The 284,188-nt window shown below is 53.4% G+C and overlaps 2 protein-coding genes and 1 long non-coding RNA gene across 7 annotated transcripts; 2 read left to right on the top strand and 1 right to left on the bottom strand.

Annotated features, from left to right (window-relative positions):
- The first annotated feature begins 79,377 nt into the window (after positions 1-79,377).
- Positions 79,378-96,239, top strand: TP53I11 (tumor protein p53 inducible protein 11). Its single transcript, XM_047691821.1, has 8 exons — positions 79,378-79,520; positions 89,890-89,963; positions 90,713-90,872; positions 91,478-91,536; positions 91,774-91,822; positions 92,215-92,311; positions 93,295-93,396; positions 93,912-96,239. The coding sequence occupies exons 3-8, from the start codon at positions 90,744-90,746 to the stop codon at positions 94,043-94,045; spliced, it is 570 nt and encodes a 189-aa protein (XP_047547777.1). The 5' UTR covers positions 79,378-79,520; positions 89,890-89,963; positions 90,713-90,743; the 3' UTR covers positions 94,046-96,239.
- On the top strand, positions 89,040-96,239 carry LOC125078742 (uncharacterized). 2 transcript variants are annotated; one of them, XR_007120973.1, is made up of 3 exons: positions 89,040-89,050; positions 90,554-90,556; positions 95,415-96,239. It is a non-coding gene; the product is annotated as an uncharacterized LOC125078742 (long non-coding RNA). The 2 variants fall into 2 exon arrangements; XR_007120972.1 differs by lacking the exon at positions 90,554-90,556.
- A 28-nt stretch (positions 96,240-96,267) lies between these two features.
- TSPAN18 (tetraspanin 18) lies at positions 96,268-273,463 on the bottom strand. Of its 4 annotated transcripts, none has more exons than XM_047691818.1 (11): positions 273,165-273,463; positions 241,886-241,964; positions 152,159-152,296; positions 123,259-123,341; positions 115,603-115,675; positions 112,880-113,074; positions 106,566-106,640; positions 105,301-105,399; positions 104,703-104,885; positions 101,507-101,590; positions 96,268-99,449 (listed from the first exon to the last, which is right to left on the bottom strand). In XM_047691818.1, the coding sequence occupies exons 5-11, from the start codon at positions 115,663-115,665 to the stop codon at positions 99,402-99,404; spliced, it is 747 nt and encodes a 248-aa protein (XP_047547774.1). In that variant the 5' UTR covers positions 115,666-115,675; positions 123,259-123,341; positions 152,159-152,296; positions 241,886-241,964; positions 273,165-273,463; the 3' UTR covers positions 96,268-99,401. The 4 variants fall into 4 exon arrangements, with proteins under 4 accessions (XP_047547774.1, XP_047547775.1, XP_047547773.1 ...); XM_047691819.1 differs by lacking the exon at positions 273,165-273,463 and adding an exon at positions 272,198-272,291; XM_047691817.1 differs by lacking the exon at positions 152,159-152,296.
- Between the last annotated feature and the right edge of the window lie 10,725 nt (positions 273,464-284,188).

Here is a 284,188-nt window from a genome sequence, read left to right as displayed (position 1 = left end):
CCGCCCTGATTCCAGCCACGGCTCAGCCGCCCAGGTCCACACAATCTTGCCTGCCCTTCCCATAGGCTTTGACCTGCTTCACCGCTTTGCCTTGAGCCTGCCCATACCACCAACCCCATCGTCCCCTCACTCCTTCCTGGCCTGGCTGGGCCTTCTCCGATACAAACCCCAGCACAGGCTGGAGGGGCAGGAGGAACGGTGCCCCTTAGGGTGAGCTCGGCCAGTGCAGGAGAGCAGCCGGAGCACACAGGCTTCCACGTCCTTCCTGGGCTGCGCGCTCCCAGTGGTCCCAGGGAGCAGAGCAACTGGGCTTGTCCTCCACGCCCTACCTCTCCCGCCTCATCCCCCCTCCCCCCGCCCCATCCCAGCACACACCCCTGCTCTCTGGGTCACACCCGCCCACTAAGTGCTCACACCTAAGTGTTTGTCACAGGCTCTGCTTTCTGGAGACCCCAGGCTCAGACACGCCCTGTCACCGACTCACGTCCAGCTGTGGAGTGTCACTTCCTGCAAGAACAGAGGTGACTTTTGGAGCAAGACAGACTGGGCCCCTGGGGGGCCCTAATAACCAATGCACACTGGTACCGGGGAAGGTGGGATGCCCTCCAGGAGGCCTCCCCTCCTTGCCTTATGGGTGGGGTAACTGATAGGAAATCAGACCCACAGGGGATGGCGTGCCACGCTTTCTGGGAACGGGGAGATCCCCTCCTGTGTCCTTTCCTTGCACTTGCTCTCTCTCATCCTGTATTAGATGGGCTCCTCTCAACTCCCACCGCCCGCAAACTCTAGATTCCCCCGAATCCCTTAGTAATGACCTAAATTCCTGTTGCTACTTGCCTGGTGTTTGCTGGTGTGACAGTGTGACCGCCGGAGCCAGACGCCCTGGGTTTGAATCCAGGCCCTGCCACCCGTCACGTGGGCAACTTCAGGCAAGTCACAACTGACCCGTGCCTCATTTATGACATGGGGACAATACCTCCCTCGTAGACTTGTTAGGAAAGTAACGTTAACGTTCAAAGTGTGACTGGCCACGTGGGGCACACGGTCAGTATAATATAAGTGTGGCTATTACAGTTATCACATTTTACTATCACCATAACCTGTGGTCTAAACACTGGCATCCAATTCTTCAGATGGAAACTGAGGCTCAAGAGGTTGACTTGCCCAGGGTGGGAGGGGGAGCTGGTCTTTGAATGCTCTCTGTTCCAGTCCAGAGCCTTGGGTACTGACGGACCAGTTTTCTGGTACTCAGAAACTGAGTTGCAGCTTTAAACTTTCTTCCATCTTGGGGCACCTGGGGGGCTCAGTCAATTAAGTGTCTGCCTTCGGCTCAGGTCATGATCCTGGGGTCCTGGGATCGAGCCACGTGTTGGGCTCCTTGCTCAGTGGGGAGTCTGCTTCTCCCTCTCCCTCTGCCCCTCCCCTTGCTTGTGCTCTCTCGCTCTCTCTCTCCCCCTCCCTCCAATAAATAAATAAAATTTAAAAAAAAAAAAACTCTCTTCCATCTTGAGGGGAGGGCTGGGCCCTAGTGGAGCCCCCTGCGTGTGGATGGGCTTTGATTATTTGACAGAGAAGACGATCCAGGGGGAATGAAGGGCTTCCAGGGTCCCTTGGGCCGCAACCCATGGGCCCTTCCCCCAGACCGCACCCCCTTCCCCCTGAATCCACTTACTCATTCTCCCCAGCATCAGTTGTGGCTGTGGCCGGGCGGTGACCGTCCAGGCTGCTGGGATCAAGGAAGGGATTTGTACCTAACCATGTTTCCAAAGCCATAGCCCAAGGAAAACTCATGTCCTCGGGGACCTACTGGGGCCGAACAAAGAATAGAGTCCCGTGGCTAAAAAGGCATAGAAAATGCACATGGTGCCCCCAACACGGGCCCTTTCTCCCCTGGGGACTTCTGAGTACCTTTACTTCAGCGATAAGGGCTGTGACCCTGCAGGGCTCAGGGGAGCACTCACGAGTCCCAAACAGACTACTGCAGGGAACCCTCTCTCCTGGGGACAATCTTCCAAATCTGCAGAACTCACTTCGGGCACAGCTGCTGTAGTGTTTGGCACTCTCCACCCTCTTCCAGACAGACAGATTGCCTCAGCCAGATGGGGGTTCCCTGAGCGGGCTGCTCCTGCCTGGGAAGTCTGTTGTCAGCTCTGGGGAGAAGGAGTGAGTCACCCATCTCTGGGCTTTGGGTGCCAGCTCTGGGGTACAGAGAAGGGAGTGCTCAGGGGGAGGGACCGAGCAGCCCCTCTGGACATGCCCCTGTGGCCTAGAAAGGGAACCCCACCTCTAACGACTATCCCAATAGTGGCTCAGGTTCTGCCCCGATGCACCTGTGACTACAGCTGGGGCGGTGGGGGGGGCGGTAGGGACCGGGATTAAAATCAAAATTCTTCCGGTTCACAGCCCTGGCACTGTGAAATTTACCAGTTGGTAAATAATTTGAATATCCTCCTTGGTAATCGGTACCCATCCAGTGCTCTAGCATCAGAGGACGTGAGTAGAGGAAGAACATTGGATTGATGCTAGGGGAGACAGAGAACAGACATGGGTCTCTAACTTCTCAACATCTTTCTCTGCCGCTTCCTAGCCACATACCTCAAGGGAGGTTCTTCTCACTTCGAGTCCCAGGATTCTCATCCACCACCTGGGTGTTCCGAGTATAAGGGAGACCTGTGGCCTGCACAGGGCCTGGGCCCCAAAGAATTTTGCTTTCTTCTTGCTTCTTCGTGGTGCCCAGGGAAGCAGGTGTTGGGACAGACACTCCTCCTCAGTGTCCCTTGCCCAGAACAACCTCCTCATTAAGGGAGCTGTTCCACATCCCCATCTAATTACCCTCTAACTGCCTGCTCCCTGCTGGGCCCCGCCTACTTGCTGCCTCCAGCCTGACCAGGAGACCCAGTCTAATTGGAAGGCTCTCAGCGAGACAGGCCCCGACTCCTGCTGCGGCCTGCAGTCCCGTGGGGAGGCTGGTCCTCCCTGGCTCCTGCAGACTGCCTCCAGCTGAGGGTGGGGAGAGCTGGCTTGTCCTAGGTTACGCACCCAGTGAGAGCAGGAAGGGCAAGGATGTCAGCTGGCCTCGTGCTGTTGGTGGCTCTGGATAGGTTTATTTTTCCGGAAAAGCAATCTTGAGGAGTGGTTGAGGGTGCACACTTGGAGCCCAACAGACTTGGTTTGGGTCTTTGCTCTCTGCTTACCAGGCTATGACTTTAAAAGCTTCCTCTCAGGGGACATGGGTGGCTCAGTGGGTTGAGTGTCTGCCTTGGGTTCAGGTCATGATCCCAGAGTCCTGGGATCCAGCCCTGAAACCAGCGCCCTACTCAGCGGGGAGTCTGCTTCTCCCTCTTCCTCTTTCTGCAGCTACCCTTGCTTGTGCGCTCTCTCTGTGTCAAATGAATAAAATATTTAATAAACAAACAAACAAATAAATAAAAGCGTCCTCTTGTCCTCTGTTTTCCCATCTGAAGAATGGGAATTCTATTGTGGGGAGGAAAGGAGAAAGGGCCATAAAGGGTTTAGCATAGAGCTCCGTGCACAGCAAGCCCTCGGTTGGTGGGGGCTATTGTGAGAGCTGCACACTCTTGATTCCAGCCCACCGTTCAGGGGCCCCTGCATCTATGCTACCCTACTCAATGCTCACAACAACTCAATGAGGCTATTTGATTTTTCATAGGAAGAGAAACTGAGATTCACAGGTAAAGGGACGTGTTCAAGATCATCCAACCAGTAAGCAGAAGAGATCCAATCCCACTGCTCTTCCTGCATACACTCCTGGCACTCATGCACACATAACTGGGTGCCTAGTGTGTCCCCCACTTGATTCTGGCAAGGACTGGCTTCCAAGCTTTTTGGTTACCTTCACTTCCGTGACAAACACTGGAGCTCTATTTCCCACCCCCTCTTCCCTGCATGCCTCTGCCATAGGAGTGAGAAAGCTACACCCTCCATGGCCCAGACTCTTTTCTAGGTAGGGATGTATCTGAAAATCTGGATGGGGGAGTTGGGGGAAGCAGTAGTGGGAAGAGGATTGGCCTTTCAAGGAAAGCTTTGAGTTCCTGGTAAAGAGCTCAAACTCCACTAGTTCATGGATCAACTTCTACTCTCTTCCTTCTTTAAATGTAGATGTGAGTTCTGGAGCTGCAGCAGCCATCTTGTGACCAGGAGACCTCAAACATAAGGATGAAAACCAATAAGCTAAGCGTGTCCAAGAAGGCAAGTTGGAATTCCAGGTTCCTGGTGGCATTATTGAGGTCGGAACTACCACTTAATCTCCCTACCCACCCACCCCAACCCCTATTTGTTTAGGGGCTAAGTTCAAGCCAGTGATTCTCAAAGTGTGGTACCTGCTTGAACAGCATCATCAGGATCACAAAGGAATTTGTCAGGAAAGCACATTCTTGCCCTTCCCCCCTAACGCCCGGATCTGCTCAGTCAAAATTCTGAATGATCTGGGTTTCTAACAAACCATCTGAGTGACTTTGATATTTAGGAACCACAGGCCAAGAGCCTTGTTCATTCAGAACCCGTTTACTCGAATCTGAGTGCAAGTCTTTTGATACCACACCTCTGAGCCTCGGCTCAAAGCTTTTTCTCTGCCTAGAATGCCCAGTTTCCTTCCTCTCTGCCAGTCTTTTTTATTAAGTGAATTAATTTTAATCATAGAAACCCAGAATGGCAGAAAATTCTGCTGTTGCAGTTTGGCAAGGTGCATGACTAGTTTTTGGATTAGGTCTCGACCGTCTCGGAGGGCTGGAGAAAAGCAGAAAGCTATAAAATTGTTCCATTAAAAAAAACATGTCCCGTTCCAGCTGGAAAACCCAGAATTGGTGTTTTATTGTTTTATTTCTTTCTCTCTCTCTCTTTCTATATTAGGCCAGAAGGAGCGATCGGCAAGCCGCAGTATCCTGACTTTCAGTGATCATGGACCCTGAGGTCCCCCTCCTGACAGGGCCACAGTTGGAGCCTGGAGCTTGTCCACTGTGGCCGCCAGCATGTGGGTGCAGATGTTTTCGTTAGACTCTGCTGCATGACAGACCACATCAGATCTTGGTAGCTTAGACTGACTATTTTTTTCCCCCAGATTCTGTAACTGACTGGGTAACACCACTGCTGGCTGTGTCTGTGGTCAGCGGAAAGCCACCTGGGGCCTGGGCCCTGCCAGGATGGTGGTGACACCACTTCCTCCTCCCTCTACGTGGTCTTTCAGCCCAGATATCTTCAAGGCCTGGTGGGCATAGGGCACAGTCCCAAGAGGGCCAAGACAGAAACCCAAAGGCCTGAGATCCTATGCCTGTGCCTCTGGCAGATTCTATTGGTGGTAGCAAGTCCCAAGGTCAGATACGTGCAGGAGGGTGGATTACCAGTCTCTACTGGGAGTCTCTACCACATCCCTACTGGGAGACAGGGCCATCATGCAGAGGGGTGGGTACCCTGGCCTGGGAGGAATTTGCATCCTCTATAAAGAATGTCCACATCTGTCTTCCAGCCACAAATGATTCACTTTCCTTCCTCAGCAGGTCCTGTGTGGCCTATTCCCAAGACCCTCAAGGCTTCCTCCAAGGGCAGCATCAGGTTCAGCATCTGGAGTCTTGTGGTCTAGGTCAGGTCCAGATGTGGCTGGTGTGCCTCTTCACGCCGGGCAACTGATCTACCCTCACACACCGGGTATGCAATGGTGAGACAAGATAGACTATTTCGTTTTGAAAAGGCAGGAACAGTAGGTGCATGGCGATGGCTGGTCCGTGACAGTTCTGGGATGCAGCCAGGCGCTTGTGACCAAGATGCTTTGCTCTGGGGACAGAAGACGACACTACTTGATTAGGGCCTGGTTCTGCCCCTGGGGGTGGCCCTGGGTCCATCATTCCCTTTTGCTGTTGGCTCCAACCCTGGGCTCTGCTGTCTCAGAGGGTCTCCTTTTCCAGAAGAACTCTTTGCACTGACTGGCTTTCTTGGCCTGCTTCCTGTGTGTAAAACTCACAGGGCTCTTTTCATTTAGAACTGTTTCAGTTCCTTTTAGTCCAGACTAGGGGTACTCTGCTTAAGACGGTTGTCTCAAATGTTGTGGGTTTCTCATGAATCACACCTGGGGATCCTCAATGCCCCAGAAGCCACTTCGTTCTTTTTGAGACAGATCTCTACCTTGGGTGTGCCATAGTTCAGCATCTGTAAGATTTTTAGAAACTCTTTCCTACAGCGGAGAAGGCTACACAGCACTGCCTTAGACAATTTTGAGGTCTTAATAAAGGGTTTTACAAGGGTGCCTGGGTGGCTCAGTCGGTTAAGCATCTGACTCTTGATTTCGGCTCAGGTCATGATGTCAGGGTATGGGATGGAGCCCCACATGAGGCTCTGTGCTCAGTGGGGAGTCTGTTTGGGACTGTCTCTTTCCCTCTCCCCTACCCCTGCTCACACTCTTTATCTCTCTCTCTCTCTCTCAAATAAATAAATTTTTAAAAAAAGAAATGGTTTTATTTTTCAACTCACTACCTTCTGATAGTTTCCTATTGCCTCTAAATTCTGCTTGCAAACAGAACAGAGCTCTCTTAAGCTATTCTCTCTCTTCTTATATCTTATCAGGAAGGAAGTCCATTGACGGTCTCCTCCACATTTGGCTTGGCAAACTCTCTAGCCGGAGCCGTGAGTTCATTTGGTACATTTTCCATATTCCAAGTATCTGCAGGTAACAGGCTTGTCAATAGCTCTGCCACAGTGCAGCACGTCCCCCTTCCCCAGGCTCCAAGAGCACTTTCCTCCCCGTGCTTCCAGCTCCCACCGAGCACTCCGTGACTGTCCTTCCAGCCTCCGCCCATCTCCGGGGTCCCTGGACCAGTGCACATGAATTAGCTCTGGGTTATGGAAACAGCCCAGGCACTGGTACTGATTTCTATAACTGGTATCAGTCTATCAGCATAAAAAAAATGTGGCCCCCAACTTAGCGATTAAAAAAACAAAGATCTAGGCTAGTTCCTGACCGTCTGAGGGGACTCTCTGCGGTGTCTTCTGGGCTCGGGCACACAGCTGCGGTCCACTACAGCTCAGCGGGGTCGAAAGGGCCTGGGCGCTCACTCCCGCCGCTGGCCCTGGTGCTGGCTGTGGGCTGAGCGCCACGGTCCTCAGTGTGGTCTCTAATCCTTCAGGAGGCCAGCCCAGGCTTCTGGACAAGGTGGGCTCAGGACAGAGTCTCAGGAGGGCAAAGGCAGAAGCCAAAAGTCCTCTCGATGCCTGGGCTCCGAAACTCACATGACCTCACTCCAGCCAGACTCCGTTGCCTCAAGGCCAGCCTCGATTCAAGGGGACAGAGAAACGGGCTCTCCCTCTGGCTGGGACTCAGCGAGGTCATACTGCAGAGGGGCAGACACGCTAAGATGGGAAGAATTCGTGGCCCTTAAACAAGCTACCACAGGCCTTCCTTTCTGTGGGCGCTCATGTTGCTTCGACGCCACGGATGGCTTCGTGTCTCTTCGGAGACCTCATTACTGCAAGCCCGTGCTTGGTTCCTATTTTTCTGTCAGGAATTGTTTAGTTGCGAGGAGTAGAAATCACTCAAAATAGCTCAAGGGAGGCCGGGGCGATACAGATATCATGGAAATGACACAGTGTTGGGCCATAAAACCTAGAACAGGCAGGGAGAGAAAGGGATCGTTCTCTCATTTACTTTATTTCTCTCTCTTTTCCCCAGAGTCTTCCTTCTTCATCTTCTCCGTCTCCTCTTTCTTCTCCTCATCCTTCTCCTTCTGCTTCAGATCTACTTACTTACTCTGCATCCCTGTGGCTTCTTTCCTCCCCTATAATTTTGGTCCCAGACATGGAAGCAAGAGTCCGCCCATCTGCGGGGAGAGGAGGCACGAAAGAGAACCTTCCTGACTTTGCTTCATGTGGGGTACAAACTGGCTCCGATTCCACAGGCCCCTACAGACCCAGAGCCCAGCACTCGTTAACCGGAGACTTCATGTCTCTTAGCTCCTATTTTTATGAAAGAAAAGAATGGGTCTCTGGCCCCAAAGCGAGCTGGCTGCCCTGGATTGGTTCTCCAGTCCTTGTTCCATCCATTACAGGTCAGTAAAGACATAATACAAACATGGTTCCCCAGACGCACCCACACTGTCGAGCAGGGGCTGCTGGAAATCAGTCTTGACTTATTTCCCTGGACCCAGGAGAACCCTCCAAGCTGTCTCCTGGAGACCAAAGTAAGGGGCCCTCAAGGAGACACAGCTTGCCCTGTCAGCCCACTCCTCCTCCCCATGAGGACCTTTTCCTCCAGGTCACCTCAGAAATGGCTGTTTTGCTCCTGGAAGGACAAGCCATGGCCTCCTCCCGTCGGAGGCGCTCTCCAGCCAACGTGGAAGAGGTCCTCCCTTTCATGAACCGCATGACCATCAGCCTCCATGTCTCCGTCGGTGGGGTGGGTGTGGGGTCCCCACCTTACGCAGTGGGGGAGGGTCAAGGGCAGCAAATGCCTAATACAGGTCATGGTACTGGAAAAACTAAGAAAGAAATAGCAATATGATAAGGCTAATAGTGAGTAACATATATGAATAGTAACTAAACTCCCTTGGCCTGAGTTTTGAGAGCTTGGGTAGAAGAGTAGGATCCCCTCAGCCCTGGGGACACGATGAGGGGTATCAGGTATGTGGTGATTCAGTCACGTGACTCCTTGATGCCATGCACGTGTGTGTGTGTGTGTGTGTGTGTGTGTGGTGTGGACAGCAGACTCCTGAGCACCTACAGCTCCCACCATCCCAGCTCTTTAATCTGCCATGGCCTGGGGTGTGGGGTTCCCAGAGCATGTTGTAGCAATGTCCCCGAAGCAGGGGTTTCCCCGGGACCGTGCCCCTTCCTCTCGAGGTCAGCTGGGTCCCCGTGAGGCCCAGGGCCCAGCAGCCTAGTCCGGGGATGGTCCCGCTGAATCTGGGGACAGAGAACCCCCTGATGGATTGTGCAGGCCTGTTTTCCCTTTGCTTGGCTTTCTGCTTTGTGGCTGTCGCCTGCTTGGAACACCTCTGTTGCAACGCAGGGTCAGGACTGGGAATGGTGAAATCCGAGTCTGCGAACCCAGTTCCCAGGCAGGGCGGCTGTGTGCGGCCCTGGCAGGAAGCTGAACCCCTCACTTGCTGCTTTCGAGTCTGGGGAGCTGCGCGGGCAGCCGTTCACCATCCTGCCTCCGAGGCCTGAATGAGATTGGCTTTCTGCCCTTTGTCTCGAGGCCTGGTGAAGTCCCAGAGCTTCTCCTATACGTTTGCTAATTCCTGGTGGGGGGCTGGGGCGCTCCTCTTTCCGGCCCCTACTTCCTGGAAGGGCCCCTCTGGAACGTCCCTCACTCACCCTGCCATGGAATTGGCTCGATTTGGAGAAAGGCAGCAACGACACACTCATTTACAAAATACTCATGAATCCAGGATCTTCTGCTGAAAATTGTTTGGAAAACCTGGGGTAGGGGAAGGGGTGGACGGAGCCTCATCCTGGAACGCACAGTCCCACACCTTTCCCCGCTGCCTCTCTCTGCCCTGACAATGTCGCACAGCGTGGATCTGGAGTGGACTGACTGCCTGGGTTCAAACCCCAGCTTTGCTTCTGCTTCCTAGCCTCCCAGTCGGGGGACACCTTCCCCGCCTCCTGGTGTCTCTATCAGATGGGGGGACTAAGGTGCCTGTCCTGGATGTTTGTTTTGGGGCCAAGACAAGTTAAAAGAGTCTGTAGTAAAGGACTTGGAGGAATGCCTCACTCAGAGAAAGTTTGGTAGCAGTGGACGGCAAAGTTTACCCCTGATTCCTAAAGATTGGGGCAGTCACGGTGCTGATCTCAAACAGTGGCCCTGAGAACAAAGAATTGTCCTTAAGTGGGTGGTGGACATTTTTTTTTTTTTGGCTTTTTTGGGGGAGGCTTGCTTCCAGGCATCTAACTGGCATCTTCTATGGGGAGGAATTCTCTGTCTTGTGGTGTGGGTAGACCAGGTGACCCTTTCCTTCCACAGAAGCCCTTGGCCATTGACGCCCAGGCTCCTGACTGTGCCTCTGCCAAAGGAACCCCTCCTCTCTGGATTCTGATGCCACAATGCAAGAACAGATGGACAGTCCTTCCCGGCGGCAGCAGTGGGGACAGGCTCCAGCCAGCCTGTTCCTTGGCTGGGATGGGGGCTCTGTCCACTGTGACGCATGGCCACTGTGGGCTTCTAGCAGTTTTCCCAGCCTTCCCACCCATCCTATTTGCCCCCTAACTTCCGTGTGCGGCAGAGATCTGCGGCTCCCACCAGGAGCAGGGCCTCTGATCCCATAATGCCAGAACATTTGGCTGGGGCCATGGCTGCTTGGAATTTAGCTGTATCGCCCAGCCCCCGTTGAGACTGGGGTGATGGTGGAGCAGGCTCTGGGCGATGGGCTGTGAGCAGAGGTGAGGTGTGCACCTTCTAGGCGGTGTCCCCTCAGTGAAAGGACAGTCCTCCCCTCCCCTCATTCCCCTTCCCACCGGCTGCAAGTCCTAGACACCAGTAAACCTTCACGCATCACGTGGTGAGGGCATAAGAGACTCGCTCAGAAGAACCACCATGATGTTCAGGTGGGTCATGAAATTCCTGTCTTGTCCGAGCCACTGTTGCTTCTGGTCTCCCCTTTCCAGAAGCCCCACATGCCTTCTCTATAGCTAATATACCTTCCAGTGGTTTGTCTGCTTGGTCTCAGGCAGCCCCAGATGCTTTCCTGGTCTCTTCTCGTGTCTTCTCACCCACCTTCTCTTTACCTTAATCCTTTTGAGTTCTTTCTCCCTCTTTCTGTTCTTTCTGTTCTGCATGGTAAGCAAGCACCTTGCTCGTTGAAGAAGGTGGAATAGAGTGTGCCCATTCCTCACGTTTTCCAGGCAGATCGGGGCATCAACTAGGATTCATTATGATTCTCCTCTTCTCCGTGGCTTCTCCCCGCTGCGGTCCTGGATGGCCTGGGAGCTGGGAAGTCTCACTCCTCCCGGGGCTGTGTCCTTTGGTGCTCTGAGGCTTTGGCCCCTGGTCAAGTTTTTACCTTCCTCCCCAGCACTTGTCAAAATATTTTTTTCCAAACAGTGTTCCATTTCCTCCTACGGGGAGCTCTGGGGCCAGCTGGGAGGTTAGTAAGAGTTCCTCGACTCTGGTAGGTTTGTTCTGTTTTGTTTTGCCTGCAAGTTTAGCATCTAGCACTTCCATTCGTTTGATCTCAAGCTGGAAAACAGAACCCAAGGAATCTGAATGCACAGCTCATGGAGAGAGGCCTGCGGGGTCAAGGTCAGCCTCCCCTGAGTGGAGCTGCAGCTTTGAGTGGCAAAGCAAGAGGATGTCAGCTCTGGAAGGGCCCTGAAAGGCCCAGTGGGGTAAAGTGAGGCTGTTGCCAGACACCACGGGTAAGCCAGAGGCCACATCAGGCATCCTGTGTCTCTTAGGTCATCCCTGCGCGTGTGTGCTCGAGATCCAGAAGAATCACTTACGGGTCCTCCTGGGTTCCTAGTGACTCACAGCTTCATAGAGGAGGCTCCCCAAAGTCAGTGCCCTGTGGCAGAGAGTGACCATGACTAAGAGGTCTGGAGGCATTCAGGAGGAGGCCTACTTTTCTCAGAAGGAACCCAGGGAAGCTTCCTTGAAGAGGGAGGATTTTAGTTGCTTCTGGATGAACAATGACACGAGGACATGTGATTAGAGAGGAAAGCTTTCCAGGGATAAGTATGGTTTATGCCACGAAGGTTGATTGTGTGTTGATGTTTCGGGGTTGAAGGGGAGAGGTGATCCTGCCCCTAGCAGCTTACCATCCAGCAAGGGAGACAGGAAGTGAGCCTAATCCCCCAAGTTAGTGTCTAATTACAGCTGCAAAGGACAGGATCCGGAGGCTGCGGGACGGTCTAGCGGGCTCTGACCTGGTTGGGGTCTTCGCCGTCACCTCATCTGAGAACTGGGGGGGGGGGGGGGGGAGTCAGAGGGAGGAATAGGAATTGTTACATCAAAGATGGGTAGGATCTCAGGGAGACATCACCAGCACAAGCACAGTGTGCAGGAGGGCCCCGAAAAAGGAGTGTGGGATGCCCAGAGTGCAAGGAGAGGAGAGAAGGTCCTGGGGAGGCAGGAGGTGGCTGCCGTGTGTTCTCTGCAAGGGTATGAGGGCTAGAATGTCAGCTCAAATGTTTAGGCAAGACAAAGGATGGCCAAGCCTGCCGGTTGCTCCTACTCTCAGTTTTCCTTCTCTTAGTTGAACTCAGAACTTCAGTTTTTCTGCTGGGCCTGTAACCACTCAGAATAAACACACTTCCCAGTCTCCCTCCTAACTATGCGTAGCCATGTGACTAAGCTGTAAACATCAGAGTGTAAACAAAGATAGAATGTGCAGGTTTAAGGAAATGTCTTCAGATGGAGTGAAAGAGGCCTTATTTTTAATGGCTGGAAGGGAGACATGATGGCTGCAGCTCAAGCAGCCATCTTCAACCATGAGTTGGGAGCTGTGTTAAGGGTAGTGAAGTAACAAGGTAGAAAGAGCTTGGATCTTTGATGATCATGGATCCTCTATGACTGTCCTGGATTTGCCTCTAGAGAAAAACCAAAAACAAGCAAAGAAAAGTTTTTCTTATTTAAACCACTTAAAGCAAAATAGGATCTATGTTGATAATATGAATTTATTGGAGATGCTGGGGTAGCTCATGCAGTCATAAGAAGACCTTAGAAACTGGGGAATCTTCAGGAAGAACATGCTAGGGAACAATGGAATTCAAGATAATTCTAGAGCATTCTGTAAGGGAGCAAATTAACTAAAGGGGCACCACAGGAGCCAAGAAACGAGGACCACAACAATTATCAGCTCTAGGGAAAACCAGAAAGTCCAAGAATGGAAATATAACCGCAGTACTCTACTTGGTTCAGCAGTGAGTAATATTTATTTGATCACAATTACGAAACTCTGACATTTAGTTGAAAATGGAGATGGATTATACTGGTGGTAATATCAGAATGAGAAAAGGGACCAGAGCTGCCCCTAGTTCTTATAGTACCTCCGGACAATTAGAGAAACAGGCCTCTTCCTTGAGAAGCTTTGCTGCCTACCGGAAGGAAAATTGTCAAAAGAAGTATGCAAATCCATAATGCTTACAATATAAGGGAGGTCTCCAAGAGATGTGTGTGTGTGTGGGGGGGGATCCTGCGATGGGGGTGTCTGGGAGCAAAAGTCCTTATCCAGCGTAAGTCAAGGGGTCAGGTCTAATACAGATGAATCAAGAGATAAAACATGGTGCAAGTATTTTGAAGTATGGAAATAAATACCCCAAAAAGTAACCAAAATGTTCCAAGTAGTTGCTTCTGAAGGCCCGGATGAGAGATGGGGAGGAGGAAGCCAGAATTTGCTTTTTTTTTTTTTTTAAAAGAAGCACTATTTAATTTTTTAAAATTATACTTTGAAAATATAAATTTAGGAAAACCCTGACTTCTACATGGTTGCTCCCTCTTTTAAAGCCTCAAATCAAATCCTTGGGCAGCTCAGTTGGTTAAGTGTCTGTCTTTGGCTCAGGTCATGATCCAGGGGGTCCTGGGATCGAGCCCCACGTTGGGCTCCCTGCTCAGCGGGGAACCAGCTTCTCCCTCTCTGTTTGCCTGCCACTCCTCTTGCTTGTGCTCTCTCTCTCTCTCTCTCTCAAATAAATAAATAAAATGCTCAAATCACCAGGAGATTATTCTCTGTAGGTGTTGTCAGAGTGGCCGGCCATGGTTGGCATGACATTGGATCCTGCGGGAGTGACTATCTGAGCCCCCGTGTCCGCATCTGTAGAATGGGTATATGATGTATTCCCACATGCTGCTGGTAGAAGTGCTGCAGGAGGAGGGCTGGCTTGTGTCTGATACACAGTCCTCTGGGGGCTGTTTGCCGCACTTGCTACTTAATTTGTTCTTCATCAGACACTCACGAACTTGCCTTAGCTCCCTCCCGCAGTGGTTTGCAAACCGACGTGTACATGAGTCATCTGGGGGCTGGGGAAACACTGCCGGGCCCCCCTCCAAAGTTTCTGATTCAGTAGGTCTGGAGTGAGGCCGAGAATCTGCATTTCCAGCAAGGTCCCAGGGGATGCTAAGGCTGATACTGCCAGCCCAGGGGACCACACTTTGAGAACTGCTTCTCTAGAGCACACGCTGCTTTATGACGGACCCAGAGTTGATCTTGGCAAGCAGACGTGAGAGAAGGGAATTGAAAGAACAAGAACTCCAGCAAGGCTTCTCATGGGAGAATCCAGAACTGGGGGGGCAGGGCCTTTGCGGGGCTTAGGATGGAAAAGGGATGGGGGAAGGTTTCATAAAAGACGTAATATTCCAGCTGAGCCTTGAAGGAGCAGGAGAAACGTGCCAGGCTGTTGGGACAAAGAGCATCCCCAGCGAGGTAGGAAGGCAGGAGCATGAGAGAGAATAAGGCACATTTGAGAGTTGGAGCCCATTTGTGCCAAGTCCCATGACATCTGAGCAACAGAGCTAATGGGGCACCTGGCACGCTGTCATTGGTGCCCTTAGAGATCCAAAGGGCTGAAATGATGAACGGCACACGCCGTAAGGTGCAAGAGGGTCCCAGGCAGGAGACGCTGCTAGAATCTTCTAACGGCTGCCTTCACACCCTCCAGACAAGACATCTTGGATGATGCTCACAGATTTCAGTGATCTCACACACACAGGGAGAACATCACAGAGACCCGTAATGAAGACTTTCGTCCCAGGACTGCCCGTTCCAGGGATGTATTTTCACACCCTTGTGGGAGACATAGTTGGCCTTTCCAGGTTGTGCTTGTGGGGAGCAACAGGGCTGATGATCTAAAATGAGGCCTGGACCGGAAAACCCCAGTTGCAAGCTCACCGGGGACACAGCTTTCCTCTTTGGAAACCTCCTTCCCCCCGTCCCCCTAGCCCCTTCTCCTTCTGTCTCCATCATGCCTATCACCGCTGGCTGTTTCCTGCTCTGTTCTAAATCTCACCCCAGAGAACCCTGCCACTCGCCAGTAGCAATTGCCCGAAGGCCGGTCAACAGATGACGCTTGGAGGGCATTTCCAGGTGTCTGAAGGTGGCCGCACTGAGCTCAGGGTCCCCAGGGGCTGCTGAGGCCTCACACCTCCCGGGGGGAACAGTAGGTTGGAGGTCCCGAACCATCTGCATCCATGGCCCAGGTGAGTTCAGCCCCGACTGTGGACGAGACTCCGGGCTCATTGCCGCAGGGGTGGCTCTGTGTACCCCACACTGTGACCTCTCCTGTCACATGCCCATGCAGGGTCCCGGGGCCAGGGCATCGCCACACCTTCGTGCTCTCATCTGGTCCTCTGATTTCCGTTTGGGCACTGCTAGTGCCCATTTCATAGAGGAGAAAAGTGAGTTGCTATCAGCTTACACAGGCGAGAAAGCCAAGGGGAGGGTGGCATAGGGGTTGAGAGCCCAGATGCTGGAAGCAGCCTGCCTGGTTCAGGTCTTGGCTCCAAACCTGCCAGCCATCGGACCTTGGGCAAGTTGCTTAACTCTCCGTGCATCTGTTTCCTCTGCTGCAAAATGAGAGTCTCTTCGAGGGTCACGTAAGTCAGCATATGTCAAACACTTAGAACAGCAGCGGCCAAGTACATGTCCGGTCTTACTGTTGTTAAGTGAATTCCCAGGCAGTAAGTGGGCTGAGCCAGGCAGGTTCTAACCTCCTGTGCGCCTGGCTGCCCCGAGGCTGGTTTCTGGGAGGTGGGGGAACGAGGCTGTGGGGGCTCGCCCTGGGGCCTGCACCCCATACTCCAGACTCACACTGACAAGGGTTTGCGTGACCTTGGTCAATGTCCTGCCTCTCTGAGCCATCGTTTCCGTATCTTTCAACTGTCAGGTCACCGAGTGGTTCAAGGAGTGAACAGGACAATGGCAGCTAAATATAACAGTGTCAGGGTGAAGAGCCCAGCTCTGGAAACTTGCCACCGGCCAGACATTCTCTCTTCTACCACATTCCAGCTGCGTGACTTTGGGTAAGTTATTTTCTCCCTCTGTGCCTCGGTTTCTTTACCCGTAAAATGTGGATGATTAAATAGTTCCTACATCATAGAGCTGTTGGAGGGAGGAATGTGCTGTCCCTTGAGCATACCCTATCCAAGTGTGTGCCGAGATCATGCTGCACACATCCGCCCTGGGCCTGGTATACCGTAGGTGCCCGGTGAACAGCAACAATGAGGAGGGGAGGAGAGGCTGCAAACTCAGCCTTTCACCTTACTAAACTGTAAAGTAGCCAGGCCAAGAATTCTCCATCCTGAATGCACATTAGAACATAGGGAATTTTTTAAGACCCCAGCACCCAGAGATTTTTACTTAATAGCCTATACAGGGCCTGACAGCAAATGATTATTTTTTTAATTCCCCCCAGCGACTCTAACAAGCAGTCAGGATTGAGAACCACTGAGTTAGAAAACGGAAAAGGAGATATTTTAACTAAGTAGATCTGTCTGGGCCTCTTTGAGGAGGTGATATGTGAGCTGAGGTCTGAATGGGGAGAAGGAAGTTGCCGGACAGTGACCTGGGTGGGGTGGGGATGTTTCAGACTGAGCACAGAGTAGGTGCAAAGGCCCTGAGGCAGGCATGAGTTTGCTATGTTGGAAGAAGAGCAAGAAGCCCAGAGTAGCAGAGAGGTCCACGTGTGCAGGGAATAGCTGAGGACCCAAGCCCAGGGCGGCAAGGAGGGGAAACTGAGTTTCCCTCTGGACAGAGGGGCTGAGGTTAGCCTTTGGCCTAGGCAGAAAGCAGTAGGAGGTATTCACCACTCATGTCCACGGCCAATGTAAGTCTAGTGTCCTCAAATCAGAGAGCTGGGAATTCCTTGGAAATCTCTGTTGATCCCAGCCTCACATTCCTGAACGGGTTCCATTCCTGGCACCCACACAAGCTGGCCATCAGCCTAAGAAGGATCCTTTAGGACAGTGAGGTGGGGAGTTGGTGTAGGGTCTTGAAGGAGGAGGGAGAGAGCGGCTGGGCCAAGTGTCCCCCTGGGGCCCATTATAAAGGCCACCAGGGCTGGCTGCCACCTGGCTGCCAGGAAAATGCCAGCCTCCTGTGAAGGCTTAATTAGTCTGCTGCCCTCATGGCCGAGGAACAGTTCCTTCTCTTCTCAAGTCCCGTGATGTGGACAGTGGGGGCAGGGCCGTCGGTGGCGGTGGTGTCTGAGCTCCGGGTGTTTGCTATAGGGAGCATCTGTTGTCTGCAGGATGTGCCTGTGTGTCCCCCTGATCGCATCCAGCTGCAGGATCATGTGTCACCTCCTCACAGGGGAGAGCGTCCTGCTACCTTTACATGTCTGTGTGTCCGCGTTTCCTTCTGTCTTAGTCATAGCAGAGCATGCGATGTCTGAAGCTGTCTTTGCCAGGTGTGGTCGTGCGTGTGTGTGTGTGTGTGTGTGTGTGTGCACGCACGCGTGAACACGTGTGGACACATACGCGTCCACATGGAGGACGGAATCTGGCTCTCAAGCCCCCAGTCCCCCCTCTGCGGCCCATGACCTCCGCTGTCACCCGCGGCCACAGATCTCGTTCCTCAGGAGCCACACAGCACTTGCTGCTGTGGGGAGCTCAAGAGGAGCACTTCTGGCCCTGCTCCTTTGTGGGCGAGGGGACTGGCCACTCCCCACCGTCACAGTGGCTGAGACGCTTCCTCCCGGGGCCGGGGCTCTGACGTGGGCTAGGACCCCAAGGCCTGGCTCTTGGCCGCCGGGGCCGCTGTGGGCTGTCTGTGCGTGCGTGTGTGCACCACCCACATACTCCTGTGGCTTCCCCAGCAGCTGGGGTTCAGGGAAGGGGCAGGGGAAGAGGAAGGAAGTGTCTCTCCCCACACAAGCATTCTCAGCCGCTCCCCTCTCTCCAAGCCAGGACCAGAGGATCTGAGACCTCAGGAGCCTCTCTGCTTATCCATAGGGAGCACGATGGGAAGAGCTTATGCCTGAGCCCCTCCCTCATCAGCCGTTCTTCCAGCAGAAATGGAACATCAGCTCTGCTCAGGCCTCGACCCGAGCTGATGTCAGCAGCACCACCTCTCATGATGGAGCGGGAGGCCGCAGACCCCTCTCCCAGTTCGCAGAGCCTCTGGGATCCGCAGCCTCACCCGCCTCAAGCCTTTGCAGGAGCTGCGCCCTCTTGCTAGAACACCCCTTCTCCTGACTGCCAGGGACTGGCACCTTCTCTGCGTCCAGGTCTCCACTTGGAGGTCACCTCCCCCCACCGAGAGAGGCCTGCCCCGCGTCCCTCCGTGTCACACTTCAGGAGCTTCCTGTCAACTCACAATCCGGAACTTGTATGACCATCTGCCTCTGTGTCATTGCTGATGTCTCTTCTGTCGTCCCCTGTGTGCACAGAAGCTCTGGGAGGGCAGAGCCCCTGTTGGGCTTATATAGCCCCAGAACTCCAGGATCAGGGCCATATCCAGGAAGTGTTCACTAACCATTTATGGGGAGTTTAATAAACACATTGGACACTCGCTGTGTGCCGGGCACCGAGTATTACTACTGTCTCATTTCAACCCCTCAATAACCCACAAGAACCCCTGGTGCGAATTAGTAGCCCAGCCCTGTCTTACTGATAAAAAATTGAAGTTCAGAGAGGTTAAGAAAACTGCTACAGTCACACAGCCAGTACATGGGAGAAGTAGGATTTTTAGTTCTATCTGATGTTACCGCCCACTTTTAATACTTTGTCCTGCTGTGATCAGGGGACAGGAAGAGTAAGGAAAGTCTGGTCAGGGAGACAGACAGAAAAGTGTATTAATTATCTCTTGCTGTGAAAAAAAAACACCCCCAAAGTCAGGGGCTTAAAACAGCAGCCATCGATTACTCCTGACTTAGGGTTTGGTAACTGGGGCAAGTTCAGCTGGGAGGGCTCTTCCTCTCTGCTCCCTGTGGGACAGATTTTAGACGAGAAGAAAGGTCAGCCAACAAGCGGGTTGGAAGCTGGCTGGTACCAGATGGGCTCCCCACCTGTCTGGCCAATGGCTGAGGCTTTCAGGTGGATGCCTCAGTTGCCCTCCATCTGGCCCCTCCAGTAGGCTAGCTCCAGCTTACCCTCGGTGGGACCCCAAAAGTGGAGGCTGCATGGACTCTTGCGAGAGTCAGATGTCATTTCTGCCACATTTGCTCTATTCCAGAGGCAGCGAATTCGACTCTGTCTCTTGATGGGACATGCCACAAAATTTCAACTTTAATCTGCCACAGTACCCCACTTTGACCATAAGGGTTATTCTATAGGCAAAATGCACTTACCTTCTCCCAGGACTTCTCTAGTGTCTCACCATGTGTGTCATCAGAGCCCAGGATACTGCCGGGCCTCCCACTCCAAAACCCTCCCTTCCACCGAGGACGCCCAATGGGACCAACAGCAGACATTCCCTTGGCTTCTGATTTTCAGGCATGAGGCCTCTCGGCCCCGGTGTGGGACCCCATGCTGGAGTCCACAGCTAGTCACCCCCTCCAGACGCCTCAGTGCTAGGCGGATGTGAGTTGTTGCTCCTCCTCTCAGCCTCCTTGGAAAAGAGGAGGGGGTCTTCCTTCCTTATTCTACAGCTGGGGGTCCCACAAAACACAGGGGTTGAATGACGTCCCTGAATTCACAGGAACATTCTCACAGGGATCAGAGTAGAGGTCAGGAGTGTCAACATCTCTGCAGAGATTGCTTGTGTAAAACCAAAGTGTTCCTGAGGGCCACGCAAAGCCCTTGTCCCAGAGAAAACATGAAGTGGGATGAAAAATAGATATTCATTCACTCATAAAATTCTTCAATTACAAACTGTTTATTAAGTGCCATTGATTGTGATGTACCAGGCCTGCTACATGTCTTATGAACAAAGAAGAGAGTCCCTGTTCTTTTACAACTTCTAGTCTTATGAAGTAGACATGCATTAAACACAGAATGAAAGAATCAAGATGGGATTTGAAGGAGACGAATGGGATGCTACAAGAATGGCTAATAGGGGTTGACACAGCCTGAGAGCTAGTTCTGTGATGAAGTGTTGTTTTAGCTGAAGCTTGAAAAATGAGTAGGAGTTTCCCATATATAAAAGGGTTGGGGGTGGGGCGTAGTGTCATAGGCAGGAAGAACAGCAAGTGCAAAGGCCCTGGGGTTGGGCTGTGTTTGGTATATTGGAGAAGTAGTATAGTAGCCAGGCTGACCACATAGGCTGTGGCAGGAAGGCTGGGCTTCATCCGGTGGCAGCAGCAAAGACCCTGCTGTTTTGCTGCTACTGAACAAATGCCGTGTGCCAGGTGATTCTGGTATATTACCTCACTTAATTTTTCCCACCAGCCTGTGCAGTGCATTCCATCAGCCTTGCTTTACAAACTTGGTAAGCAGGGCTCAAAGAGACTGAGGCACCGGATCACTCAGCCGTGCTCAGTTCTGAAACAGGGATGAGAAGTCGTTGTCCCCCTTCCTTCGAACCTCACTGGACAGGAGGAGAGCTGAAGGGGTCATCTCCTCCAGTGCCTGCTCCTGGTTTTGCAGGCCTGGGAGGCAAGCACTGCCCTGTGTGCAGACCCGTATGGGTATATACTAACCCGTCTCCTAGGCCTTCCTCCTTGCGCGGACTTGACCTCCATCTGTAGACCACAGTGAGCCTGCCTCATCAGCTGTACCCACAGGGAAGTGCCCCTTCCTTCCTCCTACACAGACACATCTGAATGGCCCTTCGGTCATTATCAGCTTCATCTCTGTGTCCCTCTGTAAGTTCCCTGAGGTTAGGAGCCATATCTGCGTGGTTCTTCATTATAATTCAAACCAGGCTTATAGCCAGCCTCTCATGATTGCTCAGTAAGTGGATGTTTCTGCAAAGCCTGGAGGACAGGAAGATGCCCAAACATTAAAACTAGAGCTACCCTTTAGACCTCACTAAGTCCAGCCTCCAAATGGGTCAGAGGAGGAGACTGGGGTTCAGAGAGGGCAAGGTCTCACCTTGGGTCACACAGCAAACGAGCAGCAGGAGGGAGGCCACACTCCCAGTCCAGTGTCCATCGCTAGGCCAGGAATCAGAGAGTGGAAGGAGGGACCCCATGAGCCAGATATCCATTGACATCTCAGGAGTGTCCCCCAGGATCCTGCAATTGCCTAGGGGCTCTGGGAAGAAGGAAGACTCAGTCTCATGACCTCTCTAGTGGTCCGGTCTGTCTGGCTACTGTAACATGCTATCACACGCAGGTGGCTTACACACAAATACATTTCTTCCCCATGGTACTGGAGGCTGGGAGTCCAAGATCAGGAGTAGTCACGGTCAGGTTCTGGTGGGGGCTGCCTTCAGGGTGACCGACTGCCCAAGTCTCGCTGTGCCCTCACCTGGTGCATGGGCCAAGGACAGTCTTTCTGGGGCCTCTTTATAAGGGCACAAATTGATGGCCTCTCTGCCCTCATGGCCTCATCACCTCCCAAAGGCCCACCTGCCAATGCCAGCAACCAGCTGCCAATATACACATTTTAGAGGGACACAAGCATTTGGTCAAGAGCAGTAGCCTCCAGCTCGCTCAGCCGAAGACCACACCAGCCCTGGGCTCATCCCCACGCCTGCCCTCATCCCTCCCAATGATTGCAGAAGTAAGTCTGGACACCACCGGAATCCAGACCCCAGGGGACCCGCCCACCCTTCCCCCACCCCTAATCCCCTCCTACTCAGGATTCGCTTGGGTCCCCCTGCTAGACGGTGAGGGCGCTTCTCAAAAGTGCTCCATGTGCCTGTCAGGCGACTTCCTCACATCTGACCTCTCTCGTCGTGTTCATGCTGATGGCTGTCTCCCCTGCTGGAGCAGCGACTTCACCCATCTCTGTGCCATCGGCTTCCACCTCCACAAGCGGGCTCAGCATGTGGTCGGTGCTCAGGGAGGATTCAGGAATGTCTGATCACACCCCACGGTACTACGGCAAAAGCTGGAAGGACTTGGGGTTTTTTTGTTTGTTTGTTCATTTAATTTAATTTAAATTCAATAAATTGACACAGTTCATTATTTGAGGTAAAGTTCAGTGATTCATCAGTCTTATATAACACCCAGTGCTCATTCCATCAAGTGCCCTCCTCAATGCCCATCACCCCTCTACCCCATCCCCCCACCTCCCCCTCCTCCAGCAACCCTGTTTGTTTCTTATGATCAAGAGTCTCTTATGGTCTATCTCCTTCTCTGATTTTGTCTTGTTTTATTTTTCCCTGCTTTCCCCATGTTCCTCTGTTTTGTTTCTTAAATTCCACATGAGTGAGATCATATGATAATTGTCTTTCTCTGATTGGCTTATATCACTCAGCATAATACCCTCTAGTTCCATCCATTTCATTGCAAGTGGCAAGATTTCATTTTTGATGGCTGCATAATATTCCTGTGTGTGTGTGTGTGTGTGTGTGTGTGTGTGTGTGTGTGTGTGTACCACATCTTCTTTATCCATTGATCTGTTGATGGACGTCTAGGTTCTTTCCATAGTTTGGCTATTGTGGATATTGCTGCAGTAAATATTGGGGTGCAGGTGCCCCTTCAGATCACTACATTTGTATCTTTGAGGTAAATCCTTAGTAGTACAATCACTGGGTCGTAGGATAGCTCTATGTTTAACTTTTGAGTTAAACACTCTGTTTCCCAGAGTGGCTGCACCAGCTTGCATTCCTAGCAGCAGTGTAAAAGGACTCCCCTTTCTCCGCATGCCTGTGGAAGGGCTTGTTTTTTGGCGGAGTCCCACTCCAAACCCACATTGGCAGTGTTCCCAGCCCGGCCTGACCCCTTCCCCGCTGTGTGATCTTGGGCAAGCTGCCTCACCACTCTGGGCCCCCGTCCTTCACATGTCAATGTCAAAGCGCCGGGGGCTGACAGTACATTGATTTCCAATCTTCACACTAACCTCCATCTTCTGGAAGAAAATGAGTCTCAGGAAGGGAGAGCCTCTTGCCCAGCCACAGTCTGAAGTAGATTTGGGGTTAGGCTGACCTACTTTTGAAACTCAGAAGGGTCTGATTCCAAATCCAATTCTTTTTGCCTCCTTCCCATATTTCTGCCTCTGTGTGGGGAGGACTGGACGAGAAGATGAGGTAGAGGGCACCACTCAGCTTCTGGGCCTGGAGGTGCCCCCACCCCGGCTTTCCCACCACCCCAGCTTACAGAGCCCCAGCTTCCCAGGAGAATGTCAACAGAACAGGCTGGGGGGGTGCCCTTGCCAGATGCGGCTGCCGGCTACATGATTATGGCTCATTGTCCCCAGCAGGGACTGGCAGGCATTCATCTCCTTTTAAAAGGACAGTGTCAGCGGCATATTTATCGTTTAATTTTTGTTTTCTCCTCCACGGCTCCCCCGAAAACAGCTGGAGGAGAGAGAACACATCAGTCCTTGCCTGCCGCCTCCTTTCCAAGAGACCAGGTGGGCATCTCCTAGGGGCTCCGGCTCAGGCTCCCATGGTCTCCCATCTTGCAAGTGTCCTGCTTCCTCTCAGAGACGGGCTGTGGGCCTGGGACCCCCAGGTCTGCCACCGGATCAAGTAAAAGTGGCCCTGAGGGTCCCTCCTCTGCCTGGGGTGGCTTCAGGGACAGCATCTTTGCCTACCGTAAGGGTTGTTTGTTTCCAGCACTTTTTCACCCGAAATTGTTTAAGACACATGAAAATAGTGCTGAGTTCCCAGACCCCCTTTGCCCAGCTTCCACTGATGATAATATGTAAAGTAACCAATGGATGTGATCAAAATCAGGAAATGGCTTTGGCACGATCTCAGTAACCTGGGGGCACACTTCCCTCAGCTGTTACCAGCATGTATGTGTCCTCCAACGGTACTGGTTTTCAGTTCCAGTTTGTGTCAGTCAACCCAGCTCCAGGTTGAGAGGGTGTGCTGGTTTAGGGAGTGAGTTAAGACAAACTGTGTTGACGCCTTCTTCTCCAGAATCGGCCCCTTTCAACTCCTTCGGGGGACCACTGTGACTGCAGCTCCCCGTGGCTGCTTGGTGACCGCGAGTGGCTGTGCGTCTTTTTCAGTGTTAGACGTTATCCTTTGCTTTCCTGCTATAGGGGACACAGTTTTTTTTTTTTTTTAAGATTTTATTTATTGGGGCGCCTGGGTGGCTCAGTGGGTTAAAGCCTTTGCCTTCGGCTCAGGTCATGATCCCAGGGTTCTGGGATCGAGCCCCGCATCGGGCTCTCTGCTCAGCAGGGAGCCTGCTTCCTCCTCTCTCTCTGCCTGCCTCTCTGCCTACTTGTGATCTCTGTCTGTCAAATAAATAAATAAAATATTAAAAAAAAAAAAGATTTTATTTATTTATTTGACAGACAGAGATCACAAGTAGGTAGAGAAGCAGGCAGAGAGAGGAGGAAGCAGACTCCCCGCTGAGCAGAAAGCCCGATGCGGGGCTCGATCCCAGGAACTTGGGATCATGACCCGAGCCAAAAACAGAGGCTTTAACCCACTGAGCCACCCAGGCGCCCCGGGAACACAGTTTTTAAGTCTCTGTTCCCCTGCCCTGGCCCCACACCCTTCCACCCCTCCCATCCTCTTCAAATAGCCAGGTCATCATTTGGTGAGATTGGTATTCAGTGCTACAACTCTTGTGATTTCTTCGTTTGCTTAGTTTTCTGTGCACTGATTGATATATCTATATCTATATCTATATCTATATCTATATCTATATCTATATCTATATCTATATCTATATCTATATATTTTAGGGAGAGGAAGAGAGAGAATCTTAAGCAGGCTCCATGCCCAGCACTGAGCCATACGTGGGGCTTGATCTCGTGACCCCGAGATCATGACCTGATCTGAAGTCAAGAGTCAAATGTTTAACTGACTGAGCTACTCAGGCACCCTGATAATTTTTTTTTTTTTTTTTTTACTTCAAACACTTTGGGATGCCCGGGTGGCTCAGTCGGTTAAGCATCTGCCTTCAGCTTAGGTCATGATTCCAGCATCCTGGGATGGAGTCCCACATCAGGCTCCCTGCTCAGCAGGAAGCCTGCTTCTCCCTTTCCCTCTGCCTGCCACTCGCCCTGGTTGTGCTGTCTCTCTATGTGTCAAATAAATAATTTTAAAAATCTTTAAACCTCAAACACTTTACTAAGTGTCCAAAGCTTCCCATGTACTGTTGTTCACACCTGACTTTCTATCAATTCCATCATCTTGAAAGCAATCTCTCCAGAACCTTCTAGCATTTCCAAAAGGAACTCAGTGCCCTCTGTGGTGGGTATTCTGGGCTCTCCCTTTCCCACCAGTCTGAGGATCCGTTCACCTGTCTCTTGAGCCAGATTTCCTGCTTCCCAGATTCCATATCTTCCTCCTCGTCGATCACTCCTCATTGCCATGGGCATGTGGGTCCTTTTGGTCTTGAGATTCGTGTCTTTCAACATTCAGGAAATTTCCCTCAACTATTTTACTGATCTGGCCCCCTCCCCACCATCATTTTCTTTCTTGTTCTAGAATGCCCATGATGTGAGTATTAGAGCTCCAGTTCTTTAATCTTCTTATCCCTCATCTCCTGTTCTCAGTGATTTATTTTGTTCTACATCCTTGAACAATTTCCTCAATGTTCTCTCCCAAATCTCCCACTGAGTTTCCTATTTCTATGTTGAATTTTTTTCTCCCAAGACCTCTTCTTGTTCTCTGTGTTCCCTTTTTATGGCTTCATGTTCTTTTCTCATAGATACATTATCTTCTGTTCTCTCTCTTTGGATTTAGAGGATTTTGTTTTAATTATTTTTTTTTTATGATTTTTCTCCATGCAGGCTATCTTTTCTACTCCAGTTCCTCTGGTCTCTGCATTCACATTAGAGGCTTTCACCAATGTCTCATGATCCTTTGTTGTCTGCTATTGATGAAGAGCCAACACCACAGTGGCTGGGAGTGTTGAGCATCTGGGGTTGGGGGGGTAGGGTGGGGGGGTTGGATATTGGATGTTGGTACCCAGGGATCTTTCCACTTGATCTGTCAACTCCCCGGAGAAAACTCTTGTCTAGAGAATAGCGGTCTGGCTGCTAATGCTCTTGATAAATTCACTTAACCCCCTATTTTGAGGATGGTGTCCCAGCCTCCCTTGTGCTTGGAGCTCTCCAGGGCAGGCACTCCTGCCTCATAGTCACCAGGGAATAAACATAGAGTCCTGTGTTGAGTGGGGAGGGATGGTCACCTCATAGCAAGGAACCTGGGAGAAGATCTGGGAGTGTTTAACTCCTTCTTCAACACTTTCCCTGAATGCCTTTTCCTCTCCCAGGATATCCCTCTGCCCCTTGTCTCCACCTCCAGGAGCCTAGAAGGATGTGTCCATTTCTTCCTTCCCTCTGTTCCCCGGACTCGCCTAGATTAGGTCCAAGGAACAGAAGAGGCTTCTTGGAGTGCACCAGGCCAGAGAGGGAGCTCCAACACCAAATGAAGACAGGCTTCCCTGAGCCTCACCCACATGTCCTCAGGCGCAGGGAGATCTCAGGTGCAAGTATGAGACCTCATGGGGCTTTCCTGAATCTGTAAGTCCCCCATTTGGCCAATAGGGGTGACGGTGCCTCCTCTCTCCACTTAATGGGAAAATCTTAAAGGACAGACAGAAATCAGAGCTCTGAGATTAGAATCTGCAGATAAGGAGCACGGGAGCTCTCCCGACCCTCTCCCCAGCGCTGTGCCAGACATGATCGCCATCTGGGCACGAGGATTCTCGGTTGTGGGGAGCTGCCCACTGAATTGTAGGGCACTTGGTAGCCACGCCAGTCTCTATCCACTAGGGCTATTACCCTACCCCATCCCAGTTACTACAACCCACAATTCTATGCCTAACATAGTGCTAGAGAGAAGGAAAACAGTTGTTTGTGTGACATGAAGATTTTTACAGGAATGTTCGTAGCAGCATTGTTCAAAATGCACCAAAAGTAGGAACAATCCAGGTGCCCGTCAATGGATGAACAGATAGACAAAAATCATGCTATCCCCGTACACGGGACTATTGCTTGGCGATAAAAAGGAACAAACTTTGGACACAAGCTACTACCGTGTGGATGAACCTCAGAAACATGATATTAAGTGAAAGAAGTCAGATGCGGCTTACCACACAATGAGTGATTCCATTTATGTGAAGTGTCCAGAAAAGACAGAGCTATAGACACATAGAGTGGTTGCCTAGGCTGGGAGGGAGGGTGCTGGTGAGTGACTGAAATGGACACATGGGATCTTTCTGGAGTGACAGAAATTTTCTAAAATTCTCTTGTGGCAGTGGTTGAACAACTCTGTAGATTTCCTGAAAGCCATTGAAACAGACACATAAGCTGGCTGAATTGTATGCTGTGTCCACAAACCTCAGTAGAGCTGTTAAAGTGGACTGTGAGAAGCAAAAATAATGACTACATGTTGTAGGGTAAGGATATATGGAAATGAAATGTTTGACAAGGCTACGATGCAGTGAAAGAGGGTAAAATTGAAGTATAATACTTAAAAACCTTACTTTATAACTGAAAATGCATAATATCTTCTGAAGGTAGCCCATGGTGATTAAGGATGCTCGTTTTAGGGGCGCCTGGGTGGCTCAGTGGGTTAAAGCCTCTGCCTTTGGCTCAGGTCATGATCTCAGGGTTCTGGGATCGAGCCCCTCATCAGGCTCTCTGCTCAGCGGGGAGCCTGCTTCCTCCTCTCTCTCTGCCTCTCTGCCCACTTGTGATCTCTGTCTGTCAAATAAATAAATAAAATCTTTAAAAAAAAAAAAAAGGATGCACATTTTAATCCCTGGAGACACCCCTAAACAGAAATAAAACAAAAACCTATAGCTTGAAGGCCAATAGAAGAGATAAAATGGAACCCCCAGAACAACATGATTATAAAGAGGAGACAAATAGTAATGAGAGAATTAAATTCAACTTACTGAGCATTGTAATTACATTAAATGGGCTCAGTGCTTCCTTAGAAGCAGAGGTTGTCAGAACATGTACAAAATGCAAGACCCGCTGAATTCTGTCCGCAAGAAACCTATTTGAAATACGAAGACAAATAAGGTGTAAGTGAGAAGAAGAGGAGTGCTACCCCACACAAACATGGAGCAGAGGCAAGCTGACCGTATTCAGATCTGAAAAAGTACGACATAAGACATGTCTGTGGGATACGGGAAATGTTAGCAGGGGCATTTCTTAATGATGAAATGGCCCATTATCAAAAAGACAGACTAACCCTAAATGAATATCACCTAGAGACAGAGCTTCAGAAATGGACAGAGCCAGAGAGAGAAATAGGGAAAACCGTAATTATTGCCGGGAAATTAACACTCTTCTCTTAGTGACGGCAGAGTATACATTCTATCTCAAGGACACATGGAACAGTTACGGAGGCAGAGCCTGTGCTGGGCCAAAAAGTCGTCAAGAAATAGGAATGGATTATAATTAGTTCTTATAAAAAATTTTCACAATAACTCAAATTACACAGACACTTTCTTTATGATGCAGCAATTGTTTTACTAGGTCCCAAGAGAAATGAAACATTTGAGTGATCTATACATTTATTTCACTGTCCATGAAATATACCTTGATTTTTAAAGAGTAAGCATAAAAATAAAATTATCAAGCATTATTAGGGCCGGGCATAGACCCAACTGGTTTATATGCATTAACTCACAAAAGCTTCACAAATCTTACAAATGAGGAAACCGAGACACCAAGAAGTTCTGTCACTTGCTTAAGGCTCTACAACTCCCCACCGGTACCCAAATACCAATAAAGGGTAGCTTTGTTATCAACAACTTCATGAAGCAGGAATCATCAGCCCCATTACACAAAATAAATTGAGGTTCAGAGAGTGACCAGCTGACTTCTAGAAGGTGATAGAGTCGGGATTTGAACCCAGGTCTGTGTGACTTCCAAGCTTGGCCTCTCAAGCTTCCTGTGTGCAGTCACTCCCCTGCCCACTCTTGGGGGGCAGGTGGGATCCATGCGCAGCCCCTCACACACAACCAGGTGAGTTTTAACTTTACACCTGCTCCTTGGGGTGATGTTCCAACGCTCTCTCCAGGACCTGGCCTCCTATCATCCCATACACACTTGCGGTGTAGGGATGGGTGATTTCAGTGAATACGGTGAATTTCAGGGTAGGGGAATTTAGGATTTCTCAATTTTCAACAGTTCATTCATTCAACAGATCTTTGGAAGTACCAATGATGTGACGGGGCTGGGGAGGCAGCAATGAACAAAATAACAGAGCTTACATCCTGCTGGGATGAGAGAGACTATAAAGGCGGTGATAGATACATCATATAATTTCCAGCAGTGGGATGAAAAATAAGAACAAGGGAAGAGAGAGAGGGTCAGAAATGGTCTCTCTCAGGAGGTGACGATTGATGGGGTGACCAGGGAAGGAGCTGCAAGCAGGATAAGTGGGCAAGACCACATCGGGGGGAGGGGAGATGCTCACAATATGCCCGGCTGGGAGAATATATCATCCTGACCAAGTTCACTTGAGGTCTCTAAGACAATAAGGGGAAAAGGAAGACATCAACTCCAGCCAGACCAAAATTAGGTCATGACTGAGAAAGGACCAGGCTTTCTGTAACGATGACAGAGAGACTTCCTTCCCTGCTGGCCCTGAGCACTTCTGAGTGCTGAGCCCAGGGCTCCCTGCTCTCTCCCAAGCACAGAGCAATCAGAGAACTCTCAGGCATCAAGCAGGTCATCGAGGCCCTGCTCTGTTCTAGGCACTCCACCAGGGGTTGTACACACTGCTTCACTAAATCCCCACAGGATCTGTAGGTAGAAAATGCTGATTGCATCTCACATTTGCGGAAAATGAAATCAAGCTCATCACTGGAAGGGGTCAGAAAAAGAGCTTAAGCCTGAATCTATGCAGAAGCCAGGTTCTCTGTATTCCATAGTGATAGGAAGACCAAGAATTTCAAAAGGAATTACACAGGCTGCAAGGCAAGAAGGCCAGAGCCTCCTGAGCCTTTGTACCTATTGACGGATGGATGGATGGATGGACAGATGGATGGATGGATGGATGGGAGAGAGATGGATGCATAGATGGTTGAGTGGTTGGATGGGTGGATCGACGGATGAGTGGATGAATGTGTGGTTGCATGGAGAGATGGTTGGATAGCTGGGTAGATGGATGGATGGAGGGATAGTTGAATGGGTGATCACACAGACACAAGTAGGCAAGCAGACCTTTTGCTGTAACTTATGTGCATGCGTTTTCAAAAATTGTATTGCCCCTTTCTGACCCTCAGGGTCTTCATCTTGACAATGAGAGGACTAGACTTGAGCGGTTGTTTTCAAACTTGTTTTGATAGTAAAATTCTATCTTCAAATGTTACCTAATGCAGAGAGTTAAGCATGATAAGAGAGGAAAAGAGGATAGGGAAACAGGTGGGCAGGGTGCCAGAAAGTCTTGCCCTGCTTCTCACCCCCATTCTCTGTAGGAGCGCCAGAGACAACTTTGTTTAAAACCAAGGAAGGCCTTGGACCAAGGTGATCCGGAACATTCCAGTTTCCCAAACAAGGACAGACCTATTAGGGAGGGGCGGAGAGCTTGGCTAGCCAAGAGCCAAACCCCATGCCTTTCCTGCCAACATCAAATTGCACTACCTAGTGAGCTTATGAGGGCCTGCCCGCTAAGGGGGCCCAGGGGACCACAGGGCTGCTTGCTTCTAGGTCTCCTGAGCATGTACAGATCGGGGAGCTGGGTGTTATCTGAAACCTTGCCAAGTCACTCACTCAGCCCACGGGGGTGCAGAGAAGAGCAAGGAAGTCTGAGCAGCCTCTGCCCCCCTCCTGTGTCCTGTTTGTGGATCAGACCAAGGGTGGGAGCTGGTCGACATGACCCATGTCACTCATGGGTGATGGGTTTCTTTGGGCTCCCCAGACCATGGGCCTGGCCAGACCAGGGAGGACACTCATTTGGCCCTTGACAGAGCCCCAGTCAAGGTGGGATGACATTTCTGCCTGTTGGCCGGGACCTGGTGCCAGGAGACAGGACTCTCGGTTGGACTTGGTCCCAGAAAACTAGAGAAAAAGAGTCCAATCTATGGCAACTCCCATAGAGTTCCTGGGAGATGACTGAGTGTCTCTGTTGCAACATTGCGTTGGAAGAGTAAGGCTGAATGCTTAGGGCAAGGGAGGCAGCAAGACCAGGGCTCTAGTTCAGCTCTGTGTTCACCAATCGGATGACCTCCAGCAAGCTACCCATCTTCTCTGAGCCTTAGGGCACAGACGGGGACCCCTGGGGCTGTCTGGGCCAGCTAAGCCCAAGTTCCTTGGGAGTCAGTCGCAATTGCTTGGCAAGGACAGAGCCTCAGTCTACCCCCGCCTTCCCCCCCCCACCCCCACTCTCCACTCGCTGGAGGCTTCCTCTGAAATGCTCTTCTCCCTTTCCCCTCTCTTCATGGGGTGGATTCTTTTTTTTTTTTTTTTTTTTTTAAGATTTTATTTATTTATTTGACAGAGAGAGATCACAAGCAGACGGAGAGGCAGGCAGAGAGAGAGAGAGAGGGAAGCAGGCTTCTTGCTGAGCAGAGAGCCCGATGTGGGACTCGATCCCAGGACCCTGAGATCATGACCCGAGCCGAAGGCAGCGGCTTAACCCACTGAGCCACCCAGGCGCCCCCATGGGGTGGATTCTTGATTCCCCTTTAATGAGCACCCGCGGCTGGAACAGATGAACTCCCCACACCCGTGGCTTCAGGTGACAGAACTTTATTTATTGTTCTCGGGGGCAGTTCAGAGCAGGTGCTCCTGCCGCTCCGACGGCTCTCCTCCCCGCAGACTCGGCGATCCGGCCTCCTTCTGTCCGCGGCTCAGCCACCCCATCAGCATCTGTGTCCTGATGGGGGAGGAGAAGCTGGAGAAAATGGAGAAGACACACCTGCTTCTTAAAAGCCTTATTTCGGCGACAGCACATGTACCTTCCACCGATGTTCCACCAGTGAGCTCTTGTGGCCGACGCGCCAGTGAGGGCAGAGTGGGCTGGAGGATGTAGCCCCTTTCCAGTGACAGCTCTACAGCATCCAAGGGTGTGTGTGTGTGTGTGTGTGCGTGTACATTTTGAGAGACAACTAGCTATCTCTACCATATCTGGCTCACCTCCCTTCATCCTTCAGGTGTTCGGTGAAATCTTGCCTCCTCCAGGAAGCCTGCCCTGAGTCTCCAAGTGTGGAGATTAGATGTCCCTCCTTTGTGTATTCAGCATCTCTGGCCTTCCCTGTATCATACTGGACTATTTTCTTGTGCCTGAAAATAGAATAGAAGCACCTCGAGGTCAAGTTACATACTGACCTGTGCATCCCTGGGGTTCCTGGCACACACGGGTACAATAAATTGTTGGGTGGGTGGATGAATGAATGGGCAGACAGACATATTGAAGGAAGGGCAGACAGGTCGTTCTTGCCCAAGCCTTCAAGCTCCCCATGCCTTAGCCGCTCCTTGGTGCTCTGAAAGCTGCCAGCGGGTTGGCGAATTCCAGGCTGCTCATTCTGTGGCAGCCTGCAAAAGCCTTCTTGCCAAAGACTGCACCTGCCGAGTCCCTTCTGCTCTGAGAGCCCCAGGGTATGCCGTTGCCCCTGCATCTCAGCCTTGAACCTGCTGCACCGCACAGGCTGGCTCCAGTCCAGAAAGATTCTCGAACACCTGCTTCCTTTGCTCTCTGTCTAGGGAAATCTACGTGAACACAACCAAATCACGCCCTTTTTGCCCCCAGCTGCTTGCTCCTCTTCCTGCTTCAGCCAGATCTCCCCAGTGCTGTCCCAGGCTCATTCTCAGAAAGAAACAGTGTTGCCTCAGCGTTGCAGTGCCCGGTATGGGGGACCAAACCCCCACAGTAAAGAAGAGGCAGGACTGCACCTGACGGCTGGGGTCATTCCTGGGGACAGGGACCAGGGCCAAGTCTTGGCTCCTTGGACCCAGAACCAGGAAGAAGGGATGTGGACGGAGGGCAAGGGCTGGGAGTGCTCTCATCTTGTCCAAGCCACAGAAATGCCCCGGAGGTGGTGAGCATTGAGACGGCATCATCTGAACAGAGATCACGCCGGGGCTAGGAAGCTGAGAGTCCAGGAGTGGGCATGCGGGGGTTCCGAAGGATGGATGGAGCCCTGCGCAGAGCCTGCTCTGGGAGGTTCAGACCACCTTGGGGGAGACACCTGGTGTTTATTTCCCTGTCCTCTTCCTGTAGGGTTTGGTGCTTTTAAATATCCTGAGTTTCAGAGCCGCTGGTAGAAGTGTTTGTGTGCATCCTGGTACTACAGTGTTAAAGGGGCTGGACAGCAGTCGTGAGTCGTGGAACTTGGGGAGAAGAAAAAGAACCACAACCACCACAGCAACTAAGATTTACTGAGCACAGGGGCACCTGACTGGCTCGTTTCATTGGGCATCCGATTCTTGATTACGGCTCGGGTTGTGATCTCAGGGTCCTGGGATTGAGCCCCACGTTCAGCTCCACACTCAGCGGAGAGCCTGCTTGAGATTCTCTCTCTCCTTCTCACTCTGCCCCTCCCCTGCTCACACCTGCTCTCTCTCTCTAAATGAATAAAATCTCTTTGAAAAAAATTTATTGAGCACCTACTGTGTACCAGGCAATACTATTCTAAGCTCTTCACTGGACTAACTCATGTAGTTCTCACAAGTACCCCATGAGGCAGGCACGGGTGACATCCCCATTTGACAGCTGAGAAAACTGAGGCAGAAAGATTTGACAACTTTTCCAAGGGCACCAGCTAGTTAGTGGCAGGGCTAGGACGTTACCCTAGATAGCCCCATTACCCCGTTACCCCGGATAACCCCATTACCCAGAGGTGGGTGAAGTTCAGGCCTTTCTCAGTGTCTGGCCCTACCCCCCTCAGCCCCAGGAGGAATCCTTCCAGGAGTGTTGGAAGTTCCGGGTTTTGTTGTGCTATGCAAATGGTTTTCCTTTCAAAGCCTTGCCGCTTCCCCCCTCCTTTTTTTTAAATTGTTGAAGTATAATTTAGATGTAATAAAAGGCACAGATCTTGAAGTGCAGGTCAATAACTTTTTAACAAACCTGCTTTAATAACACTGCAATCAAGATATGGAGCATTCCTGGGGCACCTGGGTGGGTTCAGTGGGTTAAGCCTCTGCCTTCGGCTCAGGTGATGATCTCAGGGTCCCGGGATTGAGTCCTGCATCGGGCTCTCTGCTCAACATGGAGACTGCTTCCCCCTCTCTCTCTGTCTGCCTCTCTGCCTACTTGTGATCTCCGTCTCTGTCAAATGGATAAATAAAATCTTAAAAAAAAAAAAAAAGATATGGAGCATTCCTCACCACCCCCATGATGCCTTCCAGTCGAGCCAACATTGCTAGAAGGGACCACAGTCTCATGTTGCCTGTTCTGAAAGTTGATCTTAATGGGATCAGTCAGGGCACCCTCTTTGGCTCTTCTCCCTTCATCCCTCCCTCCCCTTCTCCCTCCCTCAGGTCAGTGTCTTCTCAGGGCTTTGTTTCACACCTAGCTGTTGGGAACTGAGCACACAGCCGGTGAGAACCCGCTCCACAGCAGACATCACTAATCCATTAACACCCTCATTCTCCCTGGGCCCACCTAAGGCTTCCGAATCCTTCACGCTGTGGATTGTGATCTGGAAACCCCCCACCAATGGACTGCAGTTGGCACGGGGGCTGAAATTCACAAACTGGCCCAAGATGAAAGTCAATCCCTATCTCCTGGCAGGAACCGCATTTTTTTTTTTCTTTTTTCACTTTTTAGTTTGAACTAAAGGGAGACTCACAAGAGGTTGCAAAATTCACACAGGGTCCCCATATACCCTTCATCCAGCCCCCAATGGTAATATCTCACGGAGCCATAGTCAATTTTCAAAATTAGGAAATTGACACTGGTATAATCCTGTTACCTAAACAACAGATCTTACTTGGATTTTACCAGCTTTACATGCCCATTTGGACGGGAAGTGTATAGTTCTATGACATGTTACCACATGGACAAAGAAACTCCCCTGTACTCCCTCTCCCCAGCCACACCCGTCTCTCCGCACCCCTACATGGTTCTTCCCTATATCTCTGTGTCTTTCCCTCCCCCAGTCTTAGTCTGTCTTGATGACTGTAGCTATGAAATAAAAGAAGGATATTTTAGTTAGAATTCAAAGCTTGAGCTAAAAGGAAGAAGCTCTAATAGTGAAACTCTGTGAAATCTGGATTCTAGGCTTGACTCTGCGTGACCTTGGGCAAGTCACTTCACGATTTGGAGCCTTATTTTTTGGCGAGTAAACTAGGGATAATAATAATGATGACCTTTATGTTGTACAGCTGAAATGAGGAATCCAGGAAGTTATAAATAGGAATATTATTTGACCTGTAAGGTGTTGGGGTTGTTTTTGAGGGGGCCAAGAAATGTCTCCTTTATTCTCTGAGTTCTGAACTGATTGAGAAATAAGACAAAAATGTTATCCTTATTACAGATAAGACTGACAATGGGAAATGGAGCTTCTCTCCCTGGGAAAAGGAGCTTGCTAACGCTGAGCCCCAGAGTCAACGGTGCGCCCCACCTGGGAGCTCTGTGTTCTAGGCCCCCTTTGGACGGCTTGGGCTACGGTGTCAGGGCTGACATGCAGACAAGCGGGTGATGCTGGGATGACTGGAGGAGGAGCTGACAAGTTTGCTGATGGATTGGATGTGGGTGGTGAGGAAAGGGAAGGAACCTCCTAGGTTTGCAGCCTGGGGAATCAGGGAAGTAGGGGAGGTGGTGTCATTTAGGGCGATGGGAAAAATGGTAGTTGGAACCGGTTACCGGGAAGGGAACACACCAACTTAGCCACAAACTGAGTGATAGTAACAGCTCACCCCCTTCTGGATAGGCCACAGAGGGGTATCGGCCCTAATTAATTGGCCCCTAACCCAGTCACTCTGAGTCCTGTCTCCACTGATGTCCGTGAACTTGCTTTGGTGTCTGAGGGTCCATGGATGAACCAGCTGGAGGGGGCGAGACCCCAGGAGCACCATTCATGCCCCTCGGAGAGGTCAGCTGTCACGGGGGCTACACTTCGTCATAGCCCTGAGCGCCTCCCTACCCCCCACACTCCATCTTTCCAAGGCAAGGACACTGCCAGGGCTTCCAGTTCGCCAGGCCCTCTAGCAGGCCCCAGGGGCCACGGACAAACAGAACACTGGTCTTGCCCTTCAGGAGGGGACAGCCTGCAGGACATGCCCACTCATGCTGCAGTCACCTTGTCTCAGAGGAGGCTGAATGACCCAAACACAGGTGTCCTGACTCCCCATCCAGTGCTCTTCCCATTCCATCCACCTCCCATTTGGCCTGGTCCCCTTTCTGTCCAAGACAACCCATCTCCCAGGCAGTGCCCTCTCTCCTACCAGAGGGGGCAGTTGTGACGACAGCCCTCTGGGGATCTGGGTGATGCTGACTGTGATTTCACCGTGCTCTCGGTGTCATCCCAGGCAAACTGTCCCAAGGTCAAGCCCCGGTCACATACAGAGTATGTTTAGGAAAACATAGCTCTCTCCCAGTGGGGAGCCTGGTGTGCGCTGAAGGCTAGGGTGAGTGGGGAGGGGTGTGGAGGGGCTTTCCGCTCTGTTCTGAACTCAGCCCTAGGGGGCAGAGGGAACTTCTTGGGCACTGAACCACCAAGGACAGAGGCCCTGCCCCCGAAGGAGGAAGAACAGGTGGCCCTTGGCCACCTGGTCCCCACTTTAGCAAGCCCAACCCGCCCAGCTGGCAGGGAGGAAGGTTTTGTGAACCACAGTCAGGAAAAGCAACCGCAACAAAACCAGAGAACCACCTGGAAGGTGCCCTGAACGTGGAGGGAAAAGAGTCCAAGTTCAATACCCAGATGGTTCCACGTCTCTCACCTGCTCCAACCTTGCCCAGCCCAGGCTCCAAATGGGAAATTGCACCAAGGTCCCCGCAGTCAGTAACTGGGAAATGCAACAGAATCTCTGGGTGCACGAGCCAATTAACGATTTATTTGCTTATTATTGCTTTTAGTGAATAAAATAATGTCACCTGTGGAAAGCTTACTCTACTCCAGGCACCATGCTAAGTGCCACTTACGCTTCAGCTCATTGAATTCCCTCCTCCACTCTGGGGCCGTTATTAGCCCTGGTTGACTGAAATGAACTCAGTGAAGATAAATAGATAAGCCAAGGTCCCACGGCTACGAGGGGGCGCGATGAGACTGAACCATGTTTCCCCACGCGAAACCCACTCTCATTACTGTTGCTTCTTGGCACGTTTTGGTATCAACTGAGGTAAATCTCATCACTGTTCCATCATTATGCTGGTCCAAAATTTTCTCAGCTATTCTCAAACCATTAGCCTTCTAAACGAACTTCACATCCCCACGGCCGTGGTCCCGGGAATGGCACTACGCTTATTAATTGTGTCAGCGAGAGTTGACGTCTTTACATTTTGACCTCCTTTCTAGAAACACGAATGTGTCTCTATTTCTTCCGACACTCTTTTGCTTCGCCCCTGCAGGAGAGCATTCATAGTTTTCTCTCAATAGCCCTAGTGGCCCTTTATATAGAGCAAATTCCGGAGAAGAGGTGTTTCAGCTTTTTGTTACGTTTCTGCATGAGATTCGTCTTTGAACCACACTTAGAAACGAAGCCTGGAGACCCGATGTGTGAGTTACTCACTTTCCCCCAGTTCTTGTACAGAGTTCTGTTACCAAACCTTGCCAGTGCTGCTCGGTCCCACCCCAGCAGAGCTGTTTGGATTTTTCGAGGTAGAAAATCACATCATCAGCAAATTGTTATCGTTTTTGCCTTCCTTTCCAATGTTTATCATTCTGATCTGTGTTTTCTTGTCCGTGGGACCACCTGGAACATTCTCTCCTGTGCTGAGACAGGGGCCGGGCCACAGTGAGGTCAGGGCCAAGACCGCCGTGTGTGTTGCTGGCTGGATCTTCGCAGCGGTCCCTCAGACGATCAGTAACCTAGTGCTTAATGACTCCCACGGACCAGGGGACGCGAGACATGCGTTTCTCATCTCCGTGCCCTGCACAGTGTGGTGGGAACCCAGGAAGCCAATATACACAGACTCATAAGTAAATGAAACACGGGCTAGAGAAACTATAAAGCACCACCCCTTCCATCTCACAGACCAGGAGTCAAAGACCAGGATGGGAAAGTGACTTGCACAAGATCTCACAACAAACAGGCAGCTGGGCTGAGAGTCAAAAGGCAAATCCTATTTTTTTTTTGCACCTAGAGGCTGGAAACCACCTCCAAACTTTCTCCAGCCTGTAAATATGGGTCTTGGGCCCAGAGGGCCAGCTGTCCTCCAAGAAGGGTCAGTTCCCTGGCAGAGCCCATTCCAGCTGGCTGAGGGCTGGGGACAGAGCTCTCTGCTTCCTTTGACAGCTGGCCAGGGAGCAGAACGTTGCGTTTGGCTGGGCTTCTTTTGAGCCCGGCGGCCCGCCTGAAAAGCCTTGAACCCAACAGCTGTTGCCACTTGCCTGGCACTCCTCACTCTCAGGGTCTGCCCCGAGGCTGAGCTCTGCTTCCCTTCCTGGAAGTCTCTGCCCAGGAAACAGAGGCCAGGCTACAGGTTGTGACCTGGTCCCAGCCCCTGTAGCTTCAGGCCCAGCTGAGAACGGAGGGAGGCCAATGTCAGACCTTCCAAAGTGGGAATGAGCATGGCCATTGCCAACGAAGTCTCATTTGTCTGCAGACTCTCTGTGACTCCACGGTGGCTCAGAATATGATGGCTGGGATAGAAGCTTCTATGACTCCACTTACGAAACCTGTTCTAAATTTCCTGCCCTTTGGGTCTCCTCGAGCTGGTCCAGGCTCATCTCACCCTTCGACGTCTTCACGTTGAAGGCCACGTGGTGCTTTTCTTCCCCAATCCACTCCCTCTGTGTGTTTTCCCACTCTGTCCCCTCCTCCAGGAACTCTGCTCCCCTCTCACGTGAACCCCCACCCCCATCCTAATGTTTCCATGGCCAAATCCTTCCCCTGCCATTGTGCCCAGGCTTGGGTGGCCCCCTCTTCGGCAAGCCTTCTCAGCCCAGCCCTGCTGGATGTGACTCTGCATCCTCAGAACTCCGTGTCAGACAGACAGTTTCCAGTCGTCCCAATGGGGCAAGTTGCCAAAACTCTCTGGGCCTCAGCTTCCCTAACTGCAAAATGGGGATCCTGGTCCAATGACCTCAGGAAATCAGAGGCCTCGAAGATAAAGCAAAGACAGCCGTGGACACTCACACTGCCTATACTCGTGCCAATACTGTGGGAAGTGCTTTAAGAAGGTGGTGTTCTTGGTGTCCCCAGTCCCAAGAGAGAGAACAAAGGCATAGGGAAATGAGGGGACACGCTCCAAGCCTAATTGGCAGCCAAGCAGGGGACGTGCATGGGCAGCTCCTCGTGCTGGACTACTGGGATAAGCATGCGTCCCTGGGGGTGTGCGTGTACCTGAGGGTGCCGGTGCCCTCGTGCCTGTGCGTGCGTGAGAAAGCTCACAGCACAGTGTCTGGCTCAGGTGGGGAATCGCTCAGGGAGCATTTCCCTTCTGTAGCCCTTTATCTCTGCCCCCTTGGACTTGGCCCCTCTGCTTGGTTTTATAATTCCACGGCTCACTGCCTACCAACTGTGAGCTCCTGGAGGCTGGGGCCTGACCCTCAGCCGAGTCCCAGTTTCCTGAGCCTGACCCATGGGACCCAGCACCTGCGGCCCCTAGCAACTCCCTCTCACTTTCCTAAATAGGCACACCTTGCTAGCCTGCAGGAGGGGTCCTTGCTCGGCATGCAGCCCCCCTCCCCAGCACGGGAGGGCCCCTGCTGCAAGTGCCTGTCTCCCATCACCCAAGGGCTGCCTCCTCTTCCTTCCGTCTCAACCCCAATGTCACCTGCTGGGCGCTCTTCCTAAAATGGCCCGATTCCCATTGCTCTGTTTTAGTTCCTCCGTAGAACACAGTCATTGGAGAGTCTCTCGTTCTGGTGATTTATTTGCTTGTTTCTGTCTCCCTCCCACTGGCATCTGAGCTCCGTGAGTCATGGCTCCTTGACCCTGGGGTGGTTTACAGCAGAGCTTTTTACGCTGTGCTCACAAGTCACCTGGGAATCTTGCTGTCGTGGTTGATCCCTGCACTCTGAGCGGCCGAGCGCCAGTGCTGGGGTTCTCAGCTCCATGGTACTGGAGGTCGCTGGGGGTGACCGGGGCGTGGGCTCACGTGTGCACACCTCTCTTCGAGAGCAGGGTTAAGGTCCCCAGCCCTGGAGCCTGCGCTGCCTCCGTCAACTGTTGCTACACTCCCTTGCACCTCTGTTTTTCCAGCTGTGAATTGGGACAGATGGCAGTCCTTGTTTGAAGACTGACTTCACAGAGGTAGCTGTCTGTCTCTGCCCAGGCCAGTGGCCTGGTGAGTGCTTGGGCGTCAGCCAGAAGCTATCAGCAGGAGACAACGGGAGGGCAACCCGGAGACAGCGCCAGGCCAGGTGTGTTCTCCCCCGCCAGCTGTCTTCTGGGCTCACGAGGACCCCTGTCTTCACCGACTCCAGAGCTACAATAAGACTGGTGCACAGCTGACCTGAGCACTGAGCTGCACCTGCTTCCCAGCATTTGGGAAGGGCCGGCCATGCAGGAACCGAAAGGCCCTGGGTGGCCTGTGATGACCCCTCCTGGAGACTTCCTACAGGGATGCTGGCTGGGGGTTGCCCTGGTCATGGGGCAGCATGAGAGGCAGCTCTGTCACCTGCCGGATGCCCCACACTTCACTGTTCCGTGCTCTTCCCCCGCCGGCCTCCCTTGGACATGTTTTAGCCTATGTGCTGCATCTTATTATTCCCATTTTACAGACAAGAAAACCAAGACTCTAGAGGGCTCCTGGGAGGCTCTGTGAACAGAGCTACCTGACCCTGAATAATGGGGAGGTTAGGAGGTCTTGACCCAGAAGGAAGGTAGGTCCAGAGGCCCTACCCTAGGGTTCACCACGCTTTGCCCATCGACCGCTGCAGGCTCAGGGATCAAACCCAGGGCTGCCTTACCACCATGTAGCTTACACAGGGCCACAGGCCCGGCCCTGGAAACCAGCTGAGGACCATGAACAGTCAGACAGAGACTTACTGGCTTGGGAAGGAGGTGACCCAGGCTGTCACAAGTAGTCGATGACATGGACCTCTTCCTCACCCCATCTGTCTGGTGAAGCCTGCACACCCTTTCTCAGACATTTGTTTCTAATTCATAAATTACAAGAGTTATAAAAAAGCTCCCAAATGATGCTGTGAGAATATACAGCTATGTTATTGACTCACTGAATAGCAAGATCTAGCGGCAGATGTAATACCAATGTGATTTCAAAGTAGTGATGAGCCCGAATGCTCCTTCAAGATGCCTACCTCGCTAGAATGTAATCTGAAAATACCTGTGATTTCTCTCGGCAACAGAGTCACAGGTGCCACTAATCACTGTGTTTGTTGCCTACACACGCCGGAAGGAAATGCTCAATTTCAAAGAATAAAGATGCAATTCTTTTCCCCCATTCAAATCCAGGAACCTCAGTCACGTGCTCTGTTAAGAGGGAGGCTGGAGCCCACAGTAGAGCCCAGGGAGTGATGGCCGGGTGGAGCTGCGCTTTGAGTGGAGGGAGACAGAGCTTTGGCAAGGCCCTCTGCCCTGAACTGTCCCCTGTGTGCCCATCCCAGGCTGAGCACCGATCCTCAAATCCCGTATTTCCTACTGCTTAATCGACTGTCTTCCCACTGTAGTCTTAGAGGCCTTTGAAATATCCATCTGGGGAGAAAGGGCTCCCAGGGAGAGTCTACTCCTAGGTGCATTCCCAGAGTTTTTCTCTCCTGGATTTGCACAGGCTGCCTGGCCCCCACTGCCAAGGCCACTGGCACCTAGAAGGACCAGTGGGTGAGGCAGAGAGCCAATCACTGTACTGCTGACTGAGCCCATCCTTGTTGTTTATGGGGCTTTCCTGCTCATGATCCCATTACATCTTCACCATCCTCCTGTCCGGGAGAACTGCCGTCTCCGCTTTGCAGGTCAAGCTCAGAGAAGCGGAACATTTGCCCAAGGTCATACAGCCAGGACTTTCCTCTGTGGCTGCTGTCCTTTGTTTGGAATCCCTGTTGCTCCGAGAAATAGAATGTGTTGTCTCCAGTATGGTTGTAGCTGGCTGGCTGGGAAGCTGGAGTTTGTATTTTATATCTGGCTTTGTTCATTCTTCCATTCATCCTTCTATCTGTCTGTCCTTCTGTCTGACAAATAGGTACCAGACCCTGTGCTAAGTAAGCCCAAGAAATGCCGCAAGAGCTGGTACCACCTGGCCCCCGGAAGGGGAGCAGAAGGAGGAGTTTCCTCAAATAATGACACAAAAGAGTGGAAATGTGAACCACGCCCAGGCTCTGAGGCAGATGTGTGACTGGGGCAGTGGCGGGCTGGGGGAGGGGGAATGTCTGCTGGGCTTTAGCAAAGGTCAGGGAGGGCCTTCCAGAGCTGAGATCCGAAGCATGAGCAGGAGACCACAGGGGAAGAGAAGGGGGGCAGCTGGACCCGCTGGGGGAGGCTGGGTAGAGAAGGCGCTAAGGTCAGCCTGGGCTTGTGATCCTGGGTGAATCACTGACCAGCTGTGCAAACATGATAAGCCCTTCATACTCGGAGCCTCAATTTCTTGAAAAATCAGGATTATAGTAAGAATCCCCACTTCGCAGGAGTGCCGGGAAGATTTATTGAGATGAAGTGAGTAAAGCTCTCAGACGGTGCCCCGCCCCCGGCCCAGGCTCTGCCTCCATGCTTCAGCTCCTCGGAAGGGCGGGCAATGAATAAACCAACGCAGGAGTGCACTTAGGAGGAGAGCTGGCCACAGTGCAGACTGAGGGGGTGCATGGTTCACCTGGCTATGGCCTCATCTCAATGGCTTGTTAGGATCCTGCGGGGGCCCTGGGCACACCTCACATTGATTAAATGACTAGCTCTCTGAGGGTCCGTCTGGCATCAGCAGCCTTTAAGCCTCCACAGGGGAATCCGACGTCCAATCGGGACCAAGAGCCACAGTCTGCGGGGGTGGTTTCGCTAGCGGGGTGCAGAGGGGAAGGGTTCCTGGGGCACTTGGTGGTTGGGGCGCCCCTCAAGAATGAAGATTTAGATGCACGGAAAAGATCAGGAAGGGAATTCCAGGCTGGGGAACAGGCGGAATGAAATCTTGGAGATTGAGGTGGAGCCTGGAGTTGGGGAAATGGGGGACAATGAAGGAGGCCGGAGACTGGGAGCGGCTGATGGAACAGGGTGATCGCACAGAGCGGTGGTCAGCTGCTGAAGAGCCTTAAGGGTTAAGAGGGGCCTTTGGTCTGGTGGGACTGGGACGTTACTTGCAGGTGGATGGGTTTGGAAAACTCTCATCTGCGGGGCTGGATGGCAAAGGGGTGTCATCTTGATTAGAATAGCTGTTTAGAGATTTTGTGTTGAGAAGGATTCAGAGCCCCAATCTGAGTGTGGCAAGTGACCGACAATGGCAGCCAAGGCCAAAGGTGCGAGGGCTGACATGGCAGCACCCGTGCCAGACAATTCCTGTCTTGGCTGGGACCAGGCGGAGGCTGCTGCAGATGGGCAGTGAGGGTAGAAATTAGGGATTGGTCTTTCCTTTCCTTCTGTGGTGGTTTCCCTGAAATTACTTCAAGAAAGAGGACCGTCCCTACACCTCGATGATTAAGAAGCCAGCCAGAAAAAGGGAGCTCAGTCTGTACCAGATAAAGTACAAGGCAGGAAAAAGGTCAAGAAAAATGGGTGGGTGGGCTTAGAGATTCTTAAGATCCCTTCAAGTTGCAATACTCAGTGGAGAAGAATTCCCCCAAAGACCTTTGATAGGTAGTGAGAGTCTTGCCACTGGAGGCATTCAAGGGAAAACAAAAAGCTAGAAGACCAGTGAACTGGACAGCAGAGAGACTCACATCTCAAGGGATGGTTGAAAGTACCTCTTTGGGGTTCTTAGCGTGGTGAGTCTGTGATACGGCACAGCTGATGGGGATGCTTGGGGGTGGCTGTAAACATGACTCCTTCCTGAAGGCATGAGTGAGGACTGCATAGAGCTGGGTCTGTGCTTCAGAGGCCAGAGACCAGAAATTAGGACCCAGAGGGAGAGCAGTGAGAGAGGAGGAGAGCTCCTGGAGCCCACAGCCTAAGGAAAGTTGACGGCACATTGGATTCACCCCCTGTCCCAGGCAGACTACCCAGTGGTCCCCAAGTGCCTTCCTCTACACCAGCTCTTGCCTTGGAGCTATTTGGGGCCCGGGCTGCTCTCCCAGGAGTCTGTGTCTTGGAGGAGAGGCTTGTAGACATATGCTCTCATCTGCTGTTCCAACAAACACGTCCTAGGACAGCCAGCTCCACTCTGCCTGGGTGCGTTTGCAGGGCCGATGGGGGAACAGGAGAACAGGAAAGGCAGTGCTGCCTTTGGGCACTGTTGGGGTCATGATGACCTTCCAAGTCCTTTCTGCTATGGATTTGGGGAGGCCGAGGCTACAAGACAAACGTTGCCCACTCAGTGCCGTGTGCACACTTTGAAGCATGAGCTTAGCCCTCCAGCCCCGGGATGTCCCTTCCGCTCTGTACTTACTCCCCGGGACAGCGGAGAGTGGAGGTGAAGAGGCAGCATGGATAGAGCCACCTTCTAGACAAAACCAGGCTGCACGCGAGGGCGCTAGCTTCCCACTTGGGTAAAGCAGACATTTTAAAGACATGTACGCTCATGTATAGACTATCTCTGGAAGGGTATTTGAGAAGCAAATATGTGTGCTGAGTACTTCCTGGCAGGGATCTGGGCGGGGAGGGAGATGGGATTTTCTTTACTTAACTTTTCGACTCTTTTTGAGTTTGGGACCATCATGAGCTGACTCTTCAAAATGAGATACGTTAGGCACCGTCCTGCAGTCAGACTGTCTGGGTTCAAGTGTTAGTCTTGAGCATGTTACTTAGCCCCTCTGTGCCTCAGTTTCCTCTTCTGTAAAAGCAAGGAGGTTGTCAGCACCTGGCTCCGGTTGTGAGAAGAGCCAGGCCAGTGTGGCATGGTGACTGTCACGGTGCCTAGAGTGCAGGAAGCTCTCGATGACCCTGAGCTGCCTGGATGACAGTTTCTGATGACAGTTTCTGATGGGGAAACTGAGTCTCAGAAAGGTTAAGCAGCCTCGCTGTCAGGAGCCTGTTCTGCACTTGGGGACAAATGGCATGCTGTCCCCTCGTGTGTTGGAAGGGGTGTGTGTGGTGGGAGGCGGGAGGGGACACACACACACACACACACATAGCTGCACCCCTGCCAAGTAAGGGCTGTGACAGAGAGGAGAGCCAAGGGCTATGCAGATGCAGAGAAGGCGGCCACTCATTCTTCCCAAGGCAGGGGAGGCCACCAAGCGAAACACAAGAGGGGCACAACTGACCTGCAGGTAGGCACGTGTTTGTCAAGGGCAAGCAGGCGCTCTCCGTAGAAGACACAGCAGGAACAAAGGCTCAGAGTCCCTCCAGTCTGGAGGGTGAAGGGTAAGCCCCGGAGATGAGGGTGGAGGGAGGTGGAGAAAGAGAACTGAGGACCTGAGGGTGGAGAGGGATTAGCCTGGGTGGGGGGAGGAAGCCAGCAAGAGGGGAAGCCCAGCCGAGCTGCACAGGGTCCAGGATGCTGGAGAGGAGCTGAGCCAGGGCAGAAGGACGAGAACATCTTCCTCTCCTCTGTGTCCATGTCCCTCCCTCCCCCACCTCGAGGGAGGAGCAGGTGCTCCCCTTTGCATATGCACAAGGCTTGTGTGCACAGACACACATTCAGACTTCATAGGTATCTCGCCTGGGGTTTGAGAGCCAGTCACGATCTGGCACTGATTTTATTGAAGCAAATTCAAGGACATCATCAACACACGGGGAGATGAAGCAGGGAGGGGACGCTCAGAGACCAAAGTCACCACCTCTGCAGGGCTGTCCCCGACTGAAATCTCAGCACCCTCTTCCACAATCCCATCCGGATCTATGGCCTATCATTGCGTCTATCATCATCTGAACTTCCGAGAATTTACTTATTGTGTATTATCTGTCTGTCTCCTCCAAAATGAACCTCTGTGAAGGTATGGGGTTCGTCTTGTTCTCTGGTTGCTCCCCGGTACCTGGACCTGGGCCTTGCACACAGCAGGTGCTCAAATAAGGACACTCACCATTTTGGGGGGGAGCAATTACCACATGCTAAACGTTTCCCTTGCATACTTTGTTTTATTAATTTTCACAATCCCAGACTGCCAGGTGGGCATTATTATTGTTTATTTGTTTTTAAAGATTTTATTTATTTATCTGACACAGAGAGAGAATGAATGAGGTGTGGGGAGCAGCAGAGGGAGAGGAAGAAGCAGCAGAGGGAGCAGGGAGTCTGATGCAGGGCTCGATCCCAGGACCTGGAGATCATAACCTGACCTGAAGGCAAACACTTAACTGACTGAGCCCTCCAGGAGCCCCCAGGTGGACATTTTTATTCCCATTTTACAGAAGAGAAAACTGAGGGTTGAGAGCGATTCAGTAAGCCACCAAGATTTGATTCCAGTTCCCTGGGAGCATTTTCATGCCGCTCAGAAGCTGGGGCAGAAGTGTTCATGCCCCTGAACGGGCCAGCTTCCCTCATCCCACCGAACCTGGGCTCAAAAGCCTGTGACTAGCCACCTTCAGGCCTGCTGGGGTGAATCGCCTCCACCAGGGGACCCCTTTATCCTGGCAGCAGTCCCCTCCCTTAGAGGCTGGAGGCAGCAGCCCCCTGGGTCGCCACACTTTCTGCTTTAGTGGGAAAGTGGGTCTTAGAGGGAGAGGTAGGTAAAATAATCCGTCACCGTTTCTGACACATGGGTCATGTGAGTCAGAATCCCACAGGAAACACAGGGCACGTGCAAGGGTTTGACGGAGGAAAATTTAAGGGAAAGTGTATTTACAGGGGTGTGAGACCCTATGGCTGTCTCACAAATGTTCGTGGCTTCAAACAACACATTTACTCTCTGGCTTTGGAGGAGGGAAGTCCAGAATGCTCATTCCCTCCGGAGGCCCTACGGTGCAGGGATCTGTCCCTTCACTCGTCCTGCATCTAGAGGCCAAGGGCTTTCCTTGGCTGCTGGCCAACCTTTCCAGCCTGTTTCCATCATTGCATAGCACCTCGGCCCTCCCGATTTCCCCTTACAGGGACTCTAATGATTGCGTTATTGGGCCCACCCAGAGAGTCCAGAACAATCTCCCCATCCCAAGATCCCTAACTTAGTCACCTCAGCCAAGTCCCTTGTGCCATGTCAGGTAACATATTCATAGGGCCCAGGGATTGGGGTATGGACATCTTGGGGGCCATTATCCAGGCTACCACTCGCGGAAGGTGACAGAGGGTGGCCAGAAGTTAGCATCAGGGGGAGCTAATCACCGCCCCAGGCCTGAAGCATGGAGGAAAAACAAAAACTGACCTCTCTCCTCCTGCCCATGCCTCCCTCCTGCTGGAGCCTGACCAGAGGCCAGAGGCGTGGAGCAGAGCACGGTAGGGACAGGGAGAGACAGAAAATCAGCAGCACAGAACTGAGGTCATTGTGTTAGCTGGGACTGCCACTGTATTTGAGGCCTGGCCTTCTGGAGAGGGTCCAGGACCCAGGGCTGCCTGCCTCTGTCCCTGGAAAAGCAGAGCCCTCCCATGCCATCCCAGTGCACTGGGATCAGAGTCTGTTCCCCCCAAACCACCCTGTCAGGATTTGAGACAAAAAAGCTCCCAGGGGAATTTCAAAGCCAAAGAGCCAGCTGGCTCTTCAAAGCCCTCTCTGCAACAAAGGATGGGAGAGGAGGTGGGAAGACAAAGGCGCTGGCCAGCAGGAGGTGAGCTGCAGGAGGAAGCAACTGGAGCTGCACAGAGGGTCTGATCTTCCAGAGAAACTGCCCCCCTCACTCTGACCACTGCTGGTCCTTAAACAGACCCCCTCCAGCAAGCTGGAACCTAAGCAGTGAGGCGTGGGGAGCCCAGGACTGGCAATGTAGGGACTAGGATCTGATCTGTCACTGATTCGTTATGTGACCTTGAGCATGATAGTCACCCCTCTGCACCATAGCTTCCTCATCTATAAAATGGGAATAATGGGACCCAGCGCCCTAAGGTCAGGTTCTCTAGAAGCAGAGCCTGAGACAAGGATTCTGGCGTGCATGTGATTTATTCCAGGGAATGTGGAGTGGAGGAAAGGACACAGAATAGGTGGGGCAGAAGCCAGGCAAGGCTGTGAGTGTGGTTGGAGCCCACAGAAAGAGCCTCAGGGTTGTTCCCCTTGAGAACAAGCCAACAAAATGGGGGAGGCACGTGTCCCATTCTTTCCCTGCTCCAGTAGACTGAATAATGATCCCCCCCCAAAGATGTCCACATCCTCATCCCCAGAACCTTCAAATATGTTACCTTCTAGGTAAAAGAGGACTTTACAGGTAAGGCTGTTGAGAAAGGAGATCATTCTGGGTTATCTAAGTGGGTCCCCTGTTATCACAGGGTTCTTACAAGGGGAGACAAGAAGGTCAGAGTCAGTAGCTGGGGTGGGGGGTGATAAGGGGAGCAAGAGGATGGAGTGATGTGAGGGAGAGGCCAGCAGCCAGGGAAGGCAGGTGCCTCTAGAACATTGAAGAAGCAGGAAATGGATTCTCCAAAGGTCACCAGAAAGAACTCAACACAACAACCCCTTGATTTCCAACATCTGACCTCCAAAACCATAAGAGAATGCACTTGTATGGTTTAGAGCCACTGAGTGAGTGGTACATTGTTAAGAGCAGCAGTAGGAACCCAATACTTGGGGCTCCGGGACAGCTCAGTCGCTTAAGTGTCTGCCTTTGGCTCAGGTTATGATCCCAGAGGCCTGGGTTTGAGTCCTGCCTGGGGCTCCCTGCTCAGCGAGGTGTCTGCTTCTCCCTCTCTTTCTTCCTGTTGCTCTCCTGCTTGTGCTCGCACACTCGCTCCCCCCCGCAACCAGGCCGAGTAAATACATAGAATCTTTTTTAAAAAAAAGAAGCCAAGGGGCGCCTGGGTGGCTCAGTGGGTTAAAGCCTCTGCCTTCGGCTCAGGTCATGATCTCAGGGTCCTGGGATCGAGCCCTGCATCGGGCTGTCTGCTCAGCAGGGAGCCTGCTTCCTCCTCTCTCTCTCTGCCTGCCTCTCCGCCTTCTTGTGATATCTCTGTCGAATAAATAAAATCTTTAAAAAAAAAAAAAAAAGAAGCCAATACACCTGCTGAGACAGGGTGGTCACACAACTGGCCTGGGCTCAGGGGCACAAGCAGTCACTGCTCCTGTTCAGTGAGCACCTTCTGTGTGTCATGAAGGTGACCCCAATCCCTTGGATCCTCTCCCTGATTCTGAGTGCCCCGCCCCACCCCCAGCTTCTCTGTGCTGGGGCCTCTAGCAGCCCTCAAGCTTGGAGCTGCTTTGACCTCAGGTACAGAGAGCCAGAAGCTAGAGTGACCTTCAGCTAGTGACTGATGGCCTTGCCTTGAGTCTGACCAACTCGAAGCAGCAATCCACACAGGAGAGCCCCCAGGCATTGGGTTCTGGCTGGCCTCCTCCCCGGCCCTCTCCTGCCCTCCCCTGCCCTGCCCCCACTCCCTCTGGTTCCCCTGGGAGAGTGTCCTTAATGGTACAGGAACCCTAGTCTCAGGCTCTGCTTCTGGAGGCCCAGCCTGAGGAATCTTCTCTATCTGGTCCCCACAATTAAGCCCCAAGGCGGGGAGTATGCGGATTCTTTTTGCAAAGAAACACAGAATCTGAGTGGCTTGTGGTAAAATGTTAAGCTGGAATCTGGATCCAGACACAGGGGATGGTACTTTTAATTCCCGGACTTTCATGACAGCCCCCCCCCCACCCTGCCACCGGGCCCCTTCTCCATCCCTCGGGGATAATCATCTGCATTTCGTGGGGGCAGGAAGTGGTTGGAGCAGAGCTGGGCTGTGTCAGCTATCATCCTCCTGGATCCCCACCCATCTCACACCTCAGGTCCCAGCCGAAGTCCCCACAATGGCATAGTGGGTGGGGGGAGGCCTGGGAAACCTACTGGACCCCGAAATGTGGATGTCAAAGCCATGGCTCCCTGAGGCCATCCATCATTGAAAATCACACAGGTTTTGTATTGATTCTTGAGTCAAATCCTGGCAAATGACTTATCCCCTCTCCCCTCATTTTCCTCCTCTAGGAGACCAGGATAATAAACCTGTGACCAGGACGGAAGAAATAACAGATGGGAACTTGGCTAGGACAGAGCTAGGCCAGAGGGAGGGAGCTCCTTCCTGCTTCGTTAATCTCTCAGCCTCAGTTTCTTCATCTGTGAAACGGGAAGAATCACACCCCCATGCAGCCGTAACGAGCACTGTCCCTAGAGCTTCCGGGGAAGGGGTGTGGTTCTGGTGTACAGACTCTGGGGTCCCAATCCTAAGCGACCTGGGACTAGTCACTGAACTGCTCTGTGAACCCCTGTTCCTCCTCTGGTTAGTAAGAACTGGGTGAGGGAGTAGAGAGGAAGAGCATGAACAGAGCCCCCCACACAGTAAGTGCCATGGTAGCTCCCATGAGAAGGGCTTGGCCAGCACCTAGTGCATTGTAAGCACTCCATAAACAATAGCTGTTTTGTTCTAGTGAGGAAGGTCACCTCCACACGCCTCCCTAGCCCTCTGGCTTCAGCCTCCAGGACACACCCCCACCAGGCTGGTTGCGGAGCTCAGGTGAGTTGGATGGAGTTGACCTTGTAAGGAACGTGGGCCCGGTATGACCCCTGCCCCACCTTTGGGGGCCTGTTCAGGCCTCCAGCTCTCCCTCCAGACACACCCCTTCCATCCTCTTCCTTCCCCTCCTAAGGGCCCATCCTTCACCCACCTTGCTCCCCACCCACATCAGCTAATTGGCGATGACTCACGGTGGAGCTGGGGCCGAGGCTGCGTGGGTGATCTACCCTTCTCGGAGCCATTTACCTTCCCACAGCCCCCGAGAGCATGGAGCCTGCTGTCTCAGAACGCTTGCCAATCCCTGGGACCCTTCTCTCTAGAGAACATTCTGACATGGCAACCCACCCCAGGTGGCCAGACATTCCCCCAAGATGTCCCAAAAGTCCTCCCCTGCTCCCATAACTCCGTGTGTTGGTGTCGGTGCATTCCTGCCTAAATAGGAAAAAAGCAGCTTCCAGTATTCTGTCTGATGCCTCCTATAATGAGAACAGCAGCTGTGGGGGCTTTACCTTGCTTTTTCTGGACTGCAGGCTTCCTTTGCCTCCCTCCCTGATGCTCAAATGCCCAGGACAGACAGAGCAGCCTGGAGTAGGACCGACTGCCATGAGCAGGGGGCTCCTTCCGCCCTCTGGCCTCTGAGCAGCCAGCCTGGGCTTATCCTCCCTCCCATCAGATAATCCAGAGGCCAGGCCAGAAACCCCTTGTGGGGCCTCATGGCTTCCTGCACGCCCAGGAACTCAGCCGGGCTCTGGGCTATCCAGTACGGGGATTAAAGGCCAACCCAGGGTCCATTTTCAAAACTACAACTGGGAAGGTGAGGACATGGGTCTGCACCCTAGCCCGCTCCTTTGTTAAATAAAACAAACCTAGAAAACAGAGTGCACACCTCCAAGCCCCTGCACGGAGCTCGGCCAAGCCCAGGTAGAGTCCGAGCAATGCTGATGGCGTGGGCAAGTCCTGGGCTGGGCCTGGCCTCTGGGGCGAAGCCATAACCCCCCACCCCTGTGACTGTCACAGCCCGGTGGGGAAGAGAGACTGAAGGGACTCCAGTTCTGGGCAGGGGTAGGGGTGGCTCAAGGCACTGTGCCAGGGAGGACCCTGCACCCAGGGTACAGACACACGGTGACGTTTGGCTGAACCCCTTCCCCTTCGGAACCCCCTCTGACCCGTCACTTTTGCCAGCTTCTCCGTGAACACTTAGGGTCCTATCTTTCCTCTCCCCGTCCTGGAAGCAGCCCCCAAACTCACTGGCTGCAGACTTCTCGCCCTAGATCCTGCCCCCCAACAATTCTGCACCCCACACCCTCCTTGCATGACCTTCTGTTACTTTTCCTACCCCCGCCCCCCTACCCCCAACCTAGGGCCCCAGCTTGGTGCTGTTCCTGAAGGGGTCGTCACTCCCCTGCAGACAGATTACCCAGGCTCGTTTCAAATTAAAAGCCGCTCAGCTTTATCAAGGGCTAAACTGATACTGCAGGTTTTAAGCTCAAACGCAAGGCTTCAAAGGCATTTCCTGCTAATGAGATTAAATGAGATAATGCGTGTGGAGCCTGGTGGACTTTCAGGAACAGCGCTCAGACCACCACGGGGAATCTCGGCTCTTCTTTGATGTTAGGCACTTGAGAGGGAAAGTTCCCAGAGCTTTGCCGCCTGTGTGATGCTCCGGCATGGAAGGGGCACCAGGGGTGGGGTGAGCAGCAATCTCAGGCACCAGTGTGTATAGGGGGGTGTGTATGAGAGCATGAGGGCATGTGACTGAGGGGCGAGCTCGGAGAGGCATGTTGTGGGGTCCCGCCACGTGCCACCGGATCTCCTCTCTCCCGTGGGGTCTCACTCAGCAGCTCTGTCTTGCTGCCTCCGCCATGTTGTCCTCACCGTGGTCAACACAATCCCTTCTGGCCTGGCCTGAGCCCCTTACCCTGAGTTCCCTCCAACTGAGCAGAGACTGATTGCCATTTCCAAAATGATTTTGCAGGAAGAACTACATAGGGCCTATAATGATTTCTTAAGGCCAGATTTCCCGTTCCAAGAAACTCCAAGGGAATGGCAAAGACTTTTTTGAAACTCTGATTCGCCACTTAGGTTAGCCACACGACACGACCAGTGCCCATCTGGACACACAGGGGTTGTTCTGGACTCTCTCTGCTGCCTATGGGTCAACTGTGGTCTCACCGAGCCAGGCAAAGGGGACTTCGCACCTCCTCTCTCCTACTCTGTTTAGGACTGTGCTAGGGGACTTTGCAATGTTAACTTACCCATTCTGAGTAATGACTTTGGAAACACAGGGCCCAGAAAGCTCAAGTGCTTTGTCTAAGGTCACAGAAAGAGCTAGAAAAAACAGCTTCAGTTATGGAACATCCTCTGTGCTAGGTGAAAAGCCAGTCCACATTGCATAAGGGCCATCCCTGGACCCTCCCAAAGGACTAGCACAAGCTCAGGTGCTAATAGCTAACCATATTGTCCCCCTTTTACAGATGAAGAAATAGATGCTAGAGAAGGGAAGTGATTACTCCACTGGGACCCTCCTAACTTTCTGAGGGCTTTGCCCGGGTGACTACAGTAAATTTAAGGATTTTCAAGCAGTCACACTCCATCCAGGCAAGAGGCAGGGCTTTGGGGCCCAACTCTGCCTGTGTCCCTGTGGGGCTGAGGGGCCACGTGAGTCCCTTTCTTGGACTCAGCTGGAGAAGGAATTTTGCATGCCGGGGTTTGCTAAGCCTGTGCCAAGCCCCCTTCCCCCTCCTCCTCCACCAGCCCCTGAGTACTCCCTTTCCCTAGCAGAGGACTAGCTCCAGCACAGTTCCTGGGTCACTTCCTGGGACTCGGGGCAGCCCTCCCTCCTGGTGCTGAGTCCCTTTTTTCTCTGTTTCCTTCCTAAGATGCAAGTGACGGGAGTACTCCATTCAAAGAGATGACTGAAAGCTTTCTTTACCCTTCACCTCCTTTTCTTGTTCTCGGTTTTCCCGTTCAATGATCACTATTTATATAGCACTTACTCTGTGCCAGGCACAGTTGTAAGCACTTTGATTCTTAATTGAGTCCTTGTAACAATCTTGTGAGGGAGACACCATTATTCTCTTATTTGAGGACTCCGAGGCACAGAAAGGTAGCAGAACTTGCCCAAGGTCACACAGCTTTAAAGAAAAACAACAACACTGAAATGTAACTGACATATAGCATTATCTGACGCACCCTTTGTAAGAGGCAGAGGCAGGAATCAGACCCAGGCAGGCGGGCCCCAGAATTCACGTTTCTAACTTCCTCCTCTCCACCGAGATAACGTGTATAAAGCATTTGAGCGTAAAACGTAACCGAAAGGAAATGCTTCACAAGCAGCCACTGGAGTTCCTGTGTGAGTTCAAAGCTGGTCATCGTACTTCTGTGAGTCTCTGTGTTTTTCGTCCCTACTGTGGGACCTGTGACAACGTCCCTGACAGATTTCCATAGGATGATGGGTGTGAAGTGCCCGCCACAGATCCTAACACAGATCAAGCTTCCTCCTCTCCGCAGGGGACAGGTGGAGAGGGCTCACGAGGGACTTTAGTTAGACACATTCACTGAACCAGCGAGCGCAGGTGTGGAAAAACCTTGTTGGGGGGGCGGGCAAGTGAAGTAAGAGATGATGCAGCAGATGTGCAAGAGTATAGAACACCTGGGGGTGCAGGACAGAGAGGGGGAGGGCAGGGGGTGGGGACCACGAAGAAGGCTTGTGAACTAATGGGGCCAGCTAATTCTTGCACTGAACCCTGAGCAAGCAAAAGTCTCAGGGAGGAGACACAAAAAGGCCAGAGTTCAAGAAAGAGGCGACAATGGGATTTGCATCCAGGACAGGTAGGTGGTTCCTCTCTCTGCCAGACTGGCCTTCCGCAGGATGATGGGGCCTCAGCTACAAGGTCAAGGTCCAGGTAAGGAGTTAATGTTTCCTACAAAGCTCCAGCAGAAGGAAGGTGAGAGTCCCTCCTGAACGAGGGTCCTAAGTAAGCAGGGGCTCCCTTGGGACATGGGGCTGAGGAAGGTGGAGGGGCCTGGCTTAGGACAGGACAGGCAGGACAGTGAATCAGGAGCAGGGATGACTCGGTCCTGCAAGCCGGCAAGGATCCAGCTGGGGATTGGGGGGAGGATCCCCGCTGGAATCCAGAGAACGGCTGAGAGTACACCCCTGCCCCTTCCCATTCCCCCGAGAAGGCTTTCCCCAGGCACAGGTCTCAGAGCCACCTGCCCGGGGACCCATGGCTAGAGGGTGACAGGAGCCCTTTCCAGGGAGGCTGTCCTTTGTCCTCAGAGGCAGGAAAGCCACTTCCCGTGGGCCCAGCCATCCCTTGAAGAACCAGGCCAGGCCCAGTGGCCTCTGTCCTCACTTGAAACTGGAGGAGAGCTACGACGGACTCACCCAGAGCCATGACCCCAAGGGGGCAGATTCCTTTTTTTCTGGAGAGCTCCTTCACAGCGCCTCCATTTCCTGTCATGACAATGACGGCCCAGCCCGAGTCCAGTGGCCCCACAGTGAGGTCACTCCCGTGAGGTCTGACCTCAGTGTTGCCATGGGGACGCTCCCAATGCCACCACCACCTGCCAAGCTGCACCTTTCTTCCAGAAGGAGTGGGAGGGTGCCCCCCCCAGCCACCGCCGGACACAAATGCTTCCCGCGCCACCCCCCCGTGTCCCTCCCCCACCGCCAGACATAAATGGTCACAGTGGAGGGGGTGCAGGGAACGCATGTGGGGCCTCCTGGCTTCATTGTGTGTGTGTCTGTGTGTGTGTGTGTGTGTGTCTGTGTGTTTGGGGCACGGGGAAAGGGATTTATGAGCCCTCCCGGGGTGCCTCGTTTTCTTCTCTCCCTGCCCTGGGCTGGGATGCAGCTCACTGAGCTCCTCATGGGCCCAGACTGCCATTCACAGCAACCTGGTCTCCGTAGCAACCGGCTGTGACATCACGAGGAACCTACAGACCCTGCAGTTGGGGCAGAGGAAGTGCGAATGCATCCTTTGGGCGAAAAGCTCCAGCTTCCCCACCGGAAGCCCCTCCTGTGATCAGGGAAGCGGGCGCAGAGAACACCAAGTGGGAGAGGGTTTGTCCTCGGAAATACGAGATTTTTCTGTGAGAGGCAAACCGAGGCTTCTCTGGAGGCTTGTGTGGAGTCTAAATGAAGTCTCCTCCCCCACTTCCTCCCCTCTCTGTCTCATCCCTGCAAAATTACGTCTCCATTTCCTCAACCGTAAAGTGGGGATAATAGAAGTCACTCTTCATTGAGCGATTATTATGCGCCAGGCGCTGTGGACTTTCTCATTCGCCTCGTGACAACCCAATAAAGTAGTTTTCCTTTTAGAACTCTTCCTTTTATAAGTGGAGGAGAATGAAGCACTGCAAAAGGATTTGAACTCAGACAGTCTGGATCGAGAACGTATTCACAGCCTCCCCGGCGCTCAGCGGCACCTCTATTTCCAGCCACGCTGTGCCAAACGGTTCCACGCGGGCTTTAACTCACTTTGCACTGCCAGCATCTCGCCTCATGTGAGCACAAAGACTTTTTCTTTTTTTTGCCCTGGGGTTTGTGCAGTGCCCAACATGGACTGCTGACAGGAGCGTGCTCAGCGTGAGGACATGCTGAGGGGGTTGGTTAGCTTCCACTGGGCCAACCTCCAGCGGTGCGGCATGGGAGCTGATAGATGGGTGCTTCTGTCAGTCTGTCATCTGGCTGACAAGCCCGAGGGTCCTTCTATCGACTGTTGGGAAGGTCCTGGCAGCACTGAGCCTCAGTCACCCTCAGCTGTGACCTGGAGACACCCTGTGACGTTGGCTTTTCTGCTTTCCTTTTCTCGCTTGTCGGTCCCCCGTTTCTGCTCCCTGGGATCACCTCCAAAATAAACTCCCTACACACATGTCCTTGCATCAGGTTCTGATGGGGAGGGGACCCCAGGACAAGACAGTTGGTGCTGTCACAGCACCGTGAGCAACACCTCAGGGCGGCATTCCCGACCTGGACTCCTTGCTGAGATGCCGTGAGACCCCTGTTGCAGGGGGATGGGAGGTGGGGACAAGCTCGGGCAGACAAGCATCACATTTATCGAGACTGTCTCTCCTGTAGCGAGCTGGCACGAGGTGCAGGTGGACGGTGAAGGATGGGGTTCTGGGAAAGCTCCAACATCTGAACAACGTGGGGGCAGAGGTAATAAGGACAGTGGGGTTGGCCAGCTGCTGTGAACTGCTTGGGCAGCCTTAAAGAAAGAATATATCATGCTCGGGTGCCTGGCTGGCTCAGTTCATTAAGTGTCTGCCTTCGGCTCAGGTCATGATCCCGGGGTCCCAGGATCAAGTCTCGAATCGGGCTTCCTGCTCAGTGGGAAGCCTGCTTCTCCCTCTGCTCTTTACACTTCTTGTGCTCTCTCTCGTTTTCTCGTTCTTGAATAAATAAATAAAATCTTTTAAAAAAGAAACTAGCATGCTCAGTCAGTCCAATGTCAGCTCACGGCAGGCCACGAAGACCCAAATCCAACGTTGCACTGTTTCAAGACACTCCCTTCTCCTGCAGCCAAAGGGAACCCTGTGCTGAAAGTCAGGCTCCAGATGGAGCTGTGGGGATGACAGGGCTGCAAAGGGGAGAAAGGCACAGCCCGCACAGACCTAAGCAAGGTCAGGGCCCCGCTGCGCCAAGTGTGGGACCCTGACTCCCGAGCTGGGGACAATTGCATGGATGGTTCTGAAGACCCTGGAGGCCCAGGGCCCTCTGAAACTTGGAGCACGGGACTCCCAAACTCAGCAAAGCACTTGTTGGCCTGTTGGGGCAAGGTGCCGAGTCCGGGCTGCCTCCAGGAAGGGTCACTGTGTTCCTCCCCTGGCCTGTCCCCTGGTCAGGGCCTTCCTGAAGACCTCCAGCCAAGGAGACCCCAGGTCCACGGCTTGCCTCACATCCAAGGAGCAGGGGACTCATTGAATTCTTGGACAGAAAGACAAGCTGGGCAAGTGGGGACTGCCCTCAGCCTCAGCTTGGCTGGCTCTGGATTCTAATCGCACTCGGAGCCCAAGCAGAATGCCGCCCGGACCATGCCTTCCATAGTTGGGACCCTTTGGGGAAGTTCATGGATCCAGAACACACCATCAGTAACTGAGTGGGCATTTCCACTGGGCACTGCTGCTCTTGTCACGCTCTGTCTTCAAAGAACAGACCAGCGAGGAGGACAGACATGTACAAACCAGCCAACTACCAGTCCTGAGTGCTTTTGGAGACTTCCCTAAATGCTAGGCTTTGTGCTGAGTTCTTCTGATACCAAGTGTGATAAGATCCATCAAACATCCCAATGAGGAGCTGTGGCACTCCCATGGTACCAAGGGAAATGGGGGCAGGGTTATTTGTACCTGGCTTACCTTACTCTGAAGCAGGTGCTCTGCCCTCCTACTCGGTCTATGTGGAGCGGGACAGCCTGAGCAGAAGACCTGCACGGCCTGATGGGGTAATCCAGAAAAGCTTCCCAGACTGGTGCCAAGGCCATCAGCACAGCCAAAAAGCAGAATCAATGTCAACTGCAGTTAGGTCATTAGTAAGCATCGACTGTGAGGGCTCACATTTTTGGAAATGACTCAAGACAACCCAGATCAAAGCCAGCATGAGCTCGAGCCACTGCCCTACCCTCAAACAGGGAGGGAGCCCTGGCAGCTCCCCGGGTTCCAGAGCCCCAGCTCTGCTCCCAGGATCCTGGGAGTCCCAACACTTCTGGCTCAGCTGTTCCTCTCTCAAAGCCTTTCTGACAAAGGAGGCCTAGAGGATGGGGGTCCCTATCGAGGTGTTTTCTGGCCTGGAGGGAGGTGGTACCATATGGTTGGGTTCCAGAGATTTGCTTCAGAGAAACCCACTCAGGTTGGGTTCAGCAACAAACAGGGACTCATTTATGAGCACCGAGCAGTGTCTTCCAGATTACTCACCCCAGGCTGGCAGGAAGGGGCGGATCTGGGGAGACTAGGGCTGAGGCTGGGAGCCACTGGCGCTGGCTCTCTTTCCTCATCTGGACTCCTCTCTGCCAGCTGGCTTCATTCTGCTATCTCTTTGCCAAGCAGGGCCTTCCATTCTTCAGAGGCTGTGGCTTCCCAGAGCAAGTGGATCCACTCTCCTGGCTTGGGCCCAGCCATGTAAGAGACCAAATGGCTGTGTCCTGCCTTTCCTCCCCTTCCCAGAGCCAAACGTTTGGGAGAGAGAATTGACTGGTCCATATTGGGTCACGTGTCCAACCGGAGTCTAATCCCCCATAGCTGGAGTGTGGTGAAGTTCTTGGGGGTGAGGAGGGAGGAATCACCATAGATAAAGGCCTTTGGTTTGTAGGCTGCACAGACTTCTCCCAAAGTAGCCATGGCCAGGGACCTACCTCTGCATCTACCTCCCACCTTCTCTCCTCCCCACCCTTGCCTGATGCCTGCAAGGAACTTTATCTCTCTCTCTCCCTTCCTTTCCTTTCCCTCCCTCCCTTCTTAGATTTTATTTATTTATTTGTCAGAGATAGAGAGAGCACAAGCAAGGGGGAGTGACAGGCAGTGGGAGAAGCAAGCTAAGCTCCCATTGAACAAGGAGCACAATGTGGGACTCAATCCCAGGCCCCTGAGATCATGACCTGAACCAAAGGCAGACACTCAAGTGACTGAGCCACTCAGGCATCTCACAAAGAACTTTCTTAATGTTCCATTGACCCTTACTGTCAAGCACTCTGTAGGTCATCAGCTAAAGCTCTATCCCTACAATAGAGTTAATAATATTTCCATCCTTATAATTGTCATTATCATCTATTGCTTATCGAGGCTTTCCTATTCCAGGCATTGGGCATTGCCCTTTACTCTTACTACTTCATTTAATTTCTACAAAGACTCTATGAAGCAGATACCATTATTATCCTCACCTTACAGAATAAGAAACCAAGGCCCAGAAAGGTAAGGCAACCTGCCATTGTCACCCTGAAGTGGCAGAGCTGGAATGGAAGCAGTCTGCACTGATGAGCTCAACTCCAGGCTGGAGGCTGTGGGGACATGTTGCTGTGTGGCTTCTGGTTAGTTCTGGAGGCCTCCCCTCCTTCCCCGCCCCCCACACAAGAATCTCAGGGCCAGGACTGATGATGAGAGGCTGTGGCATGGCTGGAAGGGATCACAAGAGAGGGAGCGCACGTTTCCTGCAAGGTTGGACTTGGGTCTCAGAGGACAAGTCAGATCTGGGCAGCAGAGATGCAATCAGGAGACAAGGTCAGGAAGGATGAGGAGATGTCTGGATGGTGGCCCAGGCTGGCTGTGGAGCAACATCATGGGCTGAGGTTTGGGTGGGTGGGCTGGCGCCAGATGCCAGTGGGCCTTCCTTCCTGCTGCACCCCTGGAACTAGCGCTGTTGAGCACACGTGGCTGCTCCTATCACCAGTTGAATTGAATTGACCTGAAACAGCAGGTAAAGTTGACACAGAGTCAACAGGAAGGGGATTTAAGCTGCACCTGAACGAGACCAAGTCCTCCTATGTCTGTGTGTGTAGTTGCTGTCTGGGTGGGTCCCCACAAAGTCAATAATGTTGACAAGAATTATTCTTTGTCACTTCCAGATGAAGAAACCAAAGCACAGAGAGGTGGAGCAAGTAATGCCATGTCATGCAGCACGTGGAGGCTCATACTCGGTCCTTATTGCAGATCCCAGATTCCCAGGAGGAAGGGGTTTAGAGTGAACCTGGGGACAGTTTCCCCACATCTAAAAGAAATCATGAAACCCTAAAACACTGGCCTTTAGAAGCAGAGGGAAGGGTTTGGGATCCACACAGACCTGAGTTTGGATCTTGGCTCTCTCAGTTCCTGGGTGACCTTGGGCAAGTCAGTCATCTTCTCCACAAGGACAACAGCTGTGCCTCCAAGAAGACTTTGGAGGACTGGAGGACTCCGTGGATGTATGTGACCCTCACGGCGACTAAGCACTCAGTAACTATGAACTGTTGCTTATTATCATGAATGTTACCGAAGTTGCTTAACCTCTGGGTCTCAGTTTTTTCAACTGGGAAATGGGGTGACCTTCAGGAGGGATCTGAACAGGGTGGTTGGGAAGACAAAATGAGACAACACACCCAGGTCCCATCCCGATGCCTGGCTTAACACGCTTTTCTTCCTTCCTCCCTTGTGTCAAGTCTATGCTCGTAGCATAAACGATGTGCCGGTCTAAGAAAAGCACCACTTGTGAACTTGAACGCACAGGCGTGAGCTGAGGAAGCAGAAAGCACTTTCCCTCTCCCCCGGTGCGAGAGCCTCCATGGGCTTCAAGGTAAAACAGTCGTGTGCTGAGTGGGTGTACTTGGTGCTAGAGGGATCATACTGGATTCTGCTTCTAAGATTCCCCTGCTTCTAAGATTCCCCTCAGGGCCTGGAGATGCCGTTAAATGGGGCAGAAGCAGCCAGGGCCGGCCTTACATCTGGGCAGTTGGGGCACGTCTGCAAGGAGCTCCTTTAGGCTGGGTTAACCAGAAGTAGAGCAGAATGTTCTGAATTACAGGACAGGAACCCATTCCCCTCCCGAAGACTGAGCAACAGACTTGAACCCCCATTTTTTTTTCCTTTTTAAATAAACCACCAATTAACAAGTACTAATTGTGTTCCAGGCACTGTGCTAAACAGTTTATATCCACCCCAGCCACGGCACTCTGTGCAGCCTTGGGCAAATTACTTAACACCTCTGAGCTTCTTTCTCCTCATCTGTGAAATGGCTTTAATAATGCGCCCACCTCAGGATTGTGACGAGGATTAAGTGAGTTCATACGGTAGCAGTCTTGGCAAAGGCCAGAGACGAGTTCTGCTGTTGATTACATATGCTCCTCAGTGTAATCTTCCCAAAGACCCCGAAAAGTAGGAACAATTGTCCTTTTCCTCTTCCTCATCTCATGCCTGTTTGTGGGAGGGCAGGGGGGCAGTGGTTGGAAAATGAAAGCTGAGAGGTTAAATTAGTGGCTCCTCAGGGCTAACCTGAGCACGTGCAAATGCCCGTGGAAAACGTGGTAAGTCAAGTTCTGGAGCCCGAGTATGCAGAGGATGGCTCCATGAGTCCAGAATGGACCCAGGTGATTCAGAAAAGAGGAATTGGTTTGGGTGACGTGGCAAAGCCACCCAGCAGGTGAGGGGCAGAGGCAGGGTTTGAATGTAGAGGGAGGACCCTAAACTAGTATTATTTACACAAAAGAACGCTCTCCACTCTCTTCTGCCCCCTAAGGCTGAGGTGGGGTGGTGTCCTCATCTGACCCTCTCTCTGAGGAGGAGGGCTGGGGGGACTCTCTTGAGCAAGGTCCTTCAAGCGACCATTTCAGGCCATGCCCACCCATCATGGCTTCCTTTCCCAAAAGCCGCTAAGCAAGCCAAGACCACATTTGGCGGATTCTGGAAGGTCTCAGCAACAGCCAGGGATGCAGGCCCCGTTGGCTCCCAGTCCCCGATTTCCTCTCCAGGGCTAGTCTCCACCCTTGGGTGCCACTGGGCATTCAGAGAGCCTCTGGCAAGCCTTGGGAGCTGCCGAAGCATTTAGTCCCTTTGAACATTTTATTAATAAATGTGTGCCGATGCCAACAACATGGAAACTACCGCCTGGGAACAGGAGTGCAAACACACTCTGGGGAGTTTTCTGGCTGGATGATGGTGACATGAGAAACAGCCAGGGATCTATGGGGAGAAGGGAGCTAGGCAGCCAGCTGGCCCAATTTAGGGCATCTCAGGGCATTCAAGGACCTCTGGGGTTTGTGAAGACCTTTTCGGGAGAAGGAGAGTTGAGAGGAACTGGTTGGGAAGGAGCCTGGTGCCCTGACCCTCCAGCCAGAGGACTTCGGAGCCCCTTGGGGCTGGGAGACTTGCCTGACCCAGCCAGGGGCAGCCAGACCCACCTTTTCCCCCAGGGCCAGCTAGACCCGGGGTGTGGGAGGGAGGGACAGGGGTAGGTGGCAGTCAGATCCCACAGAGGATCTGAAACCACAAAGCTACGGGAAGGGCAGGGAGATACGTGCCCCTGAGGGGCGGCCACACTGATGTTGGGCTCCGTAGGAAGAAGTCTGAATTGTACGTAGGAAGTGGGGGGCCCGGGGGCCAGGCACACAGCAGACCCTCCGTACACACGGCTAGCATTATCAGCACCTTTCCAGGATGTGGTCAAGAGAAATACTCAGAAATGATGTGCCTAATAATGACAGGCCAGAAAAGTGGGTCTTGGTGTAGAAGTAGTGGCAGGCAACGTAGCAGAGGGCAAGCTCCAGGCCTCCCAGGCTCAGCCCCTGTGTGGGCACCAGAAGAGTCCTCTCCTCCAGCTGGGGTGTGTGTTCCCTTCTATTACTGGCCAGTGAATAAATAATCGGAAAGCCTTGCCAGGATCTGCCATTTACCCTTTAAGGAAAAGAACTTCTGTTTCATTTGGAGAGTTAAAAAAAACAAAAAAACCAGAAACCTCCCCAGACAAGAATCTGGGTTGGGGAGAGTGTTTCTCCCAGTTTCTGACCCCGAGTGATCCATACAGATGGTGTGGATGGTGATGGGAACCTGAGGATTCCCGGGACAGGCTCCCCTCACCCCCGTGGCTACCCCGCCCCCCGCAGCAGGCACCACCTTGACATGACCTTCCACAGAAAGCCAGCACTGCGCATGCGGGACTGAGCGCACCCAGGCCCTTAAAACAGCAAAACATGGAAATACACTTACTCAGTATACACCTGACTCAATGTGTGTAGATCACTCAATACGATCATTCCTTCACGATCATTCCTCACACGCTCATGAGTTATCGAGTAATAGACTATGTTATCAAACACAACAGTATAAATTAAAGGTAAATTAAATTAGAGTAAAGTAGCATTCAGAGTCGTTTTAATAAGGCTGGCTTCCTGCCTTCATTAGCTAAGATCTCCAAGCAGAAAGCCATAGTTAAGGTTAGGCTCATTAGTTACAATGGTAGATATAAATTCTTCCAATTGACTCCTCACACCGATGTGAGACTTGGGGACCACGTTCTTGTCAGACCCAACTGGACAGTCACTGTCTTCTTTGCTTCGCCTGCAGCGGTCTGAGCACCGCTGCGGGAATCGGAGCGGCCAGGCCACACCCTGTTCTGTGCCTATGCTCTGTTCAGGGTTTTCTTACTTTCCTTTTTTCCTCTTCATTTTCTGCTCTTTTTAAGTCCCTTGTCCATTTGGCAAAACATCAGGTGAAGGATATTATCTTCTATAACGCTGCTGAACTCGACTCATGTGAAGAGGAAAAATTCTTTAAAATGCTAAAAACCAGGGCAAAGGCCTGGCGGCAAGCCTCTGTGTGTGGTTCCACTCCCACTGGTCCCTGGAGTAACATTTGACATAAAGACCAAATATGGGCGTCAGCATCTATCTATAAATATGGGTGAGGTTTGGTTCTTTTTTTTTCTTTTTTATAGATTTTTAAAAAAATTTATTTGACGCAAGTAGGCAGAGAGGCAGGCCGGTGGGGGGAAGCAGGCTCCCCGCTGAGCAGAGAGCCCCACTCGGCGCCATCCCAGGACCCTGAGATCATGACCTGAGCCGAAGGCAGAGGCTTTAACCCACTGAGCCACCCAGGTGTCCCTGAGGTCTGATTCTTAATTCTATTTCTTTCTTTCTTTCTTTCTTTCTTTCTTTCTTTCTTTCTTTCTTTCTTTTTTTAAATCCTAAGGGGGTATGTATAGAATTTGCAATTAGGTTATTATATCTTGAGAATTCTTAATTTAACACCTTATTTCTGTCCAACTAGTATATATTTGCATTCTTTTTTTTTTTTTAAGATTTTATTTATTTATTTGACAGAGATCAGAAGTAGGCAGAGAGAGAGGAAGCAGGCTCCCCGCCGAGCAGAGAGCCCGATGCGGGGCTCAATCCCAGGACCCTGGGACCATGACCCGAGCCGAAGGCAGAGGCTTTAACCCACTGAGCCACCCAGGCGCCCCTCTTTTTTTTTTTTTTAAGATTTTATTTATTTATCTGTCAGAGAGAGAGAGGGAGAGAGAGCGAGCACAGGCAGACAGAATGGCAGGCAGAGGCAGAGGGAGAAGCAGGCTCCCCGATGAGCAAGGAGCCCGATGTGGGACTCGATCCCAGGACGCTGGGATCATGACCTGAGCCGAAGGCAGCTGCCCAACCAACTGAGCCACCCAGGCGTCCCCTAAATTCTATTTCTAATATTGGAGATGATAATGTCTAACATCCCTTTCCCCTCGAGGAGCTGCCTCGCATACTTCTTGACATCACTTTGGAGACTTCTGTGTCAAGCTTCTTACTGTCTCCCTCTCTTCTTCTTCTTTTTGTTTTTAAAGGATTTTATTTATCTGAGAGAAAGCATGAGTGGGGGCGGGGAAGAGGGGAGGAGGAAGAGAGAGAAGCAGAGGAAGAGGGAGAAGCAGACTCCCCACTGAGGGAGCCCGACACGGAGTTCGATCCCAGGACCCTGGGACCATGACTTGAACCAAAGGCAGATGCTTAACCAACCGAGCCACCCAGGTACCCCCATCTCTCTCTCTTCTTAACCAGTCTCTACTGCAAACAGTTGCCAGCAAGAGTTTATGAAAATGTGGAAAATGTAGATGTGATTAAGCCACTGTCCCTCCTTGCTTCCCGTGGGACTTGGGGGAAAAAGTGAAGCTTCTTACCAGGTCTGGCTGGTTCTGCTGCTCGCAGCTCACCTGTCCGCCACCCTCCTGTCCTCCCCTCCTCCGCCGAGTTCCTCAGGAGGACCTCGTGAGCTCCTCAGGCCCCTCCTGCACCTCCACCCTGTATCACCCATGACTGGCTTCCTCTTATCCTTCAGGTCTCAATTCTCACGTTACCCCTCAGAGAGGCCAGGGTTGGCCCTTCATCTAAAGAACATCCCCTCCCCCAACTGTCCCCTGTCTCAGTACCCCAGCAAGCATCAGTCACATTTTGTCACGATGTAAATCCATTTGTGGTCTCTGCTGTCTCCTACCCTCGATGACAAGCTTGGGGACCCCTAGGTAGGACCCATGTCTGCCTCGAGCCAGGTATTCAGAAGGTGCTCAATAAATGCATGAATAATGAAAAGAATGGGTCAGATCGGAAAGGATCTACAGATGTTTTCTTAGACCGGACGCACCTCTTGGCCGCAGCTAGAGGCTCTTGGATATGGGGAAGCAGCCTCCCACCAACCAGGGCTCTGACCTCTCCAGCCTCCCTCACATCAGGGAGGCCACAGGTACCCATCCAAAGTGCTCAGAGAAAGCCCGGAGAGGTTTTCCAGGTGTGGAAGAGGCTGTGGAGAGGGAGATGTCCATACCCCTCCTTGAGGGCTGTGAACCTAGAGCGTCAGAGAGGGGTAGCATTGTACCTAAAGATACCCAGGAAGGTCAGGACAGAGAGCTCGGCCAGGAACGCAGGTAAAGAGACAAATTGGGGTTTTCTTGGTCAAATGGACTGAGCTGCCTAGGGGGCTGTGTTGTCGTGGGGGGCAGGAGGGCTGTCATAGGGCTGGGTCTCTGAGGGGGCAGGGCTGAGGCCTGACTTCACCCTCTCTGGGTACTGGAGTCTGGGCTCCCATGATCCTCTCAGGGCCCTCTTGGGGTGTTCCCACAGCCGGGTCCAGGAGGCACAGATCCTGCTGAGAGACTGGTCGGAGCTCACACAGTGGTAGTGTGAACGGTGGAGGTGGGATCACACCTGGGTCTCTCCTGCACAAGGGGGCTCTCATCCCCCTCCCCCTCCCTCCCTCCTTCCCAGCCTCCTCTCCTCTTCCCACTCCCCGACGCCTCCCCTGGTTCAGGTCCAGCACAGTTGTGAGGCAATTTGCAGAACTTGTTCACCCTGTGATTACTGGGATTCGGGGAGCAGACAACCACTGGTCTCACCTTGGGCCGGGGTGACAGGGGGTGGAGGAGTGGTTGGCAGGTGTGGAGGCTCCTGGGCACCAGCCCAGCTTCTCCTGCTCAGTGTCTGCCTCTGAAAGCAAATGAAATCTGACCGTGTGAGAAAGACTGGAGAGAAAGCAGGAGAAAATATCTCCTTTCAAGGAAGGGGCCCAAAAGGACTCTTGTTTTACTAGATTCCTTGAGCACCTCTGTGAAGTGAGGCCTGTATATATATATATATATATATATATATATATATATATATTTAAGATTTTTATTTATTTATTTGACAGAGACAGATCATAAGTAGGCAGAGCAGCAGGCAGAGAAAGAGTAGGGGGAAGCAGGTTCCCCGCTGAGCAGAGAGCCTGACTCGGGGCTCCATCCCAGGACCCTGAGATCATGACGGGAGCCAAAGGCAGAGGCTCAACCCACTGAGCCACCCAGGTGCCCCTAAAATATATTTTTAAGGAAAACTGAAGCCAGAAGGCAGGAACTTGGTTTGGGTCTTGAAGGACTTGCAGGAGGAAGGGCGAGAGTGTGCACAGGGTGCTTAGTCACAGGTGGTTGGCCAGGGGCCAGGTCTGAGCAGGCAGCCTGAGGCCTGACTGCAGGGGAGGGCGGGGAGGGAGGCTGTCCGAGGGAGGCAGGGGCTGTGGTGGGGAGAGCCTTAAACCAGGAACCAGGACCTGACAGCTCTGCCACTGACTTGCTGGCTGATGTGCAGCGAGGTCTCTGCCCCTTCCTAGGCCTCAATTTCCCCACCGGCAAAACTGCAGGGAGGGGTTTTCGCTGGGGGGACTCAGCTCCCCTACCCTGCTGTGGCTCTTCCAGCCCCTTCCTCTGCCCTGGGCAATGCCATCCCAGCTCCAGCTAAGGCTGTAGGCCTCACTCCCCTCCCGGGGCCCTCCCACTGCTTGTTGTTGGGCCGCTAATCCCCCTTAAACCCATTTCCTCCCGGCTATTGCCATCAAGAGGGACTTGTGGGGTTCTCCCCTCCCAGGAAGAGAGGACTCTGGGACTTGGCAGGGGGGAAGGGGGCAGGTCTTGTCTCCATCCGCCCCCTCACCTGCCAGTGGCCCCCAGACCATCTGTTCCAGGCTGAGTGGCAACAGAGAGGCCATTCAGCGCTCCCTGCCTGTGCCTCCCCCCACCCCCACGCAGGTCTGAGCAGATGGCCGCATTGCCATCCCTCCACACAAACCAGGGAGCCCTGAGGCCCAGCTGGAGGCGGGGGTTGGTGGGGTCTGCCCTTCTCTCACAGGATTGGTCAGCACTCAGCTTCAGGCCCTGGGCCCCCTTCCTCATGGGGCCTTTGTCGCCACACCAGGCACCTTCCCCACCTGGCGATACCCAGCCAACCCCCTTCTCCCATTCAGAGAGGCATCGGGGAGGGCCATGCCCTCAGATACCACCAAGCTGGTCTCCGGGGTCCAGCTGGTCCCCTGGGTCCACACACAAGGCATCACTGCCCGCCTAAGGCCGCACAGTTCCTCAGAGGACAAGGCCAACTGGAACCCGAGTCTCTGGCCCCTGGTGAGGGCCCGCTGCCTCACGGCTGTGGTCTTTAAACCACAAGGGCACAGGGATCTCTTGAGGGGCCGGGAGGGGGTTGGTTAGATTCTGGCCCCAGGAGGACTGGGGAAAGGCCTATGAATCTGCGTTTCTGGCCAACTTTCCAGAAAATTCCCAGGTCTCACAGCCCCTGCCAATCTGTCTCCTGTGTTTCAAGCCTGAATGGCAGTTCAGGGTCTGAGAGGCAGGCAGGACAGGAGTGATTGTCCCCATTCCACAGATGAACGCACTGAGGCCCCAGAGGCGTGCAGTTTCACATGGAGCCCAGCGGGGTCCTGAAGACCTCTGGCTCAGTTGAGGGCTTCCAGACGGTAGGCCCCTGCCATCTCCCCAGGGGAGCACAGGAATGACCCTTAGATCATTCCTGCCCCTCCTCCAGCTTCTCCCAGTTATACCACTTAAAGGCCCCCAGTCCTGGAAAGACAGTGGTGTCTCCCCTGATCCCCGGGGGAATCTTAAATAAGACAAGCATTTAACTTCAAAATAACTGTAAGGTGTCCCATGATGGCAATAGCACTTTGGTGCGTTTAAAAAATATATTGAATTCTTTAAATTCATTTTATTGGTGGTTCTGCTTCTGCGGTGCCCAGAGCAATATCCCTGATTCCTGAGAGAGCTCAGTGTTCCTGGGTCCCATCCAACGTGGGGTCTGGGCGAGGAGCCCGCTGGCTGCCAAGAGCCCCCTCTTTCCTGGACCTGGTCCCTTCCTGTCTCCCCCTCCCCAGCCAGTCCCTCCAGACTTCCTCCCTCAAAGCTAGAATGCACCGAGCAGGGGAGCCTGCATCTCCGGAGGGACCCTGGGGCTGCAGACTTGTGGACGGGCCCTTGAAATGTGTGCCTCTTGTCTCCTTGACCATCTGGCTTCCCTGCCTGGGGGGGCGTTGAGGGAAAGCCCAGGCTCCCTCCTCACCCCTCTGGGGAAAGGGCCCCCCCACACCTAGCCATCTTTAGAGATGAGAGAGAAGGGCAGGCATCCCAGGGATGCAGCCCGGGAGTCACTCACTCCTCTGGGGATGCCAGTGTTAGATGCTGCTGAAAATGCAGCAGCTGGGAAGGACAGCGATGGCAGAAAGAGCCAACTGTGTTGGGTGCGTCGTAAGGCATTGAAGTTTCCTGGACCTCACTAAGGTAAAACAGGGTCTATACCCCAATACCCCTTCGTAGGATTATTCAAAGATGAAAAGAAACAGCATACACTCGCATAAGGCATTTAGCCAAGAGCCTGGCTCTCAGGGAGCGTGCAACCCACTGTCCTTATTGTCATTATGAACTACTTGGATATCCTAAGAAAGAGCACTGGAAAGGGAATCAAGCTACTCACATTCCTTTTTTTTTTTTTTTTTTTTGAGAGAGAGAGAGCGCACAAGCAGGGGGAGCAGCAGAGGCAGAGGGAGAAGCAGGTGCCTAGCTGAGCAGGGAGCCTGACACAGGGCTCGATCCCAGGACCCCAGGATCATGACCTGAGCCAAAGGCAGAGGCTTAATAGACTGAGCCAACCAGGTGCCCCCAAGCTACTCACATTCTAATTTGTGGTCTGCCACTAATGTCGGGGCAGCTTTGGACAGATCCCATAGCCCTTCTTGGGGCCTCAGTTCCCTCTGATGATGATGGCTCTGATTTTTCATCACTCCATCCCTTTCCAGAGCTCCCATGTGTCCTTCCTGACTCAGTTAAGTGCCAGCATCTCTAGGAAGCCTGTCTTGAGACCCCGTAGACTGTGAACCTACTGGTCACCCCTCCAGGCACCTCAGGCACTGGATTCCTCCCACCAGCCCCAAGCAGGAAGAGCGGGTACCTGGAGGGTCCCCACACTGATTGTGTGCCACCTCAACCTGTGATCTGTAGCTCCAGGGAGAATCAGGAGATTAAGGCGACACTTAGTACCCTGAGGCTGATATTCCTCCCTCCATTTCACAGACAGGAGACACTGAGGTCCCAGCTAACATACAGCCCATGCCACACAACTCAGGGAGCCTTCTGTGTGGTCCCCAGAGCTTCTGCGTGGTCCCCCGCAGTGAAGGAGGGCTACCACAATCATCACAGCAGTGAGTGCTCCTGAAAGTGGTGATTTGACACTGCCATGGGGGTCTTTCTTTTTCCTTTTTGGTTTGCATTCATCAGCTGGACTGAGCGCAAAGCAAAGCAGAAGGACAAGATAGAAAAGGAGAGTGGGCAGGAGCGCTGGACAAAGGAGAGGCCAGGGTGGCCGTGGTATTTCTCACCATCTTCCAGGCTGCCCTGGACCCCTGGTGGGCTGGGGAGAGCTGGCAGAGGGCAGGAGGCAGGAGGGTGGGGGCAGGGTTCTAATCCAGGACCAGGACATCCACGCCCACCTCTGCTCTCAGATTCCCCCGATCCCCCCACTTCTCAGACACCCCCAACAGGCCAGCACTGTGCAGGGCACCAAGATAGAGCAGCAACGAAACACAGTCTTGTCTGGAAGGAGCTCTGGGCCAGCCCAAGACACTTGGAACTTAGCTGTCAAATCCACTACAATGTTTTGAGGGCGCTGCTGGGGTCAGCTGGTAGGAGGTGGGGGGTGGTGTCTGTGTGGCCCAACCTTGAGTTAGAGGATGGGAGCATGCAGCTAGGGGGGTCGGGAAGGGTCTCTAGAGGAAGAAGCATGAGCAAGAGCCAGCTCATGAAGACCGGGGCACGACGGGGGAACAAAGTCCCAGCAGAGGAAACAGCACATAGGACAAGTCCAGATAGGGAACAGAGTGGTGCCCAAGAGGACAACCTGGAGTAGCATCTGCTCAGAGTCTGTCTTCAGCAGATTGCAAGTTTCTCTGATGCAAAGGTGGAGTTCTCCTTAACACTCATTATATATATAGATATATATTTGCATGGCTTCATTTTTTTTTTAGCCAGAACAATACAAAGTTTATTACAAATCATGCAGAGTGAAGTGGCATAAAGATCTAGGATGGCCTTTACCCTTGGGACTGCCATGTACTGTTACATAGGCTGTGCATTGCAATGCTCCCTCCGAGATAGGAGTAATGCCCTGTGGCCCTGCTCTCCACCATTGTTAATTAGTAGTAATTATTCTTCCTCTGCCTCAGCTTATGTAATATGTATAGAGTAAGGTGCTGGGAATACAGTGGTGAGTGAGACAGATAAAGTCCCTACCCTCAAAGGCAGTATATTCTAGAGGAGCCAGGTAAAAGAAACAGGTAAATTTTAAAATGTAAAGGCAATCTTAGATATGACACATGCTCTATGGGCACAAAACAGGGTGAAACAATTGGGTGACGTGATCTACTATGACTTGGTGATGTGGGAGGGCCTCTCTGCCCTTTCAGCAGGCACCAGGGGTGAGAGAGGGACAGGCAGCCTGGTGAAGGCCTGAGGGGAACAGCATTGTAGGCAGAAGGAACAGCATGTGCAAGAGCCGGAACTGGTAATGCTTAGTGGATGCAAGGCCTGGGAAGGTGGACTCCGTGTGGCCTAAGTGCAGGTGAGGGGGATGAGGAAAAGCCAGCAGAGGCAGGGTCACACTGTCTACCTATGGTGACAGGTCTGGAATTTACCTGAAGCAGGAGGGAAAGCCATGTTTCCTAATCCTCCATCAACTTTTTGGAAGCTTTCTTTGAAAGAGTGACTCGGAGGAGGCACAGCTGGGAGCTGGGGGACCAGCAAGGAGGAAAGATGGCCGTCCCAGTGGGAGCTGACAGTGGCTTGGGGTTGGTGGGCTGGATGGCCTGCTGGGGGAGATGGTAGCAGCCAGGTGGAGGCCCAGTATCCACAACAATAACACTTAACCCGAACATGTTAGCATTCCTGAGCACAAAGCACCTTTCAGAGCACTTTTTCTCACCTGGGGAAGCAGACAGGACCCCAGTAACAGGCCCCATCCCAGCTGTGTAAACGGAGGCTCCAGGAAGTGAAGAGTACCACTAAGTTCCCATGGCCTGGAGGAGGCCCACAAGTACTCTCTCAATGCCTCAGTCTCCCCACTGACACCCACACTCAACGGGCCTGGAGGGGGTCCCCCACAGCAGGGTGGCAAGAGAGCCAGGCCCCGTGGGCTCCTGTTTACTGCCTTGGGCTGAAAACACATGTGAGCAATTGGCAAAACACAGGGAAGCTGCAGTTCAACATGCTTAGATTGGCAAATGCAATGTGCCCTTTCCTTATATAAGGACAAGAAACAATAATTTATTTATACTCAGAAGCCGGAACATGGTCTTCTGCCAAAGCTTCCCACAACCCCCTCCTCCAGCCCCACCCCCACTGAGGGGCTCCCAGAATGCCCTGGGGCCCGTGGGGATGATAGGGTGGGAACCAAAGGGCTGCCCTGGGACCTTTCCAGTGAAGGAGCAGAAGTATCATTGAGCACCTACTGTATGCAGGTCCTTAATTATTTATTATCTGATTGTCAGAATCAGAGGCCTGTGAGCGGGAGATTAGAAACCAAGGAGACAGGGACCAGGGTTTGAATCCGGACTCTGCCCCTTATGGGCTAGTCATTTGGGAGAGATGCTGATCTCTAACGTGGAGCTAGAAACAGCTCCAACCTCCTCGTGGCTGCAGTGTTGAGTCCGCAGAATCTCCTGCCTGTGTAAGTGCTCAATAAACACTAAGCTCGTGAGCCTGGGGCTACTGTTATCCCGGTTTATGGTTGGGCAAAAAGAGGCCCAGGGAGGCTACCGACATTACCCAGCTAGGAGGGAAGGTTCCTAATCTTTGGGGGTGGTCGGGGTGCTGGGAGATCTCCCAGAGAGGACCGGCTGCATGGTGGATGGGAGGAAGGCATTCCTGGAAGAGGGCCCCACCTGGCCAAAGTGCAGTAGGACTGCAGCATAGGAGCACTTGGGGGGATGGCAGGGGCTGGTTCTCAGGGTCTGGGCATGCCGGCAAGGTGAGGGCCAGGCCTAGTGGTTCGTCCCCACTAACCCAAATGGCCATGGCGTGTCCTGGGCCCCATTGGTTCAGTGGACATGGGCTCCAGGGCTGCCTGCACCAAGCCTTCTCCAGGCCCCCGAGACAGAGATGCACACAGTACTTTCCACCCTGCTCACTGTCTCCTGCCACTGGGACCCCAAACGGAGCACTGAGACACCAGTGGATCCGTGGTGGTTAGCAAGACCCGTTGTGGGGTGCAAGGGAAAAAACGTGGGCTCTGGACCCATTTGGGGGGTAGGAATTCTTGGTGCACGAAGCCAACCCTTTCTGGACCTCAAATCTCCATCTGTAAAATGGATCACCCCACAGAGGTGAGCTGGATTTGCACGCCACGCCTCTTGCACCCACAACTTGCTCTCTGCATTGGTCTTTTCTCTCTCTCCCAGCTCGGAGGTGCAGTGGTGAGTGGGGGAGGGGAAGCCCTGGTTCAGCCTCCAGTCCCCACCCCTCTTCCCCGGCCAACGGCAGGGGATCCGCCTCTGAGAGCCCCTCTGCCCCAGTGGAAGGCTACAGCCAGCCACGCAGGGGTTAACCCGCTTCCGGCATGGGAGGAGGATCGCGGGGTGAGGACTCCTTGAAAGGTGCCCCGGAGCCCCCCAGCCTGCCCTTAGCCTTGGGCCCCGCGCTGCTCCTCTGAGCCTTTACGTAATGATGCCCCCGGAGTGCGGAGGCCGGCCGCCTTTGTTGCTGCGATCCACCTCGGCAGCGGCCCCGTGAGTATTAATAAACCGATCACTCAAAATGGCAGGTTGGGCTTTATTTATGTAGATTTGGGCTGGGGCACCTCGCAGGGAACAATCAACACAGACCGCCCTTCTGTCCCCCCTGCCCCCCAGTCCCTCCGCTCAGAGCCCCGCCCCCCACCTTGGCCAGCACTCTGGTCTAGAGAATGCAAACACAATTACTCCAGAACCACACTCGGTGGGTTCCACTTCCCTGATGGGAAATCTGGCAAAGGGAGACTCAGTTAGCTTTACCTGTAAAATGGGCCGAAGACTACCAAGGCATCAGTTTGGATGACAGAATCTTAAGAATCTGCTTTGCAAACTCTGAAACCATGATTCTCAGACTTTTTAGCTCCTAGGACAATCAGCTGGAGGGCCTGTGGGAATTCAGAATGCTGCCCCAGGGACTCCTGCCCTCCAGAGTTTGTGATATGAGGTGGCACTGAGAATTTGCATTCCTAACATGCTCCCTATAACCCTGCTTTGAGAACCACTTCTCCAAGGCAGATTTTTTTTATGAATTGGAATCTATTTGGCATGGGTGATGCCCTTGTCCCAAACTTGACCGACTATGCTGGGTAGGGGGTGGGGCTCTGCTTGCAAGAAGCGGGGATATCCTGGCCCCGGGGCAGCAGCACAGCCAGAACCATCTGGGGGCACTGGGCCAGGCGACCTGGGGTTCCACTCCTGACCTCAGGGCTTTCTAGGACATGGCCTTAGCAAATTTTGTAACTCAGTTGGGCCTCAGTTTCCTCTTCTATAAAATGGGGCTAATAATGGTACCAACATGCTGAGATTTAGGACGATTAGGTGCATATAATGTGCCTAGACCAGTGTCTGGCACAAGGTAGGTGCTCAGAAAACTATCCATTGAGATGATAAAGCCCTCTGGGGTATGGTCCCCAGGTGGCCCAGCATCCCCTTGGGATGAAGGTCGGTGAGGTGCTGGCTACCGCCCTAGCTGGCCACCCCAGGTCCAAGGCCCTGATGTCATAGCCCACAGTGGCTGCTGTAGGCTCTCACTGCGATGCAGTCCCGCAGCTCACACCCACACAGCAATTCTTCTCTCAATCAGAGCTCAGCACCTGGGGAGTCTGACCCAGCCTGAGGCTTTGCAGAAGCAACAGCTGTACCCACAAGGGAGAGTCTACACCCCATCCTGAGTTTTGGGGTATTCTGCGCCTTGGATACAAGGCCCCCAGACATCCCCCTCACTCTCCCAGCTGGAGGGAGGTGGAGGTGGAGGATGGCTTTCTTGCAGATGGCCATGTGTACCCCCTCCACCCTCACTCACTGCCATGGCCACCCGTTTCTTCATTCCTTAAGTCCATGAACATTTACTGAGCACTCACTGTGAGCCAGCCCCGAGCTCAGGACTTCCATGCAGAGAGTCTAACTTAATCTTCCAAGTACTCTGAGGGTCATCATGATTTCCCTCTTTCCATTGGGCAGCTGAAGAAACCAAGGCTCAGAGAGGCTGAGAAAGTCATCTAAGCCCACAGAACTCATTAGCAGAGGACTAGGGCCTTGTGCCTAATCCAGGAGGGTCTAACTCCCAAGTCCTGCTTGTACCTATCCTCTGGAGCTCATCCCCCTGGAAGCTGGAAAGGGCCTGCTGTGGTCCTCTGGCCTCCAAGCTGTCCCACCCTTACTGTTCGAAGAGCTGAGCCCCTATCGCTTCCCCCACCCCTCCCCGTCCTGAGGGTTGTCTCTCCCACAGGTGAGGAGCAGGTGGCAGTGAAGATGATTCACAGGAGGGAGGGCAGCCTCCAGGGAGTGGGGTGGAGGCAAGGAGGCCTGGGCAATCTCCCCAGGCTGGAGGCGGGGTCCAGGCAGTGTGGGGGGAGCCCTGCCTCAGAGTGCCTGCTCCTGCACCTGCTCCTTTCAGTCCCTAGAGCTGGGCTCAGTCTGTGACCCCCAGCAGTGGTGAGGAAACCCCCAGAAGGTCTTACCAGGCAGGTTCTCTAACCCCGAAGGAAGCTCTAGTGGAAGTGAGGGGAACCAGGAAGAGGAACCCGTAGGGGTTATGAAAGCTCGACTCCTCCCCCCCATTCCCTGGGACAGTGGCCCTTTCATCCTGGTACAACACAGTGCTCCTCCTGGCAGCTTCAGAGCAACCTCTACAGTTTGCAAAAGCACCTGCTCCTGTGGAGTCCCTCTCCTTCTCTCCTTCTGGCTGCTACTACCAATATCAACAATAGTGCCTCTTCCTTGCTAAGGGCTTAACATCTGTCATCTTTGTTAAACTCCCAGTAACAGTAGGCTCTACCCAGGCCCCCATTTTACAGACCAGGAAACTGAGGCTCAGAGAAATGAAAGCACTGACCCATGATTCATAACTAGGATTTGAACCCAGGTCTGTCTGCTCTAAAACCCCTGGGTTCAGCCACAGGGGTCTCTGACGATATCCTCGTCATCTCTGTGCCCCACCCCCATCCCAAGGGAGGGGGGTCACTGCTGAGCCCAGGCCCCAGGCCCCAGCCCCAAAGAATAGCCCAACTGGGCATTCCCCTAGCCTCTCTGCCCCCCTTCCCTCCACAGGTGCCAAACACTAGTCCCACTGCTGCATCTTCCAATTTCATTCCTCCCCAGGAATTCACAATCCACAAGTGATTTCAGGCCATAGACACTGGCATTTCCTGTGCCCACGCCACCCTCCAGCCACACGCCCACCCACATGCCACCCATCTGCACAGATGCACGTGTGCACACACACAGGTGCAATGGGGGTGCTGCTGCCCCTGCCGAGGGCGTCCGGGGCTGGCTGTTCCTAGACTCCAGTGGGAGGCTGGAGGGGACTTGACCCTCCCCCAGCTGGCTGGCCCTAGTCTCCATGTCCACACCCCAATTTCACAAAGAGAATCCCAGTAGCATGATCGTAATAGGAATCAGCATTTCCAGTTGGCAGATCTTTCTCATCTAATCCCTCACTTGATGATGGCGAGCTCCCAGAGGCAGGTGTTTTTGTATATTCGTTTCCTAGGTGCAGCAGAGGGTCACACAACTAGTTAGGAGTGGAACCAGGGCCCTAGACCCCTCATCTCGTCCTCTCCACCAAGGCTCCTTCTCTCGAGCTGCAAATAATGACACATCATGGTCAGCAGCTCCGAGCACCTGTCCTTGCCTAGCGCTGTCTTGTTCTCGTCTAGCACTTGATGAATGTCAGTTTCTGGCTCATGACAGCCCAGCAAGGTGAACTTTTTTGGTGCCCAGTATAAAGATAAAGATGAGGTAATGGAGAAGTTAAGAGCAGAATGGCAATCCAAGGAATGTTTCTGAACTAGACGCACATCACTTCAGAAAACTCTATAGGAAGGAAGAGAGCATGAGTGTCTAATGGGCGCTTTAGGGAGTGTGGATGTGGGGGTAACGGACAGCTTCTTCCCTGTCCTCCTGCCCACCCAGCCCTTCGCCTGTTATGAGCTGTCTCCACGGCTGTTTGTGCGTGCCTCTGTCTCCCAGGAGCTGGGAGCCCCCCTAGGACACGGACTGGGTCCTGTTCACCGCCAGGGCCCCAGAACCCAGCACCTGGCCTGACACACAGGAAGGCCCCAGACAAGACTGCCTCCTTCATGAGGATGGGGGGACAGCCTGTGCTCCCAGGCTCCCTGCGGATCGGTTTGAGAAACAGAGAGAACACAAAATCAAGACCCACAGGGCTCAAAGCTTATCTACGTTCTTTGCCACCTAAGGTGTGAATCCCCCTCTAGCACTGTCATTGATTCTTCCCTGGCTTCTGTTTGCATGCTGCTAGTGACAGGGTGCTCACTACTACTCCAGCAACGCCTCACATGTTGGAGACCTTGGGATGATTGTTACAGAGCTCCTCCTTTGGATGTAAGGTCAGGGTCTTGAGTCTATACAATGGTCACACTAAAGGCAGCACTGGCAGTGTCTCCATGTCAAGGGAGACAATCAGAGGTGACACTTCACAGTAGTGAGGTCGGTACCTGCCCAGCAGCAACCCAGAGGCCCGCATGCTGGGAAGACAGAAGAGGCAAAAAGGAATTCATCATCCCAGCTTGAGCTGGCTCTGTTGAGGCCGCGGGCTGAACCTCTGAGTTGTTGCAAAGACTATGAAGCCTCGAGTCAGGGGGATCTTGGGTCTGTGATTCACCCAACACACTTAGGAGCAATCCTGATCTGTAGTTCTAGTCATTCATTCATTCGTTCATTCACTTATTCATTATTGGCCATCAGTGCCTGACGGTTTAGTCTGGAAGCAGGGCTGGTGGCACTGGGGCCACAGAGGGGCCTCGGGATCAGAGTTATTCCCTTGGTAATCAGGACAGCTCTGTCGCTGAGAGCTCTTGCCAGCCAGATAATGTTCCCTTTACTTCCGTGTAAAGGGCACAGCCTCTCCCGCCCAGTCCCAGCTCCCGGAAGGGCAGCGGGAGTCTTCTTGGCAGTCAGTGCTCAATAAGTGTGTGCAGCTGCTGCTCCACAACCAGGGGCGCTTCCTACTCTGGGACACCCCCATTTTGTAGGCGGAGGGAACAAGCCATGGAGAGGTTAAGTAACTTGTCCCACAGTCACCAAATGGCTGAGGTAGGATTTGAATCTGGGCCCTTGGTCTAGTCCCAGACACTGCTTGATTAACCCTTCAGGAACTAATGTGGAAAGAGCTCAGACCCACAGTCAAAATGCCCACCTAGCTAGAGACCCAGGGCAACCCCTCACCTCACCCCCACCTGCCCTATTTACTTATCTCATGAAATGGAGCCTGTCATCAACCTTGCCCTTCTGTCCCCACTCCCACAACCATCAGATAAGATGAAGAGAACCAGGCATTTTTCTCAGAAGGAGGGTGCGTGGTGGTGGGATTTGGGGTGAGAGACACATTACTGGTCACAGGGGGCTTAAATGAGCCCAGAGTGAGTGGGGGCGTTGTTTGTAGGAACCTGGTTCTTTTAGGCTGAGGGGCTCCCAGAGAGCCACCAGGACCCCTAGGCCACACCCTTCCCCCTCCTCCCCCCACAGGATGTGTAGAGATAAAAGATCTGAAAACCATGCCCCCCATCACGTGTCCAGGAGTCCCAGATAAGATCTTAGTCCCATGACAGTGCAGTTTAGGGCAACATCGTGGAGACCAGATTTTAGGGTGGAGGATGAAGAAAGTGGGTGTGTATGTGGAAGGGGTGGCTGTCCTATGGAAGGGGAGAGAAAGGTGGGTCAAGGCTGGAAGCCCAAATCAAAAGTCCCCGACCATCATCTGTAAAATGGGATTAATCATGCCGCTTTCGTAGATTGTTGCGAGAATCAAATGAGTTAATGCTCGAAACTCCTTGAGCACACAGTGCCTGGCACGGAGCGGGCGCTCAGCAGATGGTGACCATTGTTGTCACTGTGTTCCCTCCACACTTGGGCATCTACCAGCCAAAGCAGTCCCTTCCATTTTAGACACTGGCCTAGGCCCCAGGGGATACCCCGAGGATATTTAAGACTGTGTGGTTTGCCAACCTATGGGGGTGTTGAGAGTCTCACGAAAGGGGCGCAGTCTTCAGAACTTGCCAAGAAAGTCTTCCTGGGCGGCGCGGCCCTCGGCTTCGATTCTCCAGCGCCTTCTCCCGGGGCCTGAGCACGCCCCCCACAGGCAGTCCCTAGGAAAGCCTCTGCCGGGGAGCCCCGGAGCCCAGTGGCCCCAACCCCTCTCCCCCTCCCCCGGGCGGCCACCCTCGGGGGCGAGGCAGCCGGCGCGTGGGAGGGGACGGCGCGCCATTGGCTTGCGCGCGGGACCGAGAGGAGGGACCAGCGCGGGCCGCCAGACTCGGGTAAACCCCGGCCGCGCAGGACGCCGCGCGCAGTCCCGCCCGGCCCGGCCCTGCCCTGCCCCGCGCGGGCGGCGCGATGTGAGGCTCCCGAGGGCCCGAGCGTCCCCTGGCTCGCCAGCTCCGCGCAGCGCCGGCGCCAGCATGCGCTAGGAACGTAAGTTCTGTTCCCCGCCGCCGCCTCCGAGCCTCGCACGCTCTCCTCCCGCCGCCGGCCGGTGCCTGCGCAGCGCAGCCCAGCCCAGCCCGGCGGGGCTTCTGCCGCCCGCAGGGACCGCGGCAGACCTGGGGACCCCGTGCGTGCCAGCTGGACGCCCCAGGACCTCTTGGCCCCGGCGGATAATGCCGGGATTCCAGTGGTCGCCTCCCCCCACCCAAAAGGCGCAGCCCCGCAGCCCCTTCGGTTACCTCCCTTGGCGCTCTCCACTCGCACCGCCCCTCCCTCTGCCTCGGTTTCTCTTTCTACCCCGGCTTTCTCCCTTCGCTGTCTCCTCCCTGTTGGACTGTTGATTTCCCCCCTGCCTCCCCCTCAGCTTCGGAGCAAGAGAGAAAGAGCCAAGAGCAGTTTCTGTCTCCCTGGGGTCCGACTGTTGTCCCCGCGCTCGGTTCTCTGTCCCCTCCCCCCACCTCGCCATTGTTCCCCGGTCCAAGGAGTGCGCGGCACAAACTTGCGAGTGCCCCTCCTTCTGCCTTCGCCCCCGCAGAGCCGCGGACCGCGGTGGCGGAGTTCCCGCTGGCCGGACCTATTGGTTCGGCGGGCCGTGGGGGCGTCCGGCAGCCGGGTGCTCCCCGCCTGGGGTCCTCCAGCCCTCAGGCCCGGGTCTCAGAAAGTGGGTGAGTGCCTGGAGCTAGGAGATAAAGGACACAGAGGCGGAAGAAGAAGCCAGACTGGGAGAGACCCTGGTCTCCGGGCCTGCGAGGGAAGGAGGGATCGGGGGGAGGGGGAGGAGGCAGAAACCGTAGCCGCGCCTAAGACCCAGTTGTTGGGTGGGAGGGTCCGGGAAGCTCAGGTAGAGACGGACGCTCCCCAGTCTCCCCTAAGTCGCGCGCTCAGCGGGAAGGGGGCAGTGTGGGGCCATCGGCTTGGCTCTCGGTGGGCTGGGGGGTCCCTGCCAGGAGCAAAATAGTCGCATCCACCTCGGGGAGGGGTGGGGGGGGGGCGTCTTTCGAGGAAACGCCGGAACCCTGCGCGCATCCCGGGCGCGCCCCACGGGGTCCGGCGCTTGCGTTGCCTTCCCTTGCCCCGCCCTCCCCGCCCCCACCCAGTGCCCGGCTCCTGCCGCCCCCACGCGGTCTCAGGGCAGCGGGTTTCTTCTCTGGAGCAAGGTGGGCGGGGGCAGGAGTGGCCCGAGGCCGGGAACTCGAGGCCGGGAACTCGGGGCTCCTCTGGAGCCCAGCGCTGACGACCAGTACCCCCTTGGTTTCCCACCATCGCCCCGCGCTTCCTGGTTGATTTCCTTCAAACTTTCCCTGGTGGGGCGGTTCTGCTAGGAGAAGGCATCACGGCCACAGGGATGCCCACCCCAACTGGGCGGCCTCTTGGACCTCTGGTGGCCCGTGCAGAGGGGGCCAGAACCCTCTGCAGACCCTCTCTTCCTGCGAGCTAGAGATCCCAGGGACACAGAGTGGAATGGGGTGGGAGGCGCTGGTGGAGCGCCAGGAAGGGACACTGTCCATTCCTTAGCGGAAGCCTCACACCAGCCCCACACTCAGCCCAGGAAGAGGGAAAGTTTTTCTTGTTGAGTTGTTAGGACATAAGGAACTGTATATTCACCAGGTCTCTGTTTTCCTGTCTACAAAATGGGCCGTCTGGTCCCTGAGGTCCCCTCTGGCCCCATTAGCTGGAAGCAAGCTGCCCTGACTTCTCTTTTTCTGCCCACACGCTGTAGGTTTAATCAGTCCTTTAAAATTTAGGATGGAGGGCTGAGGCCCAACCAAAGGCCTTCACCCATGTCTGGCTGTCAACACCTGTTGGATGCCTGCCCCCAAGCTCCAGCTGAAGCTTCTCCAAATCTGTGCTTTGCTGCCTTCCCTCTCCCCAAATCTGATGATGGGCCCCCACCAGCTCTGGAGAAAGGGCCTGCCCCTCACTGTGTGAGGGTAAGAGAGTGATGAAATTAGCAGTGGCCTCTGGTATACATAGTTCAAGACTCGTCTTTACTTTCGTCTTTACTTTCGCTGTTTGAACAAATTGTGGGCCTATACCAAAGGTGGTTTAGTGAACCGAGTGCTGCTGGACAGTTCTGGGCACTGGGAGACAGTTGATAACAAAACGAAGACTCTTTCCCTCATGGAGCTGACACTTAAAAGGTAGAAGGACAAATAATAAAGTAAATTATATAGTGTATTGGGAGGCGAGGTGGGGGAGTTGACTGTCAGGAGTACTGAGGCCAGGGGTGGGGTTTTCATTTTATTTATTTAGTTTTTTTTTTTTTTTTCAAAGATTTTATTTATTTGACACAGAGAGAGAGAGAGATCACAAGTAAGCAGAGAGGCAGGCAGAGAGAGGGAGGGAAGTAGGCTTCCCGCTGAGCAGAGAGCCTGATGCGGGGCTTGATCCCATGACCCCGAGATCATGACCCAAGCGGAACGCAGAGGCTTAGCCCACTGAGCCACCTAGGCACCCCACGGTTTCCATTTAAAACAAGGTGGTTGAGGAGGTCTTCCTGAGGAGGTGACTCTTGATCCAAGGCGTTGAAAGCGTGAGCTGTGGGGATAGCTTGGGGAAATAAAGATCCTGCAGAGAATGGCCTGTGCAAAGGCCCTGAGGCTGAAATGTGTCTGGCATATTTGAGAAACGGTAAGGAGCCGCTGTGATTCTTGTGGAGTGAGGGGGTGGGGCAGAGCTAGGAGGCAAGGCTGACTGAAAAGGGGTGAAGCATGTTCCTTTCGCAGATGAGGAAAGTGGTGCTCAGCAATGACATGTAAATCACCCCAGGACATGCAGCGGCAGGATGGGGTGCCTTAGGTTCTGCCTCCTGGCCCATACTGTTTGCACTTTCCATGCATCTCAGCTACTCACTGGCAACACGGATTTGCATCCCTGCCAGGGTCAGGCCTGGCCAAGTGCCAGAAACGTGGAAGGGAGCCACCCAGGCTTAGTACCTCAAGGGGATCCGCAGCCCTGCCACCCACCCATTAGCCATCTCCCCAGGTTCTCCCTGCCCATCCATTGTGAGCGCCTTGGGACAATGTCTTTCACCTGACACGGAGTGACCCTTGTTCCCTTCCCATTTCCTACTTAAGTCCACCCCTTGTAAACACCCCATTCTGCATCCACATATAGCCCTTAGAAGGGGACTGAAGCTGGTATGGTCAAGGGGGAAACTGAGGCAAAGAAGCTGAGTCTCTTAGCCTGAGAATAATACCAACAACGTTATTACTGAGCATTCGCTATAAAACGGTTGCCATTCTTGGTGTTTTTGTGCATCTTCTCATCAGTAGGTGGTAGGTGTCCTTATTATACCCATTTCACAGATGAAGAAACTGAGGCCCAGAGAAGTGGTGTCACTGGCCCAAGGCCATGCAGCTAATAAATGGTAGAAGCAGGATTTAAGCACAGGCCTTTTAAGTCCTGATCTACTCCTTTGACCCTGAGCCAGAGCCCCAAACCCTAGAGGAGATGGTTGGTCCTGCACTATAGTTCTAGCCCATAGCATCCTGGGAAAAGTACAGGGACCTTTCTGCCTGCCTCTCCCAACCCACCCAGAAGGCGAATCACCTCTTGCTTCTGGAAGAGTTAGCTTAAAATACTGGAGAATCCCTACAAGGAAGTGCCCCTTCCCCACTCTTGTCTTCCCCTTTCAGAATTTTAGAGAGAGATAGGAGGGGCGATGGTGGGGGTGTATGGTGTGTGTCTGCTACCTCCTCACCATAGCCCTGGCCCCAGGACAGCCAGAAGTCAGGCTATCCCCATGGTCATGGCCCCCATGGGATTTGGAAGCACCAGCTGCCTTTGAGGGCCCTGACATGGTCCCTGGGCTGGTGGGGTCGGGGGGACGGGCCCATTCCGGGTTGAAAAGGATAGAAATTCCCCTTGTGCTCACCCTCTGCATCAGCAGGGACAGGGAACCCCCCCCCCCCCCCGCACAATGACATCTGAGTGGTGACAGCTGCTGGTCAAGGGGCTGGATCCCCCTTTCCCACCACCTTCAGACCCCGGGGCATGAGGCCCAGGGAGGTCCCCTCCTCTGTTCTGTCTTGTCTCAGCCTTTCTGGTGTGCAGGCAGTGTTTACTTTCAGTCCCTGAAGCTCTGGAGATGTTTATTTGTGATGAAAAGTTTGGGCTTCCCTCTGCCATTCTGGCAATCAGGCACCTTCAAAAGAAAGAGAATAGTAGATAAATCCTATGTGTCCCCAGGGGCAGCCGGGCAGCTGGAGCTAGGGCCTCGTGTCCCGTTGGTGTGTGGATTTCGAAGCCACATTGTTGAACATGACGGAGACCACACTCTCAGTTTTTCTTAGATGAGGCGACGGAGTCCCAGAGTAGGGCCCTGGTTTTGCCGTGGTGGCAGACAGACTCTCTGGGGACCCCAGCTGTTCTCTCCCCACTGGGCACCATGCCAGCTCCCGTGTACCGGGACATTCTTGGAAATGGGACATGGAGTGCCTTCTTTTTCTTGAGTCTGGGTTTTGTCTCAGGGACCAGGTCTGTCCCCACAGCGGGATTCAGATCCTGCCCCCTCCTCTCCACTGCCAGGGCTTGCCTGCCGCCCCGCCCTGCCCTTCGCATCCACCCTGAGCCCCGGGGTGGGGGGTGGGGGGTGGGGGGTGAGGCAGGTGATGGATGATGCTGGCAGGGCTCGTGGTCTGCTGGAGAGGCAAGGCTGACTCAGGCGGGCTCAGCCTTTAGAATAAGTCTGCTCTCGAGGGACACACCGCCAGGAAGCTCTGTGGCGTGTAGCCTCGCCTTGGCTTGGTGCTGTCGCCCCGAGACCCATGTGACCAGACCCGCACCTGGGGGCCACTGCGATGACGTCAGTCATGACGCCAGTCACGCATTAGTGAAGCAAGCCCCCTTTGTGTCCTGTGACTTCCTAGCTTGGCTGTAATTCTGCCCCAGCCTGGTAAGTCAGGCATCGTGACCCACATTTATAGCACAGGAATGGAGGGTCTTCAGGCTGACTTGCCCCACGGCCTCAGGCTGGTAATGAACGTGGGTCTATCCATGCCCACACCCCTTCAGCACAGCCTTTGAGATGTGAGAGTCACTCTGCCTGAGGGCTCAGGCTGGGGGGCTCTGGGTTGGGGGGGTCTTTGGAGGGGCCTCTGGGCCAAGGACCTGATGGCCCGCCCCAGGAAGGGACCACGGGGGTGGATGACAGGGGCTCTGGACCCTCTAGCCTCCCTGGCCTCCTTGCTGGCCCTTAATCCTTGCCTCCCCTCCTCTCGCTGCCCCCTCTCCTCAGTTGCCCTGTCCCATACCCCGTTTCCAGCTATTTTACACCAACATGATAAGAGAACAATGGGTCTCCCTGCAGCCCTTCCCTGGTCCTGCTGGGGTCACAGGGCCTTAACCCAAGGGATCCTAGACCCCAGGAAGGAAGGAAGTTCAGATGCTGGCAACCTGCCAGGGGCTTTCAAGAGGCGATGTGATGAGGAAGATGGCTTAGGGCTTAGTTTTTCCTAGAGGTCAGGTTCACCAAAGAGCACCCCAGGCCTGCACACACACACCGGCTTCTCTCAGGATGTTATTTACAGCGTAGTTAACTCGCTCCCAGTGTCAGCTCTGCAGCTCACCCTGAGAAGCTTGAGTAAGTCCCTCGGGCCTTAGTTTCTTCCTCTGTGGAGTGGGGGTGACAACACAGCCATTCTCACAGGGCTGTTGTGGGGGCTGCCAAGAATTCCTGGTCTGGAAGTACTTGTTCCCTGCCTCCAGCCCTCGGACAGATGCTCTCCGGGGCAGTGTCTACCAGATGGGGAGGGACGGGGTGGGAGGCACTGTCCCTCCAGCAAAGGGTCTTATTGGAAAAGGAAGTCGTTCTTGGCTGTGACGCTCAACGGCAGCAGCGACTCCCCCTGCATCACCGGGAGGCTTGTTAGCTGGTGGGTGTGCAGGGCCTCAGCCCCCCCCCCCCCCCGCCTCCAACCTCCCCCCGTCCCCACCCCCCCACTGCTGGTCAGGTTTTTAAGTCAGCCCTCATGGGCACAGTCTCCATGCCTGATGGTTTCTATGGAAACCAAGCTTCCTGGGAAGGCTATAGGGGAGTGGGGAGAGGTCCTTTAGGACCAGCATGGGAACCTCGATCCCGCCCCACCCGACCTCCTGCCAGGGCAGGGCCTAGGCAGCCGTCCCATAAGCAACACTGTCGGTTGCTGTCCTGCAGGGAGTCTGCAGCAGGGGCCGGGCCCCTTGACTGCCTTTGCTCAGCACCTCCTCACAGCCCTGTGAGCTAAAAACGAGTACCGTGGTTTCCACCAAGGCAGAAATGGAAGCTCAGACTGGTTAGGACACTTTTTGAGGTCACAGACGAGAAAAACTTGAGGTTTGAGCCCAAGTTTGCCTAATCATTGAGTATACGCCCCCGTTCTCCCATGACACCCGCAGCCCTGGTAAGCCTCTCTGTCCCTGGCCTCTGTCTAGTCATGACCCCTCTGTCTTGCTGCCATGGGGAGCTCTTTGGGGATGTTCTTCCTGGCCTCAGATGTCCCTGCACTTGATGGGAGAGCAGGTAGGGGAGTGGGGGAGGCAGTGCTGCAGGGAGTTAGACCTTGGCCAGCAGTGGGGAGGAGGCACTTTCCACCCCTTCCCCAACTCACGACTTGGTGAGAGCTATTTGGTGAGCTCCTCACACGCCGGGAAGTGTCCCAGGCTCTGTGAGCAAGACCTATAGGAAGCCTGGCCCTGGGATGCTGGCCTTCTAGTGATGGCCACGGTTTTTTGCAGAGGGGGCATGGCGATGTCTCACCACACTGTCCCCGCCCCCCAGTCCTGACCCCCATCATTTCCTGGGCACCCTATGGGCCAGACCCTTTGCCAAGACCATCTGTACCTACTCTCCTATGCCTTCAGCATTCTAGACCCACAGATCCGAGGCCACGGGCCAGGAGGAGAGGTCAGATTTGAAGCCAGCCCCGCCTGATTGCAAAGCCCCTTTCCTGCCTGTGCCTGCCACTGGCTCCTGTGTGGCCCTCTCCGGGCCTCAGCTTTCTGCCTCGTCCAGGGTGGGTTTGGAGCCAAGCCTCCGCTTGGGCCCTGCCCCGTCTAGCTGAGTGTGATCCCCGGTGTTCTGGGTGGGTCCCACTGCTCCCCATGGCCCAGATGTCACTCACTGGCCCGTGCTGACCGAGCACCCCCCATCCCACCCTGTGTGCAGAGATGCAGAGGGAAGATTCTTGGGCTAGGCAGCAGCCCTGCCTTCAGATCACGGGGTCTCTGGGAGCCAGGTGCCTGTGACAGGACTAGGGATATGGGCTGGCAGTGGGCCGTGGCTGTCCACAGGAAGACCCAGAGAGTCCAGGGGAGGGAGGGAGAGGCTGTGTCCCGGGAAGGCCCCTGAAGAACAAGGATGGTCAAGACGGGGAGCAGAGCGCAAGGAGGACCTTCCTGGCTGGGCAGTGTTTTTTTTTTTTTTTTGTTTTTTTTTTTTTTAAGGTTTTATTTATTCATTTGACAGAGATCACAAGTAGGCAGAGAGGCAGGCAGAGAGAGAGGAGGAAGCAGGCTCCCGGCTGAGCAGAGAGCCCGATGTGGGGCTCGATCCCAGGACCCTGGGATCATGACCTGAGCTGAAGGCAGAGGCTTTAACCCACTGAGCCACCCAGGCACCCCATGGGCAGTGGTTTTAGAACTGGAACAGCCCTGAAGAAGAACAGGGACTTGCTGGCTTTATTGGGAATCAAAGTGGGAGAGGCTGGCCAGGAGCAGAATGTAGAAGGTCGTGAACTTGGGCTCTGGGAGCTGCAGCTACATTGTCCCGGTTCCTTGCTTGGCAGGTTCTCCTCCACCCTCCCCTGCCCTTAGCCTCTGGCAGCCTGGCCTGGGGGAGGGGTGAAGCCCCGAGGGCCCTCCAGAGGGCAGCTGGCCCTGGAAAGGAAGCCACAGCCCTATCAGGCAGGCTTTTTCCATTGTGCACGGCTGAATGGCTGAATGAAGAAAGGGAAGTAGGAGTGGGGGGGAAGCAGGTGGGGCACCCCGGGTGTTCCCTCTCCCTAGCCTCCAGCACTTGTGCAGAGAGAGTGTTCTCATTAACCCCATTTCCCAGGGGCAGACACTGAGGCTGGGAGAGCTTCGAGGGGCAGCCCGAAGCCCTGCGGCTAGTTAGAGGGCAGACCCAGGACCTGAAGGAGCCTCTGGTCCACCCGAAGTGCAGGGAGTGGAGCGAGGGAGGTGCCCTCTGTCTCCACTTAGGTTAGAATGAGGCCGGCCTGAAAACACCTGTGGACCGAGAAGGGGAAGAAAGTTGAAGGGCAGATCGGAGGGGGCCATGTATGTGGGTTGCCTTGGGGGGCCTGGCAGGTGCGTAGGGGTACTGCAGTGGCCGCCCTAGGCTTCCCAGGCGGAGCCCGGTGCTGTGGGTGAAGAAGAGACAGAACTCAGTGCTCAGAGTGGTTAGCTGTGCTGAGACAGGTGCCGGGAATCATATTCCCTGGGGGATTCCACTCTCCTCAGGAGGCCTGCCCTTTGGGGGTGATAAGCTCCTTGTTGGGGGCTAGGCTCTGTAGGAGACCACAGTGGGTCCCACCAGCCCAAGTTCCTGATGGAGGTGCCTGTGGATACTGTCCCCCCTAAGAGTCATGCTGGTGTCTGATGGAACCCAGGACGCTACAGTCCCCTTGCCGTACCCTGTCCCTGGAGGCCAGCACTGCCATCCCCCAGAGCCCTTGCTTTGCAGATTGAGGCTTGCGGTGAAGAGGGGAGTATCCTGTGTGTGTTGGTGGGGAGGGCTCGTTGGGCAGAGGAAGGCAGCTGATGCTTTGAGCGGGGGTCTCTGAGACAGCCTGGGATCTGATGGGCTTGACCCAAGTGCCACCTTATGCCATGGGATGGAGATCTGTGCGTAACTGTCAAACTCTGGAAACAACCCAGATGTCCTTCAGTGAGTGACGGGATAACCAACGGGTCCATCTACTTTGTGGAATATTACTCTGCCTTAAAGAGGGCCGGGCAGGGGAAGGTGCCCAGCAGCCCTGATGAGCCCCTAGCGTTAGGTGGAACCCAAGAAGCTGGTCTCAAATGGTTCTAGTCTGTATGAGTCTATTTATAGAACGTGTTTGAAAAAACAGAACCAAAGCTAGAGGGACGGCCCACAGATCAGTGGCTGCGAGGGGCGAGGGGGGCGGGGAGGGAGGGCCAAGGCAGGTGTCCCGGTGCGCCGTTGGTCGTTCTCTGCATCTCTGCACTGGCTAAAAGTCGTGTAACTGCAAAACAGCAAAAAATGTTGGTTCTGCAGTATGTAAATGAAAAAGATGAAAGGCCAGAGGGGAGGCCGGAAAAGGAAGGAGGGCGAGGGCCGGGCTCCCCGGTGCTTTCTTGGCTGAGGGCAGCAAGGCCCGGCGGCTCCCAGCTGTGGCTGGCCAGCTCTCATGGGCCATCTGGAACTGGTCCACTGGGCGGTGGGAGGGACGCCAGGCTTCTTATTGCTTCTCTGGAGTTACAAGAAGTTGTGGGAAGTGCTGAGGCATGGGGACAACGCCTGTTCCCCTGGGGACCAGTGTGGTTAAACCCTGCATTCTCCTGTGGGGCTGGTCACCCCCCCCCCAATCAAATGGCCTTGGACTGTCTTCATCACCACCACCGGCCACATGGCCCCAGCGGTATGTGGGGAGGGGACCGCATAGATGAGAAACTGAGGCCTGGGGGCTGAACATCACTCAGCGGAGACCCCCGAGACTGACTTGTGTGGTCAGTTTCAAACTGGAGCTGCTTGGCTACTCCCAGGCCTTACCCAAGTCTAAAGCCACATTTCCCAGGCCCCCTGCAGTTTGATTCTGTGCCCTGGGGTTTATTTGTTTGGCTGCTTTGTTGTGTGTTAAGGCACTGGGAGGCTAGAAAACCAGAGGGGACCTGGGGCCATCTCTGCCTCTGGCAGCCCTGATCCGGGGCTTGGAGGCTGAGACTTGGTTGGGGCCACACACCACTAAGGTGGCAGGGTGACTGCGGCCAAGGTCCGGCAGGCCCAGCAGAGGGATGCACGATTTCTGAGCCCCTTCTGTAAGTGAGGGTAGTGTTCCGGCCTTCCTGGAGGGTGGCTGTGGGCTTCTATAGAATGAGGTGCTGGGCATGGGGTGCCGTGGGGGGTACTGGAGTGACTCAGCCCCGTCTCTGTTGGACTTCGTTGAGCTTGGTTTCCTTCTCTGTGGAATGGGTGTAAATAGTTCCCATCGCCTGCCAGGGATGGAGGGTACTGTGAAGAGAGGCGCACCGGGACACCTGCCTTGGCCCTCCCCTCCCCGCCCCCCTCGCCCCTCGCAGCCACTGATCTGTGGGCCGTCCCTCTAGCTTTGGTTCTGTTTTTTCAAAACCTGGGCCAGGTTTTGGAAGCCTTTGGCTCACTGGGGTCAACACTTTTGTCTCCTTCACATAGGTTTTGTGCTGACTGAAGGTGAGGACCAGCAGTCAATTCATCTCTGTGTCTCCCAGCCCAGTGCCAGGCACACAGTAGGTGCTCAAGTCCCAGCCCGAGGTGGAGCTGGGGGGTGGCTGGGGTGTGGGGACTGTGGGGGATCATGAGAAGACCCGGGGTAGGGAATGGGCTGGTGGTGGGTGTCCCTGACAGGAAGGGGCCCAGAACTTTTGCCAGCGCTCCAGGCCATCCTTCCTCTGGCTCTGCTGGGCTCTGGGGTCTTTCAGACCTGGCAGGTTTGAAGGAGGTTGTCTGTGAGACAGGGAGGGAGGGCTTGTTGGACAGAGAGATGATCTGGGAAAAAATTCAGTGTGGCGCCTGGACCCCAGGACTTGGGCAGATCTGCCCTCTTCTGGCAAGACCAGCCCAGACTCCTCTTTGCCCCCATCTCCCAGGAACCTTTGGATGTGGTCTCCCCTGGGGCCTAAATGCCTTTCCTGGGCCCACACGCTCCTCCAGGGCCTTCTGTAAGGCTCCATCCCGCCTGATTACCCGGGGTGTGCCGTGTCCGTGGAGGCCAGATGGGCTCACACAGCTGGAACGGCTTTTGGGACATGCTTGCCCACCCATTTTATAGATGAGGAAGCTGAGGCCAGGGAGGGGAGAGACTTCCCCTAACAGTCAGCTGGTTAGAGAGCTAAATACTAAGCCTGGCCCCCCCAGAGTTCCAGCTGCTGCCCCAGGCTAACAGAGACGTCTCAGCAGGCCCAGGGGTCAGGTGTGGCTGCCCCTGAGGTCTGGAAGCTGGACAGGACCCGTGGCTGAGGCAGGTGTCTCCCTTCAGCCCCTCTGCAGACACCAGCCTCCAGGGCAAGATGGCGACCAAGCAGCCCCCTCCTCTCATGAAGAAGCACAGCCAGACAGACCTCGTGAGCCGCCTGAAGACCCGCAAGATCCTCGGCGTGGGCGGGGAGGATGATGACGGGGAAGTGCACCGCTCCAAGGTGGGCTGAGGGGTCTGAAGCCGGACCCCGGGGTCCGCCTCTGAGCCCCCATCTGGGGAGGCGGCTCCAGCCTGCCATTCTGGAGAAGAGTAGACATGGTCTGTGAAACTGTGGGAGCCCCAGGACTTGGCTCATTATTTTTTTCTAGGAACTTCATGGAGACATCAGGGGAATAATGACAAAAAGAAAGATCATTAGAATGAATTTCATGCTTACTGTGTGCCCGTTGCTGTGTCAGTTGCTTTATAAGTGATTTAATCTGGCTAGTCTTGGGAGATAGTTATGAACCCATTTTATCAACAAGGAAACTGAGGCTCAGAGAGGTCAAGGATGTGTGCGAGGCCACCCCAGGCAGGGGCACAGCCAGGCTTTAAGCCCGTGTCCAGCTGAACCCTGAGCTTTTATTCCTACCACCATATTTTCAGCTTCCTGTAAGCTCTGGTGTCAAGAACAGGCAGAGGGAGGTGGCCTCAGTGTGACCCTCCCAGCCTGGGTGACCCTTTGGCTAAGCAGAAGTACCCAGGTGGGTCCCTGGGCATGCCAGGGGGGCTCAGGGAAGGGAGTGAATGGGCTGGGGGCACCCCTGACCCCGTCTTTGTCCACAGATCAGCCAGGTCTTGGGTAACGAAATCAAGTTTGCTGTTCGGGAGCCTCTGGGGCTGAGGTGAGCGTCGAGGGTGCGTTTGGGTGGGTGCCTGGGTATGGGGAGGGGTGCTGCGTGAGACCCTGCCTCGTCAGCTTCATCCCTGTGTCCCTGTGCCCGTGACTCCATCCCATCTCGTTCCCTCTCTCTAAAGCCAGCCATCCCTGGACACCTTGGCTGGAGAGGGGAGGGTCCCCTGGGCCCTGCAGGTGGCAGTGAGGGGGCCTGGCTGTGACTTTTCTCTCTATACCTCCCCAGGGTTTGGCAGTTTGCTTCCGCTGTGCTGTTCTCTGGCATTGCCATCATGGTGAGCCCCCACCCCCGCCCTCCCCCCCACCCCTGGGACCTGGCCCTGGGTCTGGCTCCGTGTGTCCCGCCTCTGGGTCTCTTCTGGAGACCGTCCTGGGGCCCCTGCTGCCTTCCCCCAAGGCCAGCATGCTAAGGCCCTACCTGTCAGGGCTCTCTAGCCCCCTCCCGAGTCCCAGCTCCGGACAGTCCTTCTCACCTGAACCCTGCCTGTTCTGGAGCATCCTAGATCCCAGGACCCATGTTCTTGACTCCGTGCCTCTGGGAACCTAGAGCCTTCTGTCCTGGCACGGGGGTGTAGGGGAGAGTCAAGGCGCTTCAGCCTGGCTTCCAGGAGGAAAGATGTCCAGGAGACATTCCAACTTTCCCCTGAACTGCCCACCCTGTCCACAGGCCCTCGCCTTCCCTGACCAGCTCTATGATGCCGTCTTCGACGGAGCCCAGGTGACCAGCAAGACCCCCATCCGTCTCTACGGCGGGGCTCTCCTCAGTGAGTGTTGCTGGGGCAGACGTGCTGAGGCAGCTGGGGCCCCACAGAGACTGAGAGGAGCGGGGGAAGCCTATCTTTTTCGGGGGGTGGGGGTTGGAGGGCTCCCCTCCCCTTCCCAGCACACATCAACCCCCTTCAGCCCAGGAGTCTGTCTCTGCTGGGTGTGTGCTGCCATCTTGTGGCCACTGCTGCAATGTACCCAGTGGACGGGGCGGCGTCTTTGACATCATCTGGGCAAAGGCTTTCTGAGGGCTTACTCCCTAGTGCACCTCCCGTCATCAGTCATCAGGGTGCTGAGATGAATGAGGTCCTGGCCCTGCCCTCCAGGACCTTGCCGCCTAGAGGAGGAGACAAAATCAACACAGTGCAAAACCCCTCCCACTCTTGGGCCTCTTGTGTGAACCATCCCGTTTCCTTTCTGATTTGAGTCACACATGGTGCCTGGTAGGAAGCTGAATTACAGCTTTTAAAGCCTCACCCAGGTAGTGTACCTCCTCCTCTCTGAAACATATGGCTCCCTTTTGCCTGCAGAATAAAAGCCCAGTCCTGTCACTTGGCTTTTGGGGTGGTCTGTGGCATGGATCCAGCCTACCTTTCCAGACCTGCCTCCCTCAGATCCCACAGCGGGCCCCGACTCCAGCCCCATCTCATGATGCCTAGCCCCCCCATGTCGGTAGGCCATGCCTCTGTAGATGCAGTGTTCCCGACCTTGTGCTGATGGTACTAATACCCATCCCCCAAGTGTCTGCCCAGGTACCAGGGGTGGGGGTCGGGGCCTGGCGGCAACTGGGATACCTTTAAGCCCTTCACTCAGGCAGTGGGAGACCTAGGGTTATAAGGTTAAGCCGGATGATGGATGAGTTTTAATTTGGGGAGTGTGAGTAGGGGTGGAGGATGAGGAAGTCTGGGATCCTGTCCTGGCTTCGAGGGGTTGGGTGGGTCAAGCTGCCTGCCCCCAGCCTGCTCTTTGCCCTTGACCACAGGCATCTCCCTGATCATGTGGAATGCTCTCTACACGGCCGAGAAGGTTATCATCCGGTGGACTCTGCTCACCGAAGCCTGTTACTTCGGGGTCCAGTTCTTGGGTGAGTCCCAAGGTGGGCAGTGAAATGGGGAGATGGATGGGGTGGGGGATACGGGCAGGGCCACTTGGCCCCTGGCTCTCCAGCTCCCCCCATTTGGCTTCCAGGAAGGGATGGAAATCTGAAGGGGAGTGGCGCACATGGCCGTGTTTACCCGTATGTGTGCACCCCTGTGCTCACACACCTGAGACGTACCTGTACCTTCTTGAACACACACACCCACATACATACACACACACAGACATATGTCCACAGCCTCCCACACACGTGCACCTGCAGCTTCCCATAACCCATCACTCCCTCGTGTACCCAGCACAGGTGTGACAGCGCACACCCAGTGTGGCCCACGTGCTCCCTCTCACCCCAGCATCTGTCCCGCAGGGGACATCGGACCAGATGTGTTCTTGAGGCCCGGCAGCTGGCAGGAGACCCCAGCGCAGCAGGTCATTCTGTGTTGGGGGTTGTGACACACACCCCTCCTCTGACCTCTGTCCCTTCCCGGTCTTTCTCTCTTGCAGTGGTCACCGCCACGCTAGCTGAGACAGGCCTCGTGTCCCTGGGGATCCTGCTGCTCCTGGCCAGTCGTCTCCTTTTTGTCGCCATCAGCGTTTACTACTATTACCAAGTTGGCCGAAAACCCAAGAAAGTCTAGCCCCTTGCTGGGCTAGGGGCCCCCGTGGGGCAGGGAGACCCTGCCTGGGGCCTTGGTTTCCCTCTGGCTCCTGGAAGGCAGGAAGGACCCTGCTCTGCACCAGGCCTGCCCCAGGCAGGTGGGGCCGCTTGCCTTCCTTTCCTCCTGGGCACCCCCACATGCTGTGATCTCCTGGACTTTCAGGCTTAGGGAGGGACAAGGCCTCGGCACCTCTGCCCTTCACCCCACACAGCAGCACCTCCTTTTTTTGGCTCTCTTGGCCTTCTGATCCCGTGGATAGACACTGACTGAAGAGCTTGAGTCATGGGGTGTTGGGCTAAGGAGTGGCTTCTGCCCCTTCTGCCAGGACACCTTTCTTTCGTTTGGGAGGGGTGCCCTGCTTCCCTGTCCTCCCTGCACCCCACCCACTCTAGTGCCCACACAGCTGAACGTGGCTTCTGTGTATGCCTGGAAGATCTGATCACTCGACCCTGCGCCCATCCTCCTCGGCGTGGGCCCTCCCCACCCGTGGGAGCCGCCGGCCGTCCCTCCACACACATCCCTACCCTTCCCACCACCCCACTGCGGGACTGACAGGCAGGGACCCCTGAGAGACAGGCCAACTGCAGCCAGAGCCCTTGTCCAGCCCCAGCCCGGCCACCACGGGCTCTGTCCTAGGGCCTCCCTCTAGGCTGCTGGAGGCGCTCAGGAGTCCCCTCCCTGCAACTGGCCTGGGCCCAGAGGCTCCCAGCAGCCTCCCCGCAGGCCGGCCCCGGCAGTGGGCATAAAGGACCCCGTGGAGGCTCCCGTGAGTGACAGGGTTTGGAGAGGAGGAAGAGAGAGAAGCAGCAGCGGCATCTCCTGGTCCCTTGTTGTGTCCTTCAGGGTCTGAGGTCCGCTTGGCTCAACCCCTCACCTACCGTCAGCCTCTCCCCGGGGTGCTGCCCCCGAGGCCCGGCAAGCTGGGACTGGGTGTCCTTCCAACTCAGCAGGGAAACGAAACAAATATTTCCACAGGCCGCGCTCATGTCCCCCACCCCAAGTGCCCCGGAGGAGGCTGACCGGCGGTTCCCTCAGAGCCGAAGCACCCCCTGTCCTGCCCCTGTCCCCCCGCCCCCATGTGCGTGCCCCTGTTGTCTGTCACTTCCCCTGCGCTCCTTCCCTCTGGGACACAAGTGCGTTCACTGGGCATGGTGGCCCTCGTGTTCTGGTGACAGTGTGGACAAAGGCAGCCCAGGGCCCCACACTTGCTTCTCCTCTCGGAATCCAGCGTGTTGGGTGGGGCAAGGCGGCTGGTGGGCAGGGGACGGCCTGGCTGCCGCCGGCCGCACCTCTGCCCGGGAACCTGGCCCTGCCTGAACTGGGCCCAGCTGTGCCCGCAGCCACGCAGCTGGTCCCTGGCACAGCTGTGGGGCGAGGCCAGGCCGCTCATGACCGGCTGAGCAGAAGGGAGAGGCTGGGCTCTTCCCTGACCTCCGCCTCCTGCCGCTGTCACGTGGTCCGCTACTCAGAATCCAGCTGCTTGCTCACAAGCCCTGGCCAGGGAGGGCACCCACTGCCTCCTGGCCACACTCCTGTCCTCAGCCCGACCCTAGCCTTTTAAGGCCTGTCTCCTCCTCTGATGGGGGATGGGTGGTTTGTCCTCGTCCCCAGTGGGTATGGTGGATCGGTGTCCCTGGGGTCGATGGCAGGGAAGTAGAAAGTTCCAGCTTATCTGTGGGGCTCGGGGGGCTGTGCTGGCCTCACCCCCACAAGCCCCCTCTCCCTGCTGGGGTGCACTGGGGCAGGCTAGAGGGCCGAGCTCGGCCTTGCCCCTTGGGGTTTGGTCAGGAGGGCCTGCTGGGATGGCTTGTGCTGCTGGCTTAGATATCAGAGCTGGGCCCAGGGGGAGGAAGCCTGGCAAACAGTCAGTGGTCTGGGGACATGGGGGATGTGGGGGACACTAGGCAAGGAGCCATTACTGTGATGGAGGCAGTGACAATGGGGAGGGGGACCCACACATCTGAGGAAGACCCAGGGTGGGCCCTCGTTCCATCCTGAAGGTTTGTGGAGACACCCACCCCCACCCCCAGCCCACCACTCTCTATCCTTGTCCCTGGAGCCCAGCACCCTCCCGCCAAGCTCCCGCCTCCGCCTCCCCCACCCCACCCAAGCAAGACCACCTTTCTTCACAGTCACTATTTATTCTTTGTTCCTTCTTTTTGTAAGAAACAGTCACAAAAACCAGTGCAAAACCATCAGTGTGGGTGTCCTGTTTTATATTACAAAAAACTCCTCTTGATATAGAATATAAAAAGGGGGGGATCACAGGAAATAAACATGATAAATTAGCAAGGAACATTTACAGTTTTCAAAATAGACTTTCGACCTAGGACCCATGGGGGGAAGGGAAGAAGGGGCTTCTGGGAGATAGGTGCTGGGGCCTCGGCTGGTTTGGAGTCTCCAGTCTGGGCCCCTTAGGCATGGAGGAGCGAGAGGGACAAGAAAGCCTCCGAATCCCTCAGATGGCTTCTGTTTCCCAAGATGCACACGCTCTGGAGCAGAAACCTGGCTTTCAGGCCAGGCTGTGTGGGTGTGACCAACAGCGGGCCTCTGCAGGCGGGCTGGAGGAGGTCTCCTTAGAGAGGTATCCCTAGCCCCACAGCCCCGTGGCCCTGTAGCCAGACCACCGCCAGCAGCACCTGTCCTCTATGACAGGTGCTGAGTCTGTATGTGAACCGGCCCAGTTAGATCGCAGTGCCTGGGAAGGGGGCAAGCCAGACTGGGGCTGGGCTCTGTCCTTTGCACCTCGGATGGGCCGCAGGCAGCCTCGCAGACGGTCACGCCTGGAGGCTGCCCGCTCGCCCTTTCCAGCCCCTGTGTGGGCAGCGGCAGACTCCGCGCTCCTTGGTACCTTTCTGGAAAGCTCTGGGGGACGAGGCTCACCATCCGCCCTTGAACCTGCCTCAGCCTGATATTCCTCTGGGATCTGTGCTGCCTCGCACCGACCTTCCCGGGGCCGACAAGGGGTGGGAAGAATGGACACTTGATTGGAGATGGGAAGAGTGCATGCCAGAGGCCAGGCCCTTCTTACCTTGAAGGTCCCAGATTCTCCTGACTGGTAGGGGACTAGAGGGGACCAGGAAGCCTGAGATGCCCCTAGACTAGAGCCACACAGCTGCCCCACGAGACCCTGAGTCCAGCTGTTGTTACTTTTGCTAAGCTCAGACCAGCCCTTTGCCTCTGCCAGGAAGCTAGAGCTGAGCATGTGGGCGGGGGGTGGGTCTAGAGAGGAGCAAATCCAAGGTCCTGCTCGCGCTGGGCTGGGCTACCCGCTAGCTGCAGGGGCCTCTGGGTCCCGGGGATGCCCGGTTACTGGGGGAGTTCATGGCCACACGTCTGGACTTCCAGGGACAATATTGAAAGCCCCTGCTTGGAGACCAGGAGCAGGGCCTGGGACTGGGAGAGAAGGGGGCAGCATAAGGATGGGATGGGGAAGGGGAGAAATGGGGAGGAGGTTAAACCCGATCTTTACAGCAGGCACAGAGCTCAGGGCTGCATCTGTAAAGGGGGCTGGTGGCAGAGCCAGGAGGCATGGGGCTCCAGGCACAGCCCTGTCTCTCCCAGGGGCTGGTGGGCTGGGAGGCTGGAAGCGGACACAGGGTCTGGGATCCAGAATGGGCTCTCCCCAGACACCGAAGAGGGACTGTGGGGGAGGACAGCAGGCTCTGTGTTGCCCCTCCCACTACCATGCCGTCACTAATCAAGCCTTGATTGTCTGGCCAACACCATCGATCCCCACACCACTGATTGGGATGACACTATCCTTACCCCCCTCCCCCAACCGTGCCCAAACCTCCGATCCTCTGAACAGGCCTGGCAGGCAGTCCTGATTCACTGGGGTGGAGGAATCTTGCGATACAGTTGCCAATACTGGTCTAGAATGCACGGCCTGTGTTTGAGGGACTGGTCTGTGGGTGCTGTGTGGGTGTGGGTCTAGGGGAAAACACCTCCCTACCTCAGCCTGGAAGAAACACTCAGAAGTGTGCTAGGACCCATGAAGGGACAAGAAGCCATTTGGCAGCAGAAGTGAGGTGTCTTGGAGCTCTTTAGCCTGGAGAAAACAGGGATTGGGGGAGGCACTGTGTGGCCTTAACACTTTGGGGAGTGAGGGCAAGTGGAATGCCACAGGTGGAAGCAGAGAAAAACAGAGAACTCTCATGTGCACTGAGCTGATGCTAAGAAGTCAAAGCAGTCCAAAGACAAGTCTGTCTCAGGAGGTAGAAAGCTCCCCGTCCTTGGAGGTATGCAAGAAGAGGGTGGTGAAGTCTTGGCAGAAATCTTGTGGAAGACATCCAAGCCTCAGTTCTGGGAGGGGAGAGGAGAACCAGATGGTCTTGGGGATTCCTTCCAGCCCTGGGAGCCACAGAGTTGTTGGGGAACAGGGAAAGGGCTGGGCTTGTGGGAAGAGGTGGGCAGTGTAAAAAAGTGACTGTAGTGTGTGTGTGTGTGTCCCTGGGGGCTTAGAAAGAAGTATGGGGAGGTGGGAAGGGAGGACAGTCCAGAATTTTCTTAGCTGTGGAGCTGGTAAGCTCTTGACCAGCTTGCTTTCTCTCTTCTGGGGAAGCCAGGATGCTAGGCCAGGGAGGGGTGTGAGCAGCAGACCTGCTGGGACCTACAGAGCCCTGGAAGGTGCAACAGGCAGCCAAGGGCCCACTGGGTTCTTGTTCAGAATTGTCATGCATATGCTGTGTGACTGAATGCAAAATGGCCCCTCTCTGGGCTTTCCGGATTATTTGATCCAACAGCTGAGGGAAGCAAGGACTCTGCCCGCTAGGCCACACTTGGATCCAGTGTCTGCAGCCCACTCTTGACCCCAGCCTGAGGCAGGGACAACGCCACCAGAGGACCAGAGGTTGAACGTAGGTTCCAAGTTCTTAAGGACGAGGCGACCGAGTCTCCTTGGGGCCCTGGGGGGCTTTGTCGACCTCTGAGAGTTGCTTTTGCCTTTTGTTGGCTAGATCTGCACTTTCTTGGCACCTGGAGCTGAGGAGAAGGCCCAGGCCCGCGACTGCCAGAGGCTGGTGGGACCGAGGAGGGAACCTGGCCCTGGGGTTCCTTTGGTCTCTAGTGCAGACAGCTTCCTGGGGTTTAGGCGCTGGGCCCCTGAAGAGAGCCCATGGCACCCACCCGGAGACCAGGCGGGGTCTAACAATCGTAGTTTCGTCTTCATTTTTTTGTTAAAAAAATAGCTATTTTCCTCTGCCCCTTCTCCTGCCCACTTATCGTGATCTCACCTCCTCCCCTGGGGCCAAGGGGGCAGGGGCGCGGGGGAGGGGAGGGCGTCGGGGGCTGGGCAGTGGTGGTGGGTGAGGCTTCAGGCTCCAGGCCACGCCCTCTACTGGATGCCCCGGAAGAGACACATAGCAAAGATCATGGCGAAAAGCTGCAGAAGTAGAAGTTGGCTTGTCAGGCTGGGCTTCCAGCCTGGCACGGGGCTGTCCCCTCCCAAGGGGAAGTAATCATCAGCCCAGCAAGGGGGCTCACCCATCGCTGGGCACACTCCTGCGGGAGGATTCCTGGGGGCAAGCACCTTTTGCCAGCCACTGGCCCTTGTTGTGCAGCAGAGTCATGGAAAGAAAGGGGCTTTGGACATGGGTTCAAATCTAATTCCTCTATTTGCCAGCAGCAACTTGGGCCAAACGCGTCCCTTCCCTGAAGCTTGAGAGCTTCCCATGTGCCCAGCCCAGTCCTAAGTACTTTCTTAGAAATCTTCAACAGAGCAGAGGCAAGGCACAGAGAGGTCGTGCGACCCACCTAAGGTCACACAGCGGCAAGTGGGGGAGCGGGGGGTTGGGTCTATGCTCTGACCCTGCAGCCTATACTCAGAAGTCCCGTGCATTCCCCTTTCTAGCTCTCAGGAGTGGGGGAAGATGTAGCCCTTGCCAGAGTTGAGAGCACTATGACCTAACATCTCACTAGGGCCCTGGGTGGGAGGGGGTTGGGGGGTAGGGCAGGCAGAGACCCAGATTCAGGGATGCCCCTCTGACTAGAATGGCTGAGGCCCCCACAGGCAGGGGTCTTGCAAGTAGCAGAAGGGACAGTCCCCAGACCACAGGCTCAGGGCCAGATCTCTGGTTGGGGAAGCGGCATGGGCAAGGTGAGGCTGGGACAGCGATCCAGTAAAAGTCCCTTTTTGGGAGCAGATTCCTGCCTCCCTTCGGGGTGCAGCTAGGCTTGTCGGCCGGTGGTGAGGACAGCAGATCAAGAATACAGACATTGTCTAACAAGACTCTAGGTCAGCCTGGCCAGGCATGGAGTCCCCACCCTCTGCCATCCTTAGGACGCCCAGCCGCAACCGTGGCCTGGGAACACAGTAGTAGTACCATTTTGCAGAGGAGTCCTCTATAGCTCAGAGGCCCCCTCTGGGGAGAGGCAGAGCTGGGAGTCATCCCCCAAAGCCCATGTCCTTCCTGAGCGGGACACATGCCTGCGATTCCCGCAGTCCCAGCAGATTTATCTGTCCCTGTTCATTGTGTCCCCCTGCCCTATGAGAGACCCGCTTTACCTGGAACGATGCTGGCATACAGTAGGGGCTCAATCTATGCTTGCTGAATGAACGAATAAATGACCCCCCCCCCCCCCACATCCCCAGTAGTCTCCACAAAACTGCTCTACGCGGGGCTGGAGGACGCCCTGAGAAGCTGAGCAAAGTGACATTTCTGGTGCAGGGCATTCTGGACACCTACTCTCCCCCCTCCCCCCACCTGCCTAAGGAGGGACAGGGAGGCTGTGGCTCGGGCTGCCTGACTTCGTTTCCCCGCCCGCCCAGGCCTGGCTGAGGCCCAGGAGTGGTCTTTCCTGGAGATGGTCAGTGCCAAGTCCGGAGCTGGCGGGAGAAGGGAGGGGCAGCTCCGTCCGTTGGCGGAAGCGCCACCTCGTGGCGGTGGCCGGACTCTGCAGCCGCCTCCCTTTCATGCCCCCCACCCCCCGCCGCGCCCCCGACTGGGGCGAAAGGTGTTCAGGGTTCATTAAGACTGCCCTTGTGATGTCGACACGTCCCCAGAGGCCCTGAGCCTCCCACAGAGAAAGGGGCCTGATCTGGACGCACAAGCCGCAGCCCCTCCCACAAGGCAGTGGTGTTGATTCTCGGTCAAGGGTTCACTCTGGACCTTGGGGGAGGCTTAGTCAGAGAGGAACACGGATGGGGTGGGGGGTGCGGGGGGGCAGTGGGAGAAAGACTGTGGGATGACTCTCAGAGCCTGCCAACTCACTGCTGGAGGCTTGCTCAGATGAGCCCAGAGTCCAACAGTGACTCAGGCAACAGACAGACTCCCCTGGGCTTCCCATACCACAGTCCCTGCAGCGGGGGACCCATTGGGTCCTGGATTTAGGATGTGGAGACTGAGGTTGGCTGGGCAGTGCAGGCCACGGGGGATCTCCCTGAGACCCTGTGTGTGCCTTGCTTTTGGGGAGCCAGAGAAATGGGAGGCTTTTACTTACCTCAATGGCCAGCACCCCTATGGCGAGGGCTCCAGCCAGGTAGACATAGGTTTCAAAAGTGTTGAGGATCACTGTGTAACAGCCCTGGGAAGGAGGACCAGAGGTGAGGCCATAGCTGGAGACAGTCTGGGGTCAGGGGCCAGCACCAGGACTGAAGCATGAAGCCTGGGAACTGGCCTGGGGCCCCAAAACTCGGGCAGCAGCAGGCTTACCCTGTCAAACCCAATGGTTGGCACCATTGGGTGGGCCTCCCCCAAGGTCCAGAGCCCATCCCTCCAGGCCCCTCTAAATGGATGGATTCCTGTGCTATTACTGATCTCTCAAGCAGTGCTGGGGATACACACACTGAGACAGAGGTGGATACAGACACATGAAGAGAGCGGGAGTGGCCCTTTTGATGCCCTCACCTTGAGCCAGTCTTGCCCTGCTCACTGTGCTCCTGCTCTACTGGCCTTCCTCTGTTGGTTCCTGGAGCACACCCCATGTTCTTTCCCACCCCAGGGCCTTTGCACATGCTGCTCTTGCTCTCTGGCTGGAATGCTTTTCCCATGCCAGGAAAATGAGGGTGTAGCACTTTATGTGGACAGTTACAGCAGCCCCCACACTCACAACCTGCCAGGGAGCACATGGGGGAGCACTGCGGATAAAGGAGAGAAATGTGATGCTGTGGGGAAAGAGGGCTTAAGATCACCCACAGAGATGGGGAATATGGATGGTTTCCTATTTGTGGTCACCCCTCTGGCCTGGAGTCAAGCTCTAGCAAGGTCATCATCTACTGGGAGACCCCCTGATTCATTTCCAGCAGGAGAACACATCCCTGACTTGCCCGGGTGACTGTCTTGACCCAGGGAAGGCTGAGAAGAGCCGGAGAAACTGCTCTGGTGGGTTTGACTCTGAGTATTCATCATGGGTCACCTTCTTGAGGGATTTCCTTATTTCTGCTCATTAGAGGTCAATGGCAAACAGTGGTGGACTAACTCAACATCCACAGAGGAGTGCCTTCTGCTTCGGCCCTTGGTGGCCATGTAACTGAGTCCTGGCTATCCAGGTCTATACAGATGTCCACTGTGGCTTTCTGGGAAAGAGAGTGGTGCCACACTTTCCCTTCTCTTTCTTAAACATGGGTGGGATGTCTGGAGCCATGGCAGCCATTTTGCCACCAAGGAAAGGCCACAAAGATCATGGAGGCCAGGCTTTGACAGACAGGACAAAGCTACTGATATAATGGGGAAAGCCATTGCCTTCCAGAATTCTTGCTATGTGTGAAACACAGAGGGCATCTGCATGAGCCCCTTGAGGTGGGTTTTGGGGTCCTTGCATTCAGACTTTTGCTCACTGATTCAAGACTGTGATGGGGATGCCAAGGAGAATAGGATCTCATGAGGAACAGAAGCACCATGAACTCAGGTAGCTGCACAGGGACCTTCCCAAGGAGCTCGGATTCCAAAGTCATGCCCGGGAGACGGAAGGGGGTGTCATCATCGAGGATGAGCCCAGAAATAGGAAGCTTAAAAGGGTGAGACTCTACAGGAACAGGGCCCATGAGGAGCCTTCCTGAACAATCCATAGGTGGCCTCAGGACATCGGTTTGGCTCTGGGCGCTGGGCATTCCAAACAGCAGGGCCTTAGACAAGTTCCTTTGCCTTTTGTAGGAAGCTGAGGTGGTCCATGTGTTTTATGGAGCTGTCCATGGCCCAGACTCCTCTCATAATGCCCTGACATCCTAGGGTACACCCTCCGTGGCCAGGTCCTGGGGCAAAGGAGGAGGGACCAGCCCAGGGCTTTAAGGACAGGACACAAGTGATACCCTTGTACCACTTCTGCTCGCCTCTTCTTGGCCACTGCCTGGTCCCCTGGCCTCACTGCCGGGGAAGTAGGAAGTGCCACTTTTCCCTGGTGGCGATGGCATCACACCACCTTTCCAAGGAGGACAGCCAGCTGGCTTTGCGACAGTATGAGGAAGCTGAGGTCCAGAAAGGGTGTCGTGGTCCAGGCCTGCCGGACCTCAAAGCCTGAGCCCTCCCCTGCTCCCCTCCATGTCCTGCAGCCTCTCTGGGAGGCTGAGACCCAAGCCCCTTGGTGGCCCTCCTTGCCCTGAGCTCACAGTGGCCTGATCTCAGGGCCCCTGAATGTCATCACCTGATACCACGTGTGTGGCGGGGAGGGGTGCTAAGTTCCAAGCTGAAGCTGGAAAGACCTCATCAGAGGGCCAGGGCCAGGCCTCAGCATGCGGCCCCTCTCCACGGGGCTCTCCGAGGCCTGCCCTGTGGCCCCCATCCCAGGCCCTTCCAGCTTGGCATCTGGTTTTCTTTTCTTTTTCGTGATCATAACATGTGAAATTATTACTTCTAGTTTGCTCCTTGGTTAGCATGAGCTTCTTTCAACTAGATCATGATCCCCTTGTCTCCTGCCTCCTGCTGTGTCCCCTGCATCTGGAAGTTTCCCAGGAGAGCCTCACGAGAAGCCTAATCAAGGGAGGGGTGTGGAGTGTGTCCTGGGCTCATCCTTGTTCTCCCCCTGACTCCCCCTGCCTGGTCTCTCACACCCCCATCGAGGGGCCAGGGGCCCAGGGAGGATTGCTGCTCCGTGGGAAGGAGGCACCAAGTACAAGGGCACGATTTGTCTCACAGCGGGGGTGGGGGGGAAGCAGGCGCCGTGTGTCCCCCAGAGACGGTACGTGCCAGAAGGAAAAGGCTTTCTTCCCAGGACCCAGATAAAGTCCTCAGGTGGCAAGAGAAGCAAAGAGTCTGATAGTTTCCCTGACCTTGGAGGAGAACCTTGCCCCCTGGGGTTCAGAAGGGGCTTCTATATGGCACAGAAGGTGAGCTTCCCCCAAAATAAGATCTAAGGAGGGGCCCCCTCTATGTAATTCAGTTTGGGCTCCAACCAGCACTGTCAGAAGCTCAGGGAGAACCCCGCCTGGAACACAGCCGAGTCTCAGCTCCCCTTCAGCCCCAGACCAAAGGCCCACTCCTCCGGCTGGGCCATCGCGGCCCCATCTGCCACCCTCATCCTTCCTCTACTTCAGCTGGATCCCAGGGGCTTGCTTCCTAGCCCCACTGAGGAGTCGCCTACAGTGACCACCCCTCCAGGCGATGGCTGGGGTGCTCCAGAGCCTCCGTGCCAGCATCGCCCCCCACCCCCCACCCAGCTCTGGCCATCCAAGGCCCCCTGCCTGGGGAGCAGGGCCTGGTACCTGCTTGTTCAGGAACAGGTCCCTTCCCAGCAGACACTCCTCCCTGCTCAGCAGGACCCCATCCCGAGTCTGTGGTTCTCTCCGACAGCAGGCCTCAGGCACCTCGTCGCTGTCCAGAGTCAGCAGTCGGAAAACTGATGCAAACTGGAAGTCTTCGGGCCCGTTGACGCCACAGCAGCCAAACTAGGAGGACAGCAAAGGGAAGAGTCTGGCGGGGGAGGTGGTGGGAGCTGGGCCCAGGGGGCAGAGGTGGCCAGACAGCCTCCCCCAAAACCCCCATAAGGCAAAGAGCAGAGTCAAGACTCAGCTAGGGGCTGACTCTGTCTGCTGCTCCTGTGTAACCCTGGGAAAGTCACTCAACCTCTCTGAGCCTCCAGTGCCCTTCTGTGTAAAATGGGGGGTGATGGTGACAATGACAGCCCAGAACGCTGCGTGGATGGCGATTCTGAGGCCCAGGCTGGGCTCAGTGGGCCAGCCCTGATCAGTTGGTGATGTCTGGTACAGGTCCGTGAGCCAAGTGGGCTCTGGAGGCGGGATGTTTGCTGCACCTGGCATCATGGCTTTGAATGCTCATGGCATCCCTCGGGGCGTCACTCACCGTGATCATGACCGAGTTCCAGGTGGCGGAGAAGACATCTGTGTCATTGTTGCCCTGGTAGTGCTTGGTGAGCTCCTTGGTGAAGAACTCGCGGGTGAGCTGGAGGGAGAGGCAGAGGGTAGGCTAAGATCCCCCCTCCCTGCCACCAGCAGCTTGGGGCACCCCGCCCCAGCCTGGTCTCTTCAGTTAGCTGCTTCTGGAGGAGAGGCAAGGCCTCAGGGCCCCAGGGTCAGGGATTCTCCCAAGCCACTACCTTGGGGTGGCTCCTGAGTCCCCACTCCAGGGCGTGTGCCCACCCCCCTGATCACTGGGATCCCCCAGATCACCAGCTGGAATAGGAAGTCGACACACACACCTCTGGGCGGCAATCCCAGAAGCTCTCTCCACCCTGCAGCTCTTCTCAGAAGCAGGGTTTATCCAGGGTGGGGGACTTGCCCCTCACCCCACTCCCTCCCCTCTAAGCTGTTCCTTAGAGGCACAGGTATGCCCCAGGTCCCCGGCCCTGAAGAAGGGAGTCTGAAGATCCGGTTTCCAAAGGTCCTGGGAAAGCGCTCCCGCCCTCCACATATTCTCGTTGGCCTCCCCACCATCCTCCCTTCCATCCTCCCTGCTGCGGTGAAAGGACTGGGCCCCCCGTGGTGCTGGCAGGAAGGCTGCATTCCCGGGGCACAGAGTGGCTGCCTCTTCCTCTCTGTCCACAGCTTGCCTTCCTGCTCCTCCGGACCAGCTCGTGTGTCCAGACCCCTCACCCCTCTCTTTCCCTCCCCCTCCTGTTTCCAGGCACCCCCCGTGGCTGGCCGTGCCTGGCTCCTATAGACTCCGGACGGGGCTGGTGCCCTGGGTGGTTGGAGCTCCTGGAAAAAGGCGGCTGGTGAGGGCAAGTTGCCCAAACTGCATACTGGCCGGGACCTCAACCGAGAGGGTCCTGCTCTGTCCTCCTGCACGTCACATACCCCAGGGCCTGGGGACAGCCTCGCCAACCAGCCTCTGCCAAACGACTATTGCTGGGCATGCTATGGAATGGAAGATTCCAGAATCAGGTGTGGGTTGTATCAGGTGCTTTGGAAGAGCAGAGACTCTAAAGGACCTTCTGATTCTACCTTCTGGAAACACCCTCGCAGGAAGAGGGTCTCTGGGATAGTGGGTCATGATTTGGGCTGGAATTGCTGGCTGAGAGGCTGCTGACTCTGTGAAACCCTGTCTGAGGAGGGAAGGGGCTGGCCCCCAAGGGAGGCCAGGGCAACGGGGGCGCGGCCCGCACTTACATTTTCCCTGAAGATGAAGGCCAGGATGGCCGCTGAGAGCTCCGCCAAGAAGATGATGAGGATGAACAGGAAGAACTGTGAAGAGAAGAGGTCCATGAGCCCTGAGGGTGGTGGGAAGGGGACAGGCGACTGCTCGCTGATGCCCCGGTCCACCTGTCACACGGTTGACCCAATGTACCAATTTCATGAGACGAGGGACCCTCACTGCCCTACCTCAGACATTTTTTCATAAGCAGCCTACCAACAAGTCATCTTCAGAGTCAGCAAGCTTATAATACAAATAGGAAAGAGTAAACAAACAAATACGGCTTCCGGGCAAATGGCACCTCTTCCACGATGCCCCTTGTGCAGTGTTCAGCCTGAACAACGTCACCTGGTAGCCCTGGAAGGTGATTGAAGTTGACCTGTTTGGGCCCTCTCCACATGGAAATCTGGAGTTCCTTGGGGACCCCAGACTGGCTCCCTAGCCCCCGTACCCCCAGCGCCACCTCTCCCTGCCTGACCACCTCTCCTTTCCATGAGCAGTGGGGAATTGATGTTGACCTTCAGGCACAATAAAGGAGCAAGACGGGAGGGGAAGTGATGGGCCCATTAACACCGGGAAACACAGGCGCTGGAGTCTGAAATCTAACAGACCCATCTCTGCCCTACTCACTGCACTTCTCGATGTTCTCCAAATTGTCCACGATGCCTCCTGTCTGGGGGCCACCCTCCCCTGCCAGGAAGGCTCCTCCCTTCCTTGTCCACCAGCTCCTCATTTTCCAGACCAGGCTCAGCCCAGCCCCTCTCCTGGTGGGAAGCCATTCCTGGGGTCCCCCACATCACAGTGCCCCCCAGAGATGCCTGCCCAGCAGATGCTGCAGCCCCCACCCCCCCAATATCACGAACAGAAGCATTCCCCATGCCTGCCAGTGAAGGTGTTGGTACACGGCTGCCAGATGGACAAATGATCCTGGATTGACCCGCTCACCCTAATGACCTTGTTCTCTGCCACATCGCAGACCATGGTCAGTGTGGGCACTGCTTTGGCTGAGAGCCATGGGCAGAAGGAACAGGAGATGACTTTGCCTTCATTACTCCGCGTTGCAGAAGCCCTCAGCATTTCCGGTCTGTGGCCATCCCGGAGCTGTCAGCCCACCTGGAGACCACCAGCAGAGGACCAGATCCCCACTGCCCACGGTTCCTGCACACCCTCGCAGCCCCCACGGCCGGCTGCCCTGAGATGTGCCGGGGCTGGAAGGAGGCAGGAGTCCTGCCCTCAGTGTCAGGACAACTCAGCCTCCTTGCCTCCCTTCATGTGGCTTGGGATAATCATGAAAACTCCTTTGAACCTCAGTTTCCTTGTCAGTAAAATGGGGATGCTCACATCCGCTCCTGGGATCATCATGGGGAATCCTGAAATAAGGGGTGCGCAAGTTTCTGTCTGTCGTCAGAAGCTGAACAAAGCTTGTCGCTGAGGCTCCTCCAAGTGTAGAAGGACCTCGGAAGCCAGCTCCCATGGGAGCCCTGGAGGGCCTGGCTGTCAGGGGTTCGCTCAGCGCCGGCTTCCCCACAGACACCCGTTGCTGCTGGCAAGCCCCTTGTACCCCTCCCCTGGATCGCATCTCTTCCAGGTGGAAGAAGGTTTCTGTCGCTTCATCCTCATCCCAGGAAGACCCCAGTCTTGTTCCCTCCCTGACTTTGCAGCTCTAACAGCAGCCGCCCTGCGCAGGCCCTGGGGTTTCTCTGAACTGCTTGGGCAGCGGACAGAGAGGCTTGGGATGGATTTCTAGATGGTCTATCCAGGGTGGGGACAGAAAACAGCCCTGAGACCTGTCAATGGCTTCATTTGTTTTTAAATGTCCCACCCCAAGGAGGACGGCTTCACTCCTCGTCCCTAATGGTGTCCTTTGGCAGCGGGCTCACTGGTCAAGCTGCCTCCCACGTGGGCTCCGGCTCACAGACGCTTGGTCAGCTCTAGAAGCCGATGTCCATCCCATGGCCTTTCTCTTTAGCCCCCACATTGGAAGAAACAAGCCAGAGAAGGGAATGACTATTCCAAAGGTGGGCAGCCCGAAGATGCCAGAGCCAAACCTTTCCTCTTAATCCGGCAATCTGTTCTGCCTCTTCCCTCCCTGCTGGAAAGCACGTTCAGGACTGGCCTGAGGGATTGACTCTTCTGAGCCCTGGGGGTCTGCTGGGGGCAGAGTCCCCGCCTGCCTGGAGGGGAGAGTCCCAGAGGGCCTCCTGTGCCCCGGGGCAGGCTGCCCCCGACCCCCGGCCCCATTGGACTCCCACTGTCCATTCTGCCAACCCCACCAACCCCACTTCCATGAGAGTCTGCCGGCTGTCATCCCCGTGACAGTGAAAGGCCCCAGGCAGGCCTCCTGGCCCTTCCGTGCGGTCGGTGATGGATGGGCGCCAGCCCTGTCTTACACGGCCTGCATGGGACCTCCTCCCTGCCCTTGCCCTCTTGGTGGAGTCACTGGCAGTTCCCAGGCTCGCAAAGAGCAGCCCGGGAAATGGTTTCCATCCTCAGCGAGGCGACGGAGCTGGCTCTGGCTACGGATCACAGCTGAGATGGTTAGAAAGTGCAGATGAACCAGAGCCTAGGCCGTGTGCACGCCGCGTGCTCAGCGGCCCGGGAGTGTGGGGCCCTCCCGGACGGTGAGGCTGCGGGCTTTGCACAAGGCCGAGGCCGGCGCAGCAGAGAGCCGCTCAGAGGGGGGTCAGAACCAAGAAGCAGGCACAGCTTTCCCAAGGGCGAGGGCTGGTGTAGCCAAGTCCCGAGACAGTAACACCAGCCAGCCCTACTGAGAGCTCACCACTGAGGTGCTGAGGACAGTCCAAGGCTCCTTTCCCGGGGTGCTCTGGGCAGCCTGGTGAAGCCGCCGTGGTTACCACCAACCCCTCCGGTTACCCGGGGGGGGGGGGGGGGGGACCTGGGATCCAGAGTGCGTAGCACATAGACCCATAAGAGCCTCCAGGTCTGAAGACTTTCTGATGGCCTGTAGGGTTTCCCGTGGACCAACCTAATGCTTTCAGTTTCACATTTGTCAGGTGCTTGCCTGTGCTGGGAACAGAGTTAAGCAAGATGCACATTTTCTCCTTGAGCCGTGGTCACAACACTGCGGCTGGGAAAGCGGTAGCATCATCTCCATTTTACACAAGAGGAACCTAGGTTCAGAGAGGTTAAGTAACCGCCCTCAGGTCACACAGCCAGGAAGTAGCGGAGCAGAGATTAGAACCTAGACTTTTCTGACTCCAAAACCCATGCCCTTACCATGCCTCTAAGACCACCTCCTCTCTGTCCCTTTATTCCAGGGCTACTCATTGAGCACCTAGTGTGTACCAGGAGCTATGCTAGGTCCTGGCAAACTCATATACACAAGGCAGATGTGGTCCCCAGCAGCACGCAGCTTACGTTGAGCCGAGGTTCATAATTCCTGAGATGAAATTCAAGAATGAGCCTAGTAACTCACTGAAGGAGAAAGGAGGGCTCTCCAGAGGGTGGGGGCCTGCAAATCTCCATTGCCATTGCCACTGTCCCCTCCTGGAGTAGGGTTTCCCCAAGCCCTAGATGCCACTTCTGCCCTCTGGCCTTCTCCCCAGGAAATGACTTCCTCTTGCTTACCAGGGTTACTGCTGGTTATCTGGAGGGGCTCCCCCTGGATCCGGCCACAGGGCTTGTCCTGACGCCTCCGGCCTTCCCGGACTTCCCCTCCTGAGGCAGGGCCTTTCCCAGGGGTTTTGAGTTAATCTCGCCTCATCCCATTTGCCTAAGGACACATTTGCCAGTAATTCCCGAACCTCAAATGTTCACCATTTTGCTTCAGATGGAAAAATTAACGAAGGGACGGAAACTGCGATTTTGCCTCCCCCCACAAATATTTCCAGACTTTTCTAGCCTATCTGCCCATGGGCACATCTAGTTTCAGTTCTCATTTCTAACAAATGTTTACCAAATTTACATCCTTTTTGTGTCATTCAGCTCATTTATGTCTTCTAAGTACGCACATCTCAGTTAGCTGTTCTCCTTTCCGACCTAGCATCTTGGTCATCAAAATATAAAAAAAAAATTTTGAATCTTTAAATAAAAAGATTAAAAACCTGCTGTGAACGACTCCTAGGCAAGCAACCATGAGAAAGGTATGCCACAAAATGCCCATTACAGGCTGAGATTGTCCTATTGTATGTGAAAAGGATGTAAAATTGATCGACGGGAGGGTTTGGAAACTGTACCTTTAGAAAAATTGATCATTAGGTGATGTGGTCATTAGGCTGAGGGTGATGGGGCCCTGGGGTTTCAGCCTCAGAGTGGGGGTAGGGGAGGGGATGCTCTGTTACCCCAACCCCAGCTCTCCCTATCAGCCCAGGTGGCCAAAGTCACTCCCTCTAGGTCCTGTTCATGACAAGTCCTCCCTTCCTCCCTGAAGGTTGAGGAGCAGGGCTGCCAGGCTTCTCAAAGGCCCCCGGCAGCCACGAGGGGTGGGACTTGGTGCCCCTCTTCAGCTGGGACCACCACACGGCCAGTTCTGGTCAGAATAGAGAAGTGGTTCTTCTTATTTTTTGAAGTCATGAGTCTTTTTGAAAACCTTCCAGAAGTTGTGGCATCTCTCCCCAGAAACATACATGTTCACACAACATACACACACATATAGACACACACACACACACACAAGGCTCTAACGTAATATTTTGCACATAATTCTAGGTGAATTTCAGACATGTGAGTCTGTTTTAGGCCTGAGACACAGGGGACGTGGGTCCAAGAGTCCCCCGTCTGTGACTCGCACTGAGATCTCAGTCTAATAGGCGCTGGCCTTCAGAGAGGTGAGGAGAGGGATGGGAGGAGAGGGACAAAGGGGAGGCGAGAGGACACAGGGGAAGTAGGGAGAGAGGGGCAGAGACTAGGAGAGCTCTGGAGAAGGATAAGGAGAGGCAGCAGGAATAGAAAGCAGGAGATAAGAGGCAAAGAGACAGAGGTAGAGAAAGAGCAAGAAAAGAAAAGGATGAACATAGGTGGGTCTCCTAGATCTCGAGACTAACAGAGAAAAGGGAGGACGGAGAAGGCAGCAGAAGAGAGGGGTGGAAGGGGCTGCCTTAAGGACTGGGCCCTGGCCACAGCCGGGACTCAGCTGTCCCTCGGGGGGCTGGAGGGAACCTCAGCTGGTCCCTGGGTCTCGGTCTTCTCCACAGGGACCGATGTGCCCATCTAGTGGCCGGCTCAGAGGCTGCCTGTTTGTGGAGAGGACTTTTGAGAACCCCAGCCTGTTCCCAGCGCAGTGCCCGGGCCTGCCCTCCTGTCTTGGCTTCAGGGATGAGATCCAGGGGGTGGCAGAGCTGAGGCGAAGCGGGAAGAAGAGGGACTGGCATGACGTGGGACCCACATCCTAGCTCCTTTTAAAGTCCCCACGGGCTCCCAAGCCTCCGTGGGCTCTGGGGGCGGGGGGGCGGGGGGGGCGCTAGAGAGGGCCTTCCGCCAGGGGGCGCCAACAGGTTTCTTTGTTTCTCTACAAATGCAAAGTTTGCTGGGTTCAGGCTGCTGAAGGCCAAAAGGGACTGGGGTTCCAGAGTCACACATCTCACAGCTGATTTCACTTCCTGCTTGGGATGTGGGGAATCTCACTGTGACATGAATGGGGGCCCCCATACAGACTGCTCTAATCTGTAGGGGAGTGGGGAGGGTGCGTGGTGCCAGATCTCCACTTCCCAAAGCCACAGGAACAGACACATTGTCCTCCCACTGACCAGCCCACGTCCCTGATCGCCTAATTCCCGACCCCTCCTCCCACTCACCCACAAGGAGCACCTGCACCCTGTCCCGCCCCCACACACTTCCCCAAGCGCGCTGTCTTCACCTGGCCCTGTAGTGGGACTAGGCTCCAATTAGAAGCTCTCCAAGCCCTGGGCACCCACAGGCCCTCTACTGGGGCGGGAGACCCATCCACCAAGGTCAGGAAAGTAGGGAGAGCCCCAAAGGACACAGCCCATGGGAATACGGAAGGCCAGAGAAACAGACCACCCACCAGTGGCCTCATTTGGTGCCAACCTACAGCTAAGTTGCCCCACGGTTTAGCAAGGGAATTCACTAAAGCTAAGAAACCAGACCCAAGCCCCATCATCAGGTAGGGGACAGAGCAGGACGCACACTGAAACCCAGGCCCGCCGGCCGCCCTCTCATCCCTTTGCCCCCACCCCCCATGCCTGTCCACCGGGGACACTCCCAGAGGACTGCCTACCTAGAGTGTGATGGCTGAGTCTCTGCAGTGTAGATACAGCCCCCCCACTCTGCCCTGGGGCACCCATGGGTGGGGTGAGGGTGGGCTACTCACGAACAGCAGCAGACACTTGTTCTCCCGGACGGCCCCACAGCAGCCCAGGAAGCCCAGCAGGAAAAGCAGGCCGCCCATGGCCAGGAGGATGTAGGCTCCCGTGATAAGCAGGGGGTTGGCGGCCACGATCTCCCGGAAGCCGGTGGGGTCCACCATGACCCAGATGCCAATGCCCAGCAGGCAGGCCCCGCCCAGCTGCTCCCAGGGCGGGTTAGGAGTGGGGAGAAGAGGCAGATAAGGTGGGGGGGGTGGTTAGGCACTCCACATGCACACCGTTCCCCCCACGTGAGGCCCCATGGTAAGCCAGGGAGCCCCTGGGAGCCCCAGAGAACTGGGCAGAAACCTGATTTGCCAGAGACCAGTGTCCAAGCAATGTTTTTCACTGTTTTGCATTTTCAGGGTTACCCAGACCTTAAGGGTGTCCTCTAAACCCAACCTCTGATCCACGCCGTATTGTGGGCTGCTGGGGATCATGTCCCGGGGAGTTTATTTGCCACTTTTAGAGTCTCCTTAAATGTCAGCGCTGCAGGATAATGAGGTCACTAGTGCAAGTCTTTGATTCCACACTGAGCCCCAGAGGGGGCCCGTGACTTGCTCAAGGTCACACAGCAAGTTAATGGCAGAGCCAGTGCTGAATCCCAGGCTTCTCTGACACAAAGTCCATGGCACACCCTCTGAGGCCTCTACCATGTTAGGGGCTGGGAAAACGTGGACACAAGCTGGCCCCTTTGTCCTCAACAGGAGCTCTCATCAGCGTGGGCTCACCATACTCAACACCGCTCCTCGAAAGCCTTCTTGTTTATGTCTTCGTGTCCACGGCCCATCTCTCCGTGCCTTACTCATCTTTGGAGAGAGGCAGCTTAGTCCAGAGTAAAGGTGGTGCCGCTTGTCAGCTGTGTGACCTTGGGTAAGTGGTTTAGCCTCTCTGAGCCTTAGCTTCCTCATGGGTAGAAGAAGATACAAACTTCCCCCCTGCCTAAGGTGACGCCAAGGAAGAAAGGCCAGTGTGGATAGGAATGTTCTTAGCAAGTTTCAGTAAACATCTGGTCCATTTTCCTTGGGGACAGACAAGGACTGGAAGCAGATCTGTTATAAGAGAACAGTTAGGCCTCATTGGGTTTTGAACGGGGTGAAGTATCTGAAATCCCTGTGTGATGGGAGGACCAGAGGCCCCCCAGAGGTCTCCCAGAGGTCCCCCAGAGGCAAGCGCCAGCAATGCCAGGCTGTGGCTAAGAGCAAACTGGTGAGCTCTGAGGGGTTGAGAGGGGTCCGCAGGTTGGTGGGCAGAACTGCACAGCTTGGGGCTTGGAGCAGGAGACAATATTTTTAGTACAGCGGTCACAGCAGGGGAGTGAAGGAGAGGCTGGAAGGACCCATCACTGGGCAGATTGAAAGAGAAGGCCCACAGGGACTGCTGATTACACAGTCCCCACGGTCGCCCTGTGCCGGGCACCACCTTTCTCCTCCGTCCCTTACAAATGCTCTGATAAAAGCTGCCTTCCTCCTCGTTGCTCTTAAGGTTTTGCGGTTCAACAATTGTGTGCTGAGGGCTGCTTCAAGGGCACAGACTGAGCTGCCTGAGGAGATACAGCCCCATTTCTGGTGGGGACCCTCAGTCTTGCCCAGGGTCACCCAGCTTGGAAGCTGGGTCCGGAATTCTCATCTGGAGGGCTCCCTGTGCTTCAGGATTATGGGCAAGGAAGGGACCCCACGAGAGTTGCTGGAATGCATGAAAAAATAGAAGGAAGAGAGAGAAGAGAGTCAGAGAGAGTCATTCGTGACCAGAAAGGACCTCTCTTTCCCAGCAACCCTGGCCTGGAGGGCATCAGAGGACTTTTACTCACCCATGACCTGGCTGCACTAAGGTCAAAGGTTGAGGTGGGGTCAGGAGAGCTGGCGGGGGGGTTGGCTTAAGACTCCAGGAGTGTGGCTTTGCTCCTGGGAGAGGCCAGGGGCCCAAGCAGAGCCTGTGGGGGCTGCTGCCAGCAGGTGGGCTGGGCTGCAGGGTGCTGGGCTGGCCATCTGAGTGCTGAGTCTCTGGGCTTTCCAGTACAGAATCCATATGCTGGATGCCGATGGAGCTAAGCTAGAGAGTACTGGCACATTCCAGGTACTTCCTAAACGGATCTTGCTTAATTTTCAAAAAAACCTGTTGAGGTAGGTAATGAAGGGATGAAGATACTGAGGTTCAGAGAGGTAAATGTGTTTCTGATCACACAGCTGGTAAGATGCAGAGCTGGCTTTGAACCCTGGCTGCTCCCAGCCCCGGAGAGGTTTCAGATTACATGGGGGCTGGGGGGGGGGGATCACAGCAGCTTGGACAGTCAGCTCTGAGGCCCGCAACTGCCCTGGGGCTCAGGGTTGAGGGGTGCTGTCTCAGCTGCCCTCTTCTCCATCCCCTGCTTCTTCCCAACTCTCCACCAGGGGTCTGATCCTGAGGCTGCAGCCAGGACGAAGGCTCCTACCCTTTTGTCAGAGGGCCTGAACCATCCCAGGTCTGTACCAAACATCTCTCCATGACCATGGGCTCTTCGGAGTGGGGCAGGTGCCACTGGGGGCCTCTCGTCCAGGAAATTCTGGCTAGACGGGTCCATTTGCTTCTGGCACTGGCCCCTGTCCTGCCCCCAGGACTCCGCCCAGTGTGACTATTTCTAAGCCACGATCTGTTCTACCTGCCCAGCAGAGGCCTCGGGGGAACCCGGGCACGTTCCAGCAATACTTACAAATATGAAGAAATTGAAGACAAACATCAAATACTTCATGCAGCTCAGACAGTCGCCTTCCATGTTGTTCTACCTGCAAAAGAGCAAGCGCCTCAGTTTCCCTGCTGGGAGACCCCACCCAGAAAGAGCCCTGGCCCGTCCCCCCAGGGGTTCCAAGCGGTCAGCCCTGCCCCTGTGGCCGGTGTTTCCTCTCTGGGAGGTAGCTCTTTACCTCATGTAACCAGAGTTAGGAGTGAGAACTCGGGGAAGCCACCCTGCCAGGGCTCAAGCCTAGTTCCTCTAGTCATTTGCTGTGTGGCTTTGGGCAAATCACTCCACCCGTCTGGAGCTTGCTCTTTCCAACCTGAGGAAGGAGATTAAAAAGAGAAGCTTCTTCCCAGCCGAATCGCGAAGGTTCACAGAGATAAAGCTGTGGCATGCTTAGAACGGCATCTAGCAGGTGCCAAGCATCCAGGAGGGCTGCCTCGAGACCCGGCCTGATGGTAGAGGTGAGACTTGCCTCAGGCTGAGAGCTTTTAGGAACTTGCTGAGGCCATGCAGCCAGATCAGAATCCGGGCCTCATAAACATCCTGCCGCCCCACACAGCCTCCAGCTTGCAGGACGGCCTGGGGCTATTCCATGGGGCCAGTGGAGGGGTGTCACAGGGGAAAAGGGGGGGGTGGGCGCCTACCTAGGGGTTCAAGCCCTCTTCCTGAGGCCAAACCCTCCTCATGCCCTGACTACCTCTGTCCTGAGACCTACGGCATCCTACCTCCCTAAGGAGCCTTCCCCGTCTCTGCCTATAAGTCTGCCCCCGGTAGTGAGTCACTGCATATGATTCCGTTCAGCCAGCACTTACTGTGCATCGACTGTGTGCCAGGCGCCGGGGCCTGAAACCAACAAGATGCAGCCCTTCCGCATCCCCGGGGGAAGCAGGCAGCATCTGCTCTCACGAGTCAGACTTCAAGCCCATGGTCACGTCCATATTCAGTAGTCCGTATTGCCATACTTTCTTCATGACGGCCCCCGGGGGATTAAAAAGAGATGCTTCCTCCCAGCCGAATCTCGAGGATAGGGGAGTGAATTGGGACAGGGGTCCGAGGTCCACAGGAGTTGAAAATACCCGGGCCAACCTCCCCCAACTGGTAAGGGGCACGGCTGCAGCTCAGCTTGGCCTGAGTCCCGCTCCAGGGGACCCCGGAAGGTGGTCTGCCCTTCTAGGACAGGACGTGGTGCAAAGGGTTCTGGGAGTATGTGTTGGGTGGTATCAAATGTGGGGAAGACGGCACTTTGTTTCTTTCCACGGTTTCCCATCCTCCCTCCAGAGAGAGCTGGGCTCAGTGTGCCTCCCCCACAAATAAGCTTGATAAGTCCCGTTTACCCTGGTCATCGCCAGGCTTATTAGGATCAATCTACATCATCGCAATCTCCATTTGGGGAGCACCTGCTGTGTGCTAATACTATGAGGAGTGCTTTCCACCTATGATCTCATTTAAATCTCCTAACGCTCAGTGAGGTGTGGGCATTGGTTATGGCAAATTTTCAGGTCAGCCTGGCAAGGTATATGTGATTATCAGAGAGATTATGGCCACAGAGAGTGCAGGAGGCAATGCTAAGGTCTGACACTGAAGCCCATGCATGGTGCCTAGGACATGGCAGGCTCAGCAAATCTGCCCCCTCCCCACCCCAGACCATAACCCGATGCCCCTCCCAGCAAGGAAAGCCTCATAGACGGAGCTACACTCGTCTCCTGCACTCCTAGCTCACTGCACTTGGTGATGACAGGACCAGCCCCATGTGGCACTTTGGTCAAGGCAAGCGGGTTTTTAAAAAGTGCATTTGAATCCATGCAGAGAAAAGCAGAGACAGAATCTGCCGTTGGGGAAGGGTGTGCAGAAAAGGCTGGTGCCTCTCCTCTCCTCTCCTTGTGGTTTTTGCTGGTGAGCCAAGCATTGACCTGAGCTGGGCAGTGGCCATGGCACCACTTAAGGCACCTGGGAGTCCCTGAGGAAGGTGCTGGGTCAGGCAGGCAAGGGCTCTGGGCCCCAACAGCTTCCCTCCTTAAGTTGCCCGGCTCCTGCCAGCTGCTCTGCTCAGCTGATTGTGGCCGATTGAGGCCAGAGCCGAGCAGGGGACACTGAGGCAGGGCCTAGAACATCCGAGCCAGATGTGCTTTCTTATTTTATTGGGTGGCAGAACCCAATGCATCAGGCGACACCATGATGAACCCAAGGCTGCTCCAAGAGAAAAATCAGGCAGTGACCCTGAGCTGAGGGCTCCAGGCTTGAAGTCTCCAGGCTCGAAGCCTTTGTGCTTCTAAAGGTGCCTGGCCCAAGGGCTTTTCTTAGATCAGGTGAGAGGAGAAGGGGAACACAGGGTTCCTGGGGTCACCCGGCTGGTCACCACCCCTGGGAATAAGGACATAAGCATTTAGTAGGTGTAGGGCCCCATCCTCCGCACTAGACACGTATGAACTCACAACAACCTACGAGATAAGTACAATCATCATCCCCATTTTCTAGAGAAGGAAACTGAGGCAGGGAGAGGCTAGGCGACTTGCCCAAGGCTGCAGCTGGTGAGTGGGGAGGTTGAGATTTTAACCCAGGCAGTCTAATTTGGAAGAACAAAGGATGGAGGGCACATGCGGGTGTGTGTGTGTGTGTGTGTGTGCGTGTGTGCGCGCGCGCGTGCGTGTGCATGCATGCCTCTATGTGTGTGTGTGTGTGTGACTCTTTCCTTCACTGAGCTGTGGCCTGACTTTATGAAGTGTCATCTGACTCCAAAGCTAGAAAGCTAGAATCTGGTGACACCACCCACTCCATTCCAGGGATCTTTCAAGCGCCCCCAGTCTCTCTGCTCCCACCTCCTCTCTCTCACCCAGATGTGGCCTCGGCCAAGGCCTGGTCTCCCTACTCCCAGACACTCCCCTTCCAGCCAGTGATCCCAGAGGGGCCTTTTGGCAAGGCACGTCATGTCACATCATGTCCCCCGCTAACTGCCTAGGCTCTCCAGGAGACCAGCCACCCCCTGCCTGTGGACAGCGAGGGTCTCCAAGACTCCCACGGCCACCTTTTTGTCCTCCTCTGCCCCATCGCCAACATCAAAGGACAGTCCCCTGAGCTCACTTAGTGCCTCCACTCAAGCTAATCCCTTCTGCTGAGACTGCCTTTCCACCTCCTCCCTTCCCACCTAATCCCTGTTCATCCCTCAAGGCATCACCTCCTGCCCTGACAGCCCCCCCCATCCTGTCCCTGTCTTCCCAGGAGCTCCCACGGCCTCTGCTGATCTCCACCGCTGCCCCCTCCACACACACACTGTGTAGCATTACGTCACCAGCCTGGAGGCGTGGGATGGCAGCTGTGTCCTCCTCCTGGGATGCAGCAGGGATTGGTACGTGGTCTGTATTGCACAAAACCCGGCCACACAGTGAACGTTAATTAAACAGCCTGGGCAGGAAGCCTGGTGTGAGGCTAAGGGCTTTGTGGGCAGTGCATCTTTGTGTCCTCCAAAACCCCTCCAGCAGTTAGAAAGAGGGGGGCATGAGGATCCACATAAGCAGGGGGCCTCCCAACTTCCTCCTTTCTTCTCTCTGCTGTGCCCTCCAGAGTGAGCACAGTCCCCACGTGGCTCCTTCTGATGTCCCATTGGCCTGTCTTTCTCTCCAGATCTCCCGATTGGCAGGATCAAGAAGACCTGGCCCTTCCTTTGTCCTGGGACCCATCCTCCCAGTGGATAGTGGGAGGGCTGAGATTCCGTGGGGACCCCCAGGTCTGGCTGGCCAGCTGTAGAGCCAGCCTGTCTTCTGATTGGTCTGCGCCTGGGCCCACCTGTACTTGACCATCTTGACCCTCATCCTTAACTGTGGTCATCTCTGTCTCCTCCATCAGCCCTCAGCCCAGACTCTCTGCCTCCAGAGCAGCTCCCCAGGAGGCTGTCTCCAGGCCCACCTACAGCAGTGCCCCTCCTCCATCTCCAACCTGCTAGAAACAGCATGTCACCTGAATTTAAACATCGTGGTTCTGAGCATAGGCTCTGGAGTTGAACACACCTGGGCTCCAATCTTGGTTCTTCATCTTTCTACCACCATGTCTTTGCTAAATGACCCAAACTCTGGGAGCCTAAGTTTCCTCGCCTGCGAGAATGGACATCAAGGGCCCACATCGGGGCAATGTGGTGAGAAGTCAGTGCCTTGCTGGCCTGGAGTGGGGTGGACAGCTCTTCCCACGGTCACACCAACCCAGCAGGTGTACGGGCCTCCCTGAGCTCAGGACCCCAGGACAGTGCCCTAAACCCTAGGCACTGCATTCCGACCCCCTCTCCCTTTGGTATCAGGCTGACCCAACTCCACACGTCTGCTGAGACTCGGCACTCTCATGTGCCAGCTCCACGGAGCGCGTGCCCGGACTCTTTTAATGACCCCATGAAGTGCGGAGCACTGTCCATTGTACAGATGAGAACACCAAGGCTCAGGGAAGCCAAGCGACCTGCCCAATATCCCAGGGCTTGTAAGCACGCCGCTCAGCCCACTCCAGATCCTGTGCTCCACCTGGTTCTGGGGGCAGCTTTCAGATAGAGAGAAGGGCAGAAGGAGCACTGGACTGGGAGTCCAGAGCCTGAACCTCCTGCCCTGCAAGTCACTTCCTCTCTCTGGCCTCAGCATCTCCCTCTGCAAAACAATGGAGCAGTTTCATGACTTGTCAGTTCCTTCCATCAGGCTTGAACTTGTACTGGATGGGCCTCTGGAGGGCAGAAGGGACGGCCCGACTAAGATGCTGGTTGTCTGCAGGGGTCCAGGCTCTAGCAGGCCCCTCCTTGGCCCACCGAGGCAAATCTGCTCTCCATGGCAGGGTCTGGCTTTGGCTGGCTCTGGCTTTGTAGCAATTAAGGGGCATAATAAATATGGCAGCTCATAAACGGGCTACCTGTATTTATTACGTACCGCGCTCATTACAGATTACATCTCATGGGTAGCTTGAGGCGTGCTGGGCTCCCAGACAAATGCAGTAAAAGGAGTGTGTCTCCTAGGAAGAAGAGCCTCTGACAACCTCAGAGATGAGCAGGTAGAAAAAGAGACGATGGGAGCCAGAGGGTGGAGGGAGATCCAGAGGTCAAGTTTCTACTCCAGGGTGAGGGGTGTGAGTGGAGAGAGGGTGTTGGGGCCTGACCAGGGATTGAATCCCACCCCACCAAGCCTAGCTGGTGGCGGGGGGCAAGTTCCTAAACCGTGTACATCTGCATTTCTTTGTCTTTAGAATTAGTTTAAAAATAATGCTTTCCACGTGATGCATGGGAAGTACAGAGCGCGGGGCTCGGCACATGGCCGCTGACACTAGGACAGCCAGTTATCAGCGGGCGGATATTAAATTCTTACCATGGGCCAAGGGATATGCACAATCTCAATCCTCCTAAAGTTCCAGGATAGAGGTAATGTCATCTCCACTTATCAGGTGAGGGCATTGAGGCTCAGAGAGGTGCCGTCACTCATCCAAGGTCACACAGCACAGAAGTGCCTGAGCCAGGATTTAAACCCATGTCTGTCTTCATCATCATTTTCGAGAAGTGCTAATTCCCTTGCCCCCTTCACCTACCCTCCTCCACAATTCAAGCCTGTCTTCATACCTCCAAGGCCACCTCATTTCTCCCTGTCCAGGGCAATCAGCCTTCTGGGTCATTAGCCACCGCCAGGGTGAAGTCACAAGACCGATGCCTGTCAGTTCCACCTGCCACCAGGCGTTTCTGAGTGTGGGACCCATATCCTGAGCGAACTAGCCGGACAAGAGGGACAGACCCAGGAACCCCTGGTCCCTGCCTGGGTCCAGTGAGAGCTCCACTCACCCACAGTGCCTTTGGAAGTTCAGCGAATCACAGCCCAGTTCCCTAATTTACCTCAAAGGAGGGTGGGGACAGAGACAGTCTCCGGAAGGTTGGGCTGAGAAGAATCGTGAAACTATGAGGTCCAAGGGCTTAGCTGTTTCTCAGAAATGGTGTTCAAAGGCACTTATGAAGGAGCAAGGGAGGTCTCTCTGCTGAAGGGAGAAGATACACCCTCCCTAGGGCCCGGGGAGGAAAGGCCCACTGGGGTTTCCTCAAATCCCTGGAGGTGACAGGGACCTGGTGGGGAGCCTGGCCCTTCCACTTTCCAGCCTCACAGCCTTGGACAAGCACACAGCTTCTCTGGGCCTTTGCTTTCACATCTGTGAAATGGGGCCAGGAATGCTGGCCTCCTCAGGAAATCGTCTGGACTGAAGATTGAACAGGCATGAATGCAGAGCTCCTGGCACCATTCCTGGCACTCGACAGCTCTGTCCCTTCTTCCTTCCCTGCCCCCCAACCCTCCACCGAGGCAGCTCTTCTCCCTCCTACTCTCCCCAGACACCAATACACAGGCCAAGTTCCCCACATAAGGACAGGGGAGGACTCAGATACGGAGGAGGATTTCTGAGTGGGGAGAGCGGTTCTCAAACAGGATTCCCTGAGACTAACAATTTCCTAAAGCTATTTTCAGGACTGCGAATAAACACTCAGAAATCATCTGCTCTGCACCGGCTGCCTCAAGGGGCAAGTAGCTTGGGTTTTGGGGGCAATTAAACCAGCCCAGGGTGGGGACCCTACTTCTCCAGTTGTTCAGAAGTTCTGGCCCCCCACTATGTATGACTTTGCTGTACAAAAATGCAAGAGAAACTTGCAGTGTATACCTAGGAAATGACTTGGTAAAGGCAGCAGTGTTTGATAGAGACAATCCTTTTATGTCTTGGGCTCAGAGGGATGAATTGTGGGAGTCGATGTTTTAGGCAGACTCGGCTTCGTGTGCGTTCAACTCCCCACGTGCAGGGGAGTGGGCAAGGAGCTGCGGTCCCAGCTGCCCTTCCTTGCAGGGGTCCCGCCCCAGGGTGAGCATGGGGGTGGGTGTGGGGGGCTTGCTGTCCTGGATCTCATGGTCTCAAGGCTCCTGTTATGGTGTACCCTCTCTTGGCCTAGTGACGGCTCTGGGCTCACAGATGAGTATTTCATCGTACAATGTGACCCCAGACACAAGTGACCATTTCTCGTACAATGAAACCAGGTGGCTCAGAGCTTTAAGGGGATTTAAGTGAAACTTTTCATTTCCCTAACAGAAGTTCTTGGTCATGAGCTGGTAGGGCAGCTCTGACCAGTCGGATCCCCTCTCTTTGGAAGCAAGAAAACAGGCTGAGAAATGGAAAGGGGGTGCGGACAAGTCAGCAGACCAGTTAGCGATGGATGTGAGCCGAGCACCCTGGTCTACAAAGGCCAGGTCAGGGCCCTGGGAAAGCGTTCCTGGCTCAGTCCTGTGCTTGCTGATCTCAGTAGCATGAGTCTCCCCTTGTTAGAACTCATGCTCCATGAAGGCGGGGACTTGGTTCATCCACTGCCTGATTCCTAACATCCTGAGCAGTGCCTGGCACACAGTGGGTCCACCATTCAGATGTCTGAACGGGTGAATAGTGGGAAAAGAGAAACTGAGACAGAAAACAGCGCAGATCTTGCAAATCAGAGAAACAAAGAGCGGTCAGAGAGGGAAAGACAGAGAAAGGCAGACAGCAGGAGGTGACGTGGGCCAAGACAGACTGAGAAAAAGCTGAGGACGAGGCAGGGCATTGTCAGGGGACAGGGCAGCGGTACACAGGGAGAGCGGGGCGCCAAGGCTGACTTCTCACCTGGGCGGCGCTTTGGGCGTCAGCAGGACAGAATCTCCTGGTCAGAGGGGCTCTCGTATGTTCTTTTATTGGCCCAGCTTGTCCTAGAAGGGGAAGATATTCAATTACTATAGGAAGTCAGTAAGGAGCAGCCACGTTCTAGAAGCTGTTTATGAAAACCTGCCCTAAGGAGGCACACAGGGCAAGTGTCTTGCTAATCTGGGTCCATTAGCGCTAATGAAAAGCTCTCGGCATCTGGGCCCACTCCAGCTGGGAAGGCCTGCGCGGGGTGCCTGCCCTCAGCCCAGAGGGGGAACCACAGCTTTAAGACACTTTCAGCATCTGGCACAGGCTCGGTCTGCACTAACATACCGCATGCGGCCGAGGCACTAGGAGGACACAGCGGGCGTGGTGACCCACACACCTGGACGTCACCTGGGCACCCGTGGGGAGGCCCCAGCAGAGAGTGCCAGCAGGGGTGTGTTCCTCAAACCCCCCTGCCCCAGAAATCCTGGCTCCTGGGGGAGAAAAGCAGATGTCGGAAAGCATTGCTTCGGGCTCACAGAAGGACTTAGCCTTCTGGCAGGAGCCAGACCTCAGCAGTGGAAATGAGGGTTGCTCTCAGTCGTCCAAATGGGCCAGATGGAGGCTCGTGTCCAGCCACACCTCGGGGAATCCCACGGCCTGGAAAAGTGAGGCTGTGGAACTTGGGCAGCAAGGGGCATTCTCATGGTGGGGAGGGGAGACTTGGGGGTCTCGGGGGCCCATTGAGATCCCTTCCCGTTCACATCAGCGGAGGGCTGGTGGATGAAAGACTCCTTTCCATCCATGACTGTACCCGCTCAGGAGACACATTTGAGCACCTACTGTGTGCTGGGTGCCATGTTAGGAACGGGGACATGTATGAGCCCCCACAGTTGGTAGCGTTTGGGACTGGAGACGCCAGTAAGCTCACCCTCTGTGTGGGGCGGTGGAGGAGATTGGAGGAGACAAACAAAGGGAAGACAATATGGCGGGGGACTAACTGTCCACGGGTGTAACTCCACTCCACTAGGGGCAGCGGGGCAGGAGAGCGGTTCTCAGGGAAGGGGCGGCCCAGGGGAGCAAGTCTCCAGGAAGCGTGGAGGCGAGGCCGGGCAGAAAGGCAGGAGCAGGGACCTCCCTCCTGACAGCTCGTGGAGGCCCTAGGAGCCGGTACCTTGATTTGGCCCAAACACACCCACATGGCAGGCTTGTCACCTGCCTGCCTCTGGATCTGCCCCAGAACTTTGGGCTACAGGTCACACGTGAGCTCGCTGGGCGCTCACAACACCTGAAAACAAGGATCCCACAGGCATGGCTGTTTCCCAAGAGGAAGCCCTGCCTCCTTGTCATGGGTTATCCCTGCCCCATTGTATGGTGGCTCCTGGGCTGAAATGGACTTACCCTCTTTGCGGTTCCGACTGCCCTGAAGAGCCTCCCATCTCTCTTTGCCCCTCTTGCTCCCCCAGCCCAAAGCCCGGCTCCTGATTTGTTTCCTGACCCAGCAAATAGCTGCATTAGGGGATGCTGGTGAAGGGTGGCTGAGGGATGCCTGCCACGTGTACGGCATCACAGCTGGAAAGGCACCTGCCTTAGTCGGCTCCCTTGAGACCTTCAGAAAGTCACTGACCCTCCCTGAGATGCCAGGTTCTTCTCTGAAAACTGTGATTCTTTTTTTTTTTTTTTTGACAGAGAGATCACAAGCAGGCAGAGAGGCAGGCAGAGAGACAGGAGGAAGCAGGCTCCCTGCTGAGCAGAGAGCCCGATGCGGGACTCGATCCCAGGACTCCGAGATCATGACCTGAGCCGAAGTCAGCGGCTCAACCCACTGAGCCACCCAGGCGCCCGAAAACTATGATTCTTGATTTCAAAGTCAAAGGGGGTTGTAAGCATTCATGATATGGGGGCACCCAGGGGGCACAGTCCGTTAAGCATCTGACTCTTGGTTTCAGCTCAGGTCATGATCTCAGAGTCCTGGGATCGAGCCCTGAGTCTGGCTCTGTGCTCAGAGTGGAGTCTCTCTCTCTCCCTCTCCCTTTGCCCCTCCCCCCTGCTCACGCTTTCTCTCTCAAATAAATAAATACATCTTCAAAAAAAAATTTGTGATATGAAGCTTGTGAAATTGACTGATATGATACAAAAACCCTTGGAAACCTCCGAGCACTCTTCCCATGGAGAGCTGGTATTACTAGTACCATCATAAATCGGAAGTAAGTGGAGTCATCAGTGGAGGTGGGCTTAGGTGAGAACTGTGGGCAAATGGTCTGGTCGGGATGGCTATAAACATCTTTCCCCCAAGTGACTCCAAACTCCGCTACAATGTGCAATAACTGGCTCTAACGGTAACTCACAGTGGGGTGTGCTAACCACGTAGCAGCGTCTGCTAAGCATTTCTCCTCCGTTCCCCTGCGTGCTCCATGCCTACGAGGTCGGCGCCGCTACTATCCCGTGTTCCATACGAGGCAGCTGAGATTGAGAGAATGGAACGAACTGGCCTGGGTTTGTTCCCATGGTCAGCCAGACATGGCCACGATTCAGGCATTAAGCTGGCTGGACTCCAGATCAGAGCTCCCGACAAGACACCAGCCCCAGGAGAGGGCACCCGAAAGAGGAAGAGCTACGCCTTGGGCTTCAGAATTTCCAATCTGGGGCCGCTCTGTCTTGAATCAGGCAACCAGGCAGACTCCCAGGGAGCCAGCCAGCATCGTTCCCTGTGCCAGCTGGAGGCCCCGGGGGGAATGACCCAATCCCGCCACCTCTTGACAGATGGGAGCCCTGAGGCCCAGAGAAGGGCAGAGACGGGTGAGGTCACGCAGCGCCTCGGGGTTCTCCTGTGCAGGCCCCTGCCTGGGCCAGACAGCTTTATTAACATTGCCCCTCCTACCACCTGGGATGGCGGCTCCATCCCATCTGCACAGTGCAGGCCCGGGAGGGGTCCTCCGATTAAGGAGAACAGCTCAGTTCATAAATCACTCCTTTTACTCTCACTGCCCTTGCCCCCCCCCCCGGGCATACTTTCTGGAGAGAGAGAGAAGGAGGCAGGAGGACATGAGCGATGGAGAAGCCTCATGGGAGGAAGCAAAATGCAGGTATGGGGTGGAGTAGAGAGCCCAGAAGACTCTTGCAAGCGCCCCGGCCAGGTGAGGGCGCTGTGGGCCAGGGCAGAGCCTTGGTGTCCCCCTGGAGCCATCACACCTGCAGCAACCTGGCTTCCCACCAGCAGGGCTCTGCCCTGCCAAGCTGCGAGACCTGGGCCAGTCTGCCTCCTCAGCAATCATCTCCTCACCTGCAAGATGGGGGTTTTCAGAGTCGCTGCAGCCCCGGGGATGGGTGGTTGCGGGGGGCGGGGGGATGATGGAGCTGAAAGCACTTTGGTGGCTGCACACCCAGTTCCTTCCTTCCTGCATGGCAGGACCCCGCTAGTGCCAGCCCTCGGCGTGGTCCCAGGCACAGACACCAGTGGCTTTCCTTCTGCAAGGGCTGACTCAAATCTAGTGCCCGGTCATAACCCCACACTCGAAGAGGAATGTTAACAGCCATCCCAACCAAGCGTTCTGGGCCCCCCTGAGAAGCAACGGTGGGGCTGGAGGGGACGCTCAGAGCTGAGCTGGGGAGGCCAGGGTCCAGGGAGCACCGGGCCCTGATAAGGCACTGGGTCACGGATGTTTACCTAGAGCGATCCTACTCGATCCCACAAAAGGCTCCGCAAAATAGATGATGCCACCGTTATGCCCTTTCGTAGCCCGAGAAACCAAGGCACCGCGGGGCTAGAAAGGTCCCGGAGCCAGAACCAACCCGAGATTCGCCAGACTCTGAGACCCATGTTTGTTTCCTTCATCAGAACGCGCACGGGGCAGAGGCTAGTCAGGAGAAAAATGATTCTTGCCATCAGGTTCAAGGCTAAGGGGGTGGGGGGGGAGTTATTTGCTAGCTAGCTATGCCCGCTGGGCCTCCTCCCAAGACAGACAATCTCATAAACAAGCAATTGGCCCGAAATCCTGGCGTGCCTAGTGATGGCACAGACACGGGGACATGGACACAGCTGAGCGGGGGCTCAAATCTAATTAGGCTCCTGGGGGCGGCGCCATGAAGGTTAACCAGGCACAGCCTGCCAGGGATGCAATGGGATCCCAGAAGACAGCCAGCCTCCCCTGTTCCCCAGACTCACAGAATCCTGGATGTCGAGGGAACAGAGTCTCTGATCCGCAGGGTCTGGGAAGGCCCCATGTCTAGGGTGTGAGTTGAGTTAGGCCTGGGTGCTTGATCCCTGCCACAACACTTTCCCCTATCCCAGAACTCCCATGGGGCTGTTTCCATCAGAGAATCTTCAAAGAAGGAAGTGCCTCAGTGAGGGCGACCTCCAACTGCCTCTTTTCTCAGTGGATGCTGAGGCCCAGAGAGGTCCAGGGTCTTGCCCAAAGTCACACAGCACAGCTGGAAGCAGGAGCTCCTGATTTTAAGTCCACTGCTCTTCCCCGACCCAAGGCAGCCTCCCAAGACTGATACCTGAATTCATTTGGCTCCTGAAAGGACACAGCGCATGGCACGTCAGTGAATCCCCCCATAACCCAGGAGATGGGCACTTCTACTCCACCAGTAAAGAAATTGAGGCTCAGAGAAGCAATCTCAATGGTCCAAAGTCACACAGTAGATTGGAGGAAGGGTTAGGACAGACAAAGCAGGATTCCTTGTCCTTCTGCCTTGGCTGTCTTCTGGAGGTGTGGCCCTAGGGACTTTGCGGCTGCTGAGGCCCATAGTGACCTTTGCACAATGCACACTTCCCATTCCCTCCATGGACCTGGGCTGGACCGAAGCCACAGAAGGGGTCATGCCAGAAACAGGACAATGGGTCCATCTTCCTGCCTTGGTGCTCCAACGGTCTGTTTGCAAAGGCCTCTGGGGACAAAGGTGTGCACCCTCCTGCAGAGACTTTCACTTGCCACAGTCAAGGGGCTGAAAACAGGCAACCAATTTGAACTTGGGCGTGAGCAGAGAAGAATGGTCATTCAGTGTGCCAGGCACAGGATTTGGCCTTAGGACACCAGAGCCCAAGGGCTGGGAGGAACAAGGGCAGGACAGTGCCAAAGCCAGCCCTCCTCCCAAAGCCAGTCCTGCGCTGTCCTCGGGCCTTCCTGAGCCCCTGGGAAAGGTTCCCTGACAGCCTGCCCTGGGATCCGGGGAAAGGGAGGCAGGAGGAGGAAATGAGAGGGCATTCCAAGCAAACAGCAAGGCTCCCAGGCCCCAGGGGACATCGTTGCGGGACTGTGACATGGACACTTGGGTTCTGAGAGATGGTGTAGGTTCCAAGGGGATGAGGAAGAAAGCCAGCCTTCCAAGGAGGGAGCAGCCAAGAGATTTTAATTCTCTGGAATTAAATCCTGCCTTTGGAGAGAGCCTGCGGCTTGGGGGAGGGGGCGGCCACATCTTTTCTGCTTCCCCCAGAGATCTGCGATGGAGATCTCGGAGAGAGATCTCGGTCAGTGTCCCCTGGGCAGGCATGGGGCTCTGGGCCTCCCAGGTGCCCTGCCCCCCACCCCTGCCCCACCAGCCCTCCAGTCGCTTTCAAGGAGCAGAGTCTACACAGAGACCAGGAGGAGCCTGCAGGCCCAGCATCCTCGCCAGGCTTGCTTCCCGAGGGGCACCCACAGGAAGAAGTGTTGGGGGAATAGCCCCTCCTTTCGGTTTCTAGTGTATCCCGTGCTGACTGGAGGGACGCTGCTCCAGAAAGGAGGTCAACCCCATCCAGTGGCCAAGGACACAGGCATGCGGGGTGGGGGTGCGGGGTGGGGGACAGGACCCATCTAAGGGCACACGGCACAGTCAGGGGTGGAAGATGGCACGGTCAGGGGTGGAAGACATCGTCCGGACCCCCAGCTTGGATGGTCCCTGCCACACGTTGGAGACAGCCTTGCCACACGCGGGAGTGGCCTCAAAGCTCTGCCCGGGGAAAGCCCACAGGAAAGGTTGAATGTGCCTGTGGCTCCACGACAGGAAGGGGCAGGGAAGGAGGACACCAGACGTGCTGTCTGAACATACCACTGTTGCCAAACCTCTCCCACAAGACAGAAGCCCTTGGGTGGCCAGAGCTGCGTCTCCCTCCTCCTCTGAGTCCCTGCTGGAGACACACAGGGTACTGGCTGGGGTATTACCGATCTAATAACTGCTCCTGCTTCCCACGTGCCAGGGATGGTGCTGAGAACTGTTCCCAACATCACCGTCAATGGGCCAACTACTCCCAATTTATTGGGGAGTGCGGAGAAGGTGAGTGAGCTCAGAGAAGGTGAGTGAGCATCCCACAGTGGCCCAGCTGACTTTAGACCCCCGAAGGCACACTGCTAGGGGCTGAAGCACTGACTGGCTGATGGGCTCTTAGACTGCTCGGGGCAAAGCCAGTGGTGAAGAGAAGGAGCCGGTGGGCGTGAGTGAGTCCTGGGTTCGAGTCCGGAAACCCTGTGTTGCCTCCCCTCTCTAACCCTGAGTCTTTCTCATTTCCCACAGCCAACTGCATCTCTAAGCCTCAGTGGGGAGCAGGAGCCCCTAACCCTCCCTCCATTCCCACATTTCATCCCCCTTCAGGGCCTGGAGCTCCAAGAGACCCTTTGAAAGACTTTGGTAATCCATCCCAAAATAGGCAGGGCTGTTGCTGGGGCAACCTGGCTAGGCTACACAGACGGGATTTAAATATTTAATGGCTTCTGGGGTATGAAGGGGGCCTGGGAACAGGGCAGAAAAGGGCACAGGTCTGAACGGGGAGGAGGGGCATGGGGGGAGGGGGGGAGAGGGGGAAGGATCAGGGGAGCCCTGGCATCTCCTGCCAGATAGGACCCCCACCTCCCAGGATGGGGAGGGTGCTGAGGGCTCCAGGCTCAGTGGCTGCCGCTAATGTCCCACAGGATAAAGCAGACTAGGACTGGGAACCAGGCAGTGGGTGAGACCCAGAATTCCACCAGTAGGGGAAGTAGGGTTAATGGGGGGAGGTGAGGGGGGGTCTCTTTTGTAGGTGGACAAGAGAAACGGACTTTTTTAAAAAATAGGGCCTACTCTGTCCAGTGGCCACCGTGTGAAGTACTTGCCTGTTCTCCTTTGAACTTCACTATCATCCTATGGGGCAGGCCTAGTATTGGTCCCACGTCACAGCTGAGAAAAGTGGGATCAGAGACATGCAGTGACTGGCCCAAAGTCACACAACTGCCAAGTGGCATACACGAACTCAAGGCAGTGGGCTCCAATGCTGGTGCTTTTTCTGCTCCATCTATCGGGATCCAGGGCCAGAAACACTGCTTCCACTGATAACAGCAACGGCTAGCATATACGAAGTTCATTTTATGGGCCAGGCACCACGTTAAGGGCTTTGCATGCCCTAATTCACTTAACCCTTACGATGACACTGGGAGGTAGGCACTGTTAGACCCATTTCACAGATGTGGAAGCTGAGGCCCCCAGGGGAAGTAAGACAGCAGCATCACAGGTAAGCAGGGGAGGCAGGATTCAGGCCCTCCCGCCCCCCGGTCCACCCTAGAGCTGGTTCTTTTCATCCAGTTCTCTTACCCCACATTCAGAAACATGTGTAAGAAAAACAATAAGTGAATTAAAATCAAACTTAAAGTCCTTTTTTTTTTTTTTTTTTTTTTGCCCTGGAGCTTTGACCGCATCCTCCAAAGTTGGATAGGATGGCAAGAGGAAATTCTTCCAACGACTTAGCAATATGAGTCAGCTTGAGGCTTGTGTTCACTGACTTGCTCTCCACACAAGGCACATGCGCAGAAACCCACACGGACCACAACGCAACCCAGCCACGCAGACCTGCACTCACAGACAGACAGACACACGTGCACGGACACATGTACAAATATATACACAGACACACACACATAGACACCCAGACAGACTTAGCTACGTACTCACATGGAGACACACACACACACACACTCACAGACAGGGCGACTGGGTGCTTTCTGCCTGATTGAATGAACTACAGTATCACAAAAAAGACAACCAAAGTCATCTGGCCCACACCTCTGCCAACATCAAGGATAGCTAAACAGGCAAACCAAGCTGAACTTAGTCTTAAAGATCTTCCATAAGGGGCATAAACCCGTGACTTTATTCTGATGTCTCCTCAAGGAGGGAAGTCCCTCCTGGCATCTAAGGAAATTCTGTCCTGCTTGACATCAATCACAAGCACAACGCTTTCCCTCAATACCCCGCTTTACCCCTCCCAAAGCCCTCCCAAACTTACGCCCTTCCTTCTTCCTCACAACCTTCCAGCAAGGCAGGCAGGGTGGAGATGATTTTAATTTACAGAGAGCAGGGCTCAGAGGAGTTAAGGAGATGATTTTAATTTATAGGGAACAGGGCTCCCTGTAACTCCCTGAGCAGGGCTCAGAGGAGTTAAGGAGCTTGCCTGAGGTGACACAGCTCCTGTTCAAGGTGGGTGTGGATCCCAAGTGTGGTGCCTTCCCTTTGGTGGCCATTATTTCAATGACCCAGGTTGCTGTCAATGTCCTGTCAATTTCACTTTGCTCCTCTCTGCCCTGAGCTTCTTAGTATCTCAGCCTGTATTCAGTGAGGGGATTTCTCTGGTCCTGGCTCACGTCCATCCTGCCTATGTGATGCCTGGTGCAGCATGGAGGGGAGGCCCCTCAAAGCTGGGTTACCCCAGGTGATCCTGAAGCTTCCCCACCCTGAGTTAGCAGGTTTCCTGTACTGGGCAGACTGGGTGAGGCTCCCCCGTCCTTCTCCCCCAACGGGGTGGGAATCCCTGAACTCCCCTGTACCCCCTCCCCACCACGGCCCAGGAACTGTCCCTGGAGCAGAAATCAAGCCTGCTCCCTCCCCCTCCTAGCCTCCTGTCCGGGGCAGTCCTTGCCCCAATTACATTTGCTAGGCAATAAATATTAGAGGTACTGGGTCTTCCCAGGGCAACTGCATTGAGTCTAGTCACCTGGCCCGAATTAGTGAGGCCACAACCCCTTCCCATAAGGGGTATGACTATAGGTATGTGCAGCTCAAGTTTTGGAGGGCAAACACCTGGAAAAACCGAGAGAGACCGTGTCAAAGCTCCCGTCTGGCTGAGAAGAGCCTGTGAGGAAATGAATCAAAGAAAAACCTGAGGCGGGGCCTGAGCAGATGGACAGGCTGGAGTCAGAGAGCCCTGTTTTCTTTCCTCCCCATAAAAAATCAACCCAGCTGCTCCTTGGAGGAGGGTCCTGAAGAAGGATGCAGGTCAGGGGTGGGGGAGGGAAAGGGCTGGGCTTGGGTGGAGACAGGGACCGGGGGCAGGAGGGTGTGGGGGCTCAGACAAAGGGAAATGAAGGCATCCTCCATCCTCCACAGAAGCCTGTCACCAACCCCACCAAACATCATTATTCTCAAGCCAGGAAAGATGCTGGCAACCTTGCCCGGAAGCTTTGGGGGTGAGCAAGTATTCGGTCTTACAGAGTGCCAGAAGAGGATTTCTACTTCCTTCTGACAAAATCCTAATAATGAAAAATAAAACTTCATCAGGTCCTGGTTTCTCTATCTGCCCAATAGCATAGAAATCCCTACCTCGAGTTCTTCCCATGAGCTGGTGCTGGGCAGGATGGAAGACCTGTCCCCTTCCATCCCCAGATGGAAGGGGACAGAAGAGGATCTGCCAGGGACACATCTGAGGCAGAGGTGGCAACTTTTTTCCTTAAAGAGCCAGACAGTAAATATTTGAGGCTTTGCAGACATATTGCTTCTGTCACAATGACTCAACTCTGCTTTGTTGGAGAAAGTGGCCACAGATCGCATGTAAAGGAATGGTCATGGCTGGGGGCCAACCCAAGTTTATTTACAAAAAAAGACAAGGCAGGATTTGGCTCACTGAATGCAGAGCTCTGGCCCTAAGGAATATTTGGGGACTGACCTTGGGTTAAAACAGCAGATTAGAAGTGAATGTGGTCCCTGCCCCCCCGCCAACCACTGGGCAAGGGCAGAGAATGGGAGAGAACAGAGCCGGGTGTTCAGAGAACTGGGTTCCAGCCCTGTGTCCAGGCTAGGCAGCCGCTGTCAATTCACAACACCTCTCTGAGCCTCAGTGGCTTCACTGTGCACACAAGGATAAAGATGGAAGCAGCTCCAGGTTATGGGGAGGACCCAGGATATGGGGAGGGCCTAAGCTCCCCCTAAGGTTATGGGGAGGTTATGGGGAGTGCCTAAGGGGGCCCTTGTGGGTGGGGAGCAGTGCCCTCAGCAATCAGCAAACCCTGGTCGGGAGGCTAAGTTAACCACAGCAAGCAGGGCTCTGGCTGTGCCTCTGGTAGCTAGTGAGGGGTGGCATGCGAGGTGCCAAGTATAAGTCTCAACACTTCATATGGATTAACTCATATCATTTTTGTAACTGTCTCTGAAGCAGGCACAATTATTATGCCCATTTTACAGACAGGGAAACGGAGGCACAGAGAATTAGAGTAACTTGGCCAGAGTGGTACAGCTATTAGGCTGGCATTAGAACCCAGGCAGTTAGTTCCAGCATCTGGGTTTAGAGGGTGTCTAAGATGTCTCAGAGCTGGTGGGGCAAGCCATGGAATTCTCCAGAATTAGGAAACCCACTAGAAAAGAGGTAAAAGTGGGGGGCTCAGGACCTAGGCTTTACTTTGCCACTAGTCAGCAGCATAATCTTGAGCAAGTTATTCATCCTCTGTGGGCTGCCCTGGGGAGGCAGTGGCCAATGGCATTAGAGGGACAGGGGGGACTCCTCTCTCCCACTCACTACCCGTGTGGCTATGCCCTCCATGAGCCTCTGTGGGCCATGTAGTCTCATGGTCACGGGAGCGCTGATGAGATCACTCTGCCTGAGACATGAGAATGCTCTCGAGAAGCTGGAGCCCTACCGTCATTCATCTGGAAGCCACACCTCCTGTTCGGCCATCTGAGGCCCCAAGCCAAGTTCATGGCTCTCAGCGCCAAGGCTGAGCACACATCTAGGGATCATGGGCTCCACTTCCCGGTAGAAAGGATTCAAGGATCGTCCTTTTAGGAACGGAAATGGTGGTCTGAATACGTGACACACAGACCCCATTATTTATAAACATGCAAACACAGCCCAGTCTGCAGCCTACAGAGGAATCCAGGGGACAGACAGGGTTTAGGAAGGCTGGCTGAAAGCAGCACTTGGGGAACAGAGGAAGGTGGGACTCACCCCTTACGGACACAGGATCACAAGTGCATGAGCTTGGCAGTGAAGGCCCCATGCTCTCTGTGCACACTGGGGTTGCCCTATGGCGCACACAGCAGGTGTGCCAGCACCCCCCCGCCCCCTGTGTGTCCTCTGCACTCTGGGGGCGAAAGTCCTGAGAAGGGGCTTCAGGCAGAGCTCAAATCACCTGTTTTGCAGTTCCTGAGGTCAGGATATAAGGTATGTCCTTGGTCCTGTTATTTGGGTTCAAGTTCCAACTTTATGGCCAGCCTCTGCCTCTCCATCTTAGAGTTCTCTCTCTGCCTCTGTCTGCTCTCTGTCGCCCTTCTAAAAGTGATGGGAAGCGTGCGCACGCACACACACACACACACACACGCACACACACACACACACACGCACGCACTCTGTTTCCTGGGGAGGTGGAAGGCTACCTGTTTATGTCAGTTGCCACACTCCCCTGAAAGCATATCTCACTGGGGCCTGGACACAAATCCCCTAACCCTTGCCCTGGAACTGTGACTCCCAGCAGGCGGTGGCCACAGTTAATTTAGAGGCTCCGCATGTCTGAGCCCTTCTACAAAGCTGGCCTGCTGGAGGCAACCTCAGGGCCACTGGGGCCCCACTGGGAGGAGGGGGTCCTGGGGTGCCTCCTTGCTGGGAAGAGGAAGAACCCGGCAGGTGTTTCATTTCCCCCCTGGCAGCCCCATAATTAAGAAAGGAAGCCTCAGCAAGTTCATGGGGCAGGAGCCACAGAGGGATGGGGCGGGGGCAGGGGTGGGGGTAGAGGCACAAGGAGCAGGCTTTACAAGGAGGCTGTGTGACAAGGAGGCTCCAGTGTGACCTTGAGCAAGTCATTTCCTGTCTGCGCCCCTATAAGGAGACTTCAGAGCCACCAGGCCCTGACCACACGTGCAGAGCTAGGTCACGTCTAGGAGGACCCAAACAGCAGGATACACGGTAGCTATCTAGAGCGCAGGGAAGATAATTCTGAGCTTCACTTAAGGCCATGATCCCATGGGATGCTCCGTCCTTCGTGTAATTCTGAACAGCAAATGTTGGAGAAGAAAGTCCGTGGGAAACCGGTCTCCTGCAGAGGCATCATATGGGGCTTTCTAAGGCAGATGTTCCAGTCAGAGCTAACCCCAAAGAGAATCCGGATCCCATTACCCAAGGGACAAGGGGTGACAGGGGTGGGAATAAACCTTCTCCCCACTGTGTCCCCCGGGGCAGGCCGTGCCTCCTGGGTCAGTTGGGGTGACACAATGCGGGTGCGCTTAGAAGCAGGCCCGGCATGCAGCAGGGACCCCTGCCCCGGGAGGGCCCCCTCGCATGCTGGGCTCCACGTGCCTTCACACGCACCTCAGCAGAACCTTTGGCAACCTTCTGAGGTATGGATACCTTGGATGCGTGAACTGGAAAGCCAGGCCTTTCCAGCCCTCTCTCTGCTACTTTGCAGTGACCTTACCCCATTTTAAGGTTGGGGTTCTCTCTGCAATATGGATTTAGGGATTCTTGGGGCAACCTTAATGGTGATGCCCAGCTGCCCGGCTGTGCCCAGAGGGGACTGGCCTTCCCCAGCAGCAGCAGGCCCAGGACTGCATGATCAGCCATTGATGTGCGGGCCCCAGAAGTGTAGGCAGCTTCTCCCTCTACCACTCTGTCTCCTTCCCAGCTTCTCCCCCTGGGCAAGGCTCGGATGATGGGGCTGGGATGGAACAGGAGGCTGTCCAGTCAGAGGAAGCAGAGACCTAGGAGGCAAGCCATCCCTCACCAACAGTGGAGAGCCCGGCCCAGATCCTCTTTCTCCCTCACCCCACAACAGCCATACTGGTCTCTTGCACATGGCAAGCACATTCCTACCTCAGGGCCTTTGCACCTGCTGGTCCTTCTGCCTGGGACCCTCTTTTCCTCAGCTATTCCACATGGCATAATCCCTTGTTTTTTTCAGGTCTCTGATCACATCTTCAGGGAGACCATCCCTGACCATCCCCAGCCCCTCTCCCACCAGCCTGAAATGGTCCCTCTCCTGAGCCACTGTCTGTCCCTTTGTGGTTTCTGTTATTTATCTTTTTTCCCCTTCCTTCTAATGTGGGAGGGCAGTGACTCTGTCCTCCGGGTTCATTGCCGAATCCCAGCTTCTGGTATGGTGCCTGCTGCAGAGTGGGTGCCCAGTGGATGTTGGGTAAGGCAGGAACGAAGGAAGGGAGGAATGAATGAATCTCTGTGTGGGCCTCTTCCACAAATTTCTGATTTAACTCTTGTTAAAAACAACAACAACAACAAAAAAAAAACATCAAAAGACTCCTGACCAGCTCTAATCTGTGGGACCCAGCAAAAATGAGGGACCTCTTAGGCAAAGGCTAAGAATTTCAAGATGGCAACAGGAGAGCATTAACCCAAATGTGGGGCCTCTCTAAGCATTGGACCTCCCCCCCAAACCCCCAGCTCTGCAACTGCCCTGATTGCATACTCTGACTCCGGCCCTGGGGACTTATTACCACTGCCGTTGTGCCATTCAGAGAGAAGAGGATCAGAATGGTGTAGGCGCTGGGCCAACATCACACAGCATTATGCTATGGCTTAGCCCTTACAAACTCTTAGTCCCCAGTTCCTGCAGTGGCTACCGAAGAAATCTCATTATCCCTACCCACCTAGAAACCTGGGGACCCAGCCCAGAGAAGAAAGTGAGAGAGCAAAACTGCCTGCAAATCTCCTGTTTACCTCACAGATTCATGATGTATACGTGTATCAAATATCACTATATATATACACACACATATACACACATCATATGTATATACATATGTATATATGTATATACACATATATAGGGATTTCATTTCAAAATATATCCACGGTTATTTTAATATCAAAACAAAGTACTGTTTTCCAAATCTTCGAGGAGTACTGATATTCTATTAGGACATATAGGGCTAATCCTGAGAGTCTGGGTGCCCCCTGGCTCAGGAAAGTATGCCCCAGGCCCCAAGGGTCCCCACCATTCAACTGAAAAAGCATTATCCTGGGCAGAAGACCCCGAGACAGGCTCAGCAGCTCGCACTACACAATAAAGTCTGGCTTCCATCCCTCATTCATTCCCTCCCGTCTGCTTGGTCCAAAAGGAAACCTCCTCCAGGGTGGCCACAGACCCAGACGGCCAGGAGCCTTCCACAGGCCTGGGTCGGAGGCCGGATCTCATTATTCCAACAGAGGCAGAAGGGAGCCCGGCTTGGCTCATTCCTCCTGGGGAAATGTGCCTCGGCCTGTTAGCGGGAAGAGGAGAGTGTTATTACCCTGCTCAGCCAGCCAGGTTCACTCGCCACGCTAATTGGAACACGTAATGGTTTGTTAATACAGTCTGATTTCGGGAGGCTGGAGCACCGGGGTCTCCGGGGTCGGGGTGCGGCATGGGGGCAGGGAACCTCTCATGGTATCGCCGAGGAGGGCTGTGAGGGGGACTGAAACGCTGTTTGGTTTTCAGTGCTTGTCTTGCACAACGATGTCTTAATCCACCAGCCAAGGGCTTGAAGTCGGTTCTATTGCGGTGTGCGTATGTGTGTTGATATGTGCATATGCACACGTGTCTGAGTGTGTCTGTGTGCACACATGTGCCCAAAGGGAATGTGATGGCCGGCGGGTGTGTGCCACTGTGCGCAGGGCTCTAGGACCATGAGGAGGGCGGAGAGAAGAGAACACGGCTCCATCACACCTACGGGCAGAACACAGTGGTCTAATTTTGAGAACGCAAACAAAGACATCTATTTTCCCAGGAATGGCTCACCCAGCCCCTATTAACACTAATTAGGAGGCCTGGGAATTCCCCATAACTTCGTAATTAGTGTTAACAGACTTCACAGGGGCTGTGAAGGAAATGGAACACCCCCGTCCTGTTTTCACAGCCACGGTGATGATGGTGTGGGCGACACCATGCCCCCCCGCCCCCACAAGGCACCGGGGTTCCCCCAGGGGGTCCTGATGTCCAGACTGCCCAGGAGGCAGTCAAAGGGGGGTGGGGGCACCCTCGCAGGAAAACCCACTGGTGTGCGGCGGTTGGAGGAATGGGGGCAGGAGTGCAAGGAGAACACGGACATTATCTCAGGACGAGACTCCGAGTTGAACTTTGGGTCTGGAAGTGGAGAAGCAGACAGAGCACTCCCTGCCCAGGCCAACTGTCCCAGCCGCCTGCCTCTCAGCGCCTGTCCATGAGGACAAACCATAGTTTAATGGCGGCTCCAAAGAGCTGGCAAGATGGCAGCCATGACCTCCCAGTGTCATCAGGCCCCCTCTGCGGCCTGCAGCGCCCTGCAGCCAGACGTCTTAGGAAACCACAGCAACGCCATTATGAGGACCCCTCAGCTGCTTGGCGGTGGTGGGGTAGCCACTTCTGGCAGCTGACAGACGTAGGGCCTTCCCAGAAGCAGCAGGGCAGGGGCCCTTCCTACAAGGCCTCATTCATACACACAAAGACAATCCCCCCAACTGGCCCCCACTCCTCAGCCCCCCGCAGTCCTGCCACAGGCCTTGTCAGGGTCTGTGGGTGAGCAGGTGCCAGCGCTGTCCCACTGTCCCCTGTGTCTGCCCCCCTGTGCCTCTGCCCCCACTGGCCTGATCTTCCAACCCCCACCACCGGGAAGCGCTGTCTGTCTGTCTAGCGCTCTGGGCCTGGCTCTGTTTCCAGAAAACAGCTCTTCCTTCTTTTCTGCCTGCCCAGAATCTGAGATTCTCCATCTAGGAGGGAGCTGAAAGGCTATTTTCTTAATCATATTAAAAAGGGTTGAGATGGTATCAAATACTAACTGACTCTTGGTGATGTTTCTTTTATTCTTGATAGTCAGGTGACTTCAATTTTTTTTTTTCTCATAAGGAACAGGTATGAATCATGATTATTCATTCACAAATTATTGTGGACAGGCCATTCAAACCCCTCACTCTGAAGCTGCTGGCTCTCTCTCCGGCTCTCTCACCTTTTTTCCTGTTGTCTGCCTAGAGAACTTCTCGCCCCTCAATGCCTGGCTTGACATCTCCTCGCCATGAAGCCCTCCCTGATTTCTCCAGCCTAGGCAGCATTTCCTTCTGTTTGGTTCCACATTTTAGAGATGAGAAAACGAGGCCCAGAGAGGGGCAGGGGACTTGCCAGTCCTTACAGCTGGGTCATGGCTGGTGAAGGCTCCTCTAGAATCCAGAAGGGCTTTTGTTTACAGCATCCAGGGGTTGGTGGGAGATTGGCAACCTCCCCCCCCGCCGCCTTGATTCTCAACACCCCCTTCCTTCTCTGGAGCCAGTGCCTGCCCTGTCGGGGACAGCCTTGACCTCCATCTTTGTTCTCCTCAGGAATGAGCCAGGACAGGACGCTCTTCTCTCTGCCTCCAGGGGCACAAACCAGTGAGGCATAGGATGAAGAACAGAGAATGGCCTGGTTGTTGTTCCAACAAAGAGGAGCGGTGACAGGAAGCACTTGGGGCCCTTCCTCCCTCTCTGGAGCTCAAGGCTGTGTCTGCCGCCCCTTCAAGGGCCTGGCCTGGCCCCCCCGCCCACCCGGCCACCGGCCCGGCCCCTTCCTCACTGGTCTATCGGAGGCCCGGCTTACACAGCCCCATGGCCCTGGGTCTGAGTCTCACTTTGTCCCTGAATGGCTGTGGTGCCACATACCGGACCTTATTCCCAGCAATTCGAATAGTTCGTATGACAGCCTACCACGGATTCAGCAGCACAAGGAGCTGGCGACCGGATAGGTGTTTCATATACGCCATGGCTCATCTTCACAACCCCACTTTCAGTCACCCGTTAGTGCTCCCATTTCACAGGTAAAATGTCGCCACTTCCTCAAGATCAAGAGCTTGGAGTGGCGGAGCTGGGACTTAAGCTTGGACCTCTGCGGGGGTTACAAGCCTGAATCCCCGGGAAGTTACGTGGATTGGATGAGATAATTGCACAGGCTAAGCACTCCATTGATAATAACGCATTGAACATTACAGCTTTCCTCATTTTCATTCCTAATGAGAGCAAACACCATGGTGAACCAGCAGGGCTGAGCATCGATGGGCAGGCAAGGTTTCCTGGGACCCGGTAAGGGGTGGCAGAACCCCTGAAGGTTCCTACCTGTGGAAACCCCGGGGCTCAGATTGCTCCTAGCCAGAGAGTATTATTTGAGAGTAAATATTATCTTACCCTCCAGCTTAATCCAGACCAAGCTTATCTTCCCCACGGAAAAGCCCGCAGCCTGGAGAAGATTAAGCCCTTTGCTGCTTTCCTAATTGCAGGCTTGCAACTCTGCTGGGCGACACCAGATCTCTTGGAAAGCCTGAGAATTGGTCTGGTATTTGCCAGTGGCATCAGAGAAGCTGGCTCTGGGCTGGGCTGTCCAGCTTTCCAAGCCCACGCTGTGTTGGGGGACACCCGTGGGGGAGAAGGCAGGCTGGGGTACATTCCCCTTCTGCACGGGCCTGCCACTCCAGCCCCAGGGCAGATCTAGCTACAGGGGGCAGCAGGACATGGAGCCCGGCCTCCTGTTTCATGCTGAGTCCCACTTGGCTTGAAAAGTAAAATGGGTCAGTGGACTGCCAAACCCATCCTTCTCTTCCAGTTTATGCCACATCTGTTTCCCTCCTGCCTTTTCCTCCAAAGCGTGGGCAGAACTTGTTCAGACCAGAGGCCCTGACCCTCCCCGGGTGCCCAGTTTCTCTGGGGTCACTAGATGGGGAGCAGTGCCAGCAGACTCTATGCTGTTGAGGGTTGGGGATCCTCAAAGTTCTGGGAGCCAGCCTGGGTCAGCCCAACCCCTGCCCAACCTCTCTCTCGCATGCTCTCCACCTGTCTGTCCCCCGAAAAGTGCTGGTGGGGCTTGGAAAGTGATCACACAACTTCTCAGATTTATGACAAACCATTGGATCCTACCTTGAAAATGAGTAAATTTCATAGTATGTAAATTATACGTCTATAAATCTATTTAAAAACCCAAACAGCAACGTCAACAACAAAGTCGAGAGGGGCCGATGCATGGTTGGGGTGATGCCCACACCCTAGGGGGAAGCGTGGCAGTGGCAGGCTGAAGTTGGAGGTCAAGGCCAGTTTCGAGACTCCTTCACCACCTGTGGGTTCACAGGTTAGTTTTGTTATTTCTTATCCTGTAAGAGAAATTTTAACAGACCCGCCAGTTGACCTCATGAACATTCGAAGTGAAGCCCCAGGGATGTGAGAAGGCAGGTTCTGTGGAAGGATGGGGAGCCTGGGAAGAAGGGGGCAGCAGGAAGAGGAGGCCTACTGGAGACAAGCCTTCCAGAAGCTTCTGGAGGTCAATGCTGGAGGGTGGCTCAGGACATTGTATAGCTTGGGGTCTCTGAGTTAGGATGAAAGCCCAAGGCTCAGCCTGGCCTCATCTCTAAAGCACTGATGGGTCCCCCTGAGAGAAGTGAGGATGGCACCAGTCCTATCCTGAGCACTGCTCCCTGTCAGGGAAGGGCTGACACGTATCTGGGGTATATGACCCCTAGGGCCTACAGATAATCAGAGGAGACCTGTGCCCAGAGTCTACTGAGGAGAGAGCTGACTTGCTCGTGGTTGCTCCAGTGCAAAGCAGGAAAAGAACCTTACAAGTGATCTGAACATTGCTATCTTGACTAGTAGTGAGCTCTCCATTGCCGGTAGTATGTAAGCAGAAGATCAATGAACACATCTTTCAAGGAGTCAAAACAGTTGGCCTTGAAACCCCTCCCAGTCCAGATAGCCGGTGAGGCCACAAAGGCTTGCCGTTCATTTCCCTCGAGGGTTAAATCTGTACTCAGGATAAAGCAGAAAGGCCTGAGCCATCCTGAAGGAGGGGCCCTGGCTGGCACCTCTCTCCTCCACTAGAACCACAACTCCTCCGAGCGTTCACCACAAATCCGCGCTGATTGCTGCTTTGGGCTAACGTGATACTTGAATACACACAGGCCAGGCCGGGGCGGGCACTGCCGGGCTCCTAGCGAATGCCCTTGAGCCTGAACTGCCCCAGAGGTGGGTGCCTGGGAAGCAGGGGCTGCCGGCCCAAAGCACACGGGCTCCTGTCTGGCCCTCCAGCCAGAGGCCTGCTGCACACCTGCCCGGCCCTCCGGCTCACAGGGGCCTCCATTCTCCCTAGCTCCGACCTCCCCTAGGGCTCAGGATCCTGGCTGCAGTTTTCACGTTCCCTCCTCTCCGCGCCGCTCCACTGGATGAACTCATCAGAGGCCCCTTCCCAAACAAGAGCTCCAGGCCTGGGAGAGGCCCCGGTTCCCTTTCATGTGTCTTTCTGGTGCTGGGAAGTTCCGGAAGGGAGGTTGGGCCCTCTGGAGGAGCCTGGGCTTCTGAGGAGGAGGTGGGGCTGGGGGCTTCCATTGGGCCGGCAGGCCAGCACTGGGGTGGAGGCCAGGGACCTCCTGAGCCAGTCCACCATCCACCTGGGCCCTCTCCGCAGCTCCCAGCCTCCACCCAGCTCCACCCTTAGAGGGGGTCTGGGCTGCATCTTGCATTTCTTAGTGCCGCCTCTCCAGCTCCGGAACCTTGATGTGCAGACCCAGTTGTAGTCTCCTCTCCCTCGGAGATGGGGAATGGAGACTCTGGGGATGGAAGGTATGAACGCCCAGAGTAATTATAGTGCCAGACAGTTACAGAGTGTTCTGCAGAGACCAAGAGCTGGACAGAAGAGGGCCACCTGGGCTTCAACACTCAGTAGGTGTGGCTCCCTGGTGGGAACGTTCTGGCAACAGGGCAGACCCAGGATATCCCAGCCCCATCCTGCCTCTGGCTCCCCATCCACCACAGGCTCAGCCCTGCCTTCCAGAAGACAGCCCAACACCTGTTGTGGTTCAGAAATCCTTGATCTCAACCACCCATCTTCCCAGGGTGCAGATCTCCCCCCCACCCCTCCCCGTGCATAAACCCTTTCCTGGCTCTCCAGCACTGTTGAGGAAATCCAGCTCAGAGCACAAGAAACCCATTGACTAGCCGTCCCCTCCCCCACCCCTCCTCCCCTCTAGCCAGCATGACCACTTGTAGGTCCTGAGTGCTTCTGCTCTAGCATGCCCCAGGGACTTTGCATGTGCTGATCCCTCTGCCCGGAATCCACTCCCCCCCACCACCAAGTCAAACACAGATTTCTTTGTCTACCTCAAAATAAGTCATTCAAAATCCAAGCCTTCCCCGGCACTCCCCCTTCCCCAGCATGAGCCCCATCACCCCCTCCACGTACCCCTGCATCAGTGCCTTAGACCGCCTGCCACCTGCCCATTGCGGTCTGTGAGTCTCAGACTTGAGCTTGCATCGGCATCCCCTGGGGAACTTGTCAAAGTCCAGCTTGCTGGATCTCACCCCCAAATCTCTGATTCATTAGGTCTGGTGTCGGAGTCTGCAGAGCTGCATTTCCGACAAGTTCCCAGGCAATGCTGGTGCGGGCAGTCTCAGGACCACATCTGCGGACTGCTGTTTAAACCCCGAGCTCTTTGAAATCGATCCATCTTGTCTGATATTTCTTTCACCTCCAGTCTTGGAATGAATCTGCTTTTTAGTGGGTGCTCAGTAAACAAATGAGTGAGAGGGACTGATGTATCAGTTACAGCCAGTGCGGGTGGTGGGAGAATTTACTGAGACAAGTTTTCCTGATCTGTGGGCTCTGCTGCAGGATCTCCTTTTCCCTTTTCCCAAGACGGTGGCCAAGTCTTTGGCTCCCATGTCTCGGGGGCTGCTGACTTCCAAGATCAGGCACAGAGGTTGTTGGAAGATGTCTAGGAAGACAGCCCACCTTCTGGGCCCTAGAAACTTCTCGGAGGGCATAGGCTAGGGCCCACAGAGGTGGGGAGGGGCATAAGCCTGACGGGGGGCACGCAGAGGCAGCACGCCCAGGGGGAGAGTCGTTCAAGATCTCTGGATATCAGCAAGAAGTAGACCGGGGGGGGGGTGGCGGGGCGTTCCAAGAGCTACAGGCTCAAATGCCTTGATCCTGGGAACAGCCTTTCCAAAGAGGTGACGGGACCTCCATGGGGCCACCCCGAGATGCTGGGAGAGGCTGGGCATCTATGCACCCAAACTCACAGCCAAGAGCTGTTAAGCAAGAACACCAAGCTGGGCCCACGGTGGCACAGAAATGGCCACTGAGCACTTGCCCTCACTACACCCCAATGCTTGGCAAAGGAGCCTCCCATTAGCATTCTGGGCCACACGGACACCACCAAGACTCCTACAGGATCATTGCGGGCAAGAATCCCCCTCCCCAACATGCCTGGGAGGAGAGGTCCTTCAAATGGGCAGAGCGGGCTCCACGGCGGATGGTGGGATCTGAGGAAGTAAAAGCAGGCAGTGTAGCTGACACTTGGGTGTTGGTGTGCGCTTAGCCCCGATGCTATGGGGACCCAGGCGAGGCCTGGGGTTCTGCCTAACAAGGGAAGCTGTGGGGCACCTGAGGGCGCAGACCTGGACGGGCAGTCTCTCAGCAGGTGGACAGGAATGAGCAGGTGTCCTGCCAGGAGCATGGGAGGCAGGGCAGGACTGAGCCTGGGGCTCCCTGACAGAAGAGGCAGCCCAGCACGCGGCCGGACATGGTGTCTGTGAATGTGTCCCTCCAAGCCTGGCCTCGATGTGGCATACCTCAGGCCCCCTGCCAGGACTCCTGGACACTGGGGAGCATCCAGACTCACAGCAAACTGTAGCAGGGAGGCCCGGCTGCCCCAAGGACGTGGGCTGTACACCCCCACCCCGCCCAGTCTCTGCCTTCCCCCACCCCTCCCTACCCCCTGCTCCAATGGGACCACTGAAGCCCTGACAGAAATTCAACACAACAGCCACCTGGCCACCACCCCTACCTGAAGGCACACCCATCCCCTGCTCTTGGGGAGAAAAAAAGGGAGGAAAGTTCCATACTTGGAAGCTCTACATTAAAAAGAAAAATGCAGCTAGGAAAGGGAAGGAGCCTGCTGGCGGGGGGGAGGGGGGATTTGAGATTGGCTTTTTAATTTAAACCCTTCTGGATCATTTGAATTGTTAAGGACTGTGTATTACTTCTGTAACACTGACTTTTTAAAAAATAACTTTTGTTTTAAAAACGCAAAGCCATCTGCAAGAATCTGTTTGGAAGAGAGAAGTTTAGGCAACAAATAGTGGCAGGGGTCTTTAAATACACCATCATCATCCTTCTGGTGTGATCACCATGTGCCCAGAGCTCTGCTCTGTGTTTGTACACCCATTATTTAACCTAAGCTCATCATAGCCCTATGTGTTGGATGCTATTAGCGCTATCATTTTCCAGATGCGAAAATAGAATTTGAGAGAGACTAAGTACCACGGCCAAGTTCACCCAGCCTTGGAGTTGGGCTCTGAACTTGGCTGTGAGTGGCGGCAGGCGAGCTCCCACCTTAGATCAGGACCACGCATTGTGCCGCCCCCTGCCACCGCCGCCGCCGCTAAGAAACTGACAAGTTCACAAACCACTCGTTCTGAGTTTGCTCCATGGCCTGAAAACCATGATGTTGCCCAGGAGCCAAAAATCAAACTGTCACAGGCAAACGAAGCCAGAGCCTGATGTCTCCAGCCACCTTGGAAACTTGGACCGAGACTAGGCAAGCATGTATTACAGGCAGTCCCCTGTCTTCTGTCCATCTGTCCCTCTGTTCACCGGCTGCTGGCTGAAGGCCCCGCATGCCTGACTCTGTCCTGGATGTGGGCGGCCAGACAGCCACCAGCCACCAGGAGAGGACCAGGTGAGCACAGGGCCAATTGGGCCCCCCGCCAGCACCTTCCAACTTGCAGGCATCACGTTCCCTGGAAATTTTCAAAACCTCTTGCAATTCGGGATCCAAACAGGCATTAACCGGGCTGCGAATGAAACACAGCCGTGCAACCCACGCCCGGCAGCAAGTCCTTCTTCTTCTCCAAAGTACTTAGTTTGCAGAACGCTGAAGCAGAGCCTGGCAACCCAAGCAGATGGTCTGGCCTGGGTGCGGTGCTGGGTCAGCTGTGTTATGTTCTTCCGCTTTTCACCCAGGCCTTAGCCCCGGGATGGAAAGGGAGGGGTTGTAAAAGCTCCAGAAGCCTGGGAGGTGGGGGTGGGGTTCCCCCAGGGCTCCAGCCTGCAGACCCGAGCACACCCGTGTTGGGCATGAGGTCCTGCAGCTGATGGTGTGTGTGGGGCCAGCGGGAGAGCAGAGGCTGCCCCAAGTGTAGACTGGGCCCCTGAGAGCAGGGAGTGTGGCTGTCCTGTTCAACTTTCAGAGGCCCAGGCTCACAGCCGGTGTTCGGTTAACATTTGATGATTGAGTGAATGAATGTGACTTTGAGGAAGGCAGCTCTACCCTCATCTGGAGATGGGAGGGGTAAGACCTGGCCCGATCAGCATATTTTGGGGGACATGGACTTAAGCTGCCCTCTAGGCACCTGAACACCTAAGACTCTACTGAGGATTCCTCCCACAGAGGCATAAAACTGAAAATATAAATAATAAGAACACAAAGAGCATGAGTGCTATCACTAAGTACTGACCCTCTGGCAGGCACACTGATAAGCACCTTCTGTCACTTAGTCATCTCATGAAATCTCCATATCAGGCCAGTGAGATGGATAGCATCATTACCCCCAATTTACAGATGAGAACACTGAAGCTCAGAGGGTCAAGGCCATACTACTAGCAGAGCTAGGATCTGTACCCAGGTGTGACTTGGAAGAAAACCCTAAAGCTGGGAGAGGCCTCCCCCTTATTTTACAACCGACAAAGTATAGGACAGGGAGGCTGGGGACATCAGTAGCAGGGCTGGGACAGGAAACCAAGTCTTCTGACTTCCAGCCCTGGCCCTGTCGCAACTTATGAAGCCGCAGGTGAACATCTTTTCTCCATTCTGCAAAGGACCTTGGAGATGGAGGAATTCATTCCTCTCAGTCCCTGTGCAGCACCCCCTCTTTTGAAGGGCCCTCCACAATTCCCTTCCTGAGGCTTAGGGGAAAAGAAGGAAAATGGAAGAGCCACTTGACTCTAAAACCAGGCTGTGGTTTAAGGCAGACTTGAGGATGGCCACAGGCCTGCACAGCCAAGCCTGGAGGCCAGCAGGGAGGAAGCGGTCTGCCCTCATCTCATTTCCTGCCTGGTACCGTCTTCCAAGCCCCAGGGTCCCACCTCCAGGCTTTTACTCTCACCGTTTCCTTCTCCTGGGATGCCCTTTCCAACATCCTTGCAGGTCCCGTATCCCATCCCTGTTTTCAAAGCCCAGCTGGAATGCACCACATTCTCTGACTTCCCATCACCGTCACCGCCCAGAAGTGATCTCTTGATCTGGCCCTGGAACCAGCAAGCCTTCCTTTATCATTCCACTCCAAACCCTCTTACTCTCTACCTTATATGTCAGGGATTTGCTTTCATGTCTGTTTCCCTCTGACAGGCCGGGAGCCCCTTAGGAGGCGGACATGCGCGAGGTATGGCGGGAGTGAAGGCTGGCCAATTCTTTCCATTTACTCGAGAGCACTCCAAGACTGGGTCTCTAACCATGGCCTCCCCTCCTTCTCCAGGACCTATCGCCAGCTGCCTCTTACACTCTAGAGTCGTGGAGAGTGAGAACCAAGCCGTTCCAATATTTCTGCAGCATCTGTCATAAGTGGGAGCTTTGAAAAATAGTGTGGAAAATAAGCAATCCACAGACATTCACCAAGTTCAACTGCGGTTCAGCACTGAATGAGGTGCTGGACAAGGGATGGGGGGACAAGACACCCAGAGGAAGGGTCCTGTCCTCAGGGGTTCTACCAGAGGACAGAGCAGGGACCTTCCCACTTGGTTCACTCTGGATCCCCGGCACCTAAAATCGCGTTGGGGATGTGGTAGGAACGCACCAGCCCCCTCCGAAGAAATGAATGAACATTCATTGACCCAGCAGCACTGAGCACACCATATAAGGCCAGGGGTTGCTGAACGCTAAGCTGGTCTGTGTGGTGAGTCAGAGCTGCAGAATCCACAGGCAAGAGACACTGAGAGAGAGTGAGAGAGAGAGAGACTGGGAAGGGCAAGGAGGTTTGTGGTTGACCGAAATCAAGCAAAGGAGGGCACATAAAAAGCACTTGGCCACGGCTGCCTGGGAGGCAGCATCGTATGCTGTGGTTTTAGATCTTTTTCCTGCAGAACACTCTTTTTTCTAATGAAATCATACACCGCACCCTAAATGCATAACAGAGCAGCAATGGTGGATGTCAGCTGTTGCCGAGAGGACGGCCTGCTCTCCTGTACCCTGGAACCCCACAGAGGCCCCTGGGCTTCCCAGAGATGGGGCTCCTGCTGGGTCAGAGGCTGCTTCCTTCTCCCGCACCCCCCCCCCCGCAACCCCCACGCCCCCAGTCACCTTGGAGTGGCCGCGGCTGAGGGGAGGGCTGCGGTTGCTTGTTTGGGAAGGAAGCCTTCCGAGGCTGGGGTCTTTTGGGAACCCATTTCGGGCAAATACCCGCTAAGAGCAGCTTAAGAAACTTGCCCCAGCCACAAGGAAGTGGGGGGAGAAAGGAAAATGTCTTCCCAGCAAGTGGAGGGGAACCCGAGGAAGCCAAATGTGAGGTTGTTGAAATGCGGGGCGCTGCTAGGGAGTACAGGGACTCCGTGTGGGAAGGACTTTCGGGGACAGTCCTTCCTGAAGGTGAAGCATCACCTGCAGATACACGGTGTGTGTGAGTGCGTGAGTACGTGTGAGCGCGTGAGTGTGAGTGTGCGCGCACAGATCGGGCTTTCAGATACCAGATCCACAGAGCCCGAAGTACACCTGTCACAGAAAGGCCACCCTGGTGCTTCGAGCTACAGGAAGGACCCGCTTGCTCCACGTCTCCCGCCCCCTGTCATGACACCAACAGGGTCATCTGTTGTTTTCTCTGCCTAGCGTTTCTTCTTCCGTGAGGAAATAGCACCCGGGTTTTCCCTTTGGGGTTCCTGTCCTCTCCCAATGTCAGGCCAATTCTTTGTCCCCCACCCCCAACAGCACACACTGCCCTACCACGGCCCATTCCTGACCCAGTCCGGCCAATCGGCGCATTCTCCCCTCCTCGTTTCACTAATTGGTCAGAAATGGTCACGTGACTGGAGACCAGCCAATAAGCTTCAACTCTGGAACTTTTTTTTTGGAGCTCCTGGGAAAAAGAAGCTCTCCTTTCACAGGTTTGGAAATGAGTGGGCTGTGCATCTGGAGCTGTGGGTCACTGCCCCACTACACCCGTGGGGTGTGCATTCCCCAGGATGGAAAACCCCAAGGAGGGAAGCAGAGGACACAGACTGGGGCACCATTTCAGCCTTGGATTCAAGTCTGCCTTGAACATCAAATTATCAATATATTGGAAACCAATAAAAAGCAAATAATTTGCTTGTCTTGCTTCATCGGGTTGAAGTTGAGGATTGGTTCCCAACTAAGGTGGCATCTGACCTCAGTCTGGCATTTCTCCCCTACATTTTTGGTCCTTCCCTGGTTTTTGATGATCTGGGCAGCAGCTCCAGCCTTCCACAGTTGAGCCTGGGGGCCCTCAGACTCAAGGACTGGCCAGAGGCCAGTAGTCTGGCAGGACTTGCCTGCATCCCAGCCTTCCTGGCCGCTTGGCCCCCTCCGAGGGTTATATTTTGGCTCATCTAACTTTGGCTCAAGTCCACTCACTTTGTCCCCAGCCCTCATTGCTCTCCCTCATTGACCTTGGGCTTGGGTAGGGATCACTGACACTAAACAATGAAAAAGAGCTCTGGAAAGCAGTCACTCCTGACCATGGGGCAGGAAGAATCACCCCAGGGCTTTGGTCCATAGTCTCAGGGAGACGGCCATAGGCAGAAGCTGGGTTGGGGGGGGTAGGGCAGTGGGTGGCAGGAGAGTATTGGACTCAAATGTCAAATAGGCTGGGGAAAGTTCCGGAATCTCTTATCTGCCTTACCACTTTGGGCAAGCTGCCCCTCCAAATTTTATAATCCCCAACTCTAAAACGGGGTCATGCCACAACACATTTGACAAAAGGACCCAGATGCACAAAACTGACAGCAGCGACTGCTGATGGGAATGTGGAGCGACAGGAACTCTAATTCACTGCTGGTGGGAACGCAAAACGGTGCAGCCATTTTGGAAGGCAGTTTGGCAGTGTCTTAAAAAGCCAAATATATTCTTAACTTGCTCCAAGGTGCTGCCCCAATGGGCTCACACTCATATCCACACAAAAACCCCCAGAAGACTGTAGAACACCTTTAGTCCCAATCACCTAAAATCGGGAGCCACCAAGATATCCTTCAAGAAGCGAATGGGTCAGTAAGAAGTGGTACAGCCAATGGAATGTTAAAATAAAAAGAAATGAGCCATCAAGCCATCAAAAGACATGGAAGATATATTTTTTAAATTTTAATTTTCTAAATAATTTTTTAATTAATGACTTTGTTTATTTAAGAGAGAAAGCAGGGGCAGAGGGGAGAAGCAGAGGGAGAGGGAAGCAGACTCCCTGCTGAGCAGGGACCTCCCCACTGAATCAGGGCTTGATCCCAGGACCCTCGGACCATGACCTGAGCCGAAGGCAGATGCTTAACCAACTGAGCCACCCAGGCACCCCAGACATGGAGGAAATTTAAAGGCACATTGCTAAGTGAAAGAAGCCAGTCTGAAAAGAGTACCTACTTTATGATTCCAATTATATGACGTTCTGGAAAAGGCAAAAGTACGGGGATGGTAAAATGATCACTGGTTGCCAGAGGGAGGAAGCAGGGAGGAAGGGTAAACAAAGGGGTGGATCAAGGCAGAGGGTCCCTCAGTGTCCATTTTCCCCTTCTTCTTTCAAAATAGAGTCACAATTGAGCAGACAGCCACCCAGAATGAAGACTATAATTCCCAGCATCCCTTGCAGCTAAGTGGGCCATGTGACTGTGTTCTGGCCAATGGGGCATGGATGCAAGTGACGTATGCATCCTCTTAAAGGAAGTAGCGTCCTCTCCTCTTCTGGTTTCCTCCTTGCTGAGTAGAATGGCGAGGCTGTCATGGGTCATCGTGGATCATGTAGACCAGCGATGGTGAAGCCCCAAGGTACAGAAAGCTGGGACCCTAACGTTTCTGTGAGGAAAAATCCTCCTAGCTCAGAATTTTACTTAGAGAAAAATCAACATCTCTCTTATTGAAAGGACTATTATTTGGGGGCTTTGTCACACACAATCAAACCCATGTCCAGACTCATGCAAGGACCTTCAAGGACTGTCCTGAAGGTTCTGTATAAAACAGGCAAGGCATTTTCACACTGTCATTCACTCAACGGATCAAAGCCAGTTTATCGTGCTGGGATCTGGGGATTCAACTAAGAATTAGGTAGATGAGCCCTTGCCCTCATGGACTTCACCTTCTAGGGCAGGAGACAGACCATCAACACGAGAAGGAATGAACTACGATTAGTAACAGTTAACATTTCTTGCATTTCGAGCTTACTACGTGTCTGTCCTATTCTAAGCCTTTTTTCACCTATAACCTTATTTTATCTTCACCAAAGGTGGGTGCTGTTGCTTCCTTGTTTGACAGACAAGGAAGCTGAGACACAGAAAGGCTGAGGAACCTGCCCAAGGTCACACAGCTAGTAATTGATGGTTCCAGGACTTGAACCCAGGTCTGCTAGACTTTAGAGCCTAAACCCCTGGACTCTCCTGCTAATGACGGGTATGAAAGAGGCCACCATGATAAAGGACACCAGGGTGCCCTGCTGATGTTTCTCTTAGCAACACTGACAACAGACACAGCCACAGACCCCATGCTGAACAAGCCTGAACTCCCTTACCTGGGTGGCCAGTGTTGAGAGGTCTGGAAAAGGATCAAACCTGTTTCTAGGTGCCCTAGTCAAAGGTTTCAAGTCACTCTGATGACGGTGTCAGATGGCCTGGCCACTGCCAGCTCAGGCCATCCAGGAGATGCCCACCTGTCGCAGAGAAGCAGATCAGCCATTAACTGCTGGGTTGGGGGCAGACCTCATTGGCTCATGTTGCCCCGGGGGGCTCCTTTCTGTTTGAGATGTCTCTGGGCCCCAAGGGGGCCATGTGGTGGGGCAAAGATGGCAGGAACCTGGGGCCATGCATCAGGATAGAGGTCCCAGCTGAACTTGCCTGGAAAGCCGTCTAAAACACAAAGATATGCATATGCCTGTGTGTGTATGCCCTGAATAAAAATACATAAGCATCACACCCACCGTGTCTAGCACAGCGCCCTTTGCAGAGCGGGGAAGCTCGACAAATGTTTCACGGTTTGCTTTGATAGAAAACATAAATGTATATGTTGAAGCGAGTGGGTGGAAACTCCACGAGAGTTTGAGTGCATTGGAGGAAAGATCCTTCCTCATGGGAAAATGCATTCTTGGGATGCTCCAGCCAGCCAGACCAATGGCTTCATTTTTCCAATGAGGAAACTGACATCCAGAAACAGGGGTCCCCCCCTGGAATACCCTGGGCACAAGACAGCGTCTGCCGCAAGCTATCAGGTGGGTGGTGGTCACGGATGAGAGCCAAGAATTGTTTCCCGGGTGTATCCAAACCCAGACAAAGAGCAAGAGGTGGTGCCTGCAGTGGCCAGAAGCATGGTCTTTGGAGGCAGGTAGATCATCGCCACATGTTGGGGCCACTTTTTTCCAGAAGTGGACCCAGGTAAGTCAGGGGTCCTCTCAGAGCATCAGTCTCCTCGTCTATAAAGCAGGGATAATAATAGCATCTCTCTTCAAGGATTGCAGGCAGTCAAAAATGACTTTCTTAAGTCTGTGAAGCCCACAGCAGAGCCTTCGCTCAATCGACGTTGGGGATGTGATGCAGAGGAGGATACTGTGAGCGCCTGCAGGGGGGGGTGGAGCACTGGACCGGGAGCTGCTCTGTGTCTTTGGCAAGTCTTTAGGCAAAAATCTCTCCATCCTACGAGCCATTCATTCCCTCTCTCCCACCCCCGACCTTGGTCCCCCTTCTCTGCCTCTCCTGGACCAGCATGGGTCCCCAGCCCAGCCTACCAGCCCCTCCCTGCAGGCTGCAAAGGCCCCACCTGCCCATGGGATCCCCACACCCTAGCCCACATTTCAACAGCCAGCAAAATGCAAATGTCATTAGCACACGCTGCGAGAGCCGGTGAGTGCTAATGTCACCCACTGGGGAGGGTTGAGGGGTGTGGGAGTGAATTTCCCAGGAGGGGTGGCATTCTCGGCTTTTTCCAGAAGGGTAAGATAGAGAAATAAATAAATGGCTGCAGCGAAGAGGGGACGACAGAGACTGCTTGAGCAGTGTGCTATGCAGCGGTGCCTTCCTTGGGGCTCCCCCCACGGTGCCTGTGGTCCTGGCTTCGGCCCCCATCGGGATCATGGCTGGGTCTCAGTCTCTCTGGGCCTCTTCCCTGCACACATTTGATGAAGAGGCTCATCTGGGGGACCCCCAGCTTCCACCTTTCATTCCCACCCCAACCCATGCTCCATCAAACATGCTGAAAGGAGGAGACCACCCACTCAATTAACAGACCCCTGGCAGGGGGTCACTCCCAGGAGGAGGCAGCCGCAGAGGACCTTCCAGCTCCCACCCCAGGATTTGCAGACAAGAGTCATGGGTTCCAGTCCCAATGCCACCCAAACTTGCTGGGAGCACTCAGGTACATACTCTTGTTCGTGGGGCCTTGGTTTTTCCATCTGTGAAAGGGGGTGTTGGGCCCATAGGCAGTCCCTACAATCTCTTGTGGTCAGGTCTAAAGCCCAGTTCTAGTAACTCACAGGTGGAGATACCAATCTAAGCCCCCTCCCGACAACTTCCTGATGACAATGTCCCTGAAGACCCCAGCAGACACGCTGAGGCTTCCTGGAGGAGGGGGCAGATGGTGTGTGTGTGGAGATGACAGCAGGGTGCTGTGGGCAGTGGGGCAGGGTAAGCAAGGGCATGGAGATACCCAAGTGGGGAGGCTTGAGCCAGGGCTGCCTGTCAGGGCAGAGTGGGAGACGAGATGCAAAGGTCCTGGGGTCAGTGCTTTATGTGCAGTTCCTCATTTAGTCCTCACTGTGCTATCATTCCCATTTTATTGATGAGAAGTGGAGGCTCAAAGAGGTTAAGTAAGTTGGCAGACACATGACTGTTAAATAGCACAGATTAGATTTGACCCATAGCTGATTTAGGAGCAGAAGCTCTTGATCACTGTGGACACCCCCCCCCCCAATCTAGCTGGTTTAAAATAGAATGTGAACTAGAGAAATATAGGATCCTGTGTGTCGTAAACACCCACAGATAAGCTCATAGTGGCACTGGAGGGTGGGCCCCACTGTGGCCTGGGGAGGAAGCTCAGTGTGTGAACATGTGTACAATGTCAATGTGTGTGAGTCACTGTCAAGTGCAGCTCCAGCCCAGGGTCTAGGCCTAGCAATGCCAGCTGGGTAGTACATGGCCAGGGGCCATTGGGCCCAGGCAGCCAGAAGGCCTAGGCTATCCCACAGCAGCCCAGGAAGCCCTGTTCTCCAGGATGTGACCTGGCCTGGCCTGAGCCACCTTCCCTGGCTTCCACGTGACCAGAGGCCGATCCCCCTGCTGCCAGGGAGAGGGGCACCTCCTGCCCTTGGCCCACATCTCCTTCGGCTTAGTCTCTCGTCCCAGCCTGGGGAACAGGATGTGCAGACAGAGCCAGACAGGCACACGGGGCCGCCGCCGGCAGGTAGAGAAGCCGGCAGGTGATGGCACCAGCTGAGGGGCTGGCCAGCCAGCCCTGTCTTGCAGCCCCGACCCCGCCCCCAGCCATAGGCCGTGTCATCAGGACATGCAACCTGCCTCTCTGAGCCCCAGTGAAAGCCCACTGAGCTGTGGAGATGACCAACTACCTCAGGGAAAGCACATGCAAACTGTAAAGTGCGGAGCCTGCTGATGCGGTTGTGATCTTAATTCCCGTGGCCAAGACAGCCCAGGGAGTCAGAGAGAGTCCCCAGGGAGCGTTGACTGAGAATCCAGCCAACACCTTTATGTATGTCCCCTGATCCCCTCTCCTGGGTCTCAGTTTCCCCATGTGCCAAACTGAGGATCTTAAGCCCAGATACAGAGTGGTCCACGGCCCCCCGGGGTCTAGCTTCCTCTGCCAGGATTTGCCATTAACAAAGTATCTGGGTTTCATTTGCCAGAAACCAGAAGACCATTCACACAGCAATCGGCTGAGTACAGGGGGCTTAGGACAGGGACATTTTGATGGGAGATAAGAGGAAAATGGTTGACCTAGAAGGAAAGTGACAAATCTGGGAAGATGGAAGGAAGCTTGCAGGAAAGGAGGGAGGCAGAGCTATTGACGGGTGATAGAACCCGGGCAGGGTCTTTCCCTTGAGTTTGCACTGGCTGGTCCTGGAGGCCACAGAGAAGACACAAGGAGGTCCGTTTCCTGGCGACCACTAGCAACACAAGCACTCATCGAGTACCTGCTATGTACCTGGGACTCCAGGATGACAGAGATGAGCAGGGTTCATCACATAGCTCACATCATACGGTTCAGAGGAAGGAGGGGTCCTTCCCAATGTGGGCCGTGGGGAAGGCTTCCTGGAAGAGGGGGCCGATTTAAATACATGGAGATGAGAGGAGGGTGCTGTGGGCAAAGGGGCCAGGGTGAGCAAAGGCATGGGGGTACCCAAATGTGGGCTGGGTATTCAGGACCATGAGCCAAGGCTGCCTGTTGGGGCGGAGTGGGAGATGAGGCAGGAAGGGAAGGCAGGGGTTGCCTGGGTAAGGTCTTTGAATGCCAGGCCCAGGAAGATGACCTTTGCTAAAGGGTAATGGGGAGCCACCGAAGGTCATAGAGCAGAGGTGTGCTCAGGTAGATGAAAAGCAGGAAGGAACCCAGGCAGTTGGAAATGATGGTGAACGGATAGAAGTTCAAGGGGCCCAGGCAGGTCGTTTAACCTCTCTGAGGTTCCTTATAGAGAAGGAACCCTCTCTGGTTCCTTCTCTATAAAGTGAAAAACATAAAGCCAGTTCAGAGCGATGTAGGACTCAAACAGATAACACGAGAAGCACTTGGAGTACGGTAAGTGATGGCTGGCTGCTTGCTTTCTAAAATTTAAGCATCGATGGCTTTTATTAATTAGTGGTGCCATTCTCCTGTGAGGACACCGGAGCTCAGAGTCAAGTGACAGGCCGCAGCCAGGGGTGCTGGGCCTCAAATCAGCAGAAGCAAGTTATGAGCAAATAAACCTGGGCTGACTCAGAGAAGAGTCTTGATTTTAAAATATTGCTAAGGAAGAGGGCTGCTTTATGACGTCTGCACTGTGTGCTTATTAAACCCGAGCTATAAATGTGAACTAATAAGTAAAATGAGTTAAGTTAATGAAAAAAATCAACCTTCAGGATGAATCCATATTACCTAATGGCAGTCCATAAACATAAACATAAAATTTTAAAATACAAGAATGAATTGCAATGCCCAGCAGCTCGCGGAATCTGCAATTTCTCTCTCTGAAAAATAAAAGCTATTGATTTTAGCTTGGGTTCTCATTGCTCATGAGTGAGTCTTTGAGAAGTCATAAAGGAAGGAATTATTTCCAATTGTTTACTCACTAAGGATCCTATGTATTGAATTTAAATCGTCTCCGATTCCTAATTAGTGCAAACCAAATTAGAATCTGAGTACAGAAGAACTGGAAAGGCCCTTGGAGGCCTCTGAGCTCAGTTTTCTTTGTTTTATGGACCTGGAGCCCAAGGGACCGAGAGGACAAGGGACTTGCCCAAGAACACACAGCAAAAGAAGTAGGAGCCAAGCTAGGACCAGGGCTCATGGTAGCCAGGTTGACATCTTGCTCTGGTCCATGCAGCCCCTGGGATCAGCTCATTCAATCAGGCCTTTTGGGTGTGCTGGGTGTTATGTTGGCCTCAGCCCAGATGGCTCGTAACCTAAGAACTTTCTCCCTGCTGCTAGGAGTACTAAGACCCTGTGGCTGTCAGACACAGAATCTGGTTTCAGCCACAAAGAATACCCATACTGGGCCTTGGCTTCTGTCCTGAGGGGGCCGCTGAGTGGCACAGCCCCAGGCCCAGGGAGGCTGTGGCACAAAGACCTCATTGTATGGTGGCAGAAGGGAGGGGCTCTTAACCTGGCCTCGATCTCTGTCTCTCTCTCTGTCTGTCTGTCTGTCTCTCTCTCTCTCTCTCTCACACACACACACACACACACACACACGTGTGAATGAGCACAACAGGAACCAGGGAGATTTGCCTGTGGCACAGGCACATGTGCGTGTTTGCATGTGTGCGCGTGCGTGTGTGTGTGTGCATGCGCGTGCGCGCGTGTGTGCATGTGTGTGTGTGTGTGTGTGTGTTAAGTTTCGGCCCGCATGCAATTATGAAGCAGATGTTTAATTACTACCTGAGTGTTATTAATCAACACGATTAATACACAACCCATACCACATAATTACTTTGCAATTACACCGAAACGAAATATTTTATTGCTGAGGGTTTGCTAATTACCCGGCCTTGCCAAAGGACAGGTATAATGGGCAGCACTTTTTCTTCTTTCCTTCCCTCCCTCCTCTGCCTCCCCCTGCCCTCCCATGAATCTTCAGGGCTGATGTCCCCACCACACAGAACTGGGAGCTGACGCAGGCTGCCGGCTCCTTCCCAAGGCGCTGCTACGGTGCTCACCTCTGTTTTAATGGGAACCCTCAATCGTTCTGGTCCTCTCCTCTCAGCAACCCCCACCCCCGACCCTGGGGGGCTTGCAAATGCACATCCTTTCCAGAACTAAAGACAGCCTCCTGCAGCCCTGCCACTGGGCCAGGGGTGACATGAGTGGCTCTGCTGGCAGGTGCCTGGGGCTGAATCCTAGCTTCATCAGTTAGTGGTTGTGAGATCTCGGTCACGTTAACTTTGCCTCAGTTTCCCCACGTGTAACATGGAGAGGATAACAGTAATTACGTTGGGGTTTCTTTTGAGCACTGACTGTGATACCAGGCATAAAGCACTTAGCACAGGACCCAGTGCAGAAGAAGGCTTCAGGAATAGCTATGATTGTTCTCACTTACCCAGAAATGGCCCCTCCCCTAATCCTCCCAATCACTGGGTCTCCTAAAAGGTCAGATTTGTGGATTCCATTCTCTTTCCCTCCTCTACCCCAACAGCTCCGTCCTATTTACCTAGAAACATCTCACATAGTCCCCTTCCCACACCGTGCCACCTCCAGGGGTCTCATTTCCCTAATCCAAGCTTTTGTCCTCTCCTCTGGCCCACAGCCCTAGCCTTTACCTGGTTCCCCCTCTTCCCCCCCAGCCCCATTCCATCTTCCACTGGGAAGGGAGACTGATCTTTAGGAATGGAGCTAAAACCAGGTCACTCTCCCACTCAACAGCCTTCTGTAGCTCCCCATTGCCTGTGCAGCAAGGTCCACCTCCCCCTCTGGTGTTCTAGGCCCCAGAAGATCACATATGCCCCCAAGTTCCTCCTTCATTTCTTAGGGCATTAGCATAGCACAAGCAACTAAGTTTTTGATGACGAGTGAAGAAATGTCTAGCTAGATTTTAAAGGCATCCATGTCCACCAAGCTGGAATGTCCCAGAGCATTTCATAAGCCTACCTGTCTCCACAGACTTGGGGTTTATCCTTCACTGTTCACGTTCACACCATCCTGGTTTCTTCCTACTTCCCCTGACAAACATCCTCCCTAAACCCAGCTACATTTAAGAACGGTTGATCTTGGGCTCCTGGGTGGCTCAGTTGGTTGAGCGTCTGCCTTTGGCTCAGGTCATGCTCCCAGGATCCTGGGATCAAGTCACATCGGGCTCCCTGCTCAGCAGGAAAAGTCTGCTTTTCCCTCTCTCTCTATCTACCTCCCCTGCTCATGCTCTCTCTCACTCTCTCTCTCTCAAATACATAAATAAAATCTTTAAAAAAAAAGTCCATCTTTCAGGGCACAGTAAATATTCTGCTAAGCAAACAGACTATATAAGGATGCTCAGATGCAGGGCTAGCGGGCAGTCTGCTCGAGAGATGAGCCTCAGGGACGTCCTGACAGCCTCCCTCAGGGACGGCGTCCATCTGAGAAAGAGCAGAGAGAGAGAGGTGTGCGCACATGCACATGGGGGGCACATGGAGGCACAGGGGTGCTGGGGTGGCTACTTCTGGGCATGCATCGACTCTTTCAGTTACCAGAATATTAAATAGCGTGGGCCACTCCTGCCATCACTTGGTCAGTGTAGGACGTCGGTCTCTGGAGTCAGACCCCCACTGACACAGTCCCATCTCTACCTCTGGCTAAGCTGTGTGACTTTGGGCTCATGCCTTAACTTCTCTGAGGCCTCAGTTCTTCCTCATCACATGGGGCTATCATAGCTCCTACTGAAACCATCACCGTGAGGGTGTCATGCACACTTGGGTCAGTGTCTGGCATACGGAAAGAGCCAGGCCGATGTCAGCTATTTTGTTATTAAGAAGGATAATAGATCCTGGGAATAGAGAGATTCCACGCCTAGAGCAGAACATGGCAAGCAGTACTTGATCAGCAGGTGGAGAAGATGCTGCAGAAACGTTCCAGTGCAAGGCAATAAAGTGATAGCCCTTGATCATCCATTCATTCGCACATTCCCTCAGCCTCGTGTACAAGTCACTGCGTCAGGCACCGGGCAAGGCAGAGGGAGTGTGGCGCTGTCTCTGCAGTGAGGCTGAGCACAGGGGACCAAGAGCTGGGAGAGGGCGGGGGCTGGGAAATTTCGAAACCACTCCCTGCTCTCTCCCTGAAGCCTCAATTTCCTGTCGCACCTGGATGTTAGATGAATGGGCAGCTGTGCTGCTGAAGACGGCGGGGGCGGGGGGCGGGGGGCGCACCTGGGTGGGTAAGTTCTGTTCCAAGAGTCAGGGAGAAGAGGAGGAAAGGCACCCCAAACCCCGGGCACAGCCGAGGCATCGGCACAAGAGCCTTAACTAGAGGGACAGGTGTGGGGCACAGCAAACAGGCTCTGCTTGGCACTGGTGGGGAAAGGACAGAGGAGATGGGGTGGGGGGGCGGCCTGGGGGCAGGGAGAGAAGCCTGGCCCAATGGGGAGCATTGAAGCCACAGAAGCCCATGAACGTGGACCGGGCCAGGGGAACCATCCATGTCCTGGGTTTTCCTCCTTTGTCTGAAGTTCAAGCTTTGCTCTTGGGGGTCTGAAATCCCCTACCTGGAAGCTAATGGAAACGTTTCCTGGGAAGCTTAGGGTCCCCCAGTTCTCTCGCCTCGATTTGCATAAATCTCCCTGCCCAGCCACAAGGCAAGACCGCAGGTGAGCTCTGGGTGGCAGCGGCTGCAGGACAGAAAACAGGAAGCGTGCCCACTCCAGGTAGGTGCAGGGAGGGACGTGCACAGCCAGGATGCCATTGTTTTCCCTCGGGGGCGACCCAGGGGCGGCCACTCCCTGGCTGGCAGGCACTCAGGTTGCACATGAAGAAGGCAACAGGGAAGGGGACATTCCTTCCATTTTCTATGGGCATCCCATGTCCTCTCCCCTCCCACCCCACCACGATCTGGCTGTTCACTCACACCCAGGCACATACGCACACCCTCTAGCACCCTGCCTCCCTCAATGGTAGCGACGCTGATTTCAAACATCATTCACTACATGACCTGGACGCCCTATGTGAACATGTCTGAGCCTCAGTTTCTTCATCTGTAAAGTGGGGACAATGGCACTTCTTGTTCCCAGAGTGAAATGAGAAGACACAAGGAGATAGCCCAGCCTGGCATCTGGGGCCGAGCAAGCCTCGATAAGGGGAAGCTATTATTAGCATTATAATTATAGCTCCAATCACGTCCTGGGAAGACCTCAGCCACGCAGCTTCCTGGACCATCTGTGTCATCCTCCCATCGGCAGGGACCCTGGGAAGTGGCTGACCTTCATCCTGGTCCTCGGTGGGATGGTGTGAGGTCCTCCTAGGCCCCTGGCAGCCCCAGCCCGGAAGGGGGACTATTCCGTGCCCCTCCCCCAACAGCCACACACAGACACGGCTCAGGAGTCGACTTGAGTTTTCTGGGCGCACAGTGGTCGTTCCTTGGAGCCATGGGGAAAGCAGTCTGGCATCATCAGGGCTCCTAACCGCCCCCGACACCCCCGCCTGAAATGTGTCATTTCTCACCAGCAAAACGTGTTCCTATATCCCTTGTGAAATAACAGTGGGAATAAATCATTCATTCGGAGACAGCCGCCTCTGGGGAAATCCCGGGCCTTGACTGACCCCAACGCTGGAGGCTTTGGCTGTGTTTCTCATTGCTAGAGGAAGTGAGTTGAGAACATTGGCCTTTTCCTCTCTCAGCCCTAGGGACAGGGGTTATCAGGGATCATGTAGTCTACGGGCCTATACCAGGGAAGGAGCTCCTTTTGGCCAGTCCAGGCAGGAGACACCCCGCCCTGGTCAGGTCTCCAAGCAAGCCAGGCAGTGAGCACAGTGACCTCACCTGCCGAACAGATGCCGATGGCCTACTGTGCGCCAGGCCCAATGGAGCTGCTCTCCGCATGGCACCTGAATGAAGGTCTCTCCTCTGAGGCCCCCTTGGTAATTCAGTGGCACAACCTCGGCCACTTGGGTTCCACCCAAGGACAAGGGACAGTGCCTCAAGGAGACAGATATGGCTCCTGCCGTCATGAGAGTCACTGCACAGCAGAAGTCAAATTTGAAACACTGAGCGACCATGAGACGATCCCTTTGACCACGACCATTTCTCCCCCTCCCCCCCCCACCACTGCCATCAACATCGAGGGTTTCCGACACACTGTGCAACCCACTTTTATCCTCATCTCATCCAACGCCAGCCACAACCCAGCCGGGAGGGTCTGTGATCTCTCATTTTATAGATGAGGAAGCCGAGGACCTGACAGACGACACTTTGCCCAAGGTCACTCGCAATTCACACGCAGCTGCACTAGGATTGGAACTCAGTTCTGCGTGACCGCTGGGCCCCAGCTCTTGCCTCCCACAGACAAAGAGCACCTGAATACCACGGCAGAGTGGAGGGGTGGGAAAGCCCAATGTTAGGGTCCCCCCGGGCCAAGCTTGCGGTCCCCCTCTGCTACCTCGTGTGACTCCTGGGCCATGTGGCTGGGGGAGGGAGCAACTGAGAGAAGGTAGAAGCGGGAATCATTGGTGACTGCCTCCCTGGTGCCACCTGAGCCCCTGAGCCCCTTCCCACATCCCCAGCCTGGGGCTCTCTCCCTCTCAAATGAGTCTCATGGATGTGGGCTCATCCCGCGCCTGCCATCCCCAGGTCCCCTTATATCTCAGACTCTGCAGCTCAGCCAGGCCGGTAACAGGCAGGGAATGGGAATTTTTACCTTTTAATTTGTTCCTGAGCCTCTGAGGCTTGCTAAGCCTGAGCAGCCCTACAGCAGGCTCGGAAAGGAGGAGGGGAGAGGGGGATAAGCAGCAAGTGGGGAACACCGCATAGGCAGTCACTCGGGGCTCTGCTGTGGGGGCAGGGGTCCGGGGGGGGCAGGGGAGCCAGGAAGAACATCTGGTTCCCAGGGCACCCGCCACCTGCTCAGTCCACTCCATTCTTGGGGGAAAAACACCTCAAAGAGCCCAAAGTTCAGGAGAGGAGCTGCGCCCTTCCTGGTGCAGGTTTCCCCTGCCCCCTCAGCCTTCCTTCCCACAGCCATCAGCCCTCCTTAACACAGACTCTCCCTCGTGTATCTGGAGCCCTCGCTACCCGGGGCATCGTGCGCCCTTTAACTCTCAAATCCTTTCCCATTCACCCTGCATCAGGTAGTATCATTAACATGCCCATTCCCCAGATGTAGAGTTTCAAAGAGGCGATGTATCCTCAACAAATTCGACAAGGCCTTACTGTGTGACCCTGCCATCCCACTCCTAGATATATACCCAAAAGAATGAAGACACGGACTAACCGAACCTGTCACGCATGTTCCCAGCAGCCAGAAGGTGGCAAAAGCCCAAATGTCCAACAAGAGATGAATGGATAAACAGGTAAATGGGATCTAGCCATGCGGGGGAATATTATTCGGCCAGAAAAAAGGAATGAAGGCTAGTATTGATACACATTATTATAACGTGGATGAACTTCCAAAACAAGATGCTCCGTGAAAGAAGCCAGACACAAAAGGGCAAATACGGCACGATTCCATCTGTATGAAGTATCTAGAATAGGTAAAACATTACAGACAGAAAGCAAATCAGTGGGGGCCAAGGGCTGGGAGGAAGGGTTTTGATGGGTATGGTGTTTATTTTTGGGGTGATGACAATGTTCTGGAACTTGAGAGAAAGGGTGGTTGTACAACACTGAATGTACTAAGTACCACCGTGAATGTACTAAGTACCACCGTGACCGTACTAGGTACTGCCGTGTATGTACTAGGTACTGCCGTGTATGTACTAGGTACTGCCGTGATTGTACTAAGTACCACTGAGGTGTTCACTTCCATTAACTTTATATGACTTGAGTTTTGTCTCAACTAAAAGCAGAGAAAGGAAGAGTGGGGGAAGAGGTGAGGTAACTTGCTAAAGGTCATGAACTGGGAAGCGTGATTCCAGCTTCAGGCTTGGGTCTCTGTAGCTGCAGAATCTGTGCCCTTGGCCGCCATCTTCCAGTTGCCTGCCATGAACCCTCCCGCCTCTGGGCCTTTTCTTCTGCTGTGGCCTTGGCTGGGAAGGCCCTCCCTCCTATTTTTGATGTCAGTATCCAACTCATTTTTCAATGGCCTTGATTAAAAGCAACTCCTACAGCTGCAGCCCTTCCCAGTCTCCTCAGGGGTCCTCCCCACCTTGGAGCCCCAGAGCCCCATGCCCCTCCCAAGGCCAGCTCCCCCTTTGGCCTCCTGCTAGACTTGGCATTGTGCAGGCCTTCTCTTTACCACCCACTGGCCTCAGAGAATAACCATACAGGATTCAACAATATTCATGCCCGCTGAGTTCAGAGCTCTGCGCTTGGCATACAGTAAGCACTCAATAAATGGAGGTTGTTAAGGGACTGGGTTCATTTCTGAGGGGCTGGGACCTGCTGATGCCCCTCTGCTTTGTTTCACAGACCCTGCTTTCAGGGGAGCTCATCGAATGAGAGTGGATGGAAGGGGAGAGACAGATAAACGCCCCTGAGGGGCGGGCACTTTCCTATCTGTTTTCCCGCCAGGCAGGGAGCCTGTCTGGGTTCACAGTTTAGGATAAATGTGACGTCAGTTCCTCTTGGCCAGCTGTGCCCCCACGCAAACACACACACCCAGAGCCGCTGTTTCTGCTCAGTGTCTGAGGCTTCTTGGACGAGCCAAGCCCTGACTGTGCCTGCGGTTTTGCTCCACAAGGTGCTTCTACCATGAGGCTCCAAGGGTCCAGAAAAATCAGAAATTCCAGCCTCTTGGGAGACGGCTCCCCCCACCAGACCTCTCCAAAATCTCCGCTGGCCAGGACACCGACATTCGTTAGACAGGCCCTCGTCAGACACCTGAGCTGTATGCTGGGCGGCGCGGGGACAGAGGTGTGAACACAGGACCCCATTGGCTTTGAGCTGGAATGCTGGAGTCTCACAGAGCTGAGAGGGATTGGGATTCTGCCACTTCCTGGCTTTGCTGGACAGGAAATGCTGGACAGGTCATGTCATCCCTCTGACCCTCAGTTTCCTCATCTGTAAAATGGAGACAATAAGGGACTACACCTCACAGGGCCACTGTGTAGTTTAAAGGAGGTATTATTGGGTTCAAAGCACTCAGCATGGCACTGAAACAGAGAAGAGGTTCCACCAATGTCATAATGATGGTGGGTGTTATTATTTCCATTTTATAGATGCAACAAGTGAGGCCCAGGAAGGTCAGGAAGAGTTCTGTGACAGTCACAGAATCCCCAAGCTGATGCTTTACTTCTCTTAGCAAGCCTGTGTTTCATTTTCTTTTTAAGGATTTTATTTATTTATTTGAGAGAGACAGAGGGAGCATAAGCAGGGGGAAGGGCAGAGGGAGAGGGAGATGAAGAAGCAGACTCCCTGCTGAGTGGGGAGCCCAATGTGGGGTTCGAACTCAGGACCCCGAGATCATGATCTGAGCTGAAGTCAGATGCTTAACCGACTAAACCACCCAGGTGTCCCAAGCCAGTGTTTCAGATGAGAGGCACTCGGAACAGTCACTGGTGCCTTGGCAAACTGCCCCTGGGGTTGGCACTGGGGACAGCTCACCTTCAGGGTAGAAATGCCACACAGGCTCTGTTTACTCACTCACTTCTGTGTGGACCATGTGCTGGGGTGAGGGTCAAGGGGGAGACAGCATAGTGGGCAGAAAGAATACAGGGTTGAGAAGCCAAAGATCTGGGTTTAGGGGGGGCTCACCCATTTCCTGGCCAGGTGACCTTGGGTAAGTCACAGATCCAGGCTTCTGTCCATAAAGTTCTGTTGGTCTGAGATGCCATATCCCACTAATGAACTCCTATTTATCCTTCAAGACCCAATTCACATGTTGCCTCCTATGTGAAGCCTCCAGGTCTCCCAGGGCAAGGTGGCCACTCTTATGCTTTGCCTCCACTGCATTTTCATCATCTCTGCAAGCTCTCCAAGGGAAGGGACTGTGTCTGCTTTGCTCTCCGCAATGTCCACTGAGCATGGTACTCAGCATGTCGTAAAAACTCACCCAATCGTGAATGAGTCTCTATTCTGGCCCCCCTGCCTAGACACTGACCGGAGACGCACACCTTACTCAACAGACTTTGGATGGCCCAAGCATGCGACTCATTCGACTGTGTCCGCCTGCCTGGTACAGAGTCAGTCTTCTGCAAAATTCAACAGAACATGATCTCTCTCATAACTGGTGCCCTGCTTACCTCGCTGGCTTCAACTAATGTATATGCAGTAAGACAACCATCATGAAAGCCCTTTATCAACTAAGGGAGTTACATACATTGACGGTGTTAGCATGAATACTAATTCCAAATAACCAGATAGTGCCAAGCCTTTCAGTATGCTTTGGAAGTTCTTTTGAGTCTGCAATGGAATGCAAATTAGTGGGAGATGCCAAGAAATTCATTCAAAACAAAACGTGGTGGCCAAATTAGGAAAGCATGGTGGCTGAATTAGGAAGTCCCCACACAGGGGACAGCAAGGAGACATGGACTTCCCAAATCTCACCTCTCTACTTGGCTGTAGGTGGTGACTTGGACAGGGTTGGGAAGGTTGGGAACCTTAACTTTCACTGACACCCAGAGAGGAAAGAGGGGACTTTGGGACCTGAGAAATCCAGTCTAGCCCTTTGCCAGCCCGGAGATCTTTGGCCAGTTCTTTCTGCTGGTGAGGTCACGGAGAGGTGGAGGTAATGATGCCCAGCTCCCTGAGGGGTGATGAGCATTAGGGAAGGTGAGATAGTCAGATGTGTGGAGCACCAGGCTGGGGACAAGGAAGGTCTCAAGAAACATTCATTCTCTTCCTTCTTAAACTATCCTTGGGCACCATTCAGAGAGTGAAATAGGGGCACCTGGGGTGGCTCAGTTGGTTAAGCATCTGACTCTTGGTTTCCGCTCAGGTTGTGATCTCAGGGGGTGTCTGCTTCCCCTCCCCCTCTGCCTCTCCTTCTCCTCACTCTCTCTCTCAAATAAATAAAATAAATCTTAAAAAGAAAAAAGAGAGAGAGAGAGGGGCACCTGGGTGGCTCAGTTGTTAAGTGTCTACCTTCAGCTCAGGTCATGATCCCAGGGTCCTGGTTTTGAGACCCACATTGGGCTCCCTGCTCAGCAGGAAGCTGTTTCTCCCTCTCCCACTTCCCCTGCTGGTGTTCCTTCTCTCACTGTGTCTCTCTCTGTCAAATACATAAATAAAAATCTTTTTAAAAATTTTAAAGAAAAGAGAGACAGAGTGAAAAAGCAAACCATAGACTGGGAGAAGTATTTGCAATCCAAATGTGTAACAAAGGACTAGTATCCAGAATATATAAAGAACTCCTACAAATCAATAAGAAAACAATAAAACATCCCAGTTTAAAATTGGGCAAGACAAGCTTCTAGGCAGAAGATACCCAAATAGCCAATAAGCATATGAAAAGGTACCCCCATAATTACCCATCAGGGAAACGCAAATAAAAACCACACTGAAATGTCACTATCAGGCCACCAGTTGACTCAAACCAAACAGATGGATGATACCAAGTGTGGAGAGGAGGTGGAACAACTAGAACTTTCCTTGCCTGCTGGCAGGACTATCAAATGGCACAACCATTCTATTGGGCAGCATCTGTAAAAGCTACATATTGCCTGCCCCGTGACAATTCAGCATGCCCACGCTGTCACCTATGCAGAGAAAGGCCCGTGTGTGCCCACAAAAAAAGTGGGATTGAATGTGTATTGCAGCCTTATTCATAAACCTCCAAGGGGGAAACAACTCAATGTCCACTCATAGAAGATTGGATAAATAATCTAGACGGGGGTCACTCAGTATTAAGGAAACCACTGAGCTATACAACGAGGATGTGTGTACTTTACTATCTATATGTTATAAGATATAGATACACACACACAACGAGGATGTGTGTACTTTACTATCTATATGTTATAAGATATAGATACACACACACATATGTATAAACATATATATAGGATTTTTTTTTTTAAAGATTTTATTTATTTATTTGACAGAGAGAGATCACAAGTAGATGGAGAGGCAGGCAGAGAGAGAGAGAGAGGGAAGCAGGCTCCCTGCTGAGCAGAGAGCCCGATGCGGGCCTCGATCCCAGGACCCTGAGATCATGACCTGAGCCGAAGGCAGCGGCTTAACCCACTGAGCCACCCAGGCGCCCCATATATATAGGATTTTTAAGAAATCCTATATATAGGATTTTTAAGAAATTGCTGGAGTAGATGACAAATTAGATGAGGCCATCTCTAAGATTTACCAGCCCATTTATGATCCTGAGTCTGGAGAAGGATTCTCAGGTTCTAGTGCTGGAACTTGGGAATTCTGTGCTCATTCTCATATCTCTCTTCCCTTCACTGTCATCTGGCTTGCCCAGAGGAGCCCCTGCTCTTGCTCCCTCTCCCTCTCTGACTTTGTATGACTCAGTCACCCATTCTTGGCCTCATCACCCCATCTGTTAAAAAAAAAAAAAAGGGTCGTGCTGCCTGGACTCCCCTCCAAGTAGAGAATCATGGTCACGCACAGAAAATGCTCCGTGCATCACAGAGCAAAAATGCTAAATGCATTCCCAGAATTGCTAGCAGATGTATCTTTGCAAATCAGGCAGAACTGTGGTCACTATGGCGAGGGTGTGGTTTAGAAATCAAGCCTGGTCCTCCTGTGTTTCGGTGGCACGAAGGGATCTAAGACAGTGGCCACAGAGCAGAAGTCATCATGGGAAAGGGACAGCCCTGGGATTGACCTGGGAGGGCATGGATGCTGGCGTGGTCCCTGAGGCTGTCAGGCCAGAGCCCTTCAGGGCTCATCCTTGAAGGAGACAGAGGCGGTGCCCGAGCCTGGGGCTTCTGCCAACCCCTCAAAGAAAGGAGCCTAGAGGTTAAAGTCTAAGATCCTGGGTTCCAGGATGTCTTTGCCCTGATGTGCTGTGACAAGTCCACCTGCATCCCACCTCTGGGGCTCACACTCCCCTCATCACAATATAGGGGGAGGCCAGATCATATTGAGAAATCGTTCCAACTCTAACTGTTCATGAACCAACAAACTGCTTACTTCTTACCACCAACTCACATCATGTCTCTCTCTGCTTAAAACCTTCCTTATGGTTTCGTATCAGGGTTCAAACAAAATCCAAACTCCTGAGCAAGTCTTTCCCCCTCCATCCTTGAACCCATTCCTGCCCCAGGACCTTTGCACACATTGTCCTCTCAATCCCGAACTCTCCTCTCCCCAGTTCTGCATGGCCAGTCTTTGCTGGCTTTGCAGCCCTTCCCCAGGGGCTCCTCCTCAGATAAGCCTTCCCTGACCAGATAAAGCAGACCCTCTCCTTGCTGTTTCCTTCCCCACCTTCCCACTTAGACAACATGTAGTCATTTGATGAATTCATGGCTCCCTTGTAAGTTCCATGTAGGCAGCCACGGCGTCTGTGACCCTTAGAGCCTCTGGCATCTACACAGTAGGTGTTTGATAAATTTTTGTGCATTTTTTTAATCCTCCCAGGCAGTGCTCTGGAGCTCCTGCTGCCCTCAAGGGCTCATGTCAGAAGGAAAGAGAGCACTCGGGTACCGAGGGCCCATCACAGACGATGGGGGATTCCAGGCTCCCTGCAATCTTGTACCAACTAATTCTCACTTACAACCCTTGGACACAGAAGTAGGAAGGAACTGAGGCTCAGAGCAGCGAAGAGAGGTGGCCACGGTCACATACCGGTACCCAGGAGGCCTGGGCATGGAGACGGCTGGCTCTGTACCACGTGCTGGCCTGTGACTCCATCCCTCCAAGCTGGGCTTTCCTTGTCTGCAAAGCTGGGCTAAGATCTCCTGCCCGATCTACGAGCTGTGTCATGATTAAGCAGAATAATTAACGCGTGAGGCTCTGCGTGCTGTCTGGCGGCGCGCAGCTGCCCGGACGTGGACTTGGAGCCAGAGCCTGTCTGAGGTTTGCTTTGTCTGCCCTAGTCTGCTCCTGCCCCTCGGGGAGGCAGCCGCCTCATGCAGCCGGTGCTTTGGGGAGCCAGCTGCCCTGGACTGGAATCCCGCTCCATCCCCTCTCAGAGCTGGGTGCCTCTGGGCAAACACATTATTCCTTTGAACTCTAGTTGTCTCCTCTGCAAAATGAGACTAATTCCCTCACCCTGGGGCTGTTAGGAGCATTAAGGGAGATCACCTAGAAAAAGAGCTTTCTTTATTCCTTCCAAAGCACAGTGTGAGTTTTGCTCCTCTTTTGATGTTTGAGGACTTCGAGCTATCATTCTATCAGTCCCCCGACCCCCAGTAGAGGCATCTCCCTGGGTGAGCGAGGCAAGGACGCTCCTCCCCACCCCACTTGTGCAGCCCTCACTGCAGGCCAGGCTCGGCAGGATGCCTTCTCCAGGCAGTCTCCTTTACGGCTCAGCCCCGAGTCGGGCATCCCCATCAGCCCCACTTTACAGCTGGGTGGACTGAGCCACAGGTCGTCTGCGTAACCTTGCTCAAGGTTCCCTGGCTGTGCAGGTGGGATTTCCTTCCCATGGAGGATGTGGCCAGTGCAGCATCTTTGTTTCCTGTAGTGAGAACCCCCGTTGACGGGGAATTACACTCACTTTTGAGGTAACCATGCAGTCTGGGGAAGGTCCTGGCCGTGCCCTCCAGTCGCAGCTTTGCGACGAGACCAGAACGGCCACCCGCCATGAGTGTGGCATTCAGGGGCCGGCACACAGGACAGGGAGGGGGTGTGGGAGGACAGGACTCAGCTCAGGGCCCAGGAGAACCATCCAGACTGGGGAGCCCGAGGAATAAACCCACCACCCCCACCTTGGCCCTCCTAGACAGTCACTAGCCTCTCTGCGACAGACAATGGCCCTGGCCTCTGGCTGCCTCCCCACTGGGAAAGGTTCCTCAGACCCCTCAATGGCTCCTGAGTACCAGGCCCCCATCACCCTGTCAGCCCCTCCCCTGCACGCTCAGTTCTGGGGGCGGTGCTGGTCTTGGCAAGCAGACAACATTAGTGGGACTGAGAGAAGGCATGTGGGGGGTGGCAGAAAGGGACACTCAGAGCACAGAGACCCCAGGGGGTGGGGAGAAAGGGAGGCAGGGAAAGGCAGGAGAGGGCTAGATGAGAAAGAAGAATGGGTAGAGGGATCTGGATCCAAGAGAGGTCGTGCAGGGGTAGACAGAGACTCGAGGCCACACAGGAGGCCACAAGGGAGGGAAAGAGAGGGGCCCCAGAGCCAGGAAAAGGGAAAGAGGAGCCTGAGAGAGGAACTCATGAAAGGGAAACAGGCCGACGCCGGATCTTGTGTTTGGCCCGATCCCAGACAGCAGCTGGGAAGCGGTGTCCCCTCGCAGAGGCAAGGGAGGCAGCCTGCACAGAGAGGGGACAGGACAGAGAGTCAGGATCCCGGGGTCCGAGGCATCCTGGCTCTGCATGGCAAGGCAGCTTCCCTGGGAGGTAAAATGAGCACACACAATAGTGTGTCCATGGTGGCCCTGTTCCTAACAGCCTGAAGTGCTCAAAGTCACCTGTCATCCTGGGTTCTCCAGAGAAACAGACCACTAGGAGATCCACGTGCACAGATGTCCAGAGAGTTCTCTGAGGGAAGTGGCTGGCATTACTGTCAGGGCAGACAAGTCTGGGATCCGTGGGCGAGGCCGGTGGGCTGAAAACCCCCGTGGGAGTCAAGGCTGTGGTCTGGGGGGAGAATTCTTTCTTTCTTTTTTTTTTTTTTAAAGATTTTATTTATTTATTTGACAGAGAGAAATCACAAGTAGGCAGAGAGGCAGGCAGAGAGAGAGGAGGAAGCAGGCTCCCCGCTGAACAGAAAGCCCGATGTGGGGCTCGAACCCAGGACCTGGGATCATAACCTGAGCCGAAGGCAGCGGCTTAACCCACTGAGCCACCCAGGCGCCCCGAGAATTCTTTCTTTTCTCGGAAACCTCAGTTTTTTGCTCTAAGGCCCTCCTCCAGGACCCAAAGTCCACGGACTGAAGTCGTCAGCCACGTCTGCAAGCACCCTCTCAGCAACGCCCGGATTGGCGTTTGGGCCAGAAACTGGAGGCTGGAGCCAAGCTAAGCTGTCACTCATACCACGCAATGTGTCACCTATGGCTGCTGTCAAGGATTGTCGCAAAACAATGCACGCTTATTACCTTACAGTTTTGAAAGACTCTAGGAAGATTCCTTTTCTCTGCCTCTCCCAGAGTCCAGAGGCTCCCCTGTGTGCCTCCTGGCTCCTTCCTCCTCAAAGGGCAACAATGGCACCTCTGCTCTTTCTCTGCTGGATCATTCTGACACTCCCTTCTGTCGCCCACCCTCCCCCACTCCCGCCTCTTGTAAGGACCCCTGTGATTAGACTGGCCCCACCCAGATGATCCAGGGGAATCTTCCCCACGGGGTCTTTAACTCCATCCCATCTACAAAGTCCCTTGAGCCACGTCAGAAACTGTATCCACCAGGCCCCAGGAGGAGGACTTGGCCATCTTGGGAGGCACGTTACCCTGCTGCCCGCCACTCCACCCAAATGCTCACTGGGAAGGGAGTGGACACATTTTGGTGGCATCCCCCCCACCCTCCAACAGTGAATTCCAATGCTGCCATAAGATGAGAGTTGCTGGTCAGGTCACACCTGGGCGATAGATTACTTTCCCAGCGGAATCCCATCCCTTGGAGTAGTCCAGACCCCCAGGGAAAGCACGAGAAAGACTCTCAGGAAAGAATAGTAAGATGTGGGGCGCCTGGGTGGCTCAGTGGGTTAAGCCGCTGCCTTCGGCTCAGGTCATGATCTCGGAGTCCTGGGATCGAGTCCCGCATCGGGCTCTCTGCTCTCTCGGGGAGCCTGCTTCCTCCTCTCTCTCTGCCTGCATCTCTGCCTGCTTGTGATCTCTCTGTCAAATTAAAAAAAAAAAAAAAAAAAAAAAAGAATAGTAAGATGTTGGCTTAGAACTCCAAAGAACTGGGAGATCAGACAAAGAATCGACCTACTCCAGCGCTCACACTGTATGCCCTGTGCATTTTCAGGACAAGTCCTAGCCTCTCTGTGACTCTTAGCTTCCTGCTTCGTTTTCACGAATGGCCCCCGAGACTAGGCCCCCCGTACCGCACACTCAATACACACTAGCCATGAGCTTTGCCTACTGCAGTGGCCCCTGCCAGGGACCCCTTCTTCCTCAGAGGGCCTGCACCTACCACTCTTACAGGAGGACTGCCTTTGGGCTCCTGGAGCCCTGTGTCCTGACCCCTGGGAGCCAGAAGTGCCTGGAATGGCCCTCAGCCAGTGTCTGTGGGCGTGGGAAGATGAAAGCTGCCCTCCCGGTCTCAAGTTGAGGCAAACTCTTCCAGGGGCAACTTAGGGGTCAGGCCTGTCCACTGTGCCTGCCGCTGCTTCCTTCCTTGGCTTCCTCTCTTTCCCGGTTCTGCTCCCTGCCAACCCTCATATTGGTATCTTCTGGAACTCACCCCAATAAATCCTCTATCCAAGAATGCTAGCCTCGGGTCTCCCCCTAGGGCATCTGGACTATGATCTATAAGTTAACCCCTTTAACAGCAGTGCTAGGAGGGGAATGCTGTGATAATTCCCATTTCTCAGATAAGGAAACTGAGGCCAGAGAGGCTCAGTGATAGGCCCAAGTTACAGGGCACCTAAGTAGCTGAGCACGATTTCAAACCACACCAAGCCTGCATGCCCGGCCTCTTCTCTATGACTCCCCCAGCTCCTTGGAGGCATGAGACATGAAGGGGGGGTGCCTGGGAGATGCATTTGGGGAAGGACAATGGATGAAAACACCCTGTGGGGCCTCAGAGCCCATTAAAGTTGAAAAAAAAAGAAAGAAAGAAAGAGAGAGAGAAAAAAAAAAAAGAAAAAAGATTCATCATTTGCCAACTCGGGCAGGCATACTGTGATTTGAAACTCAACCTGAGCGCCTCACCCTGGGGCTGCTTCCTCCCTTCCCTCCCGAGAAGGAACCTGGGTGCCTCTCCCCCTTGGAGCTCAGAGCTCAGAGCTCAGGCAGGGATCTGTTTTCTCAGAGGAGGAGAGAGGCTCCAGGGCCCACTGCAGCAGGGTTCCCTGTGTCAGAGTAGCTAGGCACAGGCTGGAAAGGAGCCGATGGTGGCCATTCTATGGCCCCACCCCGGGCACCATCTCCCCATGGTCCTTTGAAAAGGAGGAAGAAGAATCATATAAAGCCCCTTCTTTGCTCCTGGAGCTTGTGGTTCCTCTCCAGGTTTAAGCCTTGGAAACAAAGGCTGATCCCTGGGCCGCTTGCGGTCGGGCAGAGGGGGCAACAGAAATTAACGACTGCCCAGCCGCCACCACATATTCCTTTTTCTGCACGTTATTTGCCTGCCCGGCAGATTCCATCGGGGTGGGTGATGGGCAAAGCAGCCTTCCCTCTTTCACAGGTGTGAGCACTTCATTGCAGATGACCGGGAATGGGGGAGGTATGTCATTATCCCCCTGCAGGTCCCCGGATCCCAGAGACCCACAGGGTGACTTTTAGGAAGGAGAAACCAAGAGCCCAGGTGAGGCAGGTATCAGAGTCGGGGTCTGCATGCAGGCTGGAAGTGGCGGCATCTTCTCGGCTCCACAGCGTGGCCTGCCTCCTCCCAGCTCCACTTCCCTGCTGGGCACACAACGATCCACGGTGAATCTCGCCCCAGCAGGTGAGCTCCTTGAGGTATGAGGACGTTATTCATCTTCGTGAGCCTAGTCTAGCATAGAAGAGAACATCACTCCATAGCTGCTCCAAGGGCTCAAAAGTGGTCATTAAGGAAGGGCTGCTGGTGGTGACGGAAGGGCGGGGGCGGGGGAGACAATGAAGGCCAGGAGGTCAGGGAGGGAAGGTGATCCCCTTGGCTGCTCGAGGCAGAGGAAGGCTACTTACTACCCATCAGCCTTCATTGGCTCTCTGCCAGCATGGAGCTAGGGGCCTTTCTTTTGTCTCCAATCATGAAATGAACCCAGCAAGGCAGTCCTATTATTTCCCTCTACAGGTGAAAGGATGGGGCTCAAAGAGGTTAAGCTACTTGCTCAAGGTCACACAGCCAATAGGGAGGAAAGTTAAGATTTGAACCCAGGTCCTCGTGTCCAGCCCCAAGTCATGGACAGCCAGGAACGGGAGTGGACACTAAGGAACACACAATATGCTATAGAGTTCAAAGTTGGGAGCGCGTGTTTCTATTGGAGCAGTAGAGGCGGGCTTCCTGGAGGAGGTGTCTTCCAAATGTGGATGCTTTAGGCAGGCAGAGAGGGGAGGAGGGTCATTCCTGGTGGAGTGGCCTGTGTAAGCAAAGGTCCAGAGTGCGAGTACAGAGTGGTGTGTAGCCTTATTGGAAAGATAGCAAAGGGGCATTGTTGGAAAGTAAAGGCCTGAGGATATCCAGGATATTCAGGCCCATGCTCTATCAAAGCTTTGAAATGTCAGTGAAGACCAGCAGTGGGCCACACTGAGGTTCTTTGGATAAATGAGCATCTCTGAAGCGGGAGGTGGTGTGGAGGCTATCCACTGAGAGAGGAGCTGGGCCACAGGCTGCTGCTGGGCCAGGGAAGAGCAGGTGTCTCCGGGACCTGAGAGCACAGGAAGGGTGAGCAGGCACAGCTCTGGGAGGCCTGGCCACAGCAGACCAACAGGCTCGGGCTCTGGGTTCAGGGGAAGGAGTCCCTGAGAGAATGAGGATGCCACAGAGAGAACTAGATCTTTCTCGGCTAGTGTGGTCTGGAGGGAAAGGACAGGCAGGTTCCAGGCACATCTGGCCGTCAACGTGGACAGAGCAGCTCAGAGGTGGGAAGATTCTTTTGGCATTGGAAGAGGGTCACACTTGAGATGTGGAATTGGAAATTCTTGGGTAGAGAACTGGAAATAAAAGCTGGGCTGGGGAGGGAAAGAAGGAGTAGAAGAGAAGGAGGAAAAAAGAAGGAGAGAAAGGGAATGAAGGAATCATTCATGCATTCATTCATTCACAACACTGTTGGACGGGCTAGTTGTGCTGGGTACACGGACGTTGGTTGGCAAGATGCCTTGAATGTGTGGATGAAAAGGAGCAGGCGGGTTGTAGGGGTTGAAATCCCACCCGCTGGCCACTGAGGATGGGTGCTAACTTGGGGCATATGACTTGACTTCTCTGTGCCTTATTTCCCTCCTCTGGACAAGTGAGTATAATGACATGTATGTCACAAAGTGGGGACCAGTGAGATGTCCTATGAAACAATTCAAGGGCTCAGACAGGTGGACGGCATCCACCAAACTCAGAGAAGCAATCTTCTTCTGCTTTCCTTCTCCCTCCTCCCCTTTGATCAATGCCCTCATCCCTATTCTTGGGACACCCCAAGATGCTCCACCATGGGTGGTCTGGACACCTTTTTCCCTCTGCTTGGAATCTCTTATCCCGGATCTTCACTCAGCTCCCTCCCTCATTTCCTACAGGTCTCTGCTCAGATGTCACCGCCTCCAAGAGGCCTTCCCAGACCAGACTGTCTCTGGCACTCCAGTCACTCCCTGAAAGCAAGCTCTGTAAGAAGAGAGACTTTGCTCAATGTTTCCCTAGCACAGAAAACAGCCCAGTGCCTAGTGGACATCCATATACCTTTGTGAAGGAATGAATGAATGAGTAAATGAATGACCCAGACACTCGATGACCCAGACTTCTCCAATAGGACAGGGGAGCAGTCAACATGCTGTGTCAATAAGCAAAGTGATGTCCAGGTTTGGCTCTATGGACCTGCCTGCTCCAAAGCCAAGTTCTGGGGGCCCCAGGCCCCTAAGGGCTTGGGCGAGGGACGTTGAGAGCAAAGGACAAAGGACTATAACAACACTTGACAGTTCTGGTGTACCATGAAGCCCTAACATCTCTCCTTTGGGTCATGTCTTTTGTCTGAGTCCAGAGCTCTGAGCATACATTATCTTTTCATCAGTTCCTGAGGTAGGAGACAGCCTTTCAACAGGTCTGATGGGGCAGGACAGAGCAGGATTCCCAGATGACCTCCCTTACTTTTCTGCTTCAACCCGAAGTCAGAGCTTGAACTGGTGTCTAGTGGACCATAGCTCTGTGGACCTCACACAGCAGCAGTACAGTGGCATCTAACAAAAACATTTTCCTAGGTGCCTGGGTGGCTCAGTCATTAAGCATCTGCCTTCAGCTCAGGTCATGATCCCAAGGTCCTGGGATCAAGCCCTGTGTCAGGCTCCCTGCTCCACGGGAAGCCTGCTTCTCCCTCTCCCACTCCCACTGCTATGTTCCCTCTCTGGCTATCTCTCTCTCTCTGTCAAATAAGTAAAAATCTTAAAATTTTTTTTTCTTAATTATGACATCGTTGGCAGCATTTAACAAACGGGAAGCATCGCTTTAAAAATCTGAGTTTGCCTTCTGCCTCAGTTTCCTTACCTGTCAACCACATGATCTTCTCTTCTAAAAACCAAGAAGATAATGAACATGAGTGTGTCTACAGACTAAGGCCTATATTGACATGAGGCTCAGTGAATAGTTCCCCTTTCCTTTCCTGCCTGGCTACATTTGCTCTCCAATTGCTAAAATAATACAGAGTAACACCTTGATACCCAGTGCCCTACATGACATAGGGATACGGTGGCGAATGAACAGACGTGGTCCCTCCCCCCATGGCGCTCACAGACTCTTATTAAAGAAGTAATCCAGCAAATCAATCTGTAATTCCAGTTCGAAATATGTGCCATGAAGGCATTAAATTGAGTGGAATGAGAGAGAAGAAGAAGGTGTCCCCAAGGAGCTGGATCTGAGTCGAACATTGAAGGATGAGGGGGCAGGTGCAGAGGGCTGGGAAAGTGCTCTAAACAGAAGGGACAGCCTGTGCAAGGCCCCGATAGAAGAAAGGGCCCTCACTGTTCTAGGAACCGAAACGAGGCTGGTAGAGGGGGGTGAGATGATGTAACCTGGAGAGGAGAAAAGAGGCAGACCATCGAAGGAGCAGTGGTTTTATTCTCTGGCCAGTGGGAGGACAAGATGCTCAGAGAGGCAGGGGTGATTCAAATTGCCTTTTCCCAAAAATGTCTGGGCTATAAAACAAGAAGAAGATACTGCTACAAACTTATTAAAATGGCTAAAAACCCCTCAAACGGATTAAACCAAATGCTGGCGAGGATGTAAAGCAACAGAGACTGCCAGTCATTGCTGATGGGAAGGCAAACAGCACACTTCGGGAGAGGACTAGGTTGTTTCTTACAAAACTAAACATATTCTTAACATACGAACCAGAAATCACCTTCCTCGGTGTTTAGCCGAATGAGTTAAAATTTGTGTCCACACAAAAACTGGCATACAAATGTTTACAGGAGCTCTACCCATGATCTACCCATGATCATCATCACCAAAAAAACTGGAAGCAACCAAGATGTCTTTAAACGGGATGAAGAAACTGCAGAACTTCCATACAATGGGATATTATTAATCGGCAGTGAAAGAAATGAGCTATCACGCCAGAAAGAGACATGTGGGAACCTTAAATGCATATCACTTAGTCAAAGAAGCCAGTCTAAAAAGGCCACATACTGTGTGATTCCAACCATGCAACATTCTGGAAAAGGAAAAACAATAGAGTCAGTGAAAAGATCGGTGGTTGCCAGGGGTTGGGTAAGGCAGTAAGGACAGGGAGGGTGGGAGGGATGACTAGGCAGAGCACAGGGGAATTTTAGGGCAGCGAAAAGACCCTGTATGATATGTACAGTAATGACAGACACATGTCAGTATACCTTTGTCAAAACCCATACAATATACAACCCCGAGAGTGAACCGTAATGTAAACCACGGATGTTAATAACGTGTCAGTATCAGTCCATCCATCATCACGTTATTGTTCCACAATAATGCAGATGCAAATAACAGGACAAAGGAGTGTGTGTACGTGTTTTGGGAATTCCATACTTTCTTTTTTCTTTTTTTAAATATTTTTTTTTTAATTTATTTGACAGACAGAGATCACAAGTAGGCAGAGAGGCAGGCAGAGAGAGAGGAAGAAGCAGGCTCCCCGCTGAGCAGAGAGCCCGATGTGGGGCTCAATCCCAGGACCCTGGGATCATGACCTGAGCCAAAGGCAGAGTTTAACCCACTGAGCCACCCAGGCACCCCAACTCCGTACTTTCTGATTAAATTTTTTCTAGACCTAAAATTGCTATAAAAAAAAAAAATCTGTAAACTAAGACATAAACATACATTTAAAAAAAAAATGTCTGGGCTGCGGCGGAGAGACTGGATTAGTGGGAGGGGTTAAGTGAAAGCAGGAGAGCAGGTGTCCACATGGGAGATCACGGTGGCTTCCAAGAGGGTGATGATGGAGAGGAGAAGGGTGGACCCAAGACTTATTTAGGAGGAAAAAGGCACAGGACCTAATGATGATGATGTGCTGTCTGACAGGACTGAGGAGGGAGCAAGTCCCAGAGGATTCCCTGGCTATGGCCTTGACGGCGGGTGGACTGAGGTTTCCTTCACCGCAGTCTGGCTGCAGAGAAGCTTCAAAGCCAGTACAGAGGGTGTGGAAAATCCAGATACAGGGGATGGGGCTCTGGAGTTTCGGCAAGAGGTCTAGCTGTAAAGTCAGGAATCTTCTCGCTCGTATGGAAGCGAGCTCATGTCTGTCAGTTCAATTCAGCCAGCCATTCTGGGGCCCCTCCTCAGTGAGGTCACATTGTAGATGTCCTCATGGTGACCTCAGCCTTGCGAAGTCCTCATGGATCTCCCCATCCCCCCACAGAGAGGAAGCAGGGTCCCAGAGAAACCAGGAGAATTGCCAGAGGCCTTCCAGCTAGCCCAGAGCAGGGTGATCACAGGGCTCCCCGCTCTTTGCCACCTTCTCTTGCAGGATTCCACACTGCCCTTTTCCCCACGCACCTGTCTCCAGAGCCCCGGGCACACCTGGGCAAGGCTGTGACAAAGATGAACAGAGGTGACAAAGCTGAAGCCCTTCCTCTATTCCAGGGCAGACACGCGGAGTCCAGGACTCGGAGGGACCAAGGGACAAGGGAAGCTACAGCGGAGGGAGGGAGGACAGAAACTGGGGACAGGTGGGAATGCGGTGGGTGACAAGCTGAGTGGGGTCCGAGGATGGGGACGGACGCTGAGCCAAGCTGACAAGCGCATCCTGTATCCTCGTTCCGTGCTTGTTTCCCACCGACTATTTTAAACCCCATCCCCAGAACACTGGGCCTATTTCTGCCTCAGTTCCCTCTCTCCGTACTTCTCCTTGAGGAGACCCTCCCCCGACTCCTGAAGTTTCAGATCAGGGCACATGGATGGCGTGAGAGACATTCATCCTCTAATTCAACTCTCCCACCGCATCTCTCTGTTTCACAGATGAGGTGATTGAGCCTCTGGGGGGAGGGGTGAGAGGTGTGGAGGGGGTCAGGGACTTCAGAGTCATATGGTGTCAGGGTCAGAGCCAAGAGCCAGGTCTCAGACGCCAAGGTGCTGTTCCCATCTCTCCACAGCACACACCACCCGGCCCCCCAACATGAGCGCAGCATCAGAAATCTTTCAAGACAGCAGCCCTCCAAGGGTGAGTCCCCTCCTGATCCCTCAGAGCACTTGACAATGACACCGAGCCTGCTGGTCTTGGTCCGTCTATGGGCTTTTTGCACTGGGAGCCCTGTCCTGTGTTACATTCCAGGGACCTGGGAAGATCAGCCCCAGGGCTTTGAGGTCACCAGATGGGATCTGAGGTCAGAGGATGACAGCCAGCCTGAGCAACCATCAGGCAGTGGGAGCAGTGTCCTGTGGAATTCTGCCCACAGCTCCCGCCCGGTCCACAGGGACCCATCCCCCAGGCAGGGCCCTCACTAACTAAAGGCTCCAGGGCAGGCCATATTAGGGAGCACCCTAGCGTCCAAACATCTTCAGGTGGGGAAGAGTGAGCCTCCCAACCAGGGAAGGCTGGGCTCAGCTGGGCACAGGAGCCCAAGGCTCAGGGGTGGGGAAAGGCATCTAGGAGAAATGACCTTATGCAGAGAGTAAAACCATGCCCTTCCTCCTGCTACAGCTGCCTCCCGCTCTGCTCAGATTACCAGCGCCTGCATGTGTCTCGGTGGACACGAAGGCCACACAGCCATGAAGAGGCAGACCCACAGCATGAAGAACAAGCCCTGGCCTTTGGAGTCTGACGCTTCTGGTTTGAAATCCTGGCGCTACCGCTTGCAAGCTGTGTGACCTCGGGTAAGTTACTTAACCACTCTGTGCGTCCATTTCCTCATCTCTAAACTGAGTGAGAGAAGATGGGGCATGTAAAGCTTTGAGCTCAGCATCTGGCACCCAGCAAGCTGAAGGGCTATGGCTGGAGATACAGCCAACAGACACAAGGACAATCCAAAAATGCCTCCTGTTCATGTGCCAGTGGAGGCAGAGTTTTTTTTTTTTTTTTTTTAATCTATCTACCCATCCATCTATCTATCTAGTCTTCCCTGCTCTAGGGAAGCCCTGATGGAAAGCACCCCGGTTTCCAAGGCCACCTCACCTCGTGTATGCTACAATCCGAGCCAAGCAAGCACCCCAGGCTAAGTTCCCTAATGGAACACCAGCCAGCAGGGTCTCCGTTTTATAAAGCAGGGAAGTCTGAGGGTCCATCAAATGGCCTTGTAAAAGAATCCAGACCCCGGGTGGTAGGGACCCCGAGACAAGCCAGCCTGATGTGTTTCTATTCAGGCTCAAGTGCTGTTCCAGAGAAACTTCTGGAACCCCGACTCCTGTTTCCTGTTCCCATGCGTCAGGAGCTCCCCATCCCCACACCCATGCTTGGCTATATCCAGTTGTGCAAGACCACCCCTGCCCTAGGAAGGGTTCAGCCCCTGCTGGAGCCCGAGAACTCCGCAGTAGAGACCCCGAGAGCAGCAAGGGGGACAAAGGACGGCAGGACCCTGTCTGTGAGAGGCGAGGGGTTGCTGGGGTCAGGTAGACCTCCGCACAAAACCCCCATGTCTCCTGGCACATGGAAGGTGCTGGAAAAATAGTAGCACCTACCTGACTGCCTTCTAACTGTCCTTCGGTTTGGAGTCGGACCCTTAAAAGCAGAGGAACTCTTTGCCCACCTTTGATACTCAGGAGGCACCAAGGGCCTTCGGGTCAGAACATCTCTGGTCTCCCAGCATGAGGCCCTGGATGGCACCCATGTCCCGACAGACAGTCAGTCAGCCTCTCTGTCCTCAGCACCAAATCTAAAGCACGGGACACATGGTCTTCTTTTCCTGGCCTCACTGAATGGTGCGGATCTGTTTGGTGCTTGTCTCTGGGACCAGAAAAGACTTCCTTGAGGACAGGGGTAGGCGGAAGTTGATTTGTATATTCCCAGAACTGAGCAAATTTGTCATCAGCTGGTGCCAATAAACACCTATGACATGCATGGATGGATGGATGGACAGACAGATGGATGGACGGATGGACGGACGGATGGATGACAGCAGTGTCCCTGCAGAAGCATCAGATGCCCAGTCTGTCTTTGCTCAGGCTTCTCCAGAGAGGAAACAATTATTTCAACAATCACAGCACGGTAGAAACTGGCCCTACAGGAAGCCCAGCCCGTGTTTACCCTGAAACCTCCTCTCAGTGGGGGCAGCAGCCCGCCTCCAAGTCCCAGGCACAGACCTCTGGGCCCTGGGCTTTATCTCTGTGCTTTCTCCTTCCTCCCATTGTCCTGCCCGGCTTCCCACAGCCCCAGGCCAGGGGCCGGCTTTGTTTGGAGGTCACAGAGCCATGCTGATTGCCCCAAGACCCAAGGTAGAGCAGAATGACCCATTCCCCTCCTGGCGGAATATTCTTTTCAGATCTTTCTCAGTGACCCTCCCCTTGCAGCTCGGTTTCCTCAGAGACACTGAGGCCACCACAGACAGCTCCTGTCCCTGTCTCTTTCCCAGCCAGCCAGTGGTCAGAGGTCCCGCTAGAGAGGCCAGAAGATAAGTCAAAATGGGGAATAGACAACACTTTCCCACACCAAAGAAGTCACCAGGACCAACAATTCTGAGTGCTAACTAAGAACAGCTAGATGGGGTGTGGATTGAGGGGCGCTGACCCAACCTTCCCTAGCAGAGAGGGAAGAACCCGGAGCCTAGAGATTTCTTGGAACTCAGCCAAACTTGAAGAAACCCAGAAGCCTTAACTCCAAACTCCCAACTGTGACAGTGAGGCAGGTTTGACAAGGAGGGAAGATGCTGGAAAGCAAGCTGTGGTGGTGGTGATGGTGGCAGCAGTGCTCAGGTCGGTACCAAGCCTTGTATTCCAGCTGATTTGCAACAGCTGGCCACAGAGCAGAACTCCAGAACTGTTCTTAGAGCCAGGAGGGGACAAGCCCCACACATCCTGGTCTTGCCGCATGAGTGGGACAGAAAGATCTAGTGCGGCTGACTCCTTCCTCTTGCTCCTCACCAGCTACGGGACCAAATGAGCTCCTCTAATGGTCACAGAAAGTGATACAAGGTGCTGAAGACAAAAATATCTCATGGCAATGTCAGTTCTGTCCATCCTGCCCTTGAACCTAAGTGGTGACCTTCCCCTGCTGATGATGTAGTGATACTAACAGCGGCCGATCACGTTTACTGGGACCCGACGCTATGTCACGGGTGTCTCGTCGATCCTCCCAGCAAGTCAGGGAGGATTCAGAAAGGTTTGAAACCTGCCCGATGTCACACAGCCAGGGAAGGAAAGAGCAAGTCCTCAAACTCAGTTCCGCCAGTTCATGCTAACCCTTATCTCCCTCAGTCCCTCATCGTGGTCTGGCAGGACTTAACATGATACAGCGGGGGAAACTGAGGCTCTAAGCAGTGATATCTCTATCTCTTGCTCTCAGGAGGAGGATCCTGGTCTTCATTTAGGGTCTGACATTTTTCCAGTTAGACTGTGTCTCCTCGGATGGTTGGCAAGTACTCCTCAGACAGCTGAAAGGGGTTGCAATTCCAGGGCAGAGAGGGTGGCTGTCCTTCAAACACTCCTGCTCCCCTTCCAGAATGAAAAATTGTGGCTGGGAAGGGGATGGCCAGCCAGGAACTACATTTCCCAGCCTTCTTAACATCTTTGTGTCCCTGTGAGTCATTCTCACCAATGGGAGCGAGCATAATATGAACCCTTCCAAGCCAATGTGATGAGGAAGGGGCTGGCCATCCAAGAACTACGTTTCCCAGACTCCTTTGCACCTATGTGGCCATGTGACTCATTCTCACCAACAGGAGCGGGAATGATGTGATGAGGAAGCAGATGAGCCTTCTCAAGCTTTTCTTCCTCCTTCTATGGTGATCTTGGAAGCCACATGTTGAAGATGGAAGGAAGCAGGGGCCCTAAGTACTGTGTGGAAAGCTGCCCTCCACTTTCACTGAAGAGTTGTCAAGCGGAAATAAATTTGTGTTGTGTGAAGCTGCTGAGACTCATGGTTTACCCTGTGTGGTGCCTAGCAATATCCTAACCGATCCACAGTCCCGGGCTCTTGGTTATTACAAACCTTCTCACCCACAGTTACTGGGAACGCTGAGGAAGACCCTGAATGCCCCCAGAAGTCCATTTCATCCAGAAGACATTTCCTGAGTACCCTCCATACCAGCCCCTGTCTCATCGACATGCAGAAGTTTGCTGGTATCCCCAGCCCTTGACCTCACCCCGATGCACAGCTGTGATTCTCTCCCTCCCCTGCCTTTCACAACCAGACTTCTCTCGAAAGCGCTGTCTGTGCCTCTCGTCACCGTTTCCAAATCTTCTACTCATGTTTCAACCCCATTTCTCTATTGCGGTTGCAGACTGGAGTCTCTGGACTTCTCAGAAGCTTGGTTCTGGTATCAGATGCCTCACCTTTCAGGAACAGAGACATCCACATAGCCTGTCTATGCACCCGATTTGTTCTGACCCTCGCGACTACCTCAAGGGATCATTATTCGGTTCCTTTCTAGACATTTCTGCAGACACCTACTACTGTGGGCTAGACAACGTTCTAGAAGAGGAAGAGCGGCTAAAGGAGAAACCATCCCTGCCCTTGAGAAGCATTTCTTCCAGGTAGGGTAATGTATCCCATTTTTCAGATGAGGAAACCAAGACTCAGAGACTAATTGTCCAAAATAACACAACTGATCGGTAACATCTTGCCCACTGACCTAACACACAGGAATCATCTGAGAAAGATGATGTATGACGGTAATGTACTTCAAAAGGTTCAAACCTTTGTATGAGTCTAACTTGGCATGCCCATGGGGGGACAAAGAAAAGAAATAAAACAATCCAGGCTCATCTTCTCTTTCCCCTTACTGTGTTACCTGTAATATTCTAATTAAAACTCAAGTGCTCTTAATAATCCCCAATGAGATCTAAGTTAATATTTTGGTCTTAATTTTAGCTCCATGCCAAATAGCCCAACAACGTATTAGTCAAAATTACTTGACCTGCAAAAGTTACATCCCCTCTGTGCTTCAACTTCCCCAGGTGTACAATGTAGATGGCTCACCTAGATGATGGCTCGGGCTCCCTGCAGCCCCCAGTGTCTGTAACTCTAGGACATTCTTACTCACTTATTGGACACCGGGAGCTGCCGCCCCCGTTCACTTGAACCTCCTACTATGCTAACATTTTACTGGGTCTGGGGAAACCTGGGTGGCTCAGTTGGTAAAGCGTCTGCTTCTGGCTCAGGTCGTGATCCCAGAGTCCTGGGATAGAGTCCCCTATCGAGCTTCTTACTCAGCGGGGAGCTTGCTTCTCTCTCTGCCTCTGCCTGCCTCTCTGCCTGCTTGTACTCTCTCTCTGACTAATGAATAAATAAAATCTTAAAACACACACACACACACACACACACACACATATTTTACTGGGTCTGTCACAAGGTCGAAGTCATGGATCTTTCATAACTACCTTATGGAGTAAGTGCTATCATCTTAGAGAGGAGGATACTAAGACACAGAAAGTTGAAGCAATTTGCCCAAAGATGCACAGCAAGTAAGTGGCCAAACCAGGACTCAAACCACAGTCTCGTTTATTTGCAAAGGGTTCTGTCCCTAGCTCCTGAGGAGCAGACATTGGACGCATGACCTTGACCATTTACCACCACAGTTGACTGGACCAGGAAGGACACCTGCACCCGGGGCAGCCCATCCCTTGACCTTTGGAGGGGAAGGCGTGGTCTGGTGTGGAAGGTACCCAGTCTTGCACAGGGAGGTTCAGGAAGCACAGCCAGTTGGGTGTGTGGTGCTGACCTGAAAACCACAAGGACTTGGGGTCCACTCCCCAGATGATTATGGTCAGAATAAATTACCAGACCATGCTAGTCAAAGTAGAGAGAGCAATGAGCACCTGGGGTTGAGGGTGGAGGAAGATCCTGAGCAGAGATAGAATTCCCCAGATGGTTTTCTGGCTCCAGGAGCTCAGAGGTGCCCCATTTTTGCTCCTTGGATTTCCGGGAGCCCCGAGTGTATCTTGGCAGCAAGTGCAGGTGGCCCTCTGTCCCCCGTAGTCCCAAGGAACTTGCTAAAACCACAAACTCTGAGCAAACGGATGTCCCTTCTCCTCGCCAGACACCTCTGCTGGGTCTGAATGTACCTTTACAAAACTGATATGCTCATCACAAGTAAGCCATTGGCTCAAGCTCTGGACTCTTCTGCAGTATAGAGATTTGTGCTGTCACAATATTTACTGTTACAGGATGTGACCAATAGAGCACTGGTGTGAGAGACAGTATGTATAAAAGGGGCGGCGGGGGGTGGGGTGGGAAGAGAGGTAGAAGGTTAAAAAGAAAAAAAAAAACGAAAAACAACAAACCTTCCCAGCTCAAGAAAATGGAAAAAGCAGAGTGCATAACAGAGGGGAGAAAAGTCAATTAAATCATGATAATTACTTCTGCTGCCGTGCCCAAGAGCAGCACGAACGTCTATTAATTAGGATTTCCATGTTGACTGTGGCCATTTGACTTCAATGAGCCTGCCAGTATGCTCAGTGAGAATGTTCTCCTGTAGAGCAAATGTGTGAAAATATTTTTACCCTGACAATTAGCGATTTTAAAGAACCCCAAACACACACACACACACACACACACACACACACACACACACAGCCAGGTTCCCTGGGCCCCCGTGATGGACGTGAACCTCGGCCCTCTCCACAGCCCCACCCCCACTCCCTGAAGTCCAGATACCCTGACCTCACCCCTCGTAATTACCAGCTCCTCTCAGCTCTCCCAGGGCACTTGTCGGGGTTCAAATTCCCACACAGAAGCTCAGAACAGGAGCCTGAAGGGTTATCCTGTCCCGCTCTTGCTTCTAGAAAGATCAGCGCAAACCGCTCAAGAGAAGAGTCTGTCTTGAGGTGACATGGAAGCGGGGGTGTGTTCAGGACGAGCTGACTCCATCTATAGGACCAGATTCCCATCTAGAAACCAGAAGCATTGATGGCTTGGGCGCCAGTGAATGTTCTAAGCAATCCATAAAACTTGGGTCTGTGAAGATGATCCTTCCTGTTCAGACAGGCAAAGGCCTGCACTGTTTGCTCAACTGTCAGGCTCAACTGTGGATTATCAGGGTCATAAGTGGTATAACAGATCAACTGGGCCACTTGGCAAATAGGGAAACCGAGGCTCAGGGAATTCAGACGGTGTGCTCTTAGCAGCAGGGCCAGGATTCAGGGCTAGGCCTTGAGCACTAGCCAGGGCTCTTCTAGTGACATTATAGGCCAATCTAGGACATATTTTATATATATATATATATATATATATGTATATATATAAAATATTATATGTATATTATATTATATTATATTAGTATAATAGCTATTGCACATAAAAGGAGGGCAATAAATAAAAATAATTTCCTCCTCCCTTCCCCTGCAAGGATGAAAGACATTGGCTGTCCTGTTTTTCAGCCCTGGGGAACTAGGTGGAGGATGGAGGGACAAGGGGGAGGGTGGGTTCTCCAACTCTGCCCCCAGGGAAGCTCCCTCAATTCCCTCAATATGGTCTGGCAGGACTTAATATCATACCATTGGGGAAACTGAGGCCCAGATCAATGACTTCTCTCTCTTGCCCTCAGGAGCAGGGTCCCTCCTCTCTTGCTTCTCAGAGGAGAGAAGCCGGGAGCCGGGTCTGAGACAAATGCGGGACCCTGGGCCAGCAGTCCTTCAACAAAATCAGGGCCACCTCCTTGCCTGCCCCTATCAGCTGGAAATGGAGACCCCAGGCCGCAGGGGGTGGTGGAAGGCCAGGAGAAGGGCCCTGCTGAACGTTCTCCAGCCAGCTGGTGGGGCTGAGCCCGGAAATCCTCTGGCCCTCGGGCCCCAGGCTCTCCTTGGCCTCGGAGCCGGGGGTGGAGGAAGGTCAGGGTCAGGGCCCAGGAGGGCTGCGTCCTGGAGGATGTATAGAAATAGCGTCCTCTGCACGGGCAGGGCGGCCCGGGCAGGGCTCTCGGAGGGAAGTGGGCCTTCCTGCCATTCACCATTGGTTCTACAGCGGCCAAGTTAAACAACAGGGATTGCCCACATCACACACCTAGCCAGAGGCAAAATTTGGATATCCTGACTTGCAGGCCAGTGCTCTCTGCTCCCCTGGCTTAATAAAGGTTCAAGGCTGAAGGCAGCAGATACTAGCAGTCAGCACGGAAGGAATCAGAGGTCTGCAGACAGAGTCTCCAGCCTCCCAGCTGAGGGATCTCAGCTACGGGCTGCTCCTCTCTGGCCTCAGACTTTCTAACTACAAGGCAGGAGTGACGGCAGGTACCCCTGGGCACTGTCGTCAGGCTGGATGTAAGAGAAGCCACTGCGGGAAAGTACTTGGACCATAGCGGCTAAGGGTTCGAACCCAGGGTCAGCGGCGGGGAGGGCCCTCTTATGCTCTGGTCAACCGTCATGAGAGCATGTCTCGGTGGACGCTGCCCCTGTAGCCTGGGCCCCAGGAGAACCCCATGAAGGGGAGACCACAGTCCCCAAGGAAGAGAGAGACACATAGAGCAGACTCAAACCCCACGTGCAGCCAGAGCCCAGAGCCTGGAGGCCAGGCCAGGCCAGCCAAGGTGCAGTCGACCTGCACGTAGCCCTTGAACATGAGAATAAACATTGCTTTAAGCCACTGGGCTTTGGAGTCCTCTGTTTTGTGGCATTATTTTGGTGATAAGTGCTACAAGTCCCATTTTACTAGGAGGGAGAGAGAGTAAATGACTTCTTTAAGCTCAGGGTGCTAGTAGACAGCAGGGCCAGGCCCTGCCCAGAGCCTCGGGCACGCCCGTAGCTGCCCCTCCAGCATGCCAAGGCAGTGAGGTTCATGCGGTGCCTCCCGAAAGGGTTGCCAAGCAGCCCCCAGCACCTGCCGCTCCGGCCTCACACTTTCCTGAGAAGAGACCTTCCTTAAAGTAGCCCCATCTCACCTGGGTGGCTCAGTCAGTTAGGCCTCTGCCTTTGGCTCAGGTCACGGTCTCAGGGGCCTAGGATCGAGCCCCGCATCGGGCTCCCTGCTCAGCAGAGAGTTTGCTTCTCCCTTTCTCTCTCCTCTGCCACTCCCGCAGCTCGCACGCACTCACTCTCAAATAAATAAATAAAATCTTTAAAAATAAATAAATCAAGTAGCCCCATCAGACTGTGCCTGGGGCTGCGAACCGTAGCTCCACCCCATAGCCCGGGCCGAGCCCAGCATCCCGGCCTAAACGTCAGCCACACCTGAGCCTGGGCATCTGGGCACACTCGGGTGTCTCTCTCACCTCCTTACGCTTCCTGGGCAGGGTCAGAACTGAGGAGCAAGGCGGGGGTGAGGGAGATGCGGACAGCAGCAGAAAGGGAAAGCCGCCAGGCTCTGGCTGGGCTGGTCCGCTCCCTGCACCCAGACGGCAGGCAGCCCGGGAGCCAGCTCCTTCCAGTAAATCTATACGCACTTTGGTTTGGAGGCAGAATTCACTGGAGACCGCAGGCTCAGGGAGAGCAGAAAGGGACAGGAGAAGCAGGCAGTCAGCATCAATCTCTCATCGACTCATTCCCCAAGTGACTCGCTGTCAGGGTGGAGTCTCTAATGCGTGCCGGGCCCTCACCTTCTCTCAGGAGATGGCTATTACAGCAGAAAGAGTTGGGAGTTTGCAGTCAGATGGGCTCCAGTCCTGGCTCTTTGGGCCTCAAATCCCAGAGAAAGGACGTAAGATCCATCCCCAGGGCTGCTACGAGGACTTCCTGGGGTTCGAGCACCAGGGCCTGGTATAGACTTCAAGGAAAGGCCTCTCATTAGTCGCTACTGCTCTGGTGTCGGGCTGTGCCAGGTTCACACGCTCAAGAAAGTCCACAGATCCTGAAGACAGGTACAAGCACAAACATAGCCAGCATGGTCTCCTGCCAAGTTCAGTCCACAGTGATCCAGAAATGGCAAACGTGGACCTGCCCGTAGCCCTTATGATCTCGTCTGTGGCAGACATCATTAATCGAGTATAGCACTCCTGGCTGATCAGCCCAGAAGGGACCTCAGAAGGCTCTTAGGTGCGTTGGCAGGTGCTACCCGGAGTCAGTACTAACAGGAAATCCCATTTACTACTCTTGCCCTCGTCCAGCCCAATTTTCTCTGCTGCAGCACCCAGCCCCCATTACGTTCCTGCCATATGCAATCCTGTTCCCCTCTCCCTCGGCCTGGCACACGCCCCCTCCTCATGTCCCACGGCTGGTGGCTCTCACGCTCCATACCCAACAGCTCCTCTTCGAAGAGGAGTCCCTCCTGACTACAGCTGCACACCCCTCCCTCCACCACGATGCCCCGTCACCATCTTTATTTTCCTCTGCGCACCTACCATGGGCTGTGTTCCTCGAAGGCATGTGTTTAGTATCACTGTCCCAGCATCCTTGGGGCCCAGAACAATCCCCAGCATTGAGGAGGTGCTCAATAAATTTGGTCGAGTGAATCCCATCAGTCCTCAACAATCCAGATCCCCCTTCACTCACACACACACACACACACACACACACACACACCCCGCCCCCCCAATGATAGCAGAGGTGATGCCTCAGCTGGGCAGGCCTCTGGACCCCATAGCCTAGTTCTGGGGGTGCCCCCTGAAGCCTAGCAGCCCCTGGGGAGGGGCGGGTCAGCAGTGCTGCTGGGGGAGTGAGCCTCTGGCCTCCTGTCATTCTCAGTCACCTTCTGGGAATGGGAACAGGTTTATTTTGGTGCCTTGGTTTCAGACCCCAGAAGGACATTGAGAGGACAGGAGAGATGCTCCCAGGCCCTGATTCACCCTAGTCTGTCCAGTTCATGGGGCAGGGTAGAAGTCACATCCTAGCTGGGGGCCAGGAAGCCCCCCGCTGCCACATCAGAGTCTGAAGTCCAGGCAGGTTTCCATTTATTTCCACGATGGCCAACCATCAGGCAGACCCCAGTGTGAGGTCTCCTGAGCACCTCTGGCCCCGAGGGTCCACGATGAAGCCTCTGCCTGCTCTCACCTCTCCCCTTCCCCTTCACACCCACAGGCCAGCACACTGGAACCGCCATGTGACTGCTCCCCAAAACAATGCCCATCCCCCTAAACCTGATGTCCTCTCTCTGGAATGTTCTTCTGCTGGTTTTTTGCATGGCCAGATTCTTCTCACGGTTCAGTCCTTCACACCACTCTCACCTCCTCGGAAACACCCCCGACCACCCGCCATCTTGTTTCACAACCCCTTCACCTTTACTCCCTGACACCATCTTGTTTATTCGCTTCCTTGAATTTTCCTCTTATATCTCTGCGCATCAGACCTTAAACTCCATTAGGCAGTACCTTGCCCCGATCACAGTTGATATTCCTAGTTGGCTGGCGCCCTGCAACGGCTCAACAACCTATTGGCAAATGATTGAATGAATGAAGAAACGAAGGAATGAATGAACAAATGAACAAATAAATGAACGATCCCGCCCACGAGTCCCTCTGGGATCCTGCCTTCCTAGATGCAATTTCTCTCTGGAGCTACTGTGCTAACCAAGGCATGTGAATTGTAGGCAACAGACAGAAGTGTGAGCCAGTGAATGAGCTGTGCAGATTTCAGGGCCTCAGATTCCACACCTGGAAAAGGAGGCATCACAACAAGTCAACATTTCTCAACCCCTATGACAGCAAACCCTCCAGAAAGGGCTCCCACCTGCCACTTTGCTACCTTCCAGTTTCACATCAGCCAATGAGCAAACTCAAGACGAGTCCTCCTGGTAACGCCCTGTCCCTCCCATCCTGTCCTGTCCAAGAAAGGGGCAACTCTTTCTTCTATGAAATAATGGGATGGAAGATGGTAGTTGCCTTTTTTTTTTTTTTTAACATCCTTACTCTCCAACAGGAAAAGGCCATCAGCCAGATGCAGATGTCAGTTCTGACTTAAAAAGAAAAAAAAAATTTTTATTGGTAAAGGAAATGAAGTCTGGGACCCTCCACCCTGGTGCTCTGCTGACGGGCCACAAACAATGAGGCATTTTCCACCACACAATGAAGAATTAAACTGCCCGAGGACTCCTTTCTTTGCTTTTGTCTGTTTCCTATTTTGGGCTTCCTTTGAAAAAGTGGTTTTGCTGCTTTATAAAGTTTGATGATCTCTGAAGGATCTGTCTCCAAGGCCCCGTTCCCAGGGCCTCTGCCCCCTTGATTCTTCTGTTCACATCTCAGCCTCTGCTTTGCTCAGACTTTTCTCCAGGTCAGGGTGTGCCTGCATCCTGGGTATGCAGGGCTGGGTGAATGGGCCCCAAGGAGCCAGGATGGCTCTGCCCAGCGAGCGCTCTGGGGATGGTTCACCAGTGGCCACCATGCTCTCACCCACACACTCCTTCCTGGGCCCCTTAGTGCTGGATCTTAACAGATTTTGCAAAATAAATAAATAAATAAAGGCAAAATCACAGCATTGACAGCATATGCCACGTATGCCATGAGGCCAGGGCCGGGAACCATCATACAGCCCCCATTTTCAGCCTTGTTCAGAGAGACTGGTGTCTTGTTTCAGGTCACACAGCAAGGAGAGGCCCAAAGCCAGGTCTTAGAGGTCTTTCTCCCAGTTGTGCCTGCTGAGTAGAAATTTCAAGAATGCTTTGCCAGGCTGTCTGGGAAGCGAGAAGCATAAACCTGTCTCCAACTTACTCAGCTCCCCCGGTGTTGAGCACTGGGGCAGCCCCACAGAGACAAGCATGTGTCATGCTCCCCACTTTCCCCCTGTGGAAACTGAGACTCAGAGAGCTTACGTGAGTGCCCATGATCATACAAGAAGTCCTAAGCGGACAAGATGGGAAAGGCTCCCACTATCAGCTCCAAGTGCAGCCTCTTTCCCGTGTGTCTGTCCCCAGGTCGTGACCATGGGTCTCTGCCCACAGGGCATTCAGCATTCAGCTGGCCTTTCTCTGCTCAGGGTCATATCTCTGAAGCGGCTTGATAGAGCCCCTGTCTTGCGAAGAAGGAAGCCCCAGGCTGCTGAGGTCAGGAGCAGGCTGGAGGGGATGGAGAAAGTCCTGGGCAAATGTCAGGACCACTCGGAAGGAGTGAGGGGGTTGAGCACAGGAGACCAGGGCTGCGGTGAGGTGAGGGGTATGTGGGGCATCTGAAGGGCAGGCCTAGTGCTGGGGGAGCTCCACGGAGATACGGCCATGCTCTGTCTTTTCACTAATGAACTCACACGCAGGGAGTATGCATCTCTGTCAGAGCAAAAGAAGTCACTTGTGCGCTGTGTGTGTGAGGACAGATTCCAGCCATCCTGGGACCCCAGAGGCCTCACGGTGCCAGAAGCAGGAGCATCACTGGGCGAGGGGCTACCTGCGCCATCCCCTCCCCCTGCCCCCGATATCCCTTTGGCTAAGAACCCATCAGCCCCTCCTCCAGCCCATGAAGCCATTTCATGAACCTGCCATGTGCCTTAATGATAATGACGCCTGACTTCCTCAGAGGGATGAGTTTGGTGGGGAGACGTCTGGAGAAGTCATTCTGGCATCTGCTGAGCTCCCTGTTTCCCGTGAGGCGTCCTTCCCTGAGCTCCCTCTTTGGGCGGTGATTGGCTAGTTCTGAAGGGGTACAAAAGTCAAAGTCAAGGCTACTCCTTAACCCAAGGCTGACGCTAACTTCCGATCCTAATTTACGACTCACCTTGGGCTGTATGTAGCTATGAGATTCTACTTTAAACACACACACATGCACACACACACACACATACCTCAACCTTCAGGACACCTAGAGCCCTCCAGCTGTCTAACCTCAGGCCATGCATCTGACCTTGTCTAAAACACCTCCCACGCTGGGCCCCCATCCCCCGGAATGCCGGGGGAGGGGGGCCCATCTTCTCCACCGGGAGATCAGTTCTCACCTCCAGGAGCCAGATTAGGGAGTCAGTCCCTTCAGTCCCCACTCCATCTTCCAGCAGCATGGGATCTGCCCTCTGTGTTTATTTGCAAGTTTCTCATCCCCGTGGACCATCTTTCATGAGAGCAGAGGCGTCCTTTAGCTCAGCCACAGCTTCTATGGCACATCAGAAACAGAAAATGCCTGGGGCGCCGGGGTGGCTCGGGTCCGTGGAGCATCTGACTCTTGATTTCGGCTCAAGTCATGATCTCAGGGTTGTGAGATTGAGCCTTGGGTCAAGCTTCCAGCTCAGCGCTGAGTCTGCTTGTCCCCCTCCCTCTGCTCCTCCCCCTGGCCCCATTTACACGTGAGCACACAAACTCTCTCTCTCCCCCCAAAATAAATAAATAAAATCTTTAAAAAAAATTAAATAAGAAACAAAATGTCTAGCAAGGAAGGAAAAGGTATAGTAACAATAATCACAGAACCAAACCCAGATATGAGCCAGGCACCATAACGTTCTAAAGGAACTGAGGCCCAGAGAGATTAAGTCACTGATCTAAGGTCATCCAGCCAGGAAGTGGCCAGATCTGAATGCAAGTCTGCAGATCCGCAAAGGACATGCCGGTGAGGCCTGCCAGGAGGATAGAAGATGTCCCAACCTGGAGGCCTTCCTGGTGGAGACCCAGGATGTTATTCTGAGTCATCCTGGAGAGTGGTGGGATTCTTCTCCAGGGGCAGCCTAGAGAAACAAGCCAATGGCGACACATGGTGTGGATGGCCCTGCCCGTTCACAGAGTTCACAGTGACAGCTGTCATCCCAGGAAGCCAGCTGACCCTCCTATCCTCCTCCTGGGGCTTCCTCATTTCACCTCTAACAGCCAGCTTCGCTCAAGGGCTTGTCAGCATACCGGAGTAATGTTGTGACTCCCTCACTGAGCACACCTTTGCAGATTCCCAACTTTATTCTCAGCACGAAAGGACATGTGTTTTAAAAAGCATAAAATACGGTACAAGCCGTCAAGGAGTTTATCACTGGATGACAAATAATGCTTATATTTCCAATTCTATTTCCAAGACTAACTGTAGAGCATGCCTCTCTCTCTCTCTCTCTCCTCCCATCCTTGGAATGGTGTTGAGTGCCTAATGGAGGCAGTTAAAAAACCAAAACATCAGATTATGTCAATAAACATCAACAGAGACACAATCTCCCAGTGGGACAGCTACCAGCAGAAAAGCAGCAGCTAGCATGTGAGAAGGCTCAGGCCCACGTGTGCACATGTATATATGGATAAAATTCTACTGACCAGAAAAGTGGAGGTATTTAACCTCATTTGCAGGCACCTGGGTGGCTCAGTTGGTTAGGTGACTGCCTTTGTCTTAGGTCATGATCCCGGAATCCCAGAATCGAGCCCTGCATCAGGCTCCTGGCTCCTGCTTCTCCCCCTACCCTCCCTGTCTCGTGCTCTCACTCTGCCCCTTTCTCTAATAAATAAAAGCTTAAAAAAAAAAAAAAACCATGTTTGTAGAACAGGAAGATTTTTCATTTTTAGGGATGAGACAGATATTAACCATATTTTCCCACACCTTTTATTTTTTATTTTTAAGTAGGCTCCGTGCCAAACGTGGGGCTTGAACTGATGACCCTGAAATAAAGGGTCACAGACGCTACCGGCGGAGCCAGCTGGGTGCCCCCAGATATTAATCAAAGTTTAAATTATCCAGGTCTGCTGGTTTATTAATATTCCGAAGTGAGAGTGTAGCCCGTGTCTCCCTCATCCTTTAAAATGTAGCGGGGGGGGGGGGGGGGGGGGGCTGGGTGGCTCAGTGGGTTAAGCCTCTGCCTTCAGCTCAGGTCATGGTCTCAGGGTCCTGGGATCGAGTCCCGCATCGGGCTCACTGCTCGGAAGGGAGCCTGCTTCCTCCTCTCTCTCTCTCTGCCTCTCTGCCTACTTGTGATCTCTCTCTGTCAAATAAATAAATAAAATCTTAAAAAAAATTTTTTTAGGGAATGTAGGGAAAGTGGTGTGTACCCAAACGATTCGAAAATCGGTACTCAAGTGTATGTACACGCGTACTCGGAACCCGAAAAGGTGGAAACAACCCGGATGTCTGACAACGGACGATGGATAAGCAAGTTGTACCAGATCCAAACGGTGGACTATTCTCCGGCCACTAAAAAGGAACGGAGCCCAGACGCATCCCACATTGTGAAGGAACCTCTAAGATTTCATGTTCCAAGAAAGAAGCAGGATACAAAAGTTCATATTGCACGATCCCATTTATAGGAAATATCCCTCGGAGGCCAACGCTTGGAAAGAGAAGGCAGATTGACCTGGGGGAGAGGGGAAGGGAGGGAAACCGCTTTCCTGGGTAAGGAGTCTGACTGCAGAGTGATGGACATTTTGCGAACTCAGTAGGTGGTGAACCACACTGGGAATGAACAGAACGCCAGCAAAGCCTTCACTTCCAAATGCTTCATTTTATGTTACAAGAATTTCACCTCAATAAATTACTTAACAATTCTTTTTGTAGTACTTTACAGATTTTTTAAGGCCAGCCCAAGCTTTCCCAGCGTTAAAAGACAAAGTATGGGTTCATGAGTCAGGAGCCTGGATCTTCTCTCTCTCCTAATCCTGGGACTTAAGGCTATTGCTTTCCTGTGTTCTCAGCCTCAATGACCCTCTCTTTAGAAGAGGGCCTCGGCAGGCTGTGGGAGGACCAGCAGGGGCCAAGAGGGACAGTGATTCTGAAAATTCAACAGTATTAAGCTAACATTTACTGAGGATTCACAGGCCAATTACTATGCTATTCTGGTCAACGATTTTCATTGTTCATCTCATTTCATCCTCATAATGAACCCATTTTACAGAACAGAAAGCTGAGGTTTAAACAAATCAGAAGTACAGCCTTATTTCAAGCCCTGGCTGCTCTCCGCACAATACCACACCGCCTCCCCACTAAGTACAGCCGTTACCAGGGCTCTGGAGAGCGGCTGGATGCCTGCCACACTTACATTGAGATAAACACCCGAGCACCAGCCAGTTCCAGACTCACGAACCCCACTCAGCGGCACACCAATGTTCAGTCCTGAGCCAAGGAGCTGGGTCATTCAGCCCCACATCTCACCTGTGGCTCTTTGTGTCTCGAATGGCTGCTTTCTTAGTTCTTGGCATCCACTGATGCAAATTTCCTTGAAAGTGAACTTCAAATTCACATCCTTTTATTATAAAAACAACATTATCGGACGCATTTCAGTGTGCAATTGCCATCCTGGGTTCTGGGACTACAGAACTGAACAGGCTTTTGCCCGGTTTCAAAGAACTCACCACGAAGATACATCAGAAAAATAAACAAGTATTTTCAACACCTTAAGTTCAGGGAGAGACGTCTGCTCGGGGTGTGTGGGGTGTGGGTCAAAGGAGTTCACAGGAAACAGCGTGGCACAGCATTCAGAAGGTAGGTCCGGTTCCAATCCTGCTTGTATCATAGCAGTGCTGTGTGATCTTAGGCAAGTCACCCAACCTTTCTGTGTGCCTCATTTGTAAAACGAGGCCAACTGCACCTGGCTTAAAGAGTTGTGCTGAGGACTAAATAAACTGAGGATAAATTAACATGTGAAGCTTGCTACATAATTACTGCTAGCTCTTATAATTGCCATGGTCTCTGCCCATGGAAGGTGTCTGCCTGGGAAGCCGTGAAGGCATGAAGTTCAAGAAAGACACCCAGTGCACATAATACCTCCAGATGCTAAACCAACCCAGGCCTGTTTTCAAGGGCAAGTCCACGTGGAAATGCAAGTTTTGTATGAATAAGGGCAATTACAGTTATCACCATCCATGGCACAGCAGACAGAACCCAGAAAACTGTCCGCAAACCCAGATCCGTCGGGAAGTGAGAATATCGGTTTCCAAGAAATGTTATATCCCCTTCCCTGAGTCACTGGCAGGCCCCAAGGAGTAATTTCATGTTCAAATTGCTTTTTAATCCCACGAGATTGCATCCCCCAAACCCCCCATAGTCTCCAGAGGATGCATTTGGACAATTTCACCTGCTTTGATGCAGCAGAGAAATGTGAAAGCCACGGATCAGGCAATGATCCCCAGGGTCCCCTTTCTACAAAGACAGGTGAAATGAAGAGCATAAGCCTGTGGGATGCCGTTACCTAGGGGATCCTTAGGTATAAAAAGGTGTAGGATTTTCCAGTCAATTTCTGGTCTCCTCTTCTGTACCGGGCCTGCCCACCCTCAGGGCTGTTCTCTGGATCCAGGCTCAAAATGCCCAACCCTGGAGCAGGAGGAGCAGGGGATGGCTAGCAGGACCATGGAGGTGTCCAGTCCTCCCTCTATCTCTTCCAACTGTACGACCTTGGTCAAGTTACTTCGTCTCTCTAAGCTTCAGTGCCCTCATCTGTAAAATGGAAGTAATATCGCCTTTCTCATGGGATTTTTTTATAGGAGCAATAAAATTTCAAGGGAAGCACCAGGCACATAGTGGGAGCTTAAAAAAAAAAAAAAAGACAAAAATCAAAACAAAGCTTCTTGATGTGAAAACGAAACATACAAAATAGTTCTCCTCTTGGGCCCATCCCAGCTTCAAACCTGCTGGAGGCTGCCTCCCAGCACCATACCACAGGGTCAAGCATCTAGGCGACCGCTCCAGCGCACAGTCCTGGAATGCAACCAGTCCTGCATTGACCCCTGTCTCGGATGAGTGGACTCTGGGTCTTCCAATCTGGATCCTGCTGGAGGCACACAGATTGGAGCCACATCCAGCCACATGAGCTCTCTCTGGGTGCCCAGCACCCCACACTCCACAGGAATGCTCCCTCCTATGCCTCAGGGGTCCCACCACCCTCAACTTACAGATGGGGAAACTGATTCTCCAAGGCACGTAGTGACTTGCCTGTGGCCACCAGGCTGGTAGGCAGTGTAGCCAATATCCGAACACAGGTATAAATGCCAAACACTCTAACCCCACTCAACCAAACATGAGTCATTCCCATATCTCCCTCAATGATATTTGCAATATCTCCCTGCATATGACCATCGCTGTTTTTACCATATCCATATCCTACCTGTACTATTCATTACTGAATCTTGTTCTTCTGAATGACTTAAAACCAACTCATTTTGTAAAAATCTAACCTTGTCTTAATACTAACTAGGAAACCCTGGGTTCGATGTGTTAAATCTAGTTCATCAAATACTCATTTAATTACTATAAAACCATTAAATAAAAAGCATCCCAGTTCATACAAGTTCCACCTAAAATCAGCTGGCTTGTCACATGCTACCAAAGGCTGATACGCTTCCTCTCCCTCTGGAAGTGTGGAAGGAACCGGCCTCCCAAAGCTATATTGGATTTAGGTCTGCCAAAGCCTTCCCAGATTATGCAGCCAATGTTCCAAAAACTGTTGGATTGAGAGTTTGCAGAATCTGAAAGTGTTCTTCCAGCCCCAAGACAAGTTAGACAGATTTTTATCATGGGACAAGTGGCCTAAAAAGGAAAGCTTAAACAAGCTTCTGTGACATCCAAGCAAGCTGGAGGTTGTCTAAGGTGTAGTCAAGCTGCTACAGATCTTGGGGAAAGCTCTGGACTCTTAGAAACCCACCCCACTACCCCCCAACAGGCCTAGTGCAAGTTCAACTCATGCGGGCTTGTTATGAACAAGGCAGACAAATCCAAAAGTGTCTTACTTGTCTTAAAATAAGATAAGCCCTCTCTATCCAACAGGCACTTAATAATTTTTTTTTATGAACAACATAAGTTGAACTTCAAAAGAAGTATAACCCCTTAAAGGGGGAAGGAAGGTATGTTAGGTTGAGCACTGTTGTCCTCAAAATTCACACTCTTCGTTGAAACTTTTGACTGTGTGTGGCCTTATCTGGAAAAAGGGTCTTTGCAGATATAGTTCATTAGGATGAGGTCACACTCGCTGAGGGAGGACCCTACATCCAGCGACCAGAGAGAACACACAAGGAAATAAACACAGGAGGAAGACGGGCCATCTCTAAGATGTCCAAGTTCAAGATGGAAAGGTAGGGCTGGGGAGGACGCCCAAGATGGCCACCAACTGTCCGAAGCAAATAGAAAGAGGCAGGAAGCGCCCTTCCCTAGAGCCCGAGATGAGGCGTGGCCCTGCCCTCACCTCGATTTCAGGCTTCTGGCCTCCAGAAATGTGGAAGATTAGATTTCTGGTGTTCTAAGGTTCTGGGTTTGTGGGTGATTGGTTACAGCAGCCTGGGAAACTAACACAGAAGGCGGGCATGGAGGTCCCGAGAGGCCCAGCGGCTGAGCTGAGTTTCCACGGTTGAGTTCATCTCCGGACTAGAACCCCAGCCTCCCAGCCGGGGGCTTAAATCTTCTCTTGTGGGGAACAGCAGCTTCCCAGAAACAACGGCTAGAACACCCTAATTTAACACTGGGAAAATCCCCAACACATACTTGCCCCAATGGAAGCAACTTCTTTTTCCCTTTTTTTTAAACTTCTGCATCACAAAGAGCTGGGAAAAGTGGCCAGAGAGGCCACCTGTCATGAGCCAAGTCTCTGGGCATATTCTCACCGACATTCCGGACAGACGGATGCAGACGTCCGTGGCTCCCATTTCAAGGAGCCCCACCCAGGCATCCATCAGACCCAACCCTCAGGAAAAGCAATAGCCAGCCTGGTCTCTTTGGTGGGGACCATGGCTGGGCTGCTTCACCCTGTGGCCTGGGGGACCTGCTCTCTCTCCCAAGGTGCTAGACAGACACTGCTGATGACACCCCCTTCAGGTTCACTGCTAACAAGCCAGCCAGAAGAAGCTCTATTATTTTTCCGTAGCCCGCAGGCTGGGCTTGTTGCCCACCCCACTTAAACACCCCGCTAGCTCTAACCTCCCCCCCAGAAATCACCAGGGGAGGGGAGTGAAGAGCTCCTCTTGCTTTCCCCTCTTCCTCTTCCCTCCTGTCCCCACCGTTCCCCAGCCCCCCCCACCCCTTCCGCAGAAATGCAGTCTACTTTATTGTTTTCGGCTGGGGTTTGTCAATGCCTTTGGACTTGAAAGAAAAATTGCAATCCACACCATAAAGATAAACACACCACACAGCCAGCAAAGCCGCTACCAGAGGGGAGCTCGGAAGCCTCAGGCGGCAAGAGATGCATACCCAGCGGCACCCTGGTGCACGAGACTTAGCTCAGGGCTGCCAAGGGCTAGGCTCTGTGCTGAACTGGAGTGAGTAAAGCAGCCTGCCTTCCTCCCTCCCTCCCTTCCTTCCTCTCCCGCTCCTTCCTGCTCTCCTTCCTTCCCCCAGATATTTGTTGAGCTTGTCTATTGCCAGGTACTATGATGTATTCTGGGTCAAAAGAAGTAAAAAAAAAAAAAAAAGAGAGAGAGAGAGAGAGAATCAACTTGGCCCCTGCCTTGTGGCCCTAAGTGAATTTGACATCTAGAAGCAGAAAGAGGCAAGCAGGATAGTGAAGATGAATAACACTATAATCTGATAAAGACCAAACAGACAGGCTCTGATTGGCAACATTGTATTCTTACTTTCAGGGCTTAATAAATGCAGGTCAAACTTCCATCTAAGTACAGAGAGGATACTGTTAGAAAGGGCTTCTGATGTAAGAAGGGTGATGGAGTGAGAATCCTAATTTCTTTTTCATCATCTCTCTGTCCCCTCCAAACTAGCTGTTTCCCAACCTCTGAATTCTTCTCATTTTTCTTGGCAGCCCCATCAATCTCATAGGAACCTCAGCTCAAAGACTCAGACACATCACCATTTCTGTTCTTGCCCCATCCGGTTCCTTCCAGAGTCCTGTAGAACCTTCCACTCCCTCCTGTATCAGCCCCTTGTCTCCACCTCAGTGTTCCTGCCCCACTTGAGGCCTGTATCTTCTATTACTTGGACTCCTGCAGTAGGCAAGGCGTTCCAGTCTCTCGCCTCTTCGGTCCATCCCCTGCACTCTATCAGAGCTAAAGCCTTGGACCACGGGCCTGATTCAAAGCCTTCAAAGTCTCCCCAAGGCTGAACAATTAAACCCAAGTTCAGCGTTCAAGGACTTCTATCACCCGGCCCCAGTCCATCTTCCCAATTAATATTTCACTACTTCTCTACACATTCCCAGGGTTACCACCAATGGGGATCATTCCTTCTTTGTTGAAAATATATACCCCATGTTTTCCCATGGCCAAGCGCTGGCAGATGCCGCCCGGAAGCTGGAATGCCTCCCTCCCACCCCCAGTCCTTAACCTCACCTCAGTCAAAGCTTACTCTGCCCCATCCCACTTATTCCCTAAAAGCCTACCCTTGTGGATTTTGCTTCTCACACCCTACTTTGTATTCACTCCCTCTATTTTCTTAGGAGGCTGAATCCCTAGGGGGCAGGAGTGTGATCTTAGAGACCAGTGAATCACCATTAATGCCTAGCAGGGACAGAAAACAGCGCACCCTCAATTACTGGGTAGTGAGCAAAACCACCTCCATTGTTTCTCTCCTCAAACCTGTCCCCACACTGTCCCTTACCATCAAGGGCCTGGTGTGTGCATTGACCATAGTGGCTCCATGTTAAGATACCAGCACTGTTTATAATAATGTTCTCTATTCCTGATAAATAATAACATTACAAAGAACATGAACAGCAACACTAATAGCATCACAGGGTTTGAGCAGAGCCGGGAGGGATTCTCCTCGCAAAACCCTCCTTCATCATTTCCTCTTCTTTCCCACTATTATGGGGACCAGTCCAGACAAACTGAGGCTTCCTACCTCCCAGGGGGATGCCCTAGGGTCCACCGCCGCCCCCCACAGCCACCTCTCCCCCAGATTCCTGAGTCCATCCTGATAGAAACAAGACGTGTGTGTCTGTGTGTACGTATGAGTGTGAGTATGTGCGCAAGCAATGCCCATCCCCAAACAGGTCCTTCCTGGGGAGCAGTCCTGACTTCTGTGTCCTGGCTCCCTCTTTCACCCTGTAATCCATTTTCCATGCAGCAGCCAGACAGACTTATTTAAAATGCAAATTAGAACCTGGACCTCCCCTGCTTAAAACCCTCTGAACGTTTCTCATTGCACTTAGAATAAAATCAGGGCTCTTCAAAGGCTTGAAGCCCCCATCCCCACCCCCCAGTGCTCTTTATCCCCCGTGTTCTCTGCCCACCACCCCCCGCCCCCGCGGTCTGGGTCCTGGAGGAAAGCTCAGAGCTTTGGGTTTGCTGTTCCCTCTCCTGGAGGGTTTGATGCCCCTCGAAGTCCCCCGGGGGCCTTCCCAGCACCGGTGCTCCCAAACACTCCCTCTATCACCTCTTCTATGCAGGGGGGGGACCTCTCCCCTTTGGCAGGAGACAGCTCCAGGACCTAAAGGAGAGTTTAAGTAGAAAAGGAGGGGAGCGGGGACATCTGTCTTTGTTCAACACTTGACTGGGTGCCAAGAATGAATTATCATTAGGGGTTTTGAGTCTAAAGCTGGCTCCTGGGCCTGGGTTCAAATCCCAGTTTCACCTCTTACTAGCTGTGTGATCTGGGCAAGCTGCTGCATCTTCCCATGCCTCGGTTTCCTCATGTACACAGCAGAAATGAAGAGGAGCGCTCACATCTGGAGGGGCACTGAGATGACCCCACAAATGAGACCTGACCCAGGAAGGGCCTGGGATGCGCTCAGCAAGTACCGAGGCCACCAGCGAACTTTTAGGGGGCCAGGGCTTTCTATAGCTTGCCATGCCGTCAGCCTTGCTTAGACAGAGCGCGGGTCTACAGGGCACCCAGAACATTCCACAGACCTCGTCCCTCTGCCCCAGAGCTGGCCCTTTCCCCCATGAAATTTCCTTCCCTCACGCTACACGGGAGCCTGGGATGGGCCCCTCAGGCCTGCAGAGGTACAAACAGGCTCTCACAACTGGAATGGGGACAGGGGTTTGGGGGGCTCTGGCCCCAAGTCTTGTGGTAGGAAGAGACCGAGCCAGCCTCCAGTCTGGACCTGCTGGCCTCCTGCTTCATCCTCCAGTCCAGGCGCAGGAGGCCCCTGGAGCGCATGTCTGAGAGCTGTCCCACCTGCGCCAAACCCAGCTCAGACACCTTAAGCCTCCCCCCACCCCACCCCTCTGGTCAGGAATTTCTCCTTTATCGCTGAGAGGGGCAGGGGGCCCTTTCCAGCCAGAGCCACGCCAGCAATAAAAACCTTCTGCGAGGAGGAGAGCAGGGCCTCTCCCAAGCCTGGGACCCCACAAGGTGACATGGCCCAGCTCCTCCCTTCAAAGAAGTCACCCACAGCCCTGCTCCCAGAAGGCAGCCAAGGAGGCCCAGGATGGTTAGATGGCACTCCCACGGCCACTCAGGGGACAATTAGGGGACCCGGGGCCATGAAGTGAACCATCTGCCTGGAAGTAGCCCTGAGGACAAACCAGGCCCCCATGCAGCACAGAACCATCAAGAAGACCGCTCTACAGGTGGGGAACTGGGGGCTTTGAGCAAGTCAGAGACTCCCCCAAGGTCACAGGGAAGCTGGAGCTGGGCTTCAGACCAGATGGTTTCCTTCTGTCCCCTGCACTCGATCACTGCCCTGAGCCCCCAGACTCACGGAGACGCTGTTCCCTTTCTGCCACACCTGCGCCTGAAGCCACTGTCCTTTCCGCAGATGCCACATGGATATTCCTTAACTCCTGGGTATTTATTGGATGCCTTCTGTATGCCTCGCTCTGTGCTAGCATGCACACACATACACACACACACACACACACACACACACCAGTCCACAGAGCCCACGCAGGAGCTCACACTCCCCTTGAGACACACATGTAAATAGATGAATAATAAATGGCCTGCGAGTTGCAAATAAGGGGCCCTCTAGAAGAAGAATGCAATCTACTCTTCATTCAGAGAAGGGCTTTCTGCGGAGGCGACATTCAGTTTTATCGCCTTAACTGATCATCTGGAAATTGTCCAACACGCAGGTACCATGAACCTCTGGGTACTCATCCCTCGTCTTCAACGATCTGCCATTCTCATTTAGGTGCTCGTTTAAAGAAAATAAGCACGTGTGGTTGGAAAAGCATCAGACTGGGGGGAGGGGCACAAGATCTGAGGTTTGGTCCTGGTGCCACCCTCAGCTGGTGGCGGGACCTTGGGCTGTGGTCAGGCCCCCGCAGCCCAGGCAGGGTACCCACAGGGCAGAGAGCCATGGTGGCCTTTGGGAAGTCTCCTTGGGGAGAAGCTCTGCAGTTACCCTCAATTTATGATCTGGCCGAAGGCCTGAGAAGTCCCAACCCTGGGAATCGTCCCTCTCAGGGAGGGGCCGCGAGAAGCCTGTGGGGTACCTGGCCCAGGTGGGCAGAACGGAAACCCGCAAACAGGTGTCACCAAGAATCCTGCCGGAAACCTTGGAAGAGGCTCCTTGGGGAGCTCGGATGAGAATGCACTTTGAGCAAAGCTTCCCACTATAGTACAAATATGAGCCCATTAGAAGGCAATTTAACTCAGTCAGGAAAAGCCCTGGACAGGTGGCTGGTTCTCCCAGATAGAGGTGCTCAGCTACCCTGGGGCCCAGTCCCTGGCGTTGAATGGGCTTTCATTCTCAGCATACGTATTGAGCCCGAGGCAACTCCAACCCCAGATCTACCAGATCCACGAGCTCTGGGGCCCCTGACAATTTCCTTTACCTCTCTGAACCTTAGTGTCACCTTCATCACAACAGGCCAATATTATAATACCCAAGTGGTCATCCTGAAGCTTGTGATCCAAAAGCGAGTTCTGGATCTTAAAGTACGTGCCCAGGAGGTAGGGGTGAGGTGGGGAGACCAGCCCGGTAGGAAGAGTGTCCATCTCACAAACACCTGCTAGGCATCCTGACACAGGCAGTGGTGGCAAAGATCAGCTCTGAAAGCAGCCTGCCTGGGTTCGAATCCTGACCCTGCCGCCTGCGGACTATGACCTTGGGCAAGACTCGTCCTTCTCCCTGCCTGTTTCCTCTTCTGCAGGAAGGAAGTACTAGTAGGAGCTTCCTCTGGGGGTGCTGTGGCCACACAGATCATCACTGGCACATAATAAACACTCACTAAATGCTCCTCCTTGTGACATGCCCAGCAATAGCCATCTGTGTGGTTCCACACCGCAGGGCCTCCCCCACCCGCCACCAGCCCAGGAGCCGCGACCTGTTCATCGCCGTTGTCCCACGCGTGGATGAGATGTTTGTGGGATGGAAATGAAAGAGAGTGGGGGCTGGCCACCCCTAAAGGAAGAATGAACTGGCTGATCTAATAAAACTGGTGAAGCTGAGGCTGGCGTGTTGTCGTTGTGCTGTTTGGATCGTGGGTGTGCGATGTACAGGGAGGCGGGGCGGGGGGACAGGCTCCTGGGGCTGAGAAAATCCTTCTCCCCGGCCAGCCAAGTTCAGTCTGGTTTTCCAAGGGGACAAGGGTTCAGAGAGGTCTGGGGCAGGGCAGAGGAATGCTCTGCAGGGCCCCTGGGGAGGGGTCAGGAGGGGCCTACAGCCTCACAAGACTTCCATTGTGTCCTCCCCACCCCGGCAGCACCCCCCCCCCTCCCGCAGTGGCCCAGGCCCTGGGGAGCTCCTGCAAGAACAAAAACCAAGGGAGGGGAAGGGTGAAGAGGGGCAGGCACTGGCTGAGACAGAGCCTGAGAGAGGGGGTGGCGGGGGGGAGCAGGGAGGGCCAGACATGCCAAGTCACAAAGGCCTGGGTGGAAGGTGGGCTTCACTGCACGGGCCCCTTCCTCAATAAGAAGGGACAGGAGAGACGGGAAAAGCAGAAGGCAGCCAAGCCTGGACAGGGCTGAATAAAAGTCCTTTATTTGTCTTCACAGCCCTTAAATGCACAAACTTGAAACCCTAAACCCTCCCTCTTTATTTCTTTTGGATGTGGCTGGACCTGGCAGAACTTCTCCCTCTTGCCTGAGCTCCTGACCAAAATTATACCAGTTTCCTGTTTAAAATTCTCCAATTCCACGGACTTCTGAGATGTTCTGCATCAGCTCCGGGGCGGCTGGGGGCAGGGCAGAGGGTGGGCTCTGCACAAGGGCGTCCAGACTCAAGCTAGAAAGGCAAACACCAAATGGAGGGCCCCCAGTGTGGCTTGGCCAAGGTTTGGGATGGATGGGGAGGGTACACAGCCCCTACCGGGATACAGTAGTGGTCAGGCTGGGAGCAGGGGATGTTCTAGAACCTTCTGGAGACTAACTGTACCCTTGTTCTGCTACTTTCCAGCTGTGTGACCCTAGGCAAGGCATTTAATCCTTCCAAGTCTTGCTTTCCCCATCTGTGAAAGGAGGATGGTGATATTAGCACCCATGTCCAAGGGCTGTTTTGAGCTCTAGGGGAAGCGTGGAAACTGCTTAGAACAGTGGCTGGCCCGGCTCAGGACTGAGTCAGGGATAGCCATTATTATGATGCTAATGGCGGAACCACATTCCAAGCCCTCCTCAACCACGGAGTGATTGCCTAAGATCTCAGTACAGGAGCAATGCCCCTCTGACCTTCTTCAGGGACAGGAAGCTACATATACTGAGCGCATATGAGGGGGGCTGGCCTGAAGGGCCTTTCCTGAACTATGTTCAGGTGTTAATAAGCCAGCAAAATAAGCTCCCCCGGTGAAGTCTGGGAAATGCTGGCTTAACCCAAATTAAATAGGGTCTTTCATACAGGCCTTTTCAGAGCCTTTATTTGGCCTCATGTGCACCTGAAACCTCCAGAAAGGGAGGCCACACTGGTCCCTAAACCATTCTGCTGCACAACTGCTTAGAGCTGAGGGTTGTTGTTCTGTGCCAGCCACTTAGGGAAAGGCGGATGTTATCCCACCCTGAGCATGGCGGTATTACTCACTTACTTATCCACACTCTCCTCTCCTCCTGAGCCCTTTCCGCACCTTCATTCACATTGTACTCCACAAACCTCATCCTGTCAGGCCCCAAATGAGGCATAGGGTGGTAAAGTGATGAACCTGGCACAGAAACAGTCCTTAAGAATCCCTAGTCCCATCAGGGAGGCACTACAGGTGTGTGTATCCCCTCCTACACTTTTGTTTCTCTCAGATGCTCAGATCCAAAATCTACTAGTCCCTATGCCACTTGTCCATCATCCTTCACATTCAGGTCTACCTGAAGACATGTCCCAAATCCAAGTACTGCTCACCGTTTCTAACTACTACTGCACTGGTCCCAGTCTCCATCATCTTTTGCCTGGATAAGGTGGGGGCCTACTCAGTGACCTTCCAGCTTCCACTCTTACCCCATCAGAGTCTCTTCTCCACGGAACTAAATATAATCAGACAAGCTACTCCCTGGCTTAACACTATCTAACAGCTTCCTCTCACTAAACCAAAACCAAGTTCCTTGCTCCGTCTCCTAAAACCTCCCTCACTCACCAACTTGCACAGAATTCACTCTGCTACTCATGATCCTCCAGCCATGCTGGAGGTTCCCTTTCAGATCTCACCCAGGGCCTTTGCGCTTGCTGGTCCCTCTGCCGACCATACTCTTTCCCTAGAACTTTGCCCAGATGTCAGGAATCTGCTTCACTGTCCAGTTCCTCAGCAAGGCCTTCCCTGACCACCCCACCCAAACTAGCTCCTCCCACCACAACCAGTCTCTATCACATTTCCCTGCCTTTCTCCTTCATAGCTCTATCTCCGCTTAGAAGTTTTATATGTCACCTGTTTCCTCGTTTATGTTCTGCCTCCTCACACTGGACAGGAAGAAGCCCTACGAGGAAGGGCATTTGTCTCCTGTATTGTTCTAGTCTCAGTATCTAGAATAACGCCAATCCATAGGAAGGCTTCCCAAAATATTTGCTGAAAGGACGAATGAAGGAGAATGTTCAGTAGACAGTGGTGGGGATAGTCACTGAGTTGTGGCATCATGGAGGTCCCTCGTAATGGCCCAGCCAGGAAAAGTACCCCCACACCCCGTCACCCCAGGCCTGTCACACTTAAGGTCAAATCCCAACTCCTCACCACAGGCAGGTTCCAGCCACCACATCTGCACCACACCTCCCCTGCTCCCCCTACTCCAGCCAGACCAGCCTCCCTAGGCTTAGCATGCGGGGCCAGTCCCTGTCCTCACAGCACCAACTTCCAAGAAAGGCTCAACAGCATCTGGCAGATGTTGCTCCCAGTCCCCCAGGCCTGAAGTTGGCACGAGTTGATGCTGACGATGCCCGCACTGAGGCCATTCTGCCAGAGTTCAAATCCAGTGTCCCATGGCCCATGATGAAACATGAGCCAGAGGATTTTTCGAAACCTCAGCTTCTTCCTCTCTAAAATGGGCACAATGAGAGCCCCGCCTCCACTCATTCATTCATCCTGCCAAACGGTAGGGCAGTGGCGCAAGTGATGGTGGTAAAGATCAGACATCTACTGAACTTCTAGTAAGTTCCACATGGAGTAAATGCCGCCTCCTTCCTCCTGCCGCCTCCGGTGGTCTAAGTCCCCAGGGCCTGAGACCCCATTTCACGCTCTAGGAACAGGGAGAAAGGTAGGTTCTCTCTCCTCAAGCCTCCTGGAAGGATCAGTTTGACTTCTTGGAACTGATCAGTTCCTAGGTGCTTTGGGGCCATAGGTCGTGTAGCTGTGGGCCACACCGATTTTCTTGTGGGGACACACAGAGCCACCTCCATACCCTGAGCCCCCAGCAGACTTGCTCCATGAGCTTCCTGTGGCTCTAGAGACATCTAGGATTGACCAGAACCCCTGTCCCTAGACCTGTGGCCGCAGCCTGTCACCGGCACTGCCCACCCCAGACCACAGGAGTAGGCCATGGCTGTCTGTGCACCTGTAAGTCCTTTCTGTGCCCTCCAACCCCCTCCGGCACCCCTCCCTTGACCCTCCACACCACGCCTCATTTGTATCAGCGTTCAGGACACCCTTGTCCCTCATCAGCTCCTACAGAACGGCCAATTGAGAACTCACAGGATGACAAGGAGGAGCAGAGAATGGAGGCTCCGAGTCTTTGCTAATTGACTTTGACAACTGTAATTTCATTTTAATTATTTATGCTCAGGCTTCTGAGTTCACTGGCAGATACCAGAGGTGTGTGTTTTGTGCAGTGGAAGAAGGATGGAATAAGAGACCCATTTTCAGCTTTTACGGGTTTTTGTTGATGATGCATGGGAAATGGATGTCAGGGTCCTCTGTCCCCGCTCCCGCCCCAGGGAGAGGGGCTCCTCCTCCATCACGGAGGAATTATCCTATTTTCACACCACGGAGGTAGAAAACAAGAACCCAGCACTCGGGGTCACATGGGCTGGCTAAGCCGCCATCCCTGTTCCTGGCTGGGCTGTGCCCCCCTGGATTTTGCTACCATCCTCTCTGGGGCGTGACCCGCTCACAGTGCCCACGGTGGAACTTTGAATGTCAGGGGCAGGGGAGGGCGGCGATGACTGGTCTTGCCCCCTTATGATGCACACAAGGGAGACAACGACCAGAAAAGGACAGGGGTGTCCTCAGTCACACAGCCAGCAAGCCATGGACCTGATGCTCCCAGGCTGCTGCAAGCCTGCCCACCCCTCCTCTGCTCCCCGCTCCCTAATCCTGCGCCAGCTGCTGGATTAAAGCAACACCACGGTATTTGTTAACACGCATGTTCCCGGCCCCCAGGCCTGAGCCTGCAAGTACATAGTCATTCATGGGACGCTGGCACTTATCTGAGCCGCGGCTGCTGGGTTCCTTTTGGAATCAGCTCTGAGGTTGCCAGGAATCTCCCCCTGTCCCCAAGTAGCACTCTCATCTTGCTTCTGGTATCCCCAGACCTCCAGCTCTAGCCCCGAAGACGCTTCCCCTGGGGCTAAGCGTCGTCCTCAGGGTTCCTTCCAATGCAGATGCCCCGGGAGCAGCATGGCCACAGTCACCACCCTCATGTCTCCTCAGCACAAGGCACTGTCACCCATCCGATCCCCCACAGCATCCCAGGAAGGCAGACAAAGCAAGGCTCACTTGGTCCATCTTCCGGATGAGAAAGCGCAGGCTCTGAAAAGTTGAATTCTCCGAAGGCATGTGGTTGGTGAGTTCACAAACCAGACTCTGGACATCTGAGCCCCACCGGACCCTGCTGGGGGTTGGGGCTGGTGAACAGGAGCCTAGATGCTGGGGGGCGGCTGGTGGAGTGGGAAGGAGGAGGGAGAAAGAGAGAGGCCCTGCTGGGGCCACCACGCCCCCATGGTTTCCCTCCCCATGTGACAGCCTGGAAGGTCCATTCATTCATTCACACATTCACTCATTCCTCACAGCCTCTTGAGGTGGGCTGGTTCATAGGGAACGAACTGTTAGTGGTCTGCTATTTTGCAGACTGACTGTGTGACCTCAGCTATAATTGGGGGCGCAAAACCTACCTCTCAGGGTTGATGTGAAGGGTTTTAAAGTTACCTCCCGCATGTTAAAGGGCCTAGTACAGCACCTGGCCCACCGTGTAGTCTCAGCTACCATTGTGCATGGAGAGCAGACTCCTGGCTGTTTGTTCCTTGCCCATTGTTAGCCCATTCTACAGTTAAAGAAACTGAGGCTCTATCAGGTTAGGGAGCTCCATATTTCAGCCACTGGCAGAGGCAGAATTTGAACCCTATGTCTATCTGAGTCTGAGTACAGCATCTGAATCCTTAATGCTAACCCCCACCCTGGGCTCTACACACACACATACATACGCACACACATACACACATACACACACACACACATGCAAAGCCCCCGGCTATTTGGGCTTTAACTCTAGGAAACACTCAGTAGGGGTGAAGCTGGAGAGGGCTGCAATTTCTCAAACAAAACTTGACTGTGGTTCCTTCTCTTTCTTCCTCTCGCTGTGCCTCCAGAGACAGCCCCTGCTCCAGCCCCCAAGCTGGGGCGCCAGGGGAAGGGGCCCTCTTCTCCCTCCTCTAACAGCTAACATTCATTCTCGGATAACGCAATCAGAGCTCGAGGATTAATGGACGTGGCTCCTGCTTTCAAGTCCCCCCGCTGACAGATCGCCTAATTCCTCCCCCGCCATACCCGTTCCTGAACCTTGCAGGAAAAAATACAGGCGGCTTGCTTATCTTAGTGTGGGGTTGCCGTGGAAACGGCATCCCTCGTGAGATGCACTGTCATAACATTTCAGCGCTGTTCAGAACACTTAAAGACACAGACTCCCCTCCTCTCCGGGGCCTCAGTCCTCCGGCAGGTTGTCAGATACTTGGGGAGGGGGGTGGGAGGCAAAGAGCTAGGGGGACCCCTGGCTTTGGAAATGTCGGCTCATATCCTTCTAGGCCTTGAGATCAGCTGGTGTCTGGCAAGTGATGGGGAGGGCTTAGAAAACATTCTTCAAGTGGCTTCTGGGGTGGGCACTGGGCTCTGCTTGGGATTTTCATGATGAATCTCACCAGCATCCCCGCAAAGTAGGAGTGACAATGAACTCCATTTTACAGAAGAAAAAACTGAGGCTTGAGGAGGTAAGGTCACTGCTGTGAGCACTGCTGGTATTCCAGGTGACCCCCTCGTCCCGGCTTTAGAACTCCAGGTCTCGCATCCCACGAAACCCTTCAGGCCCATGGCTAGACTAACCTTCACCCACTTCCCCATCTTTTCTCTCCATAGACACGGCTTGCATCCTGCTGCCGTCAGGGGCTTGAATGCCTGCACCTGTGACTTCTCTTCAGCAGATGGGCCCTGGGCCCCTAGAGCAGCTCTGCCCCCCAGCAAAGAGCGGGATATGCTCTGAGCCAGAGGTGGCCCTGAGCCAGTGGCTGGCAGGTGTGGGAGCAGGAAAGCCCAGCTCACCCGCCTTGAATGGGGACAAGCTCTGAGCCCCACCCCCCACCCCCCTGTGGAGTGAAGCTTTAGCCATCATCTGTGGGACTTTTCCTGGGACCACTTGGCTTGGCACCTTCGCCTCGCTTAGCGGCAACCCTGGGAGCAGATCCTTGATGTGCACACAACCCCTGTTGCAGGGTCTGCTCCTATGACAGCTGACCTCAGGTCACATGGTAGGCCATGCTGGGCTCCCCTCACTTCCATCCCCCCCCTCAAATCCTGGAGTGCTAGCCACACTGAAAGACCCCCTTTCCCCATAGCCATGCCTGTTGTAACCCCTGGGCCTTGGCACAGGCTATCCATCCACACTCTGCTCGATGCCTCCTTCCCAGGCTGCCCCCCGAGTGGAGGTTCACTTGTCCCTCGAGAGCTAGCTGAGGCTTCTGCTGCCCAAAGGGGCTCCATGGGGCCTGGGGACTTCACTGCATCGATGTCACTCTCACACACGGCTCCACCAAAGGCCTGCTCTGGAGATGATGTGCCTGGTGTCCCAGGGCCGGCCTTGAGTCCTCATGCAAGCTCTGTGCTTCCGTCTCGGTGCCCCCACGACCCACTCAGGGGCCGTCACGAGGTGCTGACAGACACCGAATGAAGGAAGGAGAAAGAAGGCTGGGGGAGCACCTACTTTGTGCCAAGCAGTTGGCGGGACTTACCCTCAGGGCCCGACTTGACCCCCACCTCCTTCTACTCACCTGCACTGAGGCACCTCCAGTCCTGGGGCTGAGAATCTCTGCGTCCACAGTCCCCCATGCCTACAGCTCTTTCCCAAAGAGGCTCTGAGGTGCGCACTGCCTTTCTCGGGTCTCTGCTTGAATGTTCCCTTCACAGAGGTCTCCTGGATCTGTCAGCTGTCCCCACTATTGTGCACCGACTCAATACATAATATTTATGTAACACAGAAGCGAATTCATGTTGACTATGTGCTTAGTTGTCTGTCACTTCCACTAGAGTGTGAGGGCCACAGGGAGGGACCTTTGTCTACTACTGTAGCCCCTGTACCCAGAACAGTGTCTACGGCACATTGTAAGTATTTGATGAATATTTTTTGAATGAATGTACAAAATGCTAGCCCCTCGTGGACTGCTGAGAAACAGTCCCTTGATGTAACTACTATTATGAACTGAAGCTCACTGGGAGAAAGGTTGTCCAAGGCTGCACAACCAAGAACCAAGGGCGCCAGCCCTCGGGCCTGACCTCTGGTCTTGACCTTGAACTCTCCAGCAGTGCCATACCCCACAGGTTGCTCTGGCTCCAGAGTCCCTCCCCTCTTTCTGGAGCAGCTGCCCCGACCTTAGTGACTGCCTCCCCTATGGCTGGGGTGCACTGGGGACCAGGGGAAGGAAACGGTCCACAGAAGGGATGACCAGGCTGCTTCTCGGCACCCACGAGAAGGAATTGGGGCACGTGGCAGCCTGGGGGGTAAAGATTCAGAAGGGACGCAGATTCTCCCGCCAGCTCCTTGATTACCGCCCTGGCCTCCAGCCTCCCCACACTGGGGTCCAGGCAGAAGCTCTCCAACCTCTTCGAGAACCTGACATGTCCGTCACTGATGAAACAGATGAGCCAATTAGTGCAAAGAGTGAATGGAAATCATTATAACATGTTTCAGGCATCCCGAACCTCTTTTCTTCAAAAAAGTGGGAGGAGCCAAATGTGATTAGTCCCACTGCTCACAGTGGAGACCCTGTTGGGAATGTCTCCGAGGCCACGCCTCCACCAGGCTTGTGATGGCAATGGGGACTCGAGTAGACTTCATTTTCTGAGAGCCTGGAGAAGGGTCTCTCCGGCTATGAATAGCTCTTCTCAGCCCCACTTTACAGACAAACAAGCCGAGGCGCAGAGAGAGAACACAGGATTCTAAACCTCGTGGTGTCCTCCTCTGGGGTACCTCACTCTGCTCAATCAGGCTGTGGACGTCCTATTGCCTTTCCTGCTCTCCTAGAGCTCAGAGCAGGCAGGCGGGCACACACTGCAGGCGCCTTCTCTAGCCCCTCCGTGACTGACTAAAAGCTGTGAGTTCGTGATGTCTGAGGTCTTGGACTCAGGGACAGAATGAGGACACCCTCAGATGGGTGTCCTGACAGCCTGGGAAACCTCGAGACACACTGCTCCCTGGTGCGCCTGCCAGCATCCCTCCGGCCCGCATGCCACTTGGAGAGGGGGTGCTGGCATGAGGCAAGAGCTCTGGCACTTCCAGCCCCACGCGCCCTGCACAGTCCCACACAGACCAGGGTTGGGAGGAGGTGGCCAGGGCTAAATTCTGAACACAGACTATACAATTGTTTTTCCTTTTTCAGTGCTCGCGGTGTCCTGCTGACAGACTATGAAAATAAAGACTCATTTCCTACTGATCTGGGGTCTTTTTTTTTCTTCTCATTCCACAAATACCATAGTTCTGGGTTTATGGCACACAGCTCACCCCTGCCTCGCTCCTGGAGCAGCATAACTAATCTCGAAGCCTCCTCAAGAGCACATCTCTCTCTGCCGGCCCTCTGAAGGACCGACAGAGTCGCTGCTTCCCAAGGCCAGCCCCTCTTCCCTCTCACAGCATTCCCACAAGCCCCCCACAAGTATCATTGCCAGCCTTTGTGAGAAAAGGAGACCGAGGCTCAGAGAAGTTAAGTAACTTGTCGTGGGCCACACAGCAAGTCACAAAGGAACACAAAAATCACGGAAAGCTTTTTCCTCAGCACACATAAGTGCTGACAGAGCTGTTTTACTACCAGAAGGGCACAATTTAGACAATGTAACCCCAGTGTTGGCTATTGATTTGAAACGGCCCACAAGACCTGAAGCTGGGTGGCTATTTTACTCCTCTGCCTGGGAATTATTTCTCTGGGGAAGTGAGATTCTTAGCTTCTCTGATGATCTCAGCTCTGCCTTGTGTAAACATTCATCAGCTGTGAAAAGAACTCATTGATGAATTCATGCAACACGGTCTTTTCCGTCTGTGGGTGAATGAATGAAATCTAGTGACCGAGGCACTGGCATCAGGGTAAGGTCTCCGCGAGGGGAAAATCTGCATGACTTTCTTCCTCTGCTGTCCCCCCTCCTCCTTGGATGCCCCGCGCGGCTCTCACCAAAAGCCAAGGAGAAAGGCTCTTGGCTCTTGGCCACCCATGGGTGCGTTCCCAGATTTGTCCCACTCGCCGAGTCCCTCCCCCAACCATGGCCTTGTCCACAGAAAAGCAGAATCAGGTCAGATGCATGGGTTCTTCCTTTGACGTGGCCTCTCTCTTGCCTCCAAGCAGAGGGGAAGGCACACGTGTAAAATCAACACTGACACATGACCTTAACCCTGGCCAGCTTCTTCAGGGAGCAGGAGAGACAAAGCCACCACCAAGGGGCCACCAGCTCTCCAAAGTGGCAGTCGCTAGCCATGGGTGGCTATGTACATTTAAGTCAATTAAAATTAGTTTAATTAAAATGCCAGTCGCCCTCTGCCACACTAATCAAAACCTAAGTGTTCAAGGTGTCCGGTGGCTCTCATATTGGACAGCATACATACAGGACATTTCTGTCCTCATAGAATGTTCCATGGAACAGCACAGTGGCCAGAGCTGTGGACGCTGTGGTCAACACTCTGCCAGGGGTCCCATCCATCTGGGGAGTGAGGGCCCTGGGACACAAGTCGCTCCCTGGAGACCCTACTCTCTGAGAGCCTTGACCTACCGACTGTTTGCAAACAGTCTCTGGGCCCCTGCCTGCTCTCATGGAAGAAGAGGTATGATAAAAGGAGACCCAGCCAACTCCCATTTCCGTAGTCCACATTCTCTGTCTTTTCTCAATCTGTAAAATGCGGAATTGTACCTGTTCTGCTGGTGAGAGTCAGTGAAATGGACCTGAGCGTGAGCCAGGCTCCCTATCGGCCCATAGGGTGACCACCTGCCCTGGACTGTCATCAGGGGCTTTAAGGCAGACACACAGACTAGGAACAGCAAGTGAGGTGAGCAGGGACACCGAGGGCTTCCTAGAGCAGCGGAGAACGGCCTCAACAAAAAAGATGCCGTTACCAATCACCGCAGAAGCTTCCCAGATGAGCTGGCCGAAAGCTCAGCCCGATCCCCAGATTTTTCCTGGACACACAGCGTTCCCATCTGCCAGTCTCTAGGCAGTATTTGCTCCGGAGCTGGCCAGAGGCTAAATGTCTTACAGCTCTGAACCCTCATAATGACCCAATGAGATCAGAAATTAATTTCCATTTTACGGATGGGAAAGCTGAGGCCCCGGGAAGCTAGAAGGCCATTGAGTGGCCATTAACCCCCATGCCAATTGCCCCACTCTCCCCTTGCCTTTAGAACAAGAGGAGTTAAGTGACTTGCCCAAGGTCATGCTGATACCCATGACCTTCGGCCGCGAGTCCTCTGCCGGCCACAGGCGCCTCCCTCCCCTGCCCTCTGAACATGGCCATCCCCATGCTGCAGCTGCACTGAGACCACTGCTCAGCATCTGGCAAGGGTGAGAGGCCCCAGGGCCCCGAGCTCTGCTCTGCCAGGTCTCGTCAATGACCCGATCAGGACAGTGGAAACAGATGGGGTGGCCTGGTGGCTGTGGGCATGCAGGGGTAGCCCCCCCCCCCACTCCGGACAAAGGGAACACTATTAATGGTATGATCTACCTTGCCAAAGCCACAAATATTCTGTGGAAAAAACCCACAGTGGGCTGCAGCATGGGCCAAAATGCAAAAGACGCACTTGAGGGGAAAAGCTGGCTTCGGTGGGTGGGGGGAAGCACACCACCAGGAGAATTTTTAAGTCAGGGGACAAATACAACATCACCTATCTCTCTTCCCCTGTAGAACAGCCGTGGGGCTGCAGGGGTGGGAAGCTCTACAAACATTTGCTGAATGAATATATCCACGAAGAGGACCTATTAAAGGAAGGGATGTGGGAAAACCATCAAAGAAAAAAAAAAAAAGGATGAGAGGATGATAAATGCAAAGTCTGGAGTGGGAGGAGGTGGACTCAGGCAGGCACTGGGTCTTGGGGGGCCCTGGGTCTCAGCGGTGGGTGCTCATATATGGGGCAAATCTCCTGCAATTACTGTCCACATATCTTTGTGCATCTCATCAGCATTTCATGGGAACATTTGCAGCATGAACTATATCAAGCTCCTATGAAACACCTGGATTTGTACGCCCGCCTTGCCTGTGTTTAGAATTGTGTGTTGTCTCATTACCACGGTTGGGGATGATTAAAATCACCACAGATATTTTTAACAGCGCCTTTTATCTATACAGCGCTCCCCGCGTTGATAGCATTCACTAGTCACATTGATGGGTTTAGACTTCGAAGTATGGAGTGCAGCCATTCCACAGCAGAAAATGCTAGAAACCGGAAGATCTGCCCTTCACTTGCGACCCTCCCTCTTTCCAGCTGCGAGACCCCGAAGAAGCCATTGAACTTCCCAGAGCCTTGGTTTCCCCACTGGGAGAATGGGAGAATATACCTGGGCTGACCATCTTGTCAGGGGGTGGCTCGTTCATCCTCACTGATCAGCCAAGCATTCATTGGGCAACGGCTGTGCCAGGCACAGTCCTGAGAGCTGAGGGGGACAGAGACAGTGGGGACACGGCAGAAGCAGCGGCTGCCTTCACAGAGTCTGCTGTCCGGGGACAGATAGTGGACAAGGCGTATGACAGCAGTACCTCCTTCTATGGAGACGGATAAAAGAAGTGACGGCACAGGGCACCCAAGAGAACTTACGACAGGAGGTTCAACACAGTCGAGAGGCAGCGCTGAGGGTATTAATGCCTGAACACATTCTCATAATCTGTGGTGTTGCCAGCAAGGTAATGGGTCAACAGGATTGTTGTAAAGCCAGGAACGAAAATGCTTTAGAGAAAATGGGGAAAAAGCAAAACCAGAAGCCAGGACCAGGAGCCCCCAGTACACACGAGACCAAGTCCTGCCTTATGTTGGCCCTGGTTGGCAATGAGCTGTGGCTCTGGGCTCCAGTCTAGGTCCCGGCAGCTGAAGGGGAGGGACGTCTGAACCAGTGTGATGACGAGGGTCCACTCCAGCTGATTAGGGCTGCACCCACGTGTCCTTAAACCATTCTCTTTGTGCCCCAGAGTCAAAGGACGGGGGTTCGAAACTGCACCCCAATCTCTCCCCACAGGCCAGCAGCACAGGCTGTACCCTGAGCCCTCGTTCCCCACCCAAGCCGCCGCAGCAGGATCAGGCTGTGGCTCTGGGGTCTGAGGAAGTTTCCCTGATGAAGGCATAAGGAAGAGGAAGGCACCGTAGCTGCGTGAACAGCCAGGAAAAGTGTGTTCTTGAGCAACAGCCTATGTGAAGGCAGCTCCGAGGGGAAAGAGTTTGGACACACAGCCCTGGGCCAGACAGCGAGTGGGAGGCGGCAGAACCTTGAGGCCACATGGAAGATACCAGGATCCATCCTGGGAGGGCTGGAAGTGACACACGGGCGAGCCACAACCCGATGTGCGAGCCACGGAGAGCGCTCTGCCTCAGACGGGAGCAGCGTCTGTGGGGCCTCGGAGGATGGGGGGAGAGCCTGGGGTAAGCAAGTCCCCAGAAATGGCCATGCCCCATCCCAGATACATATGTGCTGTGACTATCTTCTTCGTCTGCAGCTTTCGTGTTCATTTTCTTTTTTTTTTTTTTTTAAGATTTTATTTCTTTACTTGAGAGAGAGAGAACACGAGGGTCGGGGGAGGAGGTAGGGGCAGAGGGAGAGGGAGAATCAGACTCCCCGCTGAGCAAGGAGCCTGATGCAGGACTCGATCCCAGGACCCTGGGATCCTGACCTGAGCCAAAGGCAGACATTTAACTGACTGAACCACCCAGGCGCCCCCATCCTATTCGTTTTCTTCGCAGTTTCTTTGGATGAGCAGAACTTTACACCTCGGTGAAGGCCAATTTATCAAATTGCCCTGTTAGGGTTACTATTATTAATGTCCCATCTAAGACACCTTTTCCTACCAGAAGGCCATGGAGATATTCCGTGATGTTCTCTTCTAAAAATTACAGAATTCCCTCCACTCGATAATAAAAAGAAACAACCCAATCAAACCTGGCCCAAAGACTTGAATGGGTATCTCACAAAAGCAGATATTCAAATGACAGTCAAGTGCCCAACGTCGTCACCGGACATGCAAGTGTAAGTTAAAACCACGGTAAGAGAACACCGCACAACTACAGAGCGGCCGATGTGAAAAAGCTGACCATGACTACACTACATATAGACCAGGCTGCAGAGGACCCGACGCTCACACCTGGCCGGGGGAGGTGGACCCCAGGATGACCGTTCTAGAAAACAGCATGGCGGTTCCTTATAAATCAAAACACATACCTACTGTATGATGCAATCATTTTACTCCAAAGTATTCATCCAAGAGGAAAAAAAAAAAAAAAAGCATGAGTCCACACAAAGGCTTATACTTGAATATTCATGTAAGTTGATTATATAGCAGCCCAAGATTGGGAACATCCAAATGCCATCCAAGGATGAATGAATAAACAAATCATTTTATGTGTATACACAGACACCTCTAAGATCGAACACCATGCAGTGGTAAAAAGTAATGAGCTACTCACGTAGGCAACAACACGGGTGAAACTCCGAAACATTCAACCGAGTGAAGGAAGCCAGGCATAAGAGCGAGAACGGCAGAAGTGCACCATGTCTAGGAAGTTCTAGAACAGGCAGAGCTAATCTACAGTGAGACAAAGCAGAACTGCAGTTGCCTGGGAAGGAGCCAGAGGGAGTGTTATCTTGCCGGGAATGTGGATTACATGGGTATATACGTCATCGAAATGCAGTGGATGGACACTTTTGGTCTGGATGTCAATTGTGCCTCAATGAAGTTTGTAGTTCCTTGCAGGGGGGGAAAGAGAAAAAGTTTCTGGGTGCAGGTACAGGGAGACCCTATCAACCCAGGTGATGGATATTAAGTGTTGAATCACTATCTCGCACCCCTGCAACAAATATAATCACACTGGATATTGACTAACTGGAATTAAAAGAAAAACTTGCAAAAAAAAAAAAAAAAGGAGTCTGTTGACTATTTTTTAATTAATTTTTAAAGACATGCTTCTGTTCATTTATTTATTTATATTGAAATATATTTAACTTGCAATATTGTGGAAAGGTAAGGGCCACAGCACATTGACATGATACATTTATTTATTTATTTATTTATTTATTTATTTATTTTTAAAGATTTCATTTATTTATTTGATAGAGAGAGAGCACAAGCAGGGGGAGCAGCAGGTAGAGGGAGAAGCAGGCTCCCCACTGAGCAGAGAGCCCAATTCGAGGATCGAGCCCAGGATCCTGAGATCATACCCTGAGCCGAAGGCAGACGCCCAACCGACTGAGCCACCCAGGCGCCCAGATGGGATACATTTATAGACGGTAACATATCGGCTCACATAATCCTCCCTTCTTTCTCATGGTGGAAGTAGTTATGATCTAGTCTCTTAGCTGGTTTTTTGACACTGACGCAATCTTGTTGTCCATATTCACGATTCTGTGCATCAGATCTCTAGGATTTATTTGTACCCTTCAAGGACATCTCTTCTACTCTCCCGTTTTCAAAAAGCCCTACAGTCTAGCATTGTTACCAAACATGCCAGGGACGTGGGAGAAGAGAGAGAGAGAGGCATGCACAGGCTGCTGGAAGGTTCCCTTCATTCATCATCCCCCAAAGATCTGTCGACCCCTACTATGTGCTATTACAGCCTCTGAACAACAAAGGCAGGGAAGAGAGTGTCCCATCCACCTGGGAGCCAACAGTCATTATGTATGTGTGTGTGTGTGTGTGTGTGTGTGTGTGTTGCACTTCTCCAGAAGTTAGCCTCACCTTTTCCAATGACCAACAAAAAATGTTACAGTATTTAAAAAAAGAAACAGCCACTCAGTCACCTCTTGGATCCCCACTGTCCTGGCCCCTGGCAGCCCCAACACCAGGATCTACATTGAGGAGTCCCCGGGGGGAGCCAGGTGAGGCAGGGGACGGTCTCTAAGTGGACTCTGGTGACTGTGGGACAGCCTCCAGCAAGGCCCAGCGTGCCGACACTGGCAAGGTTTCCCCAGCCCTCTCCAGGCCTCACTGCCTCTTTCCTACAGGCCTCTGGCACAACCACACGATGCCTGAGCTACTAGTTTCTGTCCACACTTGTTAACACTTTGCACAAACCCCGAGAGCAGCCAATCTCCTTAATGTGTGTCATAAGCCAGTCCCATCTCAGTCACTTTCTCTTCAACGGACAGAAGAACGACACGACCAACCTTAGCCTAAAAAGCAGGTACTCCACCGACAGGCTCAAAGACCCGCCAGAATGCCGAAACTCTTCACCAATGTCCCCACTTGTCACTCCAGCCCCAGGAAGCTGGCAGGTTGCAGGGATTTGCTTTGCCCCATTCCACCCCTGCTGGAAGGAGGGTCTTGAAGAGGGACACGGAAGTCCCCAAGTTGGGGCTTGTGGTTGCCATCCGCAGGGCCAAGGGACCTTCCTGAGACTGAAGCATTGGGATCCCCATTCTACAAGAGGGGAAATTAGAGCTCAGAGATGACATGACATGACGAAGGCCATACAGCGTGCCACTTGGCAGGAACTGGATTCCAGAGCTTCTGATTCCAAAAGGAAGTCACAGCGCATCATGCCATTTTCTCCTTAACAGACCTCAGAATCAGGAAGAAAATGCCTGGTTTGCTGCTATCAATATGGACTGGAGGGAAGGAATGAATGAATAAGTGAATGAATGAATGAATGAATGAATGGAACAGGAGGAGGTAGGAAACACACCCAGCTTCAGAAGGCATTTACACAGAGCCCGAGATTATTCCCTGACTCAACCTCCCCACTTTCCCTGGAGCCCTTGCTGGGCTTGGCATCTGGGTCAAGGGGTCCCAACTAATCCAGAGTTCTGTAGGCTTAGAGCTGGGGAACAAGCAAGACCATCCAGAAGTCTGGTGCAGCACGTGTGTGTGTGTGTGTGTGTGGTGGGGAGGGCTGGGGAGGACACTTTGCAGTGAGGGGATCTGTAGGAAGGAAGGAGTGTGCATAGCCAAGGACATGGGGGTGCTAAGTGGGAATGGGGATAGGGGCGTAGGAGAGGTATGGGTAGGGGTGTGAAAGTGTGTCATGGATGGGCGTGTGCAGGAGTCCGCGTGTGTGAGCAGGAGGGTTGAGTAGGTATGCGGGTAGGCAGATGCATGAGAAACTGAGCGGGAAGGCATGGTGTGCAGGAAGCTGGGGTGGGCACTTTGAAGCCGTTGGAGGCAGTCCGGGTCTTAGCAAGGCCACCGTGGTGTGCTCCATTCACTCCCTGGGGGGACTAGTTTTAACCACAGCCCTGATCCTGAAGGCTCCCAACCTGGAAGGTCACTGTCCCCTTATTAACCTCCTCAGGATCTGACCCAGATGCCCTGCCCACTCTCTCCTTCCCATAGCAGGTCAAAGAAGGGCCCTGTCTGAACACAAAAAGGGCACAGTGCTTTTCTTGGCATCTGAGGACAGCGAGGCCCAAGGAGGCTCTCGACGGTTCTGGATTTTCCACTCTCTCCCTGGCCCCACTGCAGAATCCTGGGGCTGAAGGGCCGGTCTTACATTGCATGAGCTGGGGTAAACTGAGGACAGAGCCAACAGCGAAACTGAGGTGGGGAGGAGGTAGGTTGAGGAGGAACATGCCAAGCTAGAAGCAAAGTGAGCACAAAGGGACTTCTCTTTGTGGAGAAAAGCCCAGGCAGGCTTCCAGGACAGATACAGTCAGCCTGTGACCATCACGAGGTCCACAGTGGCCTGACCAGGTCCTCCCTTGGCTCAGCGGGGCCTGCCGCCTGGGCCGAGCCCCACTGCCCAGACTGGACCTAAGAGCATCGGGCTGGGCCTCTGCAAGGATGTCCCAAGGGTCGCCCATGCCCTTGCCCACTGGACAGACAGCCACTGCCCTCTGTTGGGGACAGTCAAGGCCAGCCCTACTCTTAGTCAAACAGATGTCCACAGTCAAGATTCTGAGAACCACAAACCAGAGGACCATCAGCTCAGACCAGGACTGAGGGAAGGTCTTGGCTGCCCGGCTGGCCAGTGTATTCCCAGGAATATATTCCTAGTGACGATGCTCTGTGGGGAGAATGAACAAAGGAGCAGATTGACAAATGAGGGGTGGCTGGCACCAAAAACTTCCTCAGAGATCAAGCGGGCCAGCACTCTCCCCACTTCCCAGGCGAGAAAACTGAGGCCTGGAGAGACGATGGGACTTCATCATCACAAACCCATTGCCAAGGCTACCACGAGGGCCGGCCATCCCCTGCAAGGCCCCCACTCCCCTTCCGAGGGCTGGTTAGTGAGAACTCACTCACTGAGCATTAGTGCGCACCTCTGTAAGAGGCCATTATTTTCCAACTTAGTCCATGACAACGGGAGAGTTGTCAGCCTGGCTAGCTATGGAAACGAGGCAGCCCTTCTTCCGTCTTTGGTAGCCCCCTTGTCCACGCCCCTCAAAAAGAGGAATGACAGGGCGCCTGGGTGGCTCAGTGGGTTAAGCCGCTGCCTTCGGCTCAGGTGATGATCTCAGGGTCCTGGGATCGAGTCCCGCATCGGGCTCTCTGCTCAGCAGGGAGCCTGCTTCCCTTCCTCTCTCTCTGCCTGCCTCTCTGCCTACTTGTGATCTCTGTCTGTCAAATAAATAAATAAAATCTTTAAAAAAAAAAAAAAAAAAGAGGAATGACATGGCCCAACCCACATTTCTAGCCCTTCCTCCTCTTTCCATAGCGCTATGCTCTAAGCCACCAGAAGACGCCCTGCTCCCAGGAAGTCGCCTGGTTCACACCTCTTTGGCTTTGTGCACCTCCCTCTGCCAGAGCTACCCTTTCTTTAGGAGGTTAAAAATCCTTCAAGGCTCAGGACTCGTGGCAGCCCCTCTGCCCAGCCTTCCCCAGAGTCCTACCGACAGTCCATCATGTCCACTCCCCAGCCCCCTGTAGGTCACCAAGTGAGGGGCTCCTCCTGCAGAGCTCCACTGTTCTTTGTCCACACCCCCCCTCCATGGGGAGACACAGTGCTCACCCCCAGCCCCTGAACCGGGGTTGGAATACAGTAGGTGCTCAATAAATGCACTGACACCTTCACCCAGCCCCCTCTTCTGGAGCTGGTATAAAGATTAGAAGGGGAACAAGGAAGAAAGGGGAGGGATGTGGGAGGCAGGCGGCGGGGAACCACAGTGTGATCTGTTAACAGTGGGAGAGGAGAGAGAATGAATTCATTTCCTCCCTGTAGGTAATGTGCCTGTAAATATTCACAAAGCACGCAAGTCCTCTTAGCCTTCCCATTAAAGACAAATGCATAAATAAACTGGTCTACCCAGGGGCTTGGCACGCAGGCTGTTCTTCCTGTCCTAGAATAGCAGGGTGACTATTTATTTAGTTATAACCCTCACCGCCCGCCACAGTCCTAGAGGGTGTCCAGAAGTGGGTGACCGGGAGAGCAACCCCCACTCTCACCGGGAGGTAGGAGGTGTCTCTCCAGAACAGAAGTGGGTTTGCCTCCAAGACCCAGGGAGTTGCCGACCCCATGGCGTGGAGGCCAGAACAGGTGGCCTCATTTGCCAAGCGTGGGCTTGACCAAGTGTGCTTCCCAGCCCCATACCCCAAACACCCGGGCGCCCCGTGGAGGGTCCACAGGTCGCACACAGAGAGGCCTCTGTGTTCCCAGTGGATCCCTTGTTAAGGAGAAAACAAATGGTTCCCGGAAATGCTAGAAATGTATGACCTATGGAGAGGGACACTGAAGGTCCAAGTGTCCATACGCCATGCATGCGCCAGTGTCCCTGGGGCAGTGGTAACCAGGTCCGTCCTGAATAACCCACAGCTCCCTCTCAGCATCTTCTCAAAGCACACAGGGCAGGATAAACATCCAGATGGGAGCAGGAAGCAGGCTCAGGGTGTGGGGGGCACTCTCCTTTCCCAGCTGATAGTGCAAGCTTCTACACCACCAACTGCGAGCTTGGACCCGAGGTCCAACCCTGTCGATGGGCTCAGGACATGAACCAAATGCAGGAAAGCGAGGATAGCCTGGACTCACTTAACCGACCCCCAGAATGACAACGGCAAACCTCCTAAGAGCACTTGCCCACAGAGGAACTCGTTTGCTTTTAATCTTCATGGCAGCCAGAGGTGGCAGGGGACTATTTATCATCCCCATTTTACAGATGGGAAAACAGAGAGGGACAAGCAGACTCCCCACTGAGCACGGAGCCCAATGTGGGGCTTGATCCCACCACCCCAAGACCACACCCCAACCTCAAATCAAGAGTCAGATGCCCAAACAACTGAGCCACCCATGCACCCCTGTGCGTGCCATTAAAAAAATATACATACATATATATACATATACATGTATGTATATGTATATATATATATATGAGGGTGCTGGTGTGCAACCCACGTGTATAATTACCTCACTTCATCTTGACAGCTGCTCTGGAAGCAGAGGTTATTACACCCAATTCACAGATTAAGAAACTGAGGCTCATGAATTCTAATGGTCCTCTGGCAGGCCAGCATTCGAATCTGGGCCAACTCATCACAGCCAACTCTGCCGCCTTCAAGCTCAGATTCTCTATTAGCTGCACTGACTGGGACCAGGTTCCTTCACCAGGCAGACTTCAATTTCCACATCCATCAGAGGTGCCTTCCTGAGCCCCACCCCGCCCAGGAGGCCGGGAAGAAAGAGGTGGCAGCTGATGTGAACGGCCACCACAAAGCACACAACCCCCGCCTCAGGCTCTCAAGCCCAAGCACCAGCTGCACAGAGAGGACTGACATTTACAACAGCGCCGCTCGAAGCCCCCCAGGAGGCTGGGCCAGCAAAGAGATTCAATTATGGTCATTATGGTGCACTTAGGAAAACCAGGGAGCAGGCTAATACATTTTAGAAAGATTTGCAACAACAGAGGTTGAATCCAAACGAGTTTTCTACTTAACCCTCAGTTAAACAGAAAATCCATTTAACCACAAGGCAACACTGTCTTTCTGCTCTGCAGTCAATCACTTTGCATCTTACTGTCTGCCATGTAGATGTATATTTTTATCACCCTTAAGCTGCCTTGGAATAAAAAAATAAGTTCATTGATGGAGGGAAAGATGTCAGAAACCTCTGTGGGTCTGAGCCCTGGCTCAGCACGCTCCGACCTGTTACATCCTCGGACAAGGCAAGAAGCGATTGCTTATACTCATCACTGCCGAAGACGCTGGTGGTGGGCACCCTCAGAAGCAGCTCCACGGGGCCCCAGGGGAGCGTCTCCCCCGCCTTCTCCCCCTGGCAGAGAGCAAACCAAACCTCTGCAGTCACTGGAAGCTTCCAGAAAGAGGCTGGAGAAGGGATGTTCTTAGCCTGAACCACAGGGGGCTGGGTTCCTTGAGCATCCCACTAATATGGATGGGACACACTTACACGAAAAAAATCCTTCGCTGTCCACACGAAGTTCCCATGAACTGGGCAACCTGTGGCTTTGTTTGCCACAAGCCGTGTAGCAACCCGTTCCGGGGGGCACGCAGCTACAGTGGGCAGTGGCAGCCCACAGCTGGCGGTGGTCGGGGAGGGGGGCGCCCAGGCCAGGGCTGCTCTGGGAGGGGTCCACAGAGCTGTTGTGCAGCGGGGGCAATGGGAGCGGAAAACACGCAGGAAGCCCAGCCGACCTGCTCTGGAGGTGCCTCGCAGACCATGAGCCTGAGTGGGAACAAAAGCAGGAAACAAATGGGCCTCTTGTCCTGGGGTGGGGAGACGGGGGATCTGAATGATGTCTCTTCCCTCCTTTCCCAAGCTCTCTAACATTGTTTTATTGTCTTAACAATAACAGCGCGCACACGCACGCCAAGGGCTCGACTTTTCCTATCTTTGGGAGTATCGGGTGGTTCGATCAGATTTCAAGTTCATTGAAATGGGGGGCACTTGGAGAATTTTTCATCTCTGTATCCAAGAGGGTATTTAGTTCATGACGGAGGGAGGGAGAAGGGACAGGCAAGAGGGGCGGGAAGGAGAGTGGGAGGACTTCTGAGCACTTCTGAGGGCCAAAGGACCTCCCAGGCTGGGGGAGCCAGACTCTGCTGCCCCAGGGGTCCTCGCTTCCCATCCTGGGTGGGGAGGTCCCTGCAGGCCTGGGTGCTGTTTGGACAGCCAGCAGCACAAAGCCCAGCCTCAGGTCGGAGGCCCCCTGCGTCCCAGCCCCCTTGCATTCACCCAGCACGGGGACCCACTGCAGCTCACAGGGACAGGTCCCAGGGAGCTCCCCGCAGGGACAGAAAGCAGATTCTGCACCCTCGGCTCTGTCCTGGCCCTCTCTCACGGGACACACTTGCCTCTTGGTTCAAGTCCAGTTTAAACAGATGTTGTGTTCCTAAGAAGTCCTGCCTTTGAAGTCTGGGAGAAAATCTCAGCTCCAAAGGGACATTTCCTACCTAAAAGGCTCTCCGGGGAGTCTCGGCAGAAATAAAACCCCAAAGCCCTGGATTTTTATCCCTCGGTATTTATGGGGTTTTTCATTAGAACGGCTGCCTCCGCAGACTGCTCTGTGGAAAAGGAACAGAAGGAGTGAGAAGGAGGGAGGGAGGGCAGGGATCCCACCAAGCAGGGCTGGACGCGTCCCCAGGAGGGAGGCAGCCTCATAGCCACCAGTTAGACCGCCATCGGAAGGATGGAGCTTTCCAGAATGCCGGACACCGTACACAGCCGGTTCTCAGAAACCGATGAGTCAAATACCGACCTGCTTGGGTTCTGCCCCTGCCTCCTGCCTCAGCCTACCCTGGACACGTGGAAGGCCTGTCTACCCCCTTCCCGCCTGCATACTACCCGGTCATACAGGAGACGCTGCCACCACATCTCCTCTAGAACATTCCAGTCTCCTCCAGAACATTCCAGTCTCCTCGCAGCCCCTCCCAGCAACACCCTCTTGGAAAACACCTCCCTACTGGTGTCCAGTGGGAGCGGTTGGGGCAAGGTGTGGGTACTAGGGCACGAATTGTCTGTAGGGTATTTAAAAACCATCAGAAAACCGACCAAAAGCTGAGGATTCTAAACAGTGTCAGGGATAAATCACTCTGCCTTGAAAAACAAAAAAACAAAACAACTTTGATGTTTTAACAACTGCTGTGGTCGCTCTGAGTTCCCTTCTTTCCTCTGCAACTGGACTGTTTTCCATCCCGGTAACTTATTTATTCCCAACAAGGGGTCTGTACCTCTGAACCCCCTTCACCTACTTTGCCCATCCCCAACCCCGGTCCCCGCTGGCCACCTCTGGTTTGTTCTCCAGATTCATGAGTCTGTGGCTGCTTCTGCTTGCGTTCGTTTGTTTTTAGATTCCACACGTGAGAGAGAACGTGTGCTGTTTGTTCTTCTCTGACGTCTCTCACCCAGCATACCGCCCTCTAGATCCAGCCACGTTGTTGCAGAAGGCGAGCGCTCATTCTTTTTAGTGGCTGTGTGATAGTCCAGCACACACACACACACACACACACACACACACACACACACACCCCACACCTTCTTTATCCACTCATCTGTCAGTAGACACTTAGGTCGCCTCCATATCTTGGCTATGACAAATCATGCTGCTGTGGACACAGGGCGGCAGACATCTTTTCAAAGCAGTGTTTGTGTACTCTTTGGGTCAAGACCCAGTAGGGCAATCACTAGATCACATGGCATTTCTATCAATAATTTTCTGAAGAAACTCCATAGTGTTTTCCGGAGTGCCTGCCCCAGTCTGCATTTCCCCCAACAGGGCATGACGGTTCCTCTTTCTCCACATCCTCGCCAACCCTTGCTGTTTCTTGTCTTCCTGATAGTAGCCATTTTGACTGGTTGTGAGCTGATGTCTCACTGTGGTTGGGATCTGCGTGTCCCGGATGATGAGTGAGGTCGAGCATATTTTCATGCGTCCACTGGCCGTCAGCATGCCTTCTCTGGAAAAAAACCTATTCGGTTTCTCTGCCCATTTTTGAAATCAGAATAGTTGTTTCTCTGGTATTCATTTTTATGAATTCTTTTATGTCTTTTTGATATGAACCCCTTATCAAATATATTATTTGTAAATACCTTTTCTCATTCAGGAGGTTGCCTTGTCGTTTCATGGATGGTTTTCTTGGCTGTGTGAAAAAGCTTTTTTTATTTTTGTGTTGTACCAAAAGTTTGTTTTTGTTTTTGCCTGAGGAGACAGATCCATAAAAAAGTTGCTAAGGCCAATATCAGAGAGATTACTGACTATGATTTCTTTGAGCCTTTTGGTTTCAGGCCTCGCCTTTGGGTCTCTAATCCATTTTGAGCTTATTTTTAGGTGTGGCGTAAGAAAGTGGACCAGTGTCATTCATTTGCATGTAGCTGTCCAGTTTCTGCAACACCACTGTTGAAGACACTGGCTTTCCCCCATGATATATTCTTGCCTCCTTTGTCATAGATTAATTGACCATATAAGTGTGGGTTTATTTGGGGGCTCTCTGTTCTTTTTTTAATTTAAATTCAATTAATTAACATATAGTGTATTATTAGTTTCAGAGGTAGAGTTCAGTATATAACACCCAGTGCTCATTACATCACGTGCCCTCCCTAATGCCCATCACCCAGTGACCCCATACCCCAACGCCTCTCCCCTCCAGCAGCTCTCAGTTTGTTTCCTGTGATTCAGGGTCTTCTATGGTTTGTCTCCCTCTCTGATCTCCTCTTGTTTTATTTTTCCCTCCTTTCCCTATGTCCCTCTGTTTTGTTTCTTAAATTCCACCTATCAGTGAGATCATATGATAATTGTCTTTCTCTGATTGACTTATTTCACTTAGTATAATATCCTCCAGTTCCATCCACGTCATTGCAAATGGCAATATTTCATTTTTGATGGCTGAGTAATATTCCATTGTGTGGATAGACAAGATAGATGATTAGATAGGTAGATAGATAGATACCACATCTTCTTTATCCATTCATCTATCGATGGACATCTGGGATCTTTCCATAGTTTCACTATTGTGGACACTGTTTCTATAAACATTGGGGTGCAGGTGCCCCTTTGGATCACTACATTTATATCTTTGGGGTAAACCCCTAGTAGTGCGTTCGCTGGGTCATAGGGTAGCTCTATTTTCACCTTCTTGAGGAACCTCTATACTGTTCTCCAGAGTGGCTGCTCCAGCTTGCATTCCCACCAAAAGTACAAGAGGGTTCCCCTTTTTCTGCATCCTTGCCAATTTCTGTCATTTCCTGACCATTCTGACTGGTGTGAGGTGGTATCTCACTGTGGTTTTGATTTGTATTTCCCTGCTGCTGAGTGTTGTTGAGCACTTTTTTCATGCATCTGTTGGCCATATTTATGACTTCTTTGGAGAAATGTCTGTCCGTGTCTTCTGCCCATTTCTTGACTGGATTATTTATTCTTTAGGTGTTGAGTTTGAAAAGTTCTTTGTAGATTTTGGATACTTTGGGCTCGCTACTCTGTTCCATTGATCTACTTGTCTATTTTTGTGCCAGTAGCATATCTTTTTTATTACAGCTTCGAAGTATATCTTGAAATCTGTGACTGTAATAACTCCAGCTTTGTTCTTCCTTAAGATTGCTTTGGCCATTCAGGTTCTTTTGTGGTTCCATTCAAATTTTAGGATTATTTGTTTTAGTTCTGTGAAAAATACTATTGGTATTTTGATAGGGAACACATTAAATCTGTAGATGGCCTTGTTTAGTATGGACATCTTAACAATATTAATTCTACCAATCCATGAGCATGGTATATCTTTCCATTTGTTTGTGTTGCCTTTACTATCTTTCATCAATGTCTTAGGTGAGTTTTAACAATATGTGTGTAATAAAAAAAATATGTATGTAAGCTTCAAATGAGCACAGTTTCATTACTTAGAGCTTAATAGGCACTGTGCTTACATGGAAGTTGGTTCAAAGAACACCACTTATAAAGCCAGACCCAGTGCAAGCTGATTCTGCTAAGCACGTTCATTTCAAGAATAAGGATTCAGAATCTCTGGGGTTTTCATCTCCAACCCCTATGCCACTAGCTATTCTCCCATGCAAACAGTAGATTTGAACTGACCAATGATAGCACAGTGATTGTGAGGATGAAGACAAAGAAACTGGCTCCATCACCACTGCTGCCATGTCTGTGCAGGGCATCCTCCAAACTGTGTGGAGTTCACTCTTTCGGAGCTTTCCTTGAGTATGTCTTTCTTTTTCAAGATATCCATTAATGTAATTAAAAAGTGTGAACCCATTACTTTTCCCCTTTTTGTGTTCTAATGTTTGTTTGTCAACTGGCCTGGTTGTATACGTGAAGTCTGCTAAAAGGAAAGTTTCACTCTCCATGTTTCTTGTCCAGCTATTATGAGAATTAATTTTATTTCATTGTTATTACCAAAAATAATTTTGTGGCCTACGGGAGGCAAGTACCAATAAAATCCTCTTCCTTGAGTGTCAAATACCCAGCCACCGCTGTTCTATTTTATGTCAGGCATTGACAGCTTTACCGGGCTTTCCTTCAGAGCAGGCACTATGCCCAGGTCTTGCTCTCGGAGCTGCAATCTCTTCCTCATTCCGTGCCACTCAAGAGCTCCCAGGACACTGCGAAAATAAGATCCGTCTGTTCTAGTGTCCAGGATGGGCCACTCACTGGGCAGCTCCAGAGAGCCATGAATGGGCAACTTCCCCAGGTCTCCAAAGACCCTGCATCCCCTTCCATTTTCTCCATCTACGCTCACTCCCTAGATGATCTCATTAAGGCCTGGGGTTTGAAATACTCTCTATAATAAACTCTGGCTTCCAAATTTGTCTCTCCAGCCCTGACCTCACCCCTGAACTCTAGGTGTGTACCCCCATCCACATTCTTGCCACTTGCCATTTGGATGGTTCATAAGAGTTTCAACTTAAAATGCCCCAAAACAGAAGTCTGTATGTTCTCCCTTCCCATCCAACCAAAGCCTAGCCCACCCAAGACTCCCATCTAGAGGCACGAACTCTATGGTTATCCCCAACTCCTCTCCAACCCCATCTAACCCATCAGTGGTTCTGTCAGCTCTACTTTCAAAATGCATCCTGAATGTTTGGGCTTCTCAGAACCTCTGCCACCATTTTGCCTTTCCAGATCACTTCCTCTCATGCCCGGATTCTAACATCAGCCGCCCCTCTGTTCTCCCCGTCCCCTACGTATGGCCTGTTCTCCACCCAGCAGCCAGAGTGATCTTGGTAACATGTCAGTTGCATCCTGTCTCTTGTGTGCTTACTGGCTTCCCATCGCACTTAGGATCAAAATGCAAAGCCCTCACCCCAGCTGGCGGTTCCTCTGCTTCCACGCCAGCCTCACTCCAGCACGGTGACCACCTCGCTGGTGCTCCAACATGTCAGACACCCACCTGCCTAATGGCCCTGACTCTTGCTGTTCCCTTCACCAGGAAGGCTTCTCCCCTAGATGCAAGTCAAAGCTTCACCGTGTTCAGGTCTCTGCTCAAATGATATCTGATCAGGAAGGCCTTCCTGGAGCCCCTTCCTTGAAATAGTAAACCCCTGGCCACTCTGTCCCTTCCTGTATCTCAACAAATAAACATTCAGTTTATTTGTTGGTCTCTCTCTCCTCAAACAGAAGATAAGCACCACGACGATGGAGACCTGGCTGTTTTGTTCACTACGATCTCAGCATGTAGCACAGTACTGGGTACACAACAGGGGCTGAATGTGTATTTGTGAATCAATGAATGTGGGTTCACATTTGCTATTTGCCTTCAAACTAACTCTGGGCTAGGTGATGTCACCACGCCCATTGTGCAGCTACGGAAGCTAAGAATCAGAGAACAGAAGGGATTTACTCCCAAGATCCCTGAGACGGTAATAGATCTACAATCAAAACATGGGCTCCATAGGACAGGAAATCAATAGAAAAAAATCAACAAAACCAAGAGCTGATTCTCTGAGAATATTGGTAAAATCAAAGAGCCTCTAGCCAGGCTGACTAAGAATATAAGAGAGAAGACACAAATTACTAATATCAAAACCAAAAGAGGGGACATCGCCAGAGTTCTCATGAATGTTAGAAGGATAAGAAAAGAATACAACTGATTCTAGGTCTATAAATTTGATAACTTGGATGAAATAGACCAAGTCCTGGAAAGACACAATCTGCCCAAACTCATGCAAGAACAGACAACTTAATAGGCCTGGATCTATTAAATACACTGAACTAATAACAAATAACTTTTCGAAACAGAACACAGGCCAGATTCACTGGTGAGTTCTACCAAACGTAAAGGAAGAATGGGTACCAATTCTCAGAAATCTCTTTCGGAAGAGACAAGCAGAAGGAATGCATTCTAACTCAATCTATGAAACCAGCAGTATCCTAATACCAAATCCAGACAAAGAAAACAAACCTATGGACCCAAACCTACATGCAGATGTTTAGGGCAGTTTTATTCTTCCTTTGGAAGCAACCAAGATGTCCTTCATCAGGTGAATGGATAATAAGCTTGGGTATATCCAGACATTGAAATATTCAGCGTGAAAATTCTGACACCTGCTACAGCATGATGGATGTCGAGGACATTATGTGAAGCGAAATAATCCAGGGATACACGCACGTGCACACACAAGCACCTGCACACACACAAAATAATCCCAACACACAAATACTATGTGATTCCATTTATATAAGGTACACTCAGAAGACTCCAAATCACAGAGCCAGGAAGAAGAAGGGGGGTTGCCAGGGGCTGGGAGGAAAGGGGAATAGGGTGTTAGTGTTCAACGGGTATAGAGTTTCAGTTTTACAAGATGAAAGGAGTCCAGGGAATGGATGGTGGGGAATGGCCACACAATAATGTGAACATATTTAATACCTCTAAACTGTACACTCGAAAATGGTGAAAGCTGTAAATGCTATGTTATGTATATTTTACCAAAATAAAAAATTGGGGGCAAAAATGAGCAGTCGAGTCATGAGAAGACATGGAAGGAGCTTAAAGGAATATTTCTTTTTTTTTTTTTTTTTAAGATTTATTTATTTATTTGAGAGAGAGCGCGCACTCATGCAAGCAAGTAACCACCGGAAGTGGGGAGGGGCAGAGGGAGAGAATCCTCTAGCAGACTTCCTGCTGAGCCAAGAGCCGGATTCAGGGCTCCATCTCAGGACCCTGAGATCACAACCTGAGCCGAAACCGAGAGTCAGACACTTAACTGACTGAGCCACCCAGGTGCCCCTTAAATGCATATTTCTAACTGAAAAAAAGCCATTCTGAAAAAGCTGCATCCTGTATGATTCTAACAATAGGACATTCTGGAAAAGGCAAAACTATGGAGACAGTAGAAAGATCAGCAGCTTAGTGGGGAGGGAGGGATGAACTGGCAGAGTACAGAGGACTTGTAGGACAGTGAAACGATTCTCTAGGACACGATCGTGGTGGGTACATGTCATTACACATTTGTCCAAACCCACAGAATGAAGGCACGCCCCCAGCAGTGAACTGGAACGCTAACTCCAGGCTTCGGGTGATAAGAACGTGTCAGTGCGGCTTCTGTGGTGTGGGTTGTCCACAGTGGGGAAGCAGCAGGTGAGTGAGAATGTGAGAACTCTCTACACTTTCCCTCGGTTTTGCTGTGAACCTCAAACTGCTCTAGAAGATAAAGTCTATTTAAAAAAAATCCTGGGGCGCCTGGGTGACTCAGTGGGTTAAGCCTCTGCCTTCAGCTCAGGTCAAGGTCCGGGGGTCCTGGGATTGAGCCCTGCTTCGGGCTCTCTGCTCAGCAGGGAGCATGCTTCCTCCTCTCTCTACCTGCCTCTCTGCCTACTTGAGATCTTTGTCAAATAAATAAATAAAATCTTTTAAAATTAAAAAAATATATATTAAATAAAAAAAATCCTTCAGGGTCCAGAATTCACTCTCCTTCCTCTATCCCACAGTGCCCTTCTATCCTAACAGAACCCTGCCCAGACCCTGGGGAGGGAGACACCTTGGCGACCCCCAAGGTCCAAGGGGAGGACGTCACTCATTTCTTCTCACATCAGCAGCTCTGGGCAGGTTATTAAACCAAACCCCAGCTAAGACAACAGCACTGCCAACTGATCTGGGCTTTTCCCTTTTTTTTTTTAGGCTGTTAATGATAATATATTATTTCACATTCTGAATTAATAAAAGAGGCAGCCGGCACAGCAGAGTGATCACCAGACCCAGTGGGAAGGAGAAAGACATACCTAATATCTATGTGACCTTGACATACCTAATACCTATTAGCTGTGTGACCTTGAGCAAGTCACTTTCCCTCTCTGTTGCTGACAGGCATCTGATGATGGTGTTCCTATTCCTCCCTCTTCGTCATGCCTGGCCATTTGAAAGTGCTTCAGCTGTGATTCATAGTGTGAATATAGGTCACCACTAAAACAACAACAATAATAATAATAAAGTTTCTTTCTTTTTTTTTTTTTTAAATAATAAAGCTTCTTAAGGGCACATACTGCTCAGTTTTGTGGCGGGAGCAGGAAGAGCAATGATTTGCTCTGTCTTTAGATGAGGAAAATGAAGACTTATTAGTATCTCTCCATGACGTTGAGAAGCCCACACAACGAAGGGGTCTGTCTGGCCTCACTCTCACAGCCAACCATGTCAGGGAGAGGGAGCGTCTCCCAGGGAAAAGCTCCACAGGCTTTGTCTCCTCCCAGGGACAAGGTTGCATCCGGCCCTCGGATGAACCTTCTTGTGTAAATTTCAAACACTTGAAAAAGAAAGGAAGGAAAAGGTTTGGGATGGAAAGGATCCAAGAGGGCAGAAAAAGACCAGGTTGCTGTCAGGAGTTACATATGGACACAGGGCTGGCCTGAGGCCAGAAAGTTCTGGCAGACATTGGGCTGAGAGAGCAGGAAACTGGGGTGGTGAGAACCTGTCATCCTGTCCCCTCACACACGTGTTCTGGCCAGAGCATGACGGGGAAGCCAGGAGGGAGAGGAGGCCTGGCAGCTGGGGCTCCATCCTGGGCTGAAACTCAAGGCTCACACCCCACCTTGCACTCCATAATGATACCCACCCTTTCTGGAATGTTGCTTCCTTCCCAGGTGATGGGCTACACACCTGATATTCATCATCTCATTGAATCTTGACCACGATGCCCACAACAGCAATGACTATCTTCACATAACAGGAGAGTAAACGGAGTTCATCTTCCCGAGCTCATAAGTAGCTAAACAACAGCCCCGAGGTTCATCTAGTGACAAAGCTACGCTTTCCCTCCTGCATGAAACTGCCCCCTGTTTTATAAATACTAGGTGGAAAATGATGTATATAGCAAGAGCCAATGAAAAGATGAGAGCTTGAATCCAACCGGGATCCGGGAATCACCAGACCCCATGCCGCGTCGGCTGAATGAACAGAAGTGTGAGGTCTGGACCGAGGGAGGGGCTGGTTCCACCCACCTTGGCGGGGGTCAGAACATGGCCGGAGCTCTGGCCTCAGCTCTGAGGGTTGAACTGTGAAAATGCCCAGTTCAGGCTACAGTTCTCCCAGAGGAGGGTCAAGAGAACAGAAAGTCAGGAGTGCACCAAGACCTGCATCCTTGGAGGGAGGCAGAGGTAGCTATGACCTTTCACCAGCAAAGGGTAAAGTGTGTGAAGTGGGGATGCCGGAGAGCAGCCTGGAGGGAAGGGGGTGATGCCTCTTCTCTGCGGCCAAGCAAACGGAGGGTGCCAGAAAATACATTTGAGCTCAGCAGAATAAGAGATTCCGCCAAGCATTCAGTTGTCTTCAAGCCGCTCCCAGCCTTTGCAGAGCTGACATGTAGACCCCCACTCAACCCTCTGCACCAGGGGCAGAGGGTACCAATCCACCTTATAGAGGCAGTGAGGGGCTTAGTGATGTCAAGCAATCTGCTCGAGGTCACGCAGGGGAACAGAGCTGTGACTAGCATCCAGATCTTGCTCCAAATCATCCTGGGGGTGGGTAGGAGGTTCATCAAGCTCAGCAGGACCACTGGCTTCCACTCTCACCTTTGGCATCTCCAAGGTCTTCCCAGGATTGGGGAGGATCGGGACACCTCCCTTCCTAACTTCTCTCAATTCCATCATGACCTCTTTACCCCAATAACCACGGCTTCCCTCAGGGCAGCATCCTCTCCATGTTGCACTGCTCTAGATCATTCTGGAAGTCTTCCAACCACCCTCATCTTCCTCTTAAATTCCAGGGACATTAGGAGGTACATTAGAATTACCAGGGAGCTTTAGAATAGACTAGGGCTCCTCCAGGAGTTACATATAAAGTTATAAGAATCAAAACCAGCATGGTACAGGCTTAAGGACACATAGACCAATGGAATGGAACTGAGAGCCCAGAAACAAACCTAGACACTAGAGCAAGTTGATTTTCCATAAGAGCGCCAAGACTAATCAATGGGAAAAGAACCATCCTTTCAACAAGCGGGGCTAGAAGAACTGGATAACCACCACGTGCCCAAGAATGAAGTTGGACCCCTACCTCACACCATATACACAACTTACCTCAAAATGGACCCATGACCTACATATAAGAGCTAAAAACCATAAAACTCCTAGAAGAAAACAAAGGGGTAAATCTTTTTGACCTTGGATATGGCCATAGATTTTTAGGTATGACACCAAAAGCGTGAGCAACAAAAGAAAAGGGAGATAAACTGGAACCCGGGCACAGGTTCTCCTGGGGCAGCCAGTCTTCTGTCTTCCCATCCTTGCCACCTGCTTCTTGTTGTCAGATCTCAGGACGGGGAAGAGCCCCAGCTTCCTCAAAACTGCCTTCACTAGTTCACTCAACATGCTGGAGAGGGCTGGCTGGGGGGGATTAAAACCATCAGGGGACCACTTTCTCCCAGAGCTCCAAATTCCATGCAAGGCTGGGTGGAGAATGTAGGAGGAGGGCCACAATGAGTGAGACAGGGTGATGCCCTGAGTCCTGCGGGGGGCCTTGTGGATACTGTGGGTGCCTCTGGGGGTGCTCTGGGGAGTCACAGAGGATCTACGAGTGCTGTCACTGGCAACGTGGGAAGCCACTGCGGTGCTGTGGGGAGCGGCTGTAGACCTTGTAGGTGTAGAAGGGTGGCTGCCACGTGGGATAGATTTGAGGGCACTGTGGGTGCTGTGGCCAGCCAACACAGCATCCTTGGGACAGGAGGCCTGTGTTTAGGTCCCAGTCTGACCGCTTTTTGGACATGAAACCCGGAATAATCTACAATTTCTCTGAATCCCAGCTATCCTCACCTATAAAGACCTTATTAACACCTACATCTTGGGGTGTGGGGAGGATCAGCGATTATCTACAGAAAGGGTCCTGTAAATGTCATCGGGAGGGAAGTGTAAACCACGGGATAAAGGCTCAGGAAGAACTGTTCACACTCACACCTGGGGTGTGCCCCACACACTGGGGTGTCAGAACAGAGAGCTGACACAACCCAGGCCCCCCTCTTGGCCCTTTTTTAGACCACGCATTCAGAAAGAGGTATGTGTCTCCACGGTAACCTCCCTGTTTGGTCACAAACACCCAGCTTGTCCATCCCAAGAGCCCAAGCCTCTTCAAGGAGGTCACCTTGGGAGGCCACATGATCCCAGGGGGCTTCTGTTGTTCAGAGCAAGCAGGAGAGTCCTCCCCATCACAGCCACCCAGTGAGGAGCATGCTATCTGCCCATTTGACAGGTGAAAAAACGGAGACTCTGGACACGAGATCACTCACGGGAGTCAAAGAGCTCCCGAAAAGCGGAGCTGGGACCCAGCCTCCACCAGTCCGGGCCCCAAAGGCCAGCAGACATTTCCCACAGTGGCACATGCTTGTCTGCCTCCCGGTGACGGCCCTCTTTGTCCTTTCCCGGGACTCTACACCGATCTGTTTCCAAGCTAACAAGGTGGTTGGGTGGTGAATCCGAATCAATTTGCTCCCCTGCAGCCCTCCTGAAGGCAAACTGAGAACAAAAGCACCCCGGCTGCTTTTCTCTGTGCTAAAGAGTTTCCTGCCTCTCGTACACTGAGGCCCATGGTTTTCCCCCCGATGGAGCAACATCCCCAACAGAAAAGTCCTGGGGAAGTTAAGCTTTTCCTGACTCGCTTCAGCGCCTTCTCCTGATTAAGAAAAGCGTGCGGGATGCTGGCTCTGTGATAAGCCAGTGGCTTCCTGTGGGGCTCAGGGCTGGCTGCCAGGAGCCTGCGGGTGAGATTTTGGCCCAGGCAGCCGGCAGGGCGGGGTGAGCCGCATGACATGGGGGCCTCATGCTCCCCAGTCACTGTCTACCCAGGGCCGTTTGGCCTTGCGTTATCCCTCTGGGAGCCAGCCACCATGCCTTGGGTTCCGGCCTGAGACACCCCAGCCGGCTGGCGGTACACTCCAGAAGTGAAAGGCTGAGGCGAGTATCAGATCAATGACCGGGAAAGTGGCCCAGTGCTTCTCAACCACAGTGCCAGAGGCAGCTGGAACCACAAATGCCATCACATGGTGGGGTATAGCACCCCACAGTGTGTACATCCCATCGACCCTTGCACCAGGAGTCTTGGGGTGGGAAGGCGGTGGGGGGGTTGGCTAGGGAAGGGTCTATACCTCCCTCATCTCATCTTCTCCCCAGAACAAACCCCTGGGTAGCATTATGCTCCCATTTTAGAGATCAGAAAACCAAGACCTGCAGAGATGTCACGACGAGCCCCAAGTGTCAAAGCCAAAAATCTAGAATAAGGAAACAAATCATTTTTATGTCCTTTCAACCAAGGTGATTTCAAGAGGTGATCGGGCTTAAAGGATTTGGTTAACCTTAAGATTCAAGTCATGGAGGCCCTCAAATGAAAATACACGAGCATTGTAGGGTCATTCAGACAAGGCTTCAAAACTCCACCATATCTCACTCGCTGCTGTGTGACCTTGAGCAAGTCACTTCACATCTCTGGGGCCCCGTTCTCTCTTCTCTAAGATGGAGGCGATTGTGGTGCCAAGACCACCGGGCCGTTATGAGGACTGAATGGACAGTGCGGGGCCTGTACCTAGCACAGCGCCTGGCATGCAGAAGATCTCAGTTGGTACTGGTTGATCCGAGGCTTCCCATCAGCCAGGCCTCAAACTCAGTCCATCTGCCTCTCAGACTCTGTGGTCTTTCTACTAAGGGTCTGAGGCAGCTTTGGCCAACACTGGCAATCAAATCTCCTCAGAGCCTCCAATGTCCTTCCTCTTCACAACCTTCCCCAAGCCCCCACCCCCTCTCTGCTCCCCTGCTGCCTCATCACACCCGTCACTTCCTCAGGTTCAGCCTGGGGCTGGGAACCTCAGAAACTGAGGCCATAAGGCCTTGGACAGAGATTCCAGTCATTGCTGCCCATGCTACTGGTGAGAAAAACAAGGCCCTATGAGAGAAATGACTTCTGAGGACCCTTGAGGCACAATGGTAGTCCAGACTGGGCCAGAGGACAGATGTTCTGGCTGTCCTGGCTCTTCATTCAGGAACCTTCCATGAGGCCACGCAGCCCATCACCAGTCCTGGGATTGTGGGCAGCCCAAGAAGCTTCTGGAACCCAAGAAGAAAACCAAGACTTTTCTATTGTCATTTCCATCCTGGAATGTGAACTGTATCCAAAAGAGAGTCCTGAGATGGAGGGTGGGGGAGTCATTCTAGGAAGGTCTTTTCTTCTCACAATCCCAAGACTATGATGGGTGTGGAAGTGAGGAGAGGGGAAGTGCTCTGCCTTCCCTGGGAGGGCTCACTGCCTCCCGTGCTTCAACCCTCACTTCCTGGACTGACCCTGAGGAGTGACCGTGATGGGTGGCCCACTCATGGGGCAGCCGCCAGCCCCAGTGAGCCCCCACCTTGGTGCTAGTCTCTCTCTCCTCACAACTCAGCCATGCTCCCCAACACTTTAGAAATGTCTGAGTTGGGGATAAGAGGGAAGCCGCCCTTTGCTTGCCCTGCACTCAGGTACCAACTGAAAGCTCTCTCACTTGGCCTTGGAGGTTTCGTTGAGTAGAAAGAGAAGAGGAGAGAAGATCAGACTCTTATTTAAAGAAGCTGCCGCCATGTTGCCATGTGGCCAAACCATACCTGTTTCAACTGGTGTCTGTTCCTTCCAGGAGACTCAGGATTCTCTTGAGGTGTCCTTTCGATGGCTTCAGGATAAATTCTAGAAGGAGAAGAAAGAGACATAAATTTTATTTTATTTTTTTTTTTAAAGATTTTATTTATTTATTTGACAGACAGAGATTACAAGTAAGCAGAGAGGCAGGCAGAGAGAGAGAGAGAAGGAAGCAGGCTCCCCGCTGAGCAGAGAGCCCGATTCGGGGCTCAATTCCAGGACCCTGGGATCATGACCTGAGCCGAAGGCAGAGGCTTTAACCCACTGAGCCACCCAGGCACCCCGAGACATAAATTTTAAAAAGGCAGCAGCTAGTGGGGCCTGTGGCTGCTGGGGACTACCTCAGTTCAGGCATGTCCCTGTCGCCTAGGTTCCTGCGCTCTCCTTTTCTCTCTGCAGGTACAGAAGCCAGATGGGGCGGCTGTGGCCAGAAAGACAGAATCAAGCACCCAGCCTCACAGAGGCTTCCAGGAGGTGTCCCCAGAGACTACAGACTGGCACATAATTTCAGTCTTCCAAAATCAGCCCAGGAGCCTGTACAGTGTGGCGTGATGACATCACGCATGCTAATCACAATATCACATCACATGTCTTTGCTTCTGGCTAGAACATTACCAACCCATCCTAGAAACTCCACTCTCCTCAGGCGGGAAAAAAAAAAAAAAAGAAAAAGAAAAAAATGCTTTCTGAGTAATGGTGAAAATGTGAAGGAGAATTAATCATGGCTTAATGAATGCAGGCTTTGGGGGCAGACCAACATTTCCCAGATCTGGTATCCATGAAGAGATAGAAAAGAAGAGAGGTCTTCGGTAGTGAAAAAAACAACTCATCCCCTGAGTGCGGGGGCCAGAAGCCCAGCCTCTCCCCCACTTCCTCTCTGTCAGTTTGACGGAGAGCTCCCGGGTCACAGGAGAAGGATCAAATTCGCCATGTCCAGGCTGCATACCTGCCAGCCTGGGCCGAGGCCAGCCCTGGGGGACCGGCTTGTTCCCACGCACAGCCGAGGAACAAAAGAGCAGAGCTGACAGCACAGATGGGATAGCCGAGTCCCCTGACCCCAAATCTCCCAGACTCCCACCCTTCAGGACCGGCCGCGCCATAGAAGCTGCGGTCAAGTTTCACGTTGTCTCAGACGCTGATGTCGACGATCCCATGAGACAGTGTCCCCGCTTTGGGGATGAGGGCCTCAAGCCCTGAGGAGTTAAATAACTTGCCCAGGTCATCATGCCCAAATGCAGCAGAGCTGGGACTAGAAGGCAGGTCTGTGGGAGGTCAAACCTGGCCTCAGTACCATGTCCGTGGGGTTGCGGGGAGAGACACAGGCACAAGAGAAACGAGCACCAGGTCTGCTTCACGGATCCTAGCTCAGTGCACACGGCGCAGACAGCAACTTCTCGGGACACCCTGCAAACTGATAGGGAACAGAGCTTGGCCAGAGGATGTGACCCCGTTGGCTTTCTTTGCCTCCAAAGTCCACCTAGACAGAGTCAACCCAGGAAACGTCACATATCATGGAGCAGACCTAGGCTACAATCAAAGGAACTCATGATCTATACACATACACATACCCATATCCATCCCTAGACAAAGGCACAGACCTATGTCTGGGGATACAGATGTACATGTACATAGCTTTGGTTGTAACTACAAAAGTGAGCATTCTTCCTTATCCATCCATTGTAGTTCATAGGACCACTGCAAAATCTCTGTAACATGGGCCCCCATGGAGATGGTGGGATTCACACACTTTCCACGAGTGGGATCTTACCACACATTTTGCATCCCCAGCTAGCAGTTGCCATGAGGTCTACCCATGGATCCAAGAATACGGAGACCTTCTGGAGTCTTCTGCCCTCCTTCTAGGTGTGGACCATCATTTATTCAGCTCTCCCACCTTACATACGCGGGATATTTCCATTCCCAGCTGCTACAACCTTATTGCTACCATCCCCTCCCCACTTACATCGCCACGTGGGAACGTTCGAGCAAGTCCACAGCCTGGACACCTGGAAGTGTGTCCACATTTGAATAGCTTCCGACAAACCACTTTCCCCAATCAGTGGATCCATTCCCCCCAGAGAGCAGGACAGAAGGAGTCCCCTTTTCTTGGATGTAAATTTACACCGTGGGCTCTTCTGCCTGCCGAGTTGTCTTTCTGGTCACCTTCTGGTAGCCTAGAAGGCCAAGTCCCCTAGACAAAGGGAGATGTTTATCTCTTGGCTCCCGCAAGACGGCCACCGCTCCACTGCCTGGGGACATGTCTGAAGAACTCGGGCCCACCTGAGCCAGGAACTACATTTATGGGCTCAGAACTGATAATGAGCTTTTATGAGCTCTGGGGACCATGAGGAACACGTATTAACGTCAAGCGTGCCCATCAGCCACGCAGCCTGGGTGAATGTCACACATTAACGAAATTAGAGGCTGCAGCCACATCGGGAGGGAGCTGCGGGCGGTGTGTCAGGCGGTGTGGGCAGAGCCTGTTAATAATAAAATTACTTTCCAGGCTTTGCACTCCTGAGCCTGAAGCTGTCTCCCGTCTTCGATGGAATTCTGCCTTGCTGCAGCCTGAGAGGAGATTAGTTTATTACTGGTGTGCCAGGAAAGGCAAAATCCAGCACTAATCCTAATTCCCATTTAAGCAAATCTGCATTATGTGAGGGAAACCAGCTGGGCTCAGAATTTTTTCCCCCTGCCCAACCCCCCACTTCTCCCAAGAACTCATTCCGGCCCTTTCTTCTCCGGGGAGTGGGGGGGGCGTGTCACCACAGATGTCAGAGCGGGAGCCCTCCTGGGAGCAGGAAGAGAATCCCAGGGTTTAGGACCAAGAAGGGGAAAGGGCTGGGTAACAAGAGGGGGGCTTTGGAAGATGGTGCACTGGGAGACGGTGCTCACCACTGACCCGGTTGTCTCTGGCGGTGGGGAGGAAAAGCCACCACCTTCTCAGCCCAAGGCTCGCTCTTGCCTTGAACAAAGACGCCTTGAGAGCCTCTGACGGGCTCTGTCACTGTGAGCATGTGACCTCCCTGCTTCAGGCCTCCAGTCCTCATCTGGGAAACCGCAAACAACAGCAGATAGCTCATATGATGTTGTGAAGATCACATGAAAGATGGACAGACAGACAGGACCCCGGAGAGCCCAGCACACACTGCCCCGTTTCTTGACTTAAGACTCCTGGGCTGATAACAGCACCATTATTCGAGGGCCTCGCTTAGTGAATTATGACGCAACACTACGTGTAGGGACACATCCTGGTTCTGGAGACCTTAAAATAGGAAAAAAATCAAAGAAAGAGTGCCTTAAAATCCATGAAGCAGAGGAAGCACTCAATTAAGGGCAAGGAACGTTATGACTAGGAGCCAAGTTCTCCTGTTGTCTGAGGTCTAGCTCAAAGCATTGATCTTCTTCCTTCCGAACGAAGCCACACTGGTCTGTGTGTGGGAAACCAGCCCTCAGTTTGTGAGAAAAGTCCTGAGAAGGAACTTCAGCATCCTGGATGAGACCCAGCCAAGACGCTGATGTTTCCCGCTCTAGTTTTAAACCAAAATCGATCACACGTACCCAGGGGTGTGCGTGCCGTGAGGACACAGTCTCCCGAGTCTTCCCAAACATGGTACCCAGATCACAGACTCCTCTCTGGTTTCCCAGCCCTTGTTTCTCCACCATCTCACATGTCCAAAGTCACCCATGACCTTCCTTCTCCGTGGCCCCCGCCTCTCCCTGCCGGGACTGAGCCTTAGTGTTGCCCATCAGCTTGCTGCAAACGGGCTCCTAGCTGGTCTGCTAGGCTGTGGCCTTGTTCCCTCCAAAATGCCCCCTGGTTTGCTCTCAGATGGAGCCCAGAGATGTGTCTCTCTCTTGCATCAGTGGGTCCCCTGGCTTCCCTTTGCCTACATATGGGCCTTTGATCATCTGAGCCCCACTTGTCTTTTCCAGGGGGCCTTCAGGTCCTCACAATATTCGCAGACACCACAGTCACACTGAACTCACTGGGACCGACATGCCCCCGCACCTGCCGCGACATGCTTGGCCCAACCTCACGGCTGCTCACTCCGCCTGGCAGCCCATTCTTCCTTTCCTAACCTTGAACTCTACCTCTTCTCCCACTCTCCAAAACTCCTGGCAAACTCCTACTCATCCTTCAAAATCTTCCTTCAACATTTCCTCTTGTCTGCACAAGACCTGCACAGGCATGATTAGGCTCTGGGCTCCACTAACAATTTGTGTGTCTAAGTGGTCAAGTCATCAGAGTGTCGCATGTGTTTTGTTTTGTATGGTTTTTCTCCTCTACCAGACTCTGAGCTCCTCGAGGATAGAGATGGTCTCTTACTTCCTCTGTGGTCTCAGCTCCTGACTCAGCAAATAAAGCTGGATGGAGGGAAGGGTGCTAGGAGAGATGGATGGATGGATGGAGGAGGAGAGAATGGGTCTATAAAAGAACCTAAATGGTGGGAGGGAGGAAATGGGTCATAGTTGGTTGCAGGGATGGATGAAAAACAGTAGGGATGGAAGGATAAATGGATGAATGGATGGGTGGATGGACACATGCATGGAGGAATGGATGGGTGGATGGATGGACAGACACGTACATGGAGGAATGGATGGATGGATGGGTGGACAGACACGTGCATGGAGGACTGAATGGATGGATGGATGGACACATGCATGGAGGGATGGATGACAGCAGGGCAGATGAAGGCAGGGATGGATAAACAGCTGGATTGAAGCAGAACGGATCTACAAAAGGATGGGTAAAATTAACAACAGCAAGACAGAACTAGGTTAAGGGGAGGAAAGAGGGAATAAATGACTCAACCACTTGTATAATTTTCTCTGGACCCCGGGGGGCTGAGCCTTTTGCAGCTACGGGTGATACCTTGCTTTCTCCCTCTAGAGTTTGTGGGTCTATGCAGAGACCACACAATGAACATCGGCAGCCCCCAGCTCTGCCCCATCTCTCCTCACTGCCCTAGCTGTGGACCCACAAGATGAGGCCTCAGGAAGGAAGGGTCAGAGTTACATCTTGCCTTGGTCTTGATCCAGGTGGTGAAGACCAGGTGGTGAATATCGAAGTTTCCCTGTGTCTGAGTCCGGCCCCAGGCTGTGGGGCAGGGGTTGGCCAGCCATGTGACAGGTCTGCAACAGGCCAACTGCTTGGTCCAGAGCAGATGGATGGCTGATGATGGGGGTTTCAAGCTCCCTTGCAAAGATGCCATTTGGGAGACCCCAAAATGGCAGAAGGGCCAGGCCACGTGGACAGCAGGGCATCCTTTGGATGGTTACCTGAGAGAGAGCTTCTGTGAGAACAGATCTGCCTCTAGAGCCTGCTGTCTGTCTGAAGCGTGGGTCAGGCCAGGCAGTGGGTGGGGAGCCCTCAGCACCAAACAGTGGGCCACAGACCAGGACTCATGGTCCACAGGCCTGGGTTTCCATCTCAGCTATGCCACTCGCCCCCTGTGTGACCTTGGCAAAGTTCCTTACCCCCTGTAAACCTCAGGTGATTCACCTGCAGTGTGTGGGCAATCAGAGCCCCACCCCACTGGCCTGAGCTGGGGGTCAGAGGCGCTAATGGGCCACAAGGGATTCCCACGGGGACCGACCCTACCAGGTGGTTGACCAATAGAAGACGCGGGAATTACGTAAACAGAAGCTACTGCCACTTTCTGTAGAAGGAACAGTGGCCATGATCAGCGGTTCCAAGGTCTATGCTCCAGACCTGTCCCTCTCTCCCTTGGGGGCCCGCACCAAGAGGTGGAGACCACACTTCATACACACCCTGACACTTGGCTCACGGCAGCCTGACTTGCTCCTGTTTTGTTCCCATCACGTAGGAACGTGATTTTGTTCCTATCACGTGGGATGGGACCACTGATTCAGAGCTGATGTCCTAGAACTCCATCCAAGTCAGTAGGATTCTAGAGGAAGTGAAAGGGAGGTCTTCCTGGAAGAGGCAGCAAGGACAGAAGGGAGGGAGGGAGGAAGGTGATCAGCCCCATGAGGAGTCTTTTTCTCGTTAGCTCCTGCCCTCAGTGCTTCTCTCCTGTGCTGTATGCTCCCCTCGCTTTACCTCGCTCCTGGGGGAACAGGCATCCTTCCGAGCCCCATGACCACAAAGACTCTTGGTCACATGCCCCAAGAAGGGACAGCATCGTCAGCGGGAGCCTGGAGGCCAGTGCAGCCTTGGTCTTTCTCCCCACAGCAATGCCAGCCTGGGCCACTGCCAGCCAGATGCATCGCTTGTTGACAGATAAAAGTGCTATACTTTCTGGCTCCAAAGCAAAGCCAGGGCTTTGTTTTGCTGTATTGGAAATTGACAATGCAGGGGGGGTGCTGTGGGGGTGGGCCAGAGGAAGAGGAGCCAAGACAGGTTGGGGGATGAGTTTCTGCTGGGTTCTGTGACTCAACAACAGTCATCACTCCCCCCCCATCCAGCACCGCTGCCCAAAGCCCTTTCCCATCGCCTTGGTCTCTAGGTCTCTACCTCCTCCCCACCTGCCCTTGACTCTGCTACAGGACGGAGAGCTTCTCTGCGCTGCCTGCCCACCCTGCCCTTGCCATTCAGCCCCATCCAGCTTAGTTTCCATAATGAGTCCCAGAATGGGCCTGCTAAGTGTGCCCCAGGGTCACAAGTGGGGCTGACATGGGAGCCCTGACATCCTCAGAAAGACTGGGATTTTGTTGTTGTTGTTTTCCACTTGGGGAGTAGAGGGCCACTCCCTGCTCAGACTTGGGCACAGTGCAGAAGGCACCGGTACTGCTAGCAAGGGCTCTGGAGGATCCACCCAGCTGGAAAGGACTCTGAGTCAGTCTGAGCCCATTAGCTCTAGGTAGCATGGGGATGGTGATAGGGCCAGGGAAGAGGGCATATACAACCCCATAGGTTAACACATGAAGCTTATTCTCCATGCAGCCATCACTAGGAATCAACATCTCTCCTGTCCCCACGTTCCCATCACGTCTGGGGGTTCCCGAAGGCGGGCGAGCCTGGATCTCTCGTGCCCTCCCTGGTAGCACCTGTGAGATCTGGACTCCTCCATGATGCCCACCTGAGCATGAAGAACGTGTGGCCTCTGGGAGCCTAAGACCCCTTGCCCCAGTGGTCCTAGCCCTGCACTTGCCCCTCTTTGCCCTGTATGCAAGCGTTTTCTCATCACCTGACGGAGGCAAGAACAAAGGCTGTCCATGCCCTGGAGCTCTCTTTCCTTTTGATCTTTGTCCTTCCTCTTACACTCTTCCCATTTCTCAGAGGACGCAAGGGAGCCTGAAGCCCCACAGCTTTACATAAGTAAACGTGGGCACACTGCTCGTGGAGAAAGGAAAACAGAAAAGCAGAAGTCATTCTAGCAACCGTGTCTGCCCAGAAAGGCCCACACATTCTCAAGATGGGTCCCCAGCACTCGGGCCAGGCGAGTGCCCAGCATCCCAGACCTAGGTGTTTGGCACCACGGGGACCTGGAGGAACCTGATGGTTTAAGAGACCTCTCTCTCTCTCTGAGCAGGGAGCCTGGCCCGCCATCCCCCCACCCCACCCGGCTCCACTGCGCCCTCTGCATGAAGAAAAAAGGAAAGATGTGAACTCTCTAATTCATCGACCAAGTGGCCAGGGTCCTCCTCTTCCTTAGCAAAGGAAGGAGTTGATGCTCAGAGAGGTCCAGCCGCTTCTCCACAGTCACAGAGCAGACCTGAGCCAAGAGAGTTTGAGAGTCCACAATCTGGTATGCACGCAAAGGCCCCCGAGCCCCTTTGCTGAATCCAGCCTGCCCTGGGCTGTCCCCATCGCATCTGTCCTCTAGAGGGTACATGTGAGAGGTCCTCAAGCCATTGTTTACTTGAGCAAAGATAGCTGGGCTTTCAAAGATTTCAACAACAGCCCAGTGCTCAAGAATGGCAGATTGTCTTAGGGCTGAAGTGGCCTTTGTGTCTCCATGTGTTCCAGATCTTGAACTCAATGTGGATCCACTGCGGTCTTATGCATCCAAGAACACCTGTCCGGGGATGTTCTGCCTCGGAGAGGAGCAGTTTTCAAAAGCCACAGGACCTAGAGATGTTTCCAAACTGGCCACCGTGCTGCTAGCAAGGAAGCCAGCAGCTGAGAACTCATAATCAGAGCAGAGGGAAGGGGCCCGCCCCATAACCCACAGCAGCTTCCCTCCGAAACCTGGGGCTCTGGGGGGGGGGCTTGTCATTCAGACTGTCATTCAAGCCCTCCAGGCTTGCTTGCAGTGGGATCGGAGGGAAAAGGGCACCCCACATCTCTGCAATTCTTCCCCCCACCCAAGTCCATGTAAATATATTCTAATGTCGAGAAGGGTCTGCGGGAGGTAAGATCGCAGTGCCATTAGCATTTTGATGGCTTTTCCCAACACACGGAAGAGCATTTTAAAATTCATAGTGTGGAGATTAATCCCAGGCACGCCTCTCCCTCCCCAGCTTGAGGTGGCCAAGACTTCTTACCCCTTGAAGACCTTGATTAGGAAAGCAAGCTAGGAACTCAGTCATGGGAGTCCTATGGAGAAGAGCCAAGATGGCTTTCTGGACTGCCTGTGGAAGACATTCTAAGACAGAATCGGGGATAAGGGTGGAGGAAATGCTGTGACACTGCTTGGGCCCCGGGTTCTTCCAGGAGGACCCAGCCGAGCCCAGGAGAGGGGCCCCGCTTGTTCCGAAAGGCACACTTGTCCCCCATCAGTGACACAGGCCAGGCCTCTTACCATCAACGTTCACTCATTCAGCAAAGCTTCCCCAAAGAATCACCATGCCCCACACAGCAGGTGCTTAGAGGGGAAGGAGCCGGAAGATAGTAAACTCAGCAAATCCCTGACCTCAAGAAATTCAGTCTAAATGGAGAGAGAGAGAGATAGAAAGAGAGATGGAGATGAATCCAAGAAAATGTGATGGGGGGTGGGGGGCAAGAGCAGCTATCCTGGGACCCTGAGGTGGAGGGGGCCTCCACCAGCTGTGTCTGAGCAGGTCACACCCTTTGGGGGCATTCCTGTCCTTCCTCAGAACTTTCCTTTGAAAGCAGATGTGACGTTGCAGTAGATGCCAAAGGCAAGATGCGCAAAGATACCCATGTTGTTAACACGGATGATGCAAAAGTGGGAAGCCAGGCAAGGAGAGGCCCGTCTTTCCAACATCATCATGGAGTCTTGTTTAGCGAGCCCACCTACGGATTGCTTAATTATCCACAGTAGAGGATTCTAGAAGAATCTAACTTCGACTCATGTCAAGTTACTTGTGAACTTGGAGTAGATATTTGCGGGGGTCTGGTAGAGAAACTAGCCCCGAAGTTTACGATTTTATTGTCCCAAAGGGCATTCGACAATTTTCTAACCGACCCAGCCCCTACTGCTCCGATGCTTACATAACTGCTAACCGCCGTGTGTCTAATTCTTCTGAGACCCTGCTTCGCCGTCTCACCGGCTCCCCTGCTCGTGAATTAAATCAATCTTTGAGCCACGTTCATTGCAGATTTGGGTGAGATCTTAGAGGATTTCTAGCTTTTAGAAAATTATACTTTGTCAGCACATGCCCGATTACACACACACACATGCACACACACACTGCACAGGGTAAAAACTAGAAAGAGAGCAAAACATTACCCATAGATCTCTTTTGGTAGCTGGCATAGGTATGTAGGTGCATTTTGTAACCAGAAAAAAAAGTGATGAGCGCCATTTTTTTTAAATGGAGACACACACACACACTCATCAGAGATTATCCAATCAATAGCTCATGTAAATTGCTTGCCTAGCCCATCTGTGGGGCATGGCTCTAAGCACTTCATGAGAGATTATCTCACTAAGGCCTCCTCACTACCCTAGGAAAAAGGGATTATTAGTACCCCATTCTACAGATAAGGAGATGGCAACCCAGGAAGTTATTAGCCTCAGCTCCCAGGTGTGGGCCGTCAGAGCTGGATCTACACCCCTGGCAGCCTGGCCCCAGGGCTGCTCCTGTTTAACCATCCTGCCAGACTTCTGCCTCCCAAGTGGAAAAGGAAGACATAAACACATCTGCTGGGCGGCCAGGGTTGGGCCTGGAGAAGACCGTGTTCCCACCCACTCCTGGAGCCCACAGAGCTCACAGTGCGCTGGGAAGCCAGGCGCAGGCCTCGCCAGCCTTGAATTGAATTCACATGTGTCTCCCCAGCTGGGAACCAGTCTTCTCCAGGCTTGGGCCTCCCATCATCCTGGGAGGGGGCGCCACGGGCCCTGGGCAAATGAAAGCCAACCTCTCTCTACTTGCTCTGACAGCATCGCTTCTAGAGAAACCAGTTTCTGCCCTTGAAGAGCCAGCTGCTAATGAACAGGTCCCTCCGCTCCAATCTTTACCCACGCAGGTCCTACAGAACAGCTTCATTACCTAGATCAGAGAGCGAAGGGCAGCCAGGCTTCAGCAAAGAGGGGTGTCGAACAGGACCTCCAGGAGCCCGAGAGACCACAGACTCTGCCTCAAAGTCCCCGCATGTCCCTGGGCAAATCACCAAGCCTTCTCCCTGGGCCATGTCTTCTCGCCTTCCAAATAGGCAGAGAGGTGCACCCATCGTGCCCCGATACCGTGGATGTTTGGCCAGCATCCATCTTACTCTCCCTGCCACGGTGTTTTACATTCGGGAGGCATGAAGCCCACACCAGGAACCCCTGCCTATTGATTCTCACTAAAGCTCTCCACGTGGTAGGTCACTATGGGCTAAGTCTGTGCAGAAATTAGGTTTGGAGGGAGGAAGACCATGTGATCTCTGAAGACTGAACTAGGTGTTGGGGGGGTGCTGCAAAAGGGGGGATGTAGGGGGTGAGCGGGGAGAGATGCTTCATTTAAACAGGACCCTTGAGAGCCCCTACAGACCACAGCATCTGTGGATTCGTGCGGGTCACTCTTTCTTTCTTTATTTGAGCCAAACACATTTCCCTAGGTTTCCAAACACCTGCCAACTCAGGCAGGATTATTTGAGTAAACACTTTGTTTCAAAGGCTTCCAAATAAAAAGCCCCATTTTCCTTGATTGAGCAATAGATACCCATCCAGCCTTTATGTATGGCTTGTGAAGAAGGGAGGGGACAGAATAATTCAGAAATGTCAGCTGCTTAGTCAGTGTCAATATTGAAAGATGAGTCTCTAGGTGATTAATTAAGACGGATGGACAAAAGAAACACAGGTGAGCTCTCTTATAAAGACAGAAAATGATCCCACTAATGAAAATAATGTAGCAGATGCTCCGGCTTCTGATTCCCGCATTGGTTACTGCCCCTTTTGGGGTCCCAGTGTCATTATCTACCACCTAATGGCCTGTGATTGTCAAATGGGGTTTCCCAGTGCCTCAGAAGCTATCAAAGTGGAGGGAGGAGATGGGGAGGGCTGAGCAGCCCCCCCCTGGCCACTCCGATAGGGGAGCTCCATTTTGAAATGATTTTTTCAGAGGCTCCATGTCGAACTTTCTTTGAGTTCTGTGGCTACAAGGAAGTTGAATGCCGCCAAACTAACTCATCCCAGGTCCTTCTCACTTTAGTATCTGTCATGCACAAGGTGGTATCTTGGTCAGGAAACCCCAAGGCATTCCAGAAGGCTCATGGCAAACCATGGACAACATCGCTTGGGGATGGAATGCCTCCAATTCCAGAACGGGGGACTCTCTATGTCATGTAACAAGCCCCCATTCCAAGCCAAAGGGTCTGCCAAGAGAGATCCTAAATCCACAATAAGAGCTGGCACAAATGGGGGCGTGGCATGATCCCAGGTGCTCTACCCCTCCGTCCTCACAGCAACCTCAAGCAATAAGTATTGATCTTCTCTCCCTTGTTCAGACAGAGAGCCTGGGCATTGGAGAAGTTGGATAACCTTTCTGAGGCCACAAGCTCCTGAGGCAGGATTTAACCATAGCTCACTGACTCTTAATCACTGTTGAAAGTATCCTGCTCCAGAAAGCCATGGAATACCATGCTGACCGTGGACTTGGAGTCCCACTGGTCCCTTGCTTCCATTTTCAAATGGGCGACTGAGGCCCAGAGAGGGTAAGGGACTTGCCCTAGATACAAAGAGTGAGTTTGGAGCAGAGCAGGACTAAAACTCAGACTCTGTCCTGAAATCTCATCTTCCCATCCCACCTTGCCACCAGGAGGCCACTCAGGACAGCATGGTGTGGTCATCAAAGCTTAGTTCAAGTGCAGACCGCTGTCCCGTTGAAGACCCAGCTCTACCACCTACACACCCTGTGATACTTGCCTCATCGTACCCCAGTTTCACTACCCCTACAATGGGAATGACATTCACGCTTGACCTGTAGGTCTGCTGCAAGGATTCCTGGGACAGTGTATGCCATGTGATGTGTCCTCAATGAATTCTAGCTCTCTCTGTCCATGGAGGCTTGGGCAAAGTGACAGGGGGCCACAGAATGAAATGGATCCTTCTGGTGAGTTGAGCTCAGGAAACATAGGGTCTCTACCCTGATTCCACCACTCCGCCCCCATCAGCAGTGCCAAACTGACCATTGTCCCTCTCCCCCCCATTTCCCCAGTCACCTCTGCCAGGGACATCTGGAAGAAGTCAAAGGAATGACTCCAAGTGAGATGCCATGACACTATGTCTCCCTTAAGTCAAGAGGGAATCATTCTCTTGAACTTTCTATTTTCTCCTGACCTTATGTTAATTCCCAGCTCAAAATAAAATGATTGTCTCTTCAGTACCAGGAAAAGGCTACAGAGTAATTTCAGGTCAGCACACAGGCTGTCAAATAAGACTGAATCCACTCAATGGCTCAGTGGGGGAATTTAAGATGCAGAAGGGGCCTTAACTCAGAGCATCTGAGATACCGCAGAAGAAAATGATCTAAGCATAAACTGGTAGCTTTCTTGCCTCTGCTGGGAAGCAGGAAATTAAAGAAGGCCCAGAGATGTTGAGTGACTTGGCCCACGTCACACAGCCATGGAACGGGTTGGTAAAAGAGGCAGAGCTAGAACCGGGTCTCCTGCCCTCAGGCACTGCTGGTGCGAGGGAGGGACACGGAGGTCCCACACGGAGGAGGTCGAGGAGGTCGGGGAGTCTGGGTGAGGAGGAGTGGACGCAGTTGAGGAAGCGTCTGAGGCAGAGAGAAAAACAGCCAGGTCATCTGAAGTCCCACCTGGCCTTTACCTGGGTGTGAAAAGATGAGTGTGAACGAGTGTGAGGGTGGATGAGTGAGCAAGAAGGATGGGGGGCAGGGCGAGCACGAGGAAATCAGCCGGCCAGAGAGAGAGAACAAGAGGGAAAACATTTGGGCCATTTTCAAATTCCCACAGTTGAATAAATCAAAACAGATTGCTCTGAGACAAAGAGGCCGTTTCAAACCACATCCTTTACCCCAGAGTCAACCCCCAATGGCCCACTGGGTGCTTTCTCGTGGCCTGGAATGACAGCCCCAATAAGACGGACAACCACAGCCAGGACTGCGGAGCTCCAGGGATGAGCCAGGTATGGTCAACCCCCCACTTTCCAGGTAGGGCTCCTGAAGCCAGGTCCGCACACCTCCCTGTCCCCGGGATCTCTGGGAGGCGGCAGAGACCCCACTGGGAGATGCTCTGGGAAACTCCCCGCCCCCGCCAGAGGCCGGGCTGCCCTGGCTGCTGCCAGGGGACAAAAAAGGAAGGAGCAGGGACTGACAACAGCATGTCCCGGACGCCAGCTGCCCCACGAGGCGAAATACGTGCTCGCCTGTCCCGGAGTGCCCAGAGCCAGACCCGCCGCATTTACCGTGGTCCTCAGCGCGCCTGTGCACCTGGCCCTGCCCGGCCAGAGAAAGGCACCTGCCCTTCCAAGTGAGGGGGGACACCGGCTCCCAGGGCCAGGGAGGAGGGCACTGCCAGAGCCCCAGAGAACGGGTTTCCCATCTCCCACCCCACCATTAGCAAAGGGAACGCTGTGGCCGCACCTCGAATCTACACATCTCCCCTCCTCACAGCATGAAGGGGGCAGCACCAGGCCTGGGGGCGGGGGTGGGGGGGATGGGGGGGTTCGGGTGGTGAGGTCTGGGGGCTGGGAGAAGATGCAGCTCTGCAGGCCTCCAGAGCCACCAGACCCATGGTGCACTGGCGAACCATGATCTTGTCCTAACTCCAAAACAGTCCTTGGATGTCGGTATTACTCTTCCCACTTTACCAATGTAGGTAAACTGAGGCTCAGAGAGACTAAATAACAACAAATGTCACCAAGATGATAAATTTAGACACAGAATCGCACCACGACATGACCAGGACACTTTCAGCTCTTTCTAACTCACGCATCCGTCACAAAGCTCTTCTCTCTGATGGAGGTTGGGAGCCCCAGAGGGCAGCATTTTCTCATGGGTTCCGACTAGAAATCCCAACAAAGACCCTGCTCGCCTCAGGCCACTCTTGCTACTTGGGGGCCTGGGCTCTCACAGCGTCCCATTTTTCAAGGAAAGCAGGGATCTGGAGTTGTAAGCTACTTGTCTCAGTATTTCAACGGGTTAGAATCCGCTTTATGTCTTCTGTTGAGTTAATAGGATTTTTAAGATTGAAATAGAACATTTACACGACAAAGTATAGAGATCTGTAGTGAATGACTATTCACAAACTGAACGTACCTATGAAAGTACCAACCAGAATAAGGGCACAAACAGACCAGCCCCTGGAACCCCTCATGCCGCTTCCAAGCACTCCCCAACTTCCGCCCAAAGGTTATCATTATTGTGACTTCTAACACCACTGCATCCTTTGGCTGACCTTGAACTTCATATAAATAGAACTGCACTGTGTAGACTCTTCCACATCTGGTGTCTTTTTTTCCATACTGGGATTCTGAGACTCTTCCAAGTCATGGTCAACCGCAAGAGCTTATTCTCTGCTGCGTAGTATCCCACCCCGGGACTAGAGCCATTCCACTTTCTGTAGACATTTGCATCATTTCCGGGTATCACCTGTCTTGGACAGTGAAGTTAGGAACATTCTTATACATGCCCTTTGGGGAAAGGCATGCATACATGAGCCTTCCTGTTGCATATATACGTAAGGGTGGAATGGTTGGGTCATAAGGACAGTGTATGCTCAGCATTGGTTACATTTCCCAATATGTCAATGTTGGGTGAATTTCATGCAGCTTAGATGTGGCTTACAGGCCATTGTTTTGCACCTTTGGTCTGTGTGCTTTGTTCCTCTTAGCCACTGGCCAGACCATCTTCCTTGAGAGCATGCTGGCATGTCACAAATTAATGTAATAGTGGGGGGGGAATTCTACTTCTCCCCTATACTGATGAGTGAAATGAGCCTGTCCTTCAGTGAGTTCTCCTCCATTGGGATGAAATTACACTAAAGTCACGAGCAGCCTCTTCATGTACATGAAATCTAGCTCAATGATGAACCATTGCCTTAGGTCATACAGCAATCAACCCCATGACAGCAAAGCACCTAGGTTCCCCAATTCCTAAAGGCTCTATCCAGCACCCCAGGGCTCCCCAAATCTCCACTGCGTGCTAGCTCTCCACCCTCCTCCCATCACAACAAGCATCCAGCCCAACCCTTCTGCGGGACTCGAGCAGGTCCTACCAATCAACCAGAACTGACATTCGGGATGAAAATCATTTGTCATCCAGGGACCATAACACGCCACTCCTGCTATTCAGTATTGGCCCAGGAAACCCTTGCTACTCTAAGTGGCTCAGCCTTCTTACACTTAGGATGGTTATAGAAAAACAGGACCAAACCCAAGCCTGGCCTCATTCTTTGGTTTATTTGAATCTGATCCCCCCTACACCCACACTGCTCAGGTAGCTGTGAAAATAATTTGTCTCTGCACTGAGGTGTTTTTGCTTGGTTGGTTTTGGGTTCTGCCCTCTGGGTTTTATAGGTGGCAAACAAGCCCAGAGAGGGCCAGCGCCTTGCCCAAGGTCACACAGCGAGGCTGCACCAACGCTAGAATTTGCACCACCTCCCCATTTCTAATCGGGGGTTCTACTGCAGTGGGCCTTTCATAACCAATGAGGAACCACCAGAAAAAGCAGACACATGATGGTAACTTCTTCCAGTTCAAACCAATCACATCTGTTTCCCTTCTTCCATGCTAAGCAGTAAACAGTGGGGACAGCGCCCAGGCGGGCTGTGGGCAGGGACCTCAGCACACAGACAAGGGCCCCAGCCAAGAGCAGGCCGGGCGAGTTCTCTTGCTGGTCCCTGGGCTGTAAGAAAGAGACTTTCCCCAATGCAGCAGAGAGCGGTGATCTGAGAGCAGAGAACTGCCCTTTTCCGAAGCGGTAATGTACCCAAGCCCAGGGCAGGGCAGCCACGTGGCGTGTTTCCAGCCGCCCAGGAGGCCCCCAGCTGTCTGACTGCGATCCGTCTTTATTAACATTTGCACAGAAACTCACAGGGCCTCTCGCTGCACATGAAAACCGAGCAACCTCATGTTCCCCCCTCCACCAGGCCACAGGGCTCCTTCTTGCTCCTCGCCCTTCCCTCGGGCTACAGCTCAAAAAAAAACCGGGGGGGGGGGGGTAGGGGGGGAGGCTCAAAAATACCAAAAGTTCCTTAACATCCGCAAATCCGCCTTCTGAGGCCATTTTCAGGAACGTGTGTCTGAAACTGCGTCCAGCTATACTTCCTCCCTCGGGAACTGCTTTGTCTTCACCCCTGGGCCTTCAGGGGGCGGGAGGGGGCAGAGGGAGGCAGGCCCCCTGCACCCCCGGCCACCATCCATGTCCACCACCCCAGGCAGGCCTCCAGAAATGGCTGAAGGGCGGGGACGCTTGCCAGGTCGGCACACACCTCTCTTAAAGGTCTAGTTCACGGCTCCCCAAACTCCTGAGGTCTGGCTGCTGGCGGTGGGCCTGGCCCGGGGGCAGCCTCTCCTGCATTCCGCTCAGCACCGCGTATCCACTCCCTTCCTTCAGCCGCCCACCTGCCTCACTGCTGGGAGTCAGGTTCCATGGAAGAGGAAAGGAAGAAACCAGAAAGTGGCAGGGCCAGAAGCCACCCAGGAGGGCTGCCCCCTAGGCCCCCAGCTCTGACCACCGCTCCATGCGGCTCTCTTCCCATACCCACCAAACTGGCTGGGACAGGCCTTGGCCCAATCCTGTTTCTTCTCATCCCAAAGGTATAGTCAGTTGTTCAGCCCTTGGTGAGGCCCTAAGGCACAGGTCCTACAGAACACACAAAAGCACACACACATATGCACACGTGTGTTACGTGTGTGCATGCATCTGCACACATATAAGGGGTCCTGAATTCTCTGGGTCAGGCGAGGGGAGGGGAAGAGCCCTTCTTCTGTTCACAGCTTCCTGTTAACCGACAAGAGGGACAAGAAGACAGACGTAAGCTAAGAAGATGGCGTGCCCCTGCGCACAGGAGGGCTCTAAGATCAATGTCTTCTAAGGATGGTCCATGGACCAAGGTCTAGGTCAGTGCCTGGGAATTAGGCAGCCTCAGGAGGGTCAGGGCCTTGGAGAGGGTTGGCAGGAAAGGAGGTGAGCTGGCCCTGGGAGAGGCGGTCTCCTCCTCCCCTCTCTGGTGGTGGGGCGACGACACCTGAGTCACCTACACAAGGGGCAGGGGGTCCTCCATGTGTGACCAAGAGTTAGGAGAAACCGAGTATCCCCAGAAGGAGGGACAGAGGGGAGGAGCTTGGGAGGGCCCATCCCAGGCCAGAGAAGTCCTTATGGTGGCTACAGATCGGGGCATTAAAGACCTAGACGAGACCAAGTTGCGCAGTCCTGACTGGGTGGCTGGCTACCCTCAGCCTCCAATCTTAAGGAAAAGTCTAGTGGACACACAAGAAAAGAAAGAAGGAAGGAATGCACGCCTACCCCAAGCCGCACTGGGAGCCCTTTTACATTCCACAGACCTCAGAGCAACACTCCCCTTGGGATGGGAAGGGCCAGCCTTGTGGGATGGTTCAGACAAACCCTCCCATTCCTCGTATCCCCCTCCACCGACTGGGCCATCTCTGGAATTCCATAACCTCATCATCTTGGGCTTCCCTTCCACAAAATGGGGATTAAAAATCTCCCCCCAGTGGGATGGGCTGGGCATCGAATGGGATCACGTCTATGGGTCTGGTGTGTACCAGGAAAAATTCTGCTGTGCTCCCAGAGGGAAAAGGGCAGGGAAGAGGGCCCAGGTGGCAGGTCGCCCCACACCCAGCTCCAGATGAGACACCTGATTGGGCCTGTGTCCTGGCCTTTTTTCAGATGAGAACACAAGAAGCTCAGTTAGGATAAAAAAAACTGGCCAACCATCATGCGGCGGCTGAGAGCCAGAATTTGAACTCAGCTCCAGGAGACCCAGAAGCCAGAATTCCCACTCACTCACTCACTCACAGACAGCCCCGTTCAAAGGCCACGCGGATGCCACGGCTGCCCTTGGAACTCTTCCTTCCGAAAGAGTGGTTAATTTTAATCCCGTACATTTCGACCCAGCAGACGTGCGTGAACTCAGGCACACACTTTAAATATGTTATTAGCATTGTTATTGTTTTGCCAAAAATATTCTATCGGTGCTGTCTTTCTCTCTCTGCACACCCATGCACCTCTCAGACAGGTTTGAGCGGAACTTTGTGAGCCATGCGGCTACTTAGAAACAAAAATTGCCCATTATTTAAATTCAATTACATAGCAACCGCTTTTTAAAAAGAATATTTTTATTTGAGCTCATTGTGTAGCCAAGCATCAGACACTTTCTTTCTTCAAACTACTCCGAGAAGGAAAAATTATCAAATGAAAGGAAGGAAATGTTATGCATATCATCCCAGCTACTGAAAATAATGCTGATGGATTTTCCTCTTGTGCTCTTAATTTATTTAAACAACACCCCACTTCCATCAACAACCACGCCTTGGCTTCCTGAGTGCTTTTCTCCAGGGGATTTGAGGCTTTTTGGTCATATTTCCCGCTGGAGACTCAGAGGAGACTGTTGAGTCGGAGGAAGAAGACCCAGAAAAAAGCACCACTCACCCCCCATCCCCAGTGTGTGGCTGAGATGTCAGAAGTCCACGGTGGGACAGAGAGCTGGTTGGATCCAAAGTAGGACTAGACCACAGGCTCTGATTCTGGACTCTCAGTCCAGTGCTCTCGCTGTCTCTTCAGCTGGGGGACAGAGGAGATAATGATGTTTCACTGGGGAGGGGCAGTTTGGGCTTCAGTCCAGCGTTCCTGGTGCCCCCACCCTGCACCCCACTTCCATGGCAATACCACATTCCAAGGTCTCCTGAGATGCATCAGGCTCCGAACTCAGCCCCCAGGGTCCCCATCTGGCCTCTGGGCCACGAGGGGGGAAGCGCCTGGGCAGTTCCCACCTGTCGCCCCAGCTCCAGCCCCTCTGCTGGGGGACCTCCAGCTCATCCAGCCTCTCCAAGAGCAAGCAAGCAGGCAATGGCTTCAGAGGCCGCTGTTTGCCTTGGCTCCTCAGCCCCTTTGCCCAGCAAGAAGCTGCTGGAAAAGAAAATAAAACAACAACAAAAAGCCCTTTGATCTGCCATGGATGGCCTCATCCAACCCTCAGGGAAGGTGGAAATCACCCTATGTCATGACCTGCTGGCCTCCCGCCCACAGGGCCTATCCGAAGGGCCCAGGGCTCTCCCACAGACCCCAGCCTGGGCTCCCGGACCCCTTGAGATGAAAGCATCATGGTGACATCTGTGGGGACGGAGTGGGGGAGGGACAGGAAGAGGCCAGAGAGGGCCAAGCAACTCTTCGGGAGAGAAGATGGCCATCAATCCAGCTGGCCACAACGCCACAGGTGGTCCCCACAGAGTGTCCACAGGTGGGGCATTAGGAAGGTGGGGTGAGAGGACTGTTACTGGGAGGGTCCCTGTTTGCCCCCAGCAGTGGGCTACCCAGCACATCTCTTATTGACTCTCCTCCCTTCCCTGGCTGCTCACCTCTCCAGGGCCAACTCCATACATAAACAATTTGCAATCAAATCTTTGCTCGGGGTCTGCGTGGAGAGCCACCCAGCTAAGACAAGGCAGAAGGACAAGCACTAAGACAGCCAGCGGACAGAGCGGCAGGGACGGAGCGCCCCTGGGGACAGGCCACGGAGGGTGATGCGCGCGCGCGCACGTACCCATTTACCCCGCAAACAATTCCAGAGAAGCAAGAGGCTAGTGACTTGGTGGTCTCTGGGTGAGAAGCCTAGGTTAGGACTGAGAGTTCATTTCCATGGAATATACCCTTGTTCCAGGGGTTAATCTCTTATTACATTGACTCTGATGATTCTCCCATCTTTCACCAGTAAAATGTGACTATCTTCAAAGAGCTTTTGAGAGGTCCTGGAAAATCGGATCAATGAACTTTGGAGAGGGAGCAAACCCCGGAATCGGTAATCCCCTCCCTTCCTGAGACCCTCTCCCTTCCTTCCCACCCCTTCATGGCCTTGCCTCTCTCTTAGCCTGGGAACAGGAGGTCAGGTCCCCACTCCCCAATAGGTTTGGTAGCAGCCATGGAACAAGGGTTTAAGGGCTGCAAGGCACAAAGGGCCAAGTGAGAAATATCTGAGACCCCTGGAACCTGATATCCTCCCTGCTCTGGTTGAGACAGAGGCTGGCTCCAGAAGGCAAGACCCCCGGTATCCCCCACAGAGGAGCTCAGCCACCATCTAATGCTTGACAGTGTGCTGGAGGCTGGGACCTCTTGGCTATGCATTTCTACACCTCTGGTCACTGGCTGTGTGACCTTGGGCTAGTGACCTAACCTCTCTGTGCCCCAGTTTCCTCAGCCATAAAACGGGGGCAATCATAATACTGAATTAGAAGGTGTCATGGGCTAAACTGCGTTCCCCCAAAATTCATGTTGAAGCCCTAACCCCCAGCACCCCAGAATGTGACTGTATTTGGAGAGAGGGTCTTTCAAATGGTAATGAAGTGAACTGTGAGACTAGTGGGGTGGGTCTTAATCCAATTTGACTAGAGCCCTTATTAGATGAGATCTGGACACCCAGGAAGCAGCGGGGAGGCCCGCGCACAGAAGAAAGGCCACGTGAGGACACAGGAAGGCAGCCCTCAGCGGGCCAAGGAGAGAGACCTCAGAACTAACCAAACCAACTGACACCTTGGTCATGAGCTTCTAGCCTCCCAGACTGAGAAAATAAATTTAACATGAATCAATTGAATTAATCCTCACAACAGCTCAATAAATGAGGTGTTATTTTTAGTCCCATTTTATGGGTGTGAAGATAAGGCACAGAGGGGCTGAGTAATTTGCCCAAGGCTGTGGAGTTAGGAAGGGGCAGAGCTGGGAGTGAAAACCTTGATTCTATTGGATGAGCTCAGACCCGTGAGCGCCTGGCACACTCCAAGAGATCAATGCCTGTTAGCTGTGCTCATTCCCCAAAACAACCCGGAAAAGACCAGCCTGCTGGGAAGAAGATGAAGAGAGGCACCAGCTGCCCAGGCCCATGCCCCAGGCCTGAGATGCAGCATTGAGCAATGGCTGGGGGTTGGGGGGAGGGAATCCCTGCCCTGGGGACCTGCATTAGAGTGAGGGAGGCAGACATTAAAGAATGACAGGGACAAAGTCAACACAGGTGCAATCTGAGCTACCAGGAAGAGAATTTGGCCCACACATTGGAGTCCAGGAAGGCTTTCTGGAGGAGGTGATGCAGGGGCTGAGTTCCAAAGGATGAGGAGGACTCTCGTAGCTAAAGAGGGAGGAAAAGGTATTGCAGGGAGGCGGCAGTGCCATGCGGAGGGGCTGTGCTGCTAGTTGGGGGGACAGAAGGAAGCAAGGTGGCAGGTGGGCTGGAGGAGAGAGGCTGGTTTGGGATGGGAGGGGGCAGGGGCTGTGGGAAAGCCTTTGAACACAATCGAGAATCCACAGAAGGGTCCCAAGCAAGACAGCCAGCACGATCACATTGCACGACAGATGTTTTTCCTAACAAAGTGTGGAAGTCGAGCTTCCGTAAATTGAGTTTTATTTTTAAGGCAGGAGGGAGCAATGGGAATCTGAGAGCTAATCCGTCTGGAAATTGAATGGGGGTCCCCCGGCCCAGCTGGCATTTTCACAGATCTGGGCTGCCTCGAGTGAGGTGCACCTGTTAGGTAAAGATCCTGGAGGAGGGGCACCTGGTCGGCTCAGTCAGTAGAACGTTGACTCCTGATCTTGGGGTCGGGGTTGTAAGTTCAAGCCCCGTGTTGGAGGAAGAGTTTACTTTAAAAAAAAAAAAAAAAAAACTGGTCCGGGGTAGGGGGATGCTGGGGGAGTGTCTCTGCTTGCCATGGGAACACTGGATACCATAAATGTGGCTCTTCCCACCAGGCCTCCAAATGGCCTGCCTTCCAGGGTGACCACAACCATCCAGGCTCCCCTTCCCCAGCATCTCCCCAGCTCCCCTTCTCCAAGCTTCAACCTGTGCTTGAATCCACGAGCAGACCTGTGCTGCCCTTGCTCCCAGACGTAAGTGCCTTTCCCGACTTTTCCATAGCACCCAAGGATCCCTACTTGTTTGTTCCATGGTATCTCGGTGCCCCACATACGAGGGGCTTATGGCTAGAGGCCTCAGTGCATAGCAAGAAGGATGTGATCGCGAAGATGCTAGAACGAGGAGTTCACCCATTCATTCATTCATTCATTCAGCACCTACCTACTGAGCATCGATTCAACCCCAGGTGCCAAGCTACACCCCGTGGGGTTTCCCCACCTTTATTCCGTTGATGGAAGCAGACAATAAAATACCTAGACTAATTCTGGCGTTCACTGAATCCTTGAAGGGTCCCACTCAATCCTCAGAGACATATTTGTGCATTGTAATCCTATCTTCGTAAAACTCTGGGAAGTGAAATGGTAGCACAGAAAAGTTCAGTAATTTGTCAAAGGCCAAACAAAGGCCATGATATGGGACTGAATCAGGATTTGAACCCAGGCCCTTATGTTCGGAAGCTGGACTCCCAACCTTTGATCGCGTGTTGCCTCCTCATGCCTTCATCTCAACCCTCAACGGCATCAGCTGAACCCCTAAACCCTCTGAGGCTCCCCTGGGGTGGGCTCTGGAGCCCAGAGCTGTCTGCTCAGGCCCCCTAGGCCCCCTCCTCAAGCGGAAAGACCCAGACGTTGGCCCTGGGGAGAAAAGCCCAACTTGCAAAAGTCACAGCGACTTCTGGCATGAAACAGAGTCCGGGATAAAGAGTAAAGCGGAGGGGCGCCTGGGTGGCTCAGTGGGTTAAGCCGCTGCCTTCGGCTCGGGTCATGATCTCAGGGTCCTGGGATCGAGTCCCGCATCGGGCTCTCTGCTCAGCGGGGAGCCTGCTTCCCTCTCTCTCTCTCTGCCTGCCTCTCCGTCTACTTGTGATCTCTCTCTGTCAAATAAATAAATAAAATCTTTAAAAAAAAAAAAAAGAGTAAAGCGGGGACAGTTTATCTCAACGGGCTATTCTTAACATAGGAGAACATGGAAAAGACAGATGACTCCAGAAAGCTGGGCTGGAAGAACATCACTGGCGCCTTCCATTCAGTCATTTCAAATTGTTATTTCTAGAAAACATGCTACTTGTAACTGGTCACAATTCACATACGTCCCTGCTCCTTGAGTCCAGACGGGATACCCTGCCTGTCCCGACAGAAGCATCTGGCAGGTGCTTAGCTGCGGACCCAGTGTGCCTGAATGCAAACATTTACCTCCTCTCTGCTCCTCGCTGCACTAGGAGGTAGCTGTAGATCCCCTCCTTACTGCTCAGAAAATTGAAATGTACCGATTTCATTTACCGATCACTTGCCAGTGGTGTTTAGCTGCAGGAACTTAGGCCCATTCTTTGACTTTCTGGGTGTAAAATGGGGCAATCCTAGTACCCACTTATTACGGGTTGGATGGTGGATCCCCAAAAGATATGTGGAAGTCCTAACCCCTGGGACCTGCGAATGTGTCCCTATTCGGAAATGGGGTCTTTCCAGATGTAATCAGTTAGGATGAGACCCTAAGGCCCTAATCCAGTAGAACTGGTGTCCCCATAGGGAGAGCAAAGACGGACTCAGGGGAAGACAGCATGGATGACGGGGAACAGGCACGGGGTCCTGTCCATTAGCCAAGGGACACCAAGGATTGCTGACAGTCACCAGAACTAAGGAGGAACAAAGAGGAACCATCTCCTAGAGACCAGCGAATACCTTAACTCGGGGCTTTTAGCCTCCTGAACTGGGAGCAGAGAACTGTCTGTGGCTTCCATTTCCCACCATGGTCGCTTGTCACGGCAGCCCTAGGAAACCAGCCACCTCTTAGGGCCCTCGAGCTACTCCAAGGCCCCACTCCAAGTGTTTCATGTGGCAGAGGCGGCCGAAGTGAGGTCGCACTCCTCCGAAGCAGGAGTGAATGAGGTGTGTTTGAGGGACCCTGCGATGCCCACCCCCGGGCCGCTGTGGCCCGCATGTCCACCAGTGCTTCTCTGAGAAGCAGGAGGCAGCTCGCCTCCCTAGCATCTTGGCGGCAGCTCCGGCAGAAGGCCACTCTCCTCAGCCCCCAAGTGCAAGTGTCCACCTTCCCCGGGGATGGGGGGTGCCCTCAAAATCCGGTCTTGAGGAACCACTGTCTTCCTAACCAAATACGCTTCCACCGCCAGTGTCCAGCCCACTGGCTATTCCTTTGAGGGGGACACTTAATTCCCATTATTCTGGAAGGTGTTTATGGTTGGGCTGGGAAAGCATGTCCTTCCCCTATGGGCTCAAACCCACTGTAGAGGAGTGCCCGGGCCTGCTCTGCTGGCAGAGATCTGGAAATGTGAGGCACCAGGTAGTGGAAGCAGAGGGTTGAGGGGGGAGGGGAGGAGGGGGTGCCCCTCCCCCAGGAGACCAAAACGCAGGTCCAGAGAGAGCAGCCCTGCCAGGGAGAGTGCTGTCATCCGGCCCAGCCAGGAAGGCAGCAAAGTGGGAGGGGGTGCCCAGCAGCACCCCAGGCCCTGCCCCCGCATGGTATTTAGACTCCAAAAGATGGGGCCCACATCCAAAGGCCAGAGCTTCAAGTTCTTCTCCCATTGCCAATGAAAGGCATGTTAGTTCAACAGGCGAGCAGAGGCTGAGACCACGGGCAGTAGGGAGGGGAGGGCCATCACCTCCCACCAGGAAGTTACAGGCCAAGGTGCTGGGCCTGCTTCTAGCCTCTCCTGGGTGCTGATCCTTTACAAGGCATCCCTTCCTTCCTACTCAGGTGGCAGACAAGAGATACACAAACATGTTGATACCAACTACGCACCCAGGCCGGATTAGCCTTATGGCTTCCCGTATACTCCCCATTTTGCAGAAAAGAAAACTGAGTCCCAGGAGAATGAACGAACACTAACTGATGGGTCAGGATCCCAACGTGGGTCTAACCATCTTCCTGCCGGCAGAAAATCTGGGCTGGAGGGTCCCTCTCGTTCTCTGCGCAATCCCACAAAGGAGCAAAAGGGCCACCGCGGTGGGGCTGCACAGGTGGGACAGGAACCACAGGTAACTCTGTAGGTCATGGCCAGTGGGGGGGTGGGGGGGCGGGGCTCCAGAGCTTAAGAACTCCAAAGTAACTCCCGAAGCAGTGTGGGGGGGCATCAAATGCCCTCAGCTTTGACTGTGAATACCTACAACTAGGATTCCCTCACCTCACCCCCCACCCTTCTCCCTCAGCATCCAGATAGTGCCTGCAGTCTCCCACCACGCTGTTAGCATATGGGAGGAGCAGCTATCGGAGGTAGGGTTTGGAAGACCCCAGAAGTTCGCAGGACAGTAAATTTCAGTAAGCCAAAGGAGGCCACGGGAGCGTTGGGCTGAATGAAGGTCAAGGCCCAGCTTAGTGTCCTTGCTGCGTACTCACTTGCAAGTCCCTTAGCTCCTCTGCGTGCCACCTTCCTCCAGGGTGTTATGGGCACTTTACCATCTCCCCTGTGTTCACCTCCCTGTACACAGTCTGAAATCTACAAGGAACAACGCATACCACGGATTCTTAGGGAACAGAAGCGTCCATGTTTTACGGGCGGACAACATACCAGGTTTACTCGGGAAGCTTTAAATGCATCATCTCAATTCATCCTTAAAGTACTCTCCTGGGAAGTATAACTGGCTCAGCAAATCTCCACGCACGTCCTGACATTCCCAGCATCCCTTGCAGCTGGCTGGGGACCACATGACGGTTCTGACCCATGCACTGGAGCTCGTATGATGGGGGTCACCTTCTGGCTGAGGCAGCTGGGCGTCTGAGGGCCTCCCCCACCTCTCTCTGCTCTTCGGCAGTAACTTCGGATGCCACATATTCCAGAAGGTGTCGCTACCAAGATGGTGGAGTCACCATCCTCCTGAGTCACTGAGTAACTGTGTGGAGCAGAGACCCGCCCCAGACAAGCCACGCGGGCAGGAATCAAACCCGCAATGTTAAATTGAGGAGAGCTGGAGTCCTCTGCGGCGGCGGCTGATTTAGCTTAACGGTGTTATTGCTATGACTGTTGCTCTGCTGCTTTTCCCAGGTAAGGAAACCAAGGCCATAAAGCCAGTCAGGGGCAGAAACAGGGTTCAAATTCACAACTGTGACTCCAACACGCATCCTCTTCCAGGAACACCCTGTTGTTGCTCAGTAAGGTCACTGACTTCCCGGAAGACTGATAAATGGACACAGGAGAAAAGAGGGAACCACAGAAGACTCTGAGCCCGGAAGCCAAGCGGAAGCAGCGAGGAGGGCCTGATGGGATCTCAAAGCTAGTGTTCCTGGGGCTTTGGGGCTCACAGGAGGTTCTGTCTGCGGCTGTACACGAGGAGGAAATATCACACAGGGGTTTAGAGCCCTGGATGGGCCAACAGATCGGCCTAGGTTCAAATCCTGGTACCACCACTTCTCATTTGATTTTTCCCGAGCCTTACTTTAACATCTGCCAAATGGGGACGAGATCTGAACCAGCCTCGCGGGTGCAGATGGGATGGAGTCTGGTCTAGCTGTTGGCCGATGGTCAGCATGCCCACAACGTGAGCCACCACGAAGATCACCCCCACCATGGCTCCGAGCACCAACCTTGCCAGGGGGTGAGGCAAGGGGGCAGCGGGAGGAGGCTGCCCCAGCCAGGACAGCCCATAAAGCCTAGAACATACCCCTGGTCTAGCCTCTGTGTCTGCAGCAGACCAAGGGGCAGAGGACAAAGGGGGTTAGCAGGGCCGGCCAACATAATGCAACAGAGCAAAGAAGCCAGATTATTTATTTTAAAGTCGCAAGCGTCTTCTAGCAAGACGGCCTTTTATTTGGGTGAATCTGGGAGTTGTTTATCAGCTTAAACTCATTATCTGCACATATGGTCTTCATACTATGGTTCAGGGTGGGAAACAAAGGATGAAGGGAGAGGATGGGCAAACACTAGCGGAGGAAATATCATCCCTCAAGTGCCAGAAACCAGGATATTTTAGGTGACGTCACACTGGGCTCCCTGCCACAGGGATGGGGCTATCAGGAGAATATTCACAAGGTTTTAACTCGGGCGTCCCTCAGTGAGGGAGGGAAAAGGCAGGGGGAGCGATTCATTTTATTCACTTGCGTCTTCCATTCTCAAAGCAGACTCTTCCCGGCCCTCACACACATTCAAACCCAGGCAGCCTAACTACCACCCAACGCTGTCACTGAAGAAATAGCAAAACAGGCTCAGAGAGGGCCAGTGACTCCCTTGAGGTCACACAGCTCCACCTGCAAGAGAATCAGGGCTCAAACACAAGTCTCTTCTCTCAGAGTTTGGGGACCTTCCCCCCACCAAACCCTGTTGCCTCTCGGTCCAGACGCACATGCGCAGAACCAGTGAACACGCTTCTGCTCATCTCCGAGTTGTTTGATTTATTAATTAAAGCAGCGGTCTTGGGAGAAGACAACGGACAAGGGTTGGACCTTAATTTAAGATAATCAGTGTGGACATGAAAGACCTACTTCGCCAGCTGCAAACACTGGGGCTCATCATCTCACGGTCTCTTTTCAAAAAGAGTTTCCTTACCGGCAGACACACCCATCCCCCCCCCCCCCCCCCACCCACGCCCCCGTCGCGGGATCCAAGTGCTGATTCGGGTCCAAAGTGCCAGCCCGCGTAGCAGGAGGAGCCCAAGCTGGCAGCTTTGCTCCATTGCATCAGGTTGCAGAAATATTCGATCGACCGATCATCTGCTCTGGGGGAACCAAAGTGCTTGGTTCCAAGGCCCCCTCCCTTTGCCGCGTACCAGCTGAGCACGAACAAATGTTCCTGATTTTTCCAGCCCTTTGGAAAGAGGGGTCCCTCAAAGGGGCGCCCGGCCACCAACCCGGGCTCTTCTTAGGGAAAGGGAGTGAGGGCTAGACAAGCATCCAGAGACAGGCACCCTTGTGAGCCTGCAGACAGACTTAGGGTTCCCAGCAGTTACCGGTTATTGACATTAACTTCTCCTTCCAAAAGGGCAGTCTGATGTTGTGCAGGGCTGAGGCGGGATGGGGCAAGACAGTGGGAGAGGTGCCCTCCGCTGGACTCAAGGCAGAGCAAGAGCTGCTTACTGCCCTAAGAAGTTATACCTTCCTGCGTTTCAGCAGCAAGCCCACCAAGATCCCCCCGGCCAGCGCCTTCGGGTTACAGACTGGGGAAGCAGGTTCAAGGCTGAAAGTGACTGTTCCAGAGTCCCCCTGGGATGATCCAGTAAAGGTCCATTTCAAAGCAGCCCTCACCAAGCTCCCCCAAACCTTGCTGTTTCCTCCCCTCCTTGGCCCCTCCCACAAATCCCTGCCATAATTCTTTGCCTCCACACCCCTTTCCCACCGTCTTACCACCCCCCCACCCTGTGTTCCAGCCGTCCTCACGCCACTAAAACCTCATCCAGGAACTCAGGAGCTCTTTCCAGGCTGACGTGGAATTTTTTAAAGAAGGAGGGGCTACTCCCTAGATGACCCAAAGTATCCTAACTCCAATTCCAGACAAACTTCTGCTTCTAGAAAGTGCCCCGATAGACTGCCATTTCAGCCTCGGGTTGGGATAAAGCTGTCCCAAGGGCCAGCGTTGTAATGGATTTAGGGACGGGAAGATAAGGAGACTGAATTTCCAAGACTTGAAATTTTGCTGAATCAGAGATCTCGGAGTTTATACCGGGTCCATACGTGATAAGCTACCCAAACGCAAACACCTGGGAGGTCTCAATTCCCTCTTCTCCTCAGGGCAGGTGCCGTGGGTCGTGGGTGGGGCACAGAAAGAAGGAGCTCACGGCCCTCAGGGGCCCCATGATCACACTTAGGTCCCAGGGTCCAGGCTGTGCCAGGAGGCTTTCTTCCATAGAGGAACAAGAACCACGAGAAATAAAACACAACCCAAACTCCTTTTGTTTTCAGGCCCCATGATGTCTTGAAGACATACCCAGAGACATCCACTGGGCCTCCCCACCCTTTCCCCTGTCTCCTCCTCCCACCCCTTCTGTTCAAAATAAAAATCATGCTGATCTTTTTGGCACCTCTGCCCCACAGCATTTTGGTAACATCCAGCAAAAACATGCGGTGGGCTCTACGGAGAGCCAGAACTTCAAATAACTCTCTTTCGGGGACCGCCCCCATTTCCATGACCTTTGCAGGGGACTCGGGGGATGCGGGCAGGGGAGGGGCTGTCCAGCGAGCACACACTGCTGGCCAAGAGACTCAAGAAAACTTCCCACTGCCACTACGAGGCCACCGCCCGTTCTTTGCTCATTTGTCCTCTCTTGGGGTGCAGGGAGGAGGGGGGAATTAAAGAGAGGAGGCAAGAGTCCCTTCAGTCTGTGTTCAATGTCGAGCAGGCCCACACAGGACAAAGCTGATACTCTTTAGAGATGCCAATGGCAATCCTGCTTCCCCCAAGGGCTCTGCACAGATACACAGACTCCAAGCACACGGGTGGGGGGCTGAGGTCAGAAAAAGGGACACATCGCAGATGTCTTACCAACAGCTGTGAAATGACCGGATGAAAGCGGACTGTAGACCCAGACCCAGGAGCAGAGCGACCCTTGTCGCAAGCTGAGAAATCCACCACTTCAGCCTGGACCGCTGAAATCTCCCAGGGCCCTTCATGACCCGGTCCGTGCCTGCCGGCTTACTTGTGCCCACCCAGGACAGATCTGAAGCGCCCACAAGCGCCCACAAGCGCCCACCCAGCCCATCCATCTGGCCACATGCAGGAAACAAAGGTACAACTTTTACAAGAAGGGCGCATTCAGCAGTTTGGGCTGTAGACCCCAAAGAAACCTCAACAAATTGATCCTCTCATCCCCTTTCTCTACACCAGCTCGCTGATAGTGTCAAGTTTCTCTTATTCTTTTTCTGGGGGTGAGTATTTTAATCAACCATACACCTCGCCTGCTCCCCTAGAAAAACCACCCCCTGACTACCAAGCTTTCCCACACACCGTGCACCCCAGCTCCACGCTCGGACTTCTCCTGCGCCGTCGCACGGGGGGCGGCCGGTTGCCCCGCGCGGGCCCCCGCGCCTGTTGGAGGGTCTGTGGTTCTAAGTCCTGGGTTTCCGTGCATTTGTCTCGAAGGAACCAGGACTCGCCTTCCTGTGGGTGAAAGGGCCGGGGAAGGGCTCCCCCTGGCGGGGGCCAGCTCACCTCAATCTAGCGGGGATCCAAAGCTGGCGCGAGCCCACGCGAGCCAAAGCCACCCTCCCAGAGGACTCCTATTATATATACCCCGTAAATCCGGACGTGCCAGAGAGGCTCGGACCCCACTGAGCACCCAAGAGTCTCCGCTTCGCTTCCCCAAACCGCGCACACCCCGTACGGGATAAGGGGGACCCGGGAGGAAAGCGTGGCGCCCCTGCCCCTCCCGCCCCGCCCCGCTGCTGGGACCCCAAAGGCGGATCGCCTTAGGTACCCTGGCTGGGCCCAACAATCCTACCGGCAGGGATCCTCGATCCTAATCCCTAGTCTCTATCTGACCTCCTACAGAGTGGCGTGGCCCGCACCCCCGCCCTCGGGGCACAGACCCCGCTGAGCCCCCAGACTTGTTAACCACACCTGCTACCCCCTGCCATCCTCTCGATGCCCCCCAATCACCCACCCAGAGCGCCCAGCGCCGACTGGGACCGCACCAGTCCCGGGGGGGGGGGGGAGCCTCTAGCCCGCGGATTCGGGGCAGGGATCTGGGGCGGGGATGGGGCAAGCACATCTCCCCTGCCCCCTCCCCAGGCTAGTTTAAGTAGAACTTGGTTTCTGGGCTTCCCCGGGACCGTTCTGGGATCCCTCCCCCATTCTATCCCCATCCCCGACCGTGCCCAACAGTCGCCGGGTGGGGAGCGCCCCTGGGGTCTCCAAGTCCCCGGGGGTGCAGCAGCGGGGCGCACGCAGGGCGCGGAGGTGCGGAGCCCCCTACCTTCCAGCAGCAGCAGCCGGACCCGCGCCAACTCCCGCCGACGGCCGCGGGGGAAACTTTCCCCAGGCGGAGAGGCGCGCTCGCAACTTGCTCGGCGCCGGCTGCCTTCCTAGCGGTGGCGGCGGCGGCGTGTCCGGGGACCGGGTGGCGCGAGGCGGCGGCGGCGCTGGCTCGGGGCGCGGGGCGCGGAGATCGGGGCTCGGGGCCGGGGCTCTGGCGGCCTCGCGCGGCTCCGCTGTGGATCGCTAGGCGCTGCGTCCGCCCCGCAGCCTGGAGCCCCCGAGACGCCGGCGGCAGCTGCAGCCGTCCGCCCGCCCGCCGGCCCCACCTCCTAGCCACCGCTCCGTCCCTCCCTCTCCCCCGCGCTCCCTCCCCTCCCCAAACCTCCTCCCCGCCAGTCTCCAGTCTTCAGTCGCCGCCGCCACCACTGCCGTGGCGGCTGCCGAGAAGGCACGTTTCCTCCGGCGGGCTGCCCCTCGCCTCCTCCCTGCCTCGGTCTCCTCCTGCGGTGCGGCCTCCGGGCCTTGTTTCGGGGCCCCGGGGCCACCCTCTGCCCTGCTCCCGTCCTTCAGCCCCTGCCCGCCTTCCCGCTCTGCTCCCTGGCCCTCGCTTCGTCTGAATTCGGGAGATCCGCTGGGGATGTGGGAGAGTGGCGTGCTAGACCCGGAGTATTCATTCCCGGGAAACTTTCACGCTGCGCCCCCCCATAACCGACTGCAGGGTTGGAGGGGATGACTGTCCATCTGGACCTCGCTGCTTCTCCTGGGCTTCCTGCTGCCCCGGGAGTACCTGTTGAAAGCCGGAGGGATTCACCCTGGCAAGGGCTGCTTAGGCTGGCTGCGGATAACAGAGGCCGCTGGCGGGGGTGCTGAGGGGGCGGGGCTGACCCCAGACCAGATGCAAATGACTTGATTGCAGGAGGCGGGCTCTGTGTCTCCAATCTCAGGACTTATCTTTTCATCTTTGTTCCTCGGCCTCAGTCACACCTCCCCTCCCCAGCCCCTGACACATGACTTCACTGAGACACTTAACCTCTGAACCTTCTCCGTGAAGAAGCTCCCTATCCCTCCTGCCCCAGACCAAATGGGCCAGCAGGCAGATGGAAGGGGCAGCCCAAGTGAAAGCGCTTGGCTACCCCCAGATGAGTGGGGCTCTGGATGCCCACCCCTCTTCCCTTGGGGGCTCTCTTTTGAGTCCCCCCTCTGAAGCTTTCCCGTGGTGGAGTGTCTGAGCAGGGCACCCCTTGGTCAGCTGATTTGCACTAAAGGGTGAGTGACTGATAGGCTTTGACCCTATTCCAGTCTTGGGTATAAGGATTGGTAATGTCAGGCCCCAGGGGCTGGAAATCTCTGCTTTTCCTTGCCCACATTCCCAGAAAAGGATATACCCCTCTAAGGACTTTGAGGGTATCTGGTCCTTTCAACCGGTTCACCTGGGGTATGTTGAGAAAGGGCTGACCGAGAAGAGAGGTGTGGCTGGGGGGAGATAAACCTGGTCTGCCTGAATTTTCAGATGTACCCCAACTGAGCAGTGCTTAACCCCAGGGAAGAAAATCTCTGATAGTGCAATTTCTGTAAAACAGGGACAAGGAAAAACCTAAAGGGATTCAGCCTCCACATTCACCCCTTCCGCTGCCAAAACAGGGTTGGGGGAGGCTGACCCTTTACTCTGAGAAACCCCACAGGCTCTGCGTTTATGGAATGCTGTTGGAAGAGGCTTTTTGTGTGGGCTTCCTTGGACGAGGTGCCACATAAATTTAAAGAGGGAAAAGGCTCAGCCCCTAGTGAGGGTACTGGGGCCTGGGAGGTGGAGGCCAGAGACAGTAGGAGCAGTGGATGGAGTTTCGGAGGGTCTGGGGGATTGGCAGAAGCCGGCGGAGGGGAGGGGAGCACCGGCAGGGGAAGGCAGCACAGGCCAGTTGGACCACTCAGCCGCCCAGCTGGGAGGATAGGTCCAGCTCCAAGTCAGAGTTTCCCAGACCTCAGCCATTCTCCTGCTTCCATCGAGAATCTGTGCACCAGATAAAGCTGTTTGCTTAATAGCTTTCTTTAAATCAACTCTTGTTTTTTTTTTTTTACTTAAATGTGCTTGTTTTTACAAAGAAATGTTATATCATTCCCATAAATGGAAAACCAGCATCACAGTACTATAAATAGAAGGTCCCATAAAAATAAATACAATGAAAATAAAACAGTGTTATTAAATTCTAACAATGTATATTTAACCACAATAAAAAAAAAAAAAATCTCCAGCAAAATACGGCCGGCCAAGGAAGGTACTGAGCCCAAGGCCCCAAGCTCTTGTAAAGGGAGATTAACAAGGGCTAGAAAGGTGTTAAAGACACCTTAGCAACAAACTGAGACTCTAAGCTGTGATCAAAAGGGTTGAAAGGGAACAGAAAAGGAAGTCCCCACCTCCAGGTCCTCACAGGCCAGCAGGGAGACTGAAGGCCCATGGGTGAGCTCCTTAAATCTCCTTGAAGACTTCTGATGCCCCAGGAAATGCAATCTAAGTGCATAGGAAAAAAAGTACTTGTTGGCAGGACCCCAGGAGCATAGTCCTGGATAGGAGGAGGTGATCCCGGTGGCAGAAAGCGGGCCTCCCCCTCACAGGGTGACCCCTGGGATAGTCCTTCCCTTCTCTGGCCTCAGTGTCTCCACCCTACAGCCAGAGGCTTGACACATGGTCTCCGGGATCCCGTTTGCTATTCTTTGAGAAAAGCAAGAAAGGCGCTGGGTCATGGCTTATCAGGAAATTGAGGAGAGGGGAGGGAAGGGGGAGGATTGGAAAGGGAGAGAACGTTGAGGGGGGCATGGACAAGGGTCAGCACTCCTCGGGAGGGAGTGAATGAGGTGTTAGGGCCACTGTTGAGGGACTGAAGTCTAGGTCATCCCAAATCCAGAGGTGGCCCAGCCCAGAATGTTCCAGATTCCCCATGTGTCCATCCTGGAAAGAGCCTTGTAGAGAATCCATTGTAATCTAACCACTTCATTTGACAGATGGGGAAACTGAAAAACACCACGAACTAGATCTTAGTCATGGCTGGAGAGCTGGGCATCGAACTGAGGCCCTTTTGACTCCCCACCGTGTTTGCGGTACTAGTAGAAAACGTTCTTTCGAAAATATTCACATCTACCCACAGGGGCTCACAGACTACATTTTTCTCCCACAATTGGGAAAAATCGATGAAATGGCCCGAAAGCCCCGAACTCTCCAGAGCACAGCCAGTGTTGGGCAGCCTGTGTCACTGGACAAAGGACACTGGAAGTGAGCATCTGCATGCCAGCATCTTGGGGACCCTAATGCAGACCAAACGGCCCCAAACAAGGAGTCCACGGGCCCAGGTTCCAGTCCTGGCCATCTCGACAATTCCCTTCCCGTCCTAGGCTGCCATGTTCCCCTCTGTAAAGTGACACATCTGGGTGCTCTCAGTGGATCTCGGGATGGGCCGGCAGTCCCATCCCCAGGTGCCTAAGGACTGGGGGCCAGAGGGGGAGACTCCCTTCCAGCTTTCACCCCAAGCCGTTCCCCTTTCATCTTTTTTGTATGATGGTGTCTTCTGTGAGAAAGTTGCTTTCACTTACAAAGAATGTGGAGTCACTAGAAGTCATGACCTCTTCTTGCTGCTAACCTTTACTAATTTAGGACTCATTAGACTGTGAGCTTCTCAAGGACAGGGGCCCTGTCTTTGTTCATGTCTGGGTCTCTAGGACTTTCTACAGTCGGCGCTCAGAGGGTCGTTGGAGGCCACTTCCTAACTGTACCTCCTTGGGCCAGCTGCTTAAACTCTCTGAGCCTCAGCTGAAGCAGCTTTAAACGGGAGTTGGAACCACACCTCTAGCATTGGGTGGCTGAGTTTCTCAGAGGAAGCTCTCAGCCCCACCCCTGGCACATAATAAATGCTCAACAAAGGGCAGACTTCTGTGTGAATGGACGAATGGAGGATGCTAGAAGGGCCGAGTCCTTTCCCCAGCAGGCGTCTTGACCTTACAATCTAGCTTTTCCAAGGCAGCCTGCATATTAAATATTTAATCATTGCCTCCCTGTTTTTTTTTCCTGAATTGTTTCTTTTTATGTGTAATTTGCAATCATTTCCCCCAAAATGACAGTTCATTAAATGTACAACTGAGTGTGATTGAATCTGTTTATCTTTGTGTTGATTTTCATAGAATAAATTTGAAAATCCTAGGAACATCCTTTGGGGGTTTAAAGAGTATGGTCCGGATCCTCTAGGGCCTCGACCAGCTGCAGGGACTCTCCTGCTTTCCCTCTTGGTATCCCTCCACCTGGCTGCCCACAGTTCATGGCCAGCCTCTCCGAGTGTCCTCAGCCCTGGGGCCAAGGGCTTGCCTGCCAGGGTCCTCCTGCACCTTCAGGAATGCTGCTCACTGGGAGCTAGAAGAGAGGAGGGATGCTCCCCTCTTCCCCCAGGCTCTGTAGGAAAAGAGGTAGATTCATTATTTTAATAAACTGCTAGTAACAATATAATATTAATCACTGCCATCAGGGAGTGCTTTCTAGGGTAGAAGCTCGGGTTGTGAGGACAGATAAACCCAGGTCCAAAGCCTGGTTCCTTTATTTGTCAGCTGTGTGGCTTCGGGCAAGACACTTTGCCTCTCTGTGCTTTAGACTCTTAATCTTTAAGATAAGGAGCGTGTACCATGCCAGGCACTGTGATGAGGCCTTTAGAGCACAGGCTCGGTTAAGACTTCCAACAACTCCATTAGGTATGGGTAGCTAGGGATCCTGTTCTATAGACAGAAATCAGAGTTCACCTAGCAAATGCAGAATGCAAGTTCAAACATTTCTCTTCTCACTTCCGTGAGAGCAGGAGAGAGCAGTGGGCAGGAGGAGGTCAGAAGATTTGGGGCCAGCCTGGCATTGAACTTGCTAGCTGTTCACGTTGGCCAAGTGGCCTGGTGCTCCTCTGAGCCTCCCTCTTCTTCCTCTTTTCAAGGGAGATGCCCGACAGGACAGTTGTAAACATCAAAGGAAAGGACATCTGCAAAGGAACTTTGATAAACAGAAAGCATGTAACAAATGTAACTTCCTTCTCTTTTTAAATCACCTTTATCATCCCTGTAGAACTGCTGAGATGACAGGTTTGGAACTCAGGGTCCCCCCAGTACATTTCAGTTGTGTAATAAATATTCGTGAAGGTACCATATCTGTGAACTCGCCCCACACCTGGACACCCAAACTGGAGTCAGAAGAAGGGATGTATGTGGTCCCTGTCCTGGTTTGGTTTGTGGATGGGGAAGCAGTCAATACAACCAGCGAACTTTTAAATTTAAGATTCATCTTGGGCAACAGCTCTCCCATTTTACAGATGAAAACACTGAGGTTAAGCTGGGGATTGGGCTGGGGCCACTTATCCAAGATCTGCCAGCAAGTTGACTTCAGAGTTTAGGGAAGTTTGGGTCCTGCTTCCCAAATCAGCTTTCTTCTGACCAAATGTCTTGCCTCATTTTCTGTGCTCCAAGCTTTGGTTCCTCAAGGATACCTTCTCCCCAAGGAGAAATGAGTGCCTGCATCTCTGCTCCCCAACCCAGAATCTGTTGTGTCTCCCCTTCTGCACTCCCATGCCAACAACTCCCCAAGAGGAGGAATGGGAGGGCAAATTACACCAGGAGTTGCTCCAGAAGACCCTAGAGGTGGATCCATGGCCAAGGGCTCGTGTGCCCATGAGCAGTGGACACCTTGTCTAGGTTGCTATATCCAGCCAGGCAAGTGAAGGTGGGACTAAGATCAGCTTCTGTGCAGTGCTGGAATGTCACAGCTCTTGGACTCTGGGACAGGGGAGCCCTGGGCTGAAATCTCAGCCCGCTGAGACCCTGGGCAAGTCACTTAACCTCCCTGAGGCTCAGATCCGGCCTCTGCAAAATGGAGATAGTATCAGGCTCTACGGGAGTGAGAAGGTTGATTGAGCTAACACATGGAAAGTGCTCTCAGAAGTTACAAGGCAAATCTGGAAGACTGTTGTGTCTATTTTCCTTGCAGACCAAGTGTCATGGATACATGAGGCTTTGAGAGCCTACAGTGTGCTTTGGGGGAAGCAAAGCTATAAAGGCCACCAGCCAAGAACTTTTCTGAGTTCTTACTAAGTCCCCAGAACTTTGCTCACTGCTATACCTGTATTAATTCCTCCCAACAATCCAATGAGAAAGCACCCATTATTGTCCCCTTTTACAGAGGGGAAAACTGAGGCTCAGAGAAATTGTTACCTGGTCTCGGTTGCTTAGCGGTTGAGTGCAGGGCTGGAATTTGCACCCAGGCAGTCATATTCCAGAGCTCCCAATTCTGTATCCTGACTCACACTACTTCATGCCCATTATCCCTCTGTTTGTCCAAATAACCCAGAGATTGTTAGTATCATCCCCATTTTACAGATGAGCAAAGAGAAGTGAGGTTCAGACAGGTGGAGTGCACAGTGCAAGGGCAGAGCTTGGAAGGTACCAGATGCACTTCAGTGGCTCTGACTCTTGAGACTGGCTGACGGGTTCCCTCCAGGCAGGAAGGGCTGTCTGTTCTGGAGCTAAGTGACCCCACAGGGAGTCATCTCAGGCCACTGGCATGTGTGCTGGGCATGGCGTCAGGAAGGCCAGTCCCCCTCCTGGTCATTGATTTCGATGGCCATTCTGGGGCACCAGTCACAGAGAGCAGAGCTGAAGAAGCTGGCTCCGTGACTGGCTGGTTCCGGCTGTGTGCTGGCTGTGTCCTGGCTGTGTCCTGGCTTGGTTCGAGGACAGATCTGCACCTGACTGCCACAGTGACAGGCTGCTCCCTTGCTGCCTCCAGCCTCCTCTCCCTCTTCCCAACCCCTTCCTTCCCTCCTTGTCCCTCTATTAAGGGTTAAATTGTGTTCCCCCAAAAGATATGGGTGCCCCAACCACCCCCCCACCTATAGACAGGGTCTTGCTTGGAGAGAGCATCTCTGTAGATGATGAAAGTAATGTGAGTTCATTAGGGTGGGACAAATCCAATATGACTGGTGTCCTCATAAAAAAGAGGAAAAAAGTGGGGCTTGAGGAGAGTCTGCACTCTGAGACGGATGGGAGGGAAGACAGAGGGAAGACACACAAAGATGGCCTGACAGTGGCCAATGCTGATCGGCTGCGGCTATAAACCAGGGCTCACGGGCCACCAGCAGAAGCTGGCAAGAGTGTGGGAAGATGCTACCCAGCATCTCCAAGGAAAGTGGTGCTGTTCACACCTTGATGTCAGACTTGCAGCCACCAGAGAGTGAGACAGACGTCCCAAGGAAACACACAGCCTCCTGCTTCACTCGGTCCTTGCTTCCATGTCCCAAACACACACTTCAACGTGACCAGGCTCAAAACTCAGGATCCTGCCTATGTCAAGTTCTCCCTGACAGCTGTGCTCTATGCCTGCTGTCCCCAGAAAGGGTGCACACAAGCCTAGGACTCCAGAGGCTTCTCCTCCTGCTTGGAAATGGGCTCCTCATTTACCTAATATTACAGAGCACTTGTTGGGTGGTAGGTGTATTTTGAAGTGCTTTCCAAATGTTAACTACTGTCCTTATCCCCATTTCACAGAGGGGAACATTGAGGACAGAACGGCTCAGGGCTTGGACACATTCTGCATGGCTAAGTGGCAGAGCTGGGGCTCAAACCTGGGCAATATGGCTCCAGGAACCAAGCTCTTCACCGCTTTCTCTCTTTGCCTCTAACGATCCTGTTTTATCTGCTAGCCGCTCTGTCAAATGGGAACATACGCTCGCAGGAGGAAAATCACGCTCTCTTCCCTGCCCGAGGATCTCAGTTCCTGTCATGGAGCTCCCGGGTCCTTGACCATGGAAGTAACAGTGCTGCTTGGCTAGCCCTCTGCTTGAGTGTGCGAGTGTGTGTGCTTATAGGTGTACATGTAAGGAACATGTCAGTGCTGGCATGTGTGATGTGTGTGTCTATACTTGTGCATGCATGTGTGTATAGAAGTGTAAATGTCATGAAATGTGTCTGTGTGTGTGTGAGAGAGAGAGGCGGGGGGGATACGTCCCTACTTGTATGTGTATATGTGTGCGTGTGTGTGCACACGCACATGAGCGCTGGTACACATCACGCTGCTTAATCACATCTCTCTCTTTTTTTTTTTCCCAGAGTGAGGCTGATTCACTTACTCAAATGAATGTTTGCATCGTGATTGACTCATTTAATGGGAGCAGCTAGTTCATGTGCCTGCGTGGGAACTGACCCTCCGGACCCTTTTGGCGAAAGAATACGGACTGTACCTTGTTCTTGAGTTAACACGTGCTGGCCGAGCTTTTTCCTGCAATGCCTGCTTGCCTCGAACTACCATTCTGGCAAAAACAGGGAGACAAAAACAGGTGTGAGAGTTTGGGAAGGAAGGCAGGGAAGAAGGACCCCCAGAGGAGAGTCTCGCAGTTTATCAAAAGTGACTTTGCCCCAGCGACTGTCTCTGCGGGTGCGGGAGCCCACAGATCGAGGCGGGGATGTGGCAGCCAAGTTCGTCTGCTGATTTGGGGCAGACCTGGGGCCAAGGCCCGTTGGTCCAGCTGTCCACGTCTCTCCTTCCGGTTTCTCTCCTTCCCAGGTGTCTGCCTTTTCTGCCACTGCCTGCCTGATTCCTTGCTTTTTATTCCAAATATGTAAGCTTCTAATAAACCTAGAGACAGGCTGATGCCTGATTCATCCCCAGTTACAGAGAAGACGGAGCCAATTACAAGGTGGATAAAAGGCCCCGTGTGTGGTTTTAAGAACTGCTTCCCCAGCATAAACAGCTTAACTCCGTAAAGCTCCCCCAGAATGTTTGCTCAGTGGTTCCGTTTTTTAAGAGGCTGACCTTTGCTACAAGACCTTGGGTCTGCTCAGATGATTGCAACACAGCAGGTCCCGGGGGCTGGCCACCCACTACACACAAACCAGCCCCTTTGGGACAGCCTTGTCCAGTGTTGAATTCACAGAACCTGACACCAGGGAGGGGTTCGAGAAATACCTAGTGAATGAAAGCATGAATTAAATAATCAATAAGTATTAGCTTACACAAAACAGAATTAGATGAAATCCTCTGAAGGGAAAAAAGCCAGATCGCCTATCCTCCTCGGCTGAAAAGAGCTTGTTCTAATCAACTGGGCGGCCACCAAGCAAGCCCTTATGGGAGAGACCAGGCCGCATTCATGGGCATGACCCCTCCAAGCAGAGGTCCCAGCCGGCCGGTCGCCAGTCGATGGTTCGGAGTTCTGCTAGGTGTGGACAACCATGCTAGGTAAACACTGGGCAGAAAATGGAGGAACCCGACAGATGTGGCCCCTGCTTTGATGGAGCTCCCAGATCCCGGGCAAGGCTGTCTACCTTGGGATTTACTGGGCTTGAAGCTGCTCTATGAATGGGGAAGTGGCCCCAGTCCCTTCCTGGCATCCCAGGGCACAGAAAGACTGCTGCTGGCAGCTTATGGAAATAGGGGGTGACTCACCCCTCCACTTAAGGGGCCCACAGCGGGGGACGGGGGAAGAAACAGCGCTTTATTGGAGATAAAAACCCACTGAACAATCCATACTCTTACTTGTTTAAGCCTGGATCCACTGCCCCTAAAATAAAGGAACTAACAAAAACTCAAGGGAACAGTTTAAGCCGAGAGAGAGAGAGAGAGAGAGAGAGAGAGAGAGAGAGAGAAAGCGAGCGCTCCCGGCACCTGCTGGCAGCCTGGGGGAGGGGGATGGGGTGGGGACTGGGGTGGAGGCTAGGGGCTGGGGCTGGGGGCGGGGTCTGCCCACCCAAATCAGCAGATGGAGATTCCAGTTCCAGCTTTGCTGGTGACACGCTGGTGGCCTGGACAAGGGCCTGCCCTCTCTGAGTGGTCTGGGTTAGCAGAGATGAGCCACGAGTCCCTTCCAGGTCATGCTTTCTGCAGCTCTGATAAATACCTCTCTCTCCTCCCTGTCCTCCCTGCCTCTCTGCCTGCTGTCCCTCCACATGGGAGGGTGCTCTTGGTGCGGGGGGCATCGTACTGTGTCATACTCAGGAGTATGCCCTCATCCTCCAAAGCGAGTTTCCCAGGGTGCCCCTGGCCACGGGACACACAGAAGACTCGACCAAGCCCAGGCCTGGGAGGGAACCCCAGCTTACGCTATTGGGCTCATAAATGACAATGTGAAAATGCTGGTGCTCGTCCAGGGGTTCGGGAGCACATGGGCAAAGGGCTCATGTAGACCCAGCCTCTCCGCACTTGGCCTTCCTGCGGCTTGCCAGAGAGGATAATCCTGGCTCTTGTTCTCTGTCATCCACAGGGGAACCCATTTCTACCAGTTGTTTCCCCCCAGAGCACCCCACCCCCACACAGACCCATGAGAACCCGGGTGGACTGTTGATCAAAGGTCAGGCCTGCATTTGTCCTTGTTGTTTTCAGAGGAAAAGCTAAAGTTCTGACAATGACTTACCAGGCACAACCTCACCGGTCCCCCATGCTTTGCCTTGTATCACCTCCTCCCATCTCCCACCTTGCTTACTGTTCTCCAACCATATCGGCTCTTGGCCATTCCTCCAACACAGGCATGCAGATATTTCTACCCCCTGCGCCTTTGCACTTGCCATTCTAACACCCTGGAGCCTTGCCCCAGATATCGACAAGATTCACACGGTCTCATCTCATTGCTCCCAAGCAGCAAGGATGACCCTGGCCACGTGGTCTAAAATTGCAATCCTAATACCATGAATCCTGTCCTCATTTTCATCAAACTTCGGGTCTTCTAAGATTCTGTACCATGTACTTATTCATAGTGGCGGAAGGTAAGTTTGTTGTGGATGGAGGTCCTATGTTGTTCACTGCTGTGTCCCTGTACGTAGAACAAAGCCTAGCACAAAGGAGACACAAAATGGGGATGGAAGCCTTGAACTGGGACTCTCTGAGAGCAGAGGCGGTGTACTCAGCATCTTTGTTTTCATGTGGCAGACTCTGGTGGGAGACAGCAAAGGCAACCAGAGAGGCCAAGAAAGGCTTTTTATAAACAAGTGATGTTCATTGAGGTTTTAAAGTATATATAGGAGGGG

The sequence above is a fragment of the Lutra lutra genome, chromosome 10 (genome assembly GCF_902655055.1).
Source record: "Lutra lutra chromosome 10, mLutLut1.2, whole genome shotgun sequence".
Lineage (NCBI taxonomy): Eukaryota > Metazoa > Chordata > Mammalia > Carnivora > Mustelidae > Lutra > Lutra lutra.
This window is presented reverse-complemented; position numbering and strand designations above follow the sequence as displayed.

Coding starts and splice junctions, on each gene's coding strand:
- TSPAN18 (XM_047691818.1), bottom strand. CDS start 115,665: ATGGAAGGCGACTGTCTGAGCTGCATGAAGTATTTGATGTTTGTCTTC. Junction 105,400..106,565: donor CCTTCATCTTCAGGGAAAAT/GTAAGTGCGGGC, acceptor CTCTCCCTCCAG/CTCACCCGCGAGTTCTTCAC. Junction 101,591..104,702: donor ACCTGTTCCTGAACAAGCAG/GTACCAGGCCCT, acceptor CCTCCTTCCCAG/GGCTGTTACACAGTGATCCT.
- TP53I11 (XM_047691821.1), top strand. CDS start 90,744: ATGGCGACCAAGCAGCCCCCTCCTCTCATGAAGAAGCACAGCCAGACA. Junction 91,823..92,214: donor TCTCTGGCATTGCCATCATG/GTGAGCCCCCAC, acceptor CCCTGTCCACAG/GCCCTCGCCTTCCCTGACCA. Junction 93,397..93,911: donor CTTCGGGGTCCAGTTCTTGG/GTGAGTCCCAAG, acceptor TCTCTCTTGCAG/TGGTCACCGCCACGCTAGCT.